Genomic DNA, 238,778 nt, shown 5'->3' on the forward strand with positions numbered 1-238,778 from the left:
TAGTCTGTAGTCTGTGCTGCGGTTTCTTGACAGCTTTTACAAAGGAGAAGATGTTTTATACGGACAATATGCTTAGTCTTAATCATTGAAAAATAATGAATCAAGAATCAAAAGGGTAATAAAATGCAATATAAGTCATGAAACATCTTCTAAATAAAAATCTATTGTCTTTTTTTTAGGATTATTTTCTACTTTTTTTCCTGAGCAACTAGTAACTGTTCACTTCTTTCAATGAAAGCTGAAATGTCACACGTCACTTCATTGTAGGAGCCTAGACCTCAAGAGAATGAATAGATAGCAGAAAGATGAGTCCCAGGACCTAGCAACATTTGTATGTTAAGTGTGTCCTACATTTTTTAGGACATTGTAGAAGCATATAGAAATATTGAGGAGATGGGCAGAGGGACACACTGTAGCATATAACTGAGATCCTAGAATTATGTGTTCTAGAACTGGCATTATTAAGGCAAAAACAGGTCTTCAAATACCAGAGATAAAATTGTAATGCTTCTGCAGTGTTCAAAAAGCACAAATATTTTTCTTTCATAGCCTTAGGGTGTGTTTATACAAGGAGATGAATCCCAAACAGCTAATTTTGCTTTTTTTTTTTTTTTTGCATGAACTTTTTTTATTCTGTGCTGAGAATCCCTTATGCAGTTTGGATAATTATAATTAGCAAGCTTATGTTACCTAAGCGGGGGCCAGCGTCGGGAGGGAGCAGCCATGTCCTCAGCAGCTTCAGCAGCCAGGCTTCTGCTTCAGGAGGGCTTTTCACTTTAAGCAAAATCCTCCATGCCATTTTTAAACACTGATTGTAGCTATTATTTTTCAAGACAGCAGAATAGTGCTAGAAGTGCCCTCTCCTCAAAGTCGTGATGAAAAATTAAATCACAACAACCAATAAACGGTGCACCCTGTTGAGGCAAATTTTCGTGCTTACCCCCAGACACTCTTTCTCACTCTCTTGCCCCTCGGGCTTGTAGCTGAGAGGGAGAGGAGGACTGAGAAGCTGCTCTGGCCCACCAGGAGACATCCTCTGAAGCAGGGATAAAGTAAAGTAGAAGTTGTTTTGGGTGAGTTTTTCCTCTCTACACTCTCACGATGACTTCTACCCTTTCCATGCTGCCCAGGTGAAGATTTTTTTGACCTGTAACTGTACAGTAGGGTAACAGAAGGAGAAATCAGAAAATATTAACATTTCTTTCAAATTCATTTCCACTTGTGCCAGGGAAGGGAGGAATAAGAGTGTTACTTCCAAGATGCAGTAGTTCCACAGCTGTCAGGATGCATATTTGTAGCACCTGGGTATTTGTTTGCATTAAAGCACAATAAAACAGCCATAAATTGATTTTCAAAGAATTAATTTGGATTACAGCTAAAAGATACACTAAAGTGATTTATGTTCAGGTAGAGCACATCATGCTTGGCTGCAGTGCTGTTTGTGTAGCCGCAACTGGCAATGTAGCTTCCAAATTCAATTTCAAACAAAACATTAAAAAAGCATAGTAAAGTCCAGTGGTGAACGCAGCCAGCCAAACAGAAGAACAACTTCTGATGTTCTTATTTAAGATAATATCCGGAGGCCACAGTTTATCCTCTGTATAAACTCACACAGCCCTGGTTAAAAGGGAACAGAAATAAATACCAGTTGTCAGAGAGTTTAGTGTAATAGAGAGTCACTGGATGTTAACTGGAGATTAGAGCTTATCATGGCAGGGATTTCTTCAAACTGTGATTTTAACCATTTTCTTTTTAGGCCAATATTTTCTTTTTAATGGAGATGTGAGTCTAAGCAAAAGCAAGCCTCCTTCGTAAGAGGAGTATGCTTCAGTGTGTTTATGGACCCTTTAGAAGTAATCCAACTTCATATTTAGGAATCAGGGACCACAGCTGAAAACTGTTTCCCTAAAAAATTTGATTAATAAAGGAATTTCAGACATGCGTACGTGCCTTTTGCAGCCGTTTGACGAATGCAGCAGCTGTATTTCACCAGTTGTGTTTCTGTGACGTGGCTGTTTTCTGTTCTGGAAGGGGCTCTTCTGCCGTCTGCTGTCTAAAATAGACAGGGGAATGCATGTACTGGATTTTAAAAGGAAAAGTCTGCCATACCCACTGCCATCTAGCCCTTCTCTCATCCCTGTCTCAGCGTAATGTGTAATCTATGGGAAGAAGGAATCCCAGAATGATTGTTTTTGGGAACACTCCTCTGACCAGAGAGCAGTGACGTTTGTCCTAGCCACAGCTTTCAGAGCGCTGGGCCAGCCTGGAATGTTGTGTAAACCCCCTGATCTCTAGCAACTCTGCTCCCAAAGGCATTAATCCAGCAATTACCCGTCTAAATGAGGAATTAAGAGATAATTAACGAATTCATTAATGATAACAACACAGCATTATGGAAATGAATACTCACAGTCTCAGCCATGTTAAATGCTCCTGGAAATGTCTTTAGTATTCTCCTGCAAAATGTCAGACTTTCTGCATTTATTGCTGCCGTATATAGCAGGTTCAACTCCTCCTAATGTGCCCATTGCAGTAATAAATGTTTAACTTGTGTAAATGTTTTGATGCAGAAACAGTTTTCAGTCTACTTCGTAAAGTGGAAAGGTGCTGCCACTATGCACATGGTGCTTATCTTTGGATTTATGATGACATGGTCAGCCCCAGTCTTGTGCGATTTAGTGATCCTGATTTCCTAGTAAGTCATTGCAGCTACAGCTGCTGCTCCCTAATTCGCTGCCAGATCCACCTCATCACCTTCTTCCACGCCTCTTTTTGTGTTTTGCTTACAGTCAAACACATACAATGTGTTTGACTGTAAGCAGAAGAATTGTTGTATATTTTGCTATTGCCTTTGAACTGCTACTTAGTTTTTGCACCAAGGCTAAAGCAAAAAGCTATAAAACAGCCCCAAAATATCCCGGTCCTCTGGGCTCTGAGCCTGGGATGAAGGGAGCTGTGGGCAGCCAGTGTGCCTTTTTCCATAATGAGTGTAATAGTAACGCAGGGACCAAGTTCCTGCTCAGTGCTGCTGCATGAGTCAGTGTCCTGTACTAGGTATTATCAGGGATTTCTGGTTTTGTGCTTATTTATTTTTATGTAATTTTAATCTAATTCTGTACTGGGCTCCCCCAGCCAGGGCAGCTGAGCTGCCATGACTTCCTCACTCCCTCCCCACCGGGCTGCAGTGATGAACGGAGGGATCCTCTCTCTTGAGAAAAAAACACAGCAGTTCCTTCATCTCTGCTTGCTTCTGCTGGCTTGTGCTGAGAGGCAATAAAATCCATCGCTGACAGGCCTGGCATACAGACGGGAGGTTCTGCAGGCAGAAGAGCATCCTGGCTGCCACTCTGTGCTGGATCCTAGATCTACATCTCAAACCTTACTTGAAAAGACCAGCAACACTGCACATCTCCCCAGATCCAGTTCTTTGAATCTTCCGCCCAAGGGCTGTGCAGCCTCACTGTGCCTAGCTGCCTGCTGCCATCACCCTGGTGTTCATGCTACGAGTTTTTAAGGAAGTCAAAGGCATCACCCACACGACTGGACTGTCATAGACTGCTGGTCTACCAGAAGATCATAGAACAAACTGGAACAAGAGGAAACCCTGTTAGTTGAGGGTGAAACTCTTCAGGCAGATAGTTTGTTTCAGGGCATTATCTTCTGGGTTTTCTTTCACATGCTTTGGAAAGGTGATTAAGTGATCAAGGTGATTTAAACTTTGTTTTAATAGCATTAGCTGAGCTAATGAAGCTGCCATGGAGGTAGCAGTCGTCTACTGCTAATGCCATACAATGTGCTTTGTATCTGTGGAGCTTGTTGTGCTTTGTGTCTCAGTCTAGGATGCTAATAATGATGTAAGTGTTTGCACTGGAGGGTTTTACACGTCTGCTATGCTGGCATAGCTAGAAGGGTCAATCTCTTCAGTGCAGATGAGGCACTGTGCCTTTGCACTTTAAATAACGTTGTTATGTCCCAAGAATTACTTGCACTCAGTTGTCATGTTTGTAAGCCTTTGGTGGAGCAGCTGCACATGTGAGAAGCCACCTGTCTTTATTATTTCAATCAAATTCTACCTGAGGTGGAAATCATTTTGGGTCTTGCTTTTTCTTTTGAGATGACTACAATGCTAAAAGTGAGGCCTCTGGCTAAGTAAAATTTCAAATATTTAATACATATATATGTATTTAGTGCATAATATAATTAGTACCTTTCTATTGTGTTTTATAAATAGGCACATTGCTATTTTTCTAATGTGCAAATACATAAAATATTACAACATTTGATGGAGAATCAAATCCCTGTTGTGGAAATGTACTGCCTAAAATACTTGGATTGCCAATCTCTGCAGCAATGAAAGCACTTCGTTCTTAGTCCAGCTCCCTGGTGATCTCAAGACTCCACAGGACAATAGGGAACCAAACATTTTGCTGGACTTGGGTCCAAGTTTTTAATGTCTAATCTTTGTCTTTAGGAATAAAATTTTGTGTATATTTGAAGTGCAGCTGAAATGTGCTTAGAGGGGTGAAGCTTCCCTTTTTCTGGTAAGCACACGGTGATTTGATTTCATCACCTCTGGTTGCTAACAATCATTTCTGGTACCATAGTATGCTATGGGATATGATTTCTGAATTATTTTAAATTCAGAGTGATTTTAGATATTATTCATGACATAATGTTTTGCAGAATAAATAATATGGCAAAAATTGCCTGGAGCAGCTTTTTCACATTTGGGAATCCATTTAAACAAACGTGACTTCATGAATGGAACAGGCCACGTTGGCTAGCTGACCTGAGCAGTTTACAGTAGTTTATTCCCAAATAGTTTGCAGAAGTTGCATAGCACATATAAGAGATTGCCTTTTTACTGATTTATCTGTGCGGTACAAATGAGGTGTAACATTTCCCCCGGTCTGGTGCTGGGATCCATGGTGCTGGGGAAGCTGCCTGCTGCGTGGCTTTGCTCCGTGCTGGGTGTGTTTGCTAATGCATACTTCACTTTGCCTTGGGCACAGCCTGAGAAGGGATGTGATGCCATCAGCTCCTCGCTGAGGGCTGTACTAGCTGACCAAAATTTGCCATGAGAGTTGTATTGTGTCAGTTGTTGTCATACCAAAAAAATGTAACAGTGGGTTATATCCTCTGCTTATTGTTGCCTTTCCTTTACACTGTCTCCATCTGCTAGTTCTTTATCAATTGTCATTTTTAAATACTAACGTGCCTTATTGTCATTGTATAAGATGTTAGCACAGCAATTTTTATCAAATGTGGTAAAATCTTTGTGATTTCTTTACCATCATTAAAAGATATTTATGTTTTTTTTTTTTTTTTTTCTTCCTGCTGTCAGACACATGCCTGATGCCTTAGCAGATGTCGCAGCTATAAACTTTAAGAGGAAAAACCACACATACCTGAACAGTGAACCCCTAATCCCTGTTTCTCTTGATAGATGCAGCAGACCCTGTGGTGAAGCCTGGTGTACACACAGCTGTGTGCACATCCTTATTTCCTAAGCTAGAGATAACATATTTCATAAACCAGAGCATAGTGTTCTCCTGGACTTGTGTGTATTTGGTACACGGTGGCACATGTGGAAGTTTCCTGCCAGCATAGAACAGGGCACTGGCTGACAATACACGGACAGCAGCAGGCTTCATCTTTTTTTGGTGCTCTGAGCATCTGGGCTGTTGTTTGTGTCCTGAAGGGAGCAGTAAGAAAAGCGATGCCAACCCTGTGCTGTGTCAGGGTGAGCAGCACCCTCCTGTGGGCCAGGTGCAAATTTCTAAGCTGCAGGAAACAGCTTTGCTCAGGTTTGGTGCTGTGCTGTAAGAAATGTGTGCTTGCAGCACATGGTATCCACCTTTGTGGCCATAATAAATCGCTGCAATGTGTTTTGGGGTTATTTGACATAGCAGTTATATGCCCTGGTCAGGTTCAAAGCCAGTAAGAGTCAGAGCAAAAATAGACCAGCTCCGGGAGCAGCTCTGGGCAGTTACTGTAAACGTGTGTGCCCTTGTGTTACACAGGATTTTATTGATCCAGCTTTTACCTGAGGGCACCTTTTACCTTAGGAAACCTCAGAGCACTGCTGTAGTTCCTGCATCGGTGCCAAGAGTGGTAGGAGCATTCAGTTTCAGGTAGTGCTGGCAGGAGCTTTGCACTCTCCTGAAAAGCAGAGGACAGCTGTTGCCTTTAGCAGAGCAATGCTGGTGCCTGCTGATGCAGAGCCCAGACGATGGGCTTCAATTAGGAGCACCCTTTTTGCTGGTGCCACATGAGGCTCTGTCTTCCCTGCAGACAACCATAATTGTCTCCATATGTGCTCCTGTGCCAGAGGAGACTCCCCAGCCACGTCTCCTTCTGTTAAAAATCTGTTGGCAGATCCAGTCTCATCATACGGTGGGTGGTTAGAGATGTGCTCCAGTTTCTGTGCTTCTTACCTCCTGCTGGGGCATCTTTGATTCCTGGGGCACAGAGATGTGACTTCTGCAGGGTCCCTCCCCGTGGCCGTGGTGCAGGGAGCTCAGGAACCCACTGAGGCTGCTGTGGAGCCGTGGGGCATGGCTGTGGTGGTGGCAAAGTTGGGTTCATCTCAAATAGGGTGACCTTGTGGGCCGGCCAGCAGCTAAAGGGGCCGGTGGCAGCCAGCACAGCCTCGGGAGCATGGAGGGCTCACAGGTAAAACACACGGGCCCAGCCTGAAATGATGCCAAACAACCTGGGCCAAATGCCAATGCGGTATGAAATAGTAATGTGTTTCCCTGCTTTTATTTCATTGCATGCGTCTCTAATCAATTTAATCAGCTTACAGAGCCATTATAGAATTTTCAATTATTAGCTGGATAATTTGGAAAAGGGACATAAGCACTGGACGTTTATCACGCAGGAAAAAGCAGGAAAACAGCAACAACCCGCTGTGAAGTTCGCAAGGCATTGTTTTCATCTTCCTTACATGGGCTGAGATTGCTCCCCAAATCCTCTAGCTGCTGTGAAGTGCTGGTTTCTTTCTGTGTCCTACAAGTGGGCATCCATGTTGGGGAAAGGACCTGGGGCAGGGCATGTCAGGGGGGACCCAATCTGTGGGGTCCTTGATAGGCTGCCAGGTGGTGTTTGACCTCTGTGGCCAAAGATGCTCTTCTGCATCCATTTAGCTCTGCTTTCCCTATGCCAAATCCCTTTCCAAGGACATAAGCTCCATTTTGTATCTTCCAAAATACACTAAAAAAAGCATTCCTTGCATGTCTGTCTTCACAGCTAATTGCTGGCAGAGAGCAGTAGTCCAAATTATCATTAGCAGTCCTCTTTATCATTGTTTATTTGTAGGCTCCTTGGACCTTCTCAAGCTTTAGAGCGGAGTGACTGCATTAACAGGTGCAGTCAGTGCAGCAGCGACAGTTCTGGCCTCACATTGTCTGAAGATAACTTTTCTCTTTGTCTTGCATGCTCTGCTGTGACCCCTGCACATTATCATAAACTCCCCTGCAAAATAACAGGAGGCTGCAAAAAGTGTTTTATTTTCTGGGATGACCTAATGTACTGCTTCCACATTCTCTGGCATTACCTCTTGCAAAAAAAAGAGTGAGTAGTTTATTTCTAGGAAACCATAGGAGAGGTTCTGTTCATCTTTTTTGTCCCCTGCTTTTGTTGCAACTCGCCATGTCTCAGCAGTGTGACCAGTTCAGGGTTTGTCTCCTTTTTCTCGTGTTTCCCTTAAAAAAAAAAATAAAAAAAGTGTTATTGCAAATGACTACATCTTGAAAATTCATTTCCACGTGGAACTGAATCAGCAGCCATTTGAAAAGACAGTTAAGCCCCAAATCTGAAGGGAAAGAAAAGCACCTCTCTCAGCTACCTGGCACCATTTCTTGGCCCTTGCTGTGTTTTGTGGAAGTGGGCTGTGCAGAGCAGGGGGGTGCCCCCCTGTGCTAAGGCAGGCTGGTCCAGTTCTGGGGCCAAGACACTGGGGATGCTGCTTGAAGTGCTTCCAGGAGCCAAACAGTCGTAAGTGCATTCACGAGCCTTAAAACAGTTAAATCACTGTGCAGTGCTGTTAGCTCTGTTCCAAAGAAAACTGCTGTATTAACCAAGATGTCAGCTTGTCCTGCTAACCATAAAGGTTGCACTGGTGCAGCTCTGGTGAACTCGCTACGTTTGCCCATTGCAAGATATCTGGGTAACAATCATGGACCCGGAGAATTTTATGTTATGTTTTTTACTACAGGACAGAAACACATCACCACCCCCTGTAAGAATGAAGTCGGTCTCCTCTGTACTTGGAGTGTGGGTTTCCACTGCTCTGGTTCTAGCTGCTTGCGGTGGAGTTGCATAGATGGATGTCACATTGCTCACATACCATGCTATGAATGACATTTCTGAATTTTGTCCTTCCTGCTTGTCTTAGAAAGAGGGTAAAGTGTTGCTGACGGGCAAAGTCCTGCCTACGCTTGCAAGGTTAATACTCACTGTCCGTTCAACCCAACCTTTCCCATAATGGAGTTAAACAGTTAGGTGAGTTTATGGTGCCAATAAAGATCCACTCTGGAATATGCATTTGAAAACAAATTATTTCAGAAGTTTAGCTATAGTGACCTTGCGTTTGGAAGACTTTGCAGCCTCAGCCAGCTCAAGGTCACATGAAGTGCTGTGGGTTTTTTTTTAAGCTTGTCTGTTACATATTTTCCAGAGTAAATGTGAAATATTTCCAGCTCCTACCCTTACCCCACCTCATGCAGCAGAAGTGATTTCAGAGGTGTATGCAGTGTTAGTGTGAGCAAGGATGCTCCTCCATCCTCTCTGCTGGGAGGGAGGATGCAGAACGGCCTCTCCTCAGTGCCCCCAGCTGGAGGGGCCAAGCAGAAGCTGCCCTCGCACAAAGAGCTTCCACTTCAAAGAGATCAGTGCAGAGAACCAAAGCCCACAGGGAAGCCAGCTGGGACGAGGAGCTCAAGAATGTAATAGCAGGGAAAGTATGGAATATTTTAAAATCGAGTATGAAAAGTCAACTGAGAATTTGCACACAAGAAAGGGAAAAAATGTAGGGTAGGCTTCAGACAATTAAAAAATCATGTTCACAAAGGATGGCAGAGGAAGTACAGAGACAGAGGAAAGGAAAAAGAACTGCACACTGAGAGTTATACCTGTGAGAAGCAAAAGAGAATGGGTAAATCAAGACTTAACAACTTATGCCAAGTGGGAAAGGAAATGATAACACACCAAAGAGAGCCAATACATGGAACAAGATGGAACTTGGAGAAGAATTGCCATGCAGTGAGGGCGGGGTTCACGTTAAAGGTAGCCTAGATATTGTCACAGTTGGAAAATATGCTTTGTCCCATTTCTTCGGAGGACAGTAATGCGGAAGACACGGACAAGATCAGAGATCCAGAATTAGAAAGGAACGCTTCCTAAATAAGATCCAAATTCAAAGGATGGATTGTGCTTAGACATGTTTCATCCCAACAAATAAGCCAACTTAAAAGACTGGCCAGCTCCTAAGTGACAGGATTTCAAGATGAAGGAATCATACAAAAGGTGGAGATCTGGGTCCTTTGCTAAAGAAGGAGATTGAAAAAAAAAAAAGGAAAATAAATGGAGATGATATCAGACAGGCCAAGATACAAAATGAGCTGTAACTTTGAAGGACTATAAAGCATATGAAGGGATCATCTTTTAAGGACAAGGGGAATGAAGAGGCTGAGGAAAGAAATAGTCCACTCCTGAAAGAAGGGAGGGGGAAATGAGCTGTGGAGCAATAGCAGAGAAAAAGAATGAGTATAAGTAGCTAAATACATTGAGCAGCTGTCTCCCCTGCCATATGCTCTAATTTTTTTCCTGCTGCCAGAGAGCACTGATGTTTCTCGTTTATTTACTCCTAATTACTGAGATACAGCCTTGCACTAATGAGATAAACATAACTCAGGATGCTGATCTTCCCCTCCTCTTCCCTCAGGGTGTCTCCCTAACATCTAAGTCACAGACCTGTGACAGTGCCATCTCTCTGTGCCCTCCACCATCTCCCCAAACCCCATGGGCCCCAGTCACCCCCCCAGGCCCAGAACAAAGCCAGTGCCAGGAGCAGGGGTTGGGACCAGGCTGCTCCCTGCCAGGCAGCGCTGCTGTCCTGCTCCAGGGGCAGCAGCACATCCAACAAGGTCTGAGGCTAGGTCGATGGAAACAAGATGGAAAAGAGTCAGCGGAAGCTGAGATGTTACTGGCAAGCAGAAATATGTGCTGAGAGGTCTCATGTAGGTTGTTGGCATGGATTGCAAGGGAAGAAGTGTTTATAAGACTGCTGGTTTAATTCAGGGTGATGAGACATTGCCTTTTTCCTTGCCACTAATGCAATTGCTCAACTTTACCTCTGAAGGCAGTGCAGCCCTGCTCTTCTGCAAAGTAAAATCCCTTGTTACTTTTCCACAAAATCCCTTGTTCTTTTGCTACAAAATCCCTTGTTCCTTTGCCATGCTCTTTAAAAGGCACATGCAGAATGCGGGCTACGCAGATTTGCCACATGCCACTTTCTCTCTCTGCCCAGAAATAACGATGCCATCACACCCCCGCTTGCAGTGCATGAAGGCTTTGTGAAGGCACGCACAAACGGTGCATGCAGCGTGGCAGAGCAGGGATGGGAGCACTCGGGGAGCAGCCCAGCACGTGGCTGCGGCATGCGTGGGGCAGAGCCTGGGGTGAAAATGCGGTGGTGGAGCACGTTGGTAGAAAAGCTACCAGCAAAGAGCAGTGTTGTTGTTTGATTGTTTTTATGGAGCAAAAAGATGCTCAGAATAGATGAAGATCTGCATAGAGAAGCCCAGCAGGACTTGAGCCCCAGCGAGGGCAGTGTCACAGCACATGCAGGAAGATTTCTGTGTGGTGTTGCCGTTGTTTAGCCATGTCCCCAGATACCAGCAATGCTGTTATCTGGCAGGAGCACTTCTCCAAAACCCCTTCAATCATTCTTAATGGGCAGAACAAGTTTTCATCAAAAATACTCTCCCCAAACAATGTTTGTTTTCAAAACACAGCTCTGTTTGGCTGGCTGCACAGCCTTCCTCAGCTGCAGCAAGAAAAGGGCCAGTTGCTTGGCTGAATAATTCCGTTTTCTCAAGAGAAGCAACACATGATACAGAAAGAAGGCAAAGGAAGCAGGTTTGCTGTTGTTTGGCATGTGCTTTCTCTGCTCAGTGTGTGCTGTGAGGTGAGGAGACAGGTCTGCCAGCAGGAGGGGGACCTGAGGAAAACACCCCCAGTCACTTGGCTCCTGCAGCCAGAGGTAAGAGACTGCGGTCAGGCCCAGGGATGTGAAATGAACCCGTAGGGCTGGAGAATGGGCATTGCCTCAATTCATTACCCCAGTTCAATTTCCAGAGCCTAGGTCTACACTCAGGAGAATTTTCTCTTTGTGTATTGATCAGTTTTGACAATAAGGTGTGTTTTGTTGCAACTCTATTTTGACTGAAAAACTTGGAGTAGCTCTGGTAAATATCTTATTTAATCATATGGAAGAGGTTGAATGCTTTCATTCTGCAGGTATCAGCCTCTGTAATGGGCTTGTTTGATGCAAGCCAGCAAGGTAATTTAAATTTTTTTTTTTTTTTTGTTAAAAAAAACAACAATGTTAAAGGAAAACATATTTTGCAAATAACTTCCCTTACCCATACGTTGAATTCCTAAAACATCACTTGGAATGCCTTAACAGTTTCAAAATAGGTTTTGTTTAAGTGGTAGGATCGTCAGGAAATGCAGGGTTGCTGGAGAAGTTTTAGTTCAGTGAAATGACATTGATCATAAGCCACTCTGCTGTCCTATTAGCCAAGAGCACGGCAGTTGCCGTAGCTTTGTCTGATGTGGCCCTCTGTGCCAGTGGGAATGCCATGTGAGAGCTGTGGTCTCAGGGCTGTGCTTAATTAGGTCCATAACTGATAGCAAACAAATCAACTGGCACCGCAGGAAGGTGCTTTTCTTTTATTTGTTTATCCATGCAATCTGCACAAGCCCCGGAGCTAAGTAAAGCACTTTATTCACATGAATGCAACTCTTCGTGGCATGCCTGCTCTCCTTCCAGAGCTCTCCTGGTGCAATGGAAGGCACACTGAGCCAGATATCAGGACAGAGCAAAGATGTACCGAGCTCCCTAACCCCAGGAGAGCCTCCTATCAATTTTACATGTGTCAGGTTGGAGGAGAATGAGCCCACAGACTTCAGCACCAAGGATTTCATCCTGAAGAAAGCCAGAGAGGTCTGCAAATGCAATCATCAAACCACCATCACCTTCTTCTGTCGGCTGTTCCCAGTGCTGGACTGGCTGCCCCGGTACAATGTCAGGACTCAGTTCCTTGGGGGTGACATATCTGGGCTCCTGGTGGGGACAGTTACCATCCCTCAGTCCATCTCGTACTCACTGCCATGAGTGTACATGAGCCAGGATCTCATCTACGGAATCTACACCAACTTCTTCTGCAATATCATCTATGTGGCCATGGCCACTTCACGACACAACTTCGTCGGATCCTTCGGGGTCCTTTGCCCGATAATCAGGCAGTCTGTGAACCGGCACCTCCAGCTAGCAGGGTACAATGACGGCAGCACTGGCTCTCTGCTGGTGGACAATTCCACCTTCCCTGGGAACGGGATGGCTACCTGTGACAGAAGCTACTACTGTGGCCCTTTCCCTGAGCTTTCTGGTTGGCCTTTACCAGGTACGGATGTTCACTGCTGTGCTGTTTCCTCTCTGTCCTTTCCCTGCTAGGAACTTCTGAGCTTAACAGCTCTAAGTCCCAGTCTCACTTCAGACTTAAAAGCCATGAGCAATGTTTCCTAACGTAACTAGACCCTTGACCCAACTGTAGTGATTTGGAAAGCCCAAACACAGCTGAATTTGGGGGTTTGCTTCCCCCGTGTGATAGGCCAGGTGTCTGGATGTGGCTGAAACATGCTTAGGAGCAGATGCGAGGGAAGAAAGGGAACCGTGAACCACCTTCCCACCACCCCAGTCCTACCTGAGCTGATGACTGGGCAGGTCAGAGCAAGTTAGGGTGGGCAAGAACAGCCCTCAAGGACCCCACCATCAGCAGGGCCTCCATTAAAGGCCGCACAGTGTCCCCAGTGGAAGGGTCTTGTGGTCAGTGGACAGCTTCAGGCCCTCCCACTGTGACAATTAAAGTCACTGCGCTGCACTGTCTTGATGCCACTGAGAGATGCTAATGGCTGTTTGGATGTGGCTGCTCCCTGCACCTTCAGAGTTAACTGTGAGCCCTTATTACCTGAAGGAGACAGCAACCAGGATCATGTAGGCTTCTTTGTATGGCATCTCCAGCCACAGACAAGTCTTCTAGGTAGCTCTTTAGTTCTTCGTACCACAGATTAACTCCTTAAGAAAGAGGCCTCAGTCTCACGCAGAATGCTCAGCAGGCTGGAGAGCTGGACGGGTTGAAGTGGAAGCAGACTGCCAGAAGTTGCCCACCACCTCTTCTATCCCTTCTCATGGATCCTAATGATACAGCTGGCTTGCATTTCAGATCCTGCTGGGGGTTTTACAGCTGGGCTTTGTGGCTGTCTACCAGTCAGAACCTCTCCTCAGTGGCTTTGTGACCTGCTCCAGCCTCACCATTATCACCTCCCAGATGAAATACCTCCTGGGACTGAAAATCCCTTGGCACGAAGGTGTGGGCTCCTTCATCCTGATGTGGCTTGACCTTTTCAGGTACATCCAGAACACCAACATAGAATCATAGAATCATAGAATATCCTGAGTTGGATCCTTAAGGATCATCAAGTCCAACTCTTGACACCGCACAGGTCTACCCAAAAGTTCAGACCATGTGCCTAAGTGCACAGTCCAATCTCTTCTTAAATTCAGACAGGCTCGGTGCAGTGACCACTTCCCTGGGGAGCCTGTTCCAGTGTGCAACCACCCTCTCTGTGAAGAACCCCCTCCTGACTTCCAGCCTAAATTTCCCCTGCCTCAGCTTAACCCCGTTCCCGCGGGTCCTGTCACTGGTGTTAATGGAGAAAAGGTCTCCTGCCTCTCGACACCCCCTTACGAGGAAGTTGTAGACTGTGATGAGGTCTCCCCTCAGCCTCCTCTTCTTCAGGCTGAACAGGCCCAGTGACCTCAGCCGTTCTTCGTACGTCTTCCCCTCCAGGCCTTTCACCGTCTTCGTAGCCCTCCTCTGGACACTTTCCAACAGTTTCATGTCCTTTTTATACTGTGGTGCCCAGAACTGCACACAGTACTCGAGGTGAGGCCGCACCAGCGCAGAGTAGAGCGGGACAATCACCTCCCTTGACCTACTAGCGATGCCGTGCTTGATGCACCCCAGGACACGATTGGCCCTCCTGGCTGCCAGGGCACACTGCTGGCTCATATTCAACTTGCTGTCTACCACGACCCCCAGATCCCTCTCTTCTAGGCTGCTCTCCAGCGTCTCATCGCCCAGTCTGTACATGCAGCCAGGGTTTCCCCGTCCCAGGTGCAGGACCCGGCACTTGCTCTTATTGAACTTCATGCGGTTGGTGATCGCCCAGCTCTCCAACCTGTCCAGATCCCTCTGTAAGGCCTTTACGCCCTCATTTGAGTCCACAACTCCTCCAAGTTTGGTGTCATCAGCAAACTTGCTCAAAATACCTTCTATTCCTACATCCAGATCGTTTATAAAAATATTGAAAAGTACCGGCCCTAAAATGGAGCCTTGAGGGACCCCACTGGTGACCGCCCGCCAGCCTGACGCAGCCCCATTTACCATAACCCTTTGGGCCCTGCCCGTTAGCCAATTGCTCACCCATCGTATGATGTTTTTATTTAGCTGTATGGTGGACATTTTGTCCAGTAGGATCCTATGGGAAACCGTGTCAAAAGCCTTGCTGAAGTCCAAAAAAATCACATCAGCTGGTTTCCCTTGGTCCACCATACGGGTGATCTTATCATAAGAGGAAATCAGGTTAGTTAGGCAGGACCTACCCTTCACAAACCCATGCTGGCTGGGACCAATGACTGCTTTGTCCCCCAGGTGCGCCTCAATAAGTTCGAGAACCAACTTCTCCATGATTTTACCAGGCACTGACGTGAGACTGACAGGCCTGTAATTGCTAGGGTCTTCTTTCTGACCCTTCTTGAAAATCGGCACAACATTTGCCAGCTTCCAGTCTACCGGGACCTCTCCAAATTCCCAGGATCGTTGAAAAATAATTGAAAGAGGTTCCACGATGACGTCCGCCAGCTCTTTCAGCACCCGGGGATGAATCCCATCCGGACCCATGGACTTGTAGGGATCCAGGTGGAGTAGCAAATCCCGCACACGTTCAGGGTCAGTTGGGAGTTTGTCATCCCCACCGTCCCGGTCCTCCAGCTCAGGGCACCCTGGGTCCCGAAGCCCATCATCGGCATTGAAGACAGAGGCAAAGAAGGCGTTAAGCGTCTCTGCTTTGCCTATGTCATCGTCTGTGAGGAGACCTTCCCTATCAAGGAGCGGCCCTATGTATTCTTTAGTTCTCCTTTTCCCATTTACATATCTAAAAAAACCCTTTTTATTTTCTCTCACAGACACAGCCAGCTTCAACTCTAGCTGTGCTTTGGCCACACGAACTTTCTCCCTACAAACACGAACAGCATCCCTGTATTCTTTCCATGACGCCTGGCCCTCCTTCCAGTAGCAAAACACTCTCTGTTTCCGCCTAATCTCCATTAGAACGTTCCTGTTCAGCCACGCCGGCCTCCTGCCCCGCCTGCCTGACTTGCGATATTTAGGAATTGCCTGATCTTGTGCTTCTAGGAGGCATCGCTTAAAGAGTGACCAGCACTGGTGGACATCGAGGCCTTCAAGAGCAGTTTCCCAGGGGACCTTGCTGACTAGTTCCCTGAGCAGCCTGAAGTCCGCTTTCCCCATATCTAGGGATGAGGTTTTGGTGGCACTTTTCCTTCTGTCACCACAAATTTTGAACTCAACCACTTCATGGTCGCTATGACCGAGGCGGCCACCAATCACCACATCTCCTACCAGACCCTCTCTGTTTTCTAGCAACAGGTCTAGGAGGGCACCTTTCCTAGTTGGCTCCGTTAGCACCTGCACAAAGAAGTTATCATCTAGGTGCTTCATGAACCTCCTGGACTTGCTCGTGTCAGCCGTGTGGCACTCCCAGTTAACGTCCGGCAAGTTGAAGTCCCCCATAAGGACAAGGGGAGTTAATCTCGAGGCCTCTCTTAGTTCTGTAAAGAATAATTTATCGGCGCTATCGTCCTGGCCAGGCGGTCTGTAATAGACTCCCACAACGACATCCCCTTTATTCGTTCGTCCCTTGATCCTTACCCAGAGGCTCTCAACTTTGCCATTGCCGACCTGAAGTTCCACACAGTCCAGCCCCTGCTTCACATACATCGCCACCCCACCACCTCGCCTACCCTGCCTGTCCCTCCTGAAGAGCCTGTAACCATCTATCGCAACACCCCAGTCACAGGACTCATCCCACCAGGTTTCGCTTATGCCGATGATGTCGTAGTTGCGGGACTGGGCCAGGACTTCTAGCTCATCTATTTTATTCCTCATACTGCGTGCGTTTGTGTAAAAGCATTTCAAGTGCGTCTCCTTACACTCAGCACCTTGTGGATCTGACCGAAGGACCTCACTGGCACACAGCCCCTCTGATTCTAGCGTATCATCCCTTAGGTCTTCACCGGCGTGCCTGGTTTTAGCCCCTTCCCCCTTCGACTCTAGTTTAAAGCCCTATCTATCAGCCCTGCCAACTCCTGACCAAAGATCCTTACCCCTCTCCGAGAGAGGCGCATCCCATCCGGTGCCATCAGGCCCGGTGTAGCATAGACCTTCCCGTGATCAAAGAAACCGAAATTCTGCCGGTCACACCAGTCTCGAAGCCACGAGTTTATGTGAACAGCACGCCTTTCAGCTTCGATCCCCCCTATCGGAAGGACAGAGGCAAACACCACCTGCGCCCCTGATCCTCTAAGTAGTTGCCCCAAATCCCTAAAGTCTCTTTTGATCGCCTTCGGACTTCTCGTTGCTACTTCATCGCTACTAGCCTGAAAGACCAGTAGCGGGTAGTAGTCAGTGGGCCGTACCAGGCGCTTGACTTTCTTGGCAAAGTCTCTCACCCGAGCCCCAGGGAGGCAACAGACTTCTCTGCGGGTTGGGTCCGGTCGGCATATCGGTCCCTCTGTCCCTTTCAGGAGGGAGCCCCCCATAACAATAGCCCTTCTTTCTTTTTTGAAGGATGATGTGGCAATGCGACGTGTAGGTCGCCTTGTCTTAGGCGCCCCCTCCAACTGGGACGGGTTTTTGTCTACTTTGTCATTTAGATTGTCTTGCTCTAGTCCTTCATATCGATTATTTAAGGGTAGATGAGAAGGTGAGGTGGGCAGAGAGAGGGCTCGCCTACCACCCCGAATAGGCACCTGCCTCCATTCCCCCCCTTGATCTAGGTCTCCTCCCGCTGCCTGGCAGGAGGAGGGAACCTCCATCTTCTGCGTAACAGGAGACGCCTGTGCTGTGGCAGTCTCGTGAGCCTGCCTCAGAGAGGGTAGAGCGCACCTCCACCAGTCAATTTCCCTCTCTGATTCCCTGATGCTCCTGAGCCTGTTCACCTCCTCCCGGAGCTCCGCTACCTGGCTGAGCAGTTCTTCAACCTGGGCACACCTCCCACAGGCATACCCACCACTGCTGTCGGAGACCGACAGAAGGCTGGGGCACACTCTGCAGCCCAGGACCTGGACGGCTGCGTGTTTCCCCGAGCCCTCCGTCTGAGTAGCCACACCGGCGACCGTGGCTGGAGATGCCGCACGAGATGCGGAGGCCACGGTTTTCTGCCTGGTTGATACCATGGTCAGGTTCTGCGCAAGCAGGTTACAAGAACCGAAGGGAGAGGCAGCTGCAACGATGGGCCCCCCGCTCGCCCTGCCCGCGCGAACTGCCTCGCAAACTGCCACGCCCTTCGACGTGCCATGCCCTGTTTGCCCGTCCTGGTCGCCGCGCTCCTGGTCGCTCACGTTCCCTAGGGGCAACTTTTAAACAGCCGGGGAGGGGGCGCTGCTGGCTCCGCCCTCGCCTCGTCAGCCTCCCTCGCGAGGACAGCCGGGTCCCGGCGGCTCCCCCGAGTGGCCTCGATGCCGGACAAAAAGCCCTGCCCGCCTCAGTCCCCTGCTCTGCTGCAGAACATGTCTGCCCCGGAGCCGATCGCCTCAGCAAATCTGCGACCTGCTCACCAGCCTCATTGCTTTGGCCATCATAGTGCCTGTCAAAGAGCTCAATGACCGGTGTGAGGACAGGATGAAAGCCCCGTTCCCCATACAGCTGCTTGTGGTCATTGTAGCCACGGTGGTATCTTACTACTTCAACTTTCAAGAGCGATACAAGTCGGCTGTTTGTGGGGCTATCCCCACTGGTTTCAGGAAACCCACTCTGCCAGATACAAAGCCGTTCTCCAGCTTGGCAGTCGATGCCCTGCCCATTGCTATTATTGGCTTTGCTATGACTGTCTCCCTGGCAGAAATCTTTGGCAAAAAGCATGGCTACACCATCTGTGCCAACCAAGAGATGATCACCATTGGCATGTGCAACCTGATCCCGGCTTTCTTCTACTGCTTTGCCAGCTCCGTGGCCTTGACCAAGACTCTGCTGAAGGAGTCCACGGGGACGCAAACCCCGATCTTTGGCCTGGTCACCTCACTGGTGCTGCTACTAGTGTTGCTGTGAATCATGCCACTCTTCTACTCGCTGCAGACCTCCATCCTGGGGGTGGGCACCATTGCCAACCTGCGGGGGGCCTGAGGAGGTTCTGCAACATCCCTGACATGTGGCAGCTCAGCAAGCTGGACACAGTGGTGTGGTGGACAACCATGCTGGCCTCCATGCTGACCACCACGGAGATCAGGCTCCTCGTGGGCATCTGCTTTGCTCTGCTCTGCATCATCTTCCACATGCAGAGACCCAGGGCCACGCTCCTGGGCAAGGTCAGCAACACAGATCTATGAGGACCAGGCCACCTACAAGCAACTCAGCAGTATTGCCAACATCAAAATCTTCCGCTTCTAGTCGTCCCTTTACTATGCCAACAAAGATTATTTCAAGACTGTTCTCTACCAGAAAACTGGGTTAAATCCCATTCTGCTGGCTGCTAGGCATCAAAGGGTGGAAAGCCAGGCAAATGCAGACACAGGCAACGGTGAGAGATTTTTTGGCACTGGGTTTGTCTGCCTGAAACCTGCCAAGACGAGGGCCGAGAAGTCACCCCCAGATGTCTGCCCTCCCTCCGTAGATACACACACCTTAATCATTGACTGTGGGGCGATGCAGTTCGTAGATACCGTGGGTTTCTCCATGTTGAAGGACACACATCATGACAACAAGGAGATTGGTGTCCAGGTGCTCCTGGCCAACTGCAGCCCTTCCATCCACCACCGCTTTCCACAGCGTCCTGATGCAGCGCAGGTTGCTGAGCAGTGGTATCAGGTTCATCAAGAGAACAGGGAGAAAAAGGATCCGCTCCTGGACCCTGAAGACCCACACATCCAGATGTCTTTGTAGATCTGTGCATGAGGAATGGTTTCTAATGAGGGTGGGCTTAGTACGTGCTTCAGAGCAATTTCAGTTTTCATGTGATAAGAGCATGAAAAAAAACAAAGGAACTGTGAGCAACAAGCAAGGGGCAAAAGTACTGGGGATGGAGGGGGTTCAGTAGAGATTGCCCCTAGCCTGAGAGGCATTTCAGGGTTGGTTGTGTGGGCTGGGAGCCTGGCTGGCTTTTACCCTTCTCCCTTTGGAAAGGGCTGATGGCAAGAGACAGTGAGCAGTGACGTGGGCCTCCCGGCTTCCCCAGGGGTCGTCCACATGAGATGCCACCCTGCGGTGCCTCTCCCACTGGCTGTCTGCTCCTTCCCGACCCACCCAGCACACCTGCAGCCACCTGGCTCCCGCTCTGTCGCCGGGCTTGTGTGGGCACTGGGTGGCAAGCGTGAGCCGCGCTGCACAGCCCGCAGCCTTTGCACAGGCCCCCCAGGTGCTGCCCTGGTCCCTTTGCTGGCTGAATCTGCAGGCAGGCCCTGCCTGCCCCTCTGGAAGGAAGGGTCTGCGTGTATTCCCTCTGACCCTTCTGCTTGCAGTCATCCATGAGAGCAGACCCCAGCCCCGCTGAGTGCAAGGGGACCCCAGCCAACTGGGGCATGCATTTCCAAAGGCCTGGGGAGCCCCTGGGTGCTATCACAAGGGAGCACTTGGCCACCTCCCGGCTGGGGCTGTGTCCCTTGGAGCCTGGCTGATGTTTGGAGGTGGCCTGGACCCCACATTGACCACTGGGGCCAGCAGTATGGGACATCCTTGTCCCTTACAGCTGCAGTCCTCGGGCAGCAGCATCTCTAACTGTGCTGTGTGTGCGGTGGAAATCACAGCAGAGGCTTTGCACGGGCTTGTGGAGAGAAGCCTGGGGTGGGGGGGCAGGCTTGATGCAGGAGAAAAGGGAAGTGCAGAAGGTCGGATTCATAAAAGACAAGGGTGGAGCCTGCTAAATCTGGAACTGTCTTGATCCTTCTTTTTGTCCTCAGTGACAACAACAAACAAACAAATGAAAAAACACCACCAATGGCAATGTTCTCCAACCCAGCACCAAGGAGAAGCTGCTCTACGGAGCACACTTAGGAGCATTCATAATGCAATTATAAAGTTTCGTTCTAGGTGCAACTCCAGTGTCCATACCCAGAATAATTAGGGAAAGGGCTGCAAGAATCCCCTCTTGTGCAATCTCTTGAAAATCACACAGTGGAGAAATGTACATCCCAAGGCATCTTTGGGTGCCAGACTGCGAGGCCACTCACGAACCTCCTGAAACATGGGGAGTTTGGGCCCAGCTGAACAAGGGGTGACACCGAACATTCCCCCTTGCTCCTTCCCTGACTGACACACATCCATTTGTTGCCACTTTCATTTTGGACTGGCCTTCTCCACGCTACATCCACCCCGAGTCAGTGTGGGAAATAAATCACAGAGGCTCATTTGTCTTCCAAACACCCTACGGCAGAGAGTTTAATAGCCCCTCAGTGGCCACAAAACAAAAGCAGCAAACCCAGCAACAGCAAAGCACTTCCCTTAAAAGCAAACTAGTTTTAGAAGACTGCTGTGATTTGCCCCAGCCAGCAGCTCTTGCTCAGCCGCTGTGTGGGGCTCAGGACGTTCTGCTACAGGGCAGGACGGGTGCCTTGCTCTGCTGTGGTTCCATGATAGATTGCAAAGAACTCCCACTGCTGAAAGTGCAGCTTCCCTCCCGAAAAAATAAAAATAAAAAAAAAAAAATAAAAATAAAAATAATAATAATAATAATAAAAAAAAAGTGTCTGAGATCATCAGCTACTCTTTATCAACTGTGAACCAGGAGTGCTTGTACAGTGGCTAGAAATACCCATGGTTTTCCAAGTGCTTACCAAAATCTGTGCTGCCTTCTGAATGCACAGTGGGACGATGATGAGAGGCAGGGCCATGGTGCTGTGAGCCAGGACCCCGATCCCAGCAAGGACTGGGGCTGCTGGGGAATGTGGTGCCACGCAGGGCCGTGCAGTGCGTGCAGCACCGCAGGAGGTGCTCAGCAAGAATTGGCTCACTCGGGCACGGGCCCTTTCCTTGCTGGTGTGCTGGGACAGGCAGCATGCTGCTGGTTCTGCGTCCCCACGGGGGAGTCCTTGCTCTGAGCAGCGAGGCTCAGCAGCATTGTCAAGTGCAAAAATAGCTTTTTGGTGAGCACCATCTGTAAAAACACTGTGTATGTTTGGGTTTAATCTGGGACTATTTCCATGCCACCTCTAAGAAACGTGGCACCAAAGATGTTTGCTGAAGTGAACTCTAGCTTGGACAACCCTTTGGAAGCCCAATGATGGAGACTGTTGTGAATAAAGTACATGGAAAAGGAGAGCTGCTGCCTCTGCTCAGGATGCTATCTCCTTGTGGTCTGAGACTCCTTCAAGCAAATTGAGGAGCACAGCATGCCCGGCTGCTTGCTGGAGCAGGGTTGGAAGTGTCGGCTGAAACTAACTGGACTGAGGAGGTCAGTACCAGCCACGCAGGGCCGAATGGCAAGGAGTGTGTGGCAGAGGGTGCAGGCAGGAGTGGGGTGCAGCTCTTGGAGCACCTCCTGAGTTCTCGCGGGCTGTGAGAGCATGAGGCAGCCCTCAGGGAGCTGCATCAGGCACCCAGTGGTGGGTTGTGGTGTGTCTGAGCAGGAGGGACTCAGCAGGCTGGCAGAGAAAGGAAGCCTTGTGAAGATTGTGGCTTTCTTCCTTTTTGGAGTAGCACTGCCATCATTTTCTTTACAAAACTGTTTACAAGGAAAATTAAATGGTTTTAGTTAGACTTTAGATGCATTTACAATCTCAGTGGGGTGAGTAAAGCTGCAGCAGGAAGTGAAACCAAGTCTCAGGTATCACCGGCAGTGATAACTCCTGGGCACTGCCCGGTGTGAGATAGCAGGGGCAGAGTTACCCTCGGAGCAGGGGCTCCTGCAGCCCCCTGCCACAGGAAGAGGCTTGGGAGCCCCAGAGAGCGGTGAACGTGCCAAAGCACTACCTGGCAGTTGTTGCAGGATACCATCCCTGGACAGGAGCGAGGTGACAACCCCCTTCCCAGTCCCAGAGCAGCGGGATCTCTCTGGCAGCTCCTGCACACTCCGCTTGCCCGGAGCCCCCTGTTGCTTTCCAGCCACTGCCACCAGCGCTGGTGACACAGCCTTTCTGTTCCTGCAGCTCTCCAAGGTAGCTCAAGGACATTTGCCACTTTCATATCAATTCCTGTGAAGAGGTCCTGGGTTGTAAATGACACAGACGAGATAGGACACAAATGACCAAGGGTAGCTAATAATCAGCATGGGAGATGCATCTGTCTCCTCACAGCCTGCCTCTGCTGGCCCAGGCGGACAGCAGTGTGAAGGGGCAGCAACAGCTGTGGGACAATTCCTGGGGACAAAAGGGCTCCTGGAGGGGGCATGGGGCATCCATCTGCCCCCAGCACCCAACCACGACAGCCCAGGTCCCTTCGTTTGCGCCATTTCCTCCACGTTCACCTGGGGCTGGGGGGAAACACGTCTCCATCCCTAGCATGGATGTGCCAGGCTGTTGGACTCAGCTGCAGGGACCCCGTGCTGGGCTGTCAGCCACAGGGGCTGCCGGGCTGTGTGCAGGAGGTGCAGGAAGTGCTGGGAGGTCTCGGCCCCCTCCCAGGGTCCTGCAGCCCCTTGCTACCCCCCAGCTCCCACTGCCCAGATGCCGCTGCGGGGCGCCGTGCGTGCCTTCCCCTGCCGCTCCACCAGCGAGCAAGGAAATGCCATGCAGATGAAAGTAAATGTTATCTCTCCCAGTAAGCAGCTCACCTGTTATTCTCTTTCTCTCTCTTCACCCTGCCTTGCTGAGGAGCTATAAATACTCCACGAGTGTGATAAATAGAGGCTTGCTGCTAAGGCTGTGTCAGCTGAGGTTGGAGCTGACTGTGCAGCTGTTAATTATGCCTCAGCGGCAGCTTGAGCTTTAAATCTTTTTATGCTTTGAAATGCTCCCTTTGGGGAAGTTTAAGGAATAAAGGTTGTTGTGGCTGATAGGTGTTTGCTTCACCTTCTGGAAAGCCTATGAGACACTGATTGCTGCACGGATTGCTCGCTCCCATTGCCTGCTCCTGGAAACACGCTTTGTATAATGGCAAGGAGTTGCTTCTGCAGCTCTGTGGCTGCAATAAAGCAGTCTGCGTGCTCCCAGCACAGGCACAGTGCTTACCTATGTCAACCTTCCCTGGCAGATAAAACTCAGCTGGCAGAAGGCAGGGAGCTGCAGGTGGAGGCATTAGATTTCCTAAAAACAAGATTAGAGGCAGCTTTAGTGCTACCCTGGAGGTAGCCTGGTGATGAAGGAGCCACCGGGCAGGGTCTGGGCTAACAGTCTGGCTGCAGGTGAAAAGCTCTGGCGGGGCTCAGCACAACCGAGGGATGCTGCTGGGCCCCCTCTCCCCGAGGAGTGTCCTGGGCAGGGTGGTGGGTGTCCATGTGCTCAGCTGGGAGCTTGCTGCTCTCGCTTTTCTATGGCTTTGCCATACCATATTTCTACCTGCGTTTCTCAGAAGAGAGGCTTTGCTCTGACACATTCATGTCAGCTTCTAAATTCTTCCACCAAGTGGGGTGCACGCAATCCTCCATTTAAATCCTGGTCTAAAACATTCAAAGTCAGGGAACAGCCACATCATTAACCCTTCCTCAGCCATGGGAGGGAAATCCCTTCCTTTTTCTGCCCTTTGCCCATACCCTTTACTCCAGAGTGCCCTGGGTGCTGTGTGGGTGCCCTGTGTGGAGGAACATCACCGATGGTGGATGGTGCCCTGACAGCCTGAAAGAAGCATGGAAGCTGCAACCAGCAGACAGAGACTGTGGGCAAATGCACAGAGCTTGGGCAGAGCCGGGCCCTTAGCCGAGGGGCTGTGCCCGGGCACCCTGCTCGGGCCGCGTGCTTGAGGGAGAGCTGGGGAGAGGGAAGAGGACAGTTCTTCTCTGCTGGTGGCTTCTGCAGCACTTGCAGGGCAAGCAGGCGATCGGGCCCAGTCAGCATGGGTTTATGAAAGGCAGGTCCTGCTTGACGAACCTGATCTCCTTCTATGACAAAGTGACGCACTGGGTGGACGAGGGAAAGGCTGTGGATGTGGTCTACCTTGACTTCAGCAAGGCTTTTGACACCGTCTCCCACAGCATTCTCCTCAAGAAACTGGCTGCTCTCGGCTTGGACTGGTGCACGCTTCGTTGGGTTAGAAACTGGCTGGATAGCCGGGCCCAAAGAGTCGTGGTAAATGGAGTCAAATCCAGTTGGAGGCCAGTCACTAGTGGCGTCCCCCAGGGCTCGGTGCTGGGGCCGGTCCTCTTTAATATCTTCATCGATGATCTGGATGAGGGGATCGAGTGCACCCTCAGTAAGTTCGCAGATGACACCAAGCTAGGCGCGTGTGTCGATCTGCTCGAGGGCAGGAAGGCTCTGCAGGAGGATCTGGATAGGCTGCACTGATGGGCTGAGGTCAACTGCATGAAGTTCAACAAGGCCAAGTGCCGGGTCCTGCACCTGGGGTGCAACAACCCCAAGCAGAGCTACAGGCTGGGAGAGGAATGGTTGGAGAGCTGCCAGGCAGAGAAGGACCTGGGAGTGATGGTTGATAGTCAGCTGAATATGAGCCAGCAGTGTGCTCAGGTGGCCAAGAAGGCCAACAGCATCCTGGCTTGTATAAGAAACAGTGTGACCAGCAGGGCTAGGGAGGTGATTGTCCCCCTGTACTCGGCTTTGGTGAGGCCGCACCTCGAGTACTGTGTTCAGTTTTGGGCCCCTCGCTACAAGAAGGACATGGAGGTGCTTGAGCGGGTCCAGAGAAGGGCGATGAAGCTGGTGAGGGGCCTGGAGAACAAGTCCTACGAGGAGTGGCTGTTGGAGCTGGGATAGTTCAGCCTGGAGAAGAGGAGGCTCAGGGGCGACCTTATCGCTCTCTATAGGTACATTAAAGGAGGCTGTAGTGAGGTGGGGGTTGGTCTGTTCTCCCACGTGCCTGGTGACAGGATGAGGGGGAATGGGCTAAAGTTGCGTCAGGGGAGTTTTAGGTTGGATGTTAGGAAGAACTTCTTTACCGAAAGGGTTGTTAGGCATTGGAACAGGCTGCCCAGGGAAGTGGTGGAGTCACCATCCCTGGAGGTCTTTAAAAGACGTTTAGATGTAGAGCTTAGGGATAAGGTTTAGTGGGGACTGTTAGTGTTAGGTCAGAGGTTGGACTCAATGATCTTGAGGTCTCTTCCAACCTAGAAATTCTGTGATTCTGTGATTCTGCAGTACGCGTGCTAAGCTCACCCTGCATGCACCATGTTTGCTGCTAACTTGAGCACCACGCTGTGCTTAAAAAGCGTCTTCCTCACTTGTTCTCCTCTTAGAAGATTGCTTCAAGGAACTGTAATGTCCTTGCCACAAGCAATAGTCTGCTTGCAAGGATATTTACAACCATGAAGACTGCAGGTCAAAGGCTGGCTGGGATTTCTGCTGAGGGAATAGCAACCAAAGGTGTTGTGTCGGTGGCAGAGGATGCTGCCCTCACTGAGCTGGCTGCGTGTGCAGGTGCAGATGCACACTCCTGCATGTGTGCTGGCACAATGTGGCTTCACCTTTCCCAAGCCACAGCCCTCCCATGGCCGTTCCCTCATGCAGAGCTGGCAGAGTGGCTGGGTTGAGATACTTCATCCACAAAGGCTGGGGTCTTCTGCTGCAGTCACACGGAGAAGAGCTTTCGTCCACCTGTGTCTTCAAGGTGCCCCATGACGTGGGCGGCTCAGCAGGACCGTGCTGCACAGCCTGGAGGGGGGTCCCCAGGGAGGGGGGACAGGACCACAACAAGCTGGTTCCTGCTCCATCAGTGGCAAGTCACTGAGCACCCAAACCTCGTGGCCAGGAGTTCATTCCCTCCCTCCACCTGCTGTGAAATGGGAGCGATGAGTCTCACAGCCCTGAAGGGAACTGCTGGGGCTCACAGCAGACAGCTTGCAAGTGAAGTTTATGGCATTGTTTCCAGATGTTCAAACAGAAGACCAGTGGCTGGGAACAGCAAGGGGAAGAGACACACACCAGCTTTTGGGATGCAAAATCCCCCAAATCGCATAACTAGGAACGTGCTCAATTTGTTCTTTGCACAGTGCGTCAAAGAGATGGGACTCCTCTGAGTGATATTCTTGTGAAAACAAGACTTCTTTGTCTTTCTTAATGCTGTGGCTCATATCCTCTGCATAATCTGCCACCTGGCACCCGGGGGAGCCCTGGAGAAGCACGACTGGCAGCCGTCCGTCAGCACCACTGGGCTCTTAGCAATCCTTTACTCTGCCGCTCAGCAGCAACCTCTGCACTAAAGGAGCGCAGATTTGCATTAACAGCAGGAGTGGCACCTCTTATCTCAGCAGCACCTTGAGCAAGAAGGGCAGTTGCATGACAGATTAGCATTAATGTCTAACGAAGCAGGGGGGGAAGGGGGAGTGGGAGCGAGATGCTGCTCAAGCCTTGCAGGGTGCTGGCAGTGGGCTCCTGCACCCCGTGGCCTGACAGCGTCAGGGTGGGCAGTGGTGCTGAGGCTGCAGTTTGCGGGGCACAGCCATGTCCTCTGGTTTTGGACATGCAACAGAGTCTGATCTTCTCAGGCCTGCTGATTAACGGAGGTGTTTCTTCATAAGGGGAGGTGTTTCTCTGGAAAGGAGCTCAGTGACCTATGCTGCCCCAAGGGACAAGCTACCAGTGTCAGGGAGGGAAGAAGAAGGAAGAAGGACAGGGGTGAAATGATCCAGAGAGGAAAATCGCTCAGGGATAAATTCTTGCAGTGTCCAGGATAGCCACAAGCAGCTGCTGGTCTCTGCCATCTCCCACAAAATACGAAGCCAGCCTGTGGCTTTAGGAACCTTTCTCTACTTGCTGTTCTGCTGTTGAACTGGCTCTGCTCTTTTGCCCTTTTATATATCTCTTGCCTGGAGAGAAATCAGACGGAGTCAATTTGCTTCACTTGGCATCTGATCATTTTCTGTCTGTTAATCAGAAAGTCCATCAGGGAGGGGAGAGAGATCAAAAAGACTCTCTTTTACTTGCCCAGGGCCCCATGCTCCCGGTGCAGGCCCTGTAGTGACAATAACGCTGCCCTCACTCATTGCCCAGAAAATGAAAATCCTCCTCACTGGCTCGGTGACACTTCTTTCTATTTCTCAGCCAGTGCTGTGCTCCTTGGCGTGCTGTTAGTTGCATAGAGGCTCACATCTCGGTGGCACTTAGGCGACCTCACCAGGGAAAACGGCTCTGTAGCTTTTCCCTGTCCCAACTTTTCCCCAGGACAGTAAGGAGGGGCTGGGGGCGGTGGGGAAGCATGGGGAGGGCAGGCACACAGTGGCCCCCCGCCACCTTCTTGGTAGCAGCCATCTGGCTGGCTAATGAGCGCATGGTGTAATGTCCTCAGAGAGTCTGAGTACTTAGTGCTAATAACAATAACAGCAACAACAGGCAGGATTAAAAATAATTAAGGAATAAAACCACACTGGAGATTGGATGCTCAATTGTGGGGATAATCCAGGGGAATCCCTCGGTTTCCTTCCCAGGTGACAAGGCCAGTGAGGTTACAGGGTGATGTCCATGGTCTGGGACTAGGATTTGAGGAGATTTTGGAAAGTAAGAAAAGGCTCAAAGCAGGGCAGGGAAGGTGGTAAAAAGAGAAAGATGGCATGGCAGGGAGAGGCACTGAAATTAGCTTTATTTGTTTGGTCTAAAAAATCCTGAAGTTTAGAGGAGGGCAAGTTGGAGGCCGAGCATTTGGCTGGGCTCTGATCCAGCTACGTGGGCATCTGCTGCCCTCAGGCTCAGCAACCAAATCCTGCAGTTCTGTCAGCTCCTCAGCTCCTCGGAGGGGGTCTGAACAGCCCCAGCTCCTGGAAACCCATGCAGACAGTTGTTGCATCTTTAGAAAAATGTACATAGCCCACAGTCATGGAAAAAGCATATAAGTGGTTATCCCTAGGGGCTGAGAAAAGGGAGTCCAATGACAAGAAAATTGTTCTTGTATTTTCTTTCTTTCTTTAGCGACTGAGAAGTGTGTTTCAGCAGGTACAATTGTGGTTTCTTTATAAGGCAGAGACAAGATTAAATGTATTGTAAAATACATGCCAGCCCAGACAGCAGCTGAGACTCATGAAGTGGCTAATAGGTAATAGGAAAAATAGCAGTACCGAACACTGACATCTCAGTGTTGTTCCCATTTCAAACTGTCTTTGCAAGGGAAACTGTTTGTTGCTTTTCCATCTCTTGTTGCTTTTGGATTTTTTTTTTCATGTTTATTTTTTTTTAAGAGCATTTAATTGAATCTTTGATCCTCCAACAAGTGTCAACTCTCTGTCCCAAACCAATAGTTGCTCCAAAAGCAACGTTTGCTGCACGGGATGGACGGTGGCAAGCGGGCAGCGTGCAGCACAGAACAACGTGCTGGGCTCGGTGGGGACGGTGCCAGCAGGGACGGGGTGGCCCTGGTTCTCCGGGTGCAGTGGGAGAGCCCCTGGGCACCCACTAGGACTTACTGTGAATGTTTCCGTCCGGGGGTGTTTGAGCTCGGAGAGCATTTCCTTATTTCGAGATGCGGCAGCATGCTGAGGGCAAGTAACTCCATGACGGGACAGTCACTGAAGGCTGTCCCACCTGCAGCGATGCGCTCGAGGGGAGATTGGGCTTGCCCATGGTCTCGGTGGCCACTGGATGGCAATGTTGGCCCACACGGCCCCACGGAGCCCGGCACCGAGCATAGGGTCAGGGAGAAAAGGTGCAAGGACGGCACCCTGCAGGATGGAGGGGTGCTTGGGGAGAGCGCGGCACTGCGAGGTCCCTGCAGCAGCAATCACCACAGAGGCCGAGCAGGTGACTCCCAGGGACAAGGAGCCAGAGACCAGAGGCATACAGCTCTCACCTTCACATACATGTGTCCACATCTGGTGTGAGCACGCTGACAGCAGCAGGCACATTAGTGCATCTTAAAGCATTAGCTCCAGGAGAAGCCCCCAGAAGTGCCAGGCCTTGTGTGTTGGGGAAGGATCGTTTGCTGCTCCCTTCGGTCCATGTAGTACAGCACCAGCTGTATGCTGCATGCTATGCTCCAAACACGCCAAAGGGCTCTTTGCAGAAGAGGTAATTAATGCAGGAAGACCTCACCAAAAATGTGCTTATGACACAGCAGAAGAAATTAATGGGAGAACAATTAATGGAGCCAGCGATGTCCTCTCTGGCTGAAGGACTTGCTTAACCGCAGAGCCCTGGAGGTTTGGAGAGTGTCCCAGGGAAGTGTGCTTGCCTGATCCTGCACACCCAAATCCCTCTTCCTAGGGTCCTCCTTAGGTATCCTTCAGTGGCAACTGCAAGAAATAAAGCACAGGATGAGATGGGGCACTGTTACTGCCCAAGCACTGCAATAACTGGGCTGCATCCTCATGTGATTCTTCAGGCAGCTGTGGCTGGGCCACGAGCAGTTATTTCATTCTTCCCTTGTTTTCTCTCTCTCTTTTTTTTTTTTTTTAATTCCTTTTTTCTTCCCTATAAACCTTTATTCATGCAAATAACTCGCTCTGTGTGGCCTCAAAGAGGAAGCACAGCTGTCGCTGACGGTAAACCTTGATTTCCTCCTGCCTAGCACTTTCACCGCGGTGCCCAGCTTGGCCTCCTGTGTGCCCATTATCTGCTTAAAATTTCTGCCGTGTTTGGGAAGCTGCACAACGAATTTCCCTTCAAGGCCATGCAAATATTACAGTATATTTTGCCACAAAGAGCGTGGAAGCTGCAGAAAGAAGTGCAAATGGCACAGCAATGACTGAAGGTTCAATGTGGTACAGCAGGTGAATTAAATTTGGGTGGGGAATTTCTGGTGTTTGTTTCTTGGAAGTGAATGCAGTTGATTGTCTTCTGCACGTATCAGACCCCAGGCTACTTCTGCAAATCCCAGCCGCAGCTTTCAGTCTGAGATGAAGCAGGAGGAGTAGCCGTGGGTCTGTCTTGTCAAATCCTGTGGAAACAAATGGGTATCACAGCTCTGAGAGCTCCCAGTTTAACTTGTGATGTCCTCACCTGCTGCAAATCACTGAATGCCATCCTGGAAACAGAAGAGTGATCAGCATGGTTCTTGAAAAAGCCACTCAGTGAACAGCCAGCCATCCTGGCACAGGACGTTGGCCACAGGCTCCAGCACGTACAATACTTGGGTGAACATTTGTGGTAACTGTGAGCTAATCAAGCATGCGATCACCAGAAAGGGCTTGGGAACCACCCGTGGGCTGCAGCCTGTTCTGTCTTTGAACAGCTCTGGATAAAGAACCTGCCTTTTTGCCCTTTTTTTTTTTTTTTTTTTTTTTTTTGGTGGGGAATTAATGGCCAGAAATACCATTGTTTCACTAAGCAAGGAGAGGACTTAGGGAGTGGGCTTTCCATCTCCATGAAGGGCCTTGGTTTTCCTTCCTGGGCACCCCGATACCAGAGGGGCCACTGGCTCCCGGCCCTGGGACCAGCCTGCTAAATGGGGCTGACAGCAGCGGGGCTGGTCCGAGCTGACCTGCAGGGCCCCAAAAGCTGTGCAGCACCCTAACATTGCCCTGCTGTTTGTGCAGTGCCAGCACGAGCTGGAAACTGGGAAAACCAGGTGGGAAAAGCCACAGTGGCAGCCTGAGGTTTCCAGCAGGGTCCAGAGAGTGTACACTCCCCCCAAAGTCCAAAGAGTGGGAAGGGAAAAGTCACTCTCCTGATTTATTTTTGTTTGCATTTTAATAGTAGGGTTGATAACAAGTGGAGTCGTTGAATTGCTGCCATGGAAACAGCAGCCTTCAGTCCCCAGCACAACGCAGCCATCTGCAGCAGTCATTGCTGGCCTGTCAGTGCGCAGCAATGGGGCTGCTGCGGGGTCAGGGTGCCAGGCGTTCACCCCCCTGAATAACGGGACATACACAAAACACCTGCAAATGGGGTTGGCAACATCCTGCCTGGAGAGGAGCAGACATGCAAAAGTGGTGCAAAGGGAACGTTGAAGGAATGTTGGATTCCCAGTGCAGCACTTTGCTTTGGATGCTCTGGGACATGTATGCTGCCAGCTGGTGTGGACACCAGCAGAGGTCTTGGTGTGCAAGGAGACGTGTTCTGAAAGGCAGCAGTGTGTGAGCACCTTGGGGGCTGCTGCTCCCCTGCAGCTGGATTTGGAGTGCTCCAGGAGTGGGAAACAGAGCCATGGGAATGTCCGCAGATGAACACTTTGACTGAATACTCCAGGCTCACAAATCTGTCGGGAGGTGGCAAGGGTCAAGGGCCTGACTCCATCCTCCTGAGGCTCGTTGGTACCATCAGTCCTGGACTGGCTTGGACCTCATCATGCTTGTGAGCTGCCTGGAAGGCCTGGGAAGGGCAGCTGTGCCCCTTGAAGAGGATGCACACAGGGTTTTAAATCACTTGCCTGTCTAGTTCCCTCTGTCTTAAGAACTTGAAAAAACTCACTTAGGCAGCTTGCCTAAATTGCAGTGGTATCTGGCTTGGCAGAGAACTGTCCCTGGGCCATCCCAAGGGGTGACCTGAAGAGTGATCACAGGGAAGCTGCAGCCATCAGCAGAGCTTTCCGGGGACATCTTGTCTTTCCTGTTTTGAGATTTGGTCTAGAAAACTATTTTATCTTAAACTGCGCGTACAAAGTCTGGATGCAATACACAGGGCAGGGAAAGAGAAGGACAACCAAAGCAGGAGCTTCAGCAGGAGCCCGGCTTGGGGAAGTGCTTGGGCAGCACATCAGCTCAGGTCCAGGGAGCTATTTCTCCTTGGTGACAGAAACAGGAGCTCAGTCAGCCTTCAGGCTTCATTTTTGGACCTAGCTTAAACAGCACGCATATCACCTCTCTTCCCCTCCTAACTGTTCCCACAGTGAGGTTTCTATAGCCATGTTTAGGCACTTAAATAAACCAGCCTGTTTTCCAGACTATGGAGCACCTGCCTCTGTGGTTAACTCGGATGTGCTGTGTCAAAGGAAAATTCAGTGACTCGTTTAGTAGCATGAATTACGAAGCATGGCGTTGAGCACCCCGATTTGGCTGGTTAGACCTCAAAGATCCCATTGTCTCCTTTGGCTCCTGTCTGAATCTGTGCTCACTGGTGCATGTGGGTATGTGTAAACCCACAGAGTTGAGTGCTCACAGCCGCGTCCCTTCCTGCCCAGAGATGACCAGGCCCTGCTGAGCACCACTCGTGTCTGTTTGTTCCCATCAGCTAGTGAAACCCCTTCATTCCTGCCTGTCTCTCTCTCTTCTCTTCTAAGATCCCCATCCTTACATATATGAACTATTGGGGGAAAGATGTTGAAGCTCTAAGGCCAGAAAAAGACATTCACTTTCTGGGAGAGTGTGTAGGGTTAACCTGATTGCAAACATTGTGCTCATCTGAGCAAAGAGGAGAGAAACGACTTGGTTTTACTTTCCTTCATCTTCAAAACTATTTAATAAAGGAGGGAAAATAAATTCAGGGGGAACTGGTGGGCATCCTGAGAGCAGAAGAAGAGGTGAAATTAATCCTATCAATAAACCATGATGAATGATTCACTTGGCTCTTTTATTCACAGTTGCATATAGTTATCCTTATTCACTTGCAGCATGGTATGCATGGCAATATGTTTAGCTCATATGCATATAAATTAGGAAGCCTGGTGAGGGCTCCCGCGCAGCAGGGGTTGCTGCTCAGCGAAGCTCTCACGTGGATCCTCTCTGTGACTCCGCAGCTATCTGGGGGTTTCAGGAGGTCTCCGAGCAGATGGGTGCCGAGCCCTGGCTCCTTGCTGCTTGAGCTACATGTATTGCAGCCAGCCCAGCGCTGCTGCTCCGGCAGGGATTGGGAACGTGTGAGGTCTGTGTAGCCTCTGTCAGAGAGGACACAGAGGGGGAGTTTGGGGAAAAAGTGCTAAAAAGGCTCGCCCCCAAGTCAGCATGCCGTGGCACGTGGCTGGAGAAGAGCCACCATGCACGGCAGCTCCGGATGCCACCAAGCTCCCCTGCACTCTGGCTTCTCTCAATTTTGCCACTTTTATACCAGAATCATTTCACTGGTTCCATCTACGTGGTCCCAGCCTCATGGCAGCAGCATCCAGTGTCCTTGCAGTGCAATGGGATGAGCAGCCAAACCCCCGTGGTGCTGTGAGAGCAGATAAGCCAGCTCTCTTCAATGCCGGGGGCAAGGCAGGAGGTAGATCACTGCCTCCAAACCAGGTCTCTTGCCTCCAAAACCTGAGGACAATGCTGGAGAGCAGAGTACACAACCCAATTCACTCTGCACTGCAAGAGCAGGGAAGCATACTTCTCCAACAGACACTGCTCCGTCTTGGGGAGCACCGGAGAAGAAGCAGAGCCAGGAGCAGTGCCAGCCTGCAAGATCAATCCTGCAGGGAGGGATGAGAGGAGGCAGCCCAGGAGGAGGCAGCCCCAGTGCAGGCACTGCCTTCTGTCCTCCCTGCAGCACCAGCCTTTCCCCCAGGTGCCCACGTCTGCTCAGGGTGCTTCATTTATTGGCTGTCATTGCACCCTCCCTCATCCTTAAATTCCTGATGGATTGTTTTGTGGCTTCCAGCTCATGGATTGTAAATGGGGAATTTGTCTCTAAAAAATGGTCTCTCATAAAAAAAAAAAAAAAAAAAAAAAAAAAAAGACAAACTCGTCCCCTGATATCAGGCTCTAGCACAAATGTAACCAGGAAAGGGGTAGTTGATCTTACACATCTCTAAAGCTAAAAGTCAGACCTGTCGTAAACTATGTTTTAGATTTACATATCCATGTACATGTAGTCTTATAAAGCAGGTGTGGTGAATAAATCACAGTGCTCGACAAGTAGCAGGATTTCATACCACAACTGTTGCAGTTTGCGTACCTAAAGACCTGGCTGTTGAGGTCCCACTGGTGTGACCCCCTTCTTGTTGATCACTTCAGGTTGGATACTTCCCATTGGGCTGTGCACTTTTATCATGGGTCCAAGAACTTGGCTGCAGGGAAGTGGTGTGGGATCCAGAGAGCTCCCTGGCCCAGATAATGAATAATGTAAGGAAAGGAGGAGGTGACAACAGTGAGACATACTTCTAAGGAAGGATGAGCACCGCATCAGCTGGTGCTTTCAGTCAGATGAAGACCAGAATTTTCCTAGTGCCTTACGTCTTCTCAGAGGTTTCCTTCTCAAAATGCTTTTGGGATCCAAACCACTGAGAAGTCTGAGGCATTCAGCTGCTGCAGCCGGACTTTTTCCCTTAGGTCTGGGTACCAGCAGCTGCCATGGCCAGGAGCAGTGCTGATTGTGGTGGTAACCTTCCAGCGAGAGCAGGGAAGCTGCTGTTTGGAATAGAAAAGAGAAAGAAGTCCTTCCTCAGCAGAGTGGGAGGGCTGCATGATCTAACGGCAGGTATAACCCTCAAAGAATTCACATTTATTCAGGCTCTCTCTTTTTAATAAAATCCATCCCACGCAACTGGATGAAGGAGATCACGCTGCATTCAAAGGGAGCATGCTGCGCACACCAAAAAGCATCCCTGTCAGCTTGGTTTTATCTCCCTCTTTCTGGCTTACATCTGCGCCTGAAAGCACAGCCAGTGATCTGAGGCAGCTCCGGAGTTCCTGCTGCAGCAGTGAAGGCAGCACGTTCTGCTGCACAGCAACTGTGATTCAGTCCCAATGAATCACTTGGCGACTTCTTTTCTCAACTAGATCTTTGGCTTTATTATTGCTACAGAAGGAAAAAAAAAAAAAAAAAAAAAAAAAAAAAAGCCATTGCCTTATCTCCCTCTATAATCCTTTCCAATTTTTCTTTTTAATTAAATTTTTGTAGGCATCCCATTTGTGCTGAATAAACTCTTCGATAATCCTGGAGAGCAATTTGCATGAAAAGGAGTTGTGCTCTAATCTGTCCCAAAGCAATGACATGCCCTGTTCTTAGGGTGCAGAAGCACTCCAAAACAGGAGGGTCTTGCAGTCTGCCTCCTTCATGCACCCTTCCCCAACATCCTTGGCTCTTGATCCTGATCCTCAGGGAGATCCCAGCTCAGAACAACTGTGAAGGCAAGTGAGCTCCGAGGGCTGCAGTCCTGTCTGGAGGAGCTACAGCTGCGTGCTACTGTGAACAGAGAGCAAACCAAACCAGTACTGAGTGAGCAGGAAAGTAGAGGAGCTATAACAAGGAGTTGTCCAGAAAAATAGTACTACAGAGAAGACGAAACCAAATTGTTTCAGGACAAACTTTCAGTTTCAAAATGACCCCTCTCAGCTCCAGCCAGCCCAGCCCTGTCCACTCTGGCCTCGGTGGTGCAAGTCTGAGAAGCCAAAGGGTGACAAGGTGTTGCTTCAGGGATTTAATCCCAGTCCTACTTTCCTTAATGTTATTCTTAATCTGCCTTTCAGTTACTATAGTGATGAACAAATGCATGCAACAAACACGACGCCTGGCAGCCTGGGAAGCATGTTTTCTGGCTGTGGCTGAAAATACCGCCAAATTTTCAGAGAAGGCAGTTGAAAGATCTGTTAAAAATCCTCAGATCCTTAAAAAATGTTTCTTATCAAACAAGTTGATAAGAAACTGTTTAATATGCATTTTTTTTTTTTTTTGGAAACTTGATATGTCAGCAAGCAATGTATATTTTACGTTGTTGGGCGCTCTGGTTTCTCTGCCTCTGCACACCTTTGAAAATGTCCCATTTCCGGGTGGAAGGACCCAAATACAAGGCATGAAACAAATAGCTACAAACAAAATTACTTCTCTGAGCTTTTGTGTGCTCTGGATCACCCTGTCCCAGTGCAGTTCTCCTCTGAGAAGCAGCAGACTTTAGGGTTCCCCATGCCGCCCCTCGGGGCATCCCACAAAGCCCGCAAGGCATCGTGTGAGCACAGTGCTCTGCCTGAGCCTGTGCCGTGGATCTCACTCAGCAGCCTCAGCCTCCCAGAGTCAGATCAGCCAACGTTTGTAGCCCCGCGACTTGGGTTTCAGTTTGTGAATTACCTGTCTCAGCAGTGGCTGTTGTGCATGTTTCTTAGGGCACAGCACGGAGCCCATGTGGTTACACAGAGGGAAGGGAGGACCCTGGTCTCACGGAGACCCAGAGGCACTGGAGGTGGAGGGAATCCTGCCAGACCCTGGGGATGCAGCCGAAACCGAGTGCTGGCAGGTGGAAAACTACCGCTTCACTTCCAAAAGCAGGTCTGGTCAGAAATCCTCCCTGCAGCTGTCGGCTAACGGCCACGTGTATACATGAGATGTTTACAGGCACTGTCCAAGTGACTGCGCACTGCAGCTTGAAACCCTTAATGTCCCCAAAACCCGCAAGTTCAGATGCGGGTGTGGGGGCGAGCACACCTGAAGATGGAGCTGCTCAGGTCCTGCTTTTATGCTCAGTCCACTATTGCAATAGTCACTTTAAAAATCGTGATGATGAGCTGCCTGTGGTGGCCACTTCTGCCAAGACAGAGGGTTTTAGGGTCACAGGGCCGGATTTTCAGCTGCCAGCGCTCTCCTAATGCCAACGGAGCTGGGCTGACACCGCAAGTGAAAAACGGGCTCCCAACATCTCCCAGGGCTCTGCTCCGCGCTTTTCTCAGCCGGGGGGAACAAACCCCTGAAGCAGGCTTGCAAGTGAAGCTCCTGACGGCCTCTGCCGGGATCGGGGGTGGGGGATTTGGGGTCCCACTCGACCCGGGGGGTGTCCTGCAGCTTGGGGATCCAGGGGGGGGCGAGGCGGCAGCGGGACGGGTGCAACTTTGCGCGCCGGAGTTGGGGTGCGCAGGGGGGAACCGGCGGGGACCGGGGCGGGACAGGGGGAACCGGCGCGGTCCGGGGGGGACCGGGGAGGGTTGAGGGCCATGTGGGAGACTGGGGGGGCCGGGGGCCGGGCCGGGGCGGGCCGGGGGCCGGGGGCGGGCGCTCCCCGCGGGCGCGGAGCAGCGGGGCGGGGGCAGCGCGCTCTGCGCTGCTGCCGTTCCTCGGCGGGCAGCGCCGCAGCCCCGCGGGAGGCCGACGGTCACCCCCGCGCACCCCGTCAGCACACCTACAGCCCCGCTGGCACCGGCCCGGGCATCCCCGTCCTGCCCCGCCGCCGCGATGAGGAGGCGCACCGCCTGGGGAGCCGCGCCGTGCGCCCGGCTCCGGCTCGGCGCTGGTAAGGCGGCGGCACGGCCCCGGGGCAGCCCCGGGGAGCTGGGAGCGGGGAGAGAGGGGATCGGGGGTCAGGGAGATTCAGGGGGACGGGGCTGGACCGGGGGGCGGACGCCGGCGGGACTCGGACACGTGGGGTCGGTCCGGAGCTGCCGTCCCTCGTTCTGCTCGGGGCTGGCTCCGTGCGCTGCACCTGTGTGAATGCACCAGCCCGCTTCGGGGGGTGAAGGCGGTGTGCGCCCTGATCCGGTGTGCGCCCTGATCCGGTGTGCAGCCACACTCGGTGTGCACCCAGACTTGTGTGTCGTGGCTGTGCCTTTGTATGTGGCATTATGTGGGCATCTGCGGGTGCCCGGAGCGTCGGTGTAGACTTGTGCCGTTGCTTTTGTTGGTGTAGCTGGGGGGGAAGGCTGAGGTGTGTGAGTGCAGACAGCCAGCGAGGTAGGAGCACCCCTCGTCGGGGTTCCTACTGGGATTTGTTATCAGAATCCGTGCCTGCTAGCTCTGATGCCACTGCGTCTGTTCAACTAGTGATATTCTGCAAACTGCTGGAAACGTCAGCAGTGACCCACAAGAAGGTGAAAAACAGTATTCCAGCTGGGACAGAACAGGAGCCTGATGCCACTGAGAAAGTTACCAGGGAGAGAGGCTTGTCGGTCTTTGCAGGAATAGGAAATATTGCTTAAGTGATGTTGAAGGAAGATGTTTTCCAGGAGCAGAGCGGTTTGAATTCAGATAGCTCTGTGCTCTGACAGCCACGTCCTGGGGTCCACAGTGCAAAGCTTTCCCCGTCACATCCAGCCTGTCCAAGCTCTGTATCTGTTCCAATCTCATGGCACTGAGGCTACGTGTTTCTTTGCTGCTGAACATCGACCTTGCTCAGACTTACTCCAAAGATGAGGGAAGTTAGCAGGCATCCTATTCATTTCTAAGTGCATTCAGGTACTGGGAGAGGAGCCAATTTGTGGATCTGATGCGAGGAGGGATAGAGCTGTGTCTGAATGAAAAACCTGTGTCATTTCCTCGAACCTCCAAAGCATCTTGCCTAGCTCCAAAACAAACTTCCCCTATGGAAACTTCGTAGAAGGGTGAGTAATTAAAACATTACACAGCTGTAAGTCTCTGCTGCTTTGGGGCAGCTAGGAAGGAGATTGGTCCTGGCTGATGGGCTTTAAGCTCCCAGACAGCAGTGGCAGTTGGCCTGGACCATGCTTTGAAGTGTGTGATGTCATTATGATATCATTTCTTTTTAAAAATCAAATGTTTTTTTTTTTTTTTTTTAATTGGAATATTGTGCTGTGTTTCTTGGAGGAGAATGGTTTCCTCTGCCCCATGTTACAGTAGTTGGCTACTTTTGCTTGGGATAGCAAAGGCAAGGTGGACTTTTCTACAAGGTTGCTTGGAGTTTGCTCAGGGGCCCATAGCCTGGGACATGGGCAGTCTCCAGGGAGGCAGCACGGGGTTTTGCAGAGCGCTGCGCAGAACAGCTCCGGGGGCAGGCGAGTGGCAAAGGATCTGTGGGCATGCTCCAGGCAGGAGGGAACCCGTCTCCCCATGGGGCTCGCCCCAGGAGGGGGACCCCCTGCAGTGTGCGAGTAGCAGCACCTGCCTTCCAGCCTCTGGAAAGGTCTTCACTGTTTCCTTTTTCCTCTCCCAGCCCGATCTCAGCACCGTCAATACTGTCCAGTAACTGAATTGAAAAACAAACATATGAGTGAACCTGTTTGTTTGCCTAAATAATAAGTATTTACACACCAAGGTACATTTATTCTATTTCTTTAAACAGTCCCCTGCTGGGGATAGACTTAAATAGTTTAATTTCCCCAGGACTTTGTAAACACAGATTTAAAAGTAGCAGGAGCTGAGTGTGCCTGTCCAAGCTCTCTAGGAAGCCTCCAAAGTTGCATGCGCAGCTCCTCTGTGCCAGCTGCGCTCCCACGGGTGCCATTGGTGCTTCGCTGCCGCTGTGGCCTCCCCATGCTCTGGAACCAGCTGGCACATCTCCAGGTTTCCACCTTTGTTCCCCTCTTGCAAGTAGTGCCTATCTCCAGGTAATCTGAGGCAGAACAAAGAACAAGGGTCTAAGTCCTCTGGGTGAGAGCTGCCCGCCTACATCAAGAGGCAGGGGTTGCCAGAGGAAGGCAAGGAGCGATGCCTCCCAGGAACAGAGAGAGGTGGTTCGACAGGGCATAGAGAAGTGCAGGAAGGTCATGGTGAGAAGGATGCTGGAAAGGAGGCAGGAATACCCCACCACTCCTCTGAGGACCCCTCGGGGCTCTGATGTTTTCTGTGCTCCTCCATCCTCAGCTGGAGACAGCAGGAGGCAGTGCCTGGGGGGATGCAATGACAAGGAGGGGGCCCAGATTCCAGTCCCGTGGTGCTCTAGGGGGGGTGGAAGGAGCTGAGAGCCTTGTGGTGCGGACAGCGGGGTCCTCTGCAGGGGCTGAGCATTCTTCCTGCTATCTTCCTCGCTGTAGGAGCAGCAAGGGAAGGTCTGGAGTGTGTGCCAAGGAGGTGCAAGGAGGAAACATATTGCCTTGCACATCAAACTGTCACGCTACACAATATGGAAATCTTTGTTGTGGGTTTGTGTTTGAAACCAAAGCTGGCATTGGTGTGAAAAGTGGGGGGCTGCCGTGCTGTCCTTTCAGCACTTGCTGGTGTATGGGAGTGGAGAACTGGGGTAGGGCGATGGCCCCAGGCCTGGTCCCGTTCCCAGATACACGTGCCCAGCCTGTGTGAATGGCAGCACTCTCCGTAATTCGTCACGCAGCCCTGCTGATTCACACTGCCTTGGGATCTAGCACAAAGCCTGTAGTGCACCTTGTAGAAACACAGAGTTCTGCAGCTAAACATCTTGCAGAGCAGTGTGCCAAGTCAATAGAGCCTTGTGTGTCAGGGCATAACAATCGCTAAGCTCCTGAGGGTTAAAGAAAATCTTCCCTTATGGGAAAACTATTAATTAATTATCCACTTCTGGCTTCCCTAGCCCATTTGCTGAAAAAGATGGTGATGAATGCCAAGTGAGAAACCATTCTCTACTCTGACGTGCCAGTCCCTGTGCTTAATTCCTCAGGTAGTTTCTCAAAAAATTTCCAAGTCTAAGAAGACCAATACACCAAATTAAATGATAATAACAGTTCTTTGGAAGCCTGGTTGATTGCTCTGGGAATTGGAGTGTTTCCCTCCAAATGCTGTCTGAAAAGATGCTGAGGATCAGGGTGGACCCTTTCCACTTGCCCTGCACTGCCCCCCAAAATGTTATCCCAGATGGTGACGGCAACTTCTACGTTCAGGTATGTGCTTGGCCTTGGCTATCCTATCATCTGCTTATATAGATATAATCTATATCTGTGCTGATACAGGAGAAGAGAAATCATGGCATCATTCCTCACCATCAGGAATTGCTTTTGGGGTGGGAGAGCAGGGCAGTCCCTTCAGGTCCCCAGAGAGATGAACATCAGCATAGTTTCTGCTACTGCCTCCTCTGGGGGGGGGTGGGTGGTGGGAGTAAAGCCACAGGAAAGGTAAAACACACATCCAGCCTAGCTCCAGCTGCAGCTCGAGGCTGCTGCCGTGCAGGCACATGTGGCTGCTGGCATTCAGCTGGGCAGGCTGCTGTTAGCTGGGAAGAACCTCGTTGCCATGCACCTTATAGGGGAGAGGCGGAAAGTGCTTCATGGCTTTCATATTGAATCTCCTTCATGACCCCTGTTCTCTCTGGTGCATTTAGGTGTGGGGCTGCCTTTTTTCTGTAGGTGCTTGTGGTTATCAGCACGGTCTAACCCTCACCTCGGTGAGTGCAGAGCACAGCTTATCGCCCACGGGAGCCTACACATGGGGGTCAGGAGCTGGTAAAAGGATGTGCTGTCTGCTTGTTCTCTTAGCTAACATGAAACCGAAACCTGGGCTTTCAGAGCAGCTGACTTTAATTTGGTCATGTTGTGTAATTCCATTAGACTTATTATTATTAGAACAAATAATCCAATTTAGGCCCCTCCTCAAGCCCAGTGAATTCGAGCGGTTGCAGACACGTGGCTTACAGCGAGGGATGCAGCCAGCAATGCACAGCTGAAAGCAAATTACTCTGTAAGAAGACAAATAGGACTTCAAAAATTTTATGTGATTAGGGGAGCAATTAGAGAAAATAGTGGCAGGTGTGCTTGCCCAGTGGCTCGTGCGCTGCTGGAAGGGGTGATGGTGGGGCTGCTGCTCCCCGGGGCAGGAGTCATTCCCGAGCCCTCTGATCTGGTGTTTTGCAGAGCTGAGGTGGGAGCTTGGGGCCTCCTGCACTGTGCCCTCATCCCCTCCTTCTGGTCCCATTGGTGAAGGTACTCGCACCCACAGCAATGGCTTAAAAGACCCAAAAGAGTCAAAAAAAGTCCAAGACCTCTGCATAGGCTTTGAAAATCAGACCCGTATGGTCCCACTCACACTCATCCCCTCGTTCCCGCTGCCTCCCCTCAAGCTCAGGGCCTGGCTGTTGGTCCCTGGCTGGGCGAGAGCCACGCTCAGCCAAGCACAGGAGACTGAAGTCACGGCCAGTGGCTGCTGCTGCCCTTCATGCTGCAGCAACACCGCTCACAGCCGTGAGCACCAGAGCCACCACTCTGCTTGGACTCAGTGTACCCTGAGTTGCACTGCTGTGAGGCTCATTATTTTACTTTTTTTTTCCCCTTTTGGTTTGAGACAGTAAAGACAAGTTCTGCTCTTAGTATAGTTCCCATGGAGATGAATTTGATGTTGTACGTTACAGGGGGGTAAGGCACAGTTGGATCTCTCCTGGGCCAGCCATTCCCCCCGGGTCCTTGGCACGACGTCCCTCCCAGTGGGAACCTCACAGGGTGGGGACTTAACTGAAAGGTAGGTTCCTCAATGTGCCCATCCAGGTGTCTGGGGAACATTGCCAACTCTCCAGGCTGTCCCCATCTCTGGCACTAAGTTACTGTGTATATATATATATATATATATATATATATATATATATGTCTGTATCAGAAGTACTCAAAGGTCAGGAATGTGAGATTTCTGGGCTCTGCCCACTACTGCAGTGCTGTCCTCTGCTGCTGCCCTGCCCAACTCTCTTGCACATTCAAGACCCAGTTTGTCAAGCCACATGGAGGGTGCAGACGGTGTGTCCGTTCCTCAGGAAGGAGTTGGTTTCCACCTTCATGCTTGAAAGTGCTTGAGTAAACTTTGACATTATTCCTTTCAGCATCTGAACAGCCACTCTCATGGCATCTATGAAAAGCTTACAACACTCTCTTCAAATGCAGAAGGGTTAATTTGGACTGATGGATGGTGGATCCTGTGAATGAATTCTTCCATGTGGGAATCCTGGCTCATCAGACAAGTAGGTGTCCTGAGGTGTCCTGACTCTAGTGGGGCACCTCAGCCAAACAAGGTATGTGCCACTGGGCCCTTGTTGTGAAGTGAGTGGCAAGGTGGGAAGCAGGCTGGTGTCATAAGGACCAGAAAAGTTGCAGAAAAATGTTTGTGGCAATCTACTGAATTTCTGGCCTTTTTTATGGTGTGCCATGGCTGTGTTAACATCAGGGAAGTCACTTCTGTCACCATTAAAGCCTTTCTCAGAGGTCTGCCTGAGGACTTGAAAGATGCAGCTGATTTTAGATGAATCAAAACAATGGAAGATACTTCCTTTTTATGGGCCCTCCATGGGGATGTTACAAAGACATGCTTTCCCTAACAGGAAAAACTACTGAGCAAAATTTTTATCATTCAGCAGAGAAGGTAAAAAGGAAATAAAATATGAAAAATGAAAAGCAGTCAATATATACCCAGAAAAATAAGGGCATGTAATAGCAATGAGTATAATTAGAAGTTAGAACATGGAGGTGCCTGATAAGGGAGGCTAAAGGAATCAGTGAAATGGTAATGAGGAGGGTTAAAGATGAAGAGAAAGCATCTTCCAGGCAAGTTAGAAATAAACAGAATGCTACATCCAGAAAAACTCTTTTGCTGGGTGCACATGGTAGAGTTGCAACAGGAAAAGAAAGCTTTAAATTCAACTCCAGCATATGCTGGAGGTTATTCTCAAATCACCCTTCTCCCTGGCAAGAAGTGCCATCTACCTTTGCTATCATCAGACTTCCAGCTGAGAAAAGGTATTGGCCAGCACGTCAAGTAGCATAAGTTGTCATGATAATAATACCGCTGTCCTACCCTAGTGCATTTTTTTACTCTACACCTTTCTCTGAAGACAGCAGCTCCATTATTTTCTTCTTTTAGAAGGAAAACTGAGAGAAAAAGGGACTTCTCCGAATCACTGTTAGTGGTTAGTATCAGAATCAGGCATAACCCCCTGGCATGCGCTCTGGCAGTGTCTGTAGTGCAGGTGACACACTGTTATTGTGGCAATTCACTGGTTTATGCCAGTGACAGATTATCACCCTGTGAGCAATCACTCTCTGGGAGTGCTATTCCATGGAAAAGCAGATTCCAGTGTGGAAAATCTTACCCACCCCGAAGCCAACAGTAATATTATCACTAGTTTTGTCTATGGATATTTAAAGCCAGAAAAGGACTTCTCTGATCATCTTATCTGTTCTCTTATCTACAAATGAAAAATACAAACAAAAGAAAAGCTGATCTAAGGAAATGTCTACATGATTAACTCCAAAATATCAGATGGAGAATGATAAAAAACAAACAAACAAGAACAACAACAACAGCAACAACAAAAAACAAAAAACAAAACAAAAAAAAAACCCACAGTTGATTCCTGTATTAACAATAGAAAACAAAACAAAAACACAACTGTTAAAATTCTTACTTGACTGTGAGGATTTCTCAACAGCCCATATGAAAGTGTCTGGAAGGACAGAATGAAAGGAAATGATTTTGGGCAGCAGTTTGATCCCTTCTTGGGGCAAACTCCAGGCTGTTCCTTGGGCTCTGTTGTGTGACAAGACCTTCTGGTTGATGCAGTGCCAGGTGGGGCATATACAAGGAGAGGAGAGAGTCTGGGTGAGCTGCCGGAGACCAGACCTGGCATGTTGTGTTGTGTACCTTGCTTTATGAGTGCAGCCATTCGAATTAGCAGGGTGCCTTGCAAAGTGAGGTCCTATTCATTGGGCAGAAGAGGAATAGGGCCCAGCTAAGCCTGCACATCAGGTGTTGGCCTTGACTGTGCCAAGAAAGATGTCAGCCTCTGAAGGTAGACAGTATGAAAAGCAGCTGTGGTCTATTAAAATAATAGAATGACAGAATATCCTGAGTTGAAAGGGACCCCCAAGGATTATCGAGTCCAGCTCCTGGCTCCACACAAGACCACCCAAAAATCAGACCATGCGTCTGAGGGCATTGTCCAAACACTTCTTGAACTCTGGCAGCCTTGGTGCCATGATCACCGCCCTGGGGAGCCTGTCCCAGTGCCTGACCACCTCTGGGTGCAGAACCTTTCCCTAACCCCCAGCCTGACCCTCCCCTGTCCCAGCTCCATGCCGTTCCCTCGGGTCCTGTCGCTGTCCCCAGAGAGCAGAGCTCAGCGCCTGCCCCTCTGCTCCCCTGTGAGGGAGCTGCAGGTCGCCATGAGGCCTCCCCTCGGCCTGCTCTGCTCTGGGCCAAATAAACCAAGGGACCTCAGCTGCTCCTCATACGCCTTGCCCTCCAGACCCTTCACCAGCTTCATAGCCATCCTTTGGCCACTCTAACCATTTTACGTCCTTATACTGTGATGCACTAAACTGCCCACAAAACTCAAAATGAAGCTGCACCAGAGCAGAGGACACCCACTTTCCTCGACCAGCCAGCAGCGCCATGCCTGATGCACCCCAAGACAAGGTTGGCCCTCCTGGCTGCTAGGGCCTGCTGCTGGCTCATCTTCAATTTGCCATCAACCTGAACCCCCAGATCCCTTTCCACAGGGCTGCTCTCCAGCCCCTTGTCCCCCAGTCTGTATTTACTACCAGGGCGGTGCCATCCCAGGTGCTGAATCCAGCACTTGCTCTTGTTACACTTCACACTGTTGGTGATTGCCCAGCCCTCGAATTTGTCAGGATCTCTCTGCAAGACCCCTCTATCCTTGATGGAATCAACAGCTCCTCTCAGCTTAGTGTTGCCCACAAACGTAGTTAGTATACCTTGAGTCCTGCATCCAAGCCATTTAATAAAACATTAAAGAAAACTGGCCCTGAAAAGGAGCCCTGTCAAACTCCACTAGTGACTGACTGCCAGTGTGATGTAACACCATTTAAGTGTCTAGTTATACATATCTCCAGTGGTATGCTTTGGTCATTTCCCTCGAAGCTGTACTCCACAGATTTCCCTTCACACTGCGTAGAGATATTCATGTTTCTGAATCTCACTGGTTTTGTGGTTATTGTGACACTTTTCCATAGTAGTCACTGGTCATAACTGCCAGGTCGTAAACTTCTGCTTTTCACAATACCGTAAGTTTTTTATGTAACCTGAATTACTCCTGTTTTACACAGAATTGCACAGGGCCTATTTTAGCTGCTTAGCCTTTATATAAATAAATAAGATTTTCAAAAGCATCTGTGATATTATAAAACCCAAATCTATTTTCTGTGTGCCAGTGACACGCAGAGCCCAAGTTTTACTGAGGATTACATTAGGAAGTGATGTAAATGCTATGGAAAGCCATGACAGCTCATGGAAGCAAGAACTTACTTTATGTTTCAGTTTTCTTTTTTAAAATAAGGTTTCTGAGAATTGATATTAGAGTGGCTTGAGTTAGCTCAAACTAAAAAGGAACTGATCTAACCTGAACCTGAGCTGACTTTTAAACAAAAATTATTACAAATGTGCATATGCTAAGCATTAGAAACTAAAAGGTCTTGAGGGACATTTAAAGAAAATAATGTCTTTATTAAATGAATTCCAGGATTTACTCTGAAGCCAGTGTTTTCTGGGATGAAAGCAGGAGAGTTACTTTATAGCCATGGCGATGCTGTCTGCTGGAGACACGACCTGCTTAATTTCTCAGGAGGATATTGCATGTCTGTCCTGCCTAATCTTAGGCAAATAACTGGGTTCCCACTACTGCCAGCGAGGAGAAACAGGAAAACTTTGATACCTCAGCTTCTTGCTTGAAATTTGGCAGGAAGAGCACAGCAGGTCCCCAGGAGTAATAGGTGCTGCTCGTCCTTTTGCAGCCTGCAGGACACCGCTCTGATGGTGGAGCAGCTAGGTTCACCTCACAGCTCATCACTGTGTGATGCTATAAAACCCCAGAACATCCATGGGAAACAGAAGGTCTTCTTGGCTTCCATAGGCTGCATAAATCAGTAAATATTCCCTGATGTGCACAGCCTTTGTGCCTAGCAGAGCAGAACAGGGAGGAAGTCAGAGGCTGGATGAGGCAGGCAGCAGGCGACTGAATATCTGGGGCTTGCATCACCCTTCTTACTTTGAGGAGATTTCCAGAAAAAAACTTATTTTGTGAAGGAACTATAGAGTGAACACACTGGGGGACATTTGCAGGGTGCACAAGGCTCTTCTGGGTTGGATTTGCTTGTGACATGCAGTGCTATGGGTTTGGGCTTCACCCCTTTGCTCTCACCCCATGAGGGTGGGTGAAAATTTGGTGAAAGCATAACAGGACCTGTGGCAGAGAGACCCACTGTGTAAGCATGTAATGGCCAGTTGCTTGAGGCCTGTTGCTGCTGGTGGAAGGCGGAGTTTGCCTTCCTTCCTCCTTTTTGCTTTCATCTACTTGTTTAAGAGCTTTGCTGGTCAGGGGAAAATCACAGGAGCCAACTAAAATCTAATTGCAAAGATGTATTTTATGAGTGCATGATTTTCTGTGCACCCTGCTTAGCTGTATGATCTCATTGATCGGAACCATCTATTACAGCTCATGGAAGAAAATGACCAGCCCTATCTACACTTCTGTTTACTTTTAATATGATAAAGCAAGCAATACTTGCACAATGTAAAATATAACTAGGAAAGCAGGAAATCAGAGGAAGAAGAGAATTTCCTCTCTTTTGCCCATTGAGTTCAGGATTTCTCCAGTCCACTGCCAAACTTACCACTGGAGGAAGTAACTGCTGAAAGATAAGGAAAAAAAATGGGCTCCTTATGAGAAACCATGGTGTGTGGGTGACAATCTGTCATGAAGTCAGGGCACAGTGGGTGCAAATATCAGAGAAGACCTCTGTGCAAGGTAAATTTTTAGCTCCTGGAAGGAAATCATGGCTACAGTCAGCCAGCACTGAGCACTCTCCTGTCTTGTCCCTGTCAGCATCAGGGAGCCTTGACTAAAACTTCCCCTCAGTATCTGCAGAACCCCTTTAAAATAGGGGCCTGGTGGTGTCCTGTGGCTGGTGACTAACCCCTGAGACCCCCCTGTGTCAATAGCTGTGGCGTCCCCGATCATCCAGGACCCTTCCTTGGGCAACTGCTGGAAAGTCCTTCCTAAATGCCACACTTGCACCAGGCCACTGTTTCTTTGCATCCCCTTTCCTATAGAATAAAGTGCTCCAACAAGGAATATCTCCTTCCCTCATGGCTCCCTTGAGCACCAGCTCTCAGCCAGCTTTTTCTTAAACTGTTTTAGCCTTAGATGGGTGTGAGATTGTCAATTCAGTTCTGGGTCAGGCAGAAGGAGAAACATGGGCTCTGGTCACTGTGGATTTTGCAATTCAATGCAACATGCTTCTCTCATGAGGTCATAACCTTGTGTTTTCCTGAGGTGTTTATTTTTGATTTATACAGACACTTTAGAAATGCTGACATGGGAATTTGGGTTGTTTTTGCCTGAAAGTGTTGATAGTCTCTTCAATAGTAACTTTAAAGTTTTTGTTCTGGAATTAACACAATAGGGGGCTTAGAGTGATCTTTTACATTATAATGCCATGACAATGGAATGCCAATAAACTGTCATGAAACTCAGGATGCTGCCATTGTTTGGTGTATAAAAGCTGGTTGGTAAATATACATTCCGTGAAAAAAATCTCCTACTCAGCAGATTGTGCTTCCAATGAATTATGTAGGAGACATCAAAGAGAATTAGGGCTTTATTAAGGACTAGCTTCTTCAGACTAACTGTTGTTTAAAAAGAAGGATTTGGAGCAAATACTTTTTTTTGGTGTAAGAGATGAAATCACACAGGTTCACTTTGCTCATCCAGGACATCGTCCCGCTCTTGCTTTAAAGCTGAGAAGGTCACAGGGACCAGAAGGGCACTTGAGCGGCCATTAAGAGAGGACCCAGAGCAAGGACCCAGAGCAAGATAAGGCAACAAAAACTCCAGCATGCTCCTCAGTGTCATTAATATTTCACTGAAATGAGAAATACCACAATAGTTAGGAAAGGCGGTAAACTGAGTAACACTGATAGCAAATATTGGTAGGAAAATGCCAGTGAAAGCGAAAATGCTACACCTTTGTCCAGGAGCTGCAGACTCTATTAATAACTAAAGAGATTAGATAGGAGAAAGAGTGCTCTGTGTAGATTTTGATTTTTGTTATTATGTTTCAAGATAGTACGTGAAGGAAAATAACATTTGGCAAACAAATTGGTTTTCAGCTCTTGCACCAGCCTCCAAGTGCTTCTGTGAGGTTCTGCCTGAAGACCTGTCTCAGGATGTTTTCAGCCTGGTTTGTAAGTTGCAGAGGTGATGAACAGATCCCACGTATGTGCAGGTCTGGTCAGGACTGGATGCTTATTTGAAGTGAGGACAGTTCAGTCTGGTGTCCTCTGGGGACTGTGCAAGGGAAGAGTTGAGCTGAACCATGTTGTAGCAGAAATTCTTTCTGCATTGGAAAAGATGACTTGTTGGTTTCCTGGAACAAGCATAGATGTTGCTGAGTAGTTACAGGGAGAGGTAAAAATTAAAAGGTGGGGAGTCGATTGTGAGGTGCATGGGCTGCATATGGATGTGCAGAAAGCTCTGAGACCTCCTGGAAGGATGGGTGAGTCCTCAGCCTGGTCTGCAATGAGGAAGCTGTTACTTCTGAGCACACAGCAGCTGTTTTAGGGTCTTTCACTCTTCCTAGATTGTCTCAGGGAGAATGTCCTTGTTAAAAAAAATGGTTTCTGGTCACATTTTTCTGATTAGCAGGGCTGAAGCCACTGTGAGGTGGATAATGGGAGGTGGACAGGATACACCTGAGCCAGCTGTTGCCAAGTTCAGCTTTCCTGCTCAGTCCATGCCTGATCACACAGGAATTTGGACAAGGCTGCCAGCTTTGCTTTTAAGGAAGTCTTAACTTTCCTTTAACCCTGTCTGGGGAAAGAACTTTTAATTCCATGACCAGCTTTAGGGTCATCTTCTCCAGAGGACAGTGCTGGGGACCAGGTAGCATTTTCAGGTTCCTCCCATTTGCAGCGCTGGTTGGGTGTGAGGGGATGTGTTCAATTACCACATTGAGCCAGGTCTGCTTACCAGGGATGCTGAAATTTACTTGATGAGTGATGAAACAGGCTTTGAACACTAATTTATATTTCAAGTTACTTTTCAGTACTTGGTTAAAGTCAATAATTTGCATTTGATGTAAAATAGGCATGTACCTTCTCCGTCTTCCACCCGCGCTTGGGGCCCTGTGAGGAGGATTTTGGAAACCTCACCTCGCGGGGTTCTGGTATGGTGGAGGGCACAGCCCCTGTACTCCCCTGCTGCTTTGCTAATCCCCGTGCTGCCCTGCCCTGCTGGAGCCAGCCCCATGGCAGCAATTGTTATACTGGGCAGAAAGAAGGGCAAGGAAAAAGCTTGGAGGCAGGCAAAGGCTTACCCGCAAACAAGTGTCTTCTGGCTGCTTGGCATTTTGAAAATGAGAAGGGCTGTGGTCTGGGAGCACTCACCATTATTTATTCCTAGCAGGAATGATAACAGTGACAGCAGATTTAGTGCCTCTCTTTGGCTCATCAGCGTTTATCCCATTCTGAGAACTCCCCTGCCTTCCCCTCCTGGCATCGCTGCCTGATGGATGAGCTGAGACGTGTGCTGGGTGGCTGGTGCTGCAACATTTCTCAGTTGGTTCCTCAGTCTTCCACAGCCGCATCCCTCTGGCAAACATCTGATCCTTCACTACTCTTTGGGTCTGTGGACATTTATTATGACAGCTTTTGTTTATTTAAAAACAGAAAAAAAATAGCAATGAGAGCCCAGATCAGGGATCCAAAAATAGGGAGCCAAAGAAAGACTCAAAGCTCTGATCTTGGCACAGGAGAACATTTTTAGGTGATGAAGAATTAAAAAAGCATGTCTAAAAACAACAGCAGCAAGAAAAGCACCCCGAAGACATGTGCAAAGAAAAATGACAAACAGAGTACACACTGATTATCATCCTTCACCGATGCTCCAACCCCAGGCAAAAATAGTGCTGGGCGCGGGACGCCACACAGCAGCATCCGCACTGAATCAAGCATCACACTGCAGCTCCCCCTCCCCGTCATCACAGCTGTGAACTCAGTCTGCCCTGGCCACCAAGAGGTTGTCTTCTCTTGGGGTTTGTGTCCAGACAGTTTTGGTTTGGATTTGTGCCCCTTGAGGTCCCCACCGCCCTCTGCAACATGGGGCAGAGAAGTCTCTCCTCCTTCGGAAGGAGACTGCTCGTAACGGAGATCTTCCTGTCAAGTAGCAAAAGAGATGGGTGACAACACCAAAAAGGATTTGTAGTTTTAACCCCAGAGCATCTGTAGGAATGCTGTGGAGCATGGAGCGAACCTTTTTACCCTCATTTACCTCATTACCCTTTACAACAGCGAGGTGGGTCGTCCACATTTCCTGTGGAGACTTGGTGGGAAAAGGTCTTTGTTCCTTCAGCTTTGCTCTGGCCAGCCCTGTACAACAGCATTAATTAGACAGTAAAAACCTAGCTGAAGTTTGAATTCCTGTGCACCTCTGCACTTTTTTAAACAATGAATTAATTAAGATCTCTTTTCTGCTTGTGTGAAGGTAGGTAAGGGCTCTTATCTGCCGTGCTGCTATTAACAGGGGAAATACCGCCAGACTACCTGGGGCCTCTTCTCTTGTAAACTTGTCTCCTCATATATCTGGCCTTTGCGAGCAATGCTAAGTCCTACCAGAAGCTGTTAGCAGTGCTTGGGGTGGTCAAGGAAACAGCATGGTCCAGGGAACCCAGTCTGCCAAACTCCTACAATATGAGTGCAGTTACGAACCGAACACCATGCCATGTGGCATGGCTGTGTTTCCACAAGATGACAAATTCAGCCGGAGAGACCGAGCGCCCAGTCAGAAACACGAAGCACCAAATTGTTGCACGGCCTCTCTCAGCCATGTCAGTTTGTCAAAGCCTTTTACAGCGCAGTTGTTTTGTCCTGGCAGACAGCGTGCTGGGCCGGGTCCTGTGTGTCCTCCAGGTGCCACAGCGCTGGGGATGGAGCACAGGGCTGCAGATGCGGTGTCATGTGCCCGGCTATGCAAGCAGGTTGAGATGACGTGCTTGTTGCTCAACGTCGAGATGCCATTTTCACTGTTGGCTGTGTATACATATCATATGAATGAGCGTGAAACCACAGACATACATACAGGCTTGATTATAAATACAGACAGCTTTCCTAAACAGATGCTAAAATCGTGCTGCGTCAGGGTTTCTGCTGAGCCTTTCCTAGCATGTGGCGAGCTGCTCTCTGGGGAACCAGAGGTGTGCGCAGAGATCTGCTGGCACGGCAGGTGTGTAGTGGCTCTGTGGCATGCCACGTGCCAGCAAATGCTACCTCCTCTTTTCTCAGGCCCATTTCTGAGAGCACTGCAGGTGTGCTCACTACAAGCCTTTACGCGGTGGTGGGACAGGATCAGCTGCCGTGAATGTAGGATTTTCACCACAAGCCTGTGGCTCTCAGTCACAGGTTTTCATACCCAGGTGGCAGAGATACGGGAGGCAGAACCCGGGTGCAGTCCTCTGCCTGTAGCCCTCTGTGTGGGCCAGCCCTGTTGCACCTGAGTGCCCAGTTGGACCGAGTGGTTCTGAACATGGATCCAGGGCAAAACTCAGTGATGTTTCTCAAGAGACTTCATCTAGGACTCGTGCTGTGGCTGTCATAGGGCAGCTCTGTCACAGAAGGCTGATGGATCTAATGACGATGAGCTTCTGAGGCAGGAATTACTGCATACAAAGCAGATGGACAATTACTGATTAGGAAGGTGTTGCATGGAAAGGGATGTGAAACACACATAAAGCAGGGAAACAACAAAATCCACTGATTAGTGCTGAAAAAGAGTCAAGAGCAGATCTCACACGGAGGAATGCAGTGTGTAAGGCAGGGAAGGAGTCCTTCCCCAGCGCTCTTTTCAGGTTGGGAATAGCACTTCAGGAAAGGTATGGATCTGAGAGCAGAGCAGGAGAGCAGGGCCCTGCTTGTGGCACTGCTCACCAGTACAGACCTGTCTGCAGAAAGGAGAGCAGTAACAGGTCTGTGTCTACTGGGGGTAGGAAAAGAAGTCACAGCAACAAAATGCAGCCACAAAGATTTAGGAGGGACTATAGAAAAATCTCTATGTGTATTCCCCCAGGATACTGCTTAAGGAGAATGTGGAATATCCATCCCTGAATGTCATCTACAGTGGACTAAAATACAGTTGATTCTGATTAAACAGCTCCTCAGGGTCTCCCTCTGCCCCTTTTCCCTGTCTGATTTGTCTCTCCATGGCCTAAGAATCTATTTTCCACTCTATCTAAAGAGAAACAAGGAGCTGAAATAACTAAATGACAGACCTAGCAGATTTTCATTATTATTATTACTATTTTAAAATGAAAAATGGAAAATTCCTGTAGGGAAAGTCTAATTTCATTGTGATCTGCTCTTTGTGAAAAAGCCAAGATCACAAGGAAAACTCATGAGGAAAAATTGTTTGCTTACCGGCTCTGCTAACTTGATGGTGAAGTCTTTATTGGATCTGCTAGGTTGGTGGTGATGAAAGATTTTGATTCTGTTTTCCATTAGGATGTTCTTCCTTTGGTTCAAAAGCAGGGTTAAGTGTAACAAACCAAAGCTACAAGTAATAGAGAGGAGATTGTTTCAGCTGAATATTTCCTATTCCTCTTTGCAAGGGCAGTTGCACAAGTGTATTTAGCAGGTGCACTGTAACTACAGGTACTGCCTGCTTACCGAGTGCATCCAGGATGCATAGCCACACGCCTCTTGGTGCTAATTGAACATGTAGTTCCCAGCAGCTTGCTCCTCCATGTGAACCTGGAGGAGGAGGAACCAAACCTGACTTAGGGCATGACCAGGGCTAACCTTATTTGTGCTGCTCCATTTCATGGTGGGCTTTGGAGAAGTCCTTCTTCTTACTGCCCTGCTCACAAGCCAGGTCTGAGACCTTGGCTCCCTCAGCAAGCAGTGAGCTCATGAAAGTCATGTGCTGTTGAAGCAGCATTGCATATTGGACTGGTTCAGGGAAGAGCTGGGTAGCAGAGGCTGGGCACTATTTGTTCATCCAAGAGAAGTGCCATGATAAATGGCTTTCCACTTCCCTCTCTCCATGTAGAATGGATTTATTTATTTATTTAAAGTTCATCTTCATTCACTTAGCAGGGGGGGATTATAAGAACATTTCTCTAATTTCTACCGTTAGTGGCATATATGCAGACACAAGGTTTGGGGTGGTCACCAATCACACCATTTACTGCTTATTGCAATGTCCCAACACTTTCCCTCCTCCCTCACCATCCCAAAGCAATTAGCAGGGAATTCAGCTGCTGCCTGAATGGACACATTTTCAGCAATCTTCCTTAATTCTTTATTTACTGTAAAATAAGCAGGAAAAAAAAATGCAAAATCAGTTCCTCTTCTGCGGGTGGATTTGTTCTCTTATCACATCTCAGACTTTCTCTCCCCTGCCCTTTCCCCAACTGTATCTTGATTTCTGATGAGCTGTGATGAAGAGCAGGCAGGAAAACGTCTGATTGCTGCCTGTGAATTCCTTGAGTGAACCTATTTCAAAGGTAACTGGCGTGACAAAGGGAGAGCAATTCTCAATCAGCACTCGGAGCTGATAGCATCCCTTCCTATGTTAGACAGTAACTTGTACCGAGCGTGCTGGATCATTCATAGCACGACATGATGCAATTTGCCACCCTGCAAAGAGAAAATGAAATAACAAATCTGTTGCTTTAAATAAGGAAGGTTTTCAGCAGTGGGAATGGGATAAGGTGAAGCAGTAGCAGGACTGGCTGAGGCAGAGGGAGGGAGGGAAGGAAGTGAGAAAGGGCTGAGAAAGCTGGTCTCTGCTGTATTGGTTGATATTCCCCGTTATAAAGAGCTCCTTGAACATCACTGCTTCAGGAGTTATGTACTCTGCTGTGAGCAGAGGCAACAAAACCTGGCCTTACAGAAAAGGCACCGGCACAGAGGTCTCACTGACATTTCCTTTTGATGCTCTGCATGCTCCAACAAACACTCCACAGGTCTTTGCAGTGGAGGAGTTACGCCTGAGGGAGCACCTTCCCCTGCTTTCAGAAAACAGCGAGGAGATCGCAATGAAGGTGTTCATGCTGCTGAAAAGCTGTAAGCCAGCTCTGGACAGCTGGAGGGCCCAGAGGGCTCTCCCCATCCTGCCCTTCAGCCTGCCTTCCTTCCCTTTCTCTGCCTTCCCTGCTTGCCTGGGTGGGAGCAGGAGCAGGAGCAGGAGCAGGAGCTGGGCTGCACCATGCACAGGGCTGCACCAGGCATCTCAGGAAGTCACGTGTGGAGGAAGCTTTATCACAAAGATCCAATCAGTTATAAATAAAATTCACATTGAACCTTAATAGCAAACCACTGACAGCACAACCTTCCCCCATTCCTTCCCAACCTCCCCTGTAGACCGTCATTTGTCTTTTATCTCGGTTGTTTTAAATTGTATTCGCCTGTCGCAGCTTCCTGAGCTGGGTGAGAGTGGTGTGATGGTTTAAGGCAGCTCCACTGTGGGACAAAGAGTCAGGAGGTAAGCTTTGCTGCATCATGGGCAAGAGGTAGCAGTGGGAAGGGCTGGCAGCGCTTCCTCTGAAAGGGCAAAGAGCTGAATGCTGTACTGGGGAGATGCCCCCGGTGCAGCTGAGAACAGCATTCCTGGCTTTTCCTTGTCCTGAAATTCAATGAAGAACAATTTTGCTAATACAATGAACTGAAGCATCTAATTCAGTTTGCTGTTTATTCACGAGCATGTTCCAAAATTTGGTATGGACCAATTATGCATCTGAAAAAATCATTTGGCAAAGAACAATATTTATGCATTAAATCTACTCTACCTGGGTACCTTTACTGCTTACTATTTGTTTATTTTCTGGAAATTAAAAATAAAAAAAAAAAAGTACGAGGCAGCGAGCTTAGTTACTGTTAAACTGTTTATCACACAAGGTCCTGAACTCCACTGGCTTGTTTGGATTCATGCATTCTTTTGGTTTCACCCATTCTGTGCTGCTGAGCACCTAGAATAGGTACAACCCAACCTGAGCAACTGGTCAATGAAAAATTATGAATAATGAATATTGCTGGTAAAGGGAATATGTAGCACTTTTTATTAACTTTTTTTTTTTTTTTTGTGATGAATGCATAGTATCAATAACCACAGTTATGACAGAAATTGAGAAATTGATACCAGCACTCAAGGATCTGTAAGCTACAATTCATTTCTAATGGGTTTGCAGAGAGTTTATGGCCATGGTACTGTTAGCTGGATCTCTCATCCTGGTAACAATCACATTTAATTTTAGTGAATGAAGTAGGATTAATTGATGTAGTGGGAGAATCAACTGCAGTTAAGATACACTTTTCCAGAGGACTAATTTCTTAATCCACTGAGAAAGTGCACTATTGCATGAGCCAGGAGATTTTAGGGTAAAATAAACCCTCTGAAAAAGAACCTGATGATAAATAGATGTGCACGGAGGGATTGTGAAGGATTGCGGAGAGCAAATAACTTATACAGTGCTCAGGGACAGAGGTAATGTGAGAATTTTCCAGAGCAGCCTAAGTCAGACTTTCCTTGGATCCATCTGCAGAAAATGACAATGCTCATCCTGAAGTGTTCTTCCCAGGAATGACAGGTCCAGCATGTTCCTGGCTTGGTGGAAAACAGAAGCAGAAACAGACAAACAGAAAAAAAAAAAAAAAAAAAAAAAAAGGCAGTGGAAGAGATTCAGCAAGTTTTAATGCTGCAAAATATAAAACTAAACTGTATTTGATAGTCAGTGCCTGAAGGAACTGTTCACGAAGGCAATCTCCTCGAGGCTGTTTATCCAACCTCCCTCCCCCAAATCCATCACAGTTCCTCCCACCACAGCATTGCCTTGCTGGAGAACTCACCAGCCCTCATCTGTAAGGGAGCTACTGGGAATTTGGTGGGCTTCCAGAAATTTTTTTTCTTTTTTTTTCTTTTTTTCCTTTTTTTTCTTTTTCTTTTTTTCCTTTGTTACTGCCAGAGAGGGTGAAACTTTTCCCCCTTTACACACACTGTCCAAAGTAAACACCTTTCTTCTATTTTCCTGCTTTCTCTATCCACAAGTTTTGGCAGGTCTGTAGGGCGCAGGAAGCTGATCACTGCCAAGTGCTGATGGGCTGACTTGGCCTTGCTGTCACACACACACGTCCACCAGGCTCCAGGTGTGTAGGAACATGTGCACAGTGGTGCACCTCACGGTACCTCTGAACTGAGACTGTTTCCCCTAAGATTTCCAAAGGAACACAAGAAGAGTCAGAAGAGGTCAAAATGTTTTTCCCCTGCTACTTTTGGACAAATACAACTCTGTTTCTTAGAGCAGTGACTTACTTTTGCATGCACAGGAAATAAATCTTAGTTAAGAGCCTACTGCAGACAGCAATCCCCTCCAAAAATAGCTGTTTCATCCAGAAGACAGAAGTTACGTTACATGTAACACAAGTTTACAGAGTCTTATAAAAGCTTGTTAAAGTCAGACAAGTGTTAGTACCTGTGACGGTTCCAAAGCAGAAGTTCATTTGCTTGCAGAGTGAACAAACATTTTAATGGCTGCAGCCATCAGGAGCTGTGCTGCTGCTTTGTTTATTTGCAGTCATTTCATTAGATGGTGCTGAATTTGAAACAACTTTTCTTGGTACAGCAGGGTAAGTTATGACCACCACATGGCTGCAGAGTGTGAGCTGTCTGACAATCAGACAGCAAACAAAAAAAAATGAATTCCATTTGTGCAGTGGGAGAAGGCTCTGGTAGCTTGTTCTGGCATCCCCTGCTCTAACACTGGGTGGCAATTTAACACAGAGCTTTAGTGTTGCACTTCCACATTGTGAGAGAAAAGGGGCTGATCTTTTGGCATTTTGAGGCAATGACAGGCTGCTGTGCACTCTTCTGAGTTTGTCATTTTGGAGGATAAAACCCACCTTCCTGCTTCACTTGCCTACCAGTTGGGTCCATCAAGGTGCAGCTCTGGGCAGGTGAGCAGCACCAGGGCGCATCTTCTCTGGCTTTTGGGGAAGAAGAGCGGCTGGCATGTCGTAGACTTTGCCTGAGAGCTATGGAGAGAGAGGCTGCTGGTGTGGCTCAGATGAGGTGCAAGGCAGAAGTTCTACCTAGATCTCGTTTCTCCCCTCCAGGAAGAGCTGAGCTATTATTGCTGCTGGCTCCCAGCTGGGTGTCCAGCCCTGGCTGGATCTGCCAGCAGGGTGCTGGGGGCACAGCTTTGCAGCTATTCACATGGTGTGGTCCTGACATGGGAGCCACATCCGAGCTGCCTGGGAGCCAAATGTTAAGCTCAGATGATCTAGAGCATGTTAATAAAATTGCTGTGTAACTATGGCATCCTGTTTTTCATGATTGTCTTCATTAGAAGACAATCAGGCCCAGCAGGTGACTTAAAGGCACTCCAAAATCTGGAGTCTTGTTTCATACTCACGAAAGGACAGGACATTACCTGTTGGCAATGGAGAGGTTATGCAGGCTCAGAGTAGGGAAAACCTGGTTCCTAACCCCAGCTCTTCTACTCATTTTGTAGCCACCTGGTCATGACCCTCAAGCTCCCTGTGGCTGGGTTTCCCATCGGTCACGTGATGATTACTACCTTCACTTGCTAATTTTGTGGAGAAGTTCATGTCTGCAAACCTGACGTTTGTTTAAAATCTTCTTTACGGTTGTCATTATGCTTTGTGTGGTGCTGGACAGGGGAGTTGTATAGCCCCTTCTTTCCTCCCAGCCTAGAAAAACGTAGTCATGAGGCACGCAGGATGCGGCAGATGGGGTGGAGAGGAGTTTTGCCTCTACCGCAACTGGGGACAGAACTGCTTTTCTTTACAGCCTTGAAGCTATTCCTACTGTTCTGCTTCATTTCTTTAAAACACTCTGGTCTCCTTGCAGGTCAGTTACCCAGACATGAAAAAAAAGATTTCAGCCAATGGATGGAGATGGCTGGCACAGGCTGGCTCCAGGGCTATGGAGCACGAGATGCATGTGGTCCCAAGCTGCCTCGCTGTGCTAGCATAGGTGTAGCTGTGGGGGCAGTCAGAGCTAGCAGAGTTATGCTAGGGCTTCTCTGAACTTCACTGTGTGAACAGCAAAGTACTTGTGGGGTGAGACATGGGGAGCTGGAGGTGCAGCTGGGGCAGCTGCCGTGCCGGGCCATGCCCAGGTGTGCATACATCCTAGGGTGAGTGGAGCACACTCCAGGCAGCTCAGCATGCACCTAGGATAGCTGAACATGCCCCCAGGGTACCTCAGAGTGTCCCCAGGACAGCAGAAGGTGCACACAGCGAAGCTCAGAGTACACCCAGGCAGCATGTGCAGATGCTCCATTTGCACTGACATCACTGGGCTTTCCATGCCATAACCAGTACTTGTCCTTGCAGGCAAATCCATAACTTCCCCATCTCGTGCATTACACAAAACAAGGAAATAGGTTTTAAAAATTCCCTTTATTGTTTAAGCTCTTTGTATTTAAGCTGACTGAAGGTCAAATGAATTGTGCTAACAATGTAGTCACTTGCAGAGGGTAGGTCGTGCTCCCCAGATGCCTGTCTGCAAACAAGCTCACAGAGCTTGGGAATGAGTTATCTCCAGGATAACAGGAAATACCTCAGGGAAGGGAACTCTTCTCCAAATGGTGAAGCAAAAGGCTGTTGTGTTGAGCACAAAGAGGCTCACCCTGGCACCCTCGGACCTGCAGGCAGATGCAGGCTGGCCACCTCCTGGGCAGCAGCTACAACATGCTGCCAGCAGCTCCCTCTGAACCCAGCACACCTCTGCCTTGGCAGGGAGCTCCGGCCACTGAGCTGGTGACACTGCAGTGCAGAGCCTGGCTCATCTCACACTGTGGCAGCTTTCGTGGCTTGTACCTCCTGTGCCACAAAGTTTGAGAGAGAAACTCAGTCCATGCAGGCTCCCGGACAAGACATTGGAGCGAGCAAGAAAATCTGGGTCAGTCACTGCAGAGTCTGAAGCCAGAACCAGGCATGGGAAGGATTTGTGTCTGCTGTCAGGTCAGCCGGGGGACTAGCAGCAATTGGATACCCACAACAAGAGGTGGTCTTTCTGAGCTCAGCACGGTGCTGGCTGTCTTGTGTGCCCCACAGCCTCCTCTGTGCAGATCCCATTCAAAACTGATCCCCTATCAGCAACCCAGAGGCCAAAAACAGAGCCCTCCATTCTGGCCCCCATGAGCAGCATAATGTGGTTAAGGAGCGGGACTGTTAAGGGAACTCATGATTGCTCCATTAGCATTACATAAACCAAGCCCTGACTGGCTTGCTGCTCCAGCCCCGGGAATCATGTCCATGGAGCATGAATAGAAATGCCTCCTAAGCAGGTACCTGTCTTCTGTCCACTTCAACAACAGTGCAATTTCTTTCCCTGTATTCAGGCTGTATTTGAGACCCTTAAATATTGTGGCTTTGGATGGAAGGAGTCTGGCAGACATGCCTGGAACATGTTTCACAACAAGAATATTTATTCTTGTCTAATTTTGTTCATCGGAAATTCTTATTAGGACAAGTAGATTTTTTGGTTTACTGTATGATGGATTGTGTAAGTATGAGTAAAAGATGGTTGTTTCATTAGCAGTGAAGAAGATATATAAAAAAGATCCTTTTGCAAACACCCACATAGAAGTTTTTAAAAGCAATCCCAAAATACTAAACTGCATCTGTAGGCTGCAGCTACTCCTTCTCCACCACCTTGTACTCAATAAAGGGAGTACAAAATGACAAATTCACAATAGCAACTTTTAAAGCTTATTTTTTGTATTCTTAGAAATAGCTACAGAATTTGCAGAGCAGCGCCGTGATGTCCCCTACATTTCTGTACTTGCTGTGCTGCCTTGTATGTGCCTGGGAACAGCATGGAGGAAATGATGTGGGCTAGAGCATCCCACAGATGTGGTGAGCAAGGAGCGAATTCCCCTCTGCATCTTCTCCAGGGACATTTCCTGACCTTTGTTTTCCAGTTTCTGTGGCACAGTTCAGATCCCCTGAAATTGCTCAGAGCTGGTCACACTTAGACCTGGTGCATATTGAATACAACAAGGGTTCAGCAGAACAAGTGCTGAGACCGTGAAAGAACAGAGCTTGAACACTCTGGAAGAAGTAAGGGATTATTGGTTAAATAAATATATATATATATATATATATACACATGTATATCTATATCTTGTAGATTAAGTGAATTTATGAACTCTATGGCCAGCAGAAGCTCTTTCCCCATGTCAGACTTTTTCCCCAGAGTGAATCCACAAAGGGCATGGTTTATGTGTTTGAGAGACAAAACCTGAGAAATCTGAGCTCTTTCCTAAATAAACTACCAGCTGGTTTATCTGGTTGTGATCAAACCTTTTTCATGTTTAAAACCAGCAAATTTCAAAATAAAGAACTTCATTGGTGCTGCATGATGCCTAGTATCACAGACCATCCCATCTGTATCTCCCAATAGTCTGAGCAGGTCGCAACCTCCAAATTATTTTAGCCCAGAATGAACACACCATGCATCCAGCTGAACTCAAGAATTAGGAAGACCTCATCACCAATAACTATGGAGTGTGTATGACTGGATACCTATGATTATACTGCATAATTTTAGTTTAAGACTCATTTTAGATTAAGATATATGACTGATTTTTTTTTTTTTTTTCTGTTAACATGCAGATTCTTTCCTATGTTTATTTTCAATCTGTGGACCATCAGTTGCGGTTTTGGGTTGTTGATATGGCACCTATCTTTGTTAAGTTTCACATGGTGTACAAGTTGCACACTGTTCATTCCTTTAGCCAGTTGGATTGTTTTAGTGACTAAACCAGGTGTTCATTGCTATTCCTTGCCATTGCAAATTCAGGACTTGTTAATAATGAATAATGCACAATATTCAGTTCAAAATCTGCTGGTCCCATGAGCTTTCTTGCCAGTTGATTTGCTAGAATATTCACACAAAAGTGAGCCCTAAAACAGAGCAAAAAGAGCCAAGGAACATTTGTTTAAATATGTGAATGTGTATTTGTGGAATGTTTTTGTGGTATTTACCTTGCTGTAGTTTTCAACAGTTTGGTATAAAGGGGAAACAAGGCTGAAAGCTCGCAACTGTTTTAAGACCAAGCACCGTGTGGTTGCTTATGAATCTCTGCAATATTCCCGTGCTCTAAGGGGCAGTGGGTACTACACACTGAGCACCATGCCATTCCGAGGAAGACTGTAACTGCTGGAAAGCCAGAAGTGCTTTGCGCTTGGCAATGCAGAGTGGAAATTCAAGATCTTCTCATAAACAGCAGTAATCATGACAGGATGCTTTAAAAATTATTTTTTTTTAAGTTTCTTTTTGAAAAATGCAAAACAAAATGGACTGTGATTGTTACCCCCACTGGGGCTGTGAAGGGGTGGGAGAGCAAGCATCTGAGAAGTCACTGGCTCAATGGCTCAAGGCTCAAGTCACTGGCTCAGTGGATCTTCTGGCAGTGGTAGCTTTGGAGAGGCTGAATATGAGCTGGACCTTCCTGCTTCTCCAAGAGGTCACCAGGGAAAATGGCTGGAAAGCATGCAGGGCTGGACCCACCAGCCAGATCTGATCAACAGCCTTCGCAAACCACGTACAGTGGGATGAAACATCTGGGGTTTGACAATATTGCTGTATCGCCTCAAAAACATCGTGGTCAGAAAATTCCCAGCCTGCTCACCAGACCTCTGGGACATGTGGGATCTTCAGCACTTCCTTGTGGCCACATCAGTCCCCACGTCAGCTCCTGAAGCTCTCAGCAGAGCTTGCTGTTGGCTGGCCAAGGCAGCAGCTGGTTGTATTTGCTCAGAGCTCACATCCATCTTGCTCACCATCACCATCACCACCACGCCACACTCACCACACAGCAGAGGGTTGGTTGTACTGGGCACTGCTTGCAGCTTTGACTCAAGGCTGAATGGGAAATAAGTTCTGTAAACACTGCCAGAGGAGAGTGGATATTATTTATTTAGTACAATAATGTGGCAGCAGTGGGTTATTCAAACATTAATTAGTAACAGGTCATGCTATAATTAGAGAGTCTGTTGCAGTTGGCTACCTCTTCCTGAATGCCACCAGTAAGTCATCAAATATTTGGGTAAGAAGGGGATTAGTTTGGGAAGCAAGTGCTTTCAGGCACAGTTAGGAGAGTTTGGGAACATGCAGCTCTTTTTCTTTGCTTCCCTTATCCCAGCAATTATTGTAACATACAGCTCTGAAGTGGCACTTGCTTCTCTCTTAGTTGCGTGAAATCTTGAACAAAAGCTCCAAACAGCTCTCTAGAGTGATTGCATCACATCTGAAAAAGCTCGAAGACTCAGGGGGTACAAAGGAGTGTTCTTTGCTCTCCTCTTACAAATGGGGAAAATGAAAGTTCAGTTCCTCTTTTCTTTTTCCTTCTTGCTATTTTAAGAATCGAGTTTCCACAATTCTATTGTCTGAGCATCAGAAGTTTCTCTTGCTTAGACAGGTAGTGAGATTTTGGTTCTTCATATGTGAGAGGAAAGAAAATATCTCAATCAGTTAACAGTGCTCACAGGGTTTTGCTGCATCTTGCTTCCACTCAATGATTTGCTCTGCTTAAAGCATGAAGGACTGAATTCAGTGACTAGAGATGGCAAATAGCTACCAGATAAATGCCACACACATCAGTCTGGATACAGTACTCAATCTTCCCACCCTTGGATGCTCCTGCAACACCTTCACACTGTAATTTCATCTCTTCAGTCATCGCTTTCCCCTTCATTTGCCAGGCTGTCCGGAGTGGCTCCCACTTCTGCACTCCTTTCATCAGATCTGCTCACACGAGTGTGTTTGGTCTTACTGTACTTCTGGACTGTGGAAATCATGATCAGTACAAGTCAAACACGTGCTTCTTCTTGTTTGTCTGAATCTGCCTGGTTTCAACTTTCAGCCCCTAGAAAATCTTCTGTCACTGAACAGTCCCGTCACCAGTGTCCTGCTTCTGGAGCATGTGCTTGCAGGACATACTCCAGTCCTTCCTCAGCTTGTCCTGGAATAAACTACTCTCCAGAGCATAGTATGGTAAAAAAATTAATCTTCCATTTCCATCATAAGCCTCATGGCTTTTCTCCTAAGCATTTCTAGCTATCCAACATACTATATATATATATATCCAACAACAGCATGGAGCAAGATATTGTGCAGCCTGATACCTGCTTTCCATTTCACAATGCTCCTGAGAATTGCATTACCCACAACAAATGGCATTAAGAACTTACATTGAGCTGCTGATGAGCAGGGACCTAGTGTCCTTTCCAGAGTTCTCTCTTTCCAAAACCAGATTGCCCTTGTGCTGTAAATGCTGCCTTTATTTTGGCTTCCAAGTATGTTATGCTACCTAGGCTATACTCAAATGCATATTGTTTTCCTGCAAAATGTACCCAAGCAATCCAGAATGCTCTGTATCAGTGTGTTACCCTGTTATTTATCAGTCCCTCAGTTTTGGTCACCAGCAAATTCTTAATTGATGATTTCAAGACTTTTGGTTTTTATTTTTTATTTTTTTTTCCATTACACTGATGAAGAAATGAGTAGCAGAATATCCATAACAGATTCCCAAGGGAGCATGCTAAAACCAGAACCATTAGGCAATATTTCCCTGTCTGCATTCACATTTGAGACCCCTCACTACACTAGGTTGAACTCCACTCAGGAGTCCTGTACTGAGTTGGTATTGTCCTTGAGTCTTTATCAAAGCCTCATGTAATACCAAATCAAAAGCTTTTCTGAAATCAGAGTATACAACAACTTATTACTGCAGTAACGTGGTTGATTAGCACAGAAAATATCAGGATAGCAAGATTTGTTCTCCACTAATCCACACTGATTTGCCAAATTCTGTTTCCCATATTTAATTCTTGATGAATTGTTATCTTTATGAGGTTCTTTATTATTGTGCTGGAGATCACTCTTGGATTGATAGACTTGTAATTACCTAGATTATCCACTTCATTCTCTCAAAATATTGGTACTTTTTTATTAACTCTGATCATCCAAGTTTACTGGAAATCAAGATCAACCCCATGTAAAGTTCCTCACCCAGCTCTCTGAAAAAACCTTTGTAAAGAAAAAGATGCAATAATCTGGACTTGCTGATTTTGATGTGCATTACATTAGTAATTACTGTTTAACATTTTGTTTAGTATCTATGGGAATGGAAAAGTTCATCACCACATAATAAGGCTCCCAAAAATAGAACAGAAGTATTTATTGGCTGTGTCTCCTTTTCCTGAATCACTGTCAACAGCTCTACCATTTTACAGCTGATCAGCCTAACTTTCAGTATTTCTTTTTTTTTTTTCCTAATACACTCAGAATCAATGTAGGCTGTTCTGCAGCCTACAGATTTGCCTACTACTTCTACTATTTACTCTGATTTTGGACAATTTATAAGCCTTTACTACATATCCACACCTACCAGCTTCCCCTTTTTCTCATTGCAGTGCTTTTTGAAACCACTCCACAGCTGTGATGCCTGACCTTTGCCTCTGTATGAAGTTGTGGTCTAAACTCTGTAATGTGCATCTGCCTTTATTCTTTTCTTTTCTTTTTTTCTTTTCTTTTCTTTTCTTTTCTTTTCTTTTCTTTTCTTTTCTTTTCTTTTCTTTTCTTTTCTTTTCTTTTCTTTTCTTTTCTTTTCTTTTCTTTTCTTTTCTTTTCTTTTCTTTTCTTTTCTTTTCTTTTCTTTTCTTTTCTTTTCTTTTCTTTTCTTTTCTTTTCTTTCTTTTCTTTTCTTCCTGTTTGCCTGTCAAAAACTTAAGAAGCTGCTGGTCACAGTCACCCTTTCTTACTTCAGTGAACATTTCCTCTTGCATAGCACCGGGATGTCCCATGTGAAAACCTTGGCCAAATGCACTCAAAATGGCTCAATTCTTCTTTTGCATCCTGCAGCAGTGTGCGGGAGTAACCCACAGAGCTAGCTCTGTGTGGCTGATGCCTGTCCAGGGTAACTGCTGCTTCAGCAAACCTCATCCTCAGTGGTATGCACATTCCAACATCGCCAGAAACAAGGGGTGAAGCCTTCTGCATTTAAGACCTGCCATATTTTCAGTTCCTTCCTTCCAGGGTTTGTTGTTTACCTGCAAAGCTAAAGCAAGCAGGGGGATAAAGAAGCCTGCACTTTACCAGCAACATGAAGTGAGATGCCAGTGCCTGTCTTGTTAATGGGTTCACATGTAGTGTGGTGTCAGCTGTGTGATCTGGAATGGCAAGACTAGGAGCTGAAAGTGATGGGTGATACCTAAAGTGAATCCAGCTGTAGAGCTATGCTGTTCAGCTATTCTGAGATCTCTGAAAAGAAGAAAATGTTAATTCAGTGGATCCCCCCAAAGAGGGAAGCGATGACACGGTACATAGTAGAGAACCTGACAGAAACCAGCCTGAGGCCTGAAATGAGCAGAATTTTAAAAATGCACTTGATCAAAGTATGTGTGCTGCTGGAATAACTGTTCTTTGTGAAACTGTTGAAAATGAGCCAGGTGACATCTCATTGCTGCCAGGTGTCTGGTGCCAGATGCGTCTGGACAGCTTGTTTTACCTGAAGTCTGGCTGATGAGAACTCACAGCCTACCTAAAGCATGGCCTGTCATTCTTACTTTGGAAATAACCTTTTGAAAACAGCTTGTCCTGTGAGCTCATTTGTTCTTTTCTTCCTTCCTATCAAGAGTGCCATAAGGCTCCCTGTTTTAGCCAACAGAAGAGTGACATTCAGAGTCAGCCCCCGAGGTCTCATTGTGCTTCACTTTCAGCAGCCTGGGAAGATTCCCCCTGGCTCCCCACACATTGGACATAGAAATGAGCACATCCTCCCCAGCAATCACCAACCATCCCAGCTGGCTTCTAGGCTGGGCTGCATTTTTTAACCTACCAAAAGCTCCTACCAGCACACCACTATACCCACTGTCCCTCAAGCTGTGTTCTATGGTGGTTTCCTCTGACCACCACCAGAGAAGGTCTCTGCTCTACATCTCAGTAGGTAAGTGCATGCAATCACCTCAAAGTAGTTCTGTCGCTGCTGTGAAGTGCTTAGAGCAAGTTCTTCCCTAGGTGCACTTGGAGCCTGCGTGCTGAGAAGGTATTATAGCACATTCCCCCTTGCAGCATCTCTACCTTTTCAAAAAGTAATTAACTAATTAACCTTTTGACTTCCCCTGATGGTATCAGCTTCCTAACCAGAAAAGATAATGGTTTTGTGCTTTATAAAATTTGTGCAGATCTGGAGAATCACTCTTGGGGACTGTGATCATTTTAGCTTCCTGCTCAATGAACTCATTTTTTTTTTTTTTTAAAGTGAGCCAGAGGCAGATCAGTTTAAGATGAATATGCTCAGCTAGTGTTCTCTCTCCAGAATCTGTCATCTTTTAATGGAGTATGAAGAAGTGGCAGCAAAGGCATGAGTCAGTTGGGTTGGTTACACAGATCTGCAGCTCAGAGCTCTGTGGGTTTGGTTTCTGCTTCATTTTTTTAAGTGTCCCATGGAGTTGTGGGATTTCCCCTCCAGCACAGGAGCAGTGGAAAGCTCCTGGCTTTGGTCTGCCCGTGGCATTCAGGGAAGTTCATGAAGAAGTGTGAGCGTGATGCAATGAACTAATGACTTCTGTGAGGTCAGCGTCCTGTGAGAGATGTCTGGTAGCAACAGCTTCACACTTGGGTTAGCCTCTGTCTTAATCCCCTGTGTATGGAGCAGCAAGGGTAGTACTGGTGTTATAGTAGGTCTGTTGGCTCCCTGCTTGGCAGGAGGGGTGATGTCTGTACTCCTAGGCTTTCATGCCAAGGATTATAGTTTTGCAGCTAAGCCTCTGTGAGATGTCCTCTGCTGCAAAGTTATGCACATACCCCAAAGCTTCCCATCAGAGCCCAGTTTGGTCAGACAGAAGTGATAAGGGCTTTTAATGGGTGAGATATAAAGCTTCTCCTAACCCTTTCACACAGCTGAAATCACAGAAGTAATTCAGCACACCCCTGCTGAGTTCATTAGTTCTGCAGAAGTAAATAAAACAAACAAGTACACCTAGGCCAGGAAACATTCTGATTTCTTCTAAAGTCCAGGCCTTGCAGAGCCATAAACAGAGTGGCTGGTTCCCAGTGCAGGGCTTCAAAGCAGGGCCTTGCTTCCTGCTTGTGTTTCACAGGCTACAAAACCATCGCATGGCAGCAATAAAATACAGAGGAATTTTATTCCAGCACCATAAAGTTAGTCATGTGTGACCTCCAGACAGGGAGTGGAACACACCCGCTGTGCAGCGACGCCGTCAGAGATGGGGCAAGAGCCGAGGGCAGTGCAGGAGCTGCGTTGTGGTGAATGCGTTGTGGTGGCAGCTGGGGCGGCCTCCTGTCAGCAGTGTGTGGCATGGGTCCTGCATGGCTGTCTTGTCCACCACAACCCGCTGTCCCCATTGCAGCCCTACTGAGGCAGGGCCAGCCCATGGGTTTTGCAGGCAGCATGGAATCCGTGTGGGGAAGGGAAGGAGGTGAAGAAAGCTTGCTTGCACAGCTGGGAGAGCAAAGGGTAATGCCAACATCGAGTTGCAGTAGGCAGGGGTGACTGCAGGCACTCCAGGGACTGGAGCATAATCACAGAATCACAGAATCACAGAATTTCTAGGTTGGAAGAGACCTCAAGATCATCGAGTCCAACCTCTGACCTAATACTAACAGTCCTCACTAAACCATATCCCTAAGCTCTACATCTGTCCCATGAGGAGAGACTAAGCAAGCTGGGCCTGTTTAGCCTAGAAGAGGAGATTGAGAGGGGATCTTAACAACCTCTTTAAATACCTGAGGGAACAATGTAAAGTGGATGGGGCCAAACTCTTTTCAGTGGTGGCCAGTGGCAGGACAAGGGGTAATGGGTATAAACTGAACCACAGGAGGTATCATTGCCATATGAGGAAGAACTTATTTACAGTTAAGGTGCCAGAGCACTGGGACAGGCTGCCCAGAGAGGTTGTGGAGTCTCCTTCTCTGCAGATATTCAAACCCCACCTGGATGCCATCCTGTGTAATATAATCAGGGTGACCCCGCTTGAGCAGGGGGTTGGCCTAGATGATCTCTGGAGGCTCCTTCCCACCTCAACCACTCTGTGACTCCATGACTTCAGTGCTTGGTGGCAGAAAGAAGGTGGTTCCTCCCACTGCCCGCTCCCTTGGCGGGAGCAGCACATCCACATTCAGGATGAATGCCTGTGTTAGAGCATGTTTGCCACGGGTTGTTCTCTGCTTTGGAGCAGGATAGCCTTTAAAGCAAGAGCTGGAGCCTGCCCTTGCTCAGGCTACTGTGAACTGTAAGATTGGCACTGAGTCACTGCATGCTCACGGTGTCCTGCTGGGCTGTGAGCTAACCTCTGCCACGGCAGCGCTCATCACTGAGTGTAATTCATTTTCAGTAGGAAGGCACTGTACCGACTAATAATTTATTAGAGAACCAGTAAAAGTGAGGATCTCAGGTACAGCTGTGGTATGGACTGTATCACCATGTGCATGCAGAGACAGTGCTGAGTGATGTGATAGTGCTGGGCACCCTGTAGTTCTTCAGCCCTCTCACAAGCCATAGTTTGCCTTCAGTGCCATCATGCCCATGTCTAAGATGAAGTATTCCTGTTTTTCCTAACATATATTGCGCATTTCTCTGCAGTGTGTTCCCCTTCTTAATGGGCAACAAAGAAAATTTAATTGAGTGCAACCGTAGAAAGTAGGTCCACTGCTGTTCTGGGGCACTGATTTCCATACGCTGGTTATTTGCTGCTGTGCTGACAACAGAGGAGCTAGAAAGCATTTTCTAGGAAGGAAAATTTACAGTGGCTTAGGGGAAGTTTAGTGAGCAAAAACAAAGCAGGTAGCTCTGTACAAATCTGTCAAACATATGTATGATTCTCCCAAAAGGCCAGCACAGTACTGCCTGTCCTTTGCATAGCACAATAGTACACAGTACTGCCTTTTAGTCCTTTGTGGAAATAAGGGAGCAATAACACTGTTTTGTCCTTATAAGCACAAAACCAATTGTGAAAGTGTTAAGGAAATCATGCCTCTCTGTTTCCATCTTCACTGCAGATGCACTTGCTGAACTCAGTCCCCTTCCTGCCTTCATGTATTGATTGATCTCCTACCTAATCTTCGTCCTTCTCAGACCCACAGCCTCATGCTGGATCCTTCTGTTGGCTTCCTATGCTGAGGGTTTGATATGGCAATGAAAGACTTGGAGCATGATAGTTACCAATTGAAAGTAATTGCTAAAGGTGAGAGCGGTGAGGTGCAAAATTTCATAATACTAATGTCACAGCAAATAACTCCTCAGGTTTTATAGCTGTTTTCTCTCCTTGGAGCTCTTATACAAACACAGCTTGGTACACACAAGGATCTCATACAGATGTCTCCGGAACAGAACAAAGTCACCCTTGAACAACCCATAGAAACTTTACTGCTGTAAATATAGAAGAAAAGACAAGTGTTTGTTTGCATTTCACCTTACTGCTATCAAGAACTCTAAAATAAATTTTGCTTCAGTGTTCCTCAAGAAGCTAAAATTATGAAATAAAGAAGAAGAACTTGCTTCATATTTTTACTATCACTGGCACATACTAAATGGCTATGTTGTGCACAAGCAAAAGATACCAATTTATAACAACAACAACAACAACAACAACAACAACAATAATAATAATAATAATAAATAGTATTAATTATTATATATTATATATAACAAATATAATAAGTTATATATTAACACAATATATTAATTATTAATATAACAACAACAACAACAATAATAATAATTATTATTATATTATTAATATATTATTATTATTATTATTATTATTATTATTATTATTATTATTATTATTATTATTATTATTATTATTATTATTATTATGGCCCAAAGCTGAGAATATAATATGACTGAGAAAAGGCCTCAATTTGTGAGACTGTGACTTCAGGATGAAAGCAAGACATGAAGTAAGAGCTCTGAGATCAGCCAGCAGGGCTGCATTTGGCAGAGGGACTCGGATTTGCTGTACATGCTGTCGGTGTGGGACCTTGCAGCTGGGGCCTGGTCTAGGGGAATAGGCAGGCAGACCTGCAGTAAAATCCTTTCCAAGGCCACAACTGTGATTTTGATGTCAGTATTTGTCTTGGCGCTTAAATGTGGAATTTAAACTTCTTTTGCAAGTGTGGAATAACTTTGCATGGGGTTGAGCCAGCAGAAGGGTCGTGAATGCCATGCTGACAGTGGAGAAAAGCTACTCTGTCAGCAGATATGTGGTGATGAGGAGTGTGGTTCCGCTGTGACTTGTGTCTGACATGTAATTTCTGTACTTTTAGTTTTCCCTCTTTAAGCAAAGTGCTGCATCTTAACCTGCTGGAATGACATTTGTTGAGAATCAGTTCTTCAATCTGTCTCTGACAATGGAGAGACTTCTTAGCAGCTTGATCCACTGTGGGGTGAAATGGAAACAGCAATGACAGCAAAGGAAGAAGTACTGTGGGAGGGGGCAGCACCTTTATCAGAAGTGGATGTTGGAAATGAAACTACTTTATGTAGGAGTGAAGTAGTTGGATCACTCTGATATCTCTTGCTCCTTTTGGTGTTGTCATGGGCTGAAAGAGGATATTCTCTTGCAGTACTTAGTGGGTTTTGGACTACTCTGCAGTGGTGAGCAAGCATTTATCTTTGGATCAGGATGGTTGTCACTCCACAGTACCAGGGAGTGAAGGCCAATTTTTACTTTGCACTTATAAAGAAAAGAGTGAAGTTACAGAATCACAGAATTTCTAGGTTGGAAGAGACCTCGAGATCATTGAGTCCAACCTCTGACCTAACACTAACAGTCCCCACTAAACCATATCACTAAGCTCTACATCTAAACGTCTTTTAAAGACCTCCAGGGATGGTGACTCCACCACTTCCCTGGGCAGCCTGTTCCAATGTCTAACAACCCTTTCGGTAAAGGAGTTCTTCCTAAGATCCAACCTAAAACTCCCCTGACGCAATTTAAGCCCATTCCCCCTCGTCCTGTCACCAGGCACATGGGAGAACAGACCAACCCCCACCTCACTACAGCCTCCTTTAAGGTATCTGTAGAGAGCAATAAGGTCACCCCTGAGCCTCCTCTTCTCCAGGCTGAACTATCCCAGCTCCAACAGCCACTCCTCGTAGGACTTGTTCTCCAGGCCCCTCACCAGCTTCGTCGCCCTTCTCTGGACTCACTTGAGCACCTCAATGTCCTTCTTGTAGCGAGGGGCCCAAAACTGAACACAGTACTCGAGGTGCGGCCTCACCAGAGCCGAGTACAGGGGGACGATCACCTCCCTAGCCCTGCTGGCCACACTGTTTCTTATGCAAGCCAGGATGCCGTTGGCCTTCTTAGCCACCTGAGCACACTGCTGGCTCATACTCAGCTGACTATCCACCATCACTCCCAGGTCCTTCTCTGCCAGGCAGCTCTCCAACCACTCATCTCCCAGCCTGTAGCTCTGCTTGAAGTATAGTGATATGTCCAATTCTTCTCAGAGCAAGTGACAGAAAGAAATGGAATCTTTTCTAATATCCTTCCCCTTCCTCTGTACTGCAAAGAGCAGTACAACAATATGAATCTGTAGGTAAAATGAATTGGGCTTTTCAGACTGCTCAGTCCACCCTCAGCACTGTTTCACGTAAGTTGTCACAAATGATGAAGCAGCACAGTCCAGCAGTGTAGGATATGGAGGTGCAGGTGTTTCAGAATGACTCAACTTTTCTGTTGTCATCAGCTCAGTGGTGACAGAAACTGGAACTAGATGTGGCTTGAGTGGGATGGGAATAAATTGAATAAAGAATGTGTCAGTGCCTCTTGCAAGGTGCTGATTAACTGAGAAATGTCTCATAAGAGTGGCTTGGCAGTTGCTGTTGTCTGGTGGGACACTTCCATCTCTATGGGACAGAGCAAGGTTCCCAGCAGCAGCACCAGCCAGGGCCACCAGTCAGGTGAGGGAGGAGAAGAGCTGTGCAGGCTGCCAGCTCACTCGTGGTCTCAGCAGTGAATTCTTGCTTGATACCTTACAGCTACCGAGTAAAGGATCTCTAGGGTCCATAAAACTTGTTTGGGAAGATGTATAGGTTTACCCATGTCCTTCTTAGGATTTTCCTGCCGTACACCCCATGACTGTGGAGGTGGGGGGAGAAGGGGCAGAGAATTATTATTCTTGACAGATAGATGGGTTCTGCTTCCCCTGGAAGCTGTCAGCACAGCCTTGCTGAGACTTACTGCTTTGCCCATGTCTGAGCCAGTCTCTTGTGCAGTCAGTGATGACTGGGACTCATCATCCACATATGGTATATCTGCTCTTTTTTGGTAGCAGCGATTAGTAGAGAATAAAATGAGTTCTTATCACACAAAAGGAGTCTATGGAGCTGTCACATCAAGCTTGCTGGAGCTTCTCTGCCCAAATCTTTTTCCATTAAAAACTGTTGAGCTTTGCTGAAGTGGTAAACATTGCAGAGAGTACTGATTTCAGTGAAGTTTCTTTGGGGGAGCATTTTTTTGCAAGAGTCTTTTAGCTTAAGAATTCCCTGTTTTTTTTTTTTTTTTTTTTTTTGTTTTGTTTTTTTGTTTTTTTTTAATTCTAAAATAGCATTAAAATGTGTTAAATTCTCTCTCTCTCTCTTTTTTTTTTTTTTTTTTTTTTTCCCCTGATTTCCTTGTTGCTTAACATTGCTTAACATTAGGATTCATTACATGGTATATTGCTGCCATTTACTTGTTTTAAGAGTGATACGATCAACTAAAAATTCCACTTAGTTCTAAAAATATAGAAGAAAATAGAAAACTTCAGTTATTATAGATGTCTATGGTAACATGATAATACAGGTTGCATGTAACTTCAGTATACATTAAAATTATGACTTTTCGAAAAAAAAAAAAAGGCAAACAAAATGATTCCAAACTAGAATTCAGAAACAAATATCACTGAAAAGTTTTTCTTTCATTTTGCAAGAGTTGCCAAAATTATTTCTGTGCTGGCACCTGAAAGAGCGAAACCATTCGATTTCTCTTCACTGCCTGCTTTTAGCCCCTTATCATGCAGGCTCTGGAGGAACATCTGCTGAATGTTGGCCTGGGGTGCATTCTGCAGTCCCTAGACTGATTACCGTGAGCATTTCGTTGCAGTTCCTGGTACCAAATCCAAAGAAAGCACAGGCAAGAAGACAGATTTGGAGGAGTATTGGCCATGAAGGCTCAGCTTGCCTCTCCTGTTGAGCCAGCAGAGCCGGCCCATGTCTGAGCAGGAACCTGTGTAGAAGCTAGGCACCAGGTTTTTGTGAGCAACGAGACCCAGTGCCCCACTCCAATGGAAGCTGGGTGTTCGTGTTCATAAAAAGGAGCAGCTCCGACCTGGCTGCAAGCACGTGCACAGCTCCATGTGCCAGTGATCGCTGTGGTACAACAAAAGCAGAGATGCTGTTTTGTGCTGAATGGACTATGTCTATGATGGGCTGGATGGCATGAGGGCTGTGATAGGAGGTCATTATCTTTCTGAGGACAGCTTCCTAATTGAGTATGAGTAATCACTTTAATAACAAAGATTAGCACCAGGCCCTCTATGTGAGGCAGATACATGTATATTTACAGAATAAGTCTTTGGGAGATTTTGTATTATATGGTATTGACATCATTTATAATGATCCAATTATAATAAGTCTCACCACTGTGGTGTTGTGGAGAAAGACAGAAGAAAAGGAACATCCAATTTTAAAGTCCATTATGGAAAAGCTGACAAAAGCTAAATAATGTCATTGTTTTGGGGTCATTTATTATGTGTTCATTATATGCTTCAACTTAAGGGGGGAGGTGAAAGTCCAGGGCTCGGTACTGGGGCCAGTCCTCTTTAATATCTTTATTGATGATCTGGATGAGGGGATCGAGTGCACCCTCAGTAAGTTTGCAGATGACACCAAGTTAGGTGCATGTGTCGATCTGCTCGAGGGTAGGAAGGCTCTGCAGGAGGATCTGGATAGGCCGGACCGATGGGCTGAGGCCAACTGTATGAAGTTCAACGAGGCCAAGTTCTGGGTCCTGCACCTGGGGCACAACAACTCCAAGCAAAGCTACAGGCTGGGAGATGAGTGGTTGGAAAGCTGCCTGGCAGAGAAGGACCTGGGAGTATTGGTGGATAGTCGGCTGAATATGAGCCAGCAGTGTGCTCAGGTGGCTAAGAAGGCCAACGGCATCCTGGCTTGTATAAGAAGCAGTGTGGCCAGCAGGTCTAGGGAAGTGATTGTCACCCTGTACTCGGCTCTGGTGAGGCCGCACCTCGAGTACTGTGTTCAGTTTTGGGCCCCTCACTACAAGAAGGACATGGAGGTGCTCAAGCGAGTCCAGAGAAGGGCGATGAAGCTGGTGAGGGGCCTGGAGAACAAGTCCTACGAAGAGTGGCTGTTGGAGCTGGGATAGTTCAGCCTGGAGAAGAGGAGGCTCAGGGGCGACCTTATTGCTCTCTATAGGTACATTAAAGGAGGCTGTAGTGAGGTGGGGGTTGGTCTGTTCTCCCACGTGCCTGGTGACAGGACAAGGGGGAATGGGCTTAAGTTGCGTCAGGGGTGTTTTAGGTTGGATATCAGGAAAAAACTTCTTTACCAAGAGGGTTGTTAGGCATTGGAATGGGCTGCTCAGGGAAGTGGTGGAGTCACCATCCCTGGAGGTCTTTAAAAGACGTTTAGATGTAGAGCTTAGTGATATGGTTTAGTGGAGGACTTGTTAGTGTTAGGTCAGAGGTTGGACTCAATGATCTTGAGGTCTCTTCCAACCTAGAAATTCTGTGATTCTGTGATTCTGTACTAACAGCCTCTGAAATATGGCAGGTCTGTCCAGTGCAGTGGTGGGGTGCTCCAGATCCTGGAGGCAGCATAATGCCTAGTGTCCCAAATGTTCCTTGGTTCTACAGGGGAGAAGATAATGTGTTTGTGGTATGGAAAGGAAGTTACAAATTATAAGTTTTTTTTAAGGGCTGTAAGTTTTAGGAATACATAGACAATTACAATAAAATAATAAATGTTATTTGAGGTGAAATGCAAGAAATATGGTCACTGACTGTAACACAGTATATGGCATAGTTGCTAGAAGTGCACACAACCACAAAGTGATACACAGGTGGTTATTTTTATACAATAGTCTGAGTTGATCAAAGGCCTTAAGGCCTTCATTTTTTCATATTTTGTAACAACAAAAAAAAATATTTCTACTGTACAAGAAAACACAAAGAAGGAAAGAAAATATTAATGGAAGCCAAAACCACTTTGATATATCCGTCTCCTACAAGTTGTGACTGAAGGACCAGTAACTCTGGTGCCTACACAAAAAACTGTGTTTTGATGAACTGGTAAGAACAGTCAGAATTGCCCACCTATGCTGCAGTAGTGGCCTTTGCTTGCTTTGGAAAGTTTCTCAAGAGACCTCTTAAATCCTAACACTGCAGGGAGCACAGTGGACAGGGATAGTGCAGACAGGTGACATTTTTTCTTCTCTTATTCCTACCCTCTTGTCTTGTGACTCCCACACAGACATCTTTCCATTGTAATTCAGAACTGTAACAGGCATAAACTGCAGCTCCAAACCTTCCCACTGTGACCCTAAATGCTAAAGCCCCTTTTCTTCTGCAAGGGAACAATTTCCCCTGAGCCAGAGTCATCTACATCTGGTCGGATACTCCTTGTGGAATATCCGTGCTATCTCAATGCAAAGATCAATTTAATATCTTATGTCCAGGGTCTGCTTGTACCCTGCTCTGAGTCATTGCAGTGGGGTTCAGCCAACCTCTTCGTGCCTCAGTCTCCTCCAGGGTAAACCAGACAGGTGACGTGTTTTTGAAGGCTGGTGTAAGGCTGAATTGAGCAGTGTTTGCAAGCTGTTGGCAGGCAGTGGAGGTGGGTCAAGATTTCCTGTGTTTTGACTACCATTTATTGAGTGTTTTGTTTGTTTAAAATTTATCAATTCTGAGTTGACGAGACAGGGGAGGAAGGGCTCCTGTTTGGATTTGAAATGAAACACCATATCAGGCTCATTCTTATGCATTTCCCTCTGAATTAATTTCAATTAATTCAACTCATATTCTAAATGAGTAATTTCAATTTAGTGGTTCCATATGCCTCTTTGGAGATTAAATAGTTAGTTCTTTTTTTTTTTTTTTTTTTTTTCTGGCCATTAGTTTGAGATCAGGGAAGAACATTGGTTGCATTTTTACATCCCCAAAGACCATCTTCCAGGATATTCTTCCTGTGTCTTTGACAGGCAGCTGTCCCAGCAGTCTGCAAGGCATTATATTCCATGGAAAAACTCCAGAGAAGGAGGAGAGGAGGGGGTATTATTTCCCCTCTGGATTAAAATTGGAGGTCATTTCTTAGGGATGCAGAGGTGACTTGATGAGAAATGTTAGACTTCCACTCCATTTTGCAAATATAAGTGTGTAAGTAGTCTTTATATATTTTACTCAAGATAGAACACCCTCTTGAGTAAGTTTTGTTGGCAAAACTGTGCATAGACTATACCTACTGAAGTGCTAATTATGGTAAATGCTGAACCAGGCCTGGATTGTGGGTGTTCATTTGCACAGTGAACCTGGCATCGCATTCAGGAAGTCTGACTCAGTATTACTACAATCTTTTCTTTGAATCTAAGTAATCACAAGACATTATTTCCATTTGAGTTGTTATTAGTAGGACTATGGTGGTGGCATTATCCTGGCTCTCTAGAGAAGCAATGCAAGGGGCAATCAGCAGTCAGAAATGCTCACACATATCACACATTTTTTCCACTGATGTTTCCACGGCAAACACCACACACTTGTTATTTGGATGGTGTATTCATTTCTTTGGACTCAGGATAGATTTTTGATAGAATTAAAACTCCCATTAATATTTATATCAGTGTTACTGTGAGTAAGCACGCTTATTTTAACTTGAGCTGCAAATCAGTTAGTTCCTTGTAATTACAGTACCGCTGTTAAGTATTCAAAGGCTATACAATATAGTGTCACGGGAAACCTATTTTAATTTGGTGGTAAGTCAATGTTTTAATTTAAAAAACAAACAAACAAACAAAACTAATTTACCAAGCGTCTTAGCTTGTCTTTTCCCAGCCAGGTTTTGCAAGCCCTCTTCAATTGATTGTATTTAAACACCTTGTTTTGTCTTTGAAAGTTTGGAAGTTATCATGAGAAGTCTTAGGTCCAGTGCAGCTTATAAGTGTGTATCTCATCATGTGTCACTTTGAATAAAAGTGCATGTATGAACATAGGCTGGAAGAGGTTATTTATATCACAGTGCAGCTTCTTGGTCTCACCAGCATTGCAATATACTATATTTTCATCAACTTCATTAAAAGTTTGTCTTGTAGAACAAGTCTCAAGAGTGGTGCATATATTTTTGATTTATGATGCTTGCTTGCATTTATTTTTAGAATTAAAACTATTTTAACTCTGTAAGTCTTTGAAAAAAAATATATATTTATATGGATCCCCTTGAGGTCATTGGGATTTTCACTTGCAGGAAGACAGGATATGTTGGTCATTGGTATTTTTGTGTGTGCCCTTTCCATGCCAGCACCTGAAGCTAACTGGGTGCAGCATAGTATGCTGTGTGTACTGGTATAAGAAAGCCTTTGGGAGCACATTGAGCATCTCCTGCGTGTCCTCTGGCTGAGCTCTGCAGGGTCAGGTCCATGCTCACCGTGCTCGTCCAGCTGTGTTCTGCCTCATACTGAGCTAGGTTCAGGATCAAGACAGGACATGGTGCTGTTCGGCAGCTCAGGAATCTTCTCACGTGCCGCAGAGCCTATGGGGAAGGAGTCAACGCAGGGAATGCAAAACCACATTTCCCTCAAGCACCAGTTAGGCAAGACCACTAAAACCTTAACTGTGTTCAGTATGTCACACTTAGATGACCATGGAGTGGATTAAAGATTCATCTGAGCTTCCAGTTGAATACCTGTCTTCCGTTGTAAAAACAGAAATGTTACTTTCTGCAGTGCCAGTGTCCCGGTTGGCCCCGAAGCCCTCTGTTAGCCCTAGGTTCTGTGTGGATGGGTGGTGTATGCACAGCCCAGAGGGCTGCCTGTCACGTCAGCTTGGCTTCCTGCCTCCAGGCATGCACATCAGAGCTGTGGAATACAAATACGTGCAGGCAGACAACAGAAAGTTGTGTTATGATAGCTCTTTGCAATTGTATGGTTTTATTTTGACATGTGCTTAACCTCTATCACGAGGAGCCAGGCCAGAGTGGTAAAATGCAGTGTATGGGTGTCTTCACTGGAGTAAGTGTGCACCCATGAAATTCTTCAACTTATAACTGTCCTTTCTAACTCTCTCCGCTGCAGGACAAGGTCTCTACCATGGACATTGAACGCCCAGCTACCTGTGCCTATTGCCTGTGATGGAAGAACTTGATGTTAATGTGAGGTAGGATGAACTGCATGGCTCCTGTACTGCGTCTCCAGCTGGTGAGCTGCAGGGGCCATGGCCATGCAGTGTGTTCGCAAAACTGTGGGGTATTAATTTCTATTTGCCTGTAGGTTAAGGTATCTGCTTGTGCAGCAGTGCCTGCTTTGGGGTTTCCTGGAGCTTCTGTGAGCATTGCTTTGTTATTTGTGTAAATGTAAGATACGGCTTAGTTCCTTGCAATAGGACAGATGAGACCCCAACAAAGACCAGTCATAAGCCCATCTGTGTCTCTTGAAAGCGTGTTCCCAGGGTTTTTTTTGTTTGCTTGTTTTGTGTGTGTGTGTGTGTAATGCTGTAAAAATTTGCAACCCACTCTCTCCCTTCTTATACTGGTGCAAGTAAAAAATGATGTCATATGTCAATTCAAATCCCTGGGCACACTACTGGTATCAACAAGGGACAAATTTTGGTACAGATCACTTTGATCTTGGAAAAGTGGTGCCAACATAAAATGTTCAAGAGGCCTGGATCCTGCTTGCAGCTGTCCTCAGGCTGTGGGGCTGGCACTGGCTCTGCCACTCTCCCGTAGGTACAACCTGCAGGGTCTTTCTGCAGGACTAGGATTTGTCCCTTTTTGTCTTGGCCTTTTGACTGGCCCAGCAGCCACTGATGTTGAACTACTTGGGGAGCTGAAGGAAGCCCCACCAAGCCCGCTTTACACAAGGACGTGAAGCTTCTGACCAAACTCAGGCTGCTGGCCCAGACATCAGAGGAAGCAATGGTCTAGTAGCAGCAAGGGGTGTATGTTTCCGTAGAGAGATCTCTTAAACTTCTGTAGGGAATATCTTTTTGATGTCTCAGGTTTTTAATTCCAGGAATAATTCTTCACCTTCCCCTGCCTGAACACTCAGGTGACAAGTGCTTATAGAAAATGGCACTGATAGAAATGTAAGCACTCCGATCTTCCAGAAAACTATTCTCTAATGAGTTACTGAGGACAGATCAGGTGGAAACAGTAAAGAAGAAGGGGAAACAAACAGTGTCTTGCCCCTCAAGAAGATCCTGTTATCACAGCCTTCTAGCTCCTGGGCTTGAGGTAGGGACATGCCTCTCTTCAAGCAGTGTCCCACTCTCTCCAGTTGCATGCACAGAGGGAGATGACGCATCCTTAAAGATGACTTCTTAATAGGGCTCCTCAGAGCATTATGCTACCAAAGAGAACATCTCTGGTCTTGATTCACCTACTCAAGCATCAGGAAAGTCACCAGTAACTCGGGTTGCTGCTTTAATGCACGCTTAGCAGGACACATTTATAACGTTGTAATCAGTGCCGAGAGGTAATGTGTTTTGCCTAATGAAATTTGTCTTGACTCTCTAATACCAGAAGCGTAGTTAAACGTGAAGGCTACTGCAGTTTCTCTGTAAAGGGAATAAAGGTGCTGACACCAGACAATTTTCCCTGCAATCTTTTCCTTCCACTAAAGACTGTATGATAAAAATTATATTTCTGACAATGAAAAAAAAAAATCCCCCAATATACACTTAATCATTCATGGAAGTATAATCTTCTATTTCTTCTTTCTTAGAAGGGGCACAGTGAAACAGGCTCAGCCAGTGCGTGGGCACATGCTGGCTACATCAGAAGGGAAGTGACCTTATCTTGTCCCTCTGTCATATTCTTTTCAGTAACGTGCTATTTGCCGCTGGTGGAAGCAGACACTGGGTAGGTCTGACCCAGCATACACATTGAAGCTATCTGCTAGAGTTTTGTAGTTCACTTTTTATAGGAATCAATAGATCATTATCCTTTTTATCCAATTTTTAAATTTTACTTTGTCCTATCAGCACTACTCCTGGCCCAGGCCAGGGTGAGAGGGAAGGACTGCAAGGCTATGGGTACTCTCCTGGCCCTGCCCATGGACACGATGTGATGGTGTCTGTGTGTCCATCCACCCCTCAATCATGCTGTGGCTGCATGAGCCCCTGGCTCTTGGATCTGTACCAACACAGCAACCACCTGCAGTGATCTTCTGTGAAGCTCTAAATAAAATCCCACTCCCAGACAAGATCGTTAAAAGTAACATGAAGTCATAAACATTACAAATTTGAAAATTTAAGCTGATGTTTCCCAATACTTTGCAGCATTCATGCCTCTTTGCAGGTGAATTAGTCCTTTGGTCTGTGCTGGGGCAAGCTGCAGCTTGTGTGGAGTGTGCTCCTTCAATAACAACAACAATAAATGAAGCTGGTTCCTATCAAAATTAGGCTTTCTGAGCATCTTTCCTCTTCCTGGCTGCAATAGTTCCAAATGTGCAGAATAGCCTGCATGCCATGTAAGTGCCTGGGAGGACAGGGGGTTCGGCCCTTCCCCTCTCTGCTGGGGGCTCCACTTTGGTCAGATTGCTGCCAAAAATGCCCTTTGCACAGGCCCAGGAAAAGGTTTTTGAGAATCAGTCCATCTAAAAGATGCTTTCTACTTAGAAAGTGCTGGTGCAGCCAGCTGATTTGGTCTTACCCTGGCAGAGCAGTGGAAACATCAGAGCAGGAAATTCTCGTTGGTAAAATATTTCATCTGACATTGTGTTTAGATGTTAAAAGGCAGCATAAGACATTTCTGGGGATCTGATGAATGAAAATCCATAGGAATTCGAAAGCTCTTTTGAATAAATACTGATTCACCATTCCCCAGCTCTTTTGATGAAACACTGGTCAGACCTCGCTTTCGTTATATTTCAGGAATGTTTTTATTCCTTTGTTCCAGGTGGCTGTGTTTGAGCTATACAGATGCAGTCCTTCATTTTGGTTGCACACACAGACTTCTTCTATGAGTATGATTTTATTGACTCCACACTTTTCCAGACTATGAATTTTTAGCTTTGAGCACTTTGCCTGTTGGCTACCAGTAAGTAGCTGATGTTTCTCTCCTTTATCTGCCCTGATTTGGGCTTTTTTTTTTTTGCTGAGATGTGAAATTCTCAATGTTTTCTTTCGAAGTCAGGGGTTTCCATGCATTGTTTTCCAGTGCTGCACAAAGCTGCATGGTGAGCCCCAGGGGTGGGAGTGCTCAGTTCCCGCTCACTCGCTCTGTGGGGCTCAGAGATCACAGAATCACAGAATCACAGAATTTCTAGGTTGGAAGAGACCTCAAGGTCATCGAGTCCAACCTCCAACCTAACGCTAACAGCCCTCCACTAAACCATATCCCTAAGCTCTACATCTAAACGTCTTTTGAAGACTTCCAGGGATAAAGACTTCCAGGGATAAGATACTCCCATGGAAAGTCCTCAGGCGAAGGGAAGCAAAGCTTGGGAAAACAGGAGGTGCTTTGACAATGCGGAGTCAACAGTGGGATTGATGGAGAGATGGACGGGCTGGCTTTGTTTGGAGCTGAGCCCTGCAGAAACGCATGCTGCTCTTCAGTTCAGAGCAATGTGCCTGCAGCTGTCCTGCTCTGGCCAGCTGGGCTGGCCATGGTGCAGGGCTCGTCCTCCTGCCCTCAGGTGGTTTTGGTGAGGTCTCCAGAGGACTCCAGGCCTTCCAGTGAGGAAGGACTTTACTGTCTGAAGCATTGCAGGCAGATTCAACTTTGCAAGTCTTTTGTTTATGTGGAAAAAATTGGTTATGTACTCTACAAAGGCTGCAGTGTGAAGTTAGAGACACATTCCTGGAAATTACAGACAGCCTGCTTTGGGACTTGTATTTATCACAGCCGAGGGGGGTGGCAGACCTCATTTTCTTTAATACTAGAGCTGAAAAATAAATGCCCTTGCAAGTATTTCCTATTTATATTTTATAGGATTTTTCAATTTCTTGTAACTTGGTGATTGTTATTGCACACATTTATTATATGCACTGGGTTAATGAGATGCTGTCAAGTGGTTAAAATGAAAACCCAAAACCTTGAATGGGCTATAGTATGGGGAAAAAAAAAAAAAAAAAAAAAAAAAAAAGCTTTTCTCTTTATTTCCTTCTTTTCAAGCAAATATATAAAAATATTTGTCAGACATGTTTATCAACAAGTGTACAACAGTCCTTTGCCCTGTCCAGCTCCAGCCAGCAGGCACCCAAGGCACACCATAGGCTGTTTGCTGTCAAGGAGCAGGAGCCCCCGCAAATGCCTTCACCGCTACCCTCAATGGCAAAAGCCTCTTCTACCATCTGGAGGTTATGACACCACTTTGCATTTTCTTTGCCAGACCTGATGCAAGGGGCTGCTTGGAAATGCTCCACTGACATCCTGAAAACTGTTGGCTTAAGTTTTTAAAAAGAGCTTTTGGCACAGGCAGGCCCCAGAGTAGTTTACAGGAGTGCAGCAGATAGGGAAGTTGCAGCTGATGACCAGGAGTAATCTGAACACTTTTCAAAGGACATGAACTGATTTTCACCTCTTGGCTATTTCCACTGGACAAGCACTCTATTTCTGCTAGGATTTTAACCCGGGACTTGTGCTCGGGACTTGTAGAGCTGGGCTGTCTTCCAGTTCTTCTGCCAAACTTTGTGACCTTGGGCAAATCTTCCAGCCTGCCTGAGCACCCCCACTGTGCCCAGTGGAGTCCCATATGGGCTCCAGCACCACAGCCCTGTGGCTTCCCAGCAGGGGAGGCACAGAGGAAGGGCTGGGGGGCATTCACTGCCCAGCTGTGGATCTGCCGGTTCTTCTCACCCTCTTGGGCAACCAGGGGAAGTCCCTGCTGTTGGGTACGTGTGAGCATGGTCAGAGCTGTTCTGTCTACTGCGTGCTGAGTAATAGTGAAGTACACCTCAGGTGTCAGGCAAGGGCTGCTATGCTCCTGAGAAATAAGCTTTTGGAAAAAACAAAACAAAACAAAACAAAAATGCTAGAAAGTTCAGTGCAAGCAAATAGTTTTTATATAAGCCTTTTTATTGTAGCTGTTGGTGAAGGTAGACTTCCTTTCCTAAATTAACTATGGAGAAACAATGTATTATTTCAGTTTGTCACAACAGTAATTGCTTTTTATTTTGAAGCTGAGCCCCCAAAACAACCGAATTTTAGATTGATGTTTATTGCTTCTGAACTTGGCTTTATCAGCTTTAGTTCTCTGTTTGCTGAAGGTATTTTTGTGGCTTGAAGTACTCTGAAAAGTGCAGAGCCCTTCAGCAGAACTGTGTGGGGTTCATTAATCTTGTCTTGACTTTGAGAAATGAGAAGCAAGGTGAGAGAAGAAGGAATCAAATTGGTTGAATTAGTTGTTTGGAACCAAAGAAAACATTCCATTATTTAACCTAGCTGCTGCTCCCAAAGTCCTTGTGCAGAGGGACAGCAGAAGCCAGGTATTTTTAACAGTAGTTGAATTCTGTGATGATCCATGCTGATGAGCTCGAGCAAGTCCCCATCCTGGAGCCTTCCAGTGCTGGTCAGAGGGTGCCCAAAATCCCCTTGGTCCCCTGCTGCCCTTGCTTAGGGCACTGGCAGCAATGCAGGTTGAGACGGGCAGAAGTCAGAGCCCAAGGTGGCTGTCCAGGGCAACTGGGGCTGTGCTGAGAGGCTGGAACAAAATGAGCATCTCCCTTAATGGATGTAGGGAATGGGAAGGTTTTAGAGAAGTTTGTGTGCTGTCTGAGAGCCTTGACAGTGGGAATTCACGGAAAGCAGAGTGTTTAGGATTCCTCAGGAAGGTTGCAATGTGTTTATTCCTATATATACACAAGATCTCCTCAAAACCTTTCCAGCTTCTACACTTTGAGTCATTAAATCATTATTTGTCTCAGCCCTCTGGTCACATTTCTGTTTAGGTGAGAAATACCAGGCTAAATAGGCCAGGATCAGCTTAGAGCACTTCCTTTCCTCGCCCCCTTTCTAAGGGAATATCATCTCTAATACCTCTGTAATACCCACTGCATCCATCCAGAAAAGTATTTGCTCATGCTCTTCTGTGGGGACAGACATGCTGACTTGTACAGATCCCTCTCTTCCCTGCCTGCGTCCCCCAAAAAGAGTCGGTGTGATCAGTGGAGCGCATAAGTGACAGCTGAAGGTTTTCATCCTGTGACATACATGTGATACAGCGCCCTATTCCACTTGCTACACTGGTGTGGATTAGATCACATTTTCTCCTAAGGATATGGCAGGCAGAACAAAATACCAGAAAAAAAGGCAAAGTAAAAACCTGCAGATCCCCTATGAGGCAAAACTGAACTTTTTTGATTTACATCAGTTTTAGATATGACGACGTATGCTATGCTATTGAATTAAATGGCCCATTTTATAAGCAGCCATTCGAAAGAAGGGCACTTTTGGGGTTTTGTAGGCTAAAAAAATTTGTAGGCTAAAAGAACTTTTACTAAAAGTTCTCAGTAGCCAAAAAAGCCCTGCAAAAAGTTCTGTGCCGAATCCTCCACACAACCCAGGCACTGCTCAGCAAGGGTGATAGCTGTTAGCAGCCTGGGTACTTTCTTTATTGAACACTTTTTTCCTCAGTTTCTAGGGAAACACTTTATAGCACTGTATTTATCAGAACGTCTTTCCAAACACCTCCGCCAACACTTAATTAATGGAATTTTTAAGTATGGCTCCAGCTTCTGCAAATCAATAGCATGTTCCCAGGTGGCAGCTGTGGAGCAAGGAGATGAATCTGCTCCGTGAGGTTTGTCGGAGGGTGCAGCGGGGCTGTGCACCATGTCTGCATGTGCTGAGCCCCCCAAAAGAGGCAAGGCTGTAATGTACGGCTGTGATGTTACTCTGTGCTGTTGTGAGGGTGCCCTGAGGAATATACACAGATGAAAGTGCCCTTGACAAAGAGCTGGGATGTAAAAATTAACTTTTTGGTGCCTTTCAGCACAGTCTTTCTTTAGCTTCAGCATCCACCTGCATGGTGGCAACCTGTGGGGATTTGGAGGAGAGTGTAGAGGGCAGCTCAACAGTCCCAAAACCTGGGATCTCCTAGAGCAGTCCTGGCTCTAGGGGTTGCAAAGACAGGCAGTTGCTCTAGGAAGCTGCAGATTGCCGACAGCAGGAGGATGGCCGTGACCTTGCTGCTGTTTTTTGCCCACAAAAAGGCAGGCAGGCAGTACTGCCTGGGGCCAGGACTCTCTCCTTGTGTTTTCAGGCCTGACCCTCACCGTTAGGCTGGCAAAGCTCCATTTGTCTCCATCTCTGGGTGTTCTAGAGCCAGCCGTGGCTGGAGGCTGTGAGCGACGAACCTGGAAGAGGAGGACAGGTGTCTGGAGAGGGGTTGCTGCCAACCCAGGGCTGTGCGGGAGGTGCAGGGCCACAGCCTGTGATATTGGCGGGGCTGTGTGTCACTGTAACAGGGCTGTGCGTCAAAACTAAGCAAACTTGTAGGCAGAAAGTGAATGGCTTTTACTCGCCACTCAGTTAAAATTCCCTTTGGTTTTATGGAAAAGTGCCAGAAGACTGTCCTGATGTCCCGGGTAGACATCTCCTCTGGGATGTGGCTTTGGGAATCGGAACTGCGGTGAGCTGGTACCAGCTCCAGATCCCTGCTGTGGTAATGTGTGCGGCTCCAGGAGCCCTCTGTCACTTTATGAAGAGCATTTATAGTATCTCAGATATGAAAGATACCATATCAAAACACGTTTATTTCTATTTTCGTGGCTTAAGGCCTTAAGTTAAGGCCTGATATGGGTTGGGATAAATGTTGATAGACTATCACCTTGGAGCAGAGTGCATCTCCTGGGCAGATAAGAACTGTACTCCAACTCTTACCTAGTGCAGCCTTTCCGCTGTTTGGTTTGCTCTTATTGGGGTGATAAACACACAGCACATTCATTGTTCCCTGGCCTGGCAAACAGTCATAGACCTGAACCTCCATCACCATCTGAGCTGTTAACCTAGGACTTGCTGTCACCTCTCCTCTGCCTTCCCAAAGGCAGAACACGATGAAATGAAGCTGTTCTCTGAGCACAAGTTTTGGCATCTGATGGACAAGAATATAGGGAGCTGAAGTTTTCAGGGAGCATTGAGCTGTTTCAGGGTGAATCCAGTGTAGGGCAGGTTTAAAAAGACACTAAAATCAGAGATGAGGGAATGCCAAAAAATGTATGAAGGCAAAGGGTTCCTTCTCATACGATGGGGAGATAAAGTGCTGTAAGGCTGTGATCACCTGGGGCATGTATGCAAAAGGACTTGCAAAGAGGCACATTCAGCTCTTGCACTTTTATGGTGTCCCTGAACATGGCATGGGGTAGGAATTAAATGATCTTAATGTTCCTTCCAACCTGAACCACTGTGTGATTCTGTGATTTTGTCCCTCACTACAACCCAAGTAACTGGAGTCCAAACTGCTCCATGTCTGAGCACAGGAACGGGATGTGAAGGGTCTTCCTGTTACAGGTGGCTTCTTGCAGTTGATCCAGCTCTGCTCCCCTTGCAGTTGGTTGAAGCTTAGCATGACCTCATGTAACTCAAGTCCTTCCCAAGATGTGGTGCCTTGATCAATAATTTGATCTGTGTGCCAGATGCCCTTATTCTTCCTGTCTGAAGAATGGTAAATCTGGAAAGATAAAAATAAGTAAGATGCCCTTGCAGAAAAGCCCTTAGGAACAATCTCAGCACTCGCCTGCGGTGCTGGGGACAGGAGCCAGGTTTCCAGCTCTGTGCTAGAATACCGATGATAAATAAATCAGCAGCTGACCTTCTTACCGCACTTTAGCATGGCTGTAATCTCAGAGAGAAATAAAGGAGAAAGAAGAGGGCTCTGCATGCTGCTGCTGAGGGATGGGATGGGGTGGGCAGGGCACTTTCAAATAGTTGGTTATCCATCTGTTGATGGGTCAGAGTGCAGGAAGGTGAGGGAACCAAGCAGGTCTTTTCCCCTCCCTGGGCGCAGGAGCTTGTGCCAGCATGAGAGCAGTGGGAGCATGTCACGGCTGTTTTCCAGTCCTGTCTCTTCTAGGGAGTTTGTCTGCCCAGGGTGGACAGATCTTCCTCACTTTTCCAGAGCCTCCAATGTGTTAATGCACCCAGTATCTGCTTGTTCATTTGCTGTGTGAGTTTCACAGTCTTCTCTCCCCATGGGAATACTGGGTCACTGCTCTAGCATGGCACCAGCTAGATGTAAAAGCATACTTCAGTGATTATAGCATTGGGCAAGAGAGTGTCCTGATAACTGAGTTATATTTAAAAATCAGTTGCAGCAGTCCAATGTGTGTAAACAGATTACTCACTGCATCCACAGTTCCTTTGCCTAATCTAGAAAATCATCCAAGCTCCCAGTTGGTTTATGGAGCTCCAATGATGTTTTTCTATCTCCTTATCTTCAGATTTGTATTTATTGATATTTTTTTTTCCAACTTTGTTTTAAAGGCCAGGACCTGAAAACACAAAGGCTGCTTGTTCCCAAAGCCTTATTTCCACAGTAAGATCACGGGGCTGTGGGCCAGCTCATCGCTCACTGTCAGTGCATTAGCCTGGAGACCTGTCCAGGGCTTGCACTTCTCATGAACTTCTTGAGGACTTTTCTGGAAACAGGCTCTGTCTACTCAGGGAGTCTAATAGGACAATAAATAAATCCAGCAAAAGGAGAAAATAGCCAAGAAAAGCCTAATTCGTGTTGACTTGGTCAAGAAATCCTCAGTACAGATAGCTCTGAGGAGTAAGGAAGCTGCCCAGGAGCTGCTCGATGTATCTGAGGCTGCTCAGATAGAGTCTCAGGTACTTGGAGGACATGTGAGTAGAGGATATCACAGGAGAAACCTCTACAAGGCTTGTGCATGGGGATATGAGCCTCTTCTTTGCTGGTAGAGATCCTTGGAAAATGACTGCCTTACTTTGTTGGGGATTAAACTGTTTCTGTTGTATTTTGTGTCATGCTGGAGTGGAAGAATGTGATTTCTCCATTCCCAAGCAGCTGAGATAGATTTGGTCCCATTACTGACATTATTTGCAATTTCCATTTTTATGGGCCGTAATGGGGATGTGATTCTCAGGCAGAGTTGGCAGCTACAATGAAACATGTTTTTTTTTGTTTGTTTGTTTGTTTGTTTGTTTTGTTTGTTTGTTTTTTGTTTGTTTTTTATAAATTCCTTGAAGTTCAGCTACTGTTCAGTATGCTTTTCTGAGCCCAGCAGATCTAGAGCTAGTCCAATTCAGGCACCTTGTGTTTTTGTATTGCTTTTACTCTTCCCTGTAGGCTGCACTCAGAGCCCTTGTTGCTGACATCCCCTTGCAGCACTGTGAGGATCTGTTTCGAACTGCCCTTGGAGACACACTGTAACACTGAAGTTTTTATTGGAGTTAAAAGCTGTAACCTGATTTAGCTAGGTGTCCCTCACCTGGAATACCCACTGAAGTTAGCAGCAAAGTTCAAGTGGCCAGAAAATTAATCACAAAACATAAATCAGCTTTCTGGACTCGCCCTCAGTGAAAGTGTACTGAGCCAGCTTTCCAGAAACATCACTGTATTAAGGTTTTCAAGACTCTTTGATTTGCAGGTGCTATTAAGTTGTCAGCAGCGTTGCAGACCCCTGTGCAGAGAATTTAAGCATGAGGAGCATCTTCACTACTTTCTGCTGAGCACTGCCAGGGAACTGCAGACACTGAGTTGGGAGCCAGTTTCCCTACTAACACGGCAAAAATTACCCACAAAAAAAAAATAAATAAGATAAAGTTGTTCATAGCCTGTTGTCTTTTTTGAGCTTTGTGACTCTTGTCTTGGTTGGTCTCTTTGACATTTGAGTACGACATTGCAATTACACATGGGAAATGGCACTGCATCTAAGGTGTTGGGTGCAGACACCTTACCTCTTTCTCCTTGGTTTGCCTCAAAACTTTGAGAAAACTCTGAGAAGCAGCAGCTAGTTCCCCCTTAGGGATCAAAGAGCAGTTCCTTAAACTTGGCTTTGTTCCCACTTTATGGAAGAAACCGGTTGTGTTGCTGAAAGCTCATTTGAAGTTCACAGATCTGTGAGTAGAGCTCACACTTGATGCCACCCAGCAGCCGTGGGCCAGCTCACTCCCTTGTGGGGAAGGTCTCTCCCTTCATGTTGCTCCGTTCTCCAGGAACTGCTTTTTTTAAGAATCTTCATCAAGGGCTTCTGCAGCCACACGCAGTAGGACACTCTTCCTGGAAGTGTTTGTCCTTGTTAGCCAGATCACAACTGAAGAAACCTTTCCAGACCTTCCAAGACTGGCCTCAGTTATTTGGTAGTGACTGCTGGGTGGGATCTGGGTTGCATCTGAGCTGAGTGCCTACATTTTCCATCTACAAAGCAGTCCCTGCTGTTTGCTTTTCCTCTGTCCTGCTGCTTGCCCAGGTTGACATCCTGTCTTATTTATTTGAAGTGAGAAACATGACGAGGCCTTTGGAGAATATACAGATCATGCGCTTGGCTGGGATCATAGAAGGGGGTTTAAATAAAACAAGAGATTTAAGTGCTTTGCTCTTAATTCAAGGGCTTTCCACGTCTTGTGCTATCCGGAGCCTAAATGCAAAATTGAGATTCATATAAAAAGAGCTGATGAGCACATGCTCTGGGGGTGGAAGGCTCTAGCTGCCACCTCTGGAATCAGCATTACCAAGCTCTGATCTTTATGGTACAGCTCGCAGCAAGGCAGAGGAGCTAGAAATGCCTGATGCCTCAAAGATGACTTTTATCTGACCTGACTGATATGCTCTGTGTCAGGATACAGCTGACTTGTTGAGCAGCTTGGAAATTGTGGTGCTGGTGAAGGGACTAAGGAGACACACGAATTCCTGGAGTAAGAAGGCAATCATTCAGTCAAGTACTTGAAAGGGCACGCACCTTGGAAGCTGAACAAATGAACTGCACTATGCTGTGCCTTCAAAAATCTCATTGAGACATACAGTCCTGTGTTGTCCTCAAAAAGAAGTAAAAGTTTCTTTCTGACATTGTGTTGTAATGAATGAGTGAACTGTGTGGCTGAGCACGGAGGCGTTCCCAAATGAAATGTATTCCAGAAATCAATGAATTATCGGTGCCAAGTCTTCCATTAGCAGGGGTAACAACAAGAAACTTTCATTCCTCTAGATTCTTGAAACTGTGAAGCTGTCCAAGAAATACTAGAAACTAGACAGCCAATAGCTGTATTTGACTTTTATTGTCCAAGGTGTAAACAAGCAGGGAGAGAAGTACACAGCATGGGTATTTCAATATACAGCCTGATGCCAGGACTCTTCCACCAATCTTGACTGGACAGTTGTCATTTAACAATATTTCCCTGACTGCAGATATTGCTTCCAAGAGTAAATCAGAGACTTTCATGCTGTTTAACTAGAAAGTCTTGCAACTTGCAGGCTTTCAGCAAAGATGGGAACAAAGGCTTTTCCTGGTCTGAAAATGAGAATTTGGTTCTGGAATGCCAACAGATACTAAGAGCTATCATTATGGTGTCTCAATGAAGAGTTATGTTTGGGAAATGTGTGTGGATAGGACAAACTTTCTCGTTTTAATGGCAGAAATAATAGTAAGGCAGTCAAACAAATGCTTTCAGCCCAGGAGCAGCAGCTCACCGTTGAAGGCTCTGCTCAGACAGTCTTAGAGCACTCCAGTATTGCACCTGGTTATTGAAGGAAGCATTGCATGGATTTTTGTGAGCATGTGAAACATGAACGCTCAGAGTATGTTTAACAAGAGTCTGAACCTTCATTACCCAACCCACTCCCATGCTAGAGGAGGTTGTATCATAGATCTGCATCAAATACATCCAGTTACTCCTTGTTTCTAAACTACTGAAACTAAAGCTTGAGATACTCACATATGCAATAGAAATAATGGTAATACTGTTTATGTCTCTGTAAAATTAAAACTATTTTACACAGTAACAGAATTACAAACACTCTTTCTTGAAAGTACTGGAAAAATAAAGTGTTTCACTGAATCAGGTCCCCTGAGCATAGCTATGCTGTATTTGTCATTTGAACACTCAGCTTGCTCTGTTTGCAACTTCCATATGACAAGGAATAGGCAAAAGCCACTTATCTGGAAAATAGAGAATAATCATGTTATTAAGATAGACAACATGCCAAAAGTCAGGTTTATTTATGTTCTTTATTAAACTGACACATGTAGCTTGGTAGAGGCACTGAACATACATCTGAGGAGCAATTCTAGTTAGGAACTGATCAAGAAATTTCTGATTAAAGGCATGTTTGATCTTTGGTTTTATTCATCATTCCCAAAGGAGAAATGATTGTTACAACATCTCTGCTGCACTTTGTACTGTGCCTAAATTCTTGCCTGTGCCTAAACCAGGCTTGCTTTCTCATAGCAGTATTCGGTAACCTCACTGAGATAAGTAGACCCTGCATATCCAAAAAGCATTATTATGTGCATGTAAAGATAAAAGGGCAGTATTTGGCATGTGAAGGGAGCACTGGGAGTCAAATGTGAAAACCTGGAAATAAAAGGTACTGAACGAAACACAGTGCAAGGTCTGGTGATTGCTTGTGTTTGTGCAGTGCTTTGCACAAGGGATCTCCTATGGTATTTGTAAATGGATAACAAATGGAGCAATAGGAGCAGCTAGCAGCTGCCTTTCCTTCATGTAAACACCACGATCTTAACCTAATGCTAATTTAATAAGTTAATTTTAACTTATATTTTAGGTGACAGTCTAATGGTTTTTAAGGATTGTACTTACATGCATCATCCTTGCAGCAATATCCTTTCCTACGTGGGTGTAACTTATGTAATGCCTGATCTGCTGATTGGGAAAGAGCAGAGCCTGGCTCTTCATCCTCCGTTTGATGAGAAGTAGGGACGGACATGGCTACTGGGTGCCAGCAAGCTCTCCTGCAGGGGGGGAAGCCAGGAGGTGTAGGCAGTGCCCTGAGACTCACCAGGTTGGGTTTTATTCCCTGGCTCAGCACACTTCTCCCATTAACTTTGCAAGATGCTTGTGCTCTCAGGGTCTTAGATCTCCGTCTGTTTGCAGATCGTAACAAGGGATCACGTTTTTCAGAATCATGTCCTCCAGAAAAGGCAGGAACTTCTGCTGGTGGAAACTAAGGAGACTGCACGGGCCAGCAGGAAGCTCGTTTCTATGGGGTCAGTAGTTGGAGCCTCCTGTGCCTTGATGATCAGCCCAAACCCAGGCAGGCTCAGACCCTGCGATGTGTGTGGGGCTGGAGCCACTGCTATGGTGTTGCTTGATGCCTGCCAGGGTCCCGCAGTGTCTGGCAGCTCCAGCACACACCTGCTGCCTGAATGGGAGAGCTCCTAGCACGTACCTGATTGACTGCACAGCCCCCACACAGCAATTTTTAAAACATTTAAATAGCCTGTCTTCTTTGCTTCATCTTGACAATTGATTTTAATCAGTATTATCAGCTATTTAAGACACTTAATTCTCTGAAACACTCTAGCATTCAGCCTGCAGGAGACATGTGGAGCAGAGGTGCAGGCTCAGTGACATTCTCAATGGCTTTGTCCGGGAGGTGACCTGAAATCCTTGTTGCATAGTTTGTGGCCCTACCTGAGCTGCTGCTGTTCACAGTAAATCGGTGCTTTTTAAATCCCACACCATCGGTGAAAGTGAGTTGGTTTGCACAACTTTTTTGAGGTTCAAAGCAGCACAAAAGGAAAAAAACAAATAAACAAACAAACATTATCCTTTCCTACCCACCCCACTGCTGCAATGTATTTGGTTAAAGAAAAAAAAAAAAAGAAAAAAAAAAAAAGAACCACTCAAATAAACTAATCACATGACTGAGTTATTTTAATATGTGGAATACTGCTTATTTGTGGCTCGTCAATACTTTAATTAATTTCAATCTGTTTCTAAAACAGAAGGAAAAGTACATAATTGATTTGAATCTGTTAGGAGTGGTCTTGCCATCTGCACAGCCTGAAGCAAAGGCAGTGAAACATTTGAATACATTGTAAGAAATTATATGCTTCTATGTTAATGCTGACTTCTGATTAATATTTTTAGGTGGTAGTAGAATAGAATATGGTAACAGCTGGAAAGCCATAGATCAAATAATATCTTCCCTATTGTCATGTTTCCATACTAAGACATGCATTGTTAGGTTTACTCATATAATAACATATCTTCATTTTTAAGTGTTTAACACAGCCTCTGATTTTATGCCTAGGAATAATCAGGGGAGTAGAGAGGAGGAGAGGCAAATAACAGCTTATTTGCAGTTACAGACCTGCATGAAATATCATGTAACCTGGAGTTACAGAGTGAAAAGCCATGGCTTGGGTGAAGAGTAAGCAGTCTGACTCCCCTGCGTATTCCCCATTTTCCCTAAGGCCCCTGTAAATAAAGGAGGAAGCTCTGTTCTAGGTTCACCTGGTAAAACTCACTGCTCTGAGCTCTTAATCCTCATCAGTGAGAATTACACATGCACCTTGCTTTGAAGTGCTCAGGAGGTCCCTGGCTGCCTCCAGGAGATGCTGCAGGTCACCTCGGCAGGCAGAGTTATTCCCTGCCAGTTAGGAAATGGTTCTCCATGCCCCCTGGGCTTCAGCTGCACTCCTCTGCCCCCAAAAGAGAAATCCTGTTTATTCTACCTTTGCCCTGTTTTCCATCTCTCCCATTCCCTTTCTCTCTCTGACACCCACAGCAGTGTCTGTGAGAAGCCCAAGGTGCTCTCAGCAGTTTATTGGTGACTTTGTCCCGCTGCAGTTGCAGGGAGGTCAGGCAGTGATTTGTAATGAAAACTAGAGGAGCAATATATGCAGTCTTACCAGCATGACCAATCTGTGGTTTAATTGCTGCATACAATATGCAAAAGCACTAGAGGTCAGATAGAGAAGGTGGGGTGTTTACAGGAAAGTAGAAATTGAGCTTGAAAAAAAAAAAGTAATTACACTTTTTAAAAAAACATTAATGACTACACAGAAGAGCCTTTTAAATATATTCACGTGGATTTAAAGCATTCATTCCACATCAGTATTTCACCTTTTTCCTTAAGTGATTTCTATATTCCTACTAACCAACAATCATTTTGTCTGAATCTCATTTCCTTGTAACAGCAAACCCATCAATCTCTGTTTTATTAAACAGGGAAGCATGCTTGGAAGCCAGAGCACTCAGATTTGATCAAAGATGTTATGCAAACCATTGATTTTAATTTACAACAATATCCACTTCTTCCATTATTAACAGCTTTGAATTACCGAGACTGAATAATTAACAAATATTCCTACTTGATGACAGATTATTCAAAAAGCAGATGAGCAGAAACATATCCCAGATGAACGTCCTTCTTGCACCCCTGGTGATGTCTATGTCTAATGTTCCCCAGAGGATCAGTACAAGGGGGCATGAGAGCAATACTCGTTGTAGAGATCTCCCAAACACTTTGGAAACTGTCGTCAGAGCAAATGCCCCGCAGACATGTGTCAGGACATGTTTCTGGCCTCCTGCCTTTGTTCAGGGCCCTGCGCTGTAGCCAGACTGGTGCAAATGGTGCAGGCGTGGGGGATGATGAATGACAGTGATGCAGGCAGCCTCGGTGCACCCTCAAACCCCAGGGATCCCTAAAACATGATCCAGCAGGCTCAATCACCAGCTCCCCTCACAAGGCACTGCTCAGAGGGGTGGACAAAGGCCAGCTGAACCCACACTGGCAGGTCCTGGGACGATGGAGTTGGCTCTCCCCATCTGTACCCTCTGCAGAATCTGGGGAGATGCAAGGTGCTCAAATAATCCAGAGATGGGAACTGTTTAGGAAGAGCAGATGGATGAGCAAAGCTAGATAAGACAAAATACGAATCTGTCTGCCTGGCTCTGTATAAACAGAACCATCCTCCTCCTCTCCACCGCTCTGCCAGCATTTGTGTGCTGCTGTGGAGGAAAAGGAACACCTTTTGTAGGGAGGTATTCAGTGTGGTGTGACGTTTTGTTTCACAGCCACGGAGTGAAGTCAGCCCATTGTGAGGGCTCTGTTTAGAAAGGTACAATTACAGCTCCATGAAGGTGCCTTTGATCCCGGTGTCCCCATTGTTCGCCAGCTTTTCATCCTGCCCTGTACACAGTTAGCAGGCAGAGACCTGACCTTTGAAGTCTCTTCTTTTCCTCATCCCTCTAATTTTTGTGGAGCCTTCTGCTGAACATTATTAATGAAGGCTCTGGTGGTTGTGCTCACAGTACCGATGCTGGCTTGTGCCTGCTCTTCCCCAGCAGTACAACATCTGTCTGCACGAGGAGGGAGGTGGCAGGCCCAGAGCTGTCTGTGCCTCCAGCAGAGGAGAATTGCCTTGGGCATCCTGCTGGGCCTTATCCAAAGCATGTCGCTGCTGTGCACGTCCCTCTTGTGGCACCCCAACCTCCCTGCCTCCCCAAATCTTCAACACCAGACATTGATTCTGGGGAAAGGAGAGATTTCAGATCAGATGGAAATGGACGGATGGGGGAGTGAATTCTCGCTGGGGAAAGAATGGTGTCCTTTCCTAGGAGCCGTCATGTGGCTAGTGACCAGTTTTGCGGAGTGCCTTGGGATCTGGGTGTTGGAATAAGGACCTGGATATCAATTACCTTTAGTTTTGAGGAAAGCATCTATATATGCAATTTAGGGCAGTCATTGGTGACAGAAGGAACGGAAACTGATGCCATGCATGTACTTGATTTTACATCTAGCATCTTACTACTAGGTGGAGAAAAGCTGCCCAGAGGCAGTATTTGCTGTTCTGAGAGTTTAAAAGACAGACCAGAGAATCTCACCTAGGGCTTTTTAGCACAAACTGCTGTGACCTTTGCAGCACGAGAGAGCACGCGAGGGAGGTACCACTATATGCACGTAGGCATTTCTTTTCCTACAGGCCACCGTCAGGGATGGAATGATGGATGAGGCAGATCCTTTTGGCAGATGGGAATTTTCTTCCATCAGATGGGAGGAGGCGGACTGGATCAATGTAGGCAAATTGCAGGCAACAACTGAGTGTAATTATAAGAACTGCAGACACAAAACCCACTCATTTCAAGAGTTGTCCAAGAATTAATGACCTAGGGCAGTGGGAAGCAACATATCCAGCAAAAGCTGGGAAATCCACACTTAGTTCTGACAGAGCCTTGTCACCATTTCTGAATGCACCAGCATTTGCCCAGAGCTGCTAGCTGCCCAGGAGGCCTCCTGGAGCCTTAATTACCCTCACTGAAGTTGTGATAAGTCCAGGAGACAGCTCTCCCTAATTAAATGTAAACTCTCAGATGCTGAGTAAAACCTGCTCTTGACTTTTCCTTTCTTCTGTCTTAGCATCTGTAATTGCCTTGCACAAAAATAAGTGTCTTGCTGAATGCAGATCCATGACTGCGTCTGACCCTGTCTACACCACCCTGGCAACCTTCCTCCATTAAGCAGGACTGGATTCACTGACATTAGCACCAAAAAACATTAGGGCAAAAGAAGCAGCCATGCCTTTGCCTCACATTTACCATCTGGGCCAGGACCATTCACCTAACACAAGACAAAACCCACTGCCTTACTGGGTTCTCTTCGCTCCAAGCCACCTCTACCTGGGTGTAACTGGTACCCCAGGAACATCCAGAAGGACACAAGGCTGGCAGCACTCAGGGACTTTTTGCCTGAAAGCTCTGCAGGGAAGTGGGATACACCCATAGAATAGAATCATAGAATATCCTGAGTTGGAAGGGACCCTTAAGGATCATCAAGTCCAACTCTTGACACCGCACAGGTCTACCCAAAAGTTCAGACCATGTGACTAAGTGCACAGTCCAATCTCTTCTTAAATTCAGACAGGCTCGGTGCAGTGACCACTTCCCTGGGGAGCCTGTTCCAGTGTGCAACCACCCTCTCTGTGAAGAACCCCCTCCTGACGTCCAGCCTAAATTTCCCCTGCCTCAGCTTAACCCCGTTCCCGCGGGTCCTGTCACTAGTGTTAATGGAGAAAAGGTCTCCTGCCTCTCGACACCCCCTTACGAGGAAGTTGTAGACTGTGATGAGGTCTCCCCTCAGCCTCCCCTTCTCCAGGCTGAACAGGCCCAGTGACCTCAGCCGTTCCTCGTACGTCTTCCCCTCCAGGCCTTTCACCATCTTCGTAGCCCTCCTCTGGACACTTTCCAACAGTTTCATGTCCTTTTTATACTGTGGTGCCCAGAACTGCACACAGTACTCGAGGTGAGGCCGCACCAGCGCAGAGTAGAGCATCTGTCCATGCTCTATGACCTCTTTTAAGCTTCTGGTTTTAATTCATGAGATTATCCTGAATTAAAAGCTATGTGTGCTCTCACGGGGGAGAAAGCACTTCTTGGCATATGAATGTACATTTCTGAAGTTAGGCAATGCAGTTGTGTCAGACCTCTTTCTCATTATAGCTGGATAATTGAACTTGTTTTCTATCCTGCATAGGTCTGCCTGATGTTTTGTGTTTCCATGAGGCTAGTGTGAGGCCAGGGCATCTCCTTTCTTCTTTCTTATTTGCTCATAAACATTCTCACCGTTCTGGATGAATCTATACCCAAATGCATTTCCTTGTAAAACCTTATAACTCATGAATTTCTAAGATGGTGTTCATGCTGCATATGATGAGTCTAGGCTCAACAGGCTGTGATCTGACCCAACAGTGCAACTGGCAGTGGGCAAAAAAAAGTCAGACTGAAGGTGGCACCAGGGACAAAAGCAGAAATTGTGATTAAAGGGGTGCTCTGCAGTGCAGGCATGAGCTGAAGTCGGTCATGAGACGCCTATTAAGATGGCACAGGCACTGGAGATGGGACTGCAGCAGAGCCTCTAATCTTTTTGAGCTTTGCCAAAATCAGGAGAATTCAGAAAGATAAAGTGTAAAAGCCTGGACTGGATTTAGTAAATAAAACATGACCCCAGAGGAAGTCAAACTAAAACAGAATAACAGTTCAACTTTTCAATGATGTGAACAATCTCACAGCACTAATCCTGGGTGCCAAGTGCCAGCTCTGTGCACGGTGAAGGAATCTCCCTGCAGAATTAGTGCCGAATGCTGCTCCTAATGCTGGTTTATTTCTAGCCACACCTGATGCTATGAACAAACACTTGTTCTCACCACTCTGATGTACTGTGGAAAGTGACACAGGCAGGAGGAGGTTTGGGATGCCTTTTGTTCTGGATAAATAATTAGAAATAGCCTAAAAAGAAAAGTGGCTCAAAAATTTGGTAAGAAACACAGTTTTATGAATGCTATCCATTGCACATTATGTATTACCCTCCTCTTTTGCAGACTCAAAAAAAAATAAATTAAACAAATAAACAAACAAACAACAAACCAAACCAAACAAAAAAGAACGTTTAACAAGATATTTGTAGAAATACAGATTTAAGATATATCTAACATTGTGTCTGCATGTTATCCTTCCTTCTTTCCTTTCCTTGCCTTGCCTTGCCATGCCTTGCCTTTTCACTAGCTGAAAGAAATTATCGATGTCAAGATAGAGGGAAGTTTGGCACTTCCTTTTCCAACAGTTGTTTTAATTTCCCTAAATCTAGAACAGTTTCTAAGTAAAACAGCAAAGAGAAAAGAAGAGGAGAGGAGAGGAGAGGAGAGGAGAGGAGAGGAGAGGAGAGGAGAGGAGAGGAGAGGAGAGGAGAGGAGAGGAGAGGAGAGGAGAGGAGAGGAGAGGAGAGGAGAGGAGAGGAGAGGAGAGGAGAGGAGAGGAAGGGAAGGGAAGGGAAGGGAAGGGAAGGGAAGGGAAGGGAAGGGAAGGGAAGGGAAGGGAAGGGAAGGGAAGGGAAGGGAAGGGAAGGGAAGGGAAGGGAAGGGAAGGGAAGGGAAGGGAAGGGAAGGGAAGGGAAGGGAAGGGAAGGGAAGGGAAGGGAAGGGGAAGGGAGAAGAGAAGAGAAGAGAAGAGAAGAGAAGAGAAGAGAAGAGAAGAGAAGAGAAGAGAAGAGAAGAGAAGAGAAGAGAAGAGAAGAGAAGAGAAGAGAAGAGAAGAGAAGAGAAGAGAAGAGAAGAGAAGAGAAGAGAAGAGAAGGATTCAGCCTTTCTGCTGATGAACACGAGCCTCTCAGCTTTCTCTGTAAATAGGAAAAACTCTTTGTTAAGGAGTGCTGAGGTCTTGGTGGGCTGTTTGGGGATGCTGCTGCTGTGATGGCCAAGTGGGTGCTTGGCGTCCTCGGCTCTGCAGGAACCTGGGCAGCCCCCAGACTCTGGTGCATTTTCTTTATTTTCCTTTTTTTTTTTCTGTGCTCTCCAGTTCAAGTGAGGGCTTCAGCATAGCAGAGAAGATTGTGTTGCTCACCTTCATCTCAGCGGTTATTCTGATGGCCATCCTGGGGAACCTGCTGGTGATGGTGGCGGTGTGCCGGGACAGGCAACTCAGGTGAGCCCATGCAGCCCCCACAGCTCCCCCTTTAGCCAGGGGGCACGGGGCAAGGCCCCAGATGAAAGCCCTTTGCATGAATCTTGGAGCATAGACCATGAAGGAGGTGCCACCATTAGCTGTGGGGCAGTGTCATGCTGCCAACTCGGTCTCGGTGTCCCTGCCCTCAGAATTGCCCTGTGGCCATGGGACCATTGCAGTCTCCATCCCCTACACATTTAGCACTTTTGGTGTCAAAACCAGATAAATCAGTGAAAAACAGAGCAAAGCAGCAGTGCTCAATCCCATCTCCAATTCCCTTTCTCACTAGCCCCTGAGTAAAACATGCAGCTCGAGGTCCTTCTACCGCAGCCTGGCAAATGTTCCCAACAATCTGGGGCGGTTCACAGGCAAAACTCCTGTCTTGAGGCTTGCTGCTCCCCCTGCGATTTGTCAGACCAGCCCCACGAGCGGAGGGAGATATTCAGCAGCCTCTATTCATATTCTGCGTGGGATTTTTAATGGATTTAATTCTATTTTATTGTTATGATTTAAAAAGTACTCTTCAAGTTAAAATTATAGCTTCGGTCTCGATTCTTCTCAGTGCTTTCTGGAAGGATTTTGTCAATTTACAAGTTAAAATAAAATCCCCCTCCTCGCCACCAAACTCTCCAGTGCAAGCTGTGAGACTGAGCCAGAGGCAAAGGCCTGCAGGTATCTATTTACCTCTTACATGTGAGCAGGAAAATGTGTTTACACAGGGGAGACAGGTTGTTTAGGTGTAAAAAACAGGAACAAGCTAGGCATGACAATACATGTATAAAGTGGGAAATTTGTTAGACAGGACCTTTCTACATATATATGATGGAGCAATTTGGACCCAACCACAAGCTGAATTCTCTGTCTACATGTAGAGGATGCTTCATTGAAGCTGTTCATTTTGTTATCTGTCTTGCAGGAAAATCAAGACCAATTATTTCATTGTTTCCCTTGCCTTTGCGGACCTGCTGGTGTCAGTGCTGGTGATGCCATTTGGAGCCATCGAGCTAGTTCAGGACAACTGGATCTATGGAGAGATGTTCTGCCTTGTTCGGACATCTCTCGATGTCCTTCTCACCACAGCATCAATCCTGCACCTGTGCTGTATCTCACTGGACAGGTATGAGCAGAGCAGCAGAGAAAATCATGTTTGCTTCAAGTTTTTTCAGTGTTGTTGCTTATCTGCAGTAGCCAAAGGGTGAGCATGAGCCTGCTGGGTACCATGCAGCAACAAATCTCTCTTGGTAGCTCTTTTTGGAGAGAGCTGACTGAATCCTCACCAGTGTAGGAAGACTTTGAAGGGAATGAGATTATTGTTGATAAAACAAGCTAGGTTCTCGGCCAGTTCCTGGCACAGCTTTGTTTGTGTTATTGTTCAGACGTGCTACGGATTCTCCTTCAAGGTAAAGAAAAGACATCCGTAAAGATGCGTCTGCAGGAAAGATATGCAAGATCTGCACCAGGAGGTGCATCTTGCACAGGTCGCTGTATTTGCAGGGGAAGTGCTGCTCATGGCCAGGGGCTGTGGGGAAGGCTGGGCTGGTGATCAGCTCGCTGTGCACCCAGGGACTGAGGCACTAAACTCTGGCTTTCTCTCTTATCAAAAAGTGTTTGACAAATCTTTCAAGTGCTATCAGAACTGTTTTTCCTGCTGTTAGTCAGACAAACACCCATATTACTAAATGACACATTTTGACATATATTAATAGGTTATATAGAGAAAGACTTAGAAAGCAAGCCCCCGCCCCCAAATTTTATAAACTTTTTTAGCTAAGACATCCATTTGCACATCTTCACTAGTGACGGCTAACAAGGAGGTAAGTAAAGCTGTTGAAAAGGTACATAGGCTTTGTGGGAGATTCTAAAAACTTTATTTTAAACTTTTCTTGAAAAATGAAAGTGAAGCCAAAATCCTAAAGAAATCACAGCAAACAGTTTTGTTTTACTGATGTCTGCAATGTTTTGAGGTAAACTATAGACCTTTTCAACTTTAAAACAAACCTTACAGAATAGCAAGCATTTTTCAGTCTAAATACTTAAAACATTTTGACCAGCTGTTCTAACAGGCAATATTTAGAGTCTTCAGTTGCTTTCTGTGCAGATATTTCAATACCTTTAAAAATACCATTACTTAGCATTACTAATATGGCTAAAATAACCATAATCATTCTCATCATCATGACAACTGGTATTTAAATAACATCTTTCATCCAAAGTGTCTGTACTCAGCCAGGCTTCAAAAGATAGTTGATTAACTTCTCCACTGATTGGCAGAACTCCTTTTGTGTGGGAGGCAGGGGCACCACCACGTAAAGTAGCGCACCCAGATAGGAGCTGATGTGCAATAGCTGTGGTGTGTTTCTGTAGCTGGAAGTTTAGATGGCTGGAACGCAAATGAGGAGCTCATTATCTTAAAAATATTGACAAATTGCCACTTTGAGCCAATTACCAGTAAAGCAGATGTGAGGATGTGGACTCGTTATTTAAAATCATGGAGTTTGATTCTTCAGGCCCTTAAGTAACATCAGGGGGTTGTGCAGAAGGAGGACACAAAGGGAATATATTAATGCCACCTTCCAAGGGGCAGGGACTCCATGTGGGGTCTGTAGAAAAGAAATTTCCCCCTCCTCCTGCAGATGCCCCCCTCTTGCAGCCCCCCAACACCTGGTGAGCTCCCACGTCTGCTGTCCCCACTGGTCCCCCTGCTGTTAGGACAGCCTTGCTGGGTGTCCAAGGGTGGGGAGACTGCCCCAGATTGTGGCTGTCAATGTGCGTGGTGTGGAGGTGGGGATCCGGGGACACAGAAGAGGCATGGCAGCTTTACACAGGAAGATTTGCTCTTTGTACACAGAGCAGAGGCAGAGTTTGTAAACATGCAGCTCAGCAGAATGAGCTGAAACTGGAAATACATTTAAAAAAAATAAATGAGATGGGTTAGATTACTGAATAAAACATTCAGAGCAGAGTGGGAACACCTGGACAGGACAACATGTTTCTCTTCCACCCTCTCCTGTTCTCTGGCCCGGGGAGCCTTGCATGCTCTCTGCCGCATGCAGAGCTGCTCTTGCGAAGGGTGCGAGAGAAATCCCCCAAAACCTGCCACACCCCCAGTATTGGCCATATTAGACTAAACAGCAGTCAAATGGCTTGAAGAGAAGCAGAAGGTGAATTCATTGCTCACTGATGAGCATGCTGAAAGCCTCTGTGAGCCCAGGTATGAGGAAACAGAGCTACACTGCCTGTGATTCAGAAACACGGCAGCAATTTTGAACAGCTGACAAACCTGAAGTTGCCAGATGTTAGGGAATTTTTTCAGGGCACACAAATGCTCTTTCTCTTTCGTGTGTGTTTACCATAAGTGTGCTGTTCTTTGCTCTCGGACTGAGGAAGGGAAAAAGCTTTCCATGCTGGTGGCTGGACGCAGCCTGACATGGGTAATTATCGCAGCCCTTATTGTTCACTTAGTGCTTTCACATTGAGGATGGTGCCTCTGCAGACCAGCTGCATGGCTGATCTAAATTTTAGGTAATTCCCTGGTATCACGTTTTTCTTGTTTTTCTTAAGTGCTTGTTAGAGCCACGAGCATCACACACACACAGCACCATTAGCAGAGCACTAGCAGCAACATCCCCAAGCCAGGCTGCTCCTCTCCAAAGGCACTTGAATGTGCCATAGGCACTTTCCTCTGCTCTCTGATCTCTCTCTAATAACACCTCTCCTAGCCAGTAAATCCAGCTCTAGAAGTTCATATAGGGTGCTATTTTGACTCCATAGGTAACCATTTGGAGCTTCACCTGATGTGAAAGAAGACAGGATATCATCTCAGACTTTTCAAAAGATAAATTATTTCTCCCAGTACTAGAAGGCAAGCTGGGCCTGTGTCTGCTGGCAGTGAGTGTCAGCTGAAAGAAAGCCCAGGACCTCCCTGTCTCATCTGAAAAGGAGAGCCCCAAAGCAACCACATGGCTTTCACCATCTTCTGTTAGATCAGACCCCTCAGTGTGAGTCTGATTCAGTCTCAAGACTGGGGGCTCTTGGGTTATCCCAGGACTAAATGCCAAGCTTAGAGCACCCACCTTGAGAAGATGCAGGTGCCTTTCACTGACATGAGACATGATGGGGTCTTTCCCTTCACCTCCCAGAGGAGGCATTTGGGTGGAAGAAGACGGAGAATGCAGACAGTTTGATTTTGTCCTTTGCCACCTGCCTAAGGATGTGCTGCAGTCTCTTTGCTGCACTGTGAGGCACGTTGTGCTTGTGCTGTGTCCTACCTCAGGTAACCTGGAGCTGGTGCCAGTCCCTCTCCACTCCTGTGTCCTTTACATAGACATTGTTCTCCTTTGGCTGCCATGAAGCTGGCTGCTGTTCCAAACCTTGGCAAGCAGCACAACAGGGATTATTTACAACTCCTGGGTAGAGTGGTGGGTGCAAAATAACAGGTTAATTTTCTATACGAAAAGGAGGCTAAAGCCCACCTTTTATATATGGCCTTTTCTCCTTGGCAGTGTGCCTCCCCCTTGCTGTGACTGTCTGGGCAGCATCACCTCCAGCTTTGTTTGATCTGTGGGTCTCCTGAGAAGGGCAAGGAGAAAATTTCTACCTTACTTCACTTCTGTACTAGACAGCAAAAGGGAAAGCAGCCAAGCTTCAGTTATATTTGAATAGATACCAGTACCAAAAGTTTCTAAATTCCACCTATTTCTTGAGCACTTTGCCAAAATCCTCCTCCTTTCACAGACTGAACTGAAAAATTTATGGTTTTCCTGGTGCGTATTAACTAAAACATCGGTAGCTGACAGCAGTCTAACAGCAATAAATGACTTGACAGAGAGCCATCCCATAACCCAAGTGAGCACCCAACACGTGCTACTAACAGCTATGATTTAACACAGTGACAAAAGCCACCTGATTTCCAACTGCTGGGCTAAAGTTTTCTTCTTCTGGGGCTTGGGCTACAGGCTTTCAAAGCAAATCTCTCATTTACCTTGTGTATATATGAACTGAGATTTGAAAACCCAGTTTAATTTTTGCAGCACTCTGTGACCTTCTCCAGGCAGCTTTCAGATCAGCTCGAAATACTCCCTCTGATGTGAGTAAGAGCCACATGTCTTTCTTTTTCCCTCTCATCTGCATATCCTCACACTTTAATGGTTGCTGGCAGATACTTGGATTTCTGTGGCAGTTTTGTGGTGGTTTGTGGCTGTTTTCCCCAGTGATGACTGATCCCAGAACAGTGTTAGGAGCACTGAGAAGACCAGAGCAGGTAGATGAGTGCCGGTGCAGGGGGGATGACTCAGCCCATCCTTGACCTTTCTTCATCACCACTGCTCACCACTCCTGGCAGACGGCTTTGGGGGAGCGCAGACAGCACGGCTGCCTCCACCGTGCTTTATTTCGTGTTTGCTAGCTGTTGCCCTTCTGTTCATTCAGACTTTAATGGAGCATGTTTTTTTCTAGCTGGTGTTTTTTCTGTGATTCATATATTTCCTGCCTTCTGTTTTATTTCAGGGCATACACTTATTTTTTTTTTTTTTTTAAGAAAGCTTTGTGGTTATTCTAAATCCCGGAACTCAGTTTGGAAAGTCATTCTGTTCAACATTTGTTGAAAGTGTTGCTTGAAAGAGCTTTAGCTGATAACATCTTGTATCTATTTCATTACCGGGTCTGAAGAAAAGGATTCAGATTTGAATTCTCAAAGGCATTCAACAGGATTTTGAGAAAACCTGGAGAAATCACGACATGAACAGGGTGAATCGATGTTACCAGTGAGACACAGGGAGCAAAGTACTGCCAAGCCTTAGGGAAGCTCAGTGTGATCTGAAAACATGTTTCTCCAAGGTGTCAGAGGTACCTCAGTGCTCACTGAATCCAAATCTTGCTGTCACTGGATTATACTTTTTCATTATCTTTTTGGTGTTCTAGTATAAAAGAAAAATTTGGCCTTGAATTTTTTATTTATTGCACGTTTTATGCATACCTATCTATTCTTTGTGCCTATGCAATAAAAATAATTGCACTGCATATAAACAGACCAGGAAGCTATGATAGAGTCTCCAAATACCGTTAACCTGCCAGGAAGGCAATTTTCTTCTCCAGTATTTGCAATACAATTTTGGGGGAAAAAAAGGGAAACAAATAGGTCCTGTGACCACATCCTCCAGCTCTCCTGGCTGCAGCCCAGGCAGCAAAGCTGTCCTCCAGGCCTGCATCTCTGCTGGGCAATACATCTACTGCTCACCTGCAGTGCTAGAAGCATTTGTTGAGCTGCTATGTAACATGCAACAAAACAGACCTAGCCATGTGTTTGTGTAGTCAGAGCTCATCTTACAGGAATCCAAACATACCGCATGATCACTGCTAAATAAAGGCTAAAGCTAAGCAGATGTATCCAAAGAGTGTTGGAGCACCAGAGTGACAGATGCTTGTTGCACTATTTACAAACATTAATTAACATTAATGTACTGTTTAGACATCAAAATAGCACAATCCCTTGAGAAAAGTGATGTTTTAGAGCCTGAAAATTCCTGAGTGCCTCAGAGTTGGATCAGGGGGCGTGGCTTGCCCTGCTGCGGGGGCATTTGGTCCTCGCAAGGACAGGGAGAAAGCAGCTGCACCCAGCTGTGCTCTGCGAGGCATCTGCTGGCTGGCAAGCAGGGGCACGAGGAGACTCCTTGGGCTTTAAATAGCTACTGCAAAGTAATGATTAGACACTCAGCACTCTGCCTCAGTGACACAAGTGCCTGCTATAATGTTGAACCAGGCTGTGAATCCCCCTTATCCCTTTGAGTTGTAAAGGTGCCCGGTCTTCTACAATTGCTCAGGAGGAGTAGGGAAGAGACAGCACAGGAAGGGGATGAGCTGCAGCTGTGCAGGACTGGGACATGACGTACAGCTGCAGGGTATCCCCATCGGCATGTGGCTTGGAGAGAAAGCTAGCACAGGAGCTGCAGAATTCAGGCTGGAGAGCATTATGAGAAATAATAGAGCAGATGGTCATAGCATAGCCTGAGGCAAGCACTGTCCTTTATTAATCTCTACAAATCCTCTAGAAATATGGAAATTTATTTCACCACCATTGCTGCCAATAACCCTGCACACACACCAATCTGCACAGGGACCATGGAGGAGCCTTCCATCTCCGTTTGGCAACATACGTTTGTTTGTATTACTAGCTAAATTTATCCAGTTCCAATTAACTGTTCTCTTTAGCATTTTTCTCAGTGTAATTATCTCAACACCAGCAGGCCGTTGTTTTTCTAATAAGAATTTAATTTTGTTAGATATAATCATTTTAGGACATTTTTCTTCTGGACCAGCAATGTATAACTTTGTTCTATTTGGCACAGTCAGACACCATGGCTTATTTGCTCAATGGGAAAAAGGAAAAGAGAAAGAGCTGCTCTCTCCACAAATAAAGTAAAAATCTATTTATGTGGAGGCCAGAATCTGGTTTCATGGAAATAACAGCAAAGCCAGTATCACAGAATCACAGAATGACTCAGGTTGAAAGGGACCTTGAACATCACCCAGTTCCAACCCACCTACCACAGACAGGGATGCCACCCACTAGATCAAGTTGCCCAGGGCCTCATCCAGCCTGGTCCTGAACACCCCCAGGGTTGGGGCATCCACAGCCTCTCTGGGCAACCTCTTCCAGTGCCCTCTGAGTGAGGAATTTTCTCCTAACCTCTAATTTCAATCTCCCCTCTTTTAGTTTGAAACCATTCCCCCTTGTCCTGTCATCATCTGATTGAGCAGAGTCACTCTCCAGTAGCACTGTTTTAATTTCGCACACGCACAAAAAAATTGAAATTCTAGCTCTCTAGACTTCCTAATTTTGTTGGGGTTCAGCTGAAGACTTTGGCCCTCTCTGGGTTGACTGGGGGAGAGGAGGAATGTGCAAAACCCTGCTTGGATTTGCTTTTGTTACTCACGCCAGAGTAGAACTCCAAAAGACAAAGAAGAGGGCTTTCCCAACTAGGCTCATCATTATGTAGCTTGTGTCCCACGAAGAGAAGAAATTCCTCTGTTCTAAAATGCACATCCCTGCCACCTGCAAGAGTTTGCCACTCGTTCAGCTCAGCATCTTCAGTATCTGAGCTCGCTGCAGGCCACCCTCTTTGCTTTCTGATAGACTCTTTAAGAAGGTTAAAAAAGTAATCAGTGAGAGAATTCAGTAAATTTTCCTTGGCTCATTTTTGCCTCAGTGCTGCTAAAACATATGGCATGTGTATCACTTAATACATGCGCGTGACACCACGTGGATTTATGTGGGCCACCCACATGGCCCAGGCTGTTTGGTAAAGGTGGGTGTGTATTTGTCTGTCTGGAATATCTAAGGAGCTGCTTTCAGGGTAGTGTCTACATACCCATAGCACAAACTGAATTGTATTGCAAACCAAGCAGATACTTTTTTTTTTTTTTTTTTTTTTTTTTTTTTTTTTTTTTTCCCGAAGGGAAGGAATAATCTAATGCAGTAATTAGGTTTCTGTAGTGCCCAGAAGGTAAGGAGAGAGCAGCAGTGGTAAGAGCATCACTTATCTTGAAGAGTGAGGACTCCAGGAGTGCTCTCTGGAGATGTGCCCAGGACAGCTTGCTCACTGCCATGGGCCTGAGGAGGAGCTTGGACATCCAGGCTAATGGGGGACAGTGCTTCTCTTTAAGCACAGAAACTGGGGTTTATAATGTTACTGGCCCAACTGGTTATAGAGATCCTTGGACCTTTGATTTCAGTCTTGACCACGGATCCTGGACACAACTTGAGTCTCATCGTGCTGGTGCTTGATGAGTATGCAGGTAGTCACTGCCACAAATAGCTACCCCTGCTGTAGATCACAGCTACATTGTGCTGCTGTCAGCCCTAGGTCAGGATTGTACTGAGATGCCATGCTGTTTCTCAGTCCTTCTGCTTGCCTTTCTTGTCTCCAACAACATAGGCACTATAAATTTGTGGTAAACACGTGTCATCACTTGAAAGTTCATGTGATCTTCAAAAATCTTTTTTTTTTTTTTCTCTATTTTTTTTTTCTCTATTTTTTTTTTTCACTGGAGAACGGGCAGGGTGTGATACAAAGAGCGTGCATATGTTTGTGTGTGTATACACAGGATCCTCCATACAGGCAGAGGCACCAACAAACACCCATGATTTACAGCACTTACATTTCCATGAAAGCATTGGACCTACACAACAGATTCAGAATTCAGTCATACAAGGCAAGAATGTAACCGAGGTTCATTTTCGGTCTATTTTCTCTTTGGCTTCACAGCTTCCCTCCTGTCTTCACATATACACAAGTTTAACATTAGACAAGCTGTCCATGATCCTGCTGCTGAGGAATGTGATATTATGCCTTCTCTGCATGATGCGTTGAAGGTTGTTAGGTACAAATCTGTTGCTGGTGTACAGTTCATTGTGCATTTATAAATGATTTTTGGGAGCACTGATCAAAAAGAGGAGCTCACCAGCAGGCAAAATGCAAGTCCTGTTGGGAAAAGGAAAAAATATTCTGCTCTTACAGCAGTTGGAAATTGTGTATATGTGGCTCCCCTGTGGGGCACTGAACACAGAGTTTTTTTATAGCTTTTATGCGCATAATGGAGGTGCACTTGCATCCCCTCTGAGTTAATGACGCAATTTGTAGCAGATGAGGTTCACTTTTGGGAATCGATCTACTTGGTACTAATCAGTCCCTCCCAAATTCATTTCCCTGGAAGACCAGGGACAATCACATATATGCTCCTCGAGACAGAGTTTGGCCACTGTACTGTTCTGCAGAGCCACTGAAGGACCACGGGCAGGTCACAAATGCTTGGTAGCCAAACATATCTGCAATGACCGTCAGAGCTGTAAGTAAGGCCGCAGAGCTATTTTGTTCTGCATGAGCCATCTGTAAAATGTTAGTTCTTGATTCATTCACATGTGGTAAATGCCTGGTATGGGAAAGGAAAAATATTATAATAACCTTTGCTTTGTGGGGCTTCTTGGAAGATCTACAATTTCAGGAAGGGATCCGTGTATTTCCCCTTCAGCTGAGAATGTCAAAATAGAGATAGAAGAGAGGATGTTCTGCACCTACTACCTGCTGTAGGCAACAGGGAAGTTAACATTTCCAGGGAACTGCAGAAGCATGGGTCTTGGCTGATAATAGTAAGAATTAATATTTAACTAAACTTGGACATTGTATTAATCATGTATATGTGTATTGCATTTTATATTCATCCATCACATTGTCATAAGCAATACCTAATAAATATTCTTTATGAGCACAGGAAAACAGCTCTAGCTTGAAAGGAAGCAGAAATGTAGAATAAGAAAATGTCTTTATTTCAGCTTTTGACTAAAACTATTGATAATCTTAGAGATGTAATTACTTTTCTCTCAGTGAATAAATAGCTGCTTAAATGTCCGAACGATTGCATACATCAGATCATTGGCTACTGCAAAAATTGTGTGACTTCAGTGACTTTGTTAACATGCATGGATTTCTATTATCTGACTTTGAACCACTGAGCAGAAGTTCCGCTAAGCTACAGGCAACCAGCTGTGTGCTTCTCTGCCTCACCATCAGCAAAATTATCACCCATGTCTGGATTGCAGGACCTTATTGCTGATAACAGCATGGGGACAGGAGGAACCCAGCTCGCCTTTCTGAATACAAGGGGAGTCACAGTAGCAGCAGTTAGAAAAACAGAACAAAACAAAACAAAAAAAGAAAAAAAAAAACACCATATAATCTTTTGACATGTAAGTGGAATAAAATTGCTGCTGAATCACTGGGAGGGAAAAAATATGAGAGCTTAAGATGTCATTTTTACAGGCATATTTTTTACTCTAATGGCCTTTAATAGCATGTACAAGTCAGTGTAATGCTGTCAGCTGCATCAGGGATAGAAGTACAGAAATGAAATAACTTGAACTGCTTCAAAGAATTGTTTTCCTGCTGTAGTTAATTAGTAATGTGTCATGTTGTTGCTTTTCTGTTTGCTGATTTAACTTCTGAAATAGTAGTTGGTGTGTTGGCCATTCTCTCCCATTTATTTGGTGAATTTCTCTTTTTGCGCTTTCTGCAAGTAAGTGTAGTTTCTTGAGACTTGCAGCAACTTGCTCTCAGAAATGTCACAGGAATCCTTTGATGTCCAGCACTGGGTAGTACTTTGCAGTGGGTGTCTCTCAGACAGTAAACAAATAAATATGTCAGGTATAATTCCCTTGTGTCTAGAGCCAAAAGTGCAGTTTCACATAATGCCAAGAGAAGCACTGTCTGTCTGAATAAGCAGTCAAATGCATTACTGAAAATACCTGTTTGGATTCAAAGGTCGGTTTGTTTCCTTGGGGAAGGAAATCTGGAGAACACTGGGAAATCCAAACTCAATAAGCTCTGCTAATATAAGACGAGGTTACGCAAGCACATTTTGGCTGTCATGAGGAGGGTAATTATCCTAGGAACAAAGACATATTTATTCTATTCTCTGAAATCATTTAGTTGTTAAAATTTGACCATACTGATAGACTCAAAAAAAGGAGCTGTAGGGGTCCCAGATCCATCCCCCCCTCTCAAAACAGGGCCAAACTCAAACCAAAATCTCTGGTTTTAATCGGGTCACTCAGGCTCCTATTCAGTTCAGTTTTACATACCTTCAAGGCGGGACAACCTCACTTGTTCAAATCGTCACCCACTGAAGGCAAGCTCCAAAACTAAGCAAATCCTGTTCCTGTAAATTATTCCTCTTCTTCTTCCTTGTGCTGCTGGAGAGATGTTGGGAACATGTTAGGACCATGTCAGTGAACACAGGAATTGGATCCACCAACTGCCATGGGAGTTAGCATTACTCCATGAGAGCAATATTTCAGGCAGTGCCCTGAAAGAACAGTTACTGTCAAATATACTGTTCCTTTGAAAGTGAAACCTTTCAGAGGAACAGGCTGATTTTCATGCACACAGAAAACCAGAAGAGAATATATAAATGATCAAATTGAAAGAGTTGAATGCTTGCTTCAACATTTTTCCCCTGTGACATTTTGAATCTTGTTTCAAAGAGATTTAAAAAAAGAAAGTTTTCTTTTGACACTTTGATTTTATTTCAACCCCTTGTGTAGAATATATCATCTCATTTTATCAAAATAAAGCAATTTAGTTGACTCCACATGACTTTTTAAAAATTTATTAAGAAAATTTGGAAATTTTTAGTGTTTTTTTTTTCTGCCTGTTTAGCACAAAATTTTCTCTTCCCATTCAACTCTTGATGAAATAAATTGTGCACCTCAAGGACATCTATTTTATACATATGCATAAACCGTGTATATTTGTCCATTTCCATATCTCTTATTTTAACGTGCTGCTTGCACTTAGAAGTTCTCACAGGCTCCACTTCAGGTCAGTGGTCAAACTTCAGTGTGTGTTTGCTAATTTAATGTCTCTAATTTATTATTTTGCTGGCCTCATAAAATAGACTGTTATAGACTTTAAAAATTGAAGATTGACTTTAAAAAAAGGCTGTGGATGTGGTCTACCTTGACTTCAGTAAGGCTTTTGACACCATTCCCTACAACATTCTCCTCAAGAAGCTGGCTGCTTATGGCTTGGACTGGTGTACATTTTGTTGGGTTAAAAACTGGCTGGATATCTGGGCCCAAAGAGTTGTGGTGAATGGAGTTAAATCCAACTGGAGGCCGGTCACTAGTGGCGTCCCCCAGGGCTGGGTACTGGGGCCAGTCCTCTTTAATATCTTTATCAATGATCTGGAAAGCTGCCTGGCAGAGAAGGACGTGGGAGTATTGGTGGATAGTTGGCTGAATATGAGCCAGCAGTGTGCTCAGGTGGCTAAGAAGGCCAACGGCATCCTGGCTTGTATAAGAAGCAGTGTGGCCAGCAGGTCTAGGGAAGTGATTGTCACCCTGTACTCGGCTCTGGTGAGGCCGCACCTTGAGTACTGTGTTCAGTTTTGGGCCCCTCACTACAAGAAGGACACGGAGGTGCTCGAGAGAGTCCAGAGAAGGGTGACGAAGCTGGTGAGGGGTCTGGAGAACAAGTCCTACAAGGAGCGGCTGAGGGAGCTGGGATAGCTCAGCCTGGAAAAGAGGAGGCTCAGGGGCGACCTTATTGCTCTCTACAGGTACATTAAAGGAGGCTGTAGTGAGGTGGGGGTTGGTCTGTTCTCCCATGTGCCTGGTGACAGGACAAGGGGGAACGGGCTAAAGTTGCACCAGGGGTGTTTTAGGTTGGATATTAGGAAAAACTTCTTTACCAAGAGGGTTGTTAGGCATTGGAATGGGCTGCTCAGGGAAGTGGTGGAGTCACCATCCCTGGAGGTCTTTAAAAGACATTTAGATGTAGAGCTTAGTGATATGGTTTAGTGGAGGACTTGTTAGTGTTAGGTCAGAGGTTAAACTAGTTGATCTTGGAGGTCTCTTCCAACCTAGATGATTCTGTGGTTCTGTGATTTATTCCCTTTATAAATAGTTGTTGAAACAATGGCCACTACTTCAATGCAGTGCTTATGTCCTACAGGTACACAGATGGGTGCCACATTGCAGATTGTCTGTGCTTACCAAATGTGGGAACTACATCTACCAGACAACCATTATTAATTCACTAAGAAAATATACCCATCAGGCCCATAGCTGAATTATATATTTAGTTATTTAGAAAAGATGAGAATTCATGGGCACTTTTGGTATCACTGATGTACCAGCTGTGCCAGGTGAAAATGCCAGAAGCCTAGTGAGGGACATTTGTAGGATAACCTGAGAGGCATTTCTGCTGGTCCTGGTGTTGGCCGAGCAGGACTGGGCTAACCACTGCACTTGTCCTTCTTAACAGTTTCTATTTTCTGCAGCAGATCACCTGTGCTGTGGAGTCTAAGCAGTAGTTTCCAACTACCTATAGAGACATCTTCTCAGTTCTGAACTGCAGGATCCCTGGAGACTTTTAAAAGGAAGTTGAAAATGTTCTCAGTTTCACAATTAGAGTGAGACCTGCATTGGTTGTTAAGAGATTTTAATGCTGCTTTATGGGCTGAATTATTAAACATTTTGCATAAAAAGGCTCTTTCATAAATATCCTTGTTATATATTACTTGGTATGGTCATGAAAAAAATGCTTGAAGTTCTGTAATTGAGTGTTTATGTTACTTCCTATCAATTATCTGGATCAAATGGTAGTTCAGGGACATACCTAAACTTGTAACTGGGGTATAGTGCCTTTGCAGAATGGCCATCTTCCCAGTCTGCCGTATTAGGTTTCTGTCCTGACTCCACTGCTTTACACTCAGCCCTAGTCTTTCCCGCTCTGTCGTGTTGAAATCAAAGAGACTACAGGTCTGCTACAGCAAGGAGATTGGTTGGAACAGGGGATTGAAAGCCAAGGGCATTTCGTGGCTCTGCTGTGGAAGCCTCTGGACCCCAGCAGTCTGAGCAGTGGGGACGTCAGTACTGGCATTCCTCTGCAAAGTACGCTGAAATCCTCTGAAGTTTGAAAATATTTCATTCAGAACCTGAAACAGACTGTCAGGTCAGGGCCACCAGGAATCTGCAATAGAATTTTATGGTTGCTGACCTGCTATGCCTATGGGCATTTCTTCTTAGTCTCTTATTTTGGTCTACTTATTTTTTTGTCTCTTGGAGAAGACATTACCAGTTCAAAGCTGGTTATATTAAGAGCAGGAGTCTATGTTATTGTGAATACGTTGGATGGACTGGGAGAAGAAGGAGAGAACAGGGCAATTCCCCTCAGTGGGGAAAAGACTGGAAGCCCTGGGCAGACATTTGTGCTGTCCTTGTGGCAGAATGTTAAAGCATGGCCAGGCAAGAGGTGTTTACAGGGAGGTAGAAAAGGGATTTGTTTATTACTTACTTTTACAGATATTTTCACAGCTTTGAAACACTTTGTTAATTTGCAACAACAGCCTTTGCAGTCTTGTCAAAATAAATGTCCATTACAGTTAGGAAAACCCCAACATTTACTCAGTTATGGCTAAATAGAAGGAAGGTGAACTCATTCGTTGTGGTAAGGAGGGTGCAGACAGCTTTGTGACTAAGTGCAGGAGGAGAGAAGGGCTGAATGGGAGGTCACTCGCTTGCTCCATGACTTTAGACAAACCACAGCATTAATCTATGCCTTGTTTTCCCTACCTGGAAAATTAGAAAATATTGCCTTTTCCCTGCAAGGGACTATGAAACCTTATTTACTCATGCTATGAAAATACCCTGAGCTCCTTGTGTAAGAGGCAGTCAATAGAAATAGACTATAGAATCTTTTTTTTCCCCTCTGTTTTGAAAGGCAGGAGAAACAAGCTGGAGAAAAAGCTTTACAGTTTTATTTCTAGAAGACCTGAAAGTCTCCTTCAGTGATGGTGCTTCTCTCGCTTCCTCCTTGCAGGTACTATGCTATTTGCTGCCAGCCACTGGTTTACAGGAACAAGATGACTCCATTGCGCATTGCTGTAATGCTTGGAGGCTGCTGGGTAATCCCAACATTTATTTCTTTCCTCCCAATCATGCAAGGCTGGAATAGCATTGGCATCATTGATCTGGTGAGTAATTTAGGAGATACACTGACTTGATACCAAATATATTCCCTGCTGTATATACTTCTTTAAAAAGGAATATGCAAAGAAAAGACAGCAATAGAGGCTAAAGGAGAAGTCCTTGTTATTGAAGCAAAGGGCTTGCCGAATTTCTGGAATTTCTCTTTATAGGGATTTTCAAGGCTGCTGCCTACTGCCCCATGCCTAGAGCAGCCCCTGTCTGCTAAGTTATTAGCCTAGCCCCATCCCCACCCATCTGGCCTGTGCCACTTGGCCAGATGAAATGTGCATCCTTGGTGCAAAAGCATGTCCTGATGGACAGAGCAGTGAGCACTGCAAAAAAGCACAGCACAAAGTGAAGTTATTCCCCTTCACAGAGTATGAACTGGGCTATTAGGCTGATTTTCAGCAGCCAGGTTGAGGCATGCTCCAGGACACTGGAGCTGCACATGGGCTGGTTCCACAAACCTCAGGACCATCAGAGCCTGAGGTGTAAGCATAGTGGGGAGAGGCAGCAGTGGTAAGGCATATGGGAGAGGCAAGGGAGGAGAGAGAATAGGAAAGTGGTGGTAGAGCATCCTGACAAACAGACTGCTGATGGCAGAGGAGCAGCACTGAATCTCTTCCATTCTTTGTCCTTCTCCTTTCTCCCCCTGCCCCAGATCCAGCAAAGGCAGTTCAACAAGGCTTCCAACTCCACCTACTGCATATTCATGGTCAACAAGCCATACGCCATTACCTGCTCTGTGGTGGCCTTCTACATTCCCTTCCTCCTGATGGTGCTGGCCTACTACCGCATCTACATCACCGCCAGGGAGCACGCCTACCAGATCCGGGTGCTGCAGCGCGCGGGGACCCCCGCTGACGGTCGGCAGCACCCCCCGGATCAGCACAGCACGCACCGCATGAAGACTGAGACCAAAGCTGCCAAGACCCTGTGCATCATCATGGGGTGCTTCTGCCTGTGCTGGGCCCCCTTCTTTGTCACAAACATAGTGGACCCTTTCATAAACTACACGGTGCCGGGGAAGCTGTGGACAGCTTTTCTGTGGCTGGGCTACATCAATTCAGGGTTGAACCCCTTCCTCTACGCCTTCCTGAACAAGTCTTTCAGACGTGCCTTCCTCATCATCCTGTGCTGTGGTGATGAGCGATACCGAAGGCCTTCTATCTTGGGGCAGACGGTCCCCTGTTCCACCACCACGATAAACGGATCGACTCATGTGCTAAGGTGAGTTCTCAGCTGCTGCAAAATAGCTTGAGTCACTAGAAAGAGTACTTCTCCTGAGATTTCTTAAAGGAGTGATTTTGTGTTGCATTTGAAATATCTGATGGATTAACTGTTAAAAAAATAAAGGGGGTGTTGGGGGAATGAGAAGTGCACAGTAATCCTTAGGGTGCTCATACAACCTGGGTTTGTAGATACCTGATAGATGTTGGCATGTGCGGGTTCTCCAGAGGAATGTTCAGGAAATATTTGGGGGAAGGCAGAAGATATGCATGCATTTGGGATGCATGCTGCTGCATCCTGTTGTTGCTTTGTCTGAGATGAACTCGATCACACAGGGAGCACTCTGGGGGAAGCTGCCTACTCCCTTTTCTCTAGCAAAGGGATTGAGATGCTCCCAATGGCACTTCTCAGGTTCTGTCTTTGTAGCCCCACCAGCTGGTGCTGCATCTCCTGAAGTAATGAATGGCAAAGGAGGATCTTACCCAAGTGCCCTGATGCTGCTGGGGCACTTCAGTGGCTCTCTGGGAGGAAGGGTACTTGCTATTTTGCTTTAGCAGCTCAGAAAATGCTGGGGTGTCTGCCCTTTACAGTAACTGAGCCAAAGCCTGGGGGCTCTCAGGATGCCTGCAGCACAGACAGGAGGTCAGCGTCCTGCTGGAACCGGACACTGGCCTTTGCAGCATGTCGTGGCTTTCGGCAGGAGTGGCAAATGGGGAAGGGCAGATGTTTTCTTTCTGAGCTTGTGGGGGCTGGTGCAGGGGAAAATTGGGCTGAGGCACCCATGTCTGCCAGCAGCCCCGGGCTCCTGCCATGTGCCACATGGGGCAGCTCCACACCAGGGCTGAGCCCCTCACTGCCTCCCCCCATGCAAGGCAGTGGTGTCTGGATCTGCAGTGTGCATCCCTCGTGGGCTACCAGACACAGTTCAGCTGGCTGGCAGTGTGGGGGCCCAGAGAATTTGAGCCCCCACCTCACACACCCATCCCTGGTTTTGTACCACATTGTTTATTGTGAGAGGAGGGCATGTGGGTCCCACATGGTGGGAGTGCAGAGGGGTTTGGAGGGCTCTGTGCTGGGACACATCCTCTGCTACCTTCTTACCAAGCATTGAGCAGAGCACTGGAGGAAGGGAGAAAGGAGCAATTATCTCCAGTAATATCAGAAAAAGCTACATTTTCTGAAAAACAAAAAACACTACTGGTGTTTTTGCACTAATGCCTAGAAGTGACTTTGTTCTGGTAGATGTAGTCATGGCTCCTCACTTCCAGATAAAGAGTCAGTAACTGTTTGTGTTCAGAGCTAAACCCATCTGGAGACAAGCTCAGACTTCCAGCAGAGTCTAATCTTCTCGTTTGCCCCCAGCTCCCTGCTGTATTGACCTCTGAAGTTTTGGAAGGTGTCTTGGTCTGTGTAACGGAAGGGAAACGGGGCAAGGCATCCCACAGCCCTGGGACAGGCCTCTCACACCTCTGAAGTCATGAAGGCCATTACAACATATATACAGCCCTCTGTCTGTGATGGGGGCATGGCACCATGCCACACGGAGCACATGCCTGTGTCGGAGCCATATGCCTGGGGATGAGGCAAACGCTCCTCAGCTGCGGGAGAGGGCAGGGGAGCGTGGCCTGTGCTGGGGAGCTGCAGGGGTGAGCGCTGGAAATGTGGCTGTGCATGGGGAGGAGGGAAGGGAGGGCTGGTGGGGGACTCCTGCTGGCCTAAAGACAAAGAAAGGGAGAATAACATCTATTTGGGCTAGCAAGTGCTGAAACAAGGTACTTCTTGTGAAGTAGATGCAGTGAAATGACAGGGAGCCTCTCTCAGGTGTGGGTTTCAGATGCAGCAGACAGCGAGCACATCAGCACCAAAGGTGAATTGCTTCAGCCCAGGCCCACGTTTGACCTCCGAATGTCACAGATGGCAATGCTGGTGCCTCCTCGTGTCTCAAAGATGTCTCACTGTGTTTGCTGTCTCGCTGTGACAGCTCCTTGTCCTGCCTGCGCTGTGCGGGGCTGGCAGGCCCAGGCCAGCTCTGCCCTGGGGACACCGGGCAGTGGAGATGTACTCCTGAGCGCTTTCCTCGAGTCTTGCTGAGTGTCCCCTGGTGCTGACAGACTCCTCATTTTGAAACCCTTTTAAACCATATGAACGTCCCTGAGGCCAAAGCAATTGTGAAGAGTCACCTCCCCTCCAAAGCTGGGGGGGCACAGTCTTGGCCACCCCAGCCAGCTGAGGTGGGCTGCACTAAGTGGTGGGTGCCACCCTGGAGTCAGGCTTCTCTCATTTCCACCTCATCCCTCCCACTCGTACGACTCAGCTTCCACCTACAAGTCCTCCAGGGAGATAGATAACAAGTTTGGGGACTGCCTGACCAGCTCGCGTGCCTTGCTGTAATCCTGTCAGTCTTGATGCGATAAACATTACAAAAGGCTCTGTAAGACCTAACTCTGTACAGGGCATTTTGTTCATTTCCGGGTTTTATGGGTACTTAAGAGTGGATGAACTCTCTTCAGTGTCCTACCACCACAAGCCACGTATCTCCTGCCTTTCCATGTCACTCCAGCTTGAACAGCAGAATGTGCTTGTGAGCTGCTGAGGGTTGAGGCTCAGCACATCAGTACTTCAGAGATCAATTATTTTCTGTTTTTCTCGGCTTTGGAACAAATGAGAAAAGTGTGACTTCTTCCCTTGGTGCAGGTTATGAACTGATGGTGCTGCAATTGTGAGGATTAAAGGAAAACTGACTAATTACGGTCTCTAGACAGTTACCCTCACATGGGGAATTTTGATTTCTTCAATGCTTCTCTTAAATGCAGAACAGTTTGAACTCGGCACAGATGGAAGAGAGATTCAGTGAGGCAGCTTCTCTCCCAGGTATAAAGCATATTTGCTTTGCTGTCTTGGAAATATAAGGGATTTCAGCAGCTGAAATATTGAAACCTTCCTGTATGTCTTGGCTTCATACCAGCCCAACTGAGAAGCGGCTCAGGGGCTGGACCCGGTTCACACGCGTCTTTTCCAACCTCGAAGTTTTATCTTCCTGACTAAGAGCTTCTGCACATGGGGAAGTTGAGCAAGGGGGGTGTTACAGCTGCGTTTTGTACCCCAACAGGGATAGAAGTGAAGAGAAGGACAGACCCTGTTCTGAACCCAGGGCAGCCTTCTGCCCCCAAAACCACAGAGATGTACAATTCTGTATTAAACTGACATGACTTGTTCAGCCACAAAGGGAGTCAGGAGTGGTGGGCAGTAGAACTTGAATTTCTAACTCCTCTTCATTTCCAGTCTTCACAAGATCTGAACATTCCTTCAGCTTTATCTGTCCAAACTGTTCTTTCTTCACTTGCAATCAACTCACTGCTGCTTTTGCAAGTGCAAAGAGTATGCTTGTCAATGCTAAAGATTAAATTCAGGCTCTTGTTCTTGGATATGTGTGATCTGTGAGAGTGCCTTCCAGGGACAAACTCATTTCTTCTTTTTTTTTCTTCTGAAAACTTCAGTGTTAAAATGTGCTTACATTCCTATTTTGGGATTTTTCACATTTATATTAGGAATGGGAAAAAAAGAAGGAGGAACAGAGCATGATAAAACATGGCAGTGAGAAGAGGCAGAATCCCTCAGCGCACACACAGACTGACAGACTGGTTAGGATACAGTTCTCATTCTTTCTTTAATTTATTTTTCAATTGATCTGTGAAGACTGTGATGCTCTGGAGGACCCAGGCTGAGAGAGACTTTGTACAGCACACCTGGGGCCAGATGCAAGCACAGTGGTGATGCAGACTGCAGTGGCTTGGCTGCTTGACCATGACAGGAGGGAGCCCACAACTGTCTGAACCCCACAGAAACCACCCTGCTTTTTCCCTAAATCATGAACCAGAAGATGGGGAAAGGATTTCACATCACCCATTTTGTTCTTGAACTCTCCATCAGCTGGTGTGAAAGACACCTGTTCCTTGGGCAGGGGAAGACACAGTGCAACATGATTTGGAGATGTCATGAACAGGAGACAAGATTTAGTTAGAGATGGATCTGTCTGTACAGTGGGCAAGAGTAGAATTAAATATTCATTCAGCTGTGAAAGAGGATTTTGACTTGCCTGTTTTCTGAGTTTGATTTCTGCAAGCATGGGAATTGACAGAATTGTGTTTTTTTTAGTGCCTGGACATTAACCTATCTCACTTCTGATGTGTACCACTAACTGCAAAATTCAAGCAGGGCACATGGAAAGGGTGAATTGAACTCTGCAGGTGTGGCTACAATCAGAAATTCGTGTCCTATTCATTTTTGATGGCTAAGATTGCAACTCACGTGTCACATAAAAAGGTTTGCTTCTCTGTTTGCAACACAAAATGTGTAATTCATTATAAATATTTGCAATTCATAGTTCTAATAACTTATGGTTTGGAAAATCACACATTTGAAGGACTTGGGAATCATTCTGAATTACAAGTGGATAGGAGAATTTACAATGCACTCTCAACTAACATATGGCAAAAATTAGTACAGTAATTCACTGCAGTAGATACGGGTTTCTGGACAACTGTAGCATGTGTTCGGTGCACAGTCCTGTACACCAGAAGAGTGAAAATGCCATAGTCATCTGAAAAATGCTGCCTCCCTCTTTAAACATATTGCTTGCATATCTTTTGTTATGCACAGACATTTAGTCAGAACAAAGCAGTGAACTCATGCCTTTGTGAATCATTCAACTCATACTGGACAAGACGATTGGAACCCAGCACAGCATTGCTTGAATTTTTGGATAAGACAAGTTCTGAAATTTTGCCACAGTGGAGAAGATGGCTTTGGGTAAAATATAGTTGAGCAATGATCAGAGCAGACAAATTCTGGAACGTTTGGGTCAAGGAGGTCACTTTTGTGCATTCCCCATTTCCTCCCAGAAGTGCACTGTTCAGCACAGTACAGTGTGCTAGTCTCTTCTGGGAAAGCTGTAGTGAGTGGTTTATTTGCTCCTTTTCTGTCACAGAGAGGCTTTCTCAAACAGGGCTGATGTTGATTTTATTTCTCCAAAGTAAAACACATCTTGATTTTCCTTTTGGAAGAGCCAAGAGAAACAAAGGGGGAAAACAAAAAAGCAGCATGCAGCTTGGGGGTCTGGAAGTTCATTGTCTTCATAAATACAGAATTAAATAAATAGCCCAATCAGCCCACACTGGTGTCAGCACTCTGAAGGTGTGAGAAACACGTAGTAAATCGCCATGTGTAGCCAGTGCTGAACACTGGAGCATGGCTGTGGAGCTTTAGTGGCCCCTGTGGGGGCCATGAGTGATGGTGCCAGTATATCTGGTTGGCAGCGAGCACCAGAGCGTCCTTGCTGCTGCTTCAACAGGCAGCACAGCAGCTCGGCTCTTCAGGAGCTTGCAGAAGTTTAGCAACTTGGCAGGTTACAGTTCTGTTGGAATAAAAATAAATCCTTCCTGGCTGCAGGGAAGGGAAAGTCAGAGGTGCCGTGGAGGCAGGCAAGCAGTGTTGCGCTCACGCTGCTCCTGCCCCACTGGCCTGGCGGGGTTTGACGGGTGTTGGCAGGAGTGTCTGGGTGCTAGCAGGGATTAGTGGTGTGCTGCTGCTTCCAGTCTGTAAGGGTACAGTAGGAGGTTCTCCTTTCTTTGATTCTTCTGGCCAGAAGCAAAGAAGATTTTGGGTGAGAGACAATCACATTCAGGTGGGATGGATGGGCTGATTGCTTTGCATTACTTCAAGAATTATTGAAAGAGTGAATAAATTAAAGAGGCTGCCCTGAACAATCATAAAAACTTACTGAGTACGTATGCCTCATTTTCACCCCCAGGGGTGAGGCTTTCCCAGACCCATTCACAAGGTTGCAACCACCCTGAAGCCCCCCCTGCCCACCAGGCAGTCAGCACAGTCAGTGCTGCTGGGGCCCCCGACCCCCCGACATGGGGACAGCCCTGCCTGTGTGCTGCCTGCTGCAATGCACATCAGGACACCTGCTGCTGTGCCTTTTCAACACCTTTAATTCCACAAAGTCATTACCTCTGGCAGGTTAATGGGTTTAAAAGCACTCTGGTTTCCCTGTGCAGCCAGGTCTGTGCTGAGTCACGCAGCAGGTTCGGTGCCCGGCAGGATCACAGCAGTTCTACCCATGGGGCATGGATGGAGCAGTTGTTCCCTTCCCCCTGCCAGGGTGGCATTTTGTGGGCTGCAGCTGCAGCTTGACTCAGAAAACACAGAATGCTTGCTCATAGGTGCTTCCTAATAACACTAGCAAGTCTCACTCAAGGTTTACAAGTAAAAGCCTGCTGTCCTGCCTTCTCCTGTTCCTCTTGTCTCTTATCCTTTCTCAGGCATTGAGACAGCCACAGAGACCACAGAGCTTCCTGAGGCAGAGCAAAGCAATCACTGTGCGGGCTGGGCCAGCCCTGGCAGCTGCAGCTGCTCCTGTGCGGCCAAGGCAGCAAGCTGCTGCGAGCAGTGGGGCTCGGGCACCCTGACAGCCTCCAGACGACGGCCTGGCAAACACAGCCCTCTCCTCCTTGCTCGCCCACCTCTTCTTCGCCTTTCCATGCTTAGAGCCACCCCTTGACGTCTGACAAGCTGGCGGCTCTCTCAGCACAGGCGCTTCATTGGCAAACATGCATTTAGGCTCAGCCAGGCGGATGCGTGCTTTTGCTATCGCATTTCTCCACAGGACAGTGGCGGCCGCTGGCAGCAGCAGAGGTGTCTGGAGGAAAGAGGGACAGTGATGACAACATGGTGCACAGCCAAGGTGAGGTCTCTGCCCAACCTGCTGAAGACCCCAGAAACCACAGCGGGAATCAGGGTGCAGGTCAGCTGTTGATACATCACCCTAAATACTGGCTCGCTCTCTCTTCCTCAGACATTCACACTTTCCTGGAAAAGCATTCCTCATTGCATAAAGCAGCAGGAAGCTATTTCTGGAGAGGATAAAGAGATGCTCACAGGCTGTGTTTTTGGGGAGGTGTTAGGTCCCTGCTCTGTTTGTGGTGCTGGCAATCGGAGGCTGTGCAGAGGCTGTGGGAGGACCTGGAATTCATCTGGCTGCAGCAGCTGGCCAGGGCAAAGAAGGGCCTTGCTGGTGCTTGAAGAGAAAAGAAAAGAAAAGAAAAGAAAAGAAAAGAAAAGAAAAGAAAAGAAAAGAAAAGAAAAGAAAAGAAAAGAAAAGAAAAGAAAAGAAAAGAAAAGAAAAGAAAAGAAAAGAAAAGAAAAGAAAAGAAAAGAAAAGAAAAGAAAAGAAAAGAAAAGAAAAGAAAAGAAAAGAAAAGAAAAGAAAAGAAAAGAAAAAAGAAAAGAAAAGAAAAGAAAGAAAAGAAAAAAGGAAAGGAAAGGAAAGGAAAGGAAAGGAAAGGAAAGGAAAGGAAAGGAAAGGAAAGGAAAGGAAAGGAAAGGAAAGGAAAGGAAAGGAAAGGAAAGGAAAGGAAAGGAAAGGAAATGGGATATTTCAGTACATGCACAACTTTGCTTGGACAAACTCTCAAAAGGCTGACACGGAGATGAAAGGTTCAGGGTTGGACTGAAACTCAGGGTCTCGTGGCCAACAGTGCGTACCCTCGGCTTTATAGCCAACTGTTTGCATTTGCAGGACACTATTTAGCTAAGCTGCCTGCAGGCTCCACCAAACTGGGTGAATGGGCAAAAAGCAGTATTTGTTGTTTTTTTTTTTTTTTTTTTTTTTTATCCGGGGTTTCTGAAACTTACTTTTTGTTTGTTTGTTCGTTTTCTTGCTTTTGCTCTTAAGGAGAAATAGGCAAGCATCAGGTAGGCCCCTGGGTGTGCGAAGCTCACAAACAGACCCAGCAAGCGAACAAAATCCTGGAAAAAAGCATTTGGATGAAAAACTATTAAATACAAACATGCCTTCTTAGCTTGTCTTGACCAAATTTCAGTGTGCAGTGGGAGTGAATCTTCTTTGACTCAGCTTTTAAATATAAAGAATGCAGGGCCTTGGTTTAAAATTGATTTTTTTTTTTAATTATTTTAGCATGAACTACAATATGAATAACCTTCTAAATGTTTTTGTTTGTTTGTTTGTTTGTTTTTCCCATTTATGCAAGTTGAACAGATTTTTCTGCAATTTTTTCCTATCAATCAATGATCACTTGGAAAAGAATTTTGGTGGCAGACTGTTACTGCCCAAAGCTATGCCATTATTTACAGCAAAATCAGGCTGTTGGGACCACAATTTCTGACTGACAGTAACTGCCTGGCAATTTTAATGATCCAGTAACAGGGGTCAGGGCTCTGACACACTGCATCATCTTCTTCACTGAAAGGTCATTAGCCTCAAGATGGATCGTTTGAACTTCAGCTGCTGTTTCCTTCATTGCCTCAATGTTTGCTGTTCCTCCCTGCGTTACCATAGGTCATTTTGGAGGCAGATACATTTAGCTGTGCTACTAAGACTTGGAGCAATTGCAGGCTAAGGAGCTTTAGGAAGTGTGCTGCAATTTCTCCAGCAGTCATTTATTAATTATTGGGATCCAGCAGGCAAGAAATTCATGTTTGCAAAGTAAACATAAAGCACATTCCCAACAAGTTCTTTTGGGGAAGTTTCTGCGCAAAGGATTGAGACAACCCCCTGCCATCTCAATCTCCTGCAATTTTGTTCTTTTTATGTAATTTCTCTTTTTGAGAGTTTAGAGGAGACTCCATTAACCCATTGAAAGACATGAATGGGTGCAGCTAATATCTTTGCTGGGATTTTGAGTTTTGTTCTCGATGGTAGGGATTTATTTTGCTTCCTCCTAGCAAGTTGATGCAAACATTATGTTTGCACTCAGACAATCATGCTCCTGTGATTCAATTACTCATTACCAGGCCTGTGGGCAGCCGTCCTCATCTGGCTACACACCACAGGCATGTTATCACCTTATTGTGTATGGCTGGGGGACCGTGAAGGAACATCTGTGCCTGGGAGAACTCTGTCCTTAGGGTCCCTCCAGCACTCAGCAAGAGGCACAAGAGAAACTAATGAACTTTTTCATTCAATAGAAAGAATTCCACTGGTGGGCTTTACTTTAAATTGCGGTAGTGTCATTTTTCATCAGCTGCAGGTGCCTGGATGAGCTATGTTGACATCTGTGGGTGATGCCTGGCAGCCCTTTTCACCATTCCTATATGCTTTCCCATTACAAGTCTGGAGCACAACATCAGGCATGGCCAGAAGTATGTCCTGTAAAGAACGAGCACTGATGGAAGGGTATCAGCAGTGGCGGCCCTGGGGTCACGCTGGGGCTTCTTCTTTTGACTGGTACTGAGCCATCCCAGGGCATGAAATATTACATCAACCAAGACATTTTTAACAGGGAATTTCAGGGGTGGCAAAAAATAGTACCTTCAGTTTGACACAACCCCTGAGTCCTCTGGGCAATGCAACCAAAGATTGCTCAACATGTGTTTCCAATCCAGTACTTTCAGTCTGAGTATCGGTTCCCCATGTCAGCAGGGAAAAAGAAAAAAGAAAAAAAAAAAAGAAAAAAAAAAAGAAAAAAAAAAAAGAAAAAAAAAAAAAGAGAGAGAAAGTGGCCAGGAGCATAAGATAAGCCCAGAATTAGGCAAAGTTTTCTGGCCATCATGGCAGCATCATGGCAGTGATGTTTTGAAACAAACTTTCCGTAAGACTAGATGGGGAAAAAGTCTAATTCTTACCAAGCTGGAACATGGTGAATTTACAAAAGTCATATCATTGAATGATATGACTGTGACAGGGGAAACTGCCTCAAGACCCCACAAAGCCCCACTTTGCCCTTCAGTCTGACTGCTGTGGAAACCTGAAGCAGAGCTGACCCTCTTGTTGATACCTGGCCATGCTGCCTTCATAACATGGAGCTTGCTGATTTTCAACCCTGCTGATTTTGTGTCCATCAAGGAACACACAGATTGTCCCCATTTCCCAAAGCCCTCACAGGGCAGATTTCTGCACTTCCTACCCCACAGTTTCCCTTCTTAGGGATATGGTTTCTTTCCCTTCCTTAGGGATATGGTTTAGTGGGGACTGCTAGCGTTAGGTCAGAGGTTGGACTCGATGATCTTGAGGTCTCTTCCAACCTAGAAATTCTGTGATTCTGGGAAGCAGCTGCAGTGCATATTTCCCACTGTCTGGAAATGGGCTTTCAAAGGCCATTACTGCATAGGTCAGCAGCCCAGTATCCTGAGGTTGCCTCTGGCTCATTCCCAGTGTCAGGGTTTGTCACGAGGTCACATCCAAAGATAAGTGGGAAGAAAGGAGCTTGTCCTCAAGTGCTGCTGTTCCAACCATTTGATCCAGGATCTAATATATAAAAGGTAATCTGAAGGCAAGGTGATGGCTCTACCCAGCATATATGAAAGTATGAAAAGCAGAGCTCAATTCTACAAACTAATTTTATTTTATGAGGTTGCAATTTGCAAGAAGCGTAACACACTTGATGTGGTACCTACAGCAGCATGGCATTTTTAACCAGAGCACTCCCACAGTTTGCAAGTCATAATAAAATTAGCATCTTCCACCAGGTGTTTTTCTAGTCAGGGTTCTTAAGGAACAGCTCTTGGCCATAAACCATTTACTTTTAATCTTCTCTCTGGAGAAAAAACAAATAATTGCTGATAACATGTGCAGATACCACAAGATTAGAGGAATAACAAAAAAGAGAAAGAGCAGTTTGGGGTTTCTCTGCCCTCTGAATTGCTTGGTTAACTGAGCACAAGGAAAACGTTTCCATAGGGCTACAGAAACACAGTCTGCATGGCTCTGCATCTTGGCATACTGAGCACAAACTCGGACTGCAGCCTAGTCTCATAAAGAGCCAACATGAAATAGGTTTTGGTGCTGAGCATCAGCTCCCAGCTGACACCGTACCTGCAGGACAAAGGTCCCCGTGGATGTTTGGGTGGGTGCCAGGATGGGTGCTGCTGCATACCCAGCCAGGCAGGGCTGGCAGTGGGCACCTTGCTCTAGGAGGAGGCTGGGACAAATGGGGAGGACTAACAAGTGTGGTGAAAGGTCTGGGGAAGGGGCTGTACAAAAATATTCCCGGCACATTAACTGGATGTCTTGTGCTACAGAAGGTAAAGAGAGCGGAGTCTATTTGGGGCAGCGGAGTCTATTTGGGGCAGGGAAATCTAGCACAAAAAGATGTAACAAGAGTAAGATGTGGAAGTTCAATGTACAGAAACTTGCTTTAGAAACACAGCATTCACTTTTAACAATTAAAATCGAGATCCATGATAACAGATTAGAATACATACGGTTCTTTACCACTATAAATTTAAGTTTCAAGATTGGCTTTCTTTGTAATAACATCTCTAATTCAATGAGAGATGCTGAAGACAAAGCAGGAGTGAGTTCAGGTCTTGCTCCAGACAGACTGGGAGCTCTGCTCTGCTGGTTGTGTGACCTGGTGTCCAGAAGCGAGTTTCCCGTTCAGCTGGGTGCTGCCAGCCTTGGGGCAGGAAGGCAACCTGGCCCTGACAGCTTGGGACAAGTGAGGGACACGTGGTGGCTGCTGGGGCACAGAGGGACACACAGGCACTGCGACCTGGCCTGTTGGACCAGGGCCTAAACCCATCTGCTCTCAGCAGTGTGTGGCTTTGTGAGGAGCCAGATAATTTTATTGCAGCCCAGTGAGGGGTGATGAGTGAAAAAAGGGAAAAAACGGAATCCCCGTCCCTCCCTGGAGTGTTAGCAGGGGGAGCACACAGGCACTGCTTTGTATTCAGTTCAGCAAACTCATTCCTGGTGATCTTAAAAGAACCTCCCCCTGGCTCCAAAATACCTTTCTTTTGAGCCTTTTTTAGTATTTCCCAGTTTATTCTTCAGAGCAGGGATGTGATGGTATGTACAGCATACACAGACATCTCAGCTTGTTCTGCCATTTAAACCTAGACTGGACAGAGTAGTTAAAGACAGTATGTGGGGACAGTCTGGCACAGGGGAAATCTCGGACTGGGGAATTAAGAGGATAGATAGCACTTACTAGGTCTTTCCTTTTGCTAACAGTGTTAATCTTGTCAAGAGATAATTTGGTTTTCACTTACATTTCATCAGCTGCAATTCTGAAAAAGTATTCTATACAAATATATGAGATCATTAGACTGAAAAACAGGTTAAAACAAGTTCTGTAGTTTCTTGGAGGAGTTTTTTTTTTTTTTTTTTGTAATTTCTTGTGAATCGTTGCCAATATTTGCAATCAAACTTATGTTCCAACTTCCCTGGCATGATTTTACAACTTGGCATCAATATTCTCTCCTGTAACAGACTTGTAGTGTAACATCCACAAATACTGTGACTGGTAGTTGCGAAGGATCACAAGCAGGGCAAGGCAAGCTATAAATATCAGAAGGTATGTGTTAGCTCAAACAGGAGATATGGGATGAACCAGGAAACAGACAATGAGTATGCAATCTATTACGCAGGATGCAAGGGCAGAGAGCCCAGGGATTCAGGGAATTTACCTGTTCAGCAGCAGCAGTTCTCACCACAAAAATAAGAGAGTTGCACGCATGGCAGAGGGGTTGGCTGTGTTTAGCTCTGTGCAGCACCAAAGGACCCACGAGCCAAGGATGGGACATCATCTTCTTCCCTATCCCTCCTGTAAGCCGCATCTATTTCTCTTTCTCCCAAATCCATGTGTGCACGGGGCTTCCTGCACCTGATGGCACACACAGAGCACTTCCAGGCAGCTGATGTGCCACTCACCAAGGCTGAGGCCACCCTGTGCAAAAGTGTGTGTAATGGTCGGGACATGCATCCAGAACAGCCATGGGGACATGCAGAGAGCAAAGCATCCTACAGCCATGGCCAGGCCGGCAGGCAGCTGCAGCAAGAGTCCAGTCCCTTCCCATCTGCCAGGCTCCCCGTGCCCATCACCTGCACTCCCCGCTCACCACGCTCCCATCGCCAAGCCCAGGAACACTCGGACTAGGGAGCAATCCTGCAGCAGCTTGCTTCTTGCCGCTGAAGTGCAAGAGATAACAGGAAAGCTGGGGAGAAAGGGTGGAGAGCCCAGATCAGGCTGAGTTCCTCTGATTGCTTCAGAGGGTGAAGAACACGCACCCACCTGCAGCTGTACGTAAATGGGAGCTGGTGCCAGCAGAGGTTTGGGCCCCTTCCCAGACACATCCCACAGGCTTTGGGCTCTGCATTGCTATTTGGGCTCCCACTGAGCAGCGCTTCTGGGGTCGCAGTACCCACACCATCCACTTCCCTTGCACCCGAACATCAGGAGAAGAAGCGCAAAAGCCAAGAGCTGAGAGAGGAAGGGGGCTTCAGCTCAATTTGGAAAAAAGAGTGTGATTTGCATTGCTAACCAAAGGCAGGTGCATGGTCGGGGGATCTTATGGCAGAAACAACAGTGTGCAGTGTCTGGAGCAGCATCCCTGCTTTGCCCCTTGTGGGTTTAGGGGAGCATGACCCCAATCACTGAGACCAGGCAGCCACCAGCATCGCTGCGTGCAGCACGCCTCCAGTTTCTGTGGGTGAGGATGTGCTTTGTTTTTGTGGGTGTTCTCTAAAGTTATTACTGTCAAAGCCTTTCTTTTTATTTGTAAATGGCTTTCTATTGAGGTTGGGTTGTCCCCAGGGTAGGATGGATGTCGAGACACTAATTTCTTCTCTCTCAACTGTCATCTTAGAAGTCTGGGGTAAGGTTCTTCCTCCCACCCCTTCCTTGCTTTTTTCTTTCCTACGGATCTGTGCTAAATTTAAAAGCAGAAAAGCTCTTAGATATTTCTTTTTGACACTTCAAAATTCTTCTGCAAAAGGATGAAAAGATAGGGGAAGAGGTGGGGCGGCCTTGGCTCCCTGCTCACCAGCTCCCCGTGGCGATGAAGCACTGCCAGCATCATGTTGGCCTCCATGGGCAGCGTGCAAGCCCATCACTGGGCCTCTGGTCCTCCCTGACTGCACAGCAGCACAGCCAAGCCCATGAAACTCACCACCTGTACCAGTATAAAGCAGCTCCTATGGAGGTGCTGGCCCTCAGATAAGTTGGTGCCCTGTGTCAGAGGAGGGCAAAACAAGCGTTTTTTTACCCAAAACACACTTGTCTTGCCCCTAAGTACATAACAACAGTGCTGAAGTCTAGTACGCAGCTCAAAGAATACCTCTCCAGAGGAAACTGAGTTTTGATAAGAGAAAAGCTTCTTGTAATTGTACTGAGTGAAATCAAGATATTTATCTTATTTCCTACAGATGAAAGATGGGATTAGTTTTTTTAAGTACCGTGCTTTCCTTCAGTTTTACTAAGGTAATCTCTTTCAATATGTCTGGAAAAAAAGAGATAAGATCTATGATAAAACCCCTTTTGTTATTTGGCCTAATACAAGACTCAAGGTCAGAAGTTCTGTTCTGCATCCATTTGTTTCTGATAGGGAAGCCGAGGCATTGAAGGGTACCTTGAGCTTGGAAGTGACTGAAATATCAACGCAGTTTTGTCTATTTTTAATTGCCTGGTTTGTGCTTTGGGTAATGAAGGCAATTGCTGTATCCTGGTGGGGCAGAATCCCTGTTAAGGCTTTTTTTCAGCTCTGAGATTTACTTCTGTAATTTGTAGCCCTGGTTTGTTCCTCCCTGGGGCATGGACAGCTCCTGGCTCAGCACTTAATGGGTGTTGTATGACCCATATGTAACACGGAGCCTCAGGAGAGCCCTTTCTGTGGGAAGCCATGGGGACTTGGCTCTCCATGGGCTGCTGGGGGAGGCTGGGTTGAGGCCAGTCCCTGGCTCGGCAGAATATCACTTCATCTGCTTATTGCTTAAGAAAAATGGAAAGCACTCTGGTTTACAGAAGTTTGCAATGATCCAGCTGCAGGCAGCCTCTCCAGCGCTGATGGAGGGTGGTGCTGGAAGGAAGGGTGCCAGTACGGGAAATAAACGAGGAGAAGAAGCCACAGGGATAGAGCCTGCTGCAGGTCAACATCTCTTCTCTGGGCAATTATTGTCGGGTTGCACTTCACTGTTTCTCTGATTCAAATGGAAACTTTAAGTGACTTACATTAATTGTTGTCTTTTCCAATCAAATCTCTCTGGTCTTTGACACGCATGGCTGTTTCTTATTTCGCTCTGCTTTGCTCAGCCAGCTTGCATAACAAGCAGCTCATCCACGGCGTTTTGCAGTTGCTGGCCTGGAGCAGGAATGTGATTTCCACAGGGACCCTGGAGAGCAGGGGCAGAACTGTCCCCAGGGCTGTCCCCAGGGCTTCAGAACCACCTCTCTCACCCAGAGCCTGGGCATGTCCTCCAGTCCTCCCAGCAGCTTTCCTGAGGTTTCCTTCCCTTTCTCCTGCCAAAGACAGGGCAAGGAAACAGTGAGGGAGGGCATGGCAGGAATAGGGAAGTTATCGGTCTGGTGGGACTCACTTTGTAAAGATGGGCTGGATTTCCCCACATTTGTGTCATCCATCCTCCTGGGTCTCCTGACAGTAAAAGCAGGCAGCTCCTGTTCTGCATGAAGTTATTTCGATAATATCTTTAATTGGTTTGGAGGTCTTGATGAAAAAGCAGGAAAAAGATCTGTTGGGAAAAGCTCTAATCTGATTTCACTTGAGCCCTTACCAATACCGAGCACCATTATTGGGCTGTCTAATTTAATCTCAGCCCTGCTTCCTGAATCAGCAATATGATGCTAGGTATTTATTCAGGTTTATACACACACCTAAAGCAGAAAGCTGCTGCTGCAAAACTCATTTACTCTCATGTAATGGCATTTAGCTGCGCTCAACAGCAACATGTCCTGTGTTGGGAATGTGACTTTCCTAGCAGTCTGAACAGCAGGCACCAGGATAGGTGTGATGGCACACTGTTGTGCCAGGCTTTCTCCTGCCAGTGTAATGAGGATCTGTTGCCCCTTGCATTGGGAGTTGGGTTCCCTTGACCCAAATTGGAGCTCAAGGAGGATTTGAAACTAATTTGGGAATCTGAATAAATTCTGCTTTAGATAGCAAGTTACTATGCACCTACTTCACTCGTGTTTCAACACTGTAGCTCCCAACCAAGGCCTTTGCACAGCCACGCTGACTGCTGCTGAGCAGCTTCTTCCTGCCTCTCCAGAGCCTTAAAAATTTTATCAAAGTGTTTTTAGACAATGAAAAGAGCGATGCATGCCTTAGGATTAGAAATTCTATATATATCTAAGCAATTATTGTTAAATTCTATTATTCATTGTGGCAGCAGACCTCTAAAATGCAGGGCTAATTGTTTAAGTGCGTTTTAATCTTAGGTTAACTTCTTTTATTCTTTTTCATGTTTAAATAATCCTCTTCCTTTCTTGACTGCTGTACAAGAAGCTTTCCAAGTGCTTCCTGACCCACAGTGGGGCTTTCTGAAAGGCTGTTCATTTAACTGAACACTGTAAGGAGATACACGGGGAATAGTTCACAATGTATCTCTCAGGCTTTCCCTGCTAGCAAAAGAAAAACCTGGTCACAGTGGCTGGGAACTACAGGGCAGGGACCTTATAGTTGTAAGCCACACGTATGCAGGGGTAAAGAAATGAAATGAACTACAAGAGTAAAAATTGACTACAAGACCCCTGCAGTCAACATGCAGTGACATGTGAGACCCCAACCCTCCTTACATCAAGGAAGTGCACAAGGCTGGCCAGCCCCCTGCCACTCCCAGCTTCTCCCAGCAAACACAGGTCCACCATTTCTCAGGCATCTTCGGGTAACAGCTCTCCTACTTCAGGCTTCACCCTTCATGTATTTCTTAAGGGTCTTTTCCAACCCAAATGATTCTATGATTCTCAATGCATCTCATTGCATGCTTCTTCCTCAGACCCTGAACCACGTCCTGCCATCTTCTCATGGCATTCGTCTCCATTACCTAATAAAAATCCAATCTGCCTCTTTTTCATATAGATCCTACAAGATTTTTAAAGAAAATATTTTTGTTTTGTTTTGTTTTGTTTTTAATTATTTGTTGTTGTTTTTTGTTTTTTGTTTTTTTAAAGGCTTATATTGGACAGATAGTAACATTACCTTTAAGACAAACAGTTGATAAAATCTTTGTGGTACTTGTTACTATGTATGACATTACATTACATCCTTCCAGTGCTGGGGCCAGTACTTGAGGGAGGAACATCTCACACCAGCAGTGCCTGCTGCCCGAAGCATGGATTAACATGTCTACTTATTACTTGCAAAACATATGTTGCCCTCTCTTTATGGCACTGCTGCTTAACACCCTGTTTTTGAGATTTGTTTTAACATACACGATAGTGAACCCTGGGTGGCTTTGTCAGTTTTTCACACCATTATCCTTAGTTTGTAACTTGTGGTGGAGGGCAGTGCCAGTGAAAGGAAATTGTACTTTATAGCACAAAGTCTCCAGCAAAGCATAGATCTCCCAGGTCACCTGCCCAAGTTTAAGTCACCTAGACATTATCATGCAGGATACAGCAGTGATGAGAAGCAGAGAATATGCAGGGTCTGTACTGAGCCACTGTTAGCTGTTTGCCTATTCAGAACACACTGCGAAAGTCTGTTACCTGCTGTGGTACTGACAGCCGTAGGTGGATTTCCACATGGTTGAAAAATAGTCTAGAACATGTGCCTATGCAGTGCATTCAAGAAAAAGTAAAGGAAATAGAGCTAGTGAGGTTCTGTGACTCATGGGAGCTTGCTGTGAAGGTTGTTAATATAAAGATCTGGTCTCCGGTCTGTGAATGCAGAAAGACCACTTATTTAAGTGGTGTATTTGCTCTGTCTTCATAAACTGGCGCTGTGGAAAAGCTGTCGTGTTGCTGTAGTTAATGCTGCTTGTAAGGCCTTCAGCGTGCCATGGGGAGAGAACAGCCCTGCTATTTGCAAAATATTTTGGCCACCACTTTGGTAACCCCAGGAAGGTACCAAGGACTTCCTGTATGCCTGCTGTGATTTGATTGCCTTATACCATTTTGTCATTTTGGGGGTCCTTAACTGCTGTGTGCATTTCTGATTGCTGAGTGGCTCCTAGTGCCAGCCTGCCCGATCCCCACACTTCATCGGGTTCAGCTACAGGCAGCAGTTTAACCTGCTGTGAGCCTGTCTGCAGTGCTCGTCCACCTGTGATTCACCTCTTAGTCTGCTGTGAGCATCTTCCCATACTTAACTGCAAATTTCAGAATAGTAAAATGGCCATTTTGAGGCTTTTGTTTTTATTTATTTGGCATGGCGGAGATTATAGATGCTGCTAACATCTGCTGCTCAGTATGCATCAGCATCTTGCAGACAACCTGACCCTTGAAGTGATGCAGATGTGACTTTGTTTTGCTTTTGTCATCAATAAAGACAGTAACTTTTTTTTAAGGTATGCCTTCAGGAGTACACAGCATCTTGCAAACACATCAACTATTACATACAGCTCAGTAAGTCTGTTACTGCATTAGCTGATGATTTCCAGTCCTTATTTCTGCATTAGTCTGTTCTTTGGCTAGTGCAGGATACCTCAGCAGTACTACCATCCATTGCAGAAGGTAAGGTTTTTAAAATCCAGGTAGCCACATCTGAGAGGAGGTTTTCCAACTCATCTTTGATCTTGTTGCTTTGTAGTGCTTTATGATTGCATTTATTTGAATGCAATTTATACCTGGTTTATGATGCCTTCAATGCCCATGACCATATCAGCATGGGATTTTTCTAGCAAGTATGCTGTGAATGGTGATTCTCCCTTTGAACTTAAGTCTTCATTTGATCCTGCTAACTGACATTTTCTTGCCTAAAGAGCTCATGAAACCACACATCGCCCTTTCTCTTCTTGGTGAGAAAATGCAGTCCTCTGCTTTGCAATGTACAAACCCTTCAATATCTGAAGTCTTGTTCTTACATTGCAGGGATAAACCTGGATATATTTTCTTAGCACTAGCATCAAGCCTTCTGAAATCCTAGAATCCGAATGACAAGTTTCACTACCAGCCTTTGTATTTTTCAGGAATTGTAATCAGAAGAGTAGTTACACCTTCATACACAAGATCAGTACCTCATGGCTGGGGGAATATGTGAGTGAAACAGATCTGTCCACAAGAATATTTTCAAGTTTCCAGAAACAGTAGTTTCCTTGCCCTCTGTTAAAGAACTATTTAATGAGTCCTAATAACTTCAGCAATATGTGTTTAAGTTCTGTCTAAAAAAAATGTTCAAAAATACCAAATAATAATAATACCAAAATGTTCCTCTTACTCTTGATATTCATATCCATGGCATCTAATACGTAAGTGGTTAGTAAAAAACAAGTTAACTATCCTGAATTGTGATTTCATATTTGAATTTAATCTATGAATACTATTTCAAAATCATAGCCTATGTACTTCCCAAGAAGTCACTGAAGCACAGAAAATGTCATTAGCACACTCCATATCAAGTATGATTAACTGCGCTGTGAGATGCCAGAACGTGGTAAGACTGGCTGTGGGCTTTGTGCAGCCAGGAGGAACTTTAGTAATTTCTGCTGTCTTATATGAACCTTAACTCTTACTTCCCAGGGCAGCAGTGTGTAGGAGCAGCACAACAGACCCAGGTGTGAAGGTGTTACAGCACGCTGGGCTAGACGCAAAGCTTGCTGCTTCCCCAAACAACAGTGGAAGTCCAGAGCTGGGCCTGGCAGGAGACTGCTGCAGGGCTCCAAAACACCAAAGAAGGTTGAGGGCAGGCTGGTTTGTTTGGGTTCAAAGAACTGGCATCTTCTGGAAGCTTAAGAGGTTTCTGCTGATGTCCCCTGTGTTGGTGGTACCTGCTAAATCCACAGCAGGATGCAGCAGCCACTCCGTGGGGGAATGCATCTTTTCCAGTAAGATCATTCTGAGGAAGAGGTAACATGTAAATACCTGGTCAGAGAGATGAGTTACTTCTTCAACAGGTGTCATGCTTGGACCACTGTCCAAATTATCTCATGCCAATATGTGAGTGTTGTTAGAATTAACCTAGCTTATCTTATGCACATCCACTTGTATGAAGGGGGGTAGAGGGAAGGTAGTTCACATCCTCTTACACCCCATCATATTTTTTTTTTCTCCATTTTTGTGCTTTGCCTAGGTGTGATGTCACACCGTATAAAGTGTGACATAGAAGCATCCTAGTGCTCTGTAAGCCTCACCTCTCTGAAGGTGCCAGCGAAGGACAGAAACTCCCTTAGCCTTGAGCTCTCCCAAAGGTCTGAGTCTCAGCAGCGGTTTTTCCAACACGGAAATGAAGCCGCCTCTGGAAAGGCATTGCAACAGCTGCTCAAGTGCAAGCCACAGGAATGCACTGTTTTGAAGGAAGAAGCAAGAGAAACACTGTATGGATTTGTCACTTTGGAAGGAATGAGAGGATGCAGCATTGCTACCAGAAGTGGAGCACAGCCAAACAGGCAGACTCAATTATTTGTACCAAAGACGAAAAGAAAAAAAAAAAAAATCAAGAAACTGGAAGTATCTTATGTCAATGTTATGTATGAGTAATTTTACCATTGATCTGTAAGCTGCCTGGTAGCACACAGAAACAGTAACAGTTTACATTCATGCATTAAAAGCACATTAATTTATTCAGCGAGATTCATACCCTATGGTGCTTTTTTGACAAGTTTTTATAGCACCGTAGTTAGTATTTATTAGCAGTGAAAGCACTTTACAATACTTTGATTCAACATTGAGACAAGCGCACAAAGCAGCTACTTCATAGGCAAGAAAGCAAACACAAATGGCACTTCGAGAGCTGTTACCAAGAGATCTTCAAAGAGCTCAGCTCCATACCCCTGAAAACACAGCACCCAGCCCTGGCACGGTGCTGTCAGCACAGAAAACAGGAGCATTCATTCAGCAGGAGCACCACCACCTCCCTGGCCACAACATGACCCTTGGTGGTGCCACAGCATCCCAGGAGCTCCCTGATACTGCACAACCCCACTCCTGGAGTGATCCTGGGAGAATAAAGAATTTGGTATGCAAGGGAAGAACCCGTTAATACATCTAGGAACTTAAGGAAATGGTGCACTTCAGTTACTCACAATTTCTTTTTCTTTGAAGGAATTTGTTCTTAACTTCCAATTTAAAACAATTTTAAAACAAGACCATAAAAATCATTTAAAGATGTAGGCTAAACTAATCTTCTCTTTCCCCCATGCACGGGTTCTCATGCACTGAAGATTTAGCTGTAAATTTGTGAGAGCTTACCTTGGGCTTCTAAGTATCAGGTTCATTACCGGCTGTGCTATACATGCTGCTGTGCTCTTCTGGAGCTGTCCTGCCCAGTGTGAGTGTCCTGTTTGAAGTCAGCAGGCACAGAACTTACCAGCAAGTATTTCAGAGAGTCACCAGCAAGTATTTCAGAGTCCCAGGCTAAAAGCAGAGGATTTGCGTCACAGCAATGCATCTCCCACTGGCTTCCAATACAGACCTGGGTGCTTCAGAGGCAATCTGATCCTAAGCAGTCTGCAAAATCCATACATGCTCTTAAGTAAAAAACAAAGAAACAAAAAAAAGCATACATCAGGAAGCAATGGTGGGCTGGTTGGACACTTGGTCTCTGGGACACCATTCAGAAAAGTCAGACATATTAAGGGACAAACAAAATTATACTCTTGTGACAGAATGGTGTCTAATTCAAATGACTTTTTAGATGCTTGAAATTTGATTTCTTCACCAATGCAAGTTCTCTACTGTTGCCTTTTTTTGTGATACCATATGATACACAGGCCGAGAGATATTCCTTCTGGTAAAGTTAGTCTTAACAAAGCTGTAGTGTCCAAGCAGAATAATTTTCAGCTATTAATTTTATTTCCGCTGCCACCGATGCTACTTACACTCTTGAGCCAACTCAGTGGAAATGAAAAACAGGCAGGTCAAGCAAAATTCAAGTGTTTGGGTGTCAGAAACATGTCTCTTCTACAGAGGCCTGAGGTAGCCACAAGCCTGCAGGTTCCTGGGGCAGGTCTCCCAGCACCCCAGCTGGGCACCTAGGCTGGTATATCCCCTCTTACCCTGAGAAATCAGTGCAGAAAGGCAAGCTCCCTTGATGAACATATGCATCAAAATCTGCATCAGTGACCAAGGTTTGCCTGTAAATCTCTAGGCACTTTGCCAATAGGGAAAAAAAAAAAAAAAAAAAAAGGCAAATCCAAGGAAATCCCCTCTTATGTAAAAGCCTAAGGAGCTCTTAACTTCTCCACATCAGAGCTGCTGCTGTTTATATAGGAAACCGTTCTTCATTTGTACTTTATCAGGCTTTTGTCAGCTAGTCCTGAGAAAAATGCAAGTCTGGGAATGGGAATTACAGCTGCTTTGTGCACCAAGAGGCCCTGGTAATTCTCTGTTACTTCAGAGGGTTGGTGGGAGACCAGGAGTACCTCATTCACAGCCAAGAGCAGTATATTTTTAAAGTTAGTACTGGCTGTTGGCTAATGGCCAAGTGTAGTTACAACTTCACTAAAAATTAAATAGTAGCCGTGGTATTCCTGCACTGCAGTCTGATAAAATGAAGCAGCTCAACAACTACTCCCCCATCTGTATTTAAAACAGAGACTGACATTTCCAACATACTAAAGCTGTCAACAGGCTCAAGGATCGCCAGCCAGGAATCTGTGGCAAGCTCACATTTCCTCCATAGATCTCAATTCTTAGCAGCAAACATTCATTATCGTGGATAGAAATTAAGGGACCCAAATACTACCTTCTAGACTTCTGATTAGGAGATGGAAGTGGCTTCTGTAAAAGGCTATCAGAGCAAATGGGTGGTGCTGTTTATGAAGTGAGCAGGAAGAAGACGGTGTGTAGCCAGCAGACCCCCTCCCCAGAGCAATATTGGGGAGCTTTCGGAAAATTAGCTCAGCAGAGCACTCCTGCCTAAAAGCATATCAATGAGACAGCAAAAAGATACTCTTGAAGGGGAGGAAGTGCTGAAGGATTCCCCAAAAGATTTATGAAGAACCCACCTAATGCCTGATGCAGTTCTAGCACAGCTACCACCACTACCACAGAAACAGGTCTCCGTTTCAGGGACAGGTTTGCCAACCTAGTTTTGACACTGCTGAAACATAATTTCTTGGTGTTAAACATCAGGCTAGCTGGTGAGTGTTCTCCTATTAACTATCTTTGTGTTTCTCTCTTTTCCCCTTACTACCTCACTGCCTGTCTCTCCTCCTTTCCGCACTAAAAGTGGCTGTTCCTCTGTCTCCAAGCTCCTCCTGCTGTTCTACAGCAGACCAGGTCCTGCCTAGCCATGAACATGCTCTGTAAGTCCCTTCTTTTATAACTGCAGCTCTGTGTGCTCAATACTTATTTTAACACATTTTAAGGACTCACTTGATGTAGAGCTTAGGATTTGTGGGGTAGAAGCAGAACCCCCAGCTGGATGGGGGTGTTTTTCCCCAGCAGGACATTGAGGGTGGGTTCCTGACCACAGGAACATACTCGTATTACATATGCTGTTTGGAACCAAACAGCTCTCTGTGACCGTTGGCTGGACCTATGCATAAATCATACAGGACTTCTAGTAGCTCCTAGAGCTTCGATGCAGCCATGAGAGGTTCTCACAGAATTATGAGAGACTCAGATAATTCCAGTGCCTTTCTTAAGTCAGTTTTACCTTCTGTCAGCTGCTAGGTGTCCCCTTCCCTCAAACCATACACATGGTTTCAGCTGGCTTCCCACCACAGGGGATTGTGAAATGTGGTTTGTGAAATGTACTCATGTAAATTTTTGTGTCTGCTTTCCTCCCTCTGGCAATATCCCCACTGTCATTTCCTATTGTGTGGCCACATACCCTCATCCCTATGCCACTCAGTATGTCCATCACTTAATTATGCTCCGTCTTGGTCGCAGTTCTTCCAGAAAGCTCACTGAAGAGAGTAAGCAAATGCTAAAGATAATCTACAATCTCCAGTTTTTCCTGCTTCTCCCTCTGCTTTACCATGAAATAATTAACTCTGTATGAAACAATCCAAGCTAACTGAGGGGCTGCCAAACCCCGTGACCTACTAACACTTGAAAATAATGCCTCCCCACTACTGCCATAGGTCCCTGTTGCCAGTGTATCTGTATGAAAAGGTGTCAAGCTAAGGTTGCAAAAGCAGTAACAGAAAAAATAGCCTTCAAAGATATTTTTTTTTCTAGAGGGATCCTTATGTTTAATTAGTGTCTTATTTAATGTCTATGCTTTTATCACATTGCTTGAAAAATGGCCTGCGTAACCAGAGATCCTCCATCTCCCTGCAGTTCTTCTTTATCCACAGGAGCAGGACATTCCTGGGGATAAGGGGAAACCTCAGAGTTAGAAAAGGCAGATGAGAACTGGGTAAAGTATTGATCATCTTCTTTTCCTGAACTGAGTCTTAAATCTGGCCGTACTCAAGCACAAGTTGTTTGTGGCCACTGGGCTGAAGCTGCTAAGGAGGAGCATACTGGGGTCCAGAGGACCTCATTAAAAATATTCAGCAGTCTGAGGCATCCTCTGAGTTGTGTTGAATGCCTACAGCATCAACTTCTTTGAGGACAGCAGAGTAGGCAAGGATGGCCAAGACACAGATATTGGTGATGGACACATGGTCCCAGTGAAACACTGCCAAAGGAGAGCCAGAGGATCCAGGAAAGCCATAAAAACTAACCCTGCTGCTCGTGATTCCCTGATAGACAGGGAATTCCCAGGTTGGGTAAGGGCCTTTGGAGCTCCTTTGTGACACCAGGAAGCTGCATTATTAATTCACGCTATCCTGCTGCCAGTGCTAAGACAGCACAGCTGTCACCATGTTGTCTGCTTTCTCATATTGGTACCAAAAAGGAACAGCTTTGCTGTGCTCTGTGCAAGAACAGAACTGGGTGCAGATCTTGCCACTGCAGAACTTGCTCCTTCTAGCCACATCATGAAAACGTTCCCTTATGCTAGGCTTCCTCTGCCTCAAAACATGGTGTGTTTTACCTCATTTCCAGCCTGGCAGTTTGCAAAGCAAATTTCAATCATCAGCTTCCTTCCTCCTCAGAGCCACAGAGGGCACAAGGTAACAACTTGCTCTGAGGAATTACTTGGCATTGCTTTGGGAATTCCAGCAAGTGGTATATCCGGATTTCCTGCCTTCTCGTCAGTAATGAGATAATTAGAAGCCCAGTTAATTTTGACTCTCCCTTGTTCTATTTGTCACAGAGGAAAATCCTGATTTTCTGTTCTGTAGAAATCAATGGTATCTACTCTAAGTAGTTACAAAACATTACCGACCTGGCCTGGTGGGCTTTGACTGGTCAAAGTCAAAAATACCTCCCTAGAAGACAGGACAATAGAGAAAGATGCTCAGTTTTGGAAAGGAAGAAGGAGCCAGGACAAAACCAGCAAAACACTGCTGGCACAACCCAGCAGATGTGTGTAAACCAGCACAGCCCACTGCCTTGTGCACTGCTCTACCCGACTAGCAGCAGCCAAGGACCTGACACCACAGCTTGGCAGGCTCCTTCACAGTGTGGACTCCTGCTGCCCCTGCTGTGGGATGCACAGAGCTGTATTGCACACTCTGACACTGCTAAAGCCAGCCCTTACTCATCACAGCCCCTGAAGTCCCCTCTACTTTGATTAGGGTCTGCAAAGAAAAACATGCGGGCTGCCAAAGCAGTCTCTGAACCAAATGATTCATTCGGAAGTGAATTTAGATGTTCCAGAACATGGAGTTGTGGTGAACTGAGGAACCCTGTCAGGCTGTGAGAATGGAGATTGTTAATGGTGCTTTGGTTTGGGGCCGCCTTCCCTTTTAATGTGTATTGGTTCATTTCTTTTGTTGAGGAGGCGGGTGACTTTGCCTCGGTATTACTGGTGAAAAATAATCAGAGGTTTGTCAAGCAGAAAATCCACAGGCACTGAAGAACAGATAGCATCATGGCTAAGGATTATGTCATGGTTCCTTTGCAGAATTAAGTGATGTGCTGTCTGTCTGATCCTCATAGGGATCAGGCACATACAAAACATTCTGTTTTGTTGTTTTTTTTCTGTCATTTTGAAATCTTCTGTTTTGATTTGAAATGTATTCTGTTATCATTTATTTGGAAATGGAAAATCACTTTAAAACAAGATTCATAACTTTTGTTTTGAAAAAGTTGGAATGAGGAATCCTGATAATATGGCATTCTCAGGGAGAGGAACAGAAAAGTTTGATATGGGACATGGCTCTTCTAAAACCAGTTCAGCCTCAGCAAAATGGCGTTTTCTACTGAAACTCTCCCAGCCTGCCTTCAGGGCTGACAGTGCTCCGGGGGCAGAGAGCTAGAGCATCCTGGCAGAATGAACCAGCCCTGCAGTGTTTTTATTGCCTCCAGAGCCAGAGCAACAGAAATGTAGTTTTACATCCCAGTTCCTTAAACAATTCTTCATGAAGTTTCAACAGCATACATTTCCTGAAATACTGATGAAAGGAGAGCCATGGCCTTAGAAAATCTTGTAGTCAAAAAAGGAGGATGTAGTGTGCTTCTGAACAATAATTTCATAAAATACAGCACCTTGCTTATATATATTTGCCAAGTAAGTTAACAGTATTGCCAAGTCTTTAAAATCAAATTGTCACTTACACAATCCATGCTCAATCCTATACAGATGTTTTCTCTGAGATAGTGTTGTCCTTACAGCTCTTTATCATAGAATCATAGAAAATCCTGAGTTGGAAGGGACCCACAAGGATCATTGAATCCAACTCCTGGCTCCACACATGACCACCCAAAAATCAGACCATATGTCTGAGAGTGTTGTCCAAACACTTGAACTCCAGCAGGCTCGGTGCAATGACCACTGCCTTGGGGCAGACTGTCCCAGTGCTCGACCACCTCCTGGGTGCAGAACCTTTACCTAACACCCAGCCTGACCCTCCCTTGTTATGATATACTGTGAATAGAAAATGAAGTTGTTTATGCTTCTGCAAGACAAATGGACTCCCTAAATGCCATTCTAGCCTCTGCATTAACCTTGCGCTGGAAATCGGAGTTAGTGGTGCCACCCCAACCTGTTAAGCCAAAGGCAAAAAAGGTTTGTGGCAGACGTCCCCACCAGGGCCTCCTCTTTGTGCCTTCTCTTGGCCATGGCACATCAGCTGTCCTTGGGCCAAGCCGTTGTCACACCTGCAGGTTATATCTGCTCTGGGCCAATTTAATGTGGGCTAGAGACAGAGCTGGGATGATAAACCTGCTTGTTGGTCTTCTGCTTCTCTTCTCATCCTTGTTTATGTGCCCTGCTTGATTTTGTCACACTTATTATTGACGAGGCATTCAGTGAGACTGTAGGAATGTGATCTGTGATACTTCTGGACTTTTCTGAGGCTTAAATGCACTGAGAAGAAAGCCATCTGTGCCTGTTGTGGGAACACATTTGATCCAAACCCTTCAAAAAAAAGTATTTTCAACTTGTATCCCAACCTTTTTCCCCAGTCCCCTCCGAGACTGCAGGTAGGATGCCACTGCCAAGGAGAAAGAATGGCTCCTTTTTGTCTTTTTTCCTACTTTAACAATGCAATAGTGCAATGACAATAATCTGTGGTGGCAGTTATGGTTGCAGGCTCACAACAGCTTTGGAAAGATGTCTCAGCAGCACAAATGAGGGCCCGTATAATTTTCCAAAGCTCAGATCTTTCAATTTTTAAGACTGCTCTCAAGGAGCAACTGGAAATATCCAGCCACGAGCTGGCTTCCAGCTGGAAAGGGTAAAAATAATTATCACCACTTCACTGCGAGCAGCATGCTGGGCTTAATTGGAAAGTGCCTGTCTGGTAATTTGCTCAGTAGGTGCAGCACATGCATTGTGCCCTGCAAGCGGCACGGGACCGTGCTCATGCATTCCCTAACCACGCTAATCCATGAAAGGAGTGTGGTACATCTCCACTGCTGCGTCCTGACTTTAATCAAAACCGAAGGGAAGAAAATATGTCAATTCTCGCGTGGAATTGGGAAAGAGAAAGGCCTCTTACAAATAGCTCCTCCTTGTTCTTCCCTCCAGACAGCCACCACAGGAACATCCAGGGTGATTTTCTTTAAGATGTCAGGGATTTCTCAAACCAAATTGCACCTCGGCTCTCATTTATCCCAACTTCTGCCCTGGGGGTTGCGCTGTGCCTTAGCAGGACACCTGAGCATGTAGAAGAGCGGGGCCTGGGACTGGTCCTGCTGCTGAGCTGCTTCCTGGGATCACAGCCACCGCACCGTGGTGCAGATGGCAGCGCCATTTTCAGAGCTATAAACAGTATCATTGTCATAGCTCTTTGAATGGTACTGCCATATGTACCGGAAAACCAGCATTTATGCTTGTGAGGGCTTGGGGCCAGCTGGATTTTCTCCCCATTTGGATGAAGTCAGTTCCTGACATATGAATGAAAGCTGCATGCTGCTTTAGAGTAATTCCCTCCTCAGTGCCTGTTTTTGAGTCTCCAAGGATCATCGTGTTCCCACCTGGCTCCCAACCAGCAAAACTCAAGTGTCCTGCACATGGAGAGATCGCTGTTGCATCTAAACCTCCCTGCTCAGTTCAAGGAGCAGCAGAAAGTTCATGGAAATCAGTCAGGCTCTGTGTGTTTTTCTTTAGGAAGTGCTGTGCTTGCCCGTGTTTGCCCATGTGTGTGGTATGTCTGTACAGGTGGAGAGAAAGCGCTCATCTTAATCAGCTGTCAGGAGTTGTACACCCACCCTGGTGGCCAGTGCAGTTCCCACTGGGATCTCTTCCATTTGTATGGCTGCAGCAATAACAGCCAGTGCAGCAAAGGGACAGAGGCACAACAACAAGGAGGCACAAACGAAAACCCCACAGTGTTCATTTTTTGCTGACTCGGCAAGGAAGAGGGAGAAGCAATCAGCTTTGGGCTTTGATGAGAGAAGACACCAGCATGGCCCTGCCAAGCAAGAGGTGGGAAGGAAATGTCCTGTTTGCAGTGAGGCCATCCCAAAGCCCAGGGTCTGGCGCTGCGCAGGCTGTGTGCTCACACGAGGGCTCGCTCTGTAACAGGTTTCCTGGCAGTCTGTCTGTGCTGGGAGGTGGTTAGGATATAACCCCATGGGGACAGAGGTGCAGGTGGAAGCAGCTTGCAAGAAATGTTTATGGAGCAAGAGCGAATCTGTAAACCCATCTGGATGCTGGCCAAACCTTTTGGCTGATGAAAGCCAGATTATCTCTGTTTAATATTAACCTGAATTCTACTTCAGAAGAACCTACAGAGATCTGAGAGCCACAGAACCAGGCATTGTGTTTCTGATTCTGTGTGTATACCAGCAATAGATTATGATGAGACAACTGACGAGTCCAGGCATTTGTAATAAACACGCAGTTTACTTAGCCACCCGTTTAGAGACATATTCTAAGACCTAATTAATTTTTCAGTTGCTGGATTAAACTATTGTGTAAAACATCCCATCAAACAGAGAACATTATATGGTATGCTACACTAATTAAATAAAGAGATGACTGAGCTTGAGAGATGCCCGCAACACTTAATGAGGATTAATTAAGCAACATGATTTACAGCTGGAGAAGATGAAACTGAGCAGTTCAAAACTGGCTAGACAAAGCAGCTGTGACCTGCTCAATTCATGAAGGCAAGTACCGGGAACACGCTGTTCAGTGGCACTACTACAGCAGCCTCACCAGCCAAGTTTATTTAATTAGGAGGTTGCATTTAGCCCCAGAACACACCCATTTTTTGGCCAAACACATACATACCTATAAACCAGCTAGAAGTTAAGACTTTGGCAGCTGGAGACTTGAAGCACAGATAAAGTGCTGCCAAAACACATACAAAATTTCCTTTACAAGCCCTCCCTGGGACAGCAGCTAGATTAGCTTTTCCTTAATTTCTCTGATCTTTTCCTCTGATAGTAGCACAGTTTATCTGTGTGACAGAATTATTACACCCCAGGCATGCCAGCTGTATGAAAGGGCTGGAAGAAATTAACGTTTCTTGGCCTACTCAGAATGAAGAGAGTTCAAGTGATCAGTGTCATCAGTTCTCACTTCAGGAGAGAAATCCCATGGAATCACTCCCATTAAAAGAAAGCAAGATGCTTAGCTGTTCTCAGCCAAACTAAATAAAGCAAAAAGAAGCTTGAGTTTTTTTATTTTTATTTTTTCCCAGGAGCTGGGGAATCTCTATCCAGAAATCCCCATTTAATCTGTGGCAGTGTCACACCTTTTGCAACACCTCTTGCAGAACATGTGCTCAGGGCATGCCCACGTCCCAGGCAGAAATTTGCAGCTATTTCTTGTGTGTCCCCATATTATTTTTTTAATTTATTTTTCTCAGCTTGTAGTATTGCAATCCTAATGCCTATATAATACATTATCTGACTAGATAGTCTCTGTAAATATTTTATTTCTCAGCCCTGACAGTCTTGTTTTTTAAGAACAGCTTTTTCTCTAAGCCATGTGTCCTCCTGAATCATCTGGCTGCTGTCTCCGTACCACAGTGTTCTGGTTTTGTGTCTCCATAGCTTGTTCATAGCCACAAAGTCTGAAATTCCCACAGGAGTTAGGCAGCAATATATTACCAAGTGTTGTAGCTTTCAGACTGTTGTTAGTCACTGTGAGATCTTGCTTAGTGGTTTTCAATCACTCCAAAGCTGGAAAGCACAGAGAGAAAAACACTTTGCTACAACACAGGCAGCTGGAATTGCTTCAGTGCTGGTAAGTGAATTGCTCTCTGGCTGTGCATGAGGTGACTGGAGGCCATCTGGAGCCACCAGAAAGAAATTCCTAGTTTCCCTGATGTGATTGGTATGATTGTGCACAAAGCTTTGTGATGATCTGGCTGCTTTGAACGCCTGCTCTGACAAGGCAGGTAGCTCCCGGCTGTTCCGAGGGAAAGTCATGCCTGGCTGCTTTGGAGAGGTGCTGGGGGAGCTGGGGAAAGCAGACAGATGAGGGACAGAAGTGGGTTCAAGAAGACAAGTATGAAAATGTCAGCTGTGGGGCTGTTTCTGAGCTATTGACAAGGACAAATCCAGGTACTGTTACTTTTTGAGAATGGACAAGGAGCCAGGTTATAGGTAATGTCCTTCAGCAGATAATACAGAAGAAAATGTTGTTGAGCATCTGACTGTTACTTAGGTGAGAAGGTCACATTACTGCCCCATCTCTTGGGTCAGTGTCTTCCGCATCCCAAATTCTTCACATTATTGTGTCTTTACATATAAAAGGGATGTTTGGGAACTTTTAAGTTCATTGCTATCTGTGGTTGAAATCACACTTCTCAAACATGCTTGTTAGCCAAGGATGTGGTAATGTCCTCCCCAGCTAATACTAGGTTCAGCTATTAGCTTTAAGATAGCTCAGTTTTGGATAGAAAACAGTAGTGTAATTCAGAGATCCAAAAGTAAATATTTGTTCATTTATATACAAGACATTACAAGCACAAGCAAAGGGCTCAGAGGCGCAACGTCAGAAAGCCACGTACTCTGGCAAAATCAGACGCCTTTGCTCTAGAATAAATCATTTCACTTTAGAAATAATTAGTATTGTCAGACCATTCTAAGAAGCAACAGAAGTGCAAGCTAATGATTTAAGATGAGCATTGATAAAATAATAAAGAACAAATGTCTTCAAAGGAGGGCAATTCTCTTATTATTTCTATTATAAGGGCTACTACACTTTCACATTTTATAAAAAGAGAGATGAGTTTACGTAAAAAGGGGGCAAATCCTTGTATTTTATACATGTGTAGGTATCTTGCTAATAATGCAGGAGTGTGATCTTTTACTAAGTTACTAGGCAAAGTGCAACTTAGATTAGCCTCAATGTAATGCAAAGAATTGTAGGTACGAAATCAGGTTTACTTCTTAACAGGATGGACAGGAGACTGCTGCAGTTGAAACAAAACTTAAGACAGTTGCATTTGAAGCCTGCTGGCTAAAATGCAATTTTCTGTTCCATTTGATACATATATCATTGCTTCACTTTTCCTCAAGAATGGGAACAAACATAAATCTGAGCAACATTTATTTACTAAGGCAGAGAGGCTAAGGCAGGGATTTATAGAATATGTCACCTCCTCTGAAGCAGAAAATACAGAGGCCCAGAAGCAGCCAAGGAAGGGGCTATCACAATCTTCAGAAGTCTGAACTTATTAGTTTGCTTTTGCACTTTAGATTTGAAGGCAGTATATAAAGCAATGTATGGGAAGGGAGTGCTGGTTTTATGAGCCATGGTGAAATATGTCTGTAGAAGGACTAAAAGACATCACAAAGTAGCCCAGTGTTAACAGCAGGCATATGCAAAATAAGCACACAGGAGCATAAAATGCAGAGACACACACTGAGTGCTACTCCACCTGCTTGCTCCAGTGCTCAGAAAAGCTACGGCACAGGGGGTCAGGGATGTGCCTGAGTTACAGCTCAACATGTGATCATGGTCCTCTGGACATCAGGACTGGGGAATGGGGGCCTCCACTGAGAGGCTCATTATGGGAGGGGTAACGAAAGCATTTTGGTTAGCCCCATTTAAGAAAAACAGTTCTGCCTGAAGGCACCAACCTCCAAGGCAGAACATTCAGGTACTTTCACCATGGTGGCCAACAGCGCAAGAAGGCACAACCTGAGCTCACAAAAAAAAGGGATTAGCAGTCCTTATCTGAACTCATAGCTGTGTTTGACTGCTGGAGCAGCATTTTCTTTTTAAGCACCCTCCTTCAGTTGGGGAACCCTCCAGACAGCAGCAGCCTCGGAAGCCCCTTTAGTTAGGAAGAGGGGCAGAGCACAGCTGACATGAGCGGATGTCTTCAGAGAAAAAAACTTCAAGGACATGGTCAAGAAACTGCCCAGTAAAGCAAGCCTGACCAACACAATCTCCCTGGCTCAGGCTAAAGGACTTAAAACTGCATAAACTGAGGGAAAGCACACATGGGGTTTTGCTGACATAATGTCTGTTTTTGGTTTTACGTTTTAAACATTCTTTGTTTAAATAAGAAACTGTATTTCTTCTGCTGGATAGACTATAAAGAAATTTCTTAAGTACGCTGTTAGCAATTCTCATGTAGATAGACATGCCATTTGTAGACCAAAAGATTTTGCTGCTGAGGTTGGTTGGGATGGCCTCTCTTCTTTCCTGGCAGCTGTACTTGCATATTTGTGACTGGGTTTTTGTGTTTGTTTTTTTTTGTTTTGTTTTGTTTTGTTTGTTTTTTTTTTTTGATAAACCACTTCTGCTGCAGAGAATGTTTGTGCCTGTGCTGAGAAATGATAAGGCTTTGAAAAAGCTGGTCTTGCAGAGTAGAATTTGCCAGTTACAAGATTTGGTGACTTTTGGCTTATCTGTGCTATCTGAAGTAAATCAGTCTCTTTATTCTAAATCTGTATGATATTTAAAGCATGCAATGTACATGTCCACAACACAAATGGCAAATATATTTATTATCTGTCTTGAGAGTTAACATTCAGCTTTAGGTACCACATACTGTTGTAATTGCAATTACAGCTATGTGACCTGCATGCCAATGAAAACATATATGCCACGGACTGATTCCAGCAAACTCCAGAACTTCACAGACACTTAAAGGACTTGGCTGAGTCAATTTAAAGGCTCAATATTAATAAAATATTTCTGGATTATTTTCTGTCAGCATTTCACTTTATGTCAAACAGAATAAATGTCTAGTTTCACCTGAAGATTAATTTCTCCATTTTGTATTTCTGTAATAAAACTGTAAACTTAATCTTGACAGGAGGGGAAGGAATGTAACTTTACCAATAATTATTGTATGTGTTTCTCCCAGCTGGTCATCAGGTATTTTGATTGCACTCGTTACCTCCTCCTATGACCAAAATCAATACACAGATCAATACAGATCTTAATTGTGGTGCTCCAATCTATAAGGAATTTGTGTTCCCCTCAAAAGGGTTTGCCTGGAGTTTTTTATTAAACCCACAAGAGAATAAACCTCTGAGCATGCTCCCCAGTTTCTTGGGTTCCCCCCACACTCCCAAAAGCATTAGAAATTATTTGCAGTTATGCTCTTTCCTCCTTAGACTTTAGCCTCTCCTGATACTTGGAAAAGAGTCCTCGAGCATGATGTATTCAAATGTTCATACTGAGCTTGACATCTTTTCTTTAGGACATCTTCAGGAAAGCTGATTTCTGCTTGCTGTGATGCTCAGATTAAATTTTTTCCTTAGGTCCTTCTTGCATACAGAAGTTCATAGAGCCCCTGAACTTGGAGGGGAGCAGTGGCTGGCATCGCTGGTATGACATCCTCACTAGCAGATGTCCAGGAACAGTCCTGTTGAGATTGGAAAGGCTGAAGCCATATAACAGACTATCATCACAGGATGGTTGGGGATATAGTTAACAGAAAATGGGGACTTAGCAACCTCTGAATCATACTGAAACGAAGAAGCCATCAAAGGCAGCTCCTGTCCTCCTCAGCACACTCCTGAAGACAATCTAACCTAGCTGTGAAATAGCTCTTGGCAGGGAAAGAGGATGAGCAAACGAAGCATCATATTGCTGAAGAACAACAATGGAACAAATAGACAGCCACCGAGCAACATGTACTTATTGGCTTGTTGGGGGATCAGTTTTAATAAAGCTAAAAACGAGGAGCACTTTTCTGTGAAAGTGATGCAGTGGATTAATGCTTGGGAGTAGGGCATATATAGGGAGGGTAGGGATGGGCAACACAGGTCTCTGCTGTCCTTACTGCACTGAGGAAAAAGAGTGTTCATTTATCAAACCAAGACTGTATGGAGAAGAATATGGAGATTTTACTCAAATTAAGCACCCACTTCAAATGTCACCATCTGTGGTATGACATTTAATCTTAATAACATACTTACAAAATAAACTAGTTATGAGCACAGCTTAAAATTTTGTCATGTTAATTTATTAATATTTTTTTTGTGTGTGATATGACGTGTGAAGTTTTACAAATTCATGCCCAGAAGGCTATGAAAGAGAAATAGCCTAAAGACAGGAATGTGCAAGTTAATGCACATCATAGAAATAACCAAAAAAGTGGCAACTCCCATTCAACAACAACAACATCTTAAGGAGGAAGAAGAATGGCAATTTCCCATTCAACACAACATGGTAAAAAAATGTTCATGGTAAAAAATGACAGGCAACAGGGAAGGACACTACTCTTAGACTGAAGTGACCAAGGAGGACAATCAGAGCTCTTGCTATCTGACCTGTCCTTCGCCAGCAGTAGGATAGGTGGCAGAGAAAAGGCAGGAGCTACTTTGGCCAAAAAAACCTTGACCTTAAGCTAGTGAGACTTGCTACAACTTAACATAAAATAATGTAAATAATAGTTGAGATGTTAAGGACACCAGTAAGGATCTTTATCATTAATTATTATCCTAATACTGTGTTTTGTTATTTAATTTTTGTGTTATTTTTCCATTACCAGAAAATATGAATTTCAGATCTTACCATCAGGTGCTTTAAGATATGGTCAGCTCCCTAACACATTTTTCAGGATACCCAGAGATTACTAGGACACACAACCCAGACATTGCACAGGCATGTGTGTGAAGCAGCTCTGCAGAACGCAGACAAAGATGCTATGTCCCCCGGTGACTAGAAAGCTTACTGGCAGGCAGTGGAGTAGGAGGGAACATGCATGAGCCCCAGATGCTGTGAAGGAGTTTGTGACAGTTTGCTGTTCAGAAAGGAACTTATGCTACTAACATTAACTAGGTGCATATGCTAGACTTTTGTTATAAAACATGCAATTCTTTCTAAAAACACTTGATTTGACACAAAAAAGTTTTGACACAAAAGAAGTGTGCTTTTACACACAGAAAACAGATGTGAAATGATTAAGCATTTTTTGTCAGAAGATTTCAGCAAACTGCTATTGTCGCTTGTCACTGGACACTTTCACTGTGGAAAAGCCACCCGTTTCCCAGATAGCTGCAATTCTAACACCGTTGCTTATGTTAGAGCCTGATGAACAACTGACTCTTTTGTCCAAAAAGTGGTTGTCTCTCACCATCAGTCATAAAAAAAGCATCGGGTGCTTAAAGACAGGGGGGATAAATCCAGCCCTAAGTTAGTGCTGGGGCTCATGGATGCTGGTCTGTGGTACACTTGAAAATTGTGAAGTTCCCCATTGCACAAGGAAATAACTGCAACTGCTTTTGCCACTCACTCATTCCATGTCTTTGACAAATGGCTTGTGTTTTTCTCCAGCTGATGAAAAATCTAATTATGCTAGTTGTGAGATCTACACTTATATAAAAAATAAACCACATTCATTATCATCCATTTGAATTTTCTTAATTGATCCTGCTTGTACTTGAGTAACTGAAACACCTTACTTAAAAAGCAGAAGCCTATCATGAGCTATCCCATCTTCAGGCAGTTGTAAATCGCTTCTAATATGATGCTGTATATTTCTGACATAAGTGAGCACTTCCAAGTACTCTCCTAATTATCAGATTTAGGCGTCTTATGAATGTCATATTAATTATGGTGCAAAAATGAACTGTAGGCCAAAATCTGCAGATAATCAGAATATGTAATGCAGTGACAAAGTTAACATTAATGAGAAAGAAATGGTAATACAGACTTAATGTGAGAAAAGGGGGAAAGTGCCCACCTTCTGCAGCATGGCATTGAATGGTGTCTCTCATCGGCTTACTTCTTTCCCCTGTTGTTTATAAGTAGAAAATGGTCTTAGATGACTGAACTGGAAAGCTCCTTTGTTGATTTATAAGTTAGCTTAGTTTCTGTCTTTCAGTGCCCAACCTTCTGTTTCTCTTGTGGATATATCAACTATGATAACATTAAGGATTTACAAAGATGTGATGAAAGAAGTCAAAATCTCTGGACTGACTTGGTCATCTTGGTTGCTGTGTGGATCCCATGCTTTTGATCACCAGCTGTTGTCCATGATGTCCGAAGTCCAAGGCCCTTTGTTAAGGTTGAGCTGAATGTCCTGCAATGGAAAATAGGGAAACAGATAAACATCATTCAAGTCAAGTGTCTGAAGGTCAGAAACATAAGAAGACTGAGAAAAGAAAAAGCTTTAAGCTGGCAGAGAGGACAAACAATTAAAATGACTATCAGCAAAGCCAATGATAAGGTCTATTGGCACATGGAGTAGTCTTTGCAGAGAGCCACTGCAGAAACACCCTTTGGATGGACAGTTAGTCTGGATAAACTAATGACCGGTGGTACAGTCCTGTATCAGCAGAGGGGTTGTCTGAGGTAGCCAGTAATCTCTGTCCTGTCATTAACGTCTCATTTGGACCTGTTAGGGTGAGGAAGAGGCCCCTTCCAGCCCAGGTGACTGGGGTTCTTCCTGGCAATGCCTCTGTCATCCCCTGGATCACTCTAACAGGAGATCCAAAGCTGCTTCTCCAGAGTTTGTCCCAGCAGCTCTAAGCAAAAAAGAAAACAGCTTTATTTTTAAGCTATTGCACCATAAGCTGACATTTTGCCATCGTCAGTCTCAGCCACCAATGTGAGAGGGGCAAGGAAGGGCCTTGTGTCGTCTCCCTCTTTCAGCACTGCAATGATGCTCAGCACCTGAAGCTGTGTGGGGAGAGCTGGGGGGACCCAGCTCCGGGCCTGAGCAGAGGGGAGCAGTGAGGCTCAGCTGGCCCACACGTCCCTCCCATGTGGTTTTCCATGTGGGGAGCTTGAGGTTCTCACCCTCCCACCCAGGAGGAGGTGGGATAGGAACTGCTCGTTCTTCCAGCAAGGGGAGGGTGAGATGCATTCAGGATGTGCTGGAGGAACACAGCAGCTATTGTTCTAACGGGATCAAAACTGCTAATGGTATAATGAGGCGGATTATTTTTAAAGTGAGCTTTGTGGCTTGAAAGCTGCCACATTTGACAGCTCGGGAAGGCACCTGCTGATGCATAAAAGGTAAAATGCAATGAGGCCACAGGAGCACAGGGGTAACAGCAACAAGTTCATCATCTCCCTGGGAAACAGAAACTTCGTTCTCAGCTTCTAATTTCTTTTTTTTCTTGGTTTCACTGTTTTTTGGGTAAGACTGACAGAAGAGAACAACTTTGACAGCAGTGACAGTATGGTTTGGATATGTGATTATTTGATTTATAGAAGGTCTACATGAGCTCTGTTGGCTCATGTCCATGGCAACCAAGCCATCAGCAGGTGCTCAAGGAGGAGATCTGGTGATCTTCTCCCAAAGCGTTAACTTCCTTCATGTGACCCTGTTTTATGGCAAGTGATTTAACCCAGTCAGCTGCTTGCTCTGCTAAAGGTTTGGTTGCATAAGACAAGTGCTAGGAAACGCACAGACCAACTGATGTACCATCACACAGACACAGTCACTCAAGGGATCGCATCCTGCATTTCTCTCTTCATTAGGTTTCACATAGTCATTGTTTTCTCTTCATACTTGAAAAGTTATTAAAACCTCAGGCATATTTTAGCAACACCCACGTTACAATCAATAACTGGTCAACAGTGACAAACATCGGATGAACACTCAGAGCAATCTCCACCAAAGGCAATGGAGAATAAATCTGTTTGGTGGCAGTCAGGGCCAGCACATGGTGCCTGGCCCGTCTCAACAGCTCCCCTTGTCTGAAACCGTGTCTCTATAACTGGGATGGGGAGGCCATCAGTGGTGAGCACTGCTTCACGGCCAGCAGAAGACAGGATAGCTGCTGGTGGTGGCTCTGCACACAGGTGGGGCTGCAGCGCTGCCATCAACAAATGAAAGAGGCCGTTGCTAAAAGGCACAGAGGAAAGGTGGAATCTAATTACTGCAATGAGAAACTGGAAGTGCCAAGCCAAACTCAGTCATTGTTTCATTTCTGCTTTGCTAGCCTGAGAACATCATTACTGTCAGCGAGCCAGAGGTAGGATATTCCCAGCCTCCGAGGGTGTGAAGGATTTAGTGGAAGAAAGAAGTTCTCCAGTAAATAAAACACCTTTCCTACAGCTGTAGGTTGTTCTGGTCTGGAAAGTGTTTCTGACACTTTTAAATTGAAACGAATTTGTTTTGTGTAAGTGATTAAATGTGGCTGCCGTAGCACCACAGACCTGAACCAAGCTATGATTTAGTTGCACCAGACACTATTCGTATCTGAAATGACACAAAGTTTGTTCCAAAGTGGCGAAAATCTAAAGACAAAGCATACAAATGAAGTATTATTGCCTCTATTTCACCCACAGTAGAACAAGGCCCAGAGAAATTGCATGATTTGCCCACAAACAAACAGGAATTGTTGGAAAGCCACTTCTACAGCCTGGAGCTGTCCTGAGACCCAGGCAATTTTCTGTAAGCAAGCTCTTAAAATAGATCACTGATGAACTTAGCAGATCTTTCTTGTTATTAGCAAGTGTTTAGTATTGGTCTGTTTGCTTAGCATTAAAATACCTGTAGTCATCTTCCTGATTTTAACTTTTGATGTCTATCAAGAATATAAGTATTATCCAAAGGGGTTATTATTCTGTACAAAAATGAGATTTTATGACATCATGGAAAAGATTTCAGCTGGTAGCCAGAGATAATGAGATATAAAAACATGTTCCTTCAGCCCTGTTTTTTTTATTGAATTTGACTACTTTGCTTCTTCAGCTTCTTTGCTGACCTGTGCCTTGGCTGACTCAGGCCAGGCTCCTAATTAGTTATCGTCCTTAATCAGTCTTTATCCAATATATTTCCTGTGCCAAGTGAAGGGTTGTGTTTAGCAAGCTACCAGAGAGACCAAAATGATTTTCCTCCATTCATGGAAGAAGTCTTCTGAGCAAAAGAGCAGTGTGCTGGGATTAGCCGTCAAAGCTAGAGTAGCTTAAATGGGTTCCTCTAATTTTTCATAGACCAAATCCTTTAATAGAGCCAGGCAATAAAAGGAATTAAAAAGGAAGATGTAATGAACAGTTGCTGTTCCAGGGAAACAAACTGATTGGGTCAAATTCAGTGAATGTTTTCAGCCGGATGTAAAGAAAAGGAAACAAGATCCTTAAGTATTTTGGCATTTTATTTGAAAATTACATTTCAGTTTACTATTTGCCTACACTTTCAAAAGAAGTTAAACGTCCTCCTTAATATATATATACACATATATATGCTTCTATCGTAAACACAAAAGTAAATGAACTGGAGGATATTTTGGTCTAGTTTTGCCAGAAAATATTTTGAAGCATTTGTATGGTACATCAAACCAGAGCAGCAGTGCCTGTGTGTTGGTAGGGTCACAGAGCATAATACGCGTTATTTGTACACCTCCACTTCTGGAGATGAGAACACCCCGGTGCAGCTCCTGCAACTTGCCCAGAGCTGTCTGGGAATGCCCTGACCCATGTTGGATGGAGGTGCTCTGGGAACACACCCTTGGACTGCAGGTTCTGAGAGCAAGTGGGAGCCAGGGCTGCTCCTTAAAAATAAGAGAACAGGCAGCTTCAGCAAAGGAAAACATCCATAAAGGATGATGGAAAAAAGGAAAAAGAAAGGTGAGAAACAAACATATTGATCGATGCTTTCTTTGTGTTTTTTTTTTTTTTTTTGTGACTTGTCAGATGCAAAAAAGTCTTTTTTTTTTTTTTTTTTTTTTTTTACTTGGAGAACTGACTGCTAATTTTAAATCTGAGGAGACGTGCAGCAGAAGTCTTACAAAATGTACTAGAGGCTGGATTATGTGGGCTGGAGACAGCTGTTTTTAAAACCTCTAACTGAAATTTAGGAGAGAATGATGAGTGGTTAATTCCAGCTCATGAGGTCTAAACAGCATTATTTGACTGAATGATAATTAAGATATTCAGTATAACTGCTCAAGAGTGGAAAAAAATAAACACATGTCAAGAGATAGAGACAAATTTGTATTTATGTTTGCCTACCAAGGACTTTAAAATCAACATTGCTGTCAGATCTATCTAAATAATTTAGCAATCCAAACATTTTCCTGAGATTGGATTTTCACCGCTCAGCTGCACTTGGAAAATCGAACTTTTGGTGATATCTGCCTGGATTTTACCTGTGTTTTGCCAAGGGATTGCATCACCTGTGAAGAACAACGGTCCCCTGGCAGCTGCCCCTCTTCATTAAAAAAAAAAATTAATTAAATAGGAAGACTAGGACAGACCAACTATGCTTTCAAATTTGGGTAGGACATTTTAAGAATTTAGGGATATGTTCTCTTTGGGGATAGACTGAGGTTACTTGAGAGAAATCCCCTGACTGGGTGGGCTTTACACCCCAACAAAGGAGGTCCCTTCCAGCATCTGAGCAGAAGACACTGAAGGCACAGGAGGGTCACTGCTGTAAGGCTAGTTGCAGAGTATGGATTTCATTTTCCTCACCACATTACTGTGCTTTCTTGGTCCTGGCCGTCAAAGGACAGACAGACAGCAACTGTGCATGGTCATCTCTTTCTCTGCCAGAGCTGCACTAGGTGATTTAGCACTATCTAGCCAGCCCCTTTGCTCGGACAATCGTACCAAACCCTCACGGGCTTTGCAGGCTGTCAGCTGGCAATGAAGAGAAATACCCGAGGAGGAGAAGATGGAGATGCTCGTCTGCCATGCAGACCAACTCAGCTCCCAAACAGAGCACAAAGCCAGCCGTAAGGACAGCTTCAGCCTCCCATGATATCCTCCAGTCTGAAATCTTGCTTCCTGCAGCAGCCTGGGTGGGAGCCCAGAAAGTCTCCACATGCAACTCTGCAGAGATAAAGGACCTGTCTGAGAGTTGAGGCAGTTCCCCTAGAGCAACTCCCGTTCTGTTTTCCCCATCTGTGCTTTCTGTATTTCTCTCTGACTCATCCCTGGGGGGACAGACAGACATCAGGATGTCCCAGGCAGGTGCAGGGCACGACCCACCTTCAGCAAGCTCACCTTCACTAATGGGCTGCAGGCCATCACCACAGGGAGGATGCACAACCAGCTTAAAGCTTGTTAGGAAAACTTGAGAAATCTGACAAGTACCTTGCTTGTCTTAGAAACAGGAAGAAATGAAAAGCTCTCAGAAACAATGGAGCTATTCACCCTGGAAGCGTTAGTGGTATTGCTAGTTTTACAGCACTGAATATGAAATCAATTTAAGTTGTTCAGCAATATCGATACATGTCAACAAAAAGACAGGATGAGCTTGTCGTTTTTTGCTCCTGTTTACTGCAAGAAATGTAGTGAGTGGGTGTGGGAGAGTTGCTCTTATCCTGCTGTGATGGTTTTCTACTGATGGCTGAATGTGGAAGTCCAATTTGGTGGCTGGAACCGTGAGTCACTCAGCCCTGAGATTACAGAGTACTGGCAAGCTTTTCATGTCATGGCCTCTACGAAGCTGGTAATTGTGAGAGAGGGGCAATTCTCCACTGACCTTTTAAAAATTAAATACGCAGCTGTATTAAAATCAAATGTTTAACGACAATACATTTTATTTGGATCACATGGATTATTATTATTTTTTCAACAGAAAATTGAAGTGAAACAATATATTTTGTTCACATTTCATTTTGACATATTTTGTGTATTAGGGGTTTAAAAATATATACTTTTGCCTCTTTCGAAGAAAATCTTCACAGTTTAAAATAGCAAATTCCAGAGATTCCTGGATTTTATGTTCATTTTTCTCAGCTTTCTGAATGTTTCTCAAGATTGCCCAGTTTTCCAGAATGTCAAAAGCATCTTCTCAGGGAGCAAATACCACTATCATTAGTACCCTCAGCTCCCGTATTCCTGGAGGGCACTCCGGTGCCACAGGCATATTCAGTGCTGCTGTACTAAAACGCATGCTCTGTGTTTCTTCCTCACCCACTAAGATTCAGGATGGTCCACCCCACCTTTCCTGGGTCCTTCTGTCAGAGGCAAACAGAAACTGCACCGCCCTTACCCACATTTCTGTCCTCTACAGGCAATCATTTACTTTGGTTGGTGACTGCCAGAAAATACAGAATTAAAAGACTGTTTTCTACCTGTTCCTGAAATGGGAATAAAGTAGGCAGATGCATCGCTGTCTGGAAAAACTAACAGTCATCTTAAGCTGTTCTCTCTTTCCCTTTCTTTTATAGAGCATTTATGAATTATGTTGTTTGCATTTATAATTATGGGGCTGAACAGATGGTGGAAGGCTCATTTCAGAATGATGTGTTCATTAAAATAACCTGCTCTGGTCTGCCAAGTGATGGTTAACTGTAATCCCCATTTGATATCGAAGAGAGTTATTTATTCTTTCTCTATAAGTCCATCTGAAAGAAATGGAGCTTTGAGATACGGACACTATATTGAGCATGAAGCTACAACAATGGTGCTGTAGATATTCCAGATGGGGAAGTATTGAAGAGTTTTGCAGCTGTGACAGAAAGAAAAGGGGAGGGAAAGAGAAACCATAGACCAAGAAGGATTTTGTATCTAAGAAAAGTTTCAATTCTTTATTCAGTTTGGAAGCTCAATTCCACTAAAATTTGGCTACAGGCAGCTTCCATCTATGCCCAGACTCTCTATGGTCCTAGGTGAACGTTAAGTCCCATGAGCATAAGGTTCAATGATGGCAGCTTTCATTATTAAAAATGGAAATATCTGCTCAGGCAAGATAGTCTTCACAGTTTATCACAGAGCAGAACCAAAGCCAGGAGGAATGGGAAAGCAGTGGGAAAGTTGTGTTCACTGAGAGTGAACATGAAATACTAGTGTTTTCCGGCTTGCTCAGTAAACATCTTTTCATGGGAGCTGTCTGCGAAGGTGTTAGAGAAGCAGCTCCTCTTTTGAGATGCCACCTGGTGGCAATCAACATCTCGGGTTGCTCATCAGGAGTGGTGGGCACCCAGGGCAGTGCAAGAGCTGCACCTGTGGTGCCTCCTGTGGACAGCACCACTCCCATAGACTTTGCCCTGGGACCCCTGCAACCAAATCCTGTTACCAAAAAGTTTCCTGGAATCCTCAGGGAGTTTCCAGTTGTAAATGCAGGGGAAAAAAATATTTCAAAATGTTTCATTTGGAGTGTTGGCAATCAACAACTTACAAAAGGAAAAAATGAGAGACAAAGACAGGCAGATAGGTGCTCCCTCGTGCTCCCTCATACTGAATTGCCAGGAATACAGTAGTTAAATCAGTCACCCTGGTAAAAGGCAGAGAAAGGCCTTTTGATATATGATATAGAGTCTGCTCTTTCTTTCTTTTTCTTTTTTCTTCTTTTTTTCCCCTCACCTTACGAGAAGTTGTAGACTTGATCCAGATCAGAAACAGGAAGAATATTTGAAGCTATGAAAACTTTTGGAGAATGGGAAAAGATGCTGCAGATACGGTGCTCATCAGCTCTTGGTAGAGTTTGTGCCCATACTTCATGGCCATTGTGTCACCATCCGAGTCCTGAGCTATCCCGGCAGTGCTGACACCAGTTTAGGAGTACAACCCATATGCCTGCTTCTGTACCAGTGTTCCCCTCCCTGTGTCCCCTCTGCCTGGTGAGGACATGTCCTTCGTCCTGCAGGGCAAAGGGCATGGGGAGCAGGCAGTCACCAGCTCCCAGAACCCACTGCCACCCCTGGTCCTGCTGCAAAACCTCACCTGAGGACCTCACCATCAGGACAACAGCAACCACCTTCTACTTGCTCAGAAGTGGAAGCAATTAATCATGTAAAGAGATGTGCTGGGAAAGGACTGCTGAACAGAGAGCAGAGACAGCTGTGCACCTACAGCAGGTTTGTGAGGGCTCCCTCCATTAGTCTGCCTCCAGCCCAGCTGAGAGCTTTGCCATGCTTGGACAGTTGTGGGCATTTATTTTTGTCAATATTTTTTTCTCCACTGTTATTATGGCTCACTAGGTAAAATTATTTCTCCTGGACAAGGTTAAAGGGAGAGAGGCAAAAAGCTAAGCTAATTTGTTCACAGGCTTTGGAAAGTGCAGGAGATTCTGCCACACAAGTACTTTAGCCCATCAATGAGAGAGCTCCAGCTACGAAGGGCTGTCTTTTCTCCCTTATTATCAGTTTATTTGTTATTAATGAGCAGCATCTACTGATGTGCTCCAGCCCTCGCAGTTCTGGTACATGTCCAGGCCTCATGACCTTTGCAGCACCCAGCAGGATGAACGGCCTACAGGCCATAGGCACAGGGAGTCCAAGGAAGAATGGAGGTGGGTGCTCAGAGCAAGGATGGTGGTGAAATGCAGGGGTCAGGCATAGCTCACAGAGAGATGTCCTGGGGCTCAAAGGGCTGCGGAACTGCACGGGGGCTGCCCAGGCACTTCTGCTGGCACAGAGGAGCCATGGGTAACCTGTGTAGGCAGCTTCACACCAGTGTTGCATGCATGAAGGGTAGGTAGGAGGCATTCCTGGCAGAGAGCAGATGCCTTCCTATTCCTGGCCATTCCCCACTGTCCAAAGAACCCCAGGCACCGACCCCAGGCAGAACGAGGCTGTGCGCTCTGACAGCAGGATGGCACACAAACCTCAGGGTGCTGCTTCCCCCTCTCCTGGCTCATCCTGCACCCAAGGGCATGGATGCAACTTCTGGCCTGAGGCAGGAGCCCTGCCCCACATTGCATTACCTCTGAGACAGGCGTGATGCTGGATGGCAGAGCAGGACTCAGTGGAGGTGGTGACTCTTGCATTACAGCTGGGAAAGCCAAAACCCAGCATTTGTTTGTCTTCTTTAATTAATGGTACAAGTTGGTGCAGGGGACAGATCTGCAGGCAACACAAGTGGGAAGGTTACAAAGCACCGCTGCATCCCGTTGGTATTTTCTCCCCAGCTTTTACTGGGTTCCCTGAATAACACTAGGGCTTCTTGTTCTGGTCACGGGCCTACAGAAAGTAAAACCTCATGGCTCCCCTCTGCTATACTGCAAGCTAATCCAACCAGTTAGCTAAAGAGCCCACTGGATTGTCAGAAACAGCAGGAGATGCAAATGCAATTCTCTCCAAATTGATCATCATCACAATCAAAGTACCATTTGGCAAGTGTGTGACTAGCCTGCAGCAGGGCCCCTTTATGGGCTGTAACACCTTTTCATTCTTGGGCTCCACTGCTGGGTGCTGTGTAGGATCCGAGTAGAGCTGCAGGTGACAGTGGTGACATTGTGCCTCACCTCGGGGGAAGGCAGGTGGCAGAGGGTGTAGGCAGTGTGGGATGCTGCTTGTACCTGAGCCTGGAAGCTGAACATGCCAGCGTGTACACATCCTGTAAAGGAACTCATTACAGGCAGGAGGCTGATCAACTAATTTACTGCAGATAATTTATTTAATGCATTTAAACCTTTTATTTTTTTTTTCTCCTGCTTGCAGATTATGGCTTCCTCAGATGTATTCCTTGCTCTTACTCAAACCTAGTTGACAAATTTCTCTTGAAACATTGAGCCCACATGTGCAGGGGTTGAGTGTTGTTATCTCTTTGTGGTCAGTGATATAAATCCTGTGGTGCGAGGCTCTCAGCTGGGCAAGGCACATGCTGGGAGCTTGTGGAGGTCAGGCACAAGTGAGTTTCAGCTGCCACTGTTCTTTCTCTTCAAAACTTGCTTTCCATTGATATTGATGCCTGAAAAATTGATTGTGTTTTCAGAGTGGATTAATTAAGACACAGTGGTGTGAAAAAAAGCAGGGCTGCTCTAAACCTGTCCTGGATCAGACACTAAACCCATGGTATGTGGCAGGTTGCTTTAACCTTTTAGATGAAAGGAGAAATCACCATATGTCTGAACAAACCTGGTGCTACCCGCCAGTAGAGGATTCCTTTTACAGTTTCCCGGAGATGCTGGTAAGATTTTGGTAGGGAATCATGCAGAGCAAGGCTATCACAGCTGCAGCGTAGCTTTCGCACCCTGCATAAAAATGCTCTTTCCTCCTCTCCTACCCATCCTCTTTCCCCACAGGATAAACAGCTGGAGGTGTTGATCTAACTGCAGAGGCTTCAGGCAAACTGTGCCACGAGAGACCCTGGGACACCCTAATGACTTCTCTTTAGCTTAATGCATCTTTGTAACAAACGGCACCGCCTGCTAAATTGCTGAACTTGCACAACTGTTTTCTGACTCCTGCAGAAGAAGAAGAAAGGTTTGGCTCTTTGGATATTCTGTATGAAGTCAGCTTTCAGTGCCTGTCTGTCATGCTTCTGAGCAAGCTATGAGTTGCTCCAAAACATGTCTGCCCTGTTCACAGAGTGAGGGGTCTCCTGGCTCTCATCCTCTCCCGTCACCACTGCTTACAGCAGGGATTTTGCCAGCCTCAAGGTCTGGTGGCCTGCCTTGCCCAGTGTGCTATGTCTGACTTGGTAGATGGAACAAAATCGTGTTAAGACTTGTATGCTTCATGGTCAGAGATTCTATTCAGTGTTAGATGCAAAATGTCTTTTCCTGTTTCTTACATTGATTCTGTACCTTGTTTTGGAGAACCAGCACATTTTTGGAAAGCTTTAGGATCATTATGTAAAGTGAACTATGGGAAGATGTTTCAATGGATATATCTGCATATACAGTGACCTGTATTAAGTCTGCTAAACCTGACAGTGTTGAAAATATTAGAGGGCAAATTCCCCTGCGAATATTCACCAGGACAAATTTGGAGAGGCAGTGGATTTTATATCCCGACTTTCATTCTGAGTCCATGGTTGTCTACTGTAATGAGCAGATACATCACTTCTAGGATATCCAGACCATTTACTTCAGGCATCTCACCAGCATTTTAAGCACCTTACTTCAGGAGCCTAACTCCCAAGTATACTCAATAGAGATTCATGCAGTTTAATAATGCCAAGTAACTTGATATCATAGTATTCATTTTTGAATATGTATACAATAAGGAGTGCTGAACCTTTTTTTTTCTTTTTTTTTTCTTTTTTTTTTCCTTAGTTCTTTGAAACATGAAAACCAAGAGGTTCTTGTCTGAATCATGAAGATTATTTTTCCTGTCATGGGGCAAAGTGGGCCATCACATTTGCTTAATGTGGTATCTGGATATTTGGAAGATATTGTAAGACATGATTCTAGGTTTTCAAGAACTCATTTTATGTAAGCCTGTCCTTCTAACTAGCACTGAGAAATCTTTATGTTTTTCCATTCCCAGGTACACTGTTTTACATAATGGACATCATCAGGAACAGGAGAAGCTTCCCATCCACAATGACCCAGAATCCCAAGAGTCCTGTTTCTAGTCACAGACCTAGAAGAGGAATGGCCCAGCTGGAGGAACAGGTTCCTTTTAGCGTACCCAAGGGATTCCCAGGCAGCAGGACTTTATGAAACCCTATTCATCTGCAATGTCACCTCCTGCACTGCCTTTGTACGAACTCCCAGCCACAAGCACGTAGATCCATGGGGACAAGGGAAGGCAACTGAGCAAAAGGGATCTCTGCATCCACAAGGCTGGTGGGACTACATGACTGTGGCATGGCCTTACTCCAGGTGGGAGAATATTTCTGTTGGTGTGAAGAAACACCACCAATACCAACCACCTGGTACAGGGACTCCTGGTACTCCTTTCCAGGGGCGGTCTCTATGAGCCACCTCTCTGTCCTCAGACAGCAAGATCTGAAAGAGCTCTGGCCTGAAGCCCCAACCTTATGTGAGACATCACTTGCTTTATCTGCCTGCCTGCGACCGGATGTTGTCTGGATAAAAAAAACAACACTGCATTTTCTTCGCCCAAACAGGAGGAAGTATTTCCCTTTCGATTATCGTTACTGGTGAAAGGGAGCTGCTGATTCACCCTGCCCTGCAGAGCCTTCTTTGTAAATGCTTTAACTGTGCTTCCTGGTCATGTTACCTGGTGGGAGATTCACAGGGTGTACATAGTGCCTGACAAGCTGCAGTGGGACCTACAGAGACATTTCACAGCTAACAGCAGGTCCCATTTGCTGGAAGGCAGAGGCCACCCTCTGCTATTCAGAGGCCCATGGTTTGGAAGTGACCCCCCAACTCCAACAAGCTGCCAGCGCTGCCCTCACCTGAGCAAACTTTGGGCATTCTTACCAAGAAGAAAGGTTGATCAAGAGACAGAGACAGTCTGTGATAGATCACTAAGTGCCATCCTGAAAAATACACCATCCAAGAAACTTTTCTAGCTGTGTCAGGAAGACAGACTCCTACTCATGTTTTCCATCTTTATTTTTCTGTTTGTTTCTGTTCTCTTCCAGATGAGGCAAGAAGTTTCAAAACTTTTAAATATCACCATATGCACATCTGTTTGCTAAAATCTCAGTCCCAAAGCTGCTTCCTGCATGAAAATGTTGCTATGTTCCTTGTGAGCTACTTCCACTTTTGCATATAAATACTAGGCAAGGCTGCAGACTTCACAACTTTGGAAAAATGAATTTTATGCAGTGGGAAATATGCAGGATCAAGACTACATGCCTCTATCTTATTTAGTTGAAGATCTAACCCAGAGATGCCACCCTGAGCCTAGAAGATAATATTGTACTTTGTTATATTGTGCAGTCATGTACAGACATTTTTAATGTAAAAAGAAAAGGTGACATTATTTATTTATTATTTTTTTTTTTTTATCAGGAATGCGTGGGTTTTGTTCATTAAAAGCTTCCAGACCTGGGAGCTTAACATTATATATATTATTTAGTAATGTTTCTGTTGCTATGTGACAGGTATTTACTGTAAACAAACAAATCCTTCCTTGAACGCAAATGTTGCTCAGTAGGAAAAAAAAATGTGCATGATGAGAATAACTGGCTGCTCTGCCATGGTGTCAGACTTCTTTGAAATACTTTTTCCACACTAAATTGTCACCAATACTTTCACATCATTTTCCTTTGGGATTCAGAAGACCAGTGGGCAGAAAAGCCCTGGTTAGAGGAAGCCAGACACTCGCTAACATAGAAAATCTCAGGCTCTTAGAAAAAGACTATGGATGTTTGTGGCCATGTTGATAGGGAAAGGAGAAGTTATTAGAAAAGAGATGCTGAGAACCAGTAGGTGCCACTTCCAGGGTCATCGTTAGGAACAGTTCTGCAGTGACGCGTTTTCACCGGGCTGTGTTTCCAAAAGAACTGTGTCAGTTCAACCCTATTGTTAACACTAAAACAACGGTGGGTGAATAAGTAAGGCATTCTTAAAAGTTTTGGAAAAAAATGCTTCCAAGGCAGCTTCAGCACTACGGTCTGCACCTTGGTGGAACTGTTCACACAAGCTCTGTCTGGACTTGGGTATGCAACACTGCAGAACAGGTTGTCTTAGCTTCACCCCAAATGCCAAATTTCTTAATCCTAGAGCAGCTTTTCTCTGTCCCCATTAAAAGGCATCAAATTATTTGTGGGAGGTTTCTCTGAGCTATATGAAATCAACTGCATGGGGATGAAATAGCAATGGTGGCCTTTGTTTCTATTGTCCCTGAAGCGTTGTTCTCTCCTATATTTTAGTGTGCTTTAGTAATATATTCTTCTTAATTTAAAATTAACTTCTCAACACTAAGTTTTATTCATGGGCAATGTTTAGAAGGCTCTGTCAACGGGAGCAGTAGCTCACTAGCCAGAATGGTCAACAGCTCTAACTTAAAATAAATAAAAATTCCATTCTTAACACCATATTTGAATAAAGTACCAAACACCACTGTCCATGTTCTGTCACACCTCTGGCTAACAGCTGGTTGGACTCAGTAAACCTGTCATGAGCCACACAGCAGCTCCTGCTTAATAAGTCAATGATCTCAGCAATGCTCCTGTGAGCCCAGAAATGACTTTGTCCATCAACATTAACAGCAGTATTTCTACAGAAAAGAGGCTAAGAGGCTGTCTCATGGAAAGACCCAGTACTTTATGTCCTTCCTATGCTAGAGGTACTTACTCCTGCAGCCTCCAAGTTCATTTTCCTATTGGCCATTCTGGCTAGTGGTTTCAGAGCCTCTGCCTGTGCTGAATGATGTGTAATGCATTGGCTGGTTCTAAAAATAAAAAGGTCTTCTCTACAGATTGCAGTGAACTCTAGCTCATGCTCATTTCTTGTTGTTTTTTTTTTTTTTCCCCCCACTCAAAACATAAGATGTTATCAGGTAATACTTTACACTCATCTTGCAATACAAACTACTAAAACAGCAAGGGAGAACCTGGCCACATTCCTTTGAAAACACTGAAGAGCCCTTGGGTTATAATACCAGTTCCTAATGTTCATCTGCCAGAACAATCCTGCCTCTTGCACCTGCCCTCCTTCTCTTCACACTCTTGCTTAGACTGCTCCTGAACCATTTCTCCTTGGCCTGGGCTGTGCCCACCTCACCTTACCACTCTTACACCATGAGATTTCACAGCTGTGGGTAAGACTCTCAGGACAGGCATTTGCAAATGGAAATGTTGATATTATTTTGTGTGGCTCTGTTTTTCTGAGTCTTCCAGTGAATTTGACTGAAAAGGGATCTTCCTTTCTTCACTCATCTTTTCCTTCTCTCTCCCACCATCTCTCACAGATTCATTCTACTAACTACGTATTTTATTTCCATACATAGTTGTACTCATCAGCAAATTACCACACCACCACATTTCTAGACTAGGAACATTTTATATTCTTTCAAATGCAGCTAGCATCAGAAGTGTTAAGCACGCTGCCTACTGTAGCTGCTTTCTTGGATTACAAGTGATTACACTTTTCCTTGCCAAAGTGCTAGTAGAACAGCTAGCTAATAAGAAATTGGCTGGCTGGGCCTTTGCTAAACTGTCTTCAGAAGGCTGTTCTGTCAACACAGCTGTATTGCCATATTTCTCTATTTTTCTAAGCTCCAAAGGAAGCAGTTCTGAGATTTTGCATGACATTTGTTATCAGCACGTGTGCCCTGACAAGCAAATCCAAAGATTCACTGAGGTTACTTGTGCTGGAAGAGGGAAGCAGAGGAACAGGTTGATTACTTCCCGAGGCAGATTGCAATCCTGGTCCAAGAGTAAAACTGTGGGCTGTCTGACTTTAAGTGGACCCTATAGTGCCAGGGTGCACACCACAAAGTGAGGCAGCCTTGCTACAGGGTGGCTTTCCATGGCTCTGCTACTTGGTTTAGTTGGAGAGAAACAAAGTCAGTCATGCTGCAAAGTGAAATTCTGAAGCATAATAAACATGTCACCAACGGATGGAGGCTGTGCTCACAAAACAGAAGCTTCACAGAAGAGGGCATACACTTTAATTAGCCGATGATCAAGACTGTCTGTAGGGATGTGAAGCAATAGCTGGATGACAGACGCTCTGTAAATGTCAGTGCTTGAGGCAGTCAGCAGCTGTGCTGCTTAGTGAGATGTGTGGAGATACGGCTGCAGCCCAAGTGTACTAGCAGGGCATGCTCATAAACACCATGCAGAGATGAATCCTTATGGGGAAATGTCCCTTCTACATCCATCCTTCACAGTTCTTTCAATAGTGAATGTATTTTCAATTTTTAGACTTGAAGAGGGCAATGATTAGAAAAAAAGGAGAAACCACCTCAGACGAACAATTAGAAAAATGTTTCAATATATTCTCAGAACCATTTATGCATGGTTCAGAGATCTACTCTGTGTCCTGCTCCTACTGCAGGATCCAATGCCTGTCTAAGTACAAAAAGAAATTAAAACATTTACCAATGCAGCTTTAAAATGAAGGCAATGACTTCCATTTGCGTTACACTGCGGCACACTGCCTTTATGCCTACACTCCAGCTGCGGTGTATTAGTGCAGCAGAGAAGGGGCTCGTAGTGGAAACAGGAACTGACAGTGTTGGAGCCGAGGGGTATTTGCAGAGATGTGTGGGAAGCCCTTACTCACTTCTCACCCACATAATACCTGGCTCCAATCTACGTTTTCTACATTCAGCTTGTTTTGAATGCTGAAATCCCCCCCAAGTGTAAATATACAAATATATGCTTCAAGAAGAGACAGTGTGCACTCGCAGCTTGAGCAGAAAGCATAAATTCAGCACATTGAAACCCTCCTGGTGTTCTCTTCTTTGCACAAGTTCAGAGTCAGAGCAGATAGCAGCGTACATGCAACCACTGTTTACAGAGGTACTGTCATATTAACAAGCTTATTACTGGTTATGATTATTATAATCATAACCAATAATACTTAAGACAATTTGCTTGCAACCATAGGAGCCCACACGTTGGCCTAACATGCTTACTCACTTGAAGGAGTCCCAGGCTCAAGAGTCACTATGATGCTGGTCTAGCTTACAGAATGAGCATGATCAACCCAGATTCACATGAGCAATGAAAACCATTATTAGGGTCAAGCTTACTTTGTGCAGTATGAATGCATGACTCCAGAGAGTCTCAGCCTCTCTCTGAAACTGAGGTCTTCCACAGGTCTCTGCTAAAACAAAGGACACTTGAAGGAGCATGTACACCAGGACTGCGTGAGGTAGCCCCTGAAAACTTGAATGTGAGTCAGACCTGAGAGGGCTAAATGATACTCAATTTGCCTTTGACTTCAGTACACTTCAAAATGGCTTTTATTTTACCCTCTCTTATGTTCTCCTAATGTTCCCTACGCTGGGATCAAGAACCTTGTGAATAATCAGTAATAGTGTATTAGTTGTAATTAAATGCCTTTGAGCATCTCAAAATACCACTCAATTTAGGTATTACTAACAGTTTTCAATCTAGAGATAGTATGACTGAAGGATTGTGGCTTTTACAATCAAATACACTCAAAAATGGCTCTGCTCAGCAAAGATAAGGAAGAACAAAAAGGTATTTGGTGTCTGTCTCAACAATGTGCAACAGAACTAACTGGGTCCAAGTCATGTCCATTTTGCTTCTAGCACTGATGAAATATACGTAACAATGCCAATGAAATGACGGTTTCTTAGAGCAGGCAGCCCACATACGGCAGACTCTGAGTCATTCTGAGTTTTCCTCACCCATCTTTGCAAATGGTAAAGCCAAGGAGAGCATTTTCATCCTGTAGCTGTCAACTGTAAATCCTTCAGTAGTTTAGGATCCAATCTTTTCCTCTGCATTAGATTTCCTGAGCCATTTCTGAGTATGACCAAGACAAAAGGCAATACATCTGATGTGGTTTTTTTTCTACTAATATGAACTCAAAAATATACAAAAGCTTTTAGTTCCTTCATTTTTTTATAGCTTAAATCTTTCTGAATCCAAAATAATCACATATTTATTCAGCATCTTTTGAAGGTTTACCTTATCATTGGATTTTTTTTTCTCATAATAACAAAAAAGCAGGTATAATTTAACTAGAATTTACCCAATTAAAAATTTAATGGATCTGCATTCTACTACTTCCAGTTAAACTGAACTGAAATTGCCTACGCTATTGGACTTCCTGTAAAATACATGCTTATTACTTAAAGGTTTTCAAAGATTTAGCAGAAAAGCTTAAATTTTAGCATAGGTTTTTGTTGTTGTTGTTTTGTTTGTTTGTTTTTCCTGTCACTTTACAGAATTCAGTCATTTTTAAACAAATTTTGCCTTCTAAAGTTCTTGAAATCAGTCATTAAACACACACACACACACTAAAGAAAACCTAAATATTTTTCCTAGACTGCATTGGAATGGGTTGCAATGCAAGCTGTAGTTCCTTACACAACAGCTGTAGTACCAAAGTCTGTGCTCTCTTAAAGATGCTGTATAGGAGGCTTCTCGATCCTCTGGAACAACATGAGAAAAAATTATTTGCTTGCTGAATAAGCAGCATAGTCAACTTCCTTGAAGATTTCTTCCAAGTTAAGATTAGGGAGGCCCCAAATGAAGACCTCTATCTACCTTCATCTACCTCCATCTGTGTTTCAGCCAGGCAATCATCAGGCAGAGTATCAGAGCTAAAACCCTACCCAGCAGCCTCAGTAATGAATACTTTTCATATTTCTGAGAGTTGAATCCCACACATCAAACAGGGCTCCTGACAAAATGAGCGTCTGAAAAGGCTGTCAAACCATATCTGCAGTCATCTGCATCTCTCTAATCTCAAAATCCAACCCCATTCAAGGGCAGCCCTCTATCTGTAAAAAACAGAAAACATAAAGGAGAGTTGAAAGGATTATTGTGATAACAGTACTGTCAGTAACCAAAAACCAGCTATTAATTCAGGAGGTACTTTATGAACTACATGGTCTTATTTTTAAAAAGCTGAAGGAAAATGTTGCTGCTGGTTTTCACAGCAAAGTGGGGCCCTCATATAATCAGCCCTAAAAGATGATGCCTGCTTCATCCCTCCATAAACAAACAGCAGCTGCCACAGCAGGGCTGTCATTACGCTCTCTCATTGCTACCTTCAGACTCTTGTCCACAGACCTCCAGTTCAGCCACAGACCTGGCATAGCCCATTTGTGTCACAACCCTGAAAATTTTCTTGCAAATGACTGTTCTGAAAAGTGTTCGGCAAAGCACCTTCCTTACCATAAACCTTTCCTTTTCTCAAGTAGCTCTTCTTCAGAATGGCCTATCCTATCCCTGAAAGATGGGCTTCACTTTGGGTCTTTAAATGAAGCACTTCAGAACAAGTCATATTAACTGGAAGCTCCCAGCCAATGGTTTTCTTCTGGGGTGAAGCAAGGTTTTAGGAGGATACCTGCAAAAACCATTAAGCACTTCTTGTGCTGCTTTTCTAACCAGTTTCATCTTCCTGCCTCACCTTTATTTATTTATTATATTAATAATATCTCCTTTATAGGATATATCTCCTATATTATGGAAGCATTTGATACAGTTGGACTGGCTAAACCAAGGTCAGCATCCACAGCTCAGCCAGGCAGCTCCCAACACTGAAATGTCTCTTTACCCCTTGTCGCGAACAATGCTTACCTGTCCATTCACACACGTCATGCCCTCAGACCAAACATGCAGTGCACATGCATGTGTCCACACAGAGTGTATATACAAATGTCTTGTTCTCCCCTGACAAGGGATTAAGCTTGAACTGCTTGAATTAGCAAATTAGCAGAAATCTGGGGCAAGGGCATGAGTCTGCAGCTGTTTTTAAGGCACTAAACAGTCTAGCAGCTAGAGATGATTCTCATCTCCATCAACTCCTTACAGTTTTTCTCATACAAAAACATGGTTTCAAAAACATTTTCTTTTAATAACCCAAACACTGCTTTTGTGTTTCTTTTTCCTAAAATAACTGAAACAAGCAAGAATCATCATACTGTCCATCTCTGAGACGGTGTTCTGTGCTTCTCTCTGTAGGGCCCATGTATCTCAAGCCTGCTTTCTGCTTTCTTCATGTATCTTATGCACTGTATTTAAATGACATTTCTCAGGTGCTTAGCAGCCCACAGAAGAGCTGCTACCCCTTCTTGCTACGGCAAAAATAACCACAAAGCAGCTCAGGGACTTGTCTGTAGTGGCACAAGTCATTTCAGACCCACTTTCCAATTAGCAGGTGACTAATCAATACCTGCCTTTGGCCAGCAAAATCATCTCCCGGAATTTCTCTCTCTTCACTGGCTACAAGAGAAGACCCCGATGACTATTGCACTATTATATTATACACTCTATAGGCATACAAATCTAACAGGTATATCCCACCCAGGAAATCTATTGTTGACAAAGGATGAAGTCAGAGCTAACCTAGGAAAAATCCTTCAGTTTTAATTATTTCCCTGAAACTACACGAATGGAAAACACTTGGAGGAAGCAGGGGACAGAAATCACGCAATCACATCAGTGTTTCCTGTCATTTTCCTTCCCTATCAGATTTAATGTTTACAAAGCTGTCTTTGTACTGCAGCAAACATCTTGCTTTGATATCCAAATGCAAATATCACTGTTTGTTAAGTGGGCTGTAAATGGATTTCATTATTCATTCAGAAGAGGCCACACATTAACAAAGTAAAGCTAAAAGCCCCAGCTGGAGTTTTCTTTGTGGTAAAAAGATGAACAGAGCAGGATCACTCAGCCATCTTATCTACAGTGACAGCAGCCAGCTCTTCCTGCCAGAGACCAAAAGAGAGGTGACAAACTGGACTTCGGTGTGTAGAGGGAAATCTGTCACATACAAACAGAAGGAATCTGGGCTGCATCCTGAGGAAAGGTAAGCAACCAGCCAGACCAGTGCAAACCTTTTCTTTATCCTCTAGGGCTTGACATTGCAACTAACAGGCTGCCCAGGAAGGAAACCAAATAGACATAGGGAAAAGATCATACACCCGTTGACCACCTGGAAGCTGCAAACCAGAATTTCTCAAGGCTAGTATATTTACGTCTGCTTCCGACAATTTTCCACATTGTACATGGGGTATTTGGAGATATACATGGGACTTGAAACAATGCAACAGATAAAGTACCACCTTTCCAAGATACTGCTTCAATCTCTTTTAAAAGAGATTGGAAAAACACTCTGTGGCATGAATGTATTTGGCATGGTACAACAAATCACCCTTCTAGACATCTAAATAAACTCTACTATAATCTTTGTGACCTCCCAGAATCAATTTACTTAAGTACCAACAAAAGGAAAGGAAGTGATTGATTCCTACCAAGTTTACCTAGAGCTCTGAAGGAAGGGTATTTATTTGCATCAGCTGTTCTTTGCTGATCATAGCAGCTCAAGAAGAGGTTGTGAACCTGTGCCACAAGAAGGACTTATAACTCTCACAGCTAAGGAACAGAAGTGCTTCTGAAAGAAAGAAAAAGTCAAGTTCCACTTAAACTAGTAACAACAGAGCAACTCTTGACTGCGAACAAACTCTGCTTAAACCTTTGTGGTGTAAATGCCTGAAGTAACTAGGAAAATAAAACTAACATTCACATTTTTAAGGAAAAGGTACAGCATTGAAGAGGCTTTCAGGGTAGGGCATAACTGCTTTATCTGAGCGTTCCCTAGGCTCCCAACCTTAGATGCTATCGCGCTGGGGAAACTTGGTGTGCTAGCTCTAAGGAACAGCACGGAGCGTAGAGTGGAGTGGAGACACCATGGCTAGGCTCTGTAATCAGATGGGACCTCGATTGTTCTTGTGCACAAAGCTGCACTTTTTGCCACCCTGAGCCAAAGACCTGTCATGTTTTGACAAATGCTGTACCCTAGTGTACTTTTTGCTCATTATAATATCATTATAATACCAAAACACACCTCCATCCCAAAAGCTACCCGCCTCCAAGGTGCGACCACCCCTCACTGAGCATGCGCCCTGAATTTCTCGGAGCCTATTACTTTAAACGGAGACGGGAAAACTTTACACCAATCATAACTAAGATATGCTTGACTAGAGCCACTCAAGCTCCACCTAAAAGATAGAAAATAATATAAATTGGTCCAAGAGAAAGGGGATGTTAGGGAAGATACCACCGTCAGGGGAGATACCATCCCGAGGACAACATCCTTAGGACCTCCTGACTCCTGGGATCAGTCGACGGGCTGAGCCTCTCTTCCCCCCTCATTGGGACGCCTTTGGGTGAGATCTGAATACTTGCTTATAAATCTCTACAGAGTCTTTGATCCTTTTAACGCGTTTATTTCTAGGCTGCACACCTGTGACACCTGTAAACACCTGTAACACCTGTAACACCTGCAACACCTATAACCTCTGTAACATCTGTAACATCTATAAACATCTATAACACCTGTAACATGTATAACACCTACAACACCTATAACACCTGTGTATTTTATGCATACTAACTTGCTTTTGCAGACAGTCACTATCGCCGGCAATCCAAAAGAACCTGATTATCTGTTGCTGTAATAAACCATACTTGATTGCATTGTGATAACTCTCATTGAGTGCAACGAGGGTGAGAGTGCTTATCCGTGACAGTTCAGTGTTCTGAATCTAACCAGACCCCCAGGCGGTTAATGCGTTTTTGGTGAATGTCTGAACGGACCCCCAGGCCGTTAATGCGTTGATGGTGAATGTCCGACTGGTTCAGTCCCCTGAATCTGACCGGGCCCGTAACGGTTAATCAGCTACACCCCTTAACGCGACAACCTTGATTTCCCCAAAGCAGCCAAAACATAGAAGCCAGAATTGTACAAAACGGAAGAATTTGAAACAATCTGAAACAGCTGATGTGATCTTTTTGGACTTCAGCAAAGCTTTTGACATGGTTTCCCATAGGATCCTACTGGACAAAATGTCCAGCATACAACTTAGCAAAAACATCATACGATGGGTGAGCAATTGGCTGATGGGCAGGGCTCAAAGGGTTGCGGTAAGTGGGGCCACATCTGGCTGGCGGTTGGTCACTAGTGGGGTCCCTCAAGGCTCCATTTTAGGGCCAGTCCTCTTCAATGTAAATGATTTGGGTGAAGGACTATAAGGTGTTTTGAGCAAATTTGCTGACAACACCAAACTTGGAGGAGATGTAGACTTGGCTGAGGGTGGAAAGGCCTTGCAGGGAGACCTGGACAGATTGGAGAGCTGGGCGATCACCAACCGCATGAAGTTTAACAAAAGCAAGTGCCAGGTCCTGCACCTGGGACTGGGCAACCCTGTCTGTACGTAGAGACTGGGTGACGAGACTCTGGAAAGCAGCCCTGCAGAGAGGAAACTGGGGGTTGTGGTAGACAGCAAGTTGAATATGAGCCAGCTGCGTGCCCTGGCAGCCAGGGGGGCCAACCGTATCCTGGGGTGCATCAAGCACGGCATCGCTAGTTGGTTGAGGAAGGTGATTGTCCCACTCACCTCAAGTACTGTGTGCAGTTCTGGGCACCACAGTACAAAAAGGACATTGAACTGCTGGAGAGCGTCCAGAGGAGGGCAAAGAAGATGGTGAAGGGCCTAGAGGGGAAGACGTATGAGGAGTGGCTGAGGGCACTGGGCCTGTGCAGCCTGGAGAAGAGGAGGCTGAGGGGGGACCTCATCACGGCCTACAACTTCCTCCTGAAGGGGAGAGGAAAGGCAGGTGACCTATTCTCTGTAATCACCAGTGATAGGACCCGTGGGAGCGGTGTTAAGCTGAGGCAGGGGAAGTTCTGGCTGGACACCAGGAAGAGGTCCTTCACCGAGCGAGTGGTTGCACATTGGAACAGGCTCCCCAGGGATGTAGTCACTGCACCAGGCCTGTCTGAATTTAAGAAGCGATTGGTCTGTGCACTTAGTCACATGGTATAAACTTCTGGGTAGACCTGTGCGGTGCCAGGAGTTGGACTTGATGATCCTTATGGGTCCCTTCCAACTCGGGATATTCTATGATTCTAAGATTTCCTGGCTATATTGCTTCATATATTGAAAACTCCCAACATAGCCTTTGCACATGAACCTGCCTTCCAAGAAACTGGATTTAGACTGGGGCTAGCTAAATGAAGGTGGTAGGAACCAGGCAGCCCTGGCAACCCACCAGCTTCCCCTGCCCAGTGCCACCTAGGGACACGCCCCTGCTGTCCCCAGCCCTGGCACACCCTGCACAGTCACGTAGCACTCCCTTTGCATTGTGTTTTCCAAAGCGAGGCAAGTAACGGTGAGCAGCATGGCCCTGCTGCAGTTCAGAAGAGCATGAAACCAATGTGACAGTTTCAGTTGGATTAGGCAGGCAAATGGTCAAATTAGAGAGCTCAAACACAAGCAATGATTAGGCTTCAGATCCTCCAAAGGAGAAATAACACTCATGGGAAAAGATTTAGTGTTATTTAAAAATCTCAGAGATGGCTTAGCACATGAACAAAGAGTATGTGAATGAAGTTCACTCTTGTTACCAGATTTCAGTTCCCCTGCTATTGCAGCTTCAGTCAACCCTCTTTGGTTGAGAGAATCAAAGACAACTTGCAAAAAAACTACTCATGACTACTGCACCCCCCATCAGCAAATTTGGGCTGATGTCAGAGCAACCTTTACTCTTACCACACATACCCTAATGCAGTGACTCAAGAATCCACTATGAAAAAAACAGAAACCCAAATGACAGCTGCAACTTTCTGTTCTTCCCTGTGGTAAACAAGTCAAGACATCTTCAGTCCTCACATCTGGGACAGCCTTTCAACTGGGATTTGATGCAGTACCAAGTATGCATGTGTGCCAGCAGCAGAAACCAGTGACTAGCAAGCAAATTACTGTTTGCACAGCAGATCCCGCTGATGGAATCTATACTCGTTCATGTACTCATAATATTTGCAATTCGTGGTGGCAATCTCAAGGCTTTTATTTCCCCCTTTGTTTTGCTAATGAAGGTCAAGCAGAAAAATAATTTTCATCTGCTTCAGTCCTTTCCTCAATTTCAGATGCTGAACCTAATGAAGAGAGCATGCTCCTTGGCCACATCCTAGATACAATCTCAACTATCTCCGTTACTTTCAGTTCTCATGATATGGACACAATGAATTTAGTTATTGCATTGCTACTCTGTGTAAAATGACTGTAATGTTTAAGAGGTTAAGTCTACTGCAATTTTCAGCTGCTTACAGAAAGAAATATTGAATATAAATCAGTACATTATTTGTATAAATACTTCTTCAAAAGGCTAACGTTAGAGATAGCAAATGGAGATCTGGTGCAATACTTCAGAATCCAGTAACATTTTCCTGTACATACTGTATTAAAATGGTAAACATGACTGAATCAGATTACTTGTAACATTTCTAGAGAGTCACACACATTTTCACTGAATATCATCACTAAATTATCTGTGGTTAAGATATAATTGTTACAACTAAACCATTAACTTTTATCCTGCATTAAAGCAAATATCTGAACAGCACTCAGTTACCTGATACCTATCGCTCCACCCCCTGTTAAAGAGCAGAGAGAGCACAAGTGAGAAAACACTACTGCACCAAGCCTCTTGCTATTTCCATTATGCACCATTTTCTTCCTCTTAACTAATATATTTTTAGTTACCTAGACAATTCCTTGCCCAGGGACAGACACAGAAAACTGGCTTTGCTACATTTAATGGTTTTGCATCTTCAGTTCTACAGAGCTAAATGTCAGAGAGAACCTTGTTAGTCACATTCATGCCAATGTTCAAAAGAAGTGAAACCATTAACAATGACGCATAAAAGTGTATAATGGTATGAACTAATCTGCTCTACAGCTTTTACCACAGTTGTATTTTAGTAGGCTGGTAACTCTGCAACTTTTAAAAGCATAAATGATAGATCATTTATGCTAGATCAGCCACAGCTGACCATATACAGTACATCTAAAGGTGCATTTGTGCAAAGCTGTGTTGTGCATGCAGATACTGTTTAGCAGCACATTAGCCTTTAATATGTCTCCTGCTCCCACAAGGCACATTACTAAGCACACAAGCCTCCGTTTTAATACTAGCTGTGTGTTTCTATACTGTACAGATGACATTTATGGAACTGCAGTGTGGATGCCTCCACACACAGGTTAGTCACTAATGGACAGTAAGATAATCAATTTTAATTTGAAATTAAGCACAGAATTTTGCTACACTATGACCATGTAATTAAAAAACAACAAAGAAGTAGCATTTGTCAGTCTAGGGAAGAACTGGGATTCTTATATATAGTAATTTCAGCTTGTTATTGCTGACATCTGCATTAAACATGTCAAATGACATCTGCATAAACACGTCAAATACCTATCAAAAGGACTTCAGTGGAATATACAGTGAGCAACACCTGCATAGAGGACTTGCAGCAAATTCTGGACATCCACACAAAACATCTATGAATACTGTGGGAATGAGAGGCATTTTCTAACCTCGATAAAAACAAGTATTCAAGGACAAAGCACGGCAATATTTACTGACTGTATAGAAAATCTGCATTCATGAGCTGAACATGAATCAGCCTGAAAGCTGACTGTGTCAGATGACTCGTGTGCTTTTCATAGTTGTAGCCATGTCAGTAATTACACATACCTTTTCCCATCTTAAAGACAAAATCAGCTTTCAGCCAGTTAGTACGTGCATATTTATGATAGAGAGTGGAAGCAACAAATTAGTAATGCATTTTTCATATTACAAAAGTCAAACAATTACATTGAAATCTAGTGGTATAAACAGCTTTAGAACATATTTTTAAGGTGCCAAATGTTTTTTCTTCCCCAAAAATGTTTTTACGAAGCCTAGAAACTACCACAGATCGCTATTCTTTCTAGCTTCTGGCCTTCTTTACAACAACTGTTGAATAATTCTTTCCCTTTGAAAAATGCACACAAGACACAAAGATTGTGCTCAATAGGTTTACTCAGACTGGACTCTTAAATGCTCAAGAAAAAGGCACAGATTAAAAGAGACTCTGATGACTCTCTTGAACATAGCAAATGGGATTTTGTTTGTAAGAAAAAAATACTTCTATGAATTGCATGGGCTGAAGAATTCAAATATTCTTCCCTGTTTCTAATTATTTGCCTTCACTAAAATGGAATTTAAATTAAATTGTATAAACATATGAAATAAAGTCTCAGTATTAGGAAGTTTTTCTTTTGTTTACTCTATGTACAAACCTTAGTATACAATTTTTACTTTTCATTATACATTTACTACATACTCTTTCCCAAACTGAGTGAGATCAACTGCAAAGTATGTGTATGTGTTTCAAGAAAATGCTCTGCATTCAGAAAGAATCCACCTGCTTTCTCGTCTGGCAGTGCCAATCAGAACTTAGGAGGAGATGAAAGTTAGGTGGGGGATCCACTCAGATGTAATCATCCTCTACTGGTTCACCGTTGACATCGCAGTAATGGATGAAGATAGCCACCACACGCTGGAATACTCCTTTTTTCATCTGACGCAGTTCAGAGATCTCTTCACCTATTGTTTCCATACAGATGTCTGCAGACAACTGTCCTTTCCTCCGGGGTGCATAAATAGTAGCTGTGAAAGGCACAGAAGAATAAAAACTATTCATTTCCTACAAAGGAATTCACAGATTTGTTCTGCCTTTCCCTCCCCATATTTAAGTTTTACAATAGCTCCAATACTTATTTAATATACTCTAAGTCCCTATGTCTGTGGACAAAAGGAATCCCAGAACCTCACTCCTGAGACGTACCTGACATGGTTTTAGGTTACCTGTTTCAGTGATCACTTAAATGTTTTACAAACAAGAGCAATTAAGGATGAAGCAGCAGCCTTTTATTTTTTGTCTTTAACGTTGTGTTTAAACTAACTACTCCTTTTAATCAAATATACATTATAGTCATTGAATCTATGAATCAGTTTCAAAAAAATCAGAGAAATGTATAGCCAGAAGAGCTATACATTTCTCATCCTCATTCTTCCTCATCCTCTTGAGCTTCATCCCTTAAAACTGAATCTAGGTAAGTATATATAAAACCACATCAGTTAAAAATATCTCTAACAAAGGACGTTCCAAGATTATTCTAGTAAAGTAGTGAAATAATAGAAAATGAAGTAACGTGCATTGTCAGCTTTAGACCAAGCAACAAATTAAAGTTCTTTGAACACATCAAAAAAGACTACTCACTTCTCTCATCATCCTCAAAGTCATATCTGGCATAGCTGTTTGGCTCTGCTGTCCTCAGTGATCTCAACCATGGGAAGTCAGTAATCATGGAGTAAGGGGCGCCATCCACAATGCCTAGAAGAGAGACAGGATGAGAATAGGAGGACAGTGGCACACCCGCAGCTTCAGCACCCTTCATCAAGTCAAAATGGACTTCCTCCCTTCAATTCCTCCACTCTGTCAAATGTTCTCCACTTCCCTCATAAGAGTTATTATTCCTGTCTCTTATAATATGATGCACTCAGAGTTACTTATCTTAGCAAGACATAGAGCATCAGCTTTCAGGTCTTTATAAACACACACCTTCTAAAGTGTAAATATCTCGTCCCCAAGGATACTTGGTGTATTTTTTCAAGTCTTCATCAGTTCGTGTTGCTTCAGGGAAGAACTCATATTTAATAAGCTCTCTAGAGAGAAGGATGAAAAGATTACAGCCAGTAGTGCTAGGAAATGTGAACTGGGGAGGAGGAAGAACCAAATGGGAGACCCTATCACATAACCATTACTTTAATAAGCCTGAATCCATAGAAACTCTCCTGTAAGACCCTTCACCTTTGAGAGTAACCACAGAGAATATGTATTGTATAAATGAGGAAAGCAGTTAAAATAAAACTTCAAAAGTGCATTTGTCCTTTTAATCATTTCAGTGGAAAATCTGAATAATGGAAACACTGACTTAAAGTACCTGGATAACAGCCACTGTGTACAAGTCCCTGTTGCTGGGAATTCTTGCTCCTTAGCAAGGAACTGAAATTGACTGCACATCATCTTCCCCAGAAACTACGATTACTTCTCGGAGCAAACCGGTCTTTTCTCTTTTTTAATAAAAGAAACTTGTCTTCTGATTTGAAGATATTCCTCAACCATCCTGATTCCTTCAACATTCAATTGCTTTACTGCTGTATGGAATAGAGCTGAAGAATTCTCCAATAGTTTTTGTATGACCACATTTATCTAATCTACATTTTCCATTAGATACATCTGAAATTATATTATCACACCATCTAAAACACAAACTTCACTAGCCAAACTTTTTTTCTTACTCGGATAACAGAATACTGTAATCTGCAGCTAAATGTATCTTTGAATCAGGATTGAGTATCTTTTCTGTAAAGCTACTGAGGGGCAAGTACTTACTGGTTAATATTTGCTATTGTGTCCATCCAGCTCCGAATGCGCACCTTATTGCGGACATTAGGTGGGTTACTGAATTCATGAATTATGCAAATGTGGTATGGATAAGGGCCACTAAATATCTTTTGCTCAAGAGTCAATGTATCAACCTGTGAAAGACGGCAAACAAAGACATGTAAAAGCTGTTTTTTTTTATACAAAATCAGCCTTCCCTTGGTCAGACAAATCAACCCAAAAACTTCCATTACTTTGCATGAGAGAAGCAGCACTGCAGTATAACACAGAATGTCCCAGGGAGACTGTTAAAGTCAAAAAAAATATTTTTGGAACCTAAATTAAGTTCTCTTATTTACTTGTCAAATGACCTCAACAAGTAAATGTCAGTGTTTACTTCTCCTACAAGTAATCTGTGGGAAGAAAGGGTAGCTCCCAGCACCACAACCGTTTTGCAACACTGTTTAGCACCCAAAGAAGATGCAGCTTTCAGTGGCAGTAAAAAGATTAACTGCTGTTGTATCAGTAAAAGATTACAGATACCTATGCATTATGTTTTTTTATATTATCTTCTAATGCAATGACAATTGGAGATAGTCTTAAAATACAGTATCACTCAAGTTCTGGAATCTACAATAAAAGCTTTGATGGGATAGCCTTAATAAACAAGTTATTGTACCATCTACATTTCTTGCATTAATTGAAGAACATATGAAGCCAGGAGAGGTGGGAGAATACAGGTAGAACTTCATCACTGTTCATGATTAAACAAAGCTGGCTGTATACCTGCTGCATTGGACGAAGATAAATTATCCGGTTTCTTTCCGGAGGCATCCTGAGAATCTGATCCAGAACCTGATCCATGTTTAACTTCTTGCATTGAGCATAGTCAAACCGATTGACAACTGGTGCATTTTCTACTTTTAAATGTTTCAACACACGGCACCTTGTAGCTATAAATAAGCAAACAAAATTAAAAGAATCAAAAGAAAACAAAATAAATATACTACTGAAAAGACCTTAGAAGTTCACAGGATTTTCTGAGCAGACTGATTTGAAAGAAGACAAACAAGTAATGTAAATAAAAATTAATGAAGTGGTTTGGATAGCTGGCAATTTAAGTACATTTAAAGAAATATAGCAGCTATTTATTTCATCCCCATCATGATCAAATTTTTAATTTGTGAACCTATTAGAAGAGTCCTTTTAAAAGGCCATGACAAATTTAATCTAACAATAATCATTTTCTCCCTTTGTTTCTTTAAAAAAAAAAAAACAAAAAAAAAAAACTTGAAACTGTGTATCCCCACAAATGAAAATCACTGACTTTAAAACCAAATCAAATATAGAGTACCACAAAGCCATGCAATGTAAAGGAAAGCTATTTTCTTTCCAGTAATCATGCTCGTGTCATCAAAATTTTGTTAAAGAATAATGCACGTTTAGAGAAATATTCCAAAATAAATTAAAAAAAGATTCCTTCATTCTCTGATAAGTAGATACCTCATTTCAGAAGAGAACACGTTGTTTAGTGTAGGTGTTGAAGGAAACAATAAATGACCCAATGCTTCAATACAGGACTAGTCATACAACCCAGAATGTGAATCTAATGTATCTTAAATACCATAATTGAAAATAGACTCTTATCTTGTCAGTAAGGAAGGTAGTATGTCAGCTAAATAGTCCAGGGAAGCAGGAAGAAATAAGAGAAAAAACAAAGTGTTCTAGAACTCATTTCATCAGTTCCCAATTGTTGTTTTATCTCTCTTCAATAAACATCTCTATCTTCATAGATGTCACATAATTTCAACTGTTGATTTTTTGATACTAATCTTCATTAAATATCAGACAGCTTAGAAGGAAAGGGACAATCAAACTGAGAAGCAGTAATTCTCAGCATCAGTTTGACTTGTAGCAAAGCAGATGATAAATATAAAACAAACAATGGAGTAACTTTAATTCCTTCAGGAGCTTCTAATAAACCCAGATGGTTGAGACAAGCATAGCATTAGCTACATACCATGTATAAACATCATTTTGGGGCAGTCTTTCAGTACCAAATCTGTTATTCCACAGTTGGTCAAGGTGATTCCAACAAGGTTTTTGGATTTCAAAGTCAGGACCTGGTGAAAATAAGAAATAATTAAAAAAAAAACTATTTCAGGGAAAAAATAAAGGAAATAAAATTGAATTGTAAAGGATACTGCCAAGTACAGAAAGATACTGACTGGATACTAATAAACATAACACAGCTTCTGTACACAACAGGCATTTGAGATGACTAGTCTCCTACTGGCAATAAGAAAAAGAAGTCTTCCTGCTGATCAGAGCATCACAAAATGCAAAAGAAAACTTCACAAGATTAAATAGAAGTCATATCAGAAAGCACAATTTCTATTAGAAAAATCTAAGTAACACCTATCTGTTATTCACACACTAAGAAAACTTCCAGCCTGCAACATAACAGCTGAGCTGATATATCCAGAGGTAATTACATATCCCATATTTCCTTTAACAGCAGTAGCCTATGCTGTCATTTCAAAAATAAATGCTAAAGAATAAAATTTCCCCCTGCACATCAAGAACAGTACGGGAAGGCAGGACTTCATGCAGCACTATAACTATGAGCATCTGACAAACTTCAGTTTTAGCTTTAGCTTGTACTTTGCTCTTCACAAGCCTGTCAGAGAATCATTGTGCCTAACAGAATTTTCCTCTGTACTGATAGGACAAAAGAGAACAGCAACATCATCTGGCCCTACAAAGAAGACAAGCTTGTGTTCCCGTATCATTGTTCATGAGCACAGCCAGCTGATAAACCTGTACCAGGTGAGGAAGAGACCTTACTTGAACATGATCATCCTCAATAACTGGGTCACTTGTGCTTGTGGACTTGTCAGCTGTCCTTTTCCGCTTTGTGGTTTGCCGTGGCTTTGGCTTGGCCACCTCTGAAAACAGAACACCAGAAGAAGTTTTTCTCTGTCTGCATTTCAGGAGAACAACCATAGAGGCAATTCCTAGCTGAAAGTGTCATTTAGTACACCTATTTCTTACATAACTAGATCAAAATACCTGTCTGTCCTGCAAACAACTATATATCTTTTCCTTGCACCAAAAAAACACGTTCAGGTTTGTTGCTCTGAATCATTTGTGAAGAATAATAACCTGAGAGGGGGAAGCACTGTTCATAGATGAAAACACAGGACTGCTGAACTTACTGGTCCAAAATCAGAGATGAGGAGCCAAGAAAAGAACAAATAATGAGTTGTTAGGTTACTCTTCGTTCTCTGCAGCAAACAATGTTCTTAATGAATGCAAGAACCAAAATAACTTCAAAGTTTTAAATAGTAGAAATATCCCCAAACTACTTGAAAATCTGTTCCATATAACTGTCACCAACTTTTTCCTGATATTGCAAACAATGCCCACGTATAAAATACTTAAGAGGTTCCCAAGCTGCTTCTTGCTCCATTACCTATATCTATGATATCAACTTCCTGTTTGATTTTAAAACATAAAATTGAAAGAACTGTAATAGATGACAACCCTTACTTCCTACATCAAGACAAAAAATATGCCCTAGAACTAATTTTCTGTGATTGACAGATCAAGAATGTAAATTTTACTAAAATGAAGCTTCCTTTAACTTTTGTTTTTGTTTAAACAGATGGCATATTTACAACAATTCATAATCAAGATAAAAGTGCAAAATTTTAGAGACAAAATATTTACTCCAATCTATATTACTATTAACATTCAAAATTCTTTTTTCCTATTTAACATCAAATTCCACCAACGAGCTGCAAAATTCAGGCCAATTCTTTAAGGAATCCACAGACTGAAAGATGCAATGTTAAGTAGCTTGATATCCATGAATGATGATTCCCATGTTTTGATTTGGGGTTATTTTGTTTGGTTTTGGTTGGTTTTGTTGCTATTGTTTTTTGTTTTGTTTGTTTTTAACAATTCCTAGAGTATCTACAGTTAGAGAAATACTTTCTACGTGTAACATTGGTAGGATTTTCCAATTTTGTGTTGAATTGTTCAAGGTACAGGCCAAGGCCTTACAGAAGGTTCAATACAAAATGCTTTTAACATGTGAAAAGCTTGCTTCACTACAAGTAAAAACTAAAACAAGTCTAAATGAAAAAAAAATACTACAAGAAAAATTGTAGCTTGCATTTTCACTAAGGTAAAAATTAAAATTACACATCATCCTTTAGCCAGCTAGTAAGTGGTAATTAAAAAAAAATAATTCACTGTCTTTATTATTCACTTATTATTATTGTTCCACTGTTTAAATAATTACAAAGAAACCAATTTCTACTATCAAACATAGGTTTGTTACAGAAGCTGAAAATCAGTTTAATTTATGCCAGAATAATAGAAAGCAATGATATTTAAGGCACATTTTTAGGCTATTCAAGGAAAAACATTTCCAACTCTGCAATGAAGTAATAATTAGATCTGACTGACTTAATGTTATTTTTGGTAATGGACAAGGATAGGGAGGAAATATTTTCTTTTGATTTCTGTAGACTAATATCTGGTTATAATGGAACAAGGTAGAAAACAGACATTTTAAATTTAAAAACAAGATCATTTCTTCAAGCTGAAACGCATTCAGCTTTGTAACAACTTCCTAGGTGATTTAGGTTTTCCTAATGCTTGGGAATTGGAAAGATATTGGGACATGCTGTGGTTGAATCATTCCACGTTAACAGACATATCAATCTACTATCGATCCTTTCTACCTCCAATGCATACAGTTCTGTAATTACATGTTTAATTTTTAAATTTCATTTTACTTGCCAGATATTCTCAGGAAAGAATCCTGGATATATGAGGTAATTACAAAACTGTGCTACGCCGAACTAAGATGATTACTTTGGCAAGCAAGCATATTCGGAAGAAACAGCAAGTTCATCCCTTACATTAATTCTTCTCTCCCAACATTTCTGGCTTCATTTCAGCCCATCAGGATTTTATCTTATTGTTTTGTTTTTTTCCATACGTTTTAGATGATGTGAAAAGTGAACTTACTTAATAAAAAGACAATTTTCAACACATTTGATCATCATGCCTTAATAAACCTGGAAGTAAAGTCCAATATGGATGTGCACAAGCTTGTGCAGTATTATAGCTCAATCATAATCACGGCTTTCTTTATTGCTTGATAAAGTATTAGTTATTAACTTTTGCCTTCTTTCTAAGATCTGAGCGTACCTGCTGTCTTCTTCCTTTTAAAGGGAGAATTTTAATGGGGGAGGCAGTCTTATGTTTCAATGAATGACAGCCTTCACAGGAAGAGAGATGCTGTCAAAAGAAGTTGCATTTGGTTTTCAAATGAGTAAATCAAACAATGTTTAGTATGTATGGATAACATACAGAAATACTTGCATGGAGAAAAAAAAAAGTCACTAGCATTCTTTACAGAGATTTGTTATTTTACCTAGCTATGGCAGTGAAGTCAGACATTCCAGATCAATACTCTGACAACAACACAGTTTTATATTATTAATCAGTAAACTTCATGTTTAACTTCAGTATTACCTGTGGCTGTTGCTCTTGTTCAATACTGTTTCGTGCCAGCACAGTAGTTTACTCGGAAATGAACATATGCATATAGGCCATACCTGACTCTGACACCAGAGGGACATGTGACAGCTTGCTTCTAGCTCTTGTTAGTGGTCGGCGAGGATACTCTTCTTTATACTTCAGCTCACAGCTCCTTTGCTGTGAGCCCATGCTCTCCTCCCCACTGGCAGGCCCACAGGCACTCCCACTAGTCCTCTCATCACTTGCCTCTCCTGGAGAGCCACAGTTTGGCAGAGTCCTAAGTGCAAAATCTGACCTATTTGGTCCGTTCCCACAGGCTCCACTCGTGGATGGGTATTCCCCATCACAACACCCACTAGTCCTCCACTGTGTGTCCTGTGGCTTGTAGCAGGAACACCTGGAACAAACAGAGCTCTCCTCAGTCTCTCTCTCACTGGAACCTTCACTTTTACTAGGTGAGCAGACACATTGCCTGGATTCATCTGCAGCTGCTGGGCTGGTGCCAGCAGCATGGCTACCAGCTGTCTGTGCACAGTCAGGGCTAGGAGAAACACCACTGCAGGAGTTGGATGTTCCTGTTGATCCTGTTGCATTACTGCAACCCGGGTAAGAATCCTTGCTTTTGTTCTTTTCAGGCATGTCACTTGCTGCTTTCATGTCAGCTTTAATCTGCTCACTTGTTACTTGACAACCTTTCTCACAGCTGCTTTCCTCAGCATGGAACTGCTTTGCCTGGCCCACTTGGCTGACACTGCATCTCTTCCGCAGTGGTGTCTTGCCTTTACCGCTCACTGTAAGTAAAGCATGAAAGAACAATGAGACAACCCAATACACATTTCAAATATATAGAGACTGCTACTCTGTTAGACTACTTAACAGAAGGTAGCCTAGAGGATAATAACGAATCTTGACAGGACTATTCTGCTATTCGCAACTCCTGATGATGATATGGGAATTAATAGCAGTTCCAGCAGTTGCTGAATCTCTATAAAGCCTTGCAGCTATTTTTATAGTAGTATGCTGGTATGTTTCCCAGTAAATATTTGCCAGAAATGCTAACATTTTGACAAATCAATTGGTTAAAAAGGCCAAAGCCCAAAAATATTAACAAAACATAGAGATAATACTAGGTTTATGCTTTCTTAAGTATGAAGAATAAATCTGAAGAATTAGATAGCAACATAGATGTGACTAAACTTTGTTTTCAACAGCAATCCTTAGCTCCCCTTCTGGGTACAAAACACGATGTTGCTAGGTACTAGTCTCAGTTTGCAGATGAACAAAAATCCATAGCGAACAACATACAAATCACAGTTGGAACTCAGATGTCTACTATCTTAATCCTCTCAGCTAATTACATTAAACCAAGCCACCAAAATCATTATTGGCTCTATAAAAGTTCATTTCAATTGTCTCCAAATGCAGCTTGTCACTATTGCGGGTTATTTCAAGCCCCAAAACAGAACTGACATCTATGCTGTAAGCACAGCGCCCTACAGCCTCATTGAAATGTACTAAAATGACAGTGGGGATGATGGGCAGAGAGTATGCTGGTTATAAGAAGATACTTTGCTGCCTTGATTTGCCTCAGGCTTTGCAGAAATGAAATCAGTACTAGACCAGTACATGTCTCGGTCATTCACAATGCAGGACTTTTATGCTAATTGCTTAGCTAAATACTGACCAAGGCTTAAGACCATATGCACTTCATCTGTCAATTACTTATAATTTGACTTTGACTTCCTCCTGTTTTACATGCATATGAAACCACTTAGAACAGTACATCATCTGTTTTGCTGGAAAGCAGTACGTCACATGGCATCAGACAGAGAACTCTGACAGCACCACAGATGTGCAGCTAATAGCTGTAAACTCTACAAGAGACGACAACTCAGTAACTCTATAGTTATCATCCTACTACAAAGCTCTAAGCCTCTGACTCCAAAGGAGTCATAATAATATTTATACCACTAATAAATATATATATACACAAACAGTAAACATGAGCGCTTTTCAGAGGTACAGAGGTTCAGAGAGTACTGAACATCACCCTGAGAATTCTTTCTAACTTGCAAAGTTCCCATCAAAGTAAAGTAGCCTTTAAAGTGTCCCCTCTGGGACACTCCCACAGCGCCTGTAAGAACTAGAAGATGGCTACAACTGTCACTTTTTCTATCAGCAGCAATGCTTTGGCAGATGAATCATAAAGACAACATAGCTACAAATTTGTCTTCAGATACATGATAAATTATGTGCACTTGCAAATACAGAAGAATAGAAGGTTTCTTCTGCCTGCAGAGTAGCGCAGCACCATTATTTTTTATCTGTCTCTGTACAGCAACTGTGTGATCAGAACTCAGAGAGAGGTGTCCCTGCATCTTCATTCTGGATTGGATATTAACAACAGAAAGAGAAGGTGGCAAATAAACATGCCTTTTACAAAACTGTAAATTGAACTGAACCATAAGGAATAAAATGGAATGGAACACAATGGAGTAGAACCAAACAGGCCCAAAGGACTGAATCTTAAAGAGTAAATTTTGCTCAACAGTGCCCAGCCCTCACCCAACTGTTCCACACCTGAAGGTTCTCTAATTTCCACTGGATCTCTGTTTTTCTCCTCTCCATCAGAGTAATTCTGTGCAATGTTGTTAGTGATGCAGGCTCTTGAATTTCCCATGTTTTCTTCCTCATCCTCACTGTCTGAATCATGGACAGTAATAGGCGCTGGTTTTACAACAGGCTGAATACCACTTGGTCCTGAAAAAAGAAGGGCAACAGTTCACATAAAAATAAGTGAATCATAGATTAAAGGGCCAAAGAACTTTTAGAATCACTTGAAAAAGTAACAAGATGAATTTCGTTCAACTTATCCACCCTTTCTGTGTCTCCTTTATTAAAACCCAGATATGGGAAGAGCAAATCACTGCATTTCAGCACCAGACATTCTAGTTTGGTAAGGAAAGTTTGGAAGATTCACAATGCACGACAAAATATGGGTTTTCACAGTCAAGATTCTCTGCTTCAGAATAGTTTGAAGGTTCTTCCACAATCATTAAGAGTAACTGCACTATGTATTACAATCAGTTCCTGAAACTTCCACCACAAGGACAGAAGGCCAGAACATCTGAAGTTACCCTTCTAATCCCACCAGTAGAGGTGCAAAGGAAAAGCATGAATTACTAGAAACCTAGAAGATAAATGTGCACTGTTAGTTACCGCTCTTGCCTACTAACTAAAATAGTTACTCAATCACAATGACACATCTACCTGTGACTAATACAGTAAATGAACAAGAATATGAAGTTAAATAACCTTTTTCAGGAGCTATCTTGAGAAAGCAAACAGATCCAGCATACCCGTATGCTACTTCATGGTGTTGGCATATTTAGTATACAATTATGTTGTCCAGCAAATGGTGGCTATAAAAGATTTCAAGGCTGCCTTACAGATGTCACTAACAAAAATTAAATGAATACTGAAGCAAGTTGTTCTGACTTAAAAAATGCAAAAAAGAGACTCCATGCACTGCAGTGAAAGAAGTGAGGTCAGTACACCAGTGTGGTCAGTATCAGAACAGCACAAGCTTACTCAGGCCTTCAGAGCCTTTGATTATATTCAGCACATAAATAAAACTTTAATATCCAGATCTTTTACTACATAGGCAGAAGAAAACTGGGGAATGCAAAACAGACTTTAAAATAGAATAAATTTATTCACAGCAGTAAGCTGTGCTAGCATCTTTATTTCCAATGTATCAGACATCCCAGCTGAAGAAAACCATTCAAAAACAGGCTTATACTGAAGAATTTAACCCCTCAGGAAGGGGATACCAAAAGGTAGTTTCTTTCCAAAACCAAAATATTACCTGCTTGCTCTTCATCGACATCCATAGGAACAATAGCCTGACTGTGAGCAGGGACATCGTTGTGGCCCTGCCCTGCAGCCACCCCTTCTTCTGGTGCCACCTCCTCCATCTCATTTAATGCTGAAAAGATTGACATAATGTCAACACAAGGAAATAAAAGGAACAGAGCCCATAAGCATAAGTAGAATACAACCGGCACCCATGGAGATTCAAAGAGCCACTGAGAACTAAATAACAGCTGCTTTGATTCCTTCAAGGAGCCTCAAGGTTGCACACTGAAGCCCTGCAAAGACTTATTTTACATTTTTTCCTTAACTAAGGCACCAGCCTAATTTTGGGGATTTACTTCTTCCAGATTTTCCACTCTTCAAAGAGCCTTGTTCCACTGCAGTTAGCAGTACAAACAGGATTTACATATTCATTCCCTCCAATGATTTCTGCCCTTGCTGGGAAATCTTAAAAACACGCTGACACTGTGACATTGTCCCAGACCTGACCAGCAGAGCTTAGAAAACACTTCACACATCCATGGATGAGCATCACACTGAAATTTCACATTGTTAACATCTGTACTGCCGCAAGTCATTTAATTGTCATGTTCCTAAACCAGCTATTTGACACAATAGAAAGATAGCTTTTATCAAAGAAGTGTCAGAAATATGCAGACAGCCCTCAAAAAAGGTTAGAAAGATTAAAGAAGCTACATACCAGGAACTGTAAGGGTAATGAGTTTTCAACACATACCAGTATCTTCTCTCATTTACATAGGACTCTAGGTAAATGGCAATGCAAATACCTTTACTTCCCCCAAAGGTTAACAAAGATCTCAGATTACCATCAGCTGCAATCTGCTGCTCTTCAGCTTGCCCATCTTGCCGCAGCTCATTCTCCTCATTTTGGTCATTTGGGTGCTGGTGATTGTTGTGGTGGATGTTGGGATTGTTGTTGTTTTGGTGGTTATTGTTGTTGTCATTGTCATTGTTGGAGTTCTGATTGCTGACCAGGGCAGATGAGACACCAATTCCTGTACCTGCACTTAGGCCCACACGAGCACAACCCTGAAAGCAAAGAGCAACTATAAAGATTTGAAAACAGCAATAGGTTATCCCCGTAACATATTCTAATACCAACAGAAAAGGCATTCTGTCAGTAGTACCCAAGATAGGCAACCAACATGCATATGAAGAACTGGGAAACTTCCTAATATTTGCTTATGCTACACATTGCAGAAGTGTCTTAAGTTTGGCAACCCAGAAAACTTTCACTTCTCTGTTAAACTCTGAATGAAAGGGAACTCCATAAGGCATAAAATCTTACTTTATTGAATTATATGATATGAGATCATATTACATCAATAGAAGTAGCAGATCATATAGTCTTCCTGGAATGCAGTAGCCTCAAGATAAATTTTATGATCAAAGAAAGCAGTTTTCATTATGTTACAACAGCTGTTACAAAGATTTGTGTTACAGTATGAGAGAAAGAACATTAAAAATGAAATTCTCAAGCTTTGAAAGCACTCCAGTAGAGGAACAATACCCCCCATTTCACCCACTACAATATCATAAAAAAGCCCTCACCATTTTACACAAATCCTTATGCTTGAAAAAAATAAATAAAATCAAAAAATTGAAAAAGCAGCAGAGATCTAAACAGAACACGGAATCAACACGAGTCATGTTTTCTGGTCACAAACATCATAAATATCACTACTCTATCTTCAAAAGAAGCATCATTCTCCCTAACAAAACATGATAATAGCAACTGCAACCTAAGTAATTTATTGACCAAGCTATTTAATGTATTACAACTTAAAAGCATACATAACAGCTAGAGTTCACCGTATTTCAACTGACCAGGCCGAAATAAAAAGCAGTCATCGAAATACACACCTTAGGAGGTTCACGGAACATCTGGTCCAAAGAAATGAATTCTAAGCTTGGCAATAACTCAATGAACTGACTAAAAGAATCTAGCTTTATCGCATGGCATCGCACTAGTGTGAGGTCAACCAGTCGGGTCCATCTTGAATGATCTGCAGAAAAGAGATGCATTTTTTTTTAATTATTTTTTTTTATTTTTAAGAACTGCTATTTCAGTTTTTCATCTTTATACTCATTCCAGATCTGAGAATAGGCAGCTTTGGTATCTCCAGCTTTGACTACTACCAGCATCATTATGGTTCCAAACCATTCTTCGTCAATTGTACTTACGAAAAAAATAGAATAAGCAGTAGTGTGAAGAAAAAAAAAATCTGTTTTAATATCACTCCATGGGTTTTTCATATTCTACCAACCTTCAAATTGTAAAGAGCAAAACAAGTTAATTCTGTGGATGTCTTAGTTTGTAACATTGGGTTGTCCTCTGTAGAGTTCCTGTGAGTAATGTCACAAGTCATTTTATCATCTTATGGTTATCCAATGACTGCACAAAAATAAATTTGTATTTTCATCTCTATTTCATAAAGTGTCAGCATCCACATGACAAGAACCCCATTCTATTTGTCACTGTCTCTATAGTACTTTTACCCGCTTTCAGGAAAGGAAAATAAAATCCAAGGGGCCAAAGTTTTGACTATCTTCTCACCACCAAACCTGAAAGAATGTGCATTCAAGAGGCATTAAATAAAAATATACATACTTAAAATATGTATTTCAAAAACTGGACATGCTGCCAATTTTATGATGAATTTTATATTTAAAATACTAATTAAAAAGAAATAATACTGATTTCTTCCTCGCCTATCAGTGCAAATAAACATGTTTACATTTGTATATGAAATTTCTATATACAAAGTATGCATGTGGTCAAAGGACATTAAACACCTTTTGCAAGTACATTTCAATACCTCAACCTTTCCTTGTAATATCTAATTATGCTTATCCACTAAGAGGATTTTGTGTTTTAAAAGTTAAGTTTCAGGATGAATAGCTCAAGATGTGAGCAATCGCTCACACATAGTATTGCTGAAATTTCAAAAAGCGTGCAATACCTGTGATCCAATTATTTGGGTTATGTAGATGTGGGCAGTTGTAAATGACCAGATACTTGATGCAAGAAAAAACCTCATTTACAGCTTTCATACCAATATCTGTAATAATTCCTGGATTTTCAACCACATCAGCCAAGCCATATTTCACCAAGTCCCCATTTGTCATTTTACCTATGGAAAAAACAGCAGAAAATACAGTAACAAACTTCAGAAAATTGCCCTTAATTGCATGATTTCCTAATTTCCTATTTTAGTCCAATTTGCAAATGGATCAAGCTTATTACTTCACTTCAATAAAACTGAGGCTTTCCTAATTTCAGTAAGTACTTCAGGAAGTGGAAAAAAAAAAAAACAAAACACATTTTGCTGTATGAGATCAGCAGCCTCACCAAGGGTACATTAATTTTTTTTTTAATCACTCCTAGAAAATGACTGAAAAGACAACAACGAGACATCATTTAATTCTTGCATTTGTTAAATAATTACGTATATAAAAAATGTCATACACTGTAGTAAAAACTCATCAACGTATCCTAGATGAAGAGTTTCAAACTGTGGAAATTCCAGTTCAGCCATCTTCAAAGCAGAAAAAACACCATCTTTGGTCAAGGAAGGCTGGATCCGCACTTCATGCAACCTGAACACAACCAAGAATTGTTCACATTAAAAGGCATGCCAAACCACAATTACCATAAAAAACACTCAAGAAGATGCCCTCTGGTATCAGAACGAAAATATTATTTCAAAAATAGCAGGAATAAGAGGGTATTTGTATCTTTACAGCAGAGTTTTGCAGTTACATAGCAATATCAGAGTTGAGAGACTAACAGCATGACGCTTTTCATATACAAGTTCAAGAACAAGGCTTAAGACACGAAGTGACTCAGAAGCAGAAAGAACTCCATGTTATTTTAGCCACAGAATACGTGACATTTACAAATACTCATTCCTTAAACTTTTGAAGGTTGCTCTACTTCCTCATATTCTTGAACCTTATTACTTAGATCTTATTTTCAAAAAAAAAGGGGAAAAGAAAGATCTGAAGGACTATACCTTCGTGCAGCAGTTATGATGAGGTAGCCAAGATCCACTTCAAGTGCATTTTTGCAAGCTCCCAGAACTATAGTGTGCAAATTCCTAAAACCACCTGGCAAAAAAACATTCTTTCATTTCAGTTATAGATAACATCCTTAAGCCTTACATATTTCCACCAGTGTTGTCTTGACAAGAGAATTAACAGAACACTTTTTTTTTTTTTTTTAATCAAATCCATTTAAAGATATATTTGCAACAACGCTCCTCCAATCCTGCCCATTCTACTCACCAACAAATGCAATTGAAAGGTTAACATATCAGTCTGGAAGTAATTACAGTTAAAAGATTAAACAGTATTCAATACAGAGCACTATATACAGAGCAATATTTAGCACCAGAACCATAGTTCCAAACCTGACACCTTTAAAATAATTATTAAGGAAGGCTATGCTACAGATAAAAAAGTTAAGCTTCATATCTCCTGTATTTGCTAGCATTTTTTATTTTTATCTATCTAATTAAAGTACGAAATAAAAGAAGTTCCATACCTGATCTCCAGCTATCTTCTACTACATGCTGGATAAGTCCTCCTAGAAACGGAACACGAACCAGTTCTAAATGCTCCAAATTTCGGGCAGAAGCCAGGCCCGTCACTAGGGGAACGTACTTCAAAGAATTTGTGGGTCCTGCGTAGAACAGACCAATATAGACCAAAGGTTGCTCAGTTAACAAAATTGAACATACCACATTAAAGAATTCAAACGTGTCCACATAAATCCTTCTAGATCAAGAAGTCAACAGAACTACATAATTTAATAATGTAGAGGACATTTCTATCCAACACTGCAAATAAAACAACTCTTCAGAATCTAGTCAATAAGATTTCCATTTGCAGTTAATTGGTACCTATGCAGTTTTAACAGAATTACTAGATTTGCTACATGCTAAGACATCCCCTCTACAGATGAGCCGCTCTTACCTGCGCAATTCCTCATTACAAAAGTGCGTAAGCTGATACAAAGGAAATCTTTAAAAGGCTGTGGTTTGGTGAGTCTCACCCACTTCAGATATAGGTGCCTCAGCATTGGGATACAAGGAATCTCAGGGACATTCACCCCTAATAATGTATAAACAAAATAAAAGTTCATACAGGGTACCATTTTACACAACGCATTGAGAATTATAAACTCTAAGGTAATTTTCTTTAGATTAATACTCTGGCTTTAAGAGCAGAATGTTTTCTTTGCTATGTGGCATGTAATAAAAGTTATAAAGATTTTAAACATAAGCTGTTCACCTCAGTTTGTCAACATTTTTTTTTTTTTTTTTAAAGAATTTATACTTTGGATCTGCCATCACATATATTTTAACTAATGTTTCAAAAATGACACATTCCAAAAAAAATTCCTCTCTCAAAAACAATGACAATCTCACAAATTTTCAAAGCTTTAAAATTCACCTGCGTGGAAGCCAACCACTTCAGCACTAAACACTTACCTACTAAGTGCAAAGTCTGAATTTTAGCTCCTATAGGAATTTTCAGCTTGTTCTCTGGAGGGATTGGAAAAGCACCATTACGATTACGAAACTTCCCTAAAATATGAACTTGTGGCATATATGTCCAAATAGCTTCCACCAGCTCTAAATGAGAGGTTTCAACACCCTGGATAAAAAGAAGCAAAACAAACGCTCTTATACCAATTTAAGCAACAATATTCTATTAGCCAAGTAAACTTCTCAGTAACAAGAGATATAATGCAGTGTGTCATTTTACTGTACATTTGTAGCAAGACTTATCTTTTAAAACGCAGAAGAATAAGACTTTAAATTCATGGCTGGACTTAACATCACCTGTGATTCTTACTGGTGCAATTAAAAATAGTACTTGATTCCAAGCTAGTTGTACATTTGCGAATAGAGTCACAATTAACCGCTGCATAATACAGTCAGACCTGAGTATAAAAAACAGGTCTGAACAGAAAGCCCTGAAAACATACTGGCAATGATGCTCTGCCACATTTCTTCTGTTAACACAGATCATCTCAGCTGTTGAAGGAGGTTCTCTCTGAATCTAGAATCTAGCCACTCACCAACAGATTTGGACAGGCCTGCAAAGCCTCTAGAACTCCAGGAATGCTGAACGCTTCATGGCCACGGACTCTGCGTCTTTCAAGATACCTGGGATGAAGACCATAAAGTTGTTCAATGTCTGGCATCTTCCTCAGCAGCGTTAGGAAACTGGAATCAGTGAAACCTAAGATAACAACAACAGATTTGGTATTTGTGTAACAGCAGACACCTAGCTGTAACGGGAAAGCCAAATACGCTGTCCTCTTAATATGGTAGTACAAATTCTACAATGTCAAAAGACGTGTTCAGTGAAGCAATAACTTGTCTTCCACTTCCAGATTCTATAAGTTATGACCTACATACTCTTCTGCCTTGAATTTTGCAGTCCCGCTGTATGTTTCTTTTAAAGTAGCTGCATGGCTACAGAGTTAACTATACTTTCATTTCAGAAAGAGCAAATCTGCAGACAGGCTTTGTGTCTCTATCTTTTTGGGAATTCCATTTATCAACTACATGGTTCAAAAACACCTAGCTAGATCAGTTATCTGTGTCACTGTTCACCGGAACTCACAATTCCCAATGAAATGAGACAGTTTCTTAAGGAAAGATTATTCTAACGTAACACAACAGATAAGGATTTAAAATGAGTAAATTTAAGACAGTATTTGAAGACTGTATTTACATCTGTCTTAGGTTAGGTCTAACCATCTATATAATACCAGTCCTAATAAATCTAACTTCACAGATCTTCTGACTTTCAGAATACATTTATTTTAGCTCTCTCCCTCAACAAACCTTAAGAGAAACCCTAACATGCGCAGACTTGACCTAGGTTGCTAAATTTGTCTTTTGTTCTGAAGATGGCTTGAGGTGTGATATCAAAACTTATTTATTCTTACATTGTTAACTGGTGGCAGATGAGTTGCTCTCTCATTCCATTGTACTTTTTCCTGCCTGCATGTAAACAGCCTCTTCTTGGATTAACCCCCTTACAATAATCAGACAAACATAGATTGTATTTACAGATTGCTACAAGATTCCCCATTTCTGCTACAAAAATATCCAACACGCACACATGTATATATACAGACTGATAAATTATCCAAACCACATACTCAAGGAAGACATCCAAACATCACAAGAAGTCAAAAAAAATTAAATTTCTAACTCTTCTTCCTGCTTCTGAAAATTCATCCTGTGTATGTCAGCAGAAATAACAGCCAGTTTCGCTCAATACCACTTTAATGCAGTTCTTGAGTGAGTGCATTACTCACCAGTGGGCATGTATTCCCACCAACGGCCTGCACATAAATCCACAACCTTCACTACTCGCAGATAAAGAGTGACTGCTTCCTTCAGCTTCCGGGACAGGCATTCCATGCACATGATATCCTGCAAGGGAAGGTACCTTTGGGAGAGGAAAAAACACCCCTCTGGTTTATCAGATGTGGATTCCTTCGGCTTTTCCAAACTAAAAAACATCCCAAGCATAATTACATGAATTTGTACGTTTTGAATGCCTAATAATATTAATTTAAATGGAATTTTCAGACAGTACTCTAATAGCGTGAGATCTGGCTACAGAGAAGGAACCACCAGTTTTTGATGCTGAATATAGGATATTTAAGGTATAAACACAATATTAAAGTGGAGAGATGCTTTAGTTCTCTAATAAATGCTGCTAACCAAACTATTTGCCACATTTTTTTCCACAGTTCAATTAAAGATATTTTCATTTTCTAGTACATACTAGCACGTTTAGTTGGAAAATATTTTGGGGGAGCTACTGTTTTTAAAGAACTTGTCAGTAAGTCACTATGTTTTGAATATCATCGGTATGGGTAAACATCCTGAAGTTGTGGTGTAGGAGAGAGAACATTCATCCAAGTTCCCTTCTGCATCTACTACAAAACAGGCACAACAATTTCAAAATAACATGCATATCAGCTTTGTAATACCTGAGATACATTTCTGGACTAAAATCAATATTTAAACACTTGTCATCCCGCATTTGTGAACAAAATTAAATATTTTTTTTTTAGTTCTTCGTCATTCTACTATTCATGGCATTCACAAGTTAGTGTCCAAATGAACTCTGGAACTGAAAGACCAATTCTCCCCCCTTCTCACCTAGTTTTTATCCAGTAGTACACACAGTACCTCTACACTTTCTAATAGGTTACACAAGCATCAATGCAGGTGAGATCAGAAAACAAAACAGAAAACACTATAATAATAAATAGATTGACTTCCAATAAGCTGCTCACCTAAATATGTGGCAAAGCACTTCATGAGAAAGCTGGTTCATGTAGTCTTTTGGCTCATCAGCTTTGGTAGACTCAGAGCCTTCTCTGTTCACTGAGCACGGTTTCACGTTTTTCCGCCTGGGACCCATATTTGCAATGATTTCTAAAGAAAGGAAACGTTCACAACGTTATGCAAATTCAGTGCAACTGAAAGACAAAAAGGACAGAGTAGAGGACAGACCAGATTAAGCTTAGTTTCTCAAAAAAAAAAAAAAAAAAAAAGTAAAATCTGCAAATAAAGAAAAACTCCAGTACAGCTGAACGGAATTAACTAAAATTGAAAAATTCTTTGAGCAAGTTGTAGTTTGCCTGGTGTTACGAGGTCTCAGTCGTAACTTCCTGGATTTAGAGCCTCCTCATGATGGGGAGTGGAAGGGAAGGTGCTGATCTCTTTTCTCTCTGCTGACCTGAAGGAATGGCATGAAGCTTCATCGGGGAGGTTAAGGTTAAATGTCAGGAAAAGGTTCTTCACTGAGAGGGTGCTCAAGCACTGTAATAGGCTCCTCAGATCACAGCACCAAGCCCACCAGTGTTCAAGAAATGTTTGAACACTCTCAGACATATGGTTTGATTTTTGGGTGGTCCTGCATGGAGCCAGGAGTAGGGCTTGATGATCCTCTTCGGTCCCTTCCAATTTGGGACATTCTATGATTCTAAGAAACAACAAAGACCCAACCGTTTGAGCTAAGGCAAATAGATCAGGAGAAAAATCATCACGGGTTTAATCAGAGATCAATTCCTCTGCGTGATGGTGTCTTCAGAGATACCATCCACACACTATTTCAAGGCAAATCACAAGGAGAGATTACCGAATATCTACTAGATATCTTCCAGTGAAACAGCACAAGGCCTCTGTCTAGCAGAAAACAAACCATTTTCCTTTTAGAAAAGCCAGGCACCCACTGTTCTTTCTTGGAAAAACAAAGGACTATCAGAAGTCCTCAAATCAGCTCCTCTTGAAGGTTAGAACACTACCTAAAATATTCAGGTTGCTTAGTTAAAGATTAAAGTCCCAGAAAAACTGAAACACTTTGCCTCAGCAGCAATGCGCAGGATTTCTGTCCCCCTTCGCTTTACTGAATTAACGTGCTTGTGTCTATACTGTCCCACAGCACACATACTGGCATACACAGACTGAAATATGAATAAAAGGTTTTATTTAAAAGCATACAAATTTATTGTAGGAAGTAGCAAACACATAGCAGAAATAACATTAACTCAATGTTAATATCAGAATAACTAAGTTAACATCTTATGTAGATGAGTGGCAAGAGAAATGTCTTTATTACTGCTATTTAGCTGAGGAATGCTTTCTGCTAAGTAGGGTAAAGCACCATTAACTCAGTAAACCTGTCTAACAGGTTGAATAGCAAAATCCAATGGGTGAGAGAAAACAAGTTTTAAAAAAGACAGAATTTGGAAAACTTAAGAGATGTTTCTGTTACAGCATTCACTGTGATGCAAATACACCATAGTATTTGCTTCACGTTACACGTAAGTGGCACCTGAGCAGAAAAACATTTCATGAACATGAAAATGACTGCATTCTCCAACATAATTTATACACTAACAAAAAAACAAAAAAAGAAATATTAACGGCTTCCCTACAATCTAATTATTGAAAAGCATGTGCTTTCACACATTTTTGTATGCACTTTAACAACTGTATGTTGTCGTAATTCATTTCATTTTAAATGGCAATATTAAAAGAACTTAATTGGCACCTTCTGCTAGTGAGTAGCATGAAACATATCTACTCCTATTAATTAGCTAGGGCTTCTCCAGCCAAAACTAAAGACTCTAAATTTGTTGTCAATACATATGCTACATTTCTTTTTGGTGCACGTGGGAAGAGTTTGAGATGTTAATAATATGGTACTGTAATGTAGTTAAAATCCATAAAGTCGAACTACTTTTGATGTTGGATTCTAATGAAAACAAGTATTACATGGATTCCAAACAAATGTCATCTAATCACTTCATTTGAACAGAACTAGATACAACATAAGCCTAGATGAATACAGACACATAAGGGATTAGAGAGGTGTTTAAAGTACAGCAGAGAGAAAGACTTAAGAACTATAATCAAAGGTAAGAGAAGAGAAAGATATTAACAAGTAGAACAGAATGAAGGGGAAAATCCTAGAAGCATCCTGTAAGATTTAAAGGCAGCTAACACGACTAGCCCTGAGTTCGGACGGTAGTTTGGCTCTTCCCTAGAAGTACATGTGAAGAAGAACACCTACGAGACAGGATTTGCTAAACACACACGTTCCTCTGGGCTCTACTCCGCAAAGGCGCACCTTTACCGTTTTGTTCTCCCCTGGCAAGCTGACCTCATTTTCAAAAATAAAGCAACGCGTAAAGAAGCAGTCGGACGATTTTTATCCTCCTCAGCTCACTTCGCGAGGAGCAGCGCAGCGACACCTCGCCTTGCCGCCCACCGCTCGCCCCGCGCCCCCCTCTCCGCACCGACGGGGCCTGCCCAGCTCCCCCAGCCCCGAGCTGAGGGACGAGCAGCTCCAGCCCAGAGAGCCGCGCTCAGAGGGGCGCTGCCCCGGGGCGAGGGGCTGATTTGGGGCTGATTTTGCACCTCCCCAGGCCGCGCTCCCCTCAGGCCCTGTCAGGCCGCAGGCCTCGGGACAGCGGCGCCAGGCCGGGCCCGGCCGCCCGCAGCCGGGAGGGCCCCACCGCGCCCCCGGGCGGCCCCGCCGCGCCCCGCCGCCCCTCACCTGCCCCCTCAGCGCCGCCCTGTTATGGTGGCCGCGGCGGGAGGGCCGAGCCCAGCCGGCGCTCGCTGCACGTCCCCTTCCGCCAGCGCCACCAAGCTTCCGGGGCCGCTCCCGGCTCCGGCCCGCCCCGCCGCCATCTTGGTGTGACGGCAAAGGGGAGGCGGAGCGCTGCCGCCGCCATTTTGGGTGTGGCGCGGCTCGCCGCTGGGTGGCAGCCCGCTGGGTTCTAGGGATGTACGCTGCGTATTTTGAAAAGAAATGCAACGAAGGGAGCCCTGAAAGACTTGTTAAAGGGAGTTGATGCGACAATAACGATCAAAGATGTGTAGTAGTGAGAGGAGGCTGAAAGAATTTTAGTAGATAAGATAGGCTAACGGGCATGTGAAAGGCAGCCAAAAGAACTTTAGTAAATAAGACAAGTAAGGGACAGGTACGATATCTTCCACTACCTATTTTGCAAAGAAACTGAGGCAGGAAATTCTGGGATTCCTCACGAAAAACAGTTCCTGATAGAAAAGAGGAAACATTTTAAGAATCAACTGAAACCGAATCTGCGCTTTAAGCAGAAGCTGAAAAGCTTATGAGTCTGCGCTGAGATGAGAGGTCAACCAGCGGTGACGAGGAAGACTCATTAATTTCATCCCCATGACCCCCAGCGACCACTACCAGAAAACACAGTGCAAGTGTGGATAGGAGGAATCTATGAAAATGACTCCCTGGAACTAATTTTAAAGTGGGGATAGGTCATGCGTATGTGTAGGCACATCGAGAAACTTCATGCATATTTAACTCTTCACTGCATAAAACCAAGGCAAATGCCGCGTTGGGGTGCACACAACTTTGGTGGGACTAACCCCATGCTGCCCAGCGCTGAATAAACATACCTACTTTACAATCTTACTAATGGTGGAGTTTGCTTTACACACGTCAGCACATCCCCAAGGTGGCGGGGAGTGAGGCTGCTCACACACTGCAGCAAGGCACTGACATTCTTCAGCACATATGTGGCTTTTGAAAGGAAACTAACGTAAATTGTCAAAATTAAGCCTCAACACACAGTTCTTTATGAACAAAGAAGTGACACTGATGTTGTCCACAGCAGTTTTAACACAGTTTAAGGTTATTGCCAGCTGTCTTTGCCATAGTGTGTTAGAGGCCATTTCTGGGTCAGTATTTAGGCCACCGTTTCATCAGTCTGTTCAAACTGATGCAGTGGAAATGACAATTTGCTGAACTTCTTGGATGTACATTTCATACACCCATGAACTGAGCAATGAAGCCTGCTTCTTGCTGAGCAGAGTATTTATTTTTGTTTGTTATGAGAGCCAAAGTGAAAAGACTCAGTCACTGATCTTTCCAGCATAATCCGCATTGCTTTGTGGTGAAATTTAAAATAAAGTTTCAGTTTGACATCACAGAATAAGCTAAGGGAGTCACAGGGAAGCTATTAGAAGAGTCCACAGGTACAGTAAGTATTGAGACCATCTCATTTGAAGGGTCACACAGCAAATCCTATTCATACCTTAAAACCATTGTTTCATTGGTAGTTTTGTAGCAGATGCAGAAAGATAGTTGCTCAGGTCACAGATAGTAAAATACACCGTACAGACACTTTATACTTCCTCATTTACATAGTATACTAAGTATTTGCCTTTGCTTTCTGTTTAACAGTACATTACTCTGAAATTTCTCTGGGAAACCAAAGAATTTAGCCAACCCATTTGTCTATAGTCAAAAACAGCTAAATAAGGTAGAGAATTCTCATTTCAAAGTTGCAGTCTTATTTTTCAAGTAATAAACAGAAACAGACTACAAATATCACATAATTTAGAGTAAACATTTACACTGATGAGAAAACATACTGTGGTCCAAAGCATGGTAATTTGGTGATAGAGGAAAAAACAGCCTAAATGAGGCTTGTGATGTCACCATTGAGTAAACACATGAAGTGTCATTCACATTTACCGTGATGTTACTCGTCTATCTCAACTGTGAAGTGGCTTCAGCGAATGCTCCCGTTTGGCTTTGCCTGTTGTATTCCAGAAGTTATGATTACAGAATCAGGTAACTGCTCTGTTCAGATGTTGCATCTCTTCGTTCTTCTACCTACAGAGAAGACAGCAGGAGCATCTACACTGTCTTACCCCTCATGCAATCTTATCCACAGCCTGATGGCCATACAGCATGGTACATTCTATTCCTGTAAGTTTGTTTCTGAGGGGAAAAAAAAGAAAAAGGAAAAAAAAAAAGTCAGCATACGTCAGGAAAAGAATGATCAGCAGCAGGAATGCATGTGGACAGAATTTAAGCCAAGTTGCTGGAGAGGAACTTGTGCCATTGAGGCTATTGTTGAGCATTGAACAGTTAGCAGCTATGCAAATCATGGGGACACACCCTCTTCTTGCCAATCAGCATGGATTTTAGATGTCAGCAGCATCCAAAAATTTAGGCCCTAAAATCTGGGGAAAGCAAGTCCTCCTATGTAAAAGCTAAGTGGAAAAGGAAAATATTAGTTCATTCAAGAGCCAGATGTAAATCTGTGTGTTTGGGTGGAACCAAGAGAAGATTGCAAAAGGACATAGAGGAACTCAATTGAAATAAGGAATTTGTTTCCATATACACAACTGGAGTATGTGAATGGTACTTTCAAGTAGGTGGTTGCAAGATAGACTAAAACCAAAACACCTTTATTTTCTTGGAAGAAGCCCAAGAAAATATCACACATATCAATTATATGTGGATCTTTGAGGTAGCTTTTTGGTTCTATTTCCTTCACTCTACTGCTACAGGAGTTTTGAAATTTGAAACACTCCAGAATACTTAGACTAGGACCACATGCAAAACAGTTAGGAACTAGAGATACTGGACAGCTATCAATAAAAGCTATTTTTTTCTGGTCTTAATCAACTTTATTATGAAATCTTGTGCTGTGTTACATATAGTACACTACCAATAAGCTTACATAACTAAGAGGATATCTGTGTTGCTTAAATTAGTGCTAGAGCACTTGCTCTGCTTACTTTTGTCTAGGACACTGAGACATATCTGTGGCTATTCAGACATACATACTGCAAGTTTGTATTCTAGGGAAGTTTCATGATCTTATTTCTGTAGCACAAATATTATTAAATCATAAAAAAATATGAGACCCAAGGGACTTAATGTATCCCTTTATGCTTAAAAAAAAAAAAAAAAAAAGTCTACAACCCACAGACTCTCAGTACTTACAAGTCTCACAAAAGATATTTGTAAGCTTTAATTTTCTGAGACACTTTCCATCCCAATTTATGTCAAAATTGGAAGCTAACTACATATGAAAACTAACAACATATCAAAAACTTGTAAACTTTTCAAAACTAAATGACTCTAAGGGAACAACTTATTGAATACCCATGTAGTTCCAAATAGAAACTTCCTGTAGTTTCAAGAAAATTCCAAAACTAATGTACATACTGTTTCTTCTAGTTAACAACTTACATATTGCTTTTCCTGTATCTGCACGTACTTCTGTCAATATAGTTCCTAGAAATATAGTACTTCTGTCAATATAGTTCCTTCATGTATCATAAACTCCAACCTATCCCTATTTTCTTTCTAGAAAAATGTTTCTCCATACTTATAAGAAAGCTGGTACCTAATGAGTCTCACCTGCATTGCTGAGTCAGCAGTAAGCATTTTGCTCCTCTCCCCACAGCTGTTACTTGCTGGGGAAAAGGGATTCTGACATACCGGGTCTCTCTTATGTGTCAGTAATGTTTTCACCAAGGTTTAAATCCCTTCCCCACACATTTTCCTGTCTTCTTCACTTAAGAATATTCAATCAATGTTTGAAAGAATAACTTCTATTTTGTGAAGGCATGTACATGCCCCTTTTCATCCTGAAAAAGATAAAGAACATTTTACAAAATCTTTGGGATTCATGTTGCACTGATACTGTAAAATATATATATTTACTACTTATTACTAATACTTGCCTTTGTTGGCCTGTTTAATTGAAATACCACCCTACTACCTGTACCCATGTCGTTACAGTTCATATCTGCACTGGTCATGTATTTGTCCATGAGACGTAATTTACATATAGAAGATTCTGGGATTACATGTCTTCTCCTTTCAGGGAAGGTGGTCTCAACATGGATAATTACATACCTGTTTGCAATGGTTTAAAGTTTTTCAAGCCATAGTGGTCTTGGCAGTAATGAGGTTTACAAATTAATGAAATCATTTCTCATGTTCTTTAATTATGTAAGGATTTATGGAAAAAAATATAGTCTGTACATTTGTAAGACAAAAATCGTGCTGTAGATATCCAATTGAAGAAAGTTAAGTTCATTAACAGGAGAAAATACCTCTCTACTGGTACTTGAATAATGAATTGTATTTACAATTTCATAAATTGGAAGTCCTGCCAGATCATATGCTACCGAGGTATTTTGATTGCACTGAGTGGAATTGTCTCATCTTCCCTGACTATAAGTCACCCAGAGCTGTCTTCTGTTGCTCTGGTTGATTAAAGCTGTTATGATTTCCTCTCGTGAGAAAGAGACCATTCAACTACCCAGTGAACATGTTCTAAATAGCTATTAATGTGCTTTGGTTGCTTGAAAACATGGAGGCATTGCTTAGAAATTCATATACATTACTGGCTGTTGTGAGAGATAGGTAAGGGCTGGGGCCAGGATGAGCCCCATTCATTACTTCTTGGGAATAGGGAGGGAACTCCCATGTTTTGTCATTCCCCTGTTAGGAAGGGTGTGAGTCCCTCCCTAACAACATCCTCAAGCCCTCCTGTGAAGCTGCACATAAGTCTATGAATGTAAGTGCAGCTCCAGCCCTTGCAGTGGTGGGCTTGTCCAATGCAGGAGCAGAAACCAGCCTCAGGGTGGAGAATCTGAGAGAATACAGCAGCAGAAACAAATCTGTCCTTCTTTTGTTATGCTCTGTGTTGCATGCAATCATCTTCTTTTCAGCTGTGCTCAGAAAGGGTGTAGGTTTACAGGTGGGAGGACAGCATCAATGGGTGTGCCGTGCTTCTCCCAGAAGATGGCAGCTCAGTGGCATGGATGGGAAAACAGCCTTCCCCGTGCCCACATGGCACTTCTCTACCCTCAGGTGCTGCTTCTGGGAGGTCTGAAGGAGCATGGTCACAACATGGCCAAGTTAGCAGAAGATGTATGTGACATACTTCTCTTTCAAGAGAGTCTGCTGTTCTTTGAAGAGACATTAACCTTTGGGCATGAGACACGAGACTTCTCATGCTTGTAGCTGATGTAGGCCTAACAGGAGGACAGCTTCATAATTACTGGTTCCTCTGACCAACTTGTACTGGAATTTTGAAGTCTAATAAACAAGGGAAATTAAAGGTCTTATTTCTTCTCAGTTTTTCGGATTTTAAATGTGTATCTACATATGTTTGCTCACATCTCAATAGTTTAACACAGCTCATGTCCCACAGAATTGGAAAAATGTGTCTCACATTTCTTGACCATTATCATGACTTGTTTTATTTTTCCTGACAGATACATGTTTTTCTCTATGTGGCTTGTTAAACTCAAAAAAGGATTCTGTCTCTTTTAAGTGAATATGTAGAATCCTACAACCATTTTTTCCAAGGAGGAAAAAAAAAAAAAAAGTTATTTCCTCACTTGTCAGGTTCTTTTACTCCTCCAACAAGAGTATAGAACAATAATTCAGATACATAGCATATATTAACACAAATTTCTGTGGTGAAAATCAACTACATTAATAGAAGATTTCAAATAAGTATATGACTTCCTGCACTAAAATGGGGAGTTTTACATGACATTAACATATAACAATAGCATGGTCTGTGATAATCTTGAAATAAAATTATCTGCAATGTCTAATTCTCTAGCATACAGAACTTTTCTTCCTCCACTACTTTTGATCCAGAATCTGGAATTTAAAGCATGGAAATTGAAAAAACAAGCTTTTAAGATATCTCCTGACACATGGCTGAAATAAAGAATGCTAGAATTTTGCTAAGTGGTAAGAACTTCATAGGTGTTTTGGTGGCGACATTTTATTTACCAGTTCTCTCTGCAACTACACGTTACAGAGCTTTATGTAGTAAGATCTTATGATATTAAGATGAAATAGTTGAAAATGTCTTATGATTATATAGTCTGTATTTGAGACAATGAGGGCCTGTTTTTGTTTTTGTTGCTGTTGCTGTTGTTTTTGTTTTTCCCAAATACTTAATATTATTAAAAGATTGAGAAATACTGAATAATTGTAATAACTGGATACACTAAACAGGCATGAGATAACCTTTGAGCTGTTTATTGTAAACAGCCTGAGCAGTATCACACTGCTTTTAGGGCAGGGTTAGAATCCAGCTCTCCAGGCTGACCAGACACTGATACAACCGTAATGAGGCCAGTTGAATGTGAACTATATTCCATTATACTTCACCGTTCAGTCATCTGGTATTATCTTCTGTTCAGAGACATGGAATTCTGGTATGATCTAAAGAATGCTTTATGCAATAGCAACTACAGTTGCAATTGCCAGTACAGCTGGCAATTTTTCATGTTGCCCTCGATGTCTTTAAGAAGGTAATTGGTAGTGTAGGAGTTTGGTTCTGGCACAGCCATATGGTTCTGGTATCTATGATGCTTTGATTGAAGCGACAATATTCCACCTCAGCAGTTTGCCTTCCAGGTCAATCTCTAAGATACCTGGGACGGGGCTCATCTCTTACACTGAGCACACAGAGCACCAGTGCTCTTCCTCCTCTGTACTTGTGTGCAAGAACAATGACAGTAACAGCAATATTAAAAAATAAATTTTGCCCTTTATGGACAGGTGAAGTAGTTTTATTATAGCACTGTTATTCTCTTTTTCAGGAATCCAAGCTATCTGATTTTCAGGCCTGTATTTCATTATGTCTTGTCGTAAAAGTTAAAAAGGTGCATCAGAAGACCTTACCATGAAGACTCTTCTTTCTCCATACACACATACATTTATAGATAGATAGATAGATAGATAGATGGATAGATAGATACCTCAATGACACATCAGGTTTTTTTTCGGAGTAGAGTTTTGAAAACTCTAGTCCTCTATCAGTGCAAGGAGATCTACTCTATTTTTCCATTCTATGCCAGTATCTGGCTCTCTCTATTTTATTTTCTAGTAAGCAGGATCTGAGTGTGTTTCATCAGCTCACTCAAGCTACATATATTTCTCCTTCCCCATATTTCTATGTCATTGCTACATTGCACAAACTTGATTGTCCAGATTGTCTGGCTACTTCAGCATTTTTTTTCAGATGTCATTTACAGCAACATGCAAATCATATTCTTTGCTCTGGTATGTGGCAAAAGCTGGTGTGGTTCTCAGCATTCTCTGTAGCTGTAGACCGTCACATGATGCTAGCATGGGCAGAAAAATAGCACAAGCATACCATGTTGGAGAGTATTGCTCTCCAGCTACTTTCTACTACTCTTTTATGTCAGAAATGATGAGAAAAGAATTAGAGTCCCAGGAGTCTGGTATCTGTGATGGATGTATATACTGTCTATTTTAGGCTTAGACTTAGACTTACAGGGCTCTCAATCACCCCTGTGGATGTCCAATGGCTCCATAGGAAACTTAATTATCTTAGGTTTGTTTCACACACACTAGTGCTTAAATATCTAAATATACGAAAGCAGATGGTGTGAATATCCACTTTGGATGTAACAGGCCAAGCCAGAAGACTTGGGATATTTATTATTTAATATTTTTATAAAATATTAATATAATACTTAATATATTATTGGGATATATACTTGGGGATATTGGGAAATATCCTCAAAATTGTCTGCTGGATTTTTTGATGTTGTGATGAAATATCAGAGTTTGACTTTGTTTTCCCAACTTAATCTTTCTCACTCAAGACATTGTCATGCCCTGTTCTTAGAAACTTTTAGGTTAACTGTGCAGATCCAGAAGCCTTTGAACTTTGAAAAATTTTTACCTCATTGATTTGTGTTCCTACAGCCTAATTGCTGGGGCCTAGAGTTAAACAGAATGCATAATAGTGCTGACTTTAATCTGTGTACAAGGATAGGCAGAAGAATTTCCTGCCACCATCCTCCATTAATTCCTGTCATTCAGTGTGAAAATAATTAGGTTCCTTACCTTTCTCATCTTACCTCTTTTAACAGGAAACAACTCCATCTGATGAAAACTGATATTTCTTGCTGGCAGATTTTTTTTCCTGCAACTGGTTCATCTTTAGTTTCACTATCTGCCTACATATTCATGCCTTGTGCATGTCCTACTCAAAAAAATACCAGGCAGGGCTATCTGACTAGCTTCTTCCACTGGTCCATACACACAGCCCTTAATCTTGCTGTTCCTCCAGAAGTCATGGACACCTGTGGCTCTAACCAACAGTTTCTCTTTACCTTAGAACAAATTTAAAATTTATCTCTTTACCAGTAACATATCTAATTAATGCTGGAGGTACTAATGTGAGTAATCTGGCTAAAGAGGATTGAAAAAATGCTTTAAGAGTATCTGAATAGTCCAGTGGCTCAGTGAAGAATTTTTATTACAGTATTTTTCTTGTCAGATATCTTATCTGCAACTTCAAGACATGGCAACTTCACTAGATTCTCAAAGATGTTCAGAAAATATTTCAATGGTAGGTAATGTGTCTGTCTTTTTTCTGGGGGGGGGGGTCTTTTTTCCGGGGGGGGGGGGGGGGGGTAAGCCACACTATAAACAACTAAAAAAATCCACGATTTTCTGTTTCTATTAGAATTACAAGGATTTCTAGCCTCTTTATTTCAGAGAGAAGATAAAAAGATGCCACCTGCACCTAATGCTTACCTCTGGACATGAGCCCCTCCACCACTTTTTTCCCTACACATACTACACATAAAGTCTAAGTTTATTGAGAAAAATACACCAAGCAGAAGCACAGTGTGGGAGGTACCATGAAGAGAGTCACCACAGTCCTCATTCTAGGAGCTTTCTGTTCCTCACATAAGCAATTTGTGTGATCCAGCATTCATCACAGTAGTCCATCCTTTGACACATGAAATTGCTAATTAATCTTGACTTCAGTTTCAAACAGAAGAGGGACATAGTCTGGGCAGAAACCTTTCATCCATCTTCATTAATCTGAATGCTTGTTTCCAATTTTATACTGGTCCTTGGCTAAGAATGCTGTTCTAAACTGATAACCTTAATGGGACATCAAAATGCGTATCTTCTGCTTGTGCATCACTTAGAAAATAACATGCCAAATTTCTCCTTTCTGAAAGATGAGTAAAAGCCAAGGTCATAGTTAACCCCCCATCAGTTTCAGTGGCCACTGAATTCTCCAGTGATAAGGAGGTTTTTAATGTACTATGAGCACCACTGTCCCTTAGAAAGGACTCTAAAGGCTCCCGCAGTGGGGAATAAACCTCAGTCTTGTTCTATGGTTTAATGGGACGCAGCAGTGAACAGGAATAGCATTTAATAATGTTAAGAAATCTAGCTGGCCAGGGTTTACATAGCATTCAGCAGTTATTGCTATCAAGAAATGCAATGCTTAAAGGAAATGCAGTCAGAAAAAAAAGAATCCTCTTGTTAAATTCACTCATTTTTTAGTTGTATTTGACATAAAAATGCAGAGTTGTTATTTTTTATGTTTGGTTGGAATATAGCACTCCATCTTTCTAGAAATATTTACTTTAGCATTTCTTACTTCTTATGTTTTCCTTTCATTTTCCGTTGTTTTCAGTTTTATCTTTCTTCTAGATTTTCCCAGCCAAGGTGATCAAGAGCGCACAACTTTTACTATCCTTGAACTCTAAACCTCCCTTCCCAAAAAGATACTGTTAATATTTTGTGTTCTGAGTTCTCTGAGTTTGAAAGGTCTCCTCCAAATTGTCCACCAAGTATGCAAAAGGCAGCAGGTATACATGTACATGAAAGAGAAGACATTTGGTATTCTTTGAGATTAAGACCCTCTTTATCCCACAGGTTGTTTTGTGTGAGGTATTATTTTTTTTTCAGTTGTTAGAGAACCAAAGTTAGGATGAAAAAGAAATGTTGAATTTCAAATCCACTTTGACTTTTGTAGTTTGTTTAGTAGCTAGAATCAGCACAATCGACATCACATACCAGAGGGTTTGCATCTATTTACTGAGTTTAACAGCCATTTACTTTAAAAATAGTTCAACCAATTCATGTTATAAATCAAACTAAAGACTAGGCTTACATCTGTGTGTAATAGCAAATTAAACAGAGCCTCTCTCATGCAGAGGCCAGCTAGTTGAGTCCAGGCACATCTATGGTATGAAATCACTTTTAGTTTCCAAAATTTCATCCAGTTTCCTGTCTGAGAATGGCCCTCAGCCTCCCAAGACATGCCTGAGAACTGTTGGGAAGAATTTTGATCCAAGACAGAACCATGCCAGGGCTACGCTAACAACTTCAAAGTAAAGAAAGATGATGGAGTTTCAATGCTCACAGTTGTGTTCTGGCACTGTTAACTCTTTGGTAGAGAAGTAGCCTGTGAAATACTGTTTATTTGGTCATTATCAGGATCGCAGAAGTCCGAAATCCTCTTCTCCTGTATAAAGAACGAGAACAATGTCCTCAGGTCTGCCAAGAGAAATAACAGACCCAATGGACCAACAAATCCTCTTGATCCTTCTATTACAGAACTCAACCAGCCTGATACTACAGTGATATTCAGCCAGCAGTGGAATGGCTAGGCTTTTGGGTATCTTGCCTTCAAAGGCAAGAGCATAAGTTTCCTTTCTCATTTTCCATTCTTCTGAAGTATGAGTCTTACTTCAACCTAACTGATACCCACATTCCAGTGCCAAAATTTTCTTCAGGTGTAATCCCAGCAAGGTCAGTCACTTATAAACTTTAATTCTGGAAAATGTGTTCCCTTAACTGCCTATTCAAGTGTAAAAGACATAAACCAGTTTAACAACAATGATAAGGATGTAATAGCAGAACAGAAATTTCTCCAGGTCTGAAAGCAGCCAATTTATCAGAAATTAAAAGAATCATTAATGGTTACATTTATATGACAGGATTTAACAGAGACACTGCTATGAGGCTTATCTTGTTTTACAGATTTGGGGATTTGTTTCATTGGAGGGAAAAAAAAAAAGCCAGATTGCAGGGTAAATTCCAATGTCATGGGGCCATGTAGTGCATATTTCTAGTATTACAACTTTTGTCTTCTGTACTTGGGCTTTTTTAGCTCTGCCAGCACTGTCCCTGGCTTCAGCTCTATAATTATTTTCTCTGACTTGGGAAACATCTCCTTTATAAATAACGGATAAAATATATTTATTTATATTTATATTTATATTTATAAAGGTTGCCACGGACAAAAAATAAAAAGAGTCTACTTTTATTGTAATAAACATGCAAACTAAGAAGCTAAACATAAATGAATCAGAATTGTACAAAGTTAAAAGAAAAATGAGAATTTAAAATTTAACTACAAAACTGGAAGAGTACAAACACTTCCCAGGAAAGCTGAGGCCTTTGAAAAGAAGTGTGTGCAGAAGTTTCTGGGTAAATGAGTGAAAACACTTCACCAACTAGGAGAGCTGAGGCAATGCCTGCACTAAAATCAAGTGGCAATGTAAGAAGGTTTAACTTTCACTATGGAGACAAACATATAATGAAGTCCTCATGTGAAAACCAATTTGTTAGAGAAACAGGAATGCTCATGAGAATCCTGAACTGGAAAACAGAACTGTCAATCCCAGCACTCTGGATCAGAGGGAAACACAAATGACAGCGCACAGCTGAAGAGTCTACTTTGAGCTTTGTTTGCCATCATTAGGACAGGCAGAGTGAATGAAATTAAATTAAGAGATCATGATAAGGCAGTGAAAAGCTGTTCTCAGCATTCTTCTCTGTCCCACAGAATTCATTCAGCATGCACCTTCTTGCTTCATATGTAAGGCTCCTCTACTTCTCCTGCAAAAGAAAGGACATAGACATTGCAGATAGTAAACTTAATGTTATGAACACAGACCTCTGCAAAGTCCTCAGCCAACAAAATGCTAACAAAGAAGATGCTATAAAAGTTTGCAGCAGACAAGAAGGCATTGATTTGTAAAACACTTTATTTTAAAAATTATGTTATATAGATAAAAAGCGAGAAAAGTTTCTGATATGTCCAATACAACTTTTGAATTCTTGTATGACTTGATTTGGCCCAGATGCCTTGTTAGCCCTGTGTGGCTCAATCAACTCTTTTATCGTCCAACCTCCAGTTTCTGCTAGAATAGGAATATTTGTGTTGCTCACACAAATACCAAGGTCATCTGTTTAGATCAGTTGACTCTTGTTGGTGGGAGAAGCAATTAATCTATAAAGATGAGGAAAGAGGCAAAGGAATGGAGCCTCTTAAGCAAAGATGCAGAGTAATTGAAATCCTGAACAGAATGACAGCATTTAGATGGAGTGGAAATACCAGAGAACTCAGCTAATCTCAGAATTTAGCTTATTCGGGAGTCATTACTTAGTATGTTACTTACAGGACAGCCTTGCAGAAGGAACATTTGTTGTTATATGTTTTCCCATCAGAGCCACAAAAAGGTTGGTAGAGTTTTTCACAATAAATAGGTCTTCCTCTCTCTAACCTCTTGTATTCACTGCAGTCTACCTGCAAATAAGGTATCATTTTTAAAAAGATGGAATACATTTTTCTCACATTCTCTATTCACCTACACAAATAATGGGTATGTATGATTTTTTTTTTTTTGATCTATGATAAGGTTGTCAGCTGCTGTAGAGAAGCACGGTCAGTTGTCCTCTACCGTCTATGCTTGCTGAGCTTAATCCTCAAAAAAAAGAATGTTTCTTCTGACAGATGTGTGTGATGCCACCAAAGTCAGATATTGAGCACCTTTGGGGATTTTGCTGTCTGTCTAAATAAAGATGTAATCACTGGAAAAAATACAACCTGTTTTTCATCTACAAAAAGTTGAGTCTTAATATATTTTTCTATGTGGTTGCAAATGTTAGTAAATTCCTGTGTGTGTTTTTTTTTGTTTGTTTGTTTTGTTTTTGTTTTTGTTTTTTTTTTTTAAAGCGTGTTAATGGTTTCTTTCTCTTTATTCCACAAATAGCAACTTGTGACATTTTTTACACTGGTGAAGAGACCTGGCAAGGCAGAATTAGGTAAAGGCCTGGGTAAGTATTAGCGTGAAAACAAATTGTTGAAAGGCTCTTAGTGAGATCATATTTATTACTGACTTGTATGTAAAAATGAGAGTACAAACTAATAAAATAAATGACTAAAAGGACTTCTGTCCTGTTTCTGGAGCTCAATCTTCTTCTGTCAAATGAATGTAATTCCTGGTATTTGACAAACAAAGAGCTCCTTGTGCAGTTCATGTATTCTATTCAATGTGCTATTTGTTGTCCTTGAAAGCCTGTATTTCATTGCCTTGGAAATCACCTCTCTCTTGTGTGCTGCTGTAACTAAAATTGGCTCAGCTCTTTTTACTGCCAGTCTAGTGAGAATTTGAAACATTAGTCTTTGCAGGGAAACTACTATTGAAACTTGTCCTTCCTAAAGATTTATCAAAAGTAAGTTGTAAGTATTTAAAACAGAACCTAGCTTTGCTGTTCTCTTGGTATGGCCTGATTGTTTATCCCCTTCGTTCTACCTCCTAGTGAAAAGGAGGAGTTTACTTCAACCAAAACCTGGAATTTATTGCAGATTATGTGATTATTTTTACACTGGTGTTTGTCCATGGTCTGCAAGAGAGTGATGAATGAGGAACTGTGTGTGGGCAGCTCCTCCAGCAGCCTGTGCCATGGTTGCAGTGAAGACTGGCAGTTTGAGTTAGCTCCTCTGGCAAATGGGTCATTAACCAATCACTCTTTTAGGTATTACAGGCTCAAATCCAGTGTCCCATAAGAAAAGCATTTGGGATATTAGTCAACCTAGATTTTTCCTTCATTTGATCATTTACCTTTTCTCCAAAGCATTTCAAACACTGGGCTGGAAAGCAGGAGGCAGCACACCTAACCCCAATCACAAAGGCAGGTCAGAGACCTGACACAGCCGATTCCACAACGCAACCCAGCTGAGGCAATGGCATGGGTGAGAATCTCTGTAGCTGTACCTCTCAGTTTAAAATTGGTCAAACACTAACTAATAAAAAAGCTAGAAACTGGGTGAATTTGCCTCATATATACATGTAATGGTTCGTAAAACGGGAGAGTGGAACAGTCTCTTCCTGGAAAAGAGTGTATGGCTGTGTAAGTTCAAGCACTGGATGCTGTGTATGTTTTGCTAGTTTGGGGCCATGCTCTGTGTCTGTTCACGCACGGATCTCCATACACTGCTGCTCTCCGCTGGACCCCTCAAGGAATTGTCTCTGGTCACCTGAGCATGGACTTGTATTACTTAGTGGCTCATTTATTTCAGAGGATGACACCAGAATGGATGCTCCATCAGTCAGGGATAAATTAAAATCTTTAGGTGTATGATTTAGGATCTGAAAGTCACCAAGCAAGCCTTATAATGTCACCAGATAAATATTTTTTTTTTTTAAATCTCAATTTTCTGGCTTATAATTTTGCCTTACCCATTCTCTTGCCCAGACTGCATTATACAAACAAACATCTGGAAGGTGTCAGGGCAACTATATGGAAACCACATATCTCAACCTCAGGGATTTCTTTTTTACTTTGGCTGCAATTAATTAATGTTTAGTATGTTTTCTCTGACCTCATCAATCTCTGTGCACTGTTGTTACAAACTATGTATTTTTGTCAAGAAATGAAGGAGAAAATGACTTACCGCATCCTCTTTGGCAGCATCTACAATATAAACAGAATCACAGAAGATAAAATAAAATGCACTGTTGTAAATATTCAGTTTGCAAATAGGCTGGTTTCATCAGCACCAGCCCTTCCAGCAACACCAAGTCTCTTACCTTCTTGAAAGTAAATAGTGACATAGTTTTTCAGTGTTGAATAAGATACATGTGTCAGGACTTATTAAACAAGCGGGTCTTACTGCATTGTTTACCTTAGAAATCTGTGTCAGCAGCTAGAACAGCCTTTGTCGTCAGAGGGAATGGAGCCTATTGTTCCCTTTTTCATCAGTGAAAGATTAAAGACCCAGGAGTCAATATTATGTTAAATGGCCCATCTTCTTCAGTATTAATTGGTTGGGCATTGGTTTTAATTTCCAGGTCTACCGAAAAATTCATATGTGGCTGTAAGCAAGTCATGCTGTCCTTTTATACTTTGATCTGTCTATAACGAGGATAATATCTTCATTAAAATTTAATGCTAAATATATAGATTTTGATGATAACGAAATTTGGATCATAGTACCACTTTAAAAATTGTTTTCTCTTGCCAATCAATATGGAATCCAAACTATTCGGAGAAGGATTGGCTCCTGTTTTGTATATACGTGGCATCTAATATAATGGAGCCCTGATCTCAGGTGGGGCTTCAAAAAGTTCCTTCTAAACAGCTATTCAATGATAATTACACCTCCCAGAAAGTAAACAAGTAACATTGGCATGTTTCCACTATGGTGACACATTCATTACTTTCCTTAGGAATGTATTTCGTTCTTCTCCTGTCCTGTAATTGTCATTCTGTGTCTTCAAAGGGATAGAAGTTATCAGACAGCGTTTTTTTGTACAGAAGGAGGAGGAAGAAAATGCAGTGTAATATAAAAGGCAATACAGCTCTAGCTCTTATTTTTCTGATTAAGTGCAGCTGGTTTGAATCAGGATTCAGCTGACATTCAGCTTTGCACTAAAATTAATTTCTGTAGAGCTCTTTACATCTTCTGATCAAATGCAGTCACCCAAAGTAAAGAAAACTAGCATAAATTATTCACTGTGTCAAGTTTTGGTCAATGTCATCAGAAGCTTTACTGAATTTTCATGATTCTGGAATCAGATCAGATTTAACCTATGTCCACAAAAACATTAAGATTTTTTTTTCCTCCCTGGTAATCTTTTGTACCCACTATGCACTTGGGAGTTAAAGTGAAAAAGATCTGGCTCAAAAAGGATTGATCCATAAAGTTTTAAAGCAGAGAAGATAAGCTAGAACATCCAAGGAACGGATTTTCTGGAATTCTCATGAAAGCAATATTTGTTTGTTTATTTGTTTTGCCATTGCAATGAATAAAACTGTTTGAAAGACTATTTTTCATCAAAAGCATATTATATCATGGAAATTATAATTTTTCATAAAAATTTTGATTTTGAGATTATTTTCAAAGCAAAATTTTCTGAGCCATTCAAAATGGAAAAGGGTTATGTTTCATAACTTCAGTTTTGTTTTAGTAATTTCATTGTATTTTACTTAACATTCATGTAGCTATCGGACCACACTATACTAATAGCAGAGAAGACTTGCACTCTCCACGTTCAGTTAGTCTAAATGTACTTTTTTTTTTTTTCTGAAAGTTTTTTTTTTTGCTCTAAAAATTAAATAAATTACCAAGTGAATTACAAGTAAATTACTCAAGAAATTCCTCCAAGCTCCATATTTTACCATAGAGCAACTTGCACCTCAAAGCGATCTCCATCCTGACAAATTAGCATCGTAAAGGAGGTTATTCACAGCATCTTTTATGGCTAGTGCATAATCAACTATCTCCTGCTTGCTCAGTTTGGCAGGATAAGGATCTCATCAGCTCTGAGCAATGCACTCAGATCAAAGAAAGAAATGAGTTGGTAAAAAAACTGCTTTGCAGTCTAGACTTTGCAGTTCACTCTTTAGTTACAGTGCAGAAGGCAGCTCTGATCCACACCACCATCAGGGAATAAATTTCATCTACCCAAGTTGGCAACTGTAAAGCTAGTGAAATAGTGCTTACTAATGAATGCACAAGCATAAAATTTCACTTACTTTCTGCCACCCCAGCCCAGCAACCACTGCTACCTATCCTAGTTCACTGAGAAGTCTGAAGTACTCAAACATTAGAACTATAATGTATTAGGAAATAAAAAAGGGCTACTCACTTGCTAAGCAAAGAACTGCCAGGGTGAGGAGCACAAAAGTGCCTGTTATCTTCATGGCAGACATAGTTTCTTGACCTGTTTCACAGCCAACCTGTGCTCCAAGGTTGGTTCCAGAACGCTTAGCTTAAATGCGCATTCACGCATCTGTGGGTGCAGATAAATATATATATATACACACACAGAGCAGGAACCCTGATGATGAAATCCCCCTTGTAGAAGGTAATTAGAAGAAGGTGTTGCCCATGGGTAGTGTCACCAAGAATGTCTTTTGCACAGTATGAAGGTCAGACGTACAGGGCAAAGATGAGAGTCACAGCATGGATTGTGTTGATAAAGGAGATGAATTGTTCTTTGGCTAATCCCCTTGCCTAATTAACTGTTCCATCTCCATTAGTGAGTTCAAGGTGTGACTCATTAAGGTGGTTACTTAATGCTGATATGTTATTGCCATATTGACTTTTAGAGCTGAACATAATTCCCATGCAAAAATATAACAATAATAACAATAATAATTCTACTGGGAGTATTCCAAAACATTCACACCAGTGTAGCTGAAATGCTGAACTCCTATTCTCCTGAAAATTTTGAGACCTGTGTGGGCAGAGGAGATGCTGGTTAACATGGCCATGCACTGAATCCTTTCAAACTGCCTTGTGGGAGCAGTTGTGACTGGAAAAGTGTGTCTTTTGTGTGAATACCCACACTCACCTTCACACACAGCCCAGAGGATTTCCTAGCCTTTCAGTGTTCTTCTGCCTTTAAAGTTCCACCAGTCTGGTGCTCAGAAACAATGTGATGTGAAGAAAGGAGCAAAAATACTGTATTCAACGGTGTTGCGAAGAGAAGTGATGTGTTCACAGGCATTGTGCATCCAGCTGAGTTACTGGCAAATTTGCTGTCATGGTGAAAGGGAGAAGGTCCCTCTGCCTGCCCATCTTTTTCTTTGTTGATAGTTCCAGTGCAATAAGTGTCATACACAGGATTCTTTAAACAAATTCAACATACCAGTGTGATACTGACAACAGGCATAACTCTATTGCTTTTATAATACGGGCAAAGGGTAGTGGCACAATGGAAAACTCAGATCTGAGTCTTTTCTTAAAGTTCAAAGAAAAATCATGTTTTGAGACCATATTTCTGTTTGAACCCATCTGTCCAGAACTGCCTTCTGCTTAGTGATTTGGAGTGTAGCTGTCCTCTTTAATATCTTCATCGATGATCTGGACGAGGGCATCGAGTGCACCCTCAGTAAGTTTGCAGATGACACCAAGTTAGGTGCATGTGTCGATCTGCTCGAGGGCAGGAAGGTTCTGCAGGAGGATCTGGATAGGCTGCACCGATGGGCTGAGGTCAACTGCATGAAGTTTAACAAGGCCAAGTGCCGGGTCCTGCACCTGGGGCGCAATAACCCCAAGCAGAGCTACAGGCTGGGAGATGAGTGGTTGGAGAGCTGCCAGGCAGAGAAGGACCTGGGAGTGATGGTGGATAGTCAGCTGAATATGAGCCAGCAGTGTGCTCAGGTGGCCAAGAAGGCCAACGGCATCCTGGCTTGTATCAGAAACAGTGTGACCAGCAGGGCTAGGGAGGTGATCGTCCCCCTGTACTCGGCTCTGGTGAGGCCGCACCTCGAGTACTGTGTTCAGTTTTGGGCCCCCTGCTACAAGAAGGACATCGAGGTGCTCGAACGAGTCCAGAGAAGGGTGACGAAGCTGGTGAGGGGCCTGGAGAACAAGTCCTATGAGGAGCGGCTGAGGGAGCTGGGCTTGTTCAGCCTGGAGAAAAGGAGGCTCAGGGGCGACCTTATTGCTCTCTACAGATACCTTAAAGGAGGCTGTAGTGAGGTGGGGGTTGGCCTGTTCTCCCACGTGCCTGGTGACAGGACGAGGGGGAATGGGCTAAAGTTGCGCCAGGGGAGTTTTAGGTTAGATGTTAGGAAGAACTTCTTCACTGAAAGGGTTGTGAGGCACTGGAACAGGCTGCCCAGGGAAGTGGTGGAGTCACCATCCCTGGAAGTCCTTAAAAGACGTTTAGACGTAGAGCTTAGGGATATGGTTTAGTGGAGACTGTTAGCGTTAGGTAGAGGTTGGACTCGATGATCTTGAGGTCTCTTCCAACCTAGAAATTCTGTGATTCTGTGATTCTGTGAAATTGTCACAGTATGAAAGATCCCTGTGCACTGCTACAATTCACAATATTTCAGTGATCACCTTTCCTACATTGCAAGACAGCTTGGGGCTTTTATGCCACGCAGGAGTTGGGGTCATATATGCTAAATTCAGTAAAACAGAGGGACTGAATATCCTTTCAAAAAAGGTTGTAGTATATCAAATAGACCTTGGGCCCTGCTAACTCATGCTTCTGTGTGGAGAGCAAGAGGGATACTGACCATCTTGTCAGTAAATGAAGAATGCAGATAATGAATAAATGGTTAATTTCTCATCACTTCTGGAGTGGAAAAAAAGAAAAAAATGCCACTGAATTGAAGTTCCACATTAAAATAGGGGAAGAACAGGATAGTTGAAGATCTGGTCTGGGATGGAGGCCTGCATATTTTATTTATTTATTTATTTTTTGCTTTGGCAATATGTGTGTGTTCCTATAAGGTGCAGTTAACAAAAGACAAGCTATGGTTTAAATTGGTTGGTCTGGATTCGGCTGCTGTGGGCTGTCAGTGGAATTTTGGTTCTGGAAAGCCCAAGAGCCTGTCTTAGAATGTAAATGAATGAATTCATGGAGAATATTCATGAAATGTTGTTGGCTGATGTTGATGATTGCTACTCTAGGCAGCAAGAACAAAACCCCAATCAAGAAGATACTCCTAATCTGAATAGATTTAGCAAACAAGACGTCAGAGGACTACTTGAAACTATAAAACTGCAGCTTGATGGAACATGCAGCTTCCTTGACGCTGGTATGAGGAAACCTCCCACTTTGGTTGCACTGTCTTGCCTAATTTGCTGCTACAGAGTGTACCGTCTGATGCAACCTCAGTATCCATCTCATCGTTCTAGCAAAAGAATATAAGCATCCGTTTACAGCCTTCTGTAGGGAGGTTTTCTGAGGCCTAGTGAAGAAAGGAAGACAGCACATTTGGAGGTGGGAGTAATGAGTGAGATATTTGGAGGTGGGCTAATGAGTGAGACAGATTTTGGCTGAGATTTTTCTTGGCACTTAAAAGTTATCGTAATATCAAAAGGATTCCTGATGCTTATTCTGTGCCCCATAGCAGCAAATCCATGGTGTGAATGTTTCCTTTCAAGTAGTGTTTAAGTGTTTTGATTAGGGCTTCCAAATCAAATTATCATTCATTTTCTGAGCAACAGACTTTAAGCTGCATAGGGTCTGCCCAGACCATTTAGATAGGATGGATATCTGATGAGAAGCTGTGATATATTGTAGGGTGCATAAGAGGCAGAACACTAGAAGTAGGATACAGCAGAGATCCAACAAAACTGGAGACTTTTGCATTTTGAAACATCAAATCTATCCTGAAGCTTTAGGAAGAAAAATGCCATACACAGAAAGTAATATTCGGTTTCACTTTCTACAATGAGGTAATACTTAGATGCAAAATCTAAAAATAAAATTCTGTAAAATTAATGCCACAAAGCCTTTATCACAACTCCTATTTAAAAGGATACCAAAATGCCTCAATATCCATCTGCCTAACTTCAAGAATGGGAAAAATTCATATTGGCAAAGTGCAAAAATATTCACCAGTTGACTGAAAATGTGCTTCATCTGAGGCACTTTTCTGTCCAAACTTGCAGAGACTTGTTTGCTCTGGTAGTCTTCAAACGGAGCTGGTCTGACAGCCTGACACCTGTCATCCTCAGGTAGGCCAAAGGTTCCTCCAAGTCAAAATGCTGCCGTCAAGAACATTCAGAAGCAGATTCAGCGGAGAATACAGAGCAGTTCTTCTCTTGGTGGACAAGCTGGACCTGAGCCAGTAGTTTACCTCATTGTGAAGAAGTATGACCCCACATACTAGGCTGTATTGTTAAGAATACAGTTATCAAGTCAAAAGAAATAATTATTTCACTCTGCTCAGCACTTACAAGGCTGTGTGTGGACTGCTGTGTATGGTTCTGGGTCCCCTGCACATGAAAGACTCTGAAATACTGGAACAAGTCTAGTGAAGGACCACCAAGAAGATGTTTAGAGGGATGAAGCACATACTAGAGAGATTGAGAGAATTAGTTTGCTCACTTTGAAGACAGGACGCAAAGTCTTATTGTTGTCTTCAGCTATTTTATAGGGGGGTACAGAGAAGACAGAGCCAGACTCTTCTTAGAGGTACACAGTGAAAGGAGGAGAAGGAATACAGCAGACTGCAAAAAGAGAAATTCCAATTAGAAGTGAGGAAAACAATTTTCACAACGAGAGTAGCCAAATGTTGGAATAGGTTGGCCAAAGAGATTGTGTGAACTCCATCCTTGGAGATATTCAAAAACTCTTCTAAATTGATCATGGTTTGGTGGTGGGGCATGGATGTGTGGAACCAGCTGACCTCCAGTGGTCCATGCCAACCTACACTGAATCTGTGATTTGTGAAGGCGAAAGTGAACTGTTGGTGGTAGTCACCTGCTTAGGGATTTTGTGGCATATTGTATTTGTCCTTATGAGGCAACATTTCTAGATTTCACAATGCAGATATGGACATCAGAGTAATAGTAAATTGTACTGATTTTAGCTACTTAGAAGTATGACTGGTTGCAAAACAAATGTTCAGACCTATTTAGTAATATCTGCTTCCCAGAGTTCAATGAGTAGGCCTTTTTACCACAGCTAAAACTAGTTCTGAAATTGATGGTAAATACTCTGCTCAGATTGAAAACTTCCAAGTAAAATGTTGGCCTCATCAGCAAACTCGTGTTAGTTTCCATCAGACAGGGGGGTGCTGTTTTGAATACATGTATATTACTGGGGAACTCTGATAATTTTCTACTTTTATCACTGTATCTTGTCTTTTCCCAACTTCTTACCTCTCCAAGTTGTTGTTTTGAAGAAGAAAAAGTCTTTACATAGTGAGCAAATGTTTATTAGCTTTAATGGGCCTGTTACATCTGGTAAAGATATAATATGCAGTGCATGTTTTTCTGAGTGTGAGAATACGTGTCACAATTACTGATATATTGCTTTTATTTTTGTAGCTCAGAGCAGAGCCGCAATGTGATGCCAAATATGCTGCTGCAGCAAGTCATTAGTCAAGTGCCTGTTTTATTCTGCATGGGAGGATGTTATCTGGCTGCGTTCCAGAAAGTATTGATGTATAGTAGCTTGTTCCCATTCATAAGGCAGAGCGCCTTACATTGAGGACATCAACGGCGCTGAAAAAAAGGCACATGGAATAGCTAAAAACTTACTCATTGCAGCCACGTATCCCTGGGAAGAATGTACAAGGCAAGGTTTATACTGATATCATCAAGAGTGGGAATTCTGACGTATTAGTGATTCCAGTGCATGTTTATACATAATCCATTTCACAAACTGCTTCATTTTTATTTATTTACTTTATATTTTTTTTGTGCGTAGGTGGTTAGGGTTGTCCACCCATGTGCAATTAATTAAGAATTTAAAGTCTTGCTCAATGGAAGGCATGAGAATCAAGTGATGTATTTCTTAAGTCATCAAACTGTGCCAAAACATTTGGGTATTTGCCTGAAGGCAAGTGAGTTTCCTATTTTCCACACCTTAAAAATAATCAAAGGACTTTTTCTGTAAAATTGAAGGTATCAAGCTGGGACAGATCCCAGCTGAACATTTCATGTGTTATTTTAGAAAGTCAAAAAAAAAAAACAAAGAAAGAAACAAGCAACAACAACAACAATCTGCAAAGGGTAGAGCTGATCTTTTTTTGTTTTTCTTTGTATCTTCTGATAACTTTAAGATAAATTGCGATGTTGTGATACCCACTGTTGTGCAGCTACCTTGTCAATCTTTTTGTCTTGGTGTCACACCATTGCTCAATGACTCGATTCTTTCTTCACAGACATATGCAAGATAGGCATTAACAGCTTAACATGAAGTATTGAATGAACTGGAAAGTGAGTATAGAATAGGTCTTATTTTAAATTGCCTTCTGTTTTATATTTCAAGATGTAATTTCCAGGTGGTTTGCACTTTGAAATTCTGTCACACAGAAGTCAGTCAAACTGAAATATTCGAGGAAGTTTCTTCTAACATTGCTGAATGTCTCAGGGCAAAGGTAGAGGACATACATTGATTTTGCCTTCAGTACAAATACTATGATTTTTATAAGAGAGAAGCGACAACTTATGAAGAGGGAAAAACTGAAAGCCAATATGGAAGGATGGGTGGATGTGAAGCATTTAGAACTGAAATCTTAATATGCATTCTCTCACAAACCCCATAATTAAAGGTAACCCTTTTTTCCTTTTTGATGTTAGCAAGTGCCTGCTTACCCACCTCTAAAGGTGGAAGCACATAGAGGATAGCAAGCTCATACTGCAACCTATTAGTGCCTCATTAAGTACATCAACTATTTGTAAAGCATTCTTTAAGATGAGAAGCACCCACAAAAAGCCCCGAAGGGAATTAGTCAGTGTGTGTTCAGTGCAGATTTATGGGGGTGTGGTAGGTAAAATCTAAAGTCGCATGCTGAATGGTGAGTACAAATAGAAAGCTGGAGGTGCTGCCCATTTCCAGAGAATGGTGAGTAAGACAGGGGTCTAGTAAAAGACATATTTTGTGATCCTATAATTAATGACTGTTGTACAATAGGATCCGCAGGAATATACTTAACTCCATGATGATTTTAGTTCTGCAACTTTGGTTTTGCAGTCTGAAGGCTTTGACGGCAATTTTGTGCGTTGTGCAGGCCAACTGAGTGTTGTTAAATTCATAAGGTTTCCAGATTTTTTGCAGCTCAACAAGGAGAGGAATTAAGAAAGAGAAGCATGAGGATTAACTGACACATCAACTATTGTTTTCTTAAGTGGATAGAGTACATTAGGAGATATATGTATATGGAGCCACCCTAGTGAATATGTGGTGTGATAGTAACACCTTTTTCTACAAATTAGTGAGCTGCTCAGAGATGGGAGACTGTGACAATTTCTAGAGCAGACATTCAGAGGTGCTGTATCAGGTCCCAGGAAATAGATAATGATTGTAGCCAACTTTATGTCTTAGAGTGCAGCCATCTTACAATTAACTTGCTTTCTGCAAAGAAAGCAAGTTAAGAAGAAATGGGAGTTTCAAGCCGTGCTTTGTTGTTGGCACAGAAAGGCATATTCCCCTAAGACAATAGTATTGGCTTTGTCAGGATACTTGTACATTAACCTGAGTATTTCTGTGTGAAAACTAGTGTGACTCAAAGTTAACACAGGGTTTCAATGATTGGTTTCAATGGTGCCAGGGTTTCACCCAAGACATCTGAAGAACTGAAAGGTCCCACTAATTCTGAACATTGTACCAACCAATTCTGAACATTGTACCAACAGTATCAGAGAGAAACCTCAAAGACCTCAAGATATGTCAGACTGGTTTCAGTTGCAAACCTCCTGACCACAAAGGCCAATGAATTTCAATGTACCCTTAGACTGCAAAAGAAGCAATCATTTCTCAGCTTGCAGAAGAGGGTTCTGCACCACATGTCACTTTCCAGTGTTGTCCTGTACAGTTTTACAGGCCATGAATTTGGTAGCATTGGTCAATTCATATAAGAAAAGATGTTACGTCTCCCTGCAGACGTTGCCTCAGAAGCAGTGCAAATATTCTGGTAAAGTCACACGTCATATTAACCATTCATCTTAAAAGATCACAAGTAAACCAAATTTTCTTTTTGAGATGCATTTATTAGATGCATTTCTTTGAAAAACAAGTCATGAAGTTAATTTAATTCTTGCATTTATAGCAGAAATAAGAAGTATACAAAATATTAATAAATACCAGCAGCACTTGTAGCCAGATTATCAACAGTTTTCTGAAATATCAGATACTTCCCATATTTCAATGTTTAAAGACTAAATCACCACCCATTTCTAAGACTGGAACAAAAAGGAAGCATGGTCACAATGGAAATCTTTCTTAATTTCAGTGATTCTGTATCAGGGATTGAGGCCTAAATCCTCCAAGATATTTAAAAGTATTTTCCCCTCCTGAAAGTCACAATTTAGGTGTTTGACAAAAACATACAGGCTTCAACACATGCTTCTGCTTTTTTTCCAGACCTGGGGACTTACACTGTAAGCAGTTCAGAACTAGGACTTGATTTTTTTTTTCCTAAGGTTCTGTGAAGACACCTAGCACATCTTGCAGTACTAGGGAAGTAATTTTAAAATTAACTATAGAAATATGTATTCTCATATTCTAACTTTACTTAAATGCTTAACATTCATCTATAAAACCAGTTACCATTTGCTCTCTGAAATATCAGATACGCTGCACTTAGACTTTTAAATAATTTAAGCTGCCTTTGGTTGCCGTTCCAAATTCCTGACTACTTGTGCCTTCTTGTTGTGCCTGTAGCATAGCAGGTCTGAGTGAATTTTGTTATCAGAAAACTCCACTGTAAGAGATGCACTGGCTAGACATGGGCCACTGAATAAAAGCCCTCTAATGATCACAAGCATGAAAGAAAAATAGTTTTATTTAGGAGGTGTTATATTCAGCTACTGGCTGCCATTTACATGCTCATGGAAAGTGGCAGCAGGACTCCTAACAACAGCTTTGGAATGAATGAATGCAGGCACCTTGAAGCTGCCTCCCTGCCAACTACTGGCACTCCCATCACTCCCACTGCAGCTTGGGCTCAGCTGCAAGTGTAAGGCTTCAGGAATGGTTGATCTCTCATGCAACAACCATTTTGAGTGTTGACCAGCTTGACCATCAACATGATGTAAACACAAACAGCTGACAAAATACAGCAGGTAACATTTCCAGAATTCTGAACTTGCAGTTCCTTCTTCTAAAATATTACCTGTCAGACTGGAAGATGAAGATGGCCCAGATACATGATACATAGCTGCCTCATGCAGCCAAGACTTTCTATGCTGATGTATTTCAACAAAATAAATATTAATAAATAATTAAATACACAAATAAATACATAAATAATTAAATAAATAAACGATTAAAAAACAATAAACAGTTCTTTCTGTAAGTTACTTTCCATATCAATTAACAGATGAAGCACTTTTACTAGCAGCTGCCATCATCTGACATTGTTATTCATATCAAGTAAATAATAAATAAATAAATAAATAAATGCAATACAATAATATGCAGAACCTACAACAATAGCTGACAGCAATGCATCAAAATACTACACATGTTAATATAACATGATGTATGCTAGAGGTGATATTAAACTATTATGAAAAAAGATATGTCGTGGCTTCTTAATAATCTCAAATGCATATTTTTCTTCTAGTTATGCCTGTTTTCTTGTCCTAATTCATCCTTTGCTTTCCTTAGGAGCATTGTGCTCCTAGGATCTCTTACTGGTTATCTGTAAAATAAGATAAAGGAAATTTACAAAGAATTATCTTCATTTTCCCCAGACCTAGATTTTTAGCCCATTTCTCAATAAAGCTTTGCAGGTCTGAGCCATCTAGTGAAACTCCACCCCTCAATTTCTCTAAAAGACTCAGAACAAGATAATGCAGGTCTCAGAAGTTCCCCTGTTTGCTAGGGATTAGGAATTTACCTTCACTATTGAGAGCACCTGTCCAGCTATGGCTCCCTGCTCCTCCAGTAGAGGCTCTGTTGGGCTTACCTGCAAAGTGAAGACCACTCACTCCAGGATGAGTTGTAATAGCGATCCCTGGCCTTCACAGAGATCTTGTCTTTTGGCCCAGTCGCTGGAATCTGAATAGACTGCTCCTCAGTGTCATGTTCCTATCAACAGAGCACAGCTCCATCAGTAAGGGTCACACAGTAAGGTGCCAGACAGACTGCAATAAGCATGTGTAACTCAAAAAACTACTGGTGCTCTGTTGTTTCAAAGGCACCATCTCATAGATGTCAAAGTCATGAGAGTTGTAAGAACTTCAGTCTCAGCAGAAACAAAATAAACCAGCCACTTTCTGTTTAAGCTAATGATGTAAAGTGATCCAAACCCCAAAGTGAAACTGTCACTAAAACAAAGGGGTTTTTTGTCTATCACAGTTTTTCTTTTTTTTTTTTTTCTTCTTGCCCACAGAGGGGACCATAATAGTCAGCATTTGCTGATTTTCAGTATTGTTGAGACTTCCACTGAAGACTTGTGGTAGATACAAGTAGTGCTCTGTGGACTGGGCAGTTTCTCTACCTAAGGGATTGCACAATGCAGCCCTGCTAAAATCAAGGAATCAGCACTAGGTAAATGGCTCCATCTGCTGGTAAAAGCTTTTTTTTTTTTTTTTTTTTTTTCATATATAAAACGACATCCTTTAGTGTCCGTGGTTTAATCAGTAGTCAGACTGTAATGATTACATTTGTTCACTTTTCAGATTGCTCAACCAAGGCGGAGCAGCACTGCAGTTAAGGACCTGCACTATGGTCAGCTGGTCTAAGCACTTCTTTCCAGTTTTGCTGTTGATGTCTTTGCCAACCTAGACAAATCACCATACTGCTGTTCCGTGTCCTTTCCGTGTCCATAAGCATTAACAACAGAAGCAAACCCATTTTGTTATTTCAAGCTAATATGGATTAGTAATATTTAGTTAACAATTAACTAACAACTGGAACAGGAGAGCCAAAGACTGTAGTTTTCACCCATCTCCACAGAAATGCTTCCAAATGAGTCATTGATTACTTGCCTTACTTGCCAATGCAACTAAAAAGTCAGTCTGAGCTGCTCAGGTACTAACAACATACAAGGAACCCAGTGCAACAGATCCTAGGCTTATTGAAATTGGGATTTCCCCACATTAGGACCCACACAGCCTACTTATGAGTTAGTAGATACTTTTCTCATGCTAATATGGCTATGCAATGCTGGACAGGATTTTATCTCCCCAGTTACATCAGGTTGCATCCACCCCTGAGTGTTACCTGGATCTTACTGCTCATTGAACTGGGAAGGAGGTCATTTTCTTCCAAAATAGAACCTTGCCACATATGGGGCTCAGCACCTTTTATTTATTTATTTATTTAAAATGCATGTCAAAGCAGGAAAAATAATGTATCAAATGTTTACCTCTACCTGGTTTTCATGTTTCTTTGTACGTTCAACTTTGATCTTGAAAGTCAAAGGGAAGTAGGTCTTTGGTGTGCTCCATGTTCTGGGATATGTCCAGGTCACTGTTCCATTTGCGCCTGCATACTGACATTGGGGTGGATCAGGTTTTACTGCAAGAGAAAACATAGAATGTATTAATTCACATTAGCAGCATAATATCACGTTAGTGTACTACTGTTGATAAGTTTTATATGAACCAGCTTTCATAGCCTCCATTAAATTAAGACAGGGGTTGGCATGATGTGTAAGAACTGCCTTATGCTTCTTATGGAGAATTAACAACACTCCCTGAGACTTTCTGGGTGAAATTGTTCTTTTTTTTCTTTTTTTTTTTTTTTTTTGCCTGGAGGATTGTAGAGGGTTCTGTTAGAAACAGATGGTTATCTTTAACCCTTGCTGATTGCTAAGGCACTTAGTAAAACATCTGTTTCTTTAGGATGCTGCTTCATTTTCCTGTGCCCTGTGCCATCATGGTCACAGCTGCTCCCCTTATTTCCTGTCAGTTTCTGTTAGCCTGCCCTGGATGTCCATCTGTGAGAATGGATTAGGAGTGAACCATACCTGACATTAACCATTATCAGAGTAAATCTGCATTTCTCAGTGCAGAGCCTGCTGGGTTATTGGTTATTCTCTGACTTCTCCCACATGCCTTATCCTAAACATATCTAATAGAGTAGGCTAGAGAAACTTCTGGCAGATGTGGGGGAGAGAGGGTTGAAGGTCACAAGCTACGGGCATGTTGCTTCTTCACTTCCTCATCTTCTTCCAGACTGCAGTTATGATTTGTTTTCCCCTGTTCCTGTAACTGGAGGCTTGATACAGATTTACAGTAGAAGAGGGCAGGGATTCCCACACTTGGTTCAGTCAGCTACCATTGTGAGTTCCACTACCAACAGCAATAATAAAGCTAAGAATTGATGGTGATTTCTGGTTTACTCACTGATATCTCTAATGAAGAAGCTGCTAGTGTAGTTCTCATATTCCACCTCATCAATGACCTCCAGGAACATCTCAATTGGCTGGTGCTCTTCAGCAAATTGACAGTAGTTTTCTTTCTGGCACTGGGCTGTGTATTCAGTCACTGATTTATCAGTGTTAGCTACAGGGCTGCTGCAGGTGACATCTCCATGAGAGCTGAATATGAAACAGAAAAGAAAAAAAAAAACGAAATGCTGGTTTCTTCTGAGAATTTTGTTGCCATAATGATACTATGCAATTGTTAAGATGATGATTTGCTGTTGCATCTATCACTCTATGTCTGCACTTCAGTAGAAACAGTTCAGTGGGAACATTTCTACATTTTTAGTGCTATATTACACATAAAAAAAAAAAATCACAAAAGCCCCCAGCACCACCACCTTATAAGGAGAAATTTGTGTTTAAACCTAAACCAGAATATCTCCTTTTCTAATTACCACTGCACTGTGACAAGCTCTCATAACTGCGTTCCTCAGCCCTTTCCAAAACCTTGCTGGAAAAAGTAGGTCAAGGTTAAATTATTCCATTGTGAAACAAATAAAAGATGCCATCTCTAAAGTACTTCCTGAGTCTTGGTCTATTTTTGCATTCAGCAAAATAAACAGTTTACAGTTGTTTCCTCTTTAACAAACTAAAATGACCTTTGCCCAAGCATTCCATGTTTTGGAGAAACCCTCAAGAGTAGTGGGAGGTAGGAAATCCCCACAAGGTTCCCCTCACATATTTCCCTCAGGTTTCTGCAGTGTTCCTCAACAGAGACTTGGCAGTGGACATGTGGCTTTTGCAGTGGGTGCAGCCTCCTACTCCCTTAATTCCACTGGATCTGCTGCAAAGGGACTCAGTGCTATGATTGTTTCTCCTTTTGGCTCAACTTCCTCTCTCTCCCCTTCATGAACTGCTTTTGGTATTGCTTAAGTTATTCTGTGGCTGTACTGCAGCAGCTCTAACAGTCCAGTGGGGGTTACTCCATTTTCAATTCTTATTAATTTCTGAGCAACTTCCATGCCCTTATCAGTTAAGTTAGTCTCAGTCACATTTCAAAACATTTTACAGATGTTGAGACTCTGAAAGTGGGACTCCTCCCCTTCTATGTGCCTTCAGTAGCCTACAGTCCAGGATCTCCTACAAAGAGTAATATCAAGGGCTCTTCTGGCCTTGCTGTGAGGTGGCTAAGGAAAGTACAAGCTTTTACCCTTTTAGACTTCTGATTGTGAACTTCACATTTGGACTCTCATTTTCTGTCATCCATGAACACATGAAAATTCCAGAGTAGTTCTTTGCTTCACATTTTAAAAACGTCCTGTTTGGCTCTAGGTTGACAAAGAAAGAAAACAGTCAAAGAAGAGAGAAAATAGTTCAACAGATTCCTGTAGCCTTTGGCAGGTGGTGGGTATGTAGGCAAACACAATTTCATGCTGCCCATTAGGGCACCTCCAGCTAAAAAGCCATATAACCGCAGTTAGAGGCTGAAGGCTGGTTTACATAGCACCACATTAACCATATCTACATAGCTGTTGATGGGAGCTAGAACACACAAGCTGTTGCAGAGAGCTGTCAGTAATTGATTTATATAGACAAATACATTGTTCCTTTCATAGAGAAACAGTGCAGCTATTCAGTTGGAAAACCTCTGTATTTGTTACTCAGTGCATGAGAGTGCAGGCAGTGGATAATCTCGTGACTTCACACACAGGATAACCTCATGACTTTGCACACTGGGGCACTCGGTGGAAATGCCTCCAGTGTGGATGAGGCCTCAGTACAGGTGTGTATTCTCTCTGCTGCCCAGTACTGCAGACTCTCAGCAGCTCTGTGTTATACCCTGGATACAGTTGACTGGGACTGGCAGGTCAGTCTACAGAATCTGATATGTGGGTGATGGAGCCAGGGGAAAAAAAAACTTGGAAATTGATAAATTTCTGGCTCTACAGTGAGGGACTGCACGCTGAGAGAGAAATTGTAGAATCACAGAATCATAGAATGGCTTGGGTTGGAAGGGGACTTAAAGATCACTCAGTTCCAACTCCCCCTGCCATGGGCAGGGACGCTGCCCACTAGATCAGGTTGCCCAGGGCCTCATCCAACTTGATCTTGAACACCTCCAGGGACTGGACATCCACAGCTTTTCTGGGCAACCTGTTCCTGTGCCTTATCACCCTCTGTGTGAGGAATTTCCTCCTAACCTCTAGTCTAAACCTCCCCTCTTTTAGTTTAAAACCATTCTCTCATCCTATCATTATCTGACAGAGCAAAAAGTTGTTCTCCATCTTTTTTATAAGCCCCCTTTAAATGAGTGAGCTTCATTGCAAAAATGCAAAATATCACAGGCCTGTTCCAGTGAATTAGTCATGAATAGAGAAGCCCAAATGACAGCACTTAAAATCTAGATCAGCCCCTGATTCTGACAAATCACATAGCCCTGGCTTTCCAGTGATTCGTTTGTTAGAGGCAGACCCTCTCCTGAGTGCTGGGTCTGTGAGATGGAGGAAAAGCAAATCAGTTGTTTCCCCACCTGAAAAAGCAGTGGCATATTATTGATGTTTCCCATATATTTTATACCAGTGTTATCACTCCATCCTGTAAGTCTACGGAGTCCTAAATTAAGCCCATAATAACAGATTCCTATGCTGTTCATCAGTAGTGCCATGCACAAACATGCAGAAAGTCATCATCTCCCTTTAACTGTCACAGTGTTTGGAGAGGACACATTTTAATGTGCACATTTATCACACATTTCTCAAGAGAGCTCCCTCTGCTCTTCACAAAAGTGTAATGCACAAAGCTGACCAAGATACACCACATCATCCCATGAACATACCTTTATAACTTTTCAGAATTGACCTTATCATTTGCCCATTGGAGTCTATTTTACTTATGAGGAAGAAATCGTAGCTGACAACTTCATGGCTATTAGCTGCCAGACAGGTGTAGTTGCCAGCATCCGGGAACTCCTTCACTTCAGCAATCAGAGTCCTTCCAGTTCCTATCAGTTCTGTGCCCTTTTTCCAGTAAACTGGCAGTTCTTCATCAGATGTGTTACAGGTGAGCTCCAATTTTTTAGCTGGTGTCTCATCATTCCACTCAGATTCTATGACATACACTTGTGGAGATCGCAGAAAGAGACATGTTAGCAGCTATTCATACTTAACAGTGTGGTAACTGAGCTCAGACCCTTTTTCAGCTCTGCTATCCAGGAAACTAACAAATCCCTGACTTTCTGTAGATCCCCACTGTCATCTGGAGATCTTCACTAAAAGGAGAGGTTTTACTCAGAAATTTAAAATCTATCTAGAACCTGCTGGCCACTAAGGATGACATTTTTATTGAAGAAATGATTATTTCTGTGTTCCCAGAGAATCTTACAGCAGTTTATAACCACGGGAAGGAGGCAGGTACCTTTCTTTTAAAGGTGAGGATGCCAAATTACACTGAGTCCAGATATTCTTCCTGCATGTGGCCCTTGGGTTTTGCTCACAGAAGGGCATATAATAGCCCTCAGTACTATGGTGCTTGGCTCCACCAAAGGACCTCCTCAGTGTCAAAGGTCTGTGAGTGAATAATGGGAAGGAGAGGAGGTCTAGGTAAGTGGTTTGTATATGTGTGTATCTAGTGTTGTGTTCCATTTTCTGCAGGGAACAATCTTTACTTGAAACACTCTAGTCCAAACGGAGCAATTATTAAGAGACGGGATCTCTGAGCTACAGCAGAGGAAAGTGGACTGCAACAAGGACATGCGGTCTTCTAAATGCCATCTTGTAACTCTGCAGTGCACTGCTGGTCTTTCTAAATTAGTAAACACACCACATAGAAGAATTTGGAATAATTCCAATAAAGGAATGTTATCTTGTCTCTGCTATGGTTTCACATGGGAAGTGAAGTAGTAGTCAGGTTGGCTGAAGATTTTCAACTGCACTTCTGTGTGGCAGCAGTTCTCAAATTTAATCGCTACTGCTCAGACATACTACTACTACTGTCACAGGCTCCCCAACCATAATCCATGCTCTCAGACTCTTCTACAGGCAAGAAGAGGCAAAAATTTGTTTCTCAGTGTGTCAACAACCACACCAAGCTCTCAGCTCGGGGAACTAGAGTTCCAGTGAGCAATAAAACCTTTTCACCAGGACATTTCACTACCAAAATAAGAGCTTTAAGACTTTGCCACTGAGAAGAAACAGTAAGAAATACATGGCAAATGCTGAATCTTAAGTGGCAGAAAGCATGCAACTCTAGGAACTTAGCGAACTGCTTATGAATATTTGAAGCATAGGTAAGATAAATCTCAGAGTTCAAACACAAAGATAAAAAAGTATGTTCTCAATACTGTGATATACATTTCTGCAATTTTCAGCACAGGGGATATTGCTCAGGGAACCCATAAGATAAATATTTTTTTAATGTAAGATACTGCAAAAAGCAATTATGGTTGTTGTTTTTTTTTTTTTTTCAGTCAGATTGAGAATTTTTTTTTTTTCATGGTGATAAGGGTCTTTTTTGGATAATCACAATGAAGACAGCCTGAATTATAACACTATGCTGGCTGATTAAAAGCAGCAAATCTGATTATCTGAATTTAGTGAAATTTTCTGGTGAGAAAATTATTTAAAAGACTTGTTTATTACTGACCCTGTATTCATTTACAAATGGATTTGCATTTAATTTATTCACCAGAACTTATTTCTAAGTTCTAAGACTTTTTTTTTTTTTTTCTGTGAAATCTTGTTTTTTTGACAATTAATTTTTCACTGTTTGCTTATGGGATGTACGTAAGTCACAAGATACTGTTTCTGCTTCTGGACTGCATGACTGAAACTTTTGAAACGAGAGAACAGGGAATAGGGAATAAGACAGTTTCTAATGCAAATATTCAGATGAATAGCTATTATATAAGATAATATTTTAGGACTTCTAAATATGTCTTCCATTAATACCAATTAGTTGACTACCTATTCACAATCAAATAGAAAGAACCTTGGCCTAGGAAACTACAGTTAACAACTCAATGATTGTGCACACAAGTGTAACTATGAAACACACTTGTGTCCTACACTCAGCTGTAGGTCTCTGGAAGTGAAGACTTCTTACCATTCTCTCTCAGCTTCCACTGGGCTTCCAAAAGGGCAGCAAAGGAAAGTAATGAAAGTATGGCAAATAGTAGGTGAGACATCTGCAAGGAAAACATAAATTACTTAACTTCATTTAGGATTTTTGAGTGTGTAGCTGAAATTCAGCTCAGAGCTGAATAAGAAGACAGATTCAGCTCCAGTGAACTAAGAAACATTGTCCCATTCTAAGAATTCTGAGACCACATCAAAATTGCATAGCAGGTGTGCACTGGACTTCAAGGCAAGATTTTGATCTGCTAGTTATTCATACCATGAACCAGTTTGTGAGAGAAGAAATCACGGAACTTAGAGGGAATTGTATGCATAAGTCTTGGCCTTTATCTGGTCTAGAGCTCAGAAGCATTCCAAGTCTCTAACTTAAATATTCCTCAGGCAAGAAAAGCTCTACTGGTGCCAATGAGGCGATTGCATGAATAAGGACTTGGACCAAAGGATCAATGGATATCCAACTCCAATCCTACAAAGCTTTTAAATCCTTTGGTTTAAGCATATCAGTAGTCCTATGAAAAGGAAAAAGAAAAAAAAAAAAGAATTGTGAATAAGATGAAGCAGCAGCTGAAGTATTTTTCTATACTGTAGTCTTCATCATCACTGTGAGAACAAGTGACAGCAGTGTCAATAATGCAGTGTACAGCTGGCTGCAATACTAACTGGTCCTACACCTAGTATCCATCTGAGGCTGCGCAGCCTGATTTATCTTTCAAGCAATTTCAGGCAAAATTCCTTCTGAAATAAGTGCCACAGCTGTATTTTCAAAAATGGCAAGATATGCATATGATTGTCATTGTGTTCATTTGAGACATGTACACATATCTCATGTGAGACTATATAGGTATATAGATGTATATAAAAATACGTTATATGATGTGACATTTTATGTAACATTAATGTTACATAATTATATATATACAATATATACATTATATATACATATATACACACACATATATACATTATATGTTACAATAATGCTACAGAATTATATAATGTTAATATGTTACATAAATATAGTGAATCTGTATTACCTATTGAATATATATATAGTCATGTTCTAGATTCCACATAAAATTCTTTGTCCTTAATTCAGAATAAGCTAGAGCCCTTCATGAAACAAAAACCATATTTGCCAAATACTGTAATAACCACCAGAAGCGTAAAAGAAAAACTTAAACAGTTATTTAGGTACACTTTTAGGCATTTTTCCTTTAACTGGAAAGTAAACAAAATGAACAGGAATGACTTAGTCTAATGACTTAGAAAAAGAGATAGGTGA

General features: G+C 43.9%; 4 protein-coding genes and 1 pseudogene across 11 annotated transcripts; 2 read left to right on the plus strand and 3 right to left on the minus strand.

Annotated features, from left to right (window-relative positions):
- The first annotated feature begins 12,022 nt into the window (after positions 1-12,022).
- Positions 12,023-19,526, plus strand: LOC311214680 (sulfate transporter-like; annotated as a pseudogene). Its single transcript has 3 exons — positions 12,023-12,692; positions 13,512-13,715; positions 18,189-19,526. The product of its transcript is annotated as a sulfate transporter-like (transcript).
- A 23,447-nt stretch (positions 19,527-42,973) lies between these two features.
- Positions 42,974-165,385, plus strand: HTR4 (5-hydroxytryptamine receptor 4; the record flags this gene model as incomplete). Its single annotated transcript, XM_084295407.1, is given in 8 exon segments — positions 42,974-43,028; positions 79,412-79,434; positions 79,438-79,493; positions 100,555-100,680; positions 101,618-101,818; positions 116,076-116,229; positions 116,886-117,454; positions 165,298-165,385. Coding segments are annotated over 8 exon segments (1,272 nt in total).
- Positions 165,386-180,027: 14,642 nt separating this feature from the next.
- FBXO38 (F-box protein 38) lies at positions 180,028-203,302 on the minus strand. 7 transcript variants are annotated; one of them, XM_084295472.1, is made up of 22 exons: positions 203,223-203,302; positions 200,452-200,593; positions 199,459-199,576; positions 198,205-198,292; positions 197,612-197,777; positions 197,094-197,231; positions 196,663-196,800; positions 196,133-196,226; positions 195,586-195,716; positions 195,080-195,250; positions 193,980-194,122; positions 192,923-193,145; positions 192,088-192,207; positions 190,800-190,979; positions 188,297-189,010; positions 185,508-185,608; positions 184,681-184,783; positions 183,447-183,613; positions 182,670-182,815; positions 181,836-181,939; positions 181,494-181,607; positions 180,028-180,880 (listed from the first exon to the last, which is right to left on the minus strand). In XM_084295472.1, exons 2-22 carry the CDS (start codon positions 200,474-200,476, stop codon positions 180,702-180,704), a joined length of 3,363 nt encoding a protein of 1,120 aa, XP_084151598.1. In that variant the 5' UTR covers positions 200,477-200,593; positions 203,223-203,302; the 3' UTR covers positions 180,028-180,701. The 7 variants fall into 7 exon arrangements, with proteins under 7 accessions (XP_084151598.1, XP_084151599.1, XP_084151596.1 ...); XM_084295473.1 differs by lacking the exon at positions 203,223-203,302 and adding an exon at positions 202,794-202,873; XM_084295469.1 differs by lacking the exon at positions 203,223-203,302 and adding an exon at positions 202,794-202,873 and having other exon boundaries at positions 180,029-180,880; positions 198,205-198,368; positions 199,459-199,592.
- Positions 203,303-215,131: 11,829 nt separating this feature from the next.
- Positions 215,132-220,280, minus strand: SPINK9 (serine peptidase inhibitor Kazal type 9; the record flags this gene model as incomplete). The annotated part of the gene is made up of 4 exons (XM_084295224.1): positions 215,132-215,177; positions 215,741-215,868; positions 218,020-218,039; positions 220,217-220,280. The coding sequence occupies 4 exons, from the start codon at positions 220,278-220,280 to the stop codon at positions 215,132-215,134; spliced, it is 258 nt and encodes an 85-aa protein (XP_084151350.1).
- Positions 220,281-229,954: 9,674 nt separating this feature from the next.
- On the minus strand, positions 229,955-237,546 carry IL12B (interleukin 12B; the record flags this gene model as incomplete). The annotated part of the gene is made up of 6 exons (XM_084295587.1): positions 229,955-230,080; positions 231,369-231,514; positions 232,345-232,538; positions 233,575-233,692; positions 235,201-235,482; positions 237,465-237,546. 6 exons carry the CDS (start codon positions 237,544-237,546, stop codon positions 229,955-229,957), a joined length of 948 nt encoding a protein of 315 aa, XP_084151713.1.
- Positions 237,547-238,778: the final 1,232 nt, after the last annotated feature.

This window comes from Netta rufina (genome assembly GCF_964035555.1).
Source record: "Netta rufina genome assembly, chromosome: 14".
In the NCBI taxonomy this organism is placed as follows: domain Eukaryota; kingdom Metazoa; phylum Chordata; class Aves; order Anseriformes; family Anatidae; genus Netta; species Netta rufina.

Excerpts from the sequence above, each read along its gene's own strand:
- FBXO38 (XM_084295469.1), bottom strand. The coding sequence starts at position 200,579 with ATGGGTCCCAGGCGGAAAAACGTGAAACCGTGCTCAGTGAACAGAGAA. Across the intron at positions 184,784-185,507 it reads TTGAGGATGATCATGTTCAA|GTCCTGACTTTGAAATCCAA; the intron begins GTAAGGTCTCTT and ends TATTTTCACCAG. Across the intron at positions 181,608-181,835 it reads AGATATTTACACTTTAGAAG|GCATTGTGGATGGCGCCCCT; the intron begins GTGTGTGTTTAT and ends TCTCTCTTCTAG.